A 288,358-nucleotide genomic window follows, 5' to 3' on the forward strand; every position below is an offset into this window, starting at 1 on the left:
AACAAAAGTGGAAAACAGATGCTTGCTGTCGATCCTATGAGGGTTGAGACATGCAAAGGATACATGATGACGGCGCTTAGTCCCAGAAAGTCCATCACAAGGGACTAGTCACTTTAAGCACCTACTTCAACATCTGTCAGATCGTGCAATCCTGAATGAGGCAACCCCGCCTGATAGATCAGATCAAGCATCAGAACCGGTGCCTTTGGTGCCCAATCAGAGTGCACCTCAACAACATCATGCAACTCGATCTGGCTGACTAATGCGAGTGCCTCAACGACTTATTAAAGAACTATGATGTGACTGCTGTTTAGCTAACAAAGAGGGAGATGTAGTGTTGTGAGACTATGTGCACTAGGACCCTTGTGGTTCTGGGAAGACTCAACAGAGGAATTACAGAGCTTGCTGGAAGATGTTAAGGTGTGGTTATTAACGGTTATAAGAGAGTAGTGTGTGATCACGTGCTGAAAAATAAAGACGTCTAGTACAGAGCTTTGTGTGTGGCGTATTCATTTGCATGCTGCCGGGCTGGGGAGGACGCTACAACCAGTCTCTCCAATACCTAACCAAACTAATGGTACATACTAGATGACCAAACATCTATGGTACAGTACCGAGAACAGACTTCCCAACTAACCGGCATAAATCAAAAGTTTTGGCAACGGTATGTTAAAGACCATGGCAGAAAGAACACCCTCTTCCCACGTCTTATCCATGCAAAGGATTCTGAGACATTTCTAAAGGGCATAAAGATACACTTTGAGTAAGGCCCTGCCGATATATCGAATGATACTTAGTGAGGGAAAAATATCAAGATATGACTATGAGGGACTGCAGTTGATATGGCTGGAGCTCAGTATAAGAACAGGGCTATTGAAATATAATACTCTGGGTCGACTTATGTTTCTTTAGACTTTCCTTTACTAACTTTATCGACTGCAGCTTGTTAATTTACTGTACTTAGATCTTCAGTCTCCCCTGAGGAAAGAGCTTCAAATGTAAATGTGAAATATTGTCCCAAAAAGGGTGATTTGTGGTTTGGAAATGAGTTTAGATTCTCTTATTAAATGTGCTATTCTAGCCCACCCCTTTGGGTCTAGCTGACTCAAGTTACATAGTGCTTACAGATGTCTTTGTGCTGCCTGCTGGCAGACCCGGATAGGCATGATAAATCGTGCATTGTATCTCCATTTCACTCTCTCACTTTCTCCTTTATCTTCCCTTGTCTATCCTCTTACGCGTTCTCGTTCTTTATATGTTTTACTCTCTCTCCCTCTCGTAACTTCTTCCTCTCTTACTCGCTCCTTATTCGCTGACTCTCACCTATCATTCTTTATCATTTTTTCTTTCTTTTAGTTCCCCTCTCTGTTCGCTTTCTCGCCTTATATTTCTCTTTTATCTCTTATTCCTTTTTCTTTTTCCCCCTCATATTCCTTTTTCTTTTTCCCCAGGAGTACGCAAGACATGCCCCTACTACACAAATTGCACTGGCAGCCTATTGAACAGCGCGTGCAATTTAAGAGCCTTTGTATAGTCCACAAGGCCATGTACGGGGATGCACCAAAATACATAAAAGATAGATTGCAAAAGTACGTTCCCGGCCGGGCTCTTCGCTCTTCTGAGGCCTGCAGGCTAGCATCCTCCAGGTACAAACTCAAGACTAAAGGGGGCAGAGCGTTCTCGGTCCTCCTTCCATGGATTTGGAATGATCTACCGGAGAACCTGCGCAAGGAATCGGCCTTGCTCCCCTTTAGAAAGCTTCTAAATACCCACCTGTTTAGAGAGACATTGACATCTGTCTAAGCTCCCCCCTTGCACCTACGCAGTGACCTGCTCTTTCTCTGAAGTGCTTAGAGACCAGTGGTGATTTGCGCTATATAAAAATAAATAACATAACATAACATCTTGTGTTATAATTCTTTTTTTGCTCTGAATCTCCTGTTCTCCCCTTCATTCTCCCTTTTCCCTATCTCTTTCTCCCTCCGCCTCTCTCTTTCATGTAGGTGCTTACCTTTCTGCTCTAGCAAGGGGGCAGAATGGCTATGCAAATCTTTAATTAAAATTATTAATTTTATTTACATTTAAGTTGCATAGCACATAGTTCAGTGTTTGGTTTTAGAAACTGAGACAGTATAACTGTATTTATTTTGAGCACATTAACGCATTGGCTCCTCTCTGTCCGCTTCTAGGGCACTCAGAATAAACTGAAATCAATTCTGCCAAAGAAGGGCAGTCCGTGCTTAATGTGTGAAAGGTGGTTGCGGGTCGCGACCACTGACTCTCATTTTTTGGGGACCAGAACTTACTTTGATCATTAGACTTTGCCCCGGGGCATGACAGAGAAAGAAGGAAGAGAAAAGCACAGAGTAACAAGAGGAGAAAGCAGTGGTAAAAAGAACTTCAAGAAGGATATAAAGACAGGATAATTAACAGTACTGACTCTCCTTTCCAGCCAGCACCATCTTCAAAACAATTGACATCATCTATGAAGCTATCATCCCCTGCTCCCCTATCTGTGTGGCGGGCAGGCTTACTATCTGTAGAGGGTCTCTGCACACCAGCAGGCCAGAACACCACCCGTCTAGAGATGAATAAGTGAAAAAAAGCAATAGCCCTTCTGAGTTCATGCAACCTGGAGCTGGAACAACATCAGGGATAGCTAGTGCTATATAAATGCAAACCTTTTCCCTCTTCTATCCCTCCACTATCCTTCTGAATCCAAATAACTGACTAACATATCCACCACTCAAATGACTCATATTTCACTATACTAATTCACCACTAATCCTTTATGGGCTCCGGAGTAGTGTGCTACTCGCCGAAAAAGCGATTTGACACCTCGTCAGAGGTAGTAAGCACTATATAAATGCAATTACAATACAATACATCAGTATTGCCCAAAATGTGCTCCACTTTAGGAAGGATCTGAAGACAATTTTTTCCTTAGAACAGTATGTCATAACCTAGTAGCAGCCCAAGTCTCTGTCAAAACCAAGCAGCCTCTTCAATAACACATTGACTGTATCTTTGACTTAGACCCTGTGAAGCACATTGTGTCTTTTGGCTTGGTTTGCGCTCTACAAATACCTTAGCCATACATACGTACAGTTGTAGGATAGTGGTGAAAGACAAAGGGCGTGAGGTGGAAACAAGTAGACAGCCTTGGCATTCGGCCACCCAGACATTTGGTTGCCTCAGTAGCAGGCTCCAAAACAAAATCTTGGCACCCAGGCTCTTATGTTCTTCTTTATGTTACAAATTAAGCAGTATACTGAGAGCATTCAGTGTAACTGGTTGACCTTTGAAGAAATGTAAATCAAAAAGGTGTACAGAGTTCCCCACAGAAGGTTGGGTTGGGTTGATTAAGGGAATGTCTCTCTCTCTAGAGTGTGCTATGTGATCGGGATTGAGGTAATCCCTTGACGGAATTGAGGACGCCTCACACAATTCAAAGGTTGGACGACTTTTGCCATCCCACCCGATGATTGTCTTGTGTCATCATTGGCTTCCTGCTCCAACGGCAGGCTGGCGGTGCAATGCCTGTCGGGTAGCACTGGGTGCTACTCTTTTAGTGGAGATCTTTTATTCCTTAGCCAATAGATGCATGTGTGTGAGGGGCCAGTGCAAGGTGCAATTGTGAGCCTAAGTAAAGTTAAAAAAGGTCAGTAGAGTCCATTAAGAACCTTTAATGATATGGCTCACTGCCTTATTTAAAATTGGTGAAGGGAGGGGTACTGAGGCACAAAGAGTAAAGTAATATGGCTTCGTTCGACCCTCGCCTATGGTGAAGAAATGTCTCAAAACAACTCCAGTCCTGAATCTTGGCAAACTATGCATTGAATAGACAAGCAATAGGATAACAGGTAGTGAAGGAACGCTCAAAGAATAGATCCACATAGTCTTAAGGTGATAAACCACTTGTCTAAAGTAATCTGAAGCTAAAAGAATCGGTGGAGAGTAAGCTAACACTCAATAATAACCAAATTAATTTTTAAGAGATTGCTTGTAGAGGCACTGAGATACGTTGAGGTACTTCCCATGTGCAATACAGTTTTGACATCATATACATACCTGTTGGGAAGGTATACCAAAAAGATCTGTGTTCCTGGGGAAGGTACTTGCACCAAAAAATACTATTACTTCCTGATGGCATGAAGATATTCCAATTTTATTTCAATCTAGACATACTCACAATGTAGAAAATAGTGCTAGAGTTGCGTTACTTTCTCCCCGAAAGTTACTCTATGCATTGAATCTGAAGAAGGAACTCTTAATGGAAAACCACTGTTACACTTCTATCCAATGGATATATTCGCAAAGGAAATCTAATGTTAGATTTGTCAGTCTTTTGCTAGAGTAGTTTGTGAGCTACTGGTAGCTCTCCCGCTACCATTAAGTAGCTCGCCTGTTTACAGCCAAGCCTTCTAACTCATAAACTTTGTCTTGACTGAATTAATATATGAATACTAAAATTGAGATGAGAATCTATATATTTTCATAGCTCATAAACTGATGTTTGCAGAAAAACTGCAGAATTTCCAAAATATATTTAAAGCTGATAGTTGAGTGATAAATCATGTGATTTTGGGGAGACATTCCTAACATTATAATAGTGATACCAGGGCATTGCACCTATGGCTGCTATGGAATACCCATGTAGGGGCATTTGAAATTGACGACACGTTTTTGTAGTTTTCAGGAATGATGCCAGTATTGTCGATGCTCCAGGTGAAGTAGCGTTGTGCTGTTTAAGCATCCCCAATCACTTCATAAAAAGGCTATTTTTGACCTTGTAATTTCATGTCACTACTGTTGCTAAATCGAAAGGCTGCCCTTGTTAGTAACCACAAAGCCTACTTTACTGTATCACCCAAATGTCTGAGCAAGGTTCAGCTGCAATAACGCAGCTCCCAACTTGAGACCAGTGATGGGAAAAAAGCATTAGCGTTCCACAACCGTTCAACAAAAAATGCTTTGGAGCCAATCAAACTCATCTGTGTACTGAGCCGGGAAAAGGATGGCGACTCAACAGGAGCCACTTCTGCCAGAACTTCCTGGCACAACGAGCAAGAACTAGGCTATGAACTATGAGCGTGCCTGTGTAGTGGGGTTTCACAGTCACTGCCTTGACCATGTTGGTTTGGAGAAGGATAGGAGACCATTATCCATAGTAGGCGCATGGCCAGGTCCTAAGTTGAGGGAAAAATATTAAATACATGTCAGTGATATACACTGCTACTATGGTTGGAAAGACTAAGGAATAAAAACAGTGCTTTGTGTGCAATTTTACAGCATCAATGTATCAGGGGACTGGAACACCAAAGAAGTGGGGAGTCACAATATTTTGGTTTAATCATTAACCCACATTTATATCGACTCCACAATATTGACTACCTTGATGATATAGTCCTAGTCGATTTTGTGGAATTGATATCTCTATTTAATGTTGTCTAGATATCTAAAAATCAAATCAAATCTTAAGGATTTTTAGGGCCTTGGGCACAGCAGATTTTGGGGGCCCTGTTCAGAAATATTTTAATTTCATTACCCATTTTCAGATAATTCAAGCCTGCATGATGCCAAAAAACTTTCGGAAGTGGGGGGTAAATCGAAAACAGTTGAACTATACCTTGCCAAAGGCCACAAAATCCTTTAGATGGCATTGGGCTTTGAGAGGCAGAGGATATACGGAAATAGACAGAGGTGAGAGAAAATTCATTTTCCCAGAGGGCGCTTTGGAAGGAGGGGCCCTGGGCAATTGCCAAATTTGCCCATGCCTTAAAACGTCTCTGCGTCAATATCGTGACATAGAACCTCCGGGCCTGGAATCTTCTATTTTAGCGGTGAAAATAACTGTCTGTTTTCTTACTCTTCACTGACTCCTTTCTTTCGAAGTCTCAAGAGACTGTCACAGCGCATGTGCTCTCGCTTGAAAGAGATATTATATACAACAAGGGGCTTGCAGCCCACCCCTTGCTTACCATTCGTTGTCTTCATTGTCACTCTTGTTTGCTGCCTTCTAATTGGCCAACGTGCGCTTCACTTCCTCTTCTTTCGGTTGGTGCATGGACCAAGTACTGATTGCTTCAGCTTGATTGCTGTCCTTTTGCAATCATGCTGTGATTGTGGTACTAGTTTTTAGGTCTAGCCTGAGCCAGCGCATGCACTGCTCTGGCGAGACATTTAGTGAGTGGGCTTTAGAAATCCGACCACAAGGTTTTGCTTGTGGACTAAAGCTTGCGGTTACGCGCGAGGGCACGCGCACAGCCGCCATCTGCCTTTCCTATCTCTTCCTCATTAAGCGTCATGCGCCATCTGGCTTTCCTCGTCATGGCTCATTAACTCTCTCGTCATGGCTTATGCACCTCTGCCTGGCATCTCTCACGACTCTGATGCCTCTGTCCCCCTAATTAGCCGACTGCAGCAAAGCCCTTATCAGCTCCTAGCACAGTTCAGGCCGGGCACCCTTTTCATAGCAGAAATCTCTGACATGCAGCCCTCCTCCTCTGAAGCAACCCCCTTCCCTGCCTAGCCTTTCCTCATGACCAACGCCCACCCAACACACAACCCGGCCCCCCTCCCGCACGCACACAACCGCCCCCCCTCCCAGCCACTCACTGCCTATCAGCCTCCTCTCAGCCAGGTCCCTTGCCACTTTTCCTCCGCAATGCCCCTGTTTGTTGCCTGGCCTCTTTTTACTGTCTTTCCTCCTCAAACGCAGCACAACGTTCACGACCCGCCACCCTCGCAACCCCCACATAACTAGCTCGGCCTGCCACCCTCGGAACCTGCCGTGCCCACAGCAGAAGTAACTCTGACAGCTGTAGTCTTTACAGTATAGCCCTTACACCTCACAGCCGGCACCTGCCCTCATTACTGCCCAGTCCTCACAGCAGCCCCCCATTCTCTGTCATAGCCTGGCGCCCCTCATGCTGCCCCTTCAAAGGCTTCCTTCTTCACAGCCTTCCTCACCACTTGTCCTGCTCGCTGGCTTTTCTTCTCACCGCCTACCTCCTCGAAGCCTGGCCTTATGCACATAAGTAAAATGAAGTCAAAATGTGACAGTATAATGCAGATTTTCATAGTGAAAAAACATAATTACTAACTTATATTCAATAAGAATGCTCGGCAACACAGAACGTGATCTTGATTCGTGGGGGACGGGGGAGGGAGTGATGTTTGAAAATGGTAGGGCATAATTCATAACCCGAATTTCAGCAAAGACAGCAAATTCAACTTGTAGGCAGATTTCGGGCCAGTGGGAAGGGGGCAAGGAGAGAAAATTTAGAGAACATGGTTTCACATCTTGCGTTTAAAAGCACAATTTTCTCACCTATTTTCTAAACCAGCATTGGCATAGCCAATAGGTCTAGCCTTTTGGACCTTATAAGTATTTAGTTATGCAGCACAATAGCCTTACTGCAACAACATTAACTGTTACATGGCTAAACACTTATAAGGTCCCAAAGACAAGACCTATTGGATATGCCAATGCTTGTGTTTCCCTGCAAGAGATCTGGGCTGAACATGTGGTGACAGTCCTATTTTCACAATTTTTATGTCTCGCCTAGTGACACAGCGCATGCGCTGCTGGCTTGCAAGATCTATTGTCGTCAATTTTTGTTCCGAAGGGGGACAAGAGATGTGCACGCATACGGACCGGAGACATGCACGCGTAAGGGTCATGTACACCCATACGGGTCGCTGCGTACTTTCAGCACAACGTACTTTCGCTTTTGCTTGTTTAAGGAAACGTTACGATTTCCTTCATTTGAATTTCCTTACACAAATCTTCTTTTATGGGTGTCAGCTTATATCTTCATTGTAAATTAAAATGGGATCAGAAACGTACTGCTCCGTTTGGCCACAAGAGGGCAGTGTTAATAGACGATCCTCCTCCACGGGAGCTGGCGTCTTCTGAAAAATTTAACAGTAGCTGCCCTATCTACTGCAAGGTGACTTCAGGCTTTCTGTTTCATGTGCTTGTATTTGCAGGTGCGCCTGTTGTCTTGGTTGATGGCTCATGCATCGAACTCTCCTTCAGCTAACGTTTAAATCCTAGAAATCAGTTCCAGATATCGATCACGTACTGTGTCGATGCAGGTCTTCTCTTCAATGTGCATCGCTCGTGAGCCATGCTTTTCTCTCATTTTAAAGTTTTACCTCAGATGCGACGCAAATAAAAGCAGTTGTCACCCGAAAGTATATAATTGTTTTAATCTTTTCAAAAGGCAATAATAATAATTTCAATAGTAGGTGCATAGTGTAACACGATTTGATAAGGCAAAGAGGGACATCTGTCAAAGGCCTTAAATAATTACAGACTTATTTTTCTGTTGTGTTTTGTGTGGTTTTTTTTGTTACTCTGAGTGATCCCGTTAAAATTCTCAACTAATGAAGTTGGGCAGGAGGCTAATTCCTATAATTTTGTTGTCATAGTAATGGGGACTTGGAGGCCTGACCACTGCTGTTGTGTTTAGTAGGTAAAATTGTCCATCAATTTAAAAAAAAGTAAAAGTGGAAAAATAGACTGTTTCGAAAAGATAGGGAGACAGTGGAACCTTCCTAAATCATAGCACATAACCCAAGTCACTCCCAATTATAAATCGCCCCCAATACTTTGTATGGGCGAAGTGTGTGCACACTGACTGACACCCACTGTCACGGTGTTAGTTCATCAAAGAACTCAAGTAATCAATACATAAACGCAAAGGTGCACCACACAATTCTTAGACTACAATTCTAATAATCACAGACGTAGATTTTCTTGGTTGTGATTTTCTTTATTCCAAAAGGGTGTACAATCAAAACACGGGTTTTTGCAGCCGACGCGTTTCGTCCTCTAGGGACCTCTTCAGGGCTGCCATAAAAACAAACATATCAACATACAATTAAAATCTAGGTTAAAAAGACACTGGGTCATCGAATCAGCCAGACTTTATTACAAGTAATAACCTACAAGTTATATTATTTCAATCGACCAGTGTGGTCAAACTCATTAGAACTTATGCAACCAATTTCATCACTATTATAAAAATCTGATTTCCAAGCAAGGGGAAGAATGAACAAAATAACAGATCCATCATCGTACATAATCTTAATACAGTAAACAATGTAGTCCAATATCCTAATTATTTTATTGAGCAATTGTAAATAACTCAATTTTCCTTATCAGTCTCCTCAAATGGAGGTCAATAAGGAAGGAGCAATTATTAGAAGGAGAAAGTAGGAGAGTAGGGTCGGGGGAGTGAACAAGTACAGGGAACAGAAAAGTGTGCTAAAGAGAGGGGCACTGATTTACTTCTCATTGAGCACATGCTTAGATAGGGGTCCCACATACCAAATTCTTTTGATCATAGATAGTCGTCGTACTGGATAGATATTTTCTTTATGACACAAACGTCTCAAAAGGTTTCTTAATTGATAGTGCTGGGATGCCTGAGGAGCATGAAACAAAGTCACATAAGATTTTGTAAAGATGGGGCAAGAGCCCTTAGATATCCAAGAAGAGTTAAATTTTCCCAACTGAAAAAACATATAAAAAAATTACAGAAAGTAACTAAACGTTCGATATGAAAACAAGACAACTCTCTGCCTAGGTCCTATTCCCATAAGCAGTATAATCATGAATTTTAATAGTAGTGGGAACTCACATGGGAAGATGAAGTGCTCACAATTTCAATACATTTCTGCAGAGGATGTAGAACAAAGTTGTTCCAATTGAGCCAATCTGTTAAAACAATAGGATCTATCATAAAGGGACAACTACCGAACATAGATAAGTATTATGATAAGACAGATGTTAAACTGAATTAACAAGCAATGTTCCCAATAAACAGAATCTTTACAGCCTTCCCTATGAGCATTCTTATGCAACTCAATCATAGCACCTTTGTATTTCGGCGCCTTAAATAAGATGTCATACTTGGTGCCAGATAAGAACCATACCCCAATTGGTGTCTCAAGTGTGTCTCATACAATATTTTTCAACCATAACTCACCACATCAATGTCGTGTTGTGGGCAAAAATAGTTATAATTAGAATCGTCTTCAGATATTTGACAAGACGTCTAGGGTCAGTCCTGAGGAAGTAATAAACCAATTGGGTAGTATTGGGCCAATGTTAGGTATATATGATAACACAGAGCCAGCTACAAGTAGGTGCATCACCTTACCTCTATAGCTGCTATATAATATTAAGCTCAGAGAAAGATGTTCAGATAATTGGTTGTTCCAGCAGGGGTGCCTCTGAAAACATTTCTTTTAAAAAGCCACATATATTGTCTATCAATCTAATATTTATAGACCGCATCCATTTTCTTGGTCTTATGCACATTGGAGTCATATTTTTTTAGGCTAATTCCAAATGTGAACGGATATGTCCAGCACATTATTTTCTACATTATGGAACTCAGAGATCTAATGTCCCATTTACAATACCCTAAGTATATTGCCAAGATTTCTATAGCATATGATTGTTAAAGGGGCTTCATATTGCAGCTAAGTATATCCTCACCGATAGTTTGCAATACCCAATAGTACTAGATACAAAAGCGATCAGGAGAGGGGATGTCCAATATATAAACATGACAGACATCTTCACAGCTAACAAACTCAAACTGATTGAGTTGCATAAGAATGCTCATAGGGAAGGCTGTAAAGATTCTGTTTATTGGGAACATTGCTTGTTAATTCAGGTTAACATCTGTCTTATCATAATACTTATCTATGTTCGGTAGTTGTCCCTTTATGATAGATCCTATTGTTTTAACAGATTGGCTGAATTGGAACAACTTTGTTCTACATCCTCTGCAGAAATGTATTGAAATTGTGAGCACTTCATCTTCCCATGTGAGTTCCCACTACTATTAAAATTCATGATTATACTGCTTATGGGAATAGGACCTAGGCAGAGAGTTGTCTTGTTTTCATATCGAACGTTTAGATACTTTCTGTAATTTTGTATATCTTTTTTCAGTTGGGAAAATGTAACTCTTCTTGGATATCTAAGAGCTCTTGCCCCATCTTTACAAAATCTTATGTGACTTTGTTTCGTGCTCCTCAGGCATCCCAGCACTATCAATTAAGAAACCTTTTGAGACGTTTGTGTCATAAAGAAAATATCTATCCAGTAAGACGACTATCTATGATCAAAAGAATTTGGTATGTGGGACCCTTATCTAAGCATGTGCTCAATGAGAAGTAAATCAGTGCCCCTCTCTTTAGCACACTTTTCTGTTCCCTGTACTTGTACCCTCCCCGACCCTACTCTCCTACTTTCTCCTTCTAATAATTGCTCCTTCCTTATTGACCTCCATGTGAGGAGACTGATAAGGAAAATGGAGTTATTTACAATTGCTCATTAAAATAATTAGGATATTGGACTACATTGTTTACTGTATTAGGATTATGTACGATGATGGATCTGTTATTTTGTTCTTTCTTCCCCTTGCTTGGAAATAAGTTTTTTATAATAGTGATGAAATTGGTTGCATAAGTTCTAATGAGTTTGACCACACTGGTCGATTGAAATAATATAACTTGTAGGTTATTACTTGTAATAAAGTCTGGCTGATTTGATGACCAAGTGTCTTTTTAACCTAGATTTTAATTGTATGTTTATATGTTTGTTTTTATAGCAGCCCTGAAGAAGTCCCTAGAGGACGAAACGCGTTGGCTGCAAAAACCCGTGTTTTGATTGTACACCCTTTTGGAATAAATAAAATCACAACCAAGAAAATCTACGTCTGTGATTATTAGAATTGTAGTCTAAGAATTGTGTGGTGCACCTTTGCGTTTATGTATGGAAAAATAGACTGTATTCTAACATTGTCTATTGGATTGCGGTATACAACTGATACCAGCTGACACCTGTGGGTAGGCTGCTCAAGCTCCATGGAAAATAGCCGTTATTAAAATAACAGCAAGTCACTTAAATAACATTGTAAAATGTACTTGCTGCACTGAACCATCTTATGCACACACTGGATGTTGCTTGTGTGTGTGTGCGATCAGAGGGCCGTGAAACAATGTTGCAATGGGGAGGAGGATAGGGAGTGATGCAGACAGGTCAAGGGATTACCAGCTTGAGTGTGTCATGCAGAGGGTTGTACATGGATGAGCTGTTGCTTGTGCTTAATTGAGTGCTTCCTATAAAGCAGTAATGAGGGACCTTGATGGTTCTGGATGTGCAAGGTGTTTCAAATCTTAGGATGTAGTGGAAAGTCTTGGCATCTTGTCTTCTCCTTGCATTTTGTCAATTTGAGCCTAATCAGGTTGTTTCTAAAGTATTCAACCAGAGACCTTGATTGGTAGATAGGGTGGAGTGATTAATTAAATGTGTAGCCCTCCAGCCAGTCTGAATTTTAGATTTTTTTTTTTTAAATCCAACTTATTCCGAGTACGTAAGAGAAATCTATGTAATGGATGCCTGCGCAGCAGGCTTGTTATTTTCAGCATTGGTCTAAAAAATGGCTTGATGAAAGTGCATATAACCATATCAAGCAGTCTCTTCGGGTCCACCCTGGTGTGCTTTGATCCATCTGGCTTTGCCTAATTAAGAAAATTAATCCACAATGATGTTTCCGTGGATAATTTTAAAATGCCCTGAAAGCCTTCCTCCAGTCCTGCATTGACATTTGTCACAAAGTTTTGGTGAAATGGTTTAGAGGACTAAACAGTGTTAAGACATAAACGTTTATTGTTACTTAATTAAAATTTTGTAAAGCCAGCACAATAATGTGCTGTCATTATTCACAAAAAAAAGCAAATGGTTCAAAGCAAAAAAGAATCTGAATGGTTTGTCTTTGCTGCTTCAGGTCTTTAAATGTCCTATGACAGTAGTTATTACAATTTTAATAGTGTGGTCACCCACTGAATCCTTACCGGAATATGGGGACCTTCCCTGAGTCATTGTTGGAAGCTGGGGACTGTCTGCCTTTGTGGATTACCCCAGTCTCCACTCTATTCAGTGTAGCTAGCAAGTTTGTCTTTCTCAAACCTCCAGCCCTACAGCAATATTTCCAGACCAGTTCTGTCTGACTTCACAATTAGCTAAGGACATCATGCAACATCAGAAAATGGTGGTTGGGATGAAATGTTCTAATCAGAAGATTCAATGTTTAATCATACAGTTGTGAAGTCCATAGAGGTCTCCTGCCTTTGGGAGATATCCTGTACAGAAGCACACAGAAACAAGCGTTTGCAATGTAATAGGTCTCGCATTTACGTGAGTCTGAGCTATTGACATTGCAAATAACAATGCCTTTTATTTTATTTACTTTTTTAAAACATAAATAAAAGGCATTGTCATTTACAATGCCAATTGCTTAAACTCGCCTAAACGCGAGACCTATTGCATTGCAAATGCTTGTTTCTGTTTCTTCTTCCCCTGTTGTTGTGGTCTGTGTTGCTTTCAGTGTTGCTTTTTTCCCTCTCACCCCCTTGTCTGTGTTGCTTCTTTTTCTCCCACCCCCATCACCCATGGTGTCTCTGTTGCTTTATCCTCCTCCCACCCGCCCTTGTCTGTGTTGCTTCTATTACTCCCACCCACCCTTTAGTCTGTGCTATCCACCCCCACCTGCCATGAGAAAAAAAGCACTATGATGCAGCCAGCGTAGGCTGCATCATACCACTTTCTTTGGTCCCGTTGTCCTTTCCCACCCGTGGTGTCCATTCCTTCCCACCCTCCCTTTATCCGTGTTATCCACCCCCACCTGCCATTAAAAGAAAAGTGCTATATGACCAGCGCTGACCATGCACTAGCACTTTTTTTTAAACAACTTTTAACCATGCTGCACAGCATCTATGCGGGTCAACAACATTGCTAACAGACATTGGCAAAGTCAATAGCTCTTGCATGGGCGAAACCAACTGGCTTTGCCAATGCTTGTTTTGCTTTTCTTAGCATTGTGCAGTGGTTAACCAGCAGCTTGAAAATCACCAGTTGAGAGCGAAATCCATGTCAGGGCCAGGGTAGGGCTGCGGACATCACGAATTTTGCCTCAGTCTGGGAGATCCTTCAGACTGTGGGGAAGCCTGTGACTCTCTCCCTTCACACATATTAGGTTTGCTTTAAGATGCAATTGGTGGGGTTGGCAGAGGGACCCCTAGGGTCAGGCTTGCAGTGCATACATCTAAGAAAGTTAATCTGCTTCCGCATACACAGAGCCGTGTGCTGCAGACTGGCTGACCTCTGAGTGAACAGACCGTCCATCCCTGGCAGCCTCTAAAACAAAGGTATCTGACCCCAATGAATGTCTCAGACTCCTCGCGCGCTTGGAGCCCGGTTTGCACACGTTCTCTGAGAAGTGACTAGAGACCACTGCTGCCTCCTGCCTCACCTCCTGAGGTAACGCATACGACCCGTGGGATACCCCAAAAGCTAGAGCTTTTTTTTTGCAATTTTATGTAGCGCGAACTCGACCCGAGGGTATAAAGCGCTTTACATGAGCACCAGGTCACATTTGTTTTTCAGGTTTAGGGAGATTAAGTGATTTGCTCAGAATCACAGGATGTTTGAGCATCCCTGCTCAGACTCGAACCCGGTTCCCTAACGTCAAAGTCGGCCGCTCTGGCCGTTACGCCACACCTTCTCTGCCACCCATGTACCTGACGCCCGCGTGAAGGCCCGTGTCCCAGCTCTTCTGGCACTCCATGAAATACACGTGCATCGTTTCTGTCCATCCATTTCTCTCCGGCCCCCGTCTCCATGTCTGGCTCTCTCTGTTTGCGTTTCGAACCCTAAGCCAGTTATTATAATGCGAAAAAGTCTGTCTCAGAGGTGGGGAAAATGTGACGGAACTGGTGCGGCGGGGGGCTCTGAAAGAAGCGCAGTCCTCTCACGGGCCGCCGTCCCGTGGCCCCCAGAAGGGAGGCCTGGCGCCTCTCTACCCAAACACCGTCAGAAATTACGGGAATGCCTGTATAAAGCCTGGCACGCGACATCCCTCGTGCACGGGGCAACACCCTGCAGTCCGACCACAAAGCTCAGCGGGTTGGTGCATTTGCTGCAAAAATAAACGAAGCATTTACACCGCGCAGCTTTCCATCCTTGCGGGGCCAGCACAGAGGCTCTCTCTCTCACACACACACACTCTCTCTCATACACACACACACTCTCTCTCATATATATACACACACACACACACACACTCTATCTCGCTCTCTCTCACACACACACTCTCTGTCTCACACACACACACTCTCTATCTCGCTCTCTCTCACACACACACTCTCTGTCTCACACACACACACTCTCTATCTCGCTCTCTCTCACACACACACTCTCTGTCTCACACACACACACTCTCTATCTCGCCCTCTCTATCTCGCTCTCTCTCACACACACTCTCTCTCACACACGCACACTCTCACTCGCACGCACTGTCACTCTCTTCCTCTCTTGTCTAGAAGTGCCACGGACTCTAAAAATGTTATTGAAAATAATGTTGGAGATATGTCTTCCCCTCGCCGTTCCTTGTATTCGATAATATTCCTGCGAGGAGGTTGGTAATATTATATTGCTGACAGGGCGCACGGCTATTGCCCCCAACTCTTTAACAAGTAACCGTTTAAGATCCATCGAGATAACGGCTCACTCTGGGGTCGTCGAGTTCAGACGTGCCTCTCCGCGAGGAGGCGCTGTGCGGTGACCCTGAGGTGTCCAGAAGGAGTATTACTAAACTTTCGGCTGATTGCGAGGGTCAGGTGTGTCTGGGGGCAAGTAGGTGGGGTGGGGGGGGGGGAGGACTCGTTGCCAATGGCCTCGAGGCATGACTTTACATGTACCAGATGCTGCTATGAGCCACATAAGACTCGATGTGAACAAAGTCGGCCTTTGCCAGAGTAGCGCCCTGGGCGGTAAAACGTTTGGCGCCCTCGCTGCTGGTGAAGGAGAAACTTTTGAGTTCAGAGGTCAGCCCCGGCTGATTGCATGACAGAAGTGACAGGCCTCCTCTGACCTCCTCTCTGGACAACCCCCACTCACCTTTATTGTGCACAGATTAGCATCTCACGCAGGTGTCAAGTTGTTTGTTGGAGGGGGGTTGATAGTGTGTGGCAGCAGGGGGGTGAGAGGAGATAGGAATGCAAGAAAGCAGGCTGATGGGGTGTTAGATACTGCGCCTGCAGCACTGGTGCCAGGTGACAAGGACACTGCTGTCTGCATGCAGACAGCTCATTCGCCCCTCTGAAAATTGGCGTCCTGGGCCCAGCTCGCCCATGCCAAAAGCCGGCCCTGATGCCAAGCCCACTCATTATGAAAACCAATGAAGAAGGGGATGGTGAGAATAGCTTTCATTACCCCGAGTATTTTTGTGCAGCCTAGGGCTCTAGTGTCCACGGGAGCGCCGAAGGAGGCTGCTCCCTCCAATCCTGGCACTGCTTTCATAATGCATGAAAGCAGCGCCAGGATTGGTTACTGCAGTTTCCTGCGCCCGCGTTGGAGCCTGCCTGGAGAAGCCCAGAGCGATGGGGATGTAGCGCCAGGATTGAAGGTAAGTGCAATTAAAAAAAAATATATTTATAACTTTTATTTTTTTCCCTCCCACCCACCATCGTCCTTATATGCCAGCCACCACTCGGTTGATGACAAAGCCTGTCAGCAGGGAAAATCCTATTTCCAAGCTATACTGGCCCACCTATGGTGGATAGGATGCAGAGCCTGGCTGAAAGCCATCAGGAGTTGTCCACCTGGACGTCCCAGGCGCAGTGCCTTCACAATATCCATGGTTAACTCACAGACCAAATGTAAGAACCAATGTCATATTTCAGCATTAAATGGGTGACTTAACTGGTAGGGTAACAGTGGAGAATGAGCAGATGGGGAATCAGTGAAGGACCTAGTGTATGGCGGACGGGTAGGGAACCAGTGATGGGTTGGCAGGGAGCTTGGGGTGTCTCTTGAAGAGGGTCTCCAGGATAGAAATGTTACCCAGGGAATTAAAATAGAAGTACAAATGAATAGTAGTCAGGGTGGCCACAGTCCCATATCCCAGAGAGTTGGAATATCCTATATTGCTCAAAAAGAGAACTCTCAAAGAGTCCTACTACTATATTAGAGGAACAATTAGCCAGTTGGCGTGACTCTGTGCCAATTGGCAATATAGTGGCAGGCAAATATCCTTTTGCATGTGAGCACAAGGCTTAAACACCCTTGCACAAGGTAGGCCTGCAGTGGGAGGGTAAAGATACCATGAACAGGTTGTTAAGGGAGTGGCCATTTGCACTACAAATATTTATGCTTTTCTCACACTCGTACACTGGTTTGCAGTTTCAGACCTGCGAAGCTCCACCGGGACAGAATGGCATTCGTCTAACAGACGTGATTTCCTGGAGACTAAATTAGAACACTGGAATTTTGGAACACTATTGAAGACAATGGAGTGGCCAAGGGCCAATAATTGCTGTTGTAGACAACCGCACCAACATTGTAATGCTTATGTTAGTGTTTGTCCTAGTTTAATTTAGAACACTTGATCCTCAGTGCAGGAATGTTCTAATAGCATTACATCAAGTGTGCTTTGGGATATACAGGTCGTTTAAGCCTCTCTCTGTGGAGGCCCTTTACCTGTTGCTCTGACCTATAACTTAGGTAGAGGGCAATTAACGACTGCTATAGCCATGGGCAGAGGCTCCACAGAAGACAATGAAGTGGTTTGGGGCAAAGATAATGGTTGGTACAGACCTTCTGTTTCAACATGGCAACGTTTGTTTTTCTGTTTCTCCCTTTTTAGGTTTTGCCTCGCCAAAAAGATGCGCTCTGCGCATCTTTTTCGCGCAGGCGAAAACCTGATGAGAATTGTAGTGTGCTTTGGGTCGGCCCTCCTCATTCATTGGCTGGCTCCGTAAATGGAGCCTTGCCATTGGACGAGGGGCCTGTCCGTCAATGCCGGACCAGACACGGGGGCGTTCCCGACATTCTTTGGCTTTTGCCGACGTCACGCGAAAGCCGGGAACGCCCCCGAATCTGGTCCGGCATTGCCGGCACTTCTGCGTCTCTCCACCCCCCTTTCCCGCCCCCTCCCGCTTGTTGCCTGATGCTGGCCTCGCGGCCGCGGAGAAGCCGAGGGAACAACCGCTGACGTCACCTGCATTACAATATCCCCTATGCTGTAACGACCTCAAATGCGCGAGAAGGGATTGTCAATACGTTCTATCCAATAGCCCTCCTGTTGTGTGTGAAGTCAACTAACAAATAAACACGCTATAAAAGGAAGGCGTTATTTTGCGTAGATCGCCAAACACTTTTTACATGCAATTGAAGAGTTAGGTGCGGTTAAAGAAGGGCACGTCCGCCATTTATGTGCAGGGCTTTAATATAACCAAACCAGTTTCCGTAAACAGCCTTCTACTGAATGCCTAGGATGCGCTGAATGCTTCCGTCACCCATCATTAGTTAGGACTACTCAGTGTCCTTCTTCTGTCTTCATAACCCCAAGCCTTAGTCCTACATCACTGTCTCTAGTTGCCCAGGGTTTCACATGCCGGCTGGTTGTCCTTCCTTACTGTTAGTATGATACCTCGGAGCATGGACGCCTAGTATGAAGGTACTCCTCCAATCTAACGCAACAAAATAAAAACTCCCGCTGCTTTCACCTCAGCCGACCTGCACACCTGACAGCAAACAGAGGTGCGTAAAGACGATGCACTTTGAGTCTCACAATACAGTGTACAGCGGCGAAATAGTCTCTTGCTAGTGCACGTGCGCTCTCCTAGGTGTGGCCTGGATCACCGCACTTAGGACAATAGCTTCACCTTACAGTAGTAATAACGAGTACGCGTTTCACGCTCCAGTGAAGGGGTGGTGCTGACAGGTCTGAAAAGGGGTAAGTCTAGCGCGAGAAGAGAAGACACGATACACAGCAGGTAGGAAGGAGCTCGCCTTGTGCTTACGGGAGCTATCTACAGCTGGAGCAGGTAAAGCGAAAACCATTAAAGTAGTTTTCTGTGCTTTTAGAAGAAAATGGCATTGTGTCACAAACTGCCTACTGTATGGCCTGGCTGCCCTTTAGCCAGTCCGGGCTTTCTAGTCTTTGGCATGCTGAGCTATTTTATCTCATACTTCAAACAAAAAGCGAAAGTGCAAGTCACGTTCTCTTTATTATAGAGCAACATCTGTCTGAAGGCATACCTAACCGCATTTGTAAATAAATTAAAGAGATTTTGAAAAAAAAAAATATGTAAACTTTATTTTCCCCATTAACTTCCAATGACGAGAAACAATTTTAAGTAGGAAAGCCCTAAATTAAATACGTTTAAGCTATACAAATCCGGAGTCTCCCCACTGAAATGGGTATTTTGGCATATTCGTGAAAGTATTGCACATAACATGCGATGTCTCTTTCTTTCAATGGTACATTAGGGAAAAAAAATGGGAAATTAATTTCCATTAATTGGCTGAAATGTATTTCATTACAATATGTGCTTTTTCTGACTCCTGCATCTGGTGGGCACTTCTCTGTAAGCCATAGCTGTTTGTATCGCTGATCTTAGATCTTCCCTAAAACATTTAGGAGAGGAAAAACGAATGCGTATGGCGTGTACGAAATTGCGTAATTGTTTTGTGAAATTTCATGAAATGTTTTGCAGAATGACACTTTAAGAACAAAATATATATTTTTAGTATCTTGCATGACTTGTGTCGTGGAACCAACCGAAATAAATAAATCTCTAATTGACCATCAATCATAAAGCAAACCTTTTTATGAATACTAGTTTTCTAACTTGTTTTTTTGCGTCAGAAATATTATTTTTTATTGACTTATTACTTTAAACACATTCAGTTACCTTTATTCTCTGTACACAAAACTGAGTAACCATTCCAGCTCAATATTTTACAATCTTTCTTCCCATCACCCAGATGCCACACGTATACCTTTGTGCTTGACAGTTATTTGTTATTTTGCAATCAAGAATAAAGTAAATATTAAAAAAACCTTAAAAATGAGGCTCACATTTGATAAGGTTTATTACTTTATGATGAAATGCCCTATCAAATATATTCAATCTTTTTTTTGTTTTGCCTTTATGGCGGTGCCCTTGGCAGCAAGCAGTATTACCAATGCATTATTCAGCATACATTATGTGGTTTAATCGGCCTTGTCTCTCTGCACTCCCCAGTTTATATCAACTCTTTATATTTCAACCTTCAAAAATTGACAAATTACTGAGGTCTTCATCAGCACCTGTATCCTCTTTGACATATCTCCCTAATGTGTGAAATAAAAGTGGAACAATTAATAATCTGGGGTTGTTTCATTTTCACTCCACTTGTATACACCTGAAGAAGGCATCATTAAATGTGTATTGATTGTTGTTGTCATCTCAGTTATGATGTACTCTACAGATGCATGCAAAGAAGCATTATTTTGCACACCATAAGGCAAAAGTCTTGAATAGTCTACTTAGGTATAGAAGCTTCCACCCAAGTAGTAGTATGTAGGAGAATCTGCTATTTGGGGAGTTCTTACAATTATGGAGAAACTGTATATGCATGGAAGACTGATTTACCAGAGTGATTGATGAAGAGATTATCGTAAATGAGTTGCGCACAACAGTTCTTGAAAGGGTCACTTAAATATGCCTGGTACAACCCCATAGAACATTAACACCTAGATATAAGGAATATAAACCTGCTCTGTTAGTGTAAATACCTCTAACGGTGTAACAAATGGACTTTAGAGAATCATGGATAAGAACTGGCTCATCATTGAAACAATACCATGACTCTAGAAAAAACATTTGTTGTATTAAAAAGAAATTTTTCGCGCAGGCGAAATCCTGATGAGTTCTGTAGTGTGGCTTTGGGTCGGCCCTCGTCATTCATTGGCTGGCTCCATAAATGGAGCCTAGCCATTGGACGAGGGGCCTGTCCGTCAATGCCGGACCAGATTCGGGGGCGTTCCCGACATTCTTTGGCTTTTGCCGACGTCACGCGAAAGCCGGGAACGCCCCCGAATCTGGTCCGGCATTGCCGGCACTTCTGCGTCTCTCCACCCCCCTTTCCCGCCCCCTCCCGCTTGTTGCCTGATGCTGGCCTCGCGGCCGCGGAGAAGCCGAGGGAACAACCGCTGACGTCACCCGGGAGCCGCGCTGCCATTGCTTCAGGCTGCGGGAGGCTCGCCGGGCGACCTGCGCGGTGATTGGCTGCCTTTTTCCCCTCGGTTTGCGGTTTGTTGTAAGCTGGGCCAGGACGAGGCCGCCAAGAAGCTGCTGGGCAAAAGGTGTGCGGCCGCAGCGCTGGGAGAGGAGCCCACGGAGGAGGAGGAGGCAGCTTCCCGGGACCCCCAGGAGGAGGGCGAGCAGGATTTTCAGCCATCCGTGCAGCCCTCCCCGGACCAGAGACACTTTCTGCGTTCTAGCGTCCGACCGCACAGCAAGAAGGCGAGGAAGGAACCCACCGCCGGAGTAAACAGCGCCAGAGGCAGAGGTAAGGGAGTTATTAAACCCCCAACAAAGGCAAAACCATTGCATTGTAAATGCTTGTTAGGTTTTGCCTCGCCAAAAAGATGCGCTCTGCGCATCTTTTTCGCGCAGGCGAAAACCTGATGAGAATTGTAGTGTGCTTTGGGTCGGCCCTCCTCATTCATTGGCTGGCTCCGTAAATGGAGCCTTGCCATTGGACGAGGGGCCTGTCCGTCAATGCCGGACCAGACACGGGGGCGTTCCCGACATTCTTTGGCTTTTGCCGACGTCACGCGACGCCGGGAACGCCCCCGAGTCTGGTCCGGCATTGCCGGCACCTCCCTTGCTCCCCCTCCCGCTTGTTTCCTGGTGCCCGCCTTCGTGCTCCGGCCGGCCGTCGTCAGCGTCTCTCCTCCCCCTTTCCCGCCCCCTCCCGCTTGTTATTTCAGTTATTTGCTCAACAAAGAATATTTTGAACCTCTGTATTCTAACCACTGCTAAAATTGGTGCATAAACTATTATAACTTCGTCCGCCAGAAGAAATCGTTTCAGATTCCGAACTAATGCTACGTTTATTTTGCTGTGTATTTACTTATCACTAAGCGCAGGGGAGATTCACAAAATCAAACACTAGGCCGCATATATCCACACGTCGGACCTAATGTCCCGCCATGTTAGGTGTAGCTGGCCGATTCAACACCGTTTGGGCGTGGTTAGATGCTTTGACTCCATTCCCCGTTTCTTATATCCCTGGGTAACTTGCACCCACTCTAGATTTTCGCCTGCATATGGGGAACCTTATATTGAGAGTGCGCAGCAGCAAATATAAGACAGAGGCGAAGTCCGCTTTTCTCACGAATGACCACCAACGCAGCCTCTCCCATCTGGATTTTATGTCCGCTCCCCAGAACATAGAGCAGGTCACGTGAGAAGAAATGTCATAAACAAAGAAAAGGGGTGTCACGAGACAGCTCGTGCGCAGGCTCCCCTTGCAGATGTCAGGTTTAGTCCTTCTTTTCTGTCTCTGTTGACAGGTACCGTGGGTTGGCCTGGCTGTCCTAGGGCTGCGCATGCGCTGTTGCTCAGCTGTCACCGCTCCCGGTCTGCGCTGGTGTCGGGCGAGGTCGTCAAGTAGAGCCCGGTGCCTCGCCATGGCTGGCGCTCCCGGGGCCTCAGTTAACCCCTTCCTGAGCGACTCGGAAGAGGAAGATGAGACCGCGGCAGACCTCTTGTCCCCGTCAGGCGGCTCGGAGCCTGCTCTGTCACCAGCTGGACCCCCGGTACCGGCCCCTCCCACGGGCCCTGCAGCGGAGCCGCGCTCGGTGCCGCTGGATGTGCTGGCCGCTCAACTCCTACGGGAACAGCTGGTGCTGACGGCGCTGGAGCTGCACACTGAGCTGCTGGAGAGCGGCCGCGAGCTGCCGCGTCTGCGGGACTATTTCTCTAACCCGGGGCATTTTGAGAGGCAAAGCGGGTGCACTCCGCCTGGAGCCGGCCCCGGGGGCGCCCCAGTGCCGGCCGGGGGGCCCCGCGAGGCCTCGCACAGCGCAGGAGCAGCCGGCGGAGGCAGCCTGAGTAAGTGTTCCTAGTGCATGTGACATCTCTGTGATTAAGAGTGTCAGCGAGGAAGGGGGTGGAACCTGATCGTGAAATGCACAGATCACCAGTGTGCACCCTTGGCACGATTCTGTGTAAGGCATGGTAGTGATGGATGAGTGGGTTGGCCCATCCTTTTGGCTTCATTATTTGTTACCTATCCAAAGAATGATTTTCTGCATCCCCTGTGAGGGCTTGAGGTGCAATGACACCTTTTCCTTCTTCCGGACTTTCTCGCAGCCTGCCCTCTCGCAGCCTGCCCTCTCGCAGCCTGCCCTCTCGCAGCCTGCCCTCTCGCAGCCTGCCCTCTCGCAGCCTGCCCTCTCGCAGCCTGCCCCCTCCCAGCCTGCCCTCTCCCAGCCTGCCCTCTCCCAGCCTGCCCTCTCCCAGCCTGCCCTCTCCCAGCCTGCCCTCTCCCAGCCTGCCCTCTCCCAGCCTGCCCTCTCCCAGCCTGTCCCCTCCCTGCCCTTTCCCAGCCTGTCCTCTTCCAGCCTGCCCTCTCCCAGCCTGTCCCTTCCATGACCTTTCCCAGCCTGTCCTCTCCCAGCTTGTCCACTTCCAGCCTGCCCTCTCCCAACCTGCCCTCTCCCAGCGTGTCCCCTCTCTGCCCTCTCCCAGCCTGCCCTCTCCCAGCCTGTCCCCTCCCTGCCCTCTCCCAGCCTGTCCTCTCCCTGCCTGTTGTCGTGTCCCGGCAGCAGCAGGCAGCAGGCAAGAGCGTGCACTGCGTCCCCGAAGTAACAGCCCTAAAGCAAGCAAGAAGTACGCCCCCTCCCACCAATCCCTGTTAGGTAGTGGAAACTGTCCAAACTGGGGTGCAGACAGCCCCTCTCACCTTTCAGCCTGGTACCACTGCACCAGCCGCACTACTTCCCTACTGACCATTCTCCACTTCAGCCCCGTCTAAATTACAATTCCTGCTTGTGACCCTTTTGCCTGCTTGTGCTCGTTTTCGTGACCCTGTTGCCTGCTTGTGCCTCCGTGTGCCCCTGTTGCCTGCTTGTGCCTCAGTTTTCGTGCCCCTGTCGCCTGCTTGTGCCTCAGTTTTCGTGCCCCTGTCGCCTGCTTGTGCCTCTGTGTGCCCCTGTCGCCTACTTGTGCCTCTGTGTGCCCCTGTCGCCTGCTTGTGCCTCCGTGTGCCCCTGTTGCCTGCTTGTGCCTCCGTGTGCCCCTGTTGCCTGCTTGTGCCTCCGTGTGCCCCTGTTGCCTGCTTGTGCCTCCGTTTTCGTGCCCCTGTTGCCTGCTTGTGCCTCCGTGTGCCCCTGTTGCCTGCTTGTGCCTCCGTGTGCCCCTGTTGCCTGCTTGTGCTGTGTGGGTGTGTGTGGAAGGCTCTGTGTGGGTGTGTGGAGGGCTCTGTGTGGCTGTGTGTGTGGGGGGCTTTGTGTGGCTGTGTGTGTGGGGGGCTCTGTGTGGCTGTGTGTGTGGGGGGCTCTGTGTGGCTGTGTGTGTGGGGGGCTCTGTGTGGCTGTGTGTGTGGGGGGGCTCTGTGTGGCTGTGTGTGCGGGGGGCTCTGTGTGGCTGTGTGTGCGGGGGGGCTCTGTGTGGGTGTGTGTGGGGGGGCTCTGTGTGTGTTTGTTTGTGTCATTTGCTAGAGATAAAGCTAGTGGCATTGTAAATGACAATGCCATTTATTTATGTTTAAAAAAAACATAAATAAAAATAATGTCAAGAGCAATGCCAATAGCTCTAACTTTAACAAAGGCAAAACCATTGCATTGTAAATGCTTGTTAAGTAATAATATCTACCCCAAGAAGGAGGAATGTTCTAATAGCCTGATTGCCCTTCTGCCTCAGGCAGTAACGGTTGTCACTGCCTTTGATGTAACTTCAAAGAGAATAATTCTTTCAGTCTCATCATGTCAGAACTGAAGCATTTTCAATTTTATATGCAACAAATCCGTAGCTGTTGCTTATTTATCTTATACAACTAACAACCATTGAAAAAAGCCAATAGTCCTGGCTTGTTGTAGGTGTGATGTTACTTGTTGTATTGTATATCTGGATGCAATGACAGAAGCACCAAAATACCAGTCAGGCAGCACAGATTTTTAGCTTGTGTGTTTTTAAGCCATGCCTTATGTACATCAGCCGTACCCCTTTGAGAGACCCCTCAGTTTTTTCATCCCACTTAAAGCCCTGAGTGAGGCAGAGCGAGGATGGGGTAGAGCGAGGATGGCAGTGCTCCATTTAGAAACAGGCTGGCAGAAGCAGTGCTAACTACAGTGGCTGCCCTCCCTGCAGAAGCAGCGATCCCGACTGAAGCAGTGCTCCCTATTGTAAAGCTGGCTGAGGCAATGCTCCCTGCATGGGAGGATTGGTCTCACTGAGCCGGTGCTTCCTACAGAAGGAGGGCTGGCAGAGGCAGTGCTCCCTGAAGAGAGATGGCAGCAGAGGCAGCGCTCCCTGAAGAGAGATGGCAGCAGAGGCAGTGCTCCCTGAAGAGAGATTGCAGCAGAGGCAGTGCTCCCTGAAGAGAGATGGTAGCAGAGCAGTGCTCCCTGAAGAGAGATGGTAGCAGAGCAGTGCTCCCTGAAGAGAGATGGCAGCAGAGGCAGTGCTCCCTGAAGAGAGATGGCAGCAGAGACAGTGCTACCTGAGAGGGCAGCAGAGGCAGTGCTCCCTGAAGAGAGATGGCAGCAGAGGCAGTGCTCCCTGAAGAGAGATACAAAAGGGGGTGTGATGGACGGAGCATCTGAACCAATCACTCACACCCAGTCAAAAGATCTGGGTTTGATCCATCACCGTTCTTTAGTCCACTCTGCCACCCCAGTTCAGACATGGCTATATGCAAATCAGTCTGACCCTGTGCCTCATGGGAACAGTCCAGCCCGAACTGCCAAGCCATGCCTTCCCTGGATCGGAAACAAGCTTCCGAGGACCGGTTTCTGGCATTCCAGCCATCTTCAGCCCGGCTTGCTTGAATCCAGTGGCAAAGTGAGCAAGGGACTCACGTCTGAGCATACCCTGCCACACTTATGGCAGCCAAAGCGGTACAAAAGGGGGTGGTGATGGACGGAGCATCTGAACCAATCAAACACTCACACCCAGTCAAAAGATCTGGGTTTGATCCATCACCGTTCTTTAGCCCACTCTGCCACCCCAGTTCAGACATGGCTATATGCAAATCAGTCTGACCCTGGGCCTCATGGGAACAGTCCAGGCCGAATTGCCAAGCCATGCCTTCCCTGGACCGGAAACAAGCTTCCGAGAACCGGTTTCTGGCATTCCAGCCCGGCTTGCTTGAATCCAGTGGCAAAGTGAGCAAGGGACTCACGTCTGAGCATATCCTGCCACACTTATGGCGGCCAAAGCGGTACAAAAGGGGATGGCAGCAGAGGCAGTAATCCTTGTGTGGGAGGCCTAGCATAGGAAGCTGGCTCTCTATATACTGCACTAAAATGAAGTACACTGTGTAGAGAGTCCAGTTGATCCCCAATTGGTTTACAGAGCCTAAAATAGATCATAATAATGCTCTCTTCCGTGGCAGTGTGGGCAAGTAGTTAGGCTTATCACAGGGTAGTGCAAAGCATTTATTGTACTCACAGAGGCAATAACACACACTTAAAGAACCGATCCGAGACCAGATTAGAAAAATAACACTTGTACAGGTAAGTAAACTTATCAAAGTTGTGAGCTTTTACGCCCAATGCAATCCTATGGGATGAAAAAACATGTTTGCACAGCGGTAAGTACAGTCGGTTTCAGGGGGTTCATCTTCTGGATTTCGGGTTGTAGTGGGCCAAGGTCCAAAGTACTGCAAGCAGTTCTTGGGGAACTACCCAGGTTTCGCCTGGTGTTGGTGAGGTTGGTAGCTGTGTGCCCTACGGAGAAGGGGGCCACCTGGAAACAGGTTGCAAAGGGGGATTTGGGGACAAGTCTGAGAGCTCTGAAATGGGGGCTTGGGTCGCAAGGGGTCTAGGAGCAAGGGGGCACAGCCTGTTCTGTGGTACCTAAGCCGGGCGGCTCGGGTGCCGAGTGGTTAGATTGGTTGGGCTGGATGCGCATAGGTGCTCTTCGCGATTAGGGACAAACATTTGGCAGAGGCAAAGTCAACAGCTGGGCCACTCACAAAGTGGGTCTCAGTGAGGCTGATGACCCTTGGCGGCTGCTCGGTCGTGGTGCAGTGAGAATCCAGATTGGACTATAGCTGACGGTGTTTTGTGCAGGGCATCTTGTACCCCAGGTATTGGTGCTGCAGGGCTCCGGTTGGTCCTGGTGTCTTCGCACTGGGTGGAGAGACAGATCTGACCCCCAACTGCATGAGTACCTCTTCCTGGTCGTCTCTGTTGTCGGTTGGGCCGGGGAGCTGCAAGGCGGGGGACTGTACTCTGCTTCTCAGTGCCTGTAGGCTGCAGGGGAGTAGCTACTCTATTCCATGGGAGAATGTATGTGATTTTCGAAGTGCTGGCAGGGTACCCAAGGCTGTGGTAGATCTCCAGCTTGCAGGAAGTGTCACTCTGTCGCAACTGTCGAGAGAGTTGCGATCAGGCATGGTTTCACACCAAAAGTTAACAGTTCTTCTTCCGTTCTCGCCAGGAAGTGACTCTTCTTCATTCTTCTTCTCTTGATCCGTCGAATCAGAGTTCTGGGTTCAGAGTTACCACCTAAATACCCAATTTAGAGGCTTTAAGAGGAGTGGCAGGTAGTAGCCAATGGGCTGCTTTCTTTAGGGGGTCTACACCATCTATATAGCACTTCCTGTAGGAAGCGGGCATAACCCTGACCCTAGAAGGCAAATTCCGTTCAAAACAAGATGGAGGAATCTGAAATGGGGGTGCCCACATCAGCTAGTCTACATTAGGGGTGGTGCTGGCTTCATCTGAGCACACCTCTTTATCTTACTAATTTTCCCGCCTGTCTTGCCGCTAAAAAGTGGGGTCAGGACAGGGGTAACAGCATCTGCATTACCTGGAGAGGCCTGGTCGCATAACAAAGGTGGCAGGGCCTTTGAAGCTTCCGGACTTGAAATGCAGTGCCTGGGTGGAGGAGGTGTAAACACCTACGCCCTGAGCAGGCTTTGTTCCAGACCACTGAGAGCGATCGTTCTCATTTCAGGAGTAAGAAACTTGTCTACGGTGGCTGGCTGGTCAAGACCAGTCAGTGAACACACTAGTAGTCAATAAGTTATCATGGGGCACCTCTCAGGTGCCCTCTGGGTGCATTTCTTAATACATCCAACACAGGCATGAACAGGTTTATTAAGATGAGATATTTGGTACTAAACATCTGGGGGTACAGTGAAGCCATTATGTAGATCATGAACTCATAATTACGAGTGTCAAGCCCTTGTATTCAGTATGGCTTCCCTGTGCACTTGTGGTACCCAGGAATGGACTTAAAATCACAGGGACATAGCCACTCGGGCAGATATGCCCAAACATGGGGTATAGTGTACACTGCCATAGAGCTGTAAGGCCTGCTGTAGGGGTCTTACCAATACCACATGTAGTGCTTTGCAGGCATGACACACAGGTATGTGTGCCCTGTCAACTCTTCACTTTTCTCTGCACCAAGACACGGAGACTGCAGTGGCAGTTTGCACAACCTTGATGAGGGGTTACTTAGGGTTGCACAATTCATGCTGCAGCCCTTAGGGACCCTCTTTTGTCCCAATGCCCTAGGTACCAGGGGTACCGTTTACTAGTGACTTACTTGGAGTCTAAAGTGGTGCCAATTGTGGAACAATAGTACAGTTTAGGGAAGGCGCACTGCTACTTGGGATTTAGTTAGCAGGGACCCAGTACACTTTCAGTCAAAGTTGCATCATATAACAGGCAAAAGGTTGGGGGTAACCATGTCAAAAGGGGCACTTTCCCACACCTGGCCTCATAGAATTGGTGCTTCTTGCAGAGAGAGGGCTGAAAGAGGCAGTTCTCCCTGAAGAGACAGAGGGCCAGCAGAGGGAGTGCTCCCTACAGAGAGAGGGTTCCCAGAGACCCTGCAGCGAAGAGGGGCTGGTTGAGGCTGCGCTTTCTGCTGAGAGGGGGCTTGCAGAGGTAATGCTCACTACAGCGAGGAGGGGCTGGCAGAGGGAGTGCTCCTTGCTGCTGAGAGAGTGCTGGTAGAGTCAGTTCTCCTGGACAGACATGTCTGGAATAGGCAGTAATCCCTGCAGAGACACGGGCTGGCAGAGGCAGCGCTCCCTGCAGAGACACAGGCTGGCAGAGGCAGCGCTCCCTGCAGAGACACGGGCTGGCAGAGGCAGCACTCACTGCGGACAGAAGGCTGGCAGAGCCAGTGCTCCCTACAGAGAGAAGGCTGGCAGAGGTAGCACTTCCTGCAGAGAGACGGGCTGGCAGAGGCAGTGCTCCCTGCGGAGAGAGGGACTGGCAGAGGCAGCGCTTCCTGCAGAGGGGGCTGGCAGAGGCAGCAGTTCCTGCATGGCAGGCCTGGGTTCACAGAGTCAGTGCTTCCTGCAGTGCAGGACTGTTCCGGCAGCGACAGTGAGCCCTGTGGGTTAGGTCAGGACTGTTGGTAACAGTGCTTCCTACGTGTGGTTTAGTAGCTACAGTGCTCCATGTGGAGCGGCTCTTGCCCTTCAGAGGCAATACGCCCTACGGATGATGCCTGGTGCAAGAGAAGCAGTAGTCCCTCTACTCGAGTGATAGTAGTGGTCACATAGGGAGATCTGGTTTGGCAAAGGGCTGCTCTCAGCAGGGGTATGTGTGGTCTGGTGGAGGTATCTGGAGAAGGAGGACTGGCTTGGCAGGGCTGTGCTGGCTCCTGTTCCCAGCACGGGCAAGTCAGGTCTAGCAGGGCCGCGCTGAGTGCCTCGCCGTTTTGGCCTGGAGCGTGCGTGACCCCCTTAAAGGCAAGTCAGGTAAAAGGGAGTATCTGCAGAGGGTCTGCTCTGGTCTAACAGTTGCTGTGTTCCCCAATGTGGCAGTCCGCTCTGGCAGATGCTGTGCTCATTACACACTAAGGTTTGGGCTGTGCTTCCTGCAGTCATGTCATTCAGTAAGGCAGGATTAGTGCTCACTACAGGTCCAGGTGAAGTATAGTAGATAACTCTAATTACTGGTAACCAGGTCTAGAGTAGGCGCACTACCTATGTTAAGGGTAAAGTAGTAATACAAGCAGATATCTATAAATGGTGCATCCAAAAGGAAGGAGAAAAGGTCGGCTACCAGACAACCCCACAAGTACTCAACAGGTGAGCACCTAAACAATATTTCAGAACTCCTTCCTGAGCATTCTAAATATATAAGTTATTGTATACTCGTAGTTCATTCAATCACTGATTGAATGAACACACCCCAAGGCCTTTGTGTTGGGTCACTAATTGAAGAACGAAGTTGAAGATTATAATTTGGACTTTATATAATAAGGATTGATTGTTCGTAATTTGATGTGATTAGTCTAATATAAGAAGTAGCTATGAAGATAATGTTTATATTTAACACTACTATGAGTATACGATAACTGATATATTTAGAATGCTCAGGAAGGAGTTCTGAAGTATAGTAGATGCTTAGCTTCTTACAGTGGCAAGTCTGGCAGGGCCGTGCTCCGGATAGGCTAAGGTCTGGTCTGGCTGGGCTGTGCTCCCTGCACGGTAAGGTCTGGGCTGACTAGCCTGTTGTCCAGGCAGGGTAGGGTCTGGTCTGGCAGAGCTGTTATCCATGCAGGGTAAGTTCTAGTCAGGCAGGACTCTGATCTGTGGAGGGTAAAGTCTGGTCTGGTTGGGCCGTGCTCATGGCAGGGCGAGATCTGATCTGACAGGGCTGTGCTCCCTGTGGGGTAAGGTCTGGTCTGTGCTCCCTGCAGTGTAGGGCCTGGTCTGACAGGGCTGTGCTTCCTGAAGTGTCAGGACTGGTCAGGCAGGGCAGGTCTGTGCTTTCTGGAGGCTAAGGTCTGAGGGCTGTTCTCCCTGGGGTGCCAGGTCTGGCAGTAGGCGCCCTCTCTCTTGTGGGGCAGGTCTGGTCTGGTCTGGTGGGGCAGTGCTCCCTGCGTCTAAGGGCTGAGGACTGTTCTTGTAGAACCAGGAGGTAGGGTGGCAGCTGTGCTCCCCGCAGGGCAGGTCTGGCTTGGGTGCCTGCTCCCATGCTGGGGCAGGTCTGGTCTGGTACAGACAGTGCTCCCTGCACCTTGGCTGGGGGATGCTCTCCCTGGAGTACCAGTTAGGACAGGGGCTGTGCTCTCTACAGAGACAAGTCTTGCAGGGGTGCCCTCTTTCCTGTTGGGGCAGGTCTGGTCTGAGGGCTGTTCTCCCCGCAGTGCCAGGTAGGGCATGGACTTGTTCTCCCTGAAGTACCAGATAGGGCAAAGGGTTTTGCTCCCTGTATGGCCAGGTGTTTCAGATGTGCCCTGTCCAGTAGGGGCAGGCTAGGTCTGGTACAGATAGTGCTCACTGCACCTGGGCTGAAGGGTGTCCTCCCTGAGGTGCCAGTTAGGGCAGGGGCTGTGCTCTCTGTGGGGCCAGGTGTAGCAGAGGTGACCTCTGTCCTGTTGGAGCAGGTTGGGTCTGGTACAGACAGTGCTCCCTGCACCTGGGCTGAGGGGTGTTCTCCCTGCGGTGCCAGGTAGGGCAGGGGCCGTGCTCCCTGCAGGAACAGGTCTTGTTTGACAAGGGCTGTGCCCCCCGCGGCAGCTGCTCAGACGAGGGCTGCACTCCCCGCAGAGGGCGGGCCTCTGGAGCTGGGCTGGCAGTCCCCGCAGCCCCAAACACTTTTATGGGCGCTGGTGTCTGCAGGCTACAGCTGGGGCTGTCTGTCTGTGATTGAGGGCTCTTTGTTGCTCCCCTGCACGCCGGACCCTCCCCCTGCCCGAAGCTCCCATCCCAGCTGGCCTCTCCTCCCAGCACTGCCGAGACTCTGCGCGGTGCTCGCCCCGTCCTGCAGCCATCCCTGGAGAGCACAGAACCCCAGACTCGACCGCCTGGCTCTGGACAGCTCACAACAAAATCATGCCGAAGGAGGGTCCCGCCGCTATCGGCCCCTTGCTCGTTCTCTGCCTCCTGTGCGCCGTGAAGTCCGCCAGACAGGAGCTACAAGGTAAGAGAGGGCAGATCCCGGGGCACCCATCGCCCTGAGCGTGATCCTCGGGCGCCTTATGCCCTTGCATCCCGACGAACCGCCGTGTACATAGCCATGTGTGTTACATGCTTCTGCCCGCTGCCAGAGCCCCGGACACAGTCACTTCTGCCCCTTTCCCGTTGTCCATTGCTGCAGTCTTAGGCATGTCCGTGCACGCAGGCATGCCCATCGCAGCCTTCCCAGCTGGCTGGCGCTGGTTCCCGGTCCGCTGCCCATCCATCTCCGAACATATGTGTGCCCGGTGCACGCTCCAGCTGCCGCGTGCTCCCTCTGCACGGCCCATGTCCCATCCATGCCTGTGTGCGTGCTTCCTCCGCGCAGTGTACGTCCATTGCGTGCGTGCGAGTCCCACAGCGCATAGTACGTCCCATGCGTAGGTGCGTGCTCTCTCCGCGCGGTCCACGTCCCATGCCTGCGCGCGAGCCCACGCCGCGCAGTGTGCGTCTCATGCGTGGGTGCGTACTCCCGCCGCGCATTGTACGTCCCATGCGTAGGTGCGTTCTCTCTCCGCGCGGGCCACGTCCCATGCCTGCGCGCGAGCCCACCCCGCGCAGTGTACGTCTCATGCGTGTGTGCGTGCCCCTTACGCCTTTACCCGTCCCAGTGCCACCCAGATGCTCATCTTCGCTCCTACGCTTGCCAGAGATGGCCGTCGCATGCTCCCCATGCACGTGCATAACAGGCACTTGCCCCCCTTGGCCTGCCCCTGCTTGTTTTCACGCGCTGTGCCCTCTGCATCGACACCCTTCCTAATATGCGTACCCACTGTGCCCTTTGAATGCCCCGTGCGTGCTTTATGTTCCGTGAATGTTGCCCACTGTACCCTGCCGGTCCTGTACATGCCCCTTTGCCCTTTCTGTGCTCCCGGGTCGGCTCTGCGCATGCTCTTCTCGTTTGTTCACACTGCCTTCTCCCCTTTGTGCCACCTTACACCCCTGCCCGATGGCGGTGCATTCGGGGAGTGCCCCTGTTTTCTGGCTGCTCTCTGGCACCCAGTGTTACCCCCACGGTGCGCGTGCTGCTCTCAGAGCTGCCAGCTGAGCTCTCCCTAACTAATGTGAGAAACCGGTGCATAGCACCTAAAAGTGCAGCAGCCTTAAGCAGACGTGCCATTCATTAATAATACTGTAGTGTAGTGTAGTGGGACTGTCGCGACTACCATCCTGTTAAATTGGTAGCGTCACACAAGTTCTTCTATGACAATACTCCGAATTAACTGTAATTCGTAACACAGTGGAAGTTAAGGTTTTTTAAATTGAGCTGTAGTTAACCTGTTGTCAAAGATGGTTTTCAGAATCTCGTAATTATTCGTATGTGGACTTTTTAACAAACCAAGAATAAGCTGTTGAAGCGCTTAATGTCCTGTCACAAGCCTTTCTAGGTGCTGATATCGCATTAAAACAAGGAGTCCCTGTTGACAACGCCTTCTTAAAAATTGAAATAGTCTCGCTGAGAAGTGCCATATTGTCCCATTCATAACATTGCCACCGCTGAGAGATGCCCCATTTTTGGAACTGCATTGCTGCTGACAAGTGTTGTTGTTGTATTCTAACATTTAGATATTGCTTACTAATGTAAAGAAGTCCAAATGCAGGTAGAAGGATGGATTAAGTATTTATTAAGTAAATAGGATCTCATCCAAAGGATACATGTCTCACAGATAGGAAGGCTCTGGTTTAACTGCTTCACTGTCTCTACATTCTAGATTAAGGTATCAGAACCTCTACACAGAGTTCCGATGCATGTGACATCCTAGCAACAAGTTACAAGGGCAGGATGCCACACATCTCCCTCCTTATAACAAAATAATAATACAGAACATAATTATTTTACAAAGTCATTCAGATTAGTAGGTGTACGTGTAATCCTTGAAGATCTCCTGGTGATGACAGGATCAAAAACAATCCGAGGTGACGAGGTACCTGTGGAAGGAAAACTTGACACAGGATACTTAGAATTGTCAACAAAGTCTTTTTTGATCACAACAACCCTGTTCAAGTTCCAGATGCGATGATCAGCGGTTTTGATCGCATTGCCTATAACTTTGATAACTTGAATGGGTTTCAAGAATGAGGCAGATAACATTTTATTCTTCTTACAGGGATTTTTTATGAGTACCCAATCTCCCACACGCACTACAGTTTTTTTTACAGAGTGTCTCAAGTCATGAATCCTTTTCCTGGCCAGAAGCTTTCTTTCTTGGTCTACTTTCCACTCGTCACTTCCAATTGATTCCTTCAGATGCAAGTCATTAACCCAAGGCGGAGTAACCATCGTGTTAGCACGCCTACATCTGAAAAGCTCAAATGGTGTTCTGCCTGTAGTGGCATGAGGGGATAATCTATAAAGTTTAACTTTTTTGAACACATCTGACCTCCACTCAGAACCTGCAGACTTAGACATTCTGATTGTCTCCTTGAGCACACGGTTAAATCTCTCCACGGTGCCATTGGTCTCTGGGTGGTACAGAGAAGATTTTTTATGTTTAATGCCATGTTTAGACAAAAAAAATTCCATCTCCCTAGAGACAAGTTGGCTCCCATTGTCTGTCAATATGATGTTGGGAATACCTTCTCTAGCAAAAAGTTTCTCCAAAAAACTTATTACATGTTTAGTCTCTATTCCATGAGTGATAGCAATCTCTGGCCACCTAGAAAAGAAATCTATTAAAACCAGGACATACCATTCAGAACCTGCTGAGTAAATAGGCCCAAGAATGTCTAATCCAACTTCCTCCCATGGTTTGTCAGGAAGCGTTCGAGTAACCATGGGTTGGATTTTGGGGTTCGCCACTCTTTCACTTAATGCACATTCCATGCAATCTCTAATTTTCCTTTCCACTTCTAAATCCATGCCGGGCCACCAATACGACATCCTTAAATTCTCCTTTGTCTTTGAAATGCCCATATGCCCACTATGAGCCAATGAAATAAGCTCAGACCTGATTGACATAGGAGGAACCAACCTAGTACCTCTAACAAGTAAACCGTCATGTTCAGACAATTGGTCTTTAACGTGCCAAAACTTCTCCAACGTGTCACCATCTTTAGGTTTAACTTTCCACCCAACTTTAATCAACCTCAAAATCTCCAAAAGATTCAAATCTTCTTGTGAAGCCTCTAACCATTTACATTTGTCAATGATACATTCATCTACAGTACAAACCATTTCATCTTCACCTTCCCAATCTTCCTCTAGATCTAACTCTTCTTGGGAAACAAGACGAGATAAGGCATCAGCCACTTTATTTTCAACACCCGGGAGATATTTGACCTCAAAGTTATAATCTTGTAATCCTACTACCCATCTTGTGATTCTACTAGAAACAGCGTCAATACCTTTGGTCTTTAGGATCTCACATAAGGGTTTGTGATCAGTTCTTACTTCAAAAGTACTTCCCCATAAGAAGTTCTTTAACTTTTTTATAGCCCAGAAGACAGCTAACGCTTCACGTTCCACCACGGAATACCTTAGCTCTGGGCCCCTCAAACTTCTAGACAGAAACAAAATGACTACTTCATGCCCTTCAATCATTTGTGTTAATACTGCTCCTAATCCTTTCAAGCTGGCATCTGTTATCAATACAGATTTCCTCTCTGGATCAAAACTATTTAACTTGGGGGCATTGTTCAACTTTTTTTTTAGAAGAATGAACTCCTTCTCACACTCGTCAGTCCATATAAACTCACACCCTTTCTTCAGCAAGGATCTCATACCAACACACAAAGAGGCAAACCCACAGATAAACTTATTATAGTACTCAGCCATACCTAGAAAGCTAATTAACTCATCCTTGTTCTTCGGAGAAGACATCTTCATCATAGTATTGATCAAACTTGCTTTCGGCGAGATACCATCTTTCGAGATTGTGTGACCAAGGTAATCAATAGAATTCTTTTTAAATTTGCATTTCTCCACTTTCACCGTCAGACCAGAATCAGACAATCGTTTTAAAACGCCCCCTAGTCTAAGATCATGCTCTCCATCACAACTTCCAAAAATAAGAATATCATCCTGATATACTCTCACACCTTTCAAACCTTTTAAAACACCTTCTAGAGCCCTTTGGAAAACCGAAGCAGCTGAGACCAGCCCAAAGGGAAGTCTCACAAAGCGGAACGTGCCAAATGGTGTCACAAACGCAGTTAGATCTTTGGAGTCTTCATCAAGTTTTATCTGGTGATAGGCGGATCTCAAATCCACTGTACTAAAAACTTTCGCCCCTTTCATGAGCGATAACATGTCAGCTATTTTAGGTAAGGGGTAGTGATCAACCACCACACTTTTGTTTAACTCTCTAAGGTCTATGCATAAACGAAGAGAGCCATCCGATTTCTTGGCGGCTACAATTGGGGCAACCCATTGGGTTGCTTCGACCTCTTCTATGATGCCCTCCTTGACTAGTTTCTCTAATTCTGTTTTGACTTGATCTCTAACCGCAATGGGAACACTTCATACCTTTGAACAAACTGGTACGGCATCCTTCTTCAATTTAATACGGTGATCATAATTCTTCAAACAACCTAATCTCTTAGAAAAAACATTGGGAAAATCACTTTTCAGCTTGTCTACAAAGGAGTCATCACAGTTTTGATTTACATTAACAGCATTGGTATTAACTAAAGAAAGATCCTTCAAGATGATGGGGGGAGAAGAATTGGGGTCTAACATCACTCCTAAATCTTTTTGATCAAACCAACTCAAGATGTTGTCTCCATTTTGTGAAATATAAATTTTAGAGTTGGTGAGTCTCCCTTTGTAATCAATGTTTCCAAGAAAGTAGCCTAAAAGCTCTATAGGTTTCCTGCCGTACGCAAGTGGTTTTATATCTGGGCGAAACATCTTAATATTTCCCTGTAAATTCTTGAGATAAAATTCTTTTGCTACAATGGTGATTTTAGCACCTGAATCAAATAACACTTTAACAGAATTACCATTAACTAAAATTTCATCTGTAGGGCAGTTTTTGGGTTGAGGACCAAAAACAACTTGAACTAGAATTTGGCCACAATCAGCATTCTCATCACACTCACTTGTTTCATCAAAATCATAAAAGATCTCATTAACTCTTCCTTTGTACTCCTTCCCTTTGCAAGCAACCGTGAAGTGTCCCTTCCTTTTGCATTTGCTACATGTGGCCCTCCACCCAGGACACTGTCGGTCGTTCGCAAAATGCCCCATTTTTCCACATCTAAAACATTTCACATGTACAAAATCAAATTTTTGTTTTGGTTTACCATTGGTAGATTTGTTACTGCTTACATCTCTCATATTAGTTCTCTGGGTGGTGTTTTCGTTTGTTATATTTGAGGTCTTAACAACATTAACAGTACTTTTATCCTTGCTTTCACCATTTTTCTTTATGACGTCCACACATTTAATAGAGTGTTCTATCCTTTTCGCTATGGTAATTACATCATCTAAATCAGGCTCATCTTTCTGCCATAACTCTTCTCTAACACGTTCAATACTGCAACCTAGCATAAATTGATCCCTTATCCGCTCATCAACAGAGGGAGCAAATTTGCACGATGATGCTAACTTTCTCAGTGCAGTTATATAATTCTCTATACTTTCTTCTTCAAGTTGCAATCTGCGCCCAAAATGATATCTTTCTAAAATAGTTGACACCTTAGGAAGATAATGTTTATCTAACATCGCTATACAAATTTCATACTCGTTTAAGTTTCTATCTTGTATCTCCGGGAGATGATCAAATACTTCCTGGCCTTCTGAACCCAAACAGTGTAGTAACAAAGCTGTTTTCCTCTCCGCACTCAAATTGGCTCCACAAACCTTTGCATACCTTTCAAAGACTTTACGCCATTTTTTCCATCTAATGGGAGGGTCCCCAGGGGTTTGTAGAAAAAATGGAGGTGCTGTTACATTCTGCATTATATAGACTACACTCTAAATGTATTAAGAATAAACAACTTATGTGAAACAAAGTAAACCCCTCTTTAAGAACAGAAACAATGTTTTATCAAACGTAGAGATGCAAAAAGAAAATTTTTTTTTTTTTTTTTTTTTAGAAAGTAGTTTGTGTGTCTTTCTTTTTATCCTTCAGACCTCCTTAAAACGCCAGAGATGCAAAAAAATTATTTAAGAAAGTAGTTTGTGTGTCTTTCCTTTTACCTTGACAAATCTGTGGTTGAACTCAGGGCATACGATTTTTCATTGTGATAGATTACCCTGTTTATACTGCCAAATTCACGTAAATCAGCTCCTGAAGTAATGAATGCGCTCAGCTTCCGAAGTCACGACAGCGCTTCCAGAGGTAAACAATGAGGATGGCTGCCACGTCGTTGCGCAGGCGTGGAGACGCTCCTGCGTGATGAGGGTTACCCAGGTTACGCAGAATGCACTCGCATGCGCATGCGTACCAGGGAACACTGTGGCGCTGTGTTGTGCAGGCGAAAAAGAATACCGCGAGGATGGTGAACGCTCGAGCCGGGCAAAGGAAACGGTAAGGCTTCACTTTTAAAAGATGCCTCTTCCTAAGCGACGGCTTAACAAAGTTAATTGCCTGACATGTTGTTCCAGCTGGGGAGCCAGTTGAAACCGTGACGAAGGCTGAGTCTGAGAAGGGTGACACGGAGTGTAATCACCTAACAGCGCTTTAAGCCACAACAAGCGTTGAAAGAGCGAGGAAGAAGTTGCCTCACAGCGCTCTGCACCAAAAGTGTTGAAGTGAGGATCGCTCTGCACAGAAGTGTTACCTCACAGCGCATAAGGTTTAAAAAATCAAAATGAAACAGTACCTTATAAGTTTTCTCATTAAAAATCAGAGATTCAGAAATCCTTGTTGAGATCCTTTCTTCTCTTCTCCTTCCAATGTCCCGTCCTGTCGCCAATGTAAAGAAGTCCAAATGCAGGTAGAAGGATGGATTAAGTATTTATTAAGTAAATAGGATCTCATCCAAAGGATACATGTCTCACAGATAGGAAGGCTCTGGTTTAACTGCTTCACTGTCTCTACATTCTAGATTAAGGTATCAGAACCTCTACACAGAGTTCCGATGCATGTGACATCCTAGCAACAAGTTACAAGGGCAGGATGCCACAACTACCCTCTTGTGGAGCACTGAATACCTATGTGAGACGCTACACCGTGTAGGGTGTGTGAGTGGCATTGTGTTGAATTTTTTTGATCCGATGTGGGAAGTGTTTCCATATCCTGTGTGAAGACCACAGAGGCGTGGTTATCGTGTTGTGGGACATAGTGCTTAACAGTGTGATGGCTGAGAAGTGTGAGCATGGTTTCAGTAAGCCGGCAGCTTTGAGCAGCTCTGTAGGTGACATAATGTTCTATCGTTTGTGCATTGTCCACTTAGGTGGTTACTGTCCAAACTGAGGTGGTGGTGTGGTGGGCAAAAGAATGTTGGGTTGCAGAGCTACTCCGAGCGATGGCCTGTGGTTAGATAGATTGCAAGCATTCCTCCCCTAACTTCTTGTGTGTTTGATGTACTGCCCTAAGTAGCAAGGGTTTGCTCAAATGTGGTCTTGTGCTCACTGTGCCACCGGAACCAAGCTACACTGAACTGACAAGCTCCAATCAGAGCAAAAATGGTCTGGGACCAAATTGAGGTGGCATGGTGGGTAAATGAGCTTTTCAATGCCTGTTCAGTTAGTGATATGTGGTTTGTGTGTCATGGAATGGTACAGTGCTTGGTGATGGACACGACCCTTAGAATTTTTCTCTTATGTGAATGTAAGAGTGTCGCGGGGTAAAAGGGAATTATTATGCAGCCTGTGTGAACTCCAATCAGAATTATTATGCTGCCTGTGTGAACTCCAATCAGCTGCCCACGCGCTGAGTGTTATGTATTAGTGTGGGTTACATACTGTTTTGTAATTGCATCCACATACTACCCCTAACGAGGTGTTGTGGAGCTTTATTCCGGGTAGGAAGCCTCTCCGTAATCCAGGGCTATTATTGTTTTTGTTTATTTATTTATAAAGTTTTCTATAGCACGAACATGATCCCAAAGGATATCAGAACGCTTTACAAAAGAATGGAAGGAAGGACATAAATCCAATATCGACATCAAGTAAGAATACACAACAGGAATAATCACATAATTCCCAGACAAACAAATCAAGGAGAGTAATACAATAAACAGCTTTATAGCTGGCTACAGAGGGGGACACACAGTGCGGTAATGAAGAGCAGCATGAAATGATGGTACAATGGTTGTAGGATCAAGATTTCGAGCAGGTGAACCTAGCCCAAATTAAGGTAAGAATTTGTTCATTAGGAATCTTTTGGCTTCCAGTTTGAAAGCACAAGTTGAAGAGATTCTGCGTACTTCCTCCGGTGGAAGAGAGTTCCATATCTTTGGGGCAGCGCCGGAGAAGGCTTGGTGACAAGTTCCCTTTTTGCTAAGGATGAGTGGTTTCAGGAGGAAAGTGTCAGCGCTTCTTGAGGCTCTCCCACCATAGGATAAATCAAGCTTTTGCGCTAGGTACCTGGGAGTTTTGAAATGCAGGGCTTTGTGCGCCAGAACGTCAATCTTTAACTGAATTTGAGCTTCGTAGGGTAACCATTTGAGATATTTTAGGACTAGGGATATGTGCTCATATCTTTTGGTACCTGTGACCAGTCTGGCTGCAGCATTCAGTGATGCTCTTAATGGAGCCAGGGTGTATTTGGGAAGGCCACAGAGCGTAGCACTGCCGTAGTCTACCCTCGGCAAGACAAGTGCTTGGACCACCTGCTTGAAATCCTTTTGTGGAAGGAATAGTTTGATATTTCTAATCAAGTGGTTAGCTCTCTTACACACATTGCTGATATGATTTTTTATATTCAGGTGCTTGTCCAGGGTGATTTCGAGAGATTTGGCTGAGTATATGATGAGAGGGGTGCAGTTGAAAGCATTGAGGTGATTCAGCCAGAGGTCTAGCTTGGGAACGTGGTTCGGATGAGAGATAAGAAGGAATTCAGTTTTGGAGGTGTTGAGTAGGAGATGGTTCTCAGTTAACCAATTTTGTGTAGACGTTTGGGTAGTGTTGAGCGAGATGATGTTATACGGGGATGAGATTTTCAAATAAAGTTGTGTGTAGGCCGCATACATATGGAAGAGAATGTTCGTGGAATGTAGAGAATTAGCTTGTGGTTCCAAGAAAAGGTTGAAGATGGTAGGAGATAGGGCGGACCCTTGGGAGACACCCATGAGTACTGGAGAGGGCTGGGAGAGGGAGTAGTTTGCCTTGTTATATTTTTCGGTTATTGTTGATTATTGGGATGACTTTCACTCTTAAGGAAACCATACCATTCATTTACTCAAATTTTTTATGTGCTAGATTAATAGTAAAAGAGTTAGGTTTGATTTATTGGCACAGTGGAATATGTGAATGTATGCATTGTTTGGAGGCATTAATAGATGAGCTACAGGAGATTAGGTGTTAAGTTGCAAGGTATGACTTTTAGAAGAGTGGCTGTGATCTTTGAAATGATGCGGGTTAGCACACAGGTGGGCAGTGGATGCAAAGCAGTAAGGCTCGGGGCAGGCAGCAATGGCAGCTAGGCAACAATTTATCCATCCATCTCGCACCACTTATTTTCATTGGTTGCACCGTTGTTGAAAGTTAGCCAATGAGAGAAAGAGACTAAATAAGTGGCTGGTTTAAACTTCTATTAGGCAGATTTACTATGAATTTGAATCCTGGGCAAAGTGAACAACTGCTTTTATGAACCGGTCAGCAAGATGGTGCAGTAATGCACAACTTTCAAATCTAAAAAAGGTTTATGCTACAAAATATTTTTTCCCGCATCTCTTTGAGGCAGACATAAGATCTGGAGTAAAACTGAAGTTGCCTTACATCTGTATGCCATGCCATACATGTGACAAGCAACGTGTGATGCAAACAAGGGTGTGAAATTCCTACAGCCAGGCACCTTGGAGATGTTGTTTGGGGTCAAGGACAGCAAGTTTTTATTTTTTTGTGCCCACTTTTGTAGTAGACTCAAGTCCCTGCAGTGCAAACCCTTTGGCTGCCAAATTACAGTGTACAATATGGGTGTGGAAAGAGGATTGTCTGCTACAAAGGCAAGATGTGCATCCACATGTGTGATATGTAAAAAATGTATATATGATTTTCTTTCAGGGGATCCTTATCAATAGTCGTATGCTTTGATTTGGCCCGCCCATGTGCGGGTACCACAAAACACTTGTTAAATATTTCATATATATATATATATATATATATACCTTGCACGTAGTAGTTAACATTTTAAATATATATATATATCTCCAAAACCACCTCCTGCATCTTTACAAAGAGCACACTACACGAAGACTGAAGTGTTCACTTCTCTTAATGCGCTGGGCCTCCCAATATCTGGCAAGTTAAAAAAACATTCAGAGACGCGTTTCTGCTGTCTCACAGCCTTTTTCAATCTGAAAAAACACTAATTGGGAGGTGCCTTTTAAAATTAATAAACATAGAGGAAACACTTTTCGTAGGCAGGAACCGAGATTATACCTGAATTTTGTGCGTCTTGCAACGTGTAGAAACATTATAATTACCGCAAAACATCACAAACATTTCATACCAATTAAAGACAGCAAAATTGCAGCCCTACTTATTTGAGCATCAACAATGAATTGTGATGAATTTTAACGCTGCTGCTGCTGCCCAAAAGCACTATTAATCATTTCACTGGATCTCACACTGCAGATGCTTCTACACAACTTTTAACCTCCTTACAATGTAGCAAAATTGCGCTGGTATTGTTTGTACCATCACTGCCAAAACTAAAATTAAAACTGAAGTCTTTCACTTTACAAATATAAAAGGAGTGGAGGCACAACACATACCCGGAGCAACAGAGCCACCCACCAATTATAGTTTACATATATTATCTGCCACATTCAGGTATGACCAGGCATTTCAAATGTCTTTCTTTGACAAAATCTAGCATTGTGTTGATTTATATATAATGTCACCTTGTAACTGAAAGCCCATTTTCGGCATGATTGGTGAAGTGTAGAAATCCCAAGATCGGCACCATGGTTAAAAACGGTCACGTCGGTGAACGCCTTCCCGTAAAAGCAATAGGAGCCCACAGTCCTCACCGCAACGATATTTTGCACGATGCCCAGAACCAGAAATCCTTATTGACAAACTGAGTGTCGCCACATGCTTAACGTAGAGAAACACAGTCCCTGTGCTGAAAGTCTCCCGACTTCCTCGCGCCAAGTGCTCCTCTCCACCTCAGCCAGTGCCACTTATTCCTCATCTCAATTGAAAGTGTGGGGGCTCGTCAATGGTTTTCTTTTAGGGAATCCTCATCAATAGTTTTGAGCTTTGATTTGGCCCGCCCATGTGCGAGGACCAGGAAACACTTATTAAATATTTTATATATATACGTTGCACATAGTACTTATCATAATATATATTTATATTTATTTATTTATTTTTCTTCGACGCGTGTGTGAGTGGTCAAAATTTGCTCACACCCGAGCATACGTTAATTCCGGAATAAATCCGGATTCCAAATCAAAAAAGGAAACCGCACTCCAGACGGTGTTTTCACTCCATTTAATCCATCATTTGGCAAAGATAAAGCCTCAGACTTGTTTCGGCTGTTAAGCCTTTGTCACAACACTGACCTCGTCAATGCACACCATCTTTAAACTTGTCTCCACAAAAAGAAAACCTAAAGAAAGGACTACACATTAGTCCATTCAATTCGCTGCCATCCTATAATGTCAAACAAAGGAAAAAGATGGTGTATATGTGCACATTTGAAATATTGTGAGCTGTCTATTTCAAAATTTAGCGTTGAGATAATGTTATATTCAACAGATACAATATAATTATTTCCTGAGCAGAACTTTGAGGCATCAGAGAATCATGATGTTAAATCCCTATTGTTTTTACAACGTTCATTTGCGCATGTAAAGAACATAAACGTTGGACTTCATATCAGCGCTTTTACTTCGCCACCATCTTATGACCTAAAATGAAAACAATTACAAAGGGCATGTGTACGTACACATTTGAAAATACGGTGAGTTGTCAATTGGAATATTGGACATTGCGACAATATATAATCAACAGATACAATGTCATAATTACATGAGCGTAACTTCGGGTTGTAAGGGAACCATATTGTTAAACCTTGATTCTGTTTCCGAAGTTCATACGCATTGTAAATGATCTGTGGTCAGCTTGTTTACATATAGAACACAATATTGGGGTTTGAATGGGTAAAACTATGCCTCAGTGGGCAGGTAACATTCCCTGAATTACAATCATGTGTCATCACACCTAATAACACGATTTGAGGTCAGTCTGAAACATAATCCTCGAAAACTTGCATCATGTGGAATAAAGCCCTAGCGGGCAGAACTTATTTCAAGGCACAATTGTGTGTGACCCCCGATACTCTAAACTTCTTAGATAGGAAATTATATCTCTGCCCCAATGTGGCTGTGCCCTTATTTCGTTTTTTGCCCCAGTGGGCTAGTCTTATTAGTCTAAAAAATTAGACTGCCAGTGGTATAAGGTACACTTAGCTCTGACCGCCTCGTGGATTTCCACTTGAGTGCAGCTGTTTCAAAAAAGTAATTATTTTATCTGCCTCTCTTCTTAACAGTGAACCTGTGACAACATTAATTATAAGAAGTGAAGATTAGTGAAGTACGAAAGACAAAAGTAAAGTTGGCTAAAAACATGGCATAGCTCAAGTTCTGATGTGATTTAAAAACGATGTAAAAAGTGTCTACAGAGTGGTGTACAGTTCTTCGGCAATATTTAGCCCGTTGGACTGTAGTGCAGAGGTCTTCAAACTTTAGTCGGCCGAGCCCCCCCATCTAAACCTTTTTACACGTCAAGCCCCCCCACCGCCACTACCACCTGACAAAAAAGTACTGGAAGCTGGTACTCTGCATCATTGATGGCCATTGCCTCCTGCAGAGCCCAGGTCGTAAGGGCAAATAATATGAAATAAAGTAAGAGTGTTTAGTAAAATGAAGTTTTTGTAGTGCATGTGCTTACTTTAAAGTTAAAATCAAAAGTCTCCAAGAAAAAATAGCACAAAAAATTACATTGGTGTTTTATTTTTCACATAAAACACAAAATTTAGGATAGATTAGTAAAAACACTCCCAAAACACAGGTGTGGGAGTGCATGTTTTTCTCCACGGAGACAATGTGTGGATGGATTCTTGCTTCTGCCATCCTTAGGTTGTGCTCCACTTCCAGTCTTGAGCAGTGCCTGGAAACAGGAGTGCTCACAACATTTTGCAATATATTTGTTGTAGTTTTATATAGGGCGAACATGACCTAAAGGTATTGGAGCGCTTTACAGGAGCATCTTTTACATTACACAAGCACACATTCATTTTTTGTAAGCACAGGAAGATTAAGTGATTTGCCCAGAATCACAGGATGTTGAGCAGACATCAAGAATTGAACCTGGTTTCCGAGCTCTACAGTCATCAGCTCCGGCTGTTGTGCCACATCCTTGCCCCTAAACAAGATATCAGAAAAAGAAGCTCCACAAAACATGCTTTCTGACACAATTGAAAAATCCATGACTATGTGGAGTATGGCCAGGTGTTGCCATGTCAGTAGGAGGCCAGCCGCAAGTTTCCAAGAAGGCCTAGGGGACAATCACATCATACACATGTGATATAAGTGATTCAAGAGGATATATACATCTTTATTCTCTAGCAGCATCAAGAGTGAATTTGGTCTACGAAAGAAGCGAGGACAGATGGTAGGCACACTTCACAATATTTGTTATATTTGACTTGTGGACTCAGCTCTAGGGATTGGAACATGTTAAACAAGCACCAGCGACTTTAATCAAGGTCAAATTAATTATTCGTAAGTCACTGGTAAATTAAGTGATTTTACCCAGGATCACACGATGGTGAGCCGAACCCAGGAGAACCTGGGTCCCAAGAACCAAAGGCAGCACCTATGGCATTAATGCCAAATCCACTCCTCCTTGAAATATCCAACGTTCCCACTAGTATTAGGACGAAGGGGAAAGGAGCGAGGCTTTAAAAAAATAATACAAAAGCTCTTCACTCTTACCTGCCAGAGAATGGAATCTTCAGGAAGGATGTAACCATTGTAAACTCCTTGCAGTGAAACGTACTTCTGGCGTGGGAAGCAACATGGGGCGCAACTAGACAGAACTTCAGGGGGTGGGGGGGACTAAGATTCCCAGCCAGGGCTGGCCCTAACACTGATCGCACACATGAGAGGGACAGGTGAGTGAAGTGTCGCATGAGCAGGGTGAGTAGTGTGCTCGTGTGACTGCAGGGTGACGTACAGGGTTAACAACGCAAGAGTATTGTGAGTGCAGAGCGATCACTGAGTGCAGAGTGTGCGGTGTGCTCATGTGACCGCAGGGTAAGTGGAGGGAGAACGGTGTAAGTTCATGGTGAGTGACATAAGTGCAGTGTGGTCACTTTGAGTACAGGGTGAGAGGGTGGGTTGAGTGCAAAGTGATCAGTGTGAGTACATTGTGATCCCTGTGAGTGCAGGGTGAGTGTGAAAGTGAAGGACGAGAATAAGGAGTGTGTTGTCTGAATGCAGGGTGCATTCCCAGACACTTGAAGTAACTCAGTATGTTATTGAGGTTTTGCATAGGGTTTCAGATATAAGTTAAACTATTGCTTTTATGGCAAGGTCCAGGGATCGAGGGTGGGGGAAATAAATATCATGCTTATCCTGCAACAAACTTCCAGTCTTACGATTAGGGTTGCCAGCTCATTATATTGATGTCCCAGAAGGTACAAAAGTAAGCAATCCCCTGAAGCCTATTTTCAGCACTGATCTGATGCATACTTGGAACAGCAAAAATGCATAGAAAGCATTTTTAAATGTGTTTTAAGGCTGCCAAAATGATGCTATGACTTATAATTAAAGGGAACAAAGATTGAAACATCACATTACAAAGGAATACATACTATTTTATTTATAACCCTACTTATTGTCAAGACAAGGCCTTTGCAGGCTCTTTAAACAGCACATGGCTGAAATTTTTATTGTGGTAACCCTACTTTATATTCATTTTCATGAAATACATTCTCACATTAAGGCAGTAAAAAGTAAAATTTAAGGAATAGGCAGGCAGAGTGGGTGCTCAAGGGGTACTTGAACCAAAAAACAAACAGCCTCTTTAATCTGTTTAGAAAGGTATGTAAATATGCACATGGGGCAGATTTACAAGCCCCTTGCGCCAATTTTGCGTCACTTTTTCCCATGTTAAAAGTGACGCAAAAGTGGTGCAAGGGGCTTTTTAACAGGCGCACAATGCCCATGGGCTCAAAAGGCTTCAGCATGCCTTCCACCCCCCACCCTCCACCTGTCATTTGTGTGTCAGTGTGTGAGCCCCGGCTGAGACAGCTTCCTGGGCACACACACAGTCCGTTTTGGAGCTGCCAGTCCCACCCAAGTACTTCACAGGTCTTTAAAAGACCATTTACGGGTTAATGAGGCTTTGTTGTTTTCTTCCCTTTCTTAGAGCCCCTGCATCTCCATGACCTTGTGACTCTTGACATTTTCAGCTGAGCCCCCAGTTGCTGGAGCTGCAGCAACCCGGGCTGAGATGCACGTCTCGCGCCTGGAAGTAACAGTGTGGGGTGAATGCGCGCACCCCCTGAAGGGATGCGGCGCCCCCCCAGGGGGGCGCGCCCCACACTTTGAAGACCTATGCTCTAGTCTGTCTAGTCTTAGAACATATTTGGATTCCTATCTCCGTAGTGTTCTCTCCCTGTCTCCTCCTCTTAGTATTTTTGGAATACAGTCTATCACATTGCATGTCGATAGGCTATGATCACTGTTGTGAGTGTCTTGCTGTGGGGTAATTCTCTTCCCGGTTCCTTATGGCACTTATATGCTGTAGTATCCGTTTATGTACCTGCAGTTTGGTGCTTCCTACGTACTTTTTGGGGCATGAGCATTTAAGCATATAGATAGCGTAGTCTGTTTTACAATTCACAGAATATCTGATTTTAAATGTTTCATTCAAGTCCTTCTTAACCTCTGTGATACTCCTTCCATATTAACAAGCCTTGCATCTATTGCACCTCTTGAAGCCCTTCTGAGGTTTCAACCAGTGAGTTTTTTCCTTCGTCACATTGTTGTGTACCAGCTTGTCCTTAACCGAATGTGCTTTCTGTATGTGACCTTAGGTGTTTTTCCCACTTCCTTCCCTATCACTGGGTCATCTCTGATACAATGCCAGTTTTTTTGTAGTATTTGCCAAATTCCTTTATGTTGCCTATTGAATGTGGTGATAAATCGGCAGATTCTCTCACTTTTGCATTGTGAGGTCTTTTGCTGGAACATCACTGTTTCCCCTTTCTGTTTAGCAATCTTTCTTTTTTGCTGCTGTTAATGTTTCTGAGGTGTACCTTCTAGCTTTCAATCTGTGAATCATCTCTGTGTTTTTGTGAAAAACTCTTCGGTGCTCCAAATACACTTGACTCGCATGAGCTATCCATAGGGGATGCTGCGTATCAGGGGGGCTGGATATGAGTTGTTGAAATGCAAAATGGTATTTCCTCCCTTGCTCTTCCTGTATATTGTGGTGGTGAGCCTAGAGGTCTTAACTATTAATCTGATGTCTAAGAACTCTATTGTAGTGTTACTGAATCGACTGGTAAATTATAAGCTCGGATTGTTGTTGTTTCCCAAACTCGTTAGCAGTGTTAATGTAACCTTTTCACAGAATAAACAAATCATCTATGTAGCACACCCACATTGTTATAAGCGGGGACCACTGTTACATAGTGCCACCGTTGAGTACCTGCTCCTCCCACCAGCCCACATGCAGATTTGCATACCTGGGGGTGAAGCAGGTAACCATCGCAGTCCCCCCTCATCTGCTGGAACAATTCGTTATTGTACAACATCTAGACACATCATTTATGAGTTTACCCTCATGTATCAAAACACCTCAGATTACTTAAGGAGAATATTTGTTACTCAATGGGAAGAGGATCTCTTAATGATGTGTCTAGATGTAACCTCATTGTATACACATATATGTTACACGGATGGTAGTAATGTTGTTCCCGCACAGAGTTCCACGACAGAACTGTTCACATGCTGACATTGCCTCTTCTCCTGAAACACTGCCTCCATGACCGCACCAAATTAACTCAACTGCCTCCTATTCAACGCACGATCTCTCAGCAAGTACACCACAGAGAATTGGGATACCATCACCTCACTTACCCCTAATGTGGTCTTCCTCGTCAAGACCTGGCTCAACCTTGCTTCCACGCCTGAAATTGCTGCAGCAACACCGGACGGCTACAAGATCACACCCAGAGACCGCATCAACAAACATGAAGGTGGGATCGCCATCATCCACAAGGAAACCATTCTCTGCAGCACCACCATAGACGATGCATCCCTGGTCATGGAGCACATCAACTTCCAGCTCCAAACCGATGGCAAAACCACCATCAGATGCACCTTGCCTTCAGAGCTTGCTGCAGCTTCTGTGACGCTATTCCCGAGCTTATTGTCCCACTCTCCATAAACTTCAAGCATAACATCTTCCTCGGAGACCTCAACTTTCACCTAAACTACTCCAACGACACCAATACAGCAAACCTCCAGGAAAGCATGGACAACATCAGCCTCATCCAGATTGCCACCGACTCCAAACACATTGCAGGACACATACCCAACCCCTTCTTCATGGGCAGCAACAGAGTCAAGTACAGCCATGTCACCGAGCTCACCTGGACAGACCACGCCAATATCCACTTCACCATCACAGGACCACTCGGCTCCACCACCAAGCCTACCAGCACCCATCGCCGCAGCTGGAAAAGAGTTTCTGTGACTGCTGCCTCCCACCCTGACACAAGCATCAACCTGGATCACTGACTGCACAGACAGAGACGCCCCTGTCAGGCCCACCAAACACAAGAAACCCTCCAAACAAGGCAGATGGTACACTGCAGAACTAAGAATCACCAAACCCACATGCAAGCAGCTTGAAAGGAGATGACGCACCACCAAAGAACCCATGGACCGAGATTCTTTCAAAGCAGCCCTCATCCAGTACCACCATCTCTTGAAATATACGAAACAGACCGCCTTCGCAGATCTTATTGAAGCCAGCTCCAAAAACAGCAAAGACGTTTTCACCATTGTTAGAGAGTCTTCCAACCCCCCCAACGACCAAGGAACATCATCACCCACTCCCAGGTACTATGCGACACCATGGCAAACGTCTTCCACAACAAGATCGCCACCATCTACAAAAACTTCAAACTCCAACCCACCACCGTTGATACCCTACATTGCCTCCGCCAATCATTTCCCCACCCACTCACTCTTTACCAGGGACCAGCTCACCTCCGTCATATTGAACTCCATCCACTCTGGCACACCCTCATACCCCTGCCCCCACCATATCTTCAACCCGAGAAGCAGAATATTAAGCAAGGAGCTCACCACTATCTTCAACACATCCATCTCAACGGCCATGTTCCCCAATGAATGGAAACACGCAGAAGTCCAACCCCTACTCAAGAAACCTTCCGCTGACCCCAGCGACCTCAAGAACTATCGCCCCATCTTGCTGCTTCTCTTTTCAGCTAAAGTCCTTGAAAAGACCATCAACCGCCAACTCACAGAATACCTGGAGAATTACAGCCTTCTGGACGCCTCCGGATCCGGATTCTGCACCAACAAAACCACCCTGACGGCTGCAGACGATGACATAAAAAACCTCCTGTACTGGGAAGAAACAGCGGCCCTAATTCTCCTCGACCTCTCAGCTGCATTCAACACCATGTCCCACCGCACCTACATCAAGAGACACCACCATATTAGCCTAAGTTAGCGTAAGTTATTAACTTAAGCTACGTTACGTTATTACCTTAAGTTAAGTTAAATTATTAACACACGTTAAGTTATTAACTTAAGGTATTTACTTAGGTTAAGTTATTAACTTAAGTTTAATTATTAACACAAGCTAAGTTATTCACATAACTTTAGTTATTCACTTAACTCAAGTTATTCACTTTAAAGGGTAAGTTTATTTCACTTGGCTAAAGTTACCTTATTAACTTATTAAGTTACATTATTCACATACCTTTATTTATTAATGTAAGTTATTAACGGATGTTGTTATTAACTTAATTATTAACAGATGTTATGTTAATAGCATAAGTTTAGTTATTAACTTAAGTTAAGTTATTAATGTATGTTAAGTTATTTACTTAACTTAACAAAACAAGTTAATTTATCTTATTAACTTAAGTTATTATATTAACTGTAGTTATTCACTTAAATTAGGTTATTCACTTAAGTTTCCAACTTGTTAATAATTTAAATTAAGTTATTAAGTTAAATTATTAACGTAAATTCAGTTATTAACTTGTTACTAACGTATGTTAAGTTCTTAACTTAAGGCATTATCTTTAGTCCTTAGCTTAACTGAATTTATTAACTTAAGACAAATTGTTAACATAAGTTAAGTTATTCACTTAAGATAAATTATTAACTGAAGTTAAGTTATTCACTTAACTTAACAACATAAGAATTTAACGTATTCACTTAAGTTGTTGACTTGAGTTAAATTGCTAACGTAAGTTATTAACTTAAGTTATTCACTTACAATCAGTTATTCACTTAAGTTAAGTTTCTAACTTAAGTTATTAATTTTAGTCAAGTTAAGTTAAATGATGAACGTAAGTTCAGTTCTTAACTTGTTATTAATATATGTTAAGTTATTAACTTAAGTTAAGGTATTATATTAAGTTATTAGCTTAACTTAAGTTATTAACTAGTTTTTATTAACTTAAGTTATTAAGTTAAGTCATTAAGTTAAATCATCAACTTAAGCTAAGTACCTTTATGAACTTGTTACATTAGCTTAAGTTACTAGTTTAAGTTAAGTTGTTAACTTAAAATAGGTTGCTAACTTAAGTTATTGAGAGGAGATGTGGCACAGCAACTAGAGCTGCCGACTCGGAGCTGGGGATGAGGGTTCGAGTCTCGGTATAACATCCTGTGATTCTGGGCAAATCACTTAATCTCCCCGTAAATTAAGTTAAAATAAGTTATCAGCCTAAATGAAGGTATTCACTTAAGTTATATTAAATTATTAACGTAAGTTAAGTTATTAACTGATGAAATTTACTTAAGTTATTAACTTAAGATATTAGTTTAAGTTAAGTTAATTTATTAAGTTAAGTTGTTAACTCAAGTTATTAACTTAACAACGTAACTTCAGTTAATAACCTAGCTTAAAAATAACAACTTAAGTTGTTACCTTAAGTTATTAATTTAAGTTAATTTGTTAATTTAAGATGTTATTAACTTAATTTAACTTAAGTTATTAGCCTAAATTAGTTTAAATTATTAACTTAAGCTACGTTAAGTTATTACCTTAAGTTAAGTTAAATTATTAACATACGTTAAGTTAATAACTTAAGTTATGTACTTAGGTTAAGTTATAAACTGAAGTTTAATTATTAAGACAAGCTGTTATTCACTTAAGTTAATAACTTTAAGTTAAGTGAATCACTTAACAACAAAATTTAATTTATTAGCTTAAGTTAATTTATTAACTTAAGTTAAATTGTTAACATAAGTTAAGTTATTCACTTATGTTAAGTTATTACTTTAGGTTACTAACTTAACGTAAGTTAACTCAAGCTATTAACTTAAGTTGAGTTAGGTTATTAACATGTTAAGTTATTAACGTATGTTAAGTTATTCACTTAACAACATATGTTAAATTAACTTAAGTTATTAGCTTAACAACGTACGTTAATTTAACTTATTAATTTAAGTTATTAACTTAAGTTAAGTTAGTTCAGCTATTAAGTTACATTATTAATGTGTTTAGTTATTAACGCAAGTTATTAACATATGTTATTAACTTAAGTTAAGTTATTAATGTATGTTAAGTTACTCACTTAAGTTATTCACTTAACAACACAAGTTAATTTATCTTATTATCTTAAGTTATTCACTTAAGTTAAGTTTCTAATTTAAGTTATTAATTTAAGTTAAGTTATTAAGTTAAATTATTAAGGTAACTTCAGTTATTAACTTGTTATTAATGTATGTTAAGTCATTAACTTAAGTTAAGGTATTATCTTAAGTTGTTAGCTTAACTTAAGTTAAATTGTTAACATTAGTTATTGATTTAAGTTATTTACTTAAGTTATTAACTTAACAATGTAAGTTAATTTAAGTTATTAACTTAAGTTAATAGCTTTAGTTAAGTTATTAACTTAAGTTAAATTGTTAACGTAACTAAAGTTATTAAGTTAAGTTATTCACTTACGTTAAGTTTCTAACGTAAGTTATTAATTTAAGGCATTAAGTTAAATTATTTTTGTAAGCTCAGTTATTAACTTGTTATTCACATATATTACATTATTAAATTAAATTAAGGTATTATCTTACATTATTAGCTTACATTTGTAACTTAAGTTATGAAGTTAACTCATCAATTTAAGCTAAGTTACGTTATATTATTAACTTGTTAGATTAATTTAAGTTATTAGTATAAGTTAAGTTGTTAACTTAAGTTATTTGGAGATGTGGTACAGCGACCAGAGCTGCCGACTCGGAGCTGAGGATCCGGGTTCGAGTCTCAGTGTAACATCCTGTGTTTCTGGGCAGATCACTTAATCTCCCCGTGCCAATGACCAATGGCTTGGTGTCCTCGTGGGTGATAAGTCGTGCTCTATAAATCCACAAAAAAAGCACGTTAAGTTATTAAATTAAGTTAAAATAAGTTATTAGCCTAAGTTAAGGTATTCACTTAAGTTAAATTATTAACGTAAGTTAAGTTATTAACTTATGTTATTTACTTAAGTTATTACTTTAAGCTAAGTTAATTTATTACGTTAAGTTGTTAACCTAAATTAATTACTTAAACTAACAACTTTAGTTGTTTCCATAAGTTATTAACAAGTTATGTTGTTAACATAAGTTATTAACTGAAGTTAACTTAAGTTATTACCCTACGTTAACTTAAGTTACATTAAGTTATTAACTTAAGTTATTTTCTTTTTTTTTTTTTGTCCTCATATGTACCACCAGAATATATGTGCTCTAGGTGGGCCCCACTGTTGCCTCTTACACTGTTGTTTTGCTTCGAGTCCGCCATGGAAACAGTATCATAGCAGACAGGGATCCCCAGAGGTAGGCTGCTTTCCTTATCCTACTCCTCCAGGCCTATTTTAGGCGCCCTAGGCCTGAAAGAGGACAGGACCGACACAACCTCTGGCATAATCACGGGACCGCTCACCTATTTATCCAGGCCATCAAATTAGACCAAACATTCTCAGTGTTGGCACTAGTGCCAGCCAAATCCATTTTACATACTTCCATTATATATTTCAAACATGCTGCAAATCTCGGTGGAGACACTGACTTCCACTCCATACAAATTTGTCTCCTTGCGATAGCTATTATGTAAAAAATAAACTGAGTGTCAAAGCTGTTAATATTATAGTCTTTCAGCAGACCAAAAAAGATAAGTTGGCGAGAGCAGATAAGGGTTATTGAGAGTACATCGCCCACAAAATCCAAAACCGCTTTCCAATAATCTTGAATAAGTGGGCATTCTAAAAAAATATGGATATCATCAGCTGCATTATAGTTACAGCGAGGACAGTAATAATTATTTCGTGTAATCTTGTGCAGCTTGGCCGGTGTCCAATAAACTCTATAGGCCGTAAACAGGTGGTTACGTCTTAAATTAGCTGGTTTAATTAACCTCTGAGAAAGAAAAAAGGAATCTAGCCAGCCTTTGCTGACCGCCTCAGAGGGCTCAGGTATACAATTTCCCCATAGCTTTATTATCTCGGAATGCAATTTACTCTCCTCTTCCTTAATCATCAAATTATACCAAAATGAAAGCTCTTTAACCCATTTCCCCACTCTACCAATTGCATCAAGAATATCTGTATCATTCTCCCTTTGCATGTTTTGACTGGACCACCAGGCGGATAGTTGGTAATATTTAAACCTTGTCACCTGTCCATCCGTGAGTTGTGCTAAGGTATTCCAACTTACAAGGCCCAAATCTGCCCAGAGATCCCCCCATTTTTTTAACCCAGCTGTTTTCAAGGGTTGTGACAATTGGTCCTGGAGACATTGAGGAGTGCCAGGAGAATCCCATATTGGGGAGTGTGTATGGTAATAAGGGATAGCAAATATTTTCCTAATGAACCCCCAATTTTTTAGTGCAGTCTGTAAGATTTTTAGTCAAATTTTTTAAAAAAATTTCTGGTCTCCAAACTTAAATAAAAAATAGTCGTGGTCATAAGGTAAATCAGCTAATAAAGCTTGAAATAGGCGCCCCTGTGATGATGCATCTAGCTCATTTGCAAGAAGCCTGAAATTTTTGAAGTGAAATGCGTGACAGTAAGACAAAAGATCAGGGAGGGCGAGCCCTCCTATTTTTAGACCCCTCCTCAGTTTCTTCCATGCAATTCTTATTGACTTACAGGCCCATATAAAAGATCCAATTTTACCCTGTAGAGTGTTAATGTCTTTCAGTGAGAATGATAAGGGTATGCTGTTGAATAAAAAAGTCAATTTTGGGAGGATTGTCATCTTGATGAGGTTAACCCGGCCGTATATATTTAGTGGCAAATTCCCCCATCTTATTAATGTTTTGTTAATATCCTTAACCACCTTTTGCCAGCTAAGTGATGTAATATCTTTTATTGATTGAGTTAGGTGGATTCCCAAATATCGCATGCTTTGTTTTACACCCAGTATGTGTGTATTATTATTCCATCCCATAATCTCTGTTTTCTCCTTATTTATCTGGTAACCAGACAGTCTCCCGAATTCTTCCGATAACAGAAATAGCCTAGGAATAGCCGCCGAATGATCCGAAGTATATAGGAGAAGGTCGTCTGCGTACAACGCCACCTTCAATGGCATATTTCCAAGCTGAAATGGTTGAATAACATTATCCTCTCTAATCCCACAAACAAAAGGCTCCATATATGCGTCAAACAACAGGGGAGACAGAGGGCAACCCTGCCTGGTACCTCGAGATATGTCGAACCACTCGGATAAAATTCCATTAACTAAGACCCTTGCCCTCGGATTATAATATAAAGATTTAACTGCCTCTATAAACATTTGAGGGAACCCAAAAGCCGCCATTGTCGCCCATAGATACTTCCAATTTACCTGATCAAAGGCCTTAGCCGCATCTATGGCGACCAGGGCCAGGGGGAGATTTTTAACGTTAGCATAATCTATGGCCCCTATTGCTTGAAATGTTAGCTCGTTTAACTGTCTCCCTGGAATAAAGCCCCTCTGGTCTGGATGAATTATAGATTTTATGACCTTCGATAATCTAGTGGCTAGAATACCGGAATAGATCTTCATATCCGTATTCAACAATGAGATAGGTCTATAGGACTCTATTAAGTCTTTATTTGGTTTTAGTATGAGCGTTATAGTGGCTTCTCCCCAAGACAAAGGCGTGGAATAACCATGAATTAGTAAAAGGTTGAAGAGTTCACGTAATGGCACAGTTAGTTGCTCTTTGTTGTCCGAGTATACCTCCACTGGCAGCCCATCTGACCCTGCTGCTTTCCCTTTTTTCATTTTCTTTAGTTGACCTAAGATTTCCCCTTCTGTTATCTCGCTTTCCAGATATATTTTATCGGTGTCAGACATTTGCGGCAAGTGTTTTGTTGCCAACCAGGATTCTAAGTCTTCCCCCTTAGGATCTTTGTCTTCTGTATAAAGACTCCTCATAAATGACCTTGCTTCTTCTCTTATCTCTAAGTCTGTTTCTATCCGATCTCCTGTCTGTCTATTTAATAAAACTTTAATATTATTTCTAGTTCTCTCTTCTCTAGCTTTCCAGGCGAGGAGGGATCCACACTTTTCTCCATACTCAAAGTTTTTTAATCGACTAGACTCCCATTTTTCTTTGAGAATTCTCTCATCAGACACTTTTAGCTGGAGCTGTAGGTCAAAAAGTTCCTTCTCTAATAAATGTACTCTGCTTGAATTCTTTAAAACAGCATTTTGTAGATCAAGATCTTTTCTTGTTATTGCTGCCAGGTCTTCCCTTCTTTTTATTTTTATGCTCTTTCTCTTATGATACATTAGAGAGCTCAGAACACCTCTCAGGTAGGCCTTGTAAGTTTCCCATACTACCTGGGGGGAGGAGGATCCTAGGTTTATTGTAAAGAATTCTAGTGTTTTATCTCTAACCTCTACTTTTATCTGATTGTCTAATAAAAGTGATCTCTCCAATGTCCACCTTGGTTTTAAAGGGGTTATATTTAATTCAATTGCCAGTTCCAAAACAGCATGGTCTGATAGTCCTGTAGGCGTAAAGGAAAGGTAATTGATATCAGTAAGAAGGTGTTGATCAACAAAAAAATGATCTATTCTAGAATAGTTCTTATATTTTTTACTATAAAAAGTGAAGCCGAGTTGAGAGCTATACTTTTTCCTCCAGACGTCTACCAAAGTAAAATCTTTCATAATAGCATCTAAAGTAGCAAGTGATTTTGTGGGGGCCTGATATTTAGCCCTGGAGGTTCTGTCTAATTTTTGATCAAAAACCAAGTTAAAATCACCACCTAGAATTAGAGGACCAGTTGTCGTAAATAATGCTAGTTCAAGTTTGGACAACGGAGCTGGGTTGTCCTCGTTTGGGCCATAGTATACTGCAATTGTATATGGGATGGTTAAAATATATACTTCTGCAATTAGCCATCTTCCTGATTGATCTGTCTCAAAACTTCTCAGGCTAATCCCTCTATTTGCTCGGATTATGATGGAGACTCCCCTTGTGGTGCCCGATTGCCTAGAACTCATTATATCTTGAACCCACCTAAATTTCTTAAAGAGAGAATCATATATTACTGCCTCCAAATGTGTTTCCTGTAACATTATGATTTGAGCGTCTGAATTTCTTAAAAATTCACAAATTCTACTTTGTTTTGTTTTTTCACCTATACCATTAATGTTCCATGACAGGACCTTAAGCTTGTGTGAATTAATCATAAGTCTAGTAAATGCTTGTACCCACCCTTCCCTTTGTGCCTTAAACACTTACTTATATATGAGGACTTTTTTTTCCCTTTTCCCTGACTCCCCCCCTCCCATTGAACCCCTCCCCCCTGAGGAACCCCCCCTACATACCTGGCGATGACTTCGCCTTACGGAGCAACCAAGAAGTACCCATGACCAGTTTACTGTATTTTAGCGAGACAAAATAAGTCACTAATAAATCATCGTGTCCCCCCGTTTTATCATACAGTCTGCATATACAACAATTTCTTTTCACCATTTCCCCACCACCATTCCTCTTTTTTTTTTTTTCCCCCCATTTTACCATTATTTTCTTCCTTACAGTGAACATTTTATCTGTCCAGTTCTATAGCTCCTGCTCATTCTTCATTCGATCTAAGAGATTGTCAACCTCCTCTGGCTGTGTAAAACTATATGTCTTATTTTTCCACATGATCCTAAGCATAGCCGGGAATCTCATCTGGACATGTGCTCCCAGTAACCTTAAATCTGGCATTCTGGTACCCAGTTCCCATTGTCTTTGTGCGGTTCTTGCGCCAATGTCCGATCTGATGAGGTAAGAGCTGGACTTATATCGTAAGTCTGTTTTCGCAAGGGATCTCCCTAAAATAAGTTCCTTTACGTTATATGTCTGAAAATTTACCAGAATTTTCCTGGGTGTTTTCCTATCCATACGCCTCTTATAAGGGTCTCTGTGCACCCTTTGGATCTCTGCCTCTAAATCTATGTCTAGGCGGTCTTTTAAAACACCATCTCTGAGAAGTTTACAAACAAACCCCTTTAAGTCCTCCAGCTCTTCCCCTTCTGGTATTTTCAGGATCCTTAAGTTGTTCCTCCTGGCTTGGGTCTCCAGTCGCTCAAGGTCCATAGCCAGTGATTTATTCTGGGCTTTAAGATGTTCTATGTCCTTTTGGTTCTCATGTACAGTTTTATTCAGAGCTGCAGCCCCTATTTCAAGATTCCCTGTGCGCAGAGTGACTTCTTCCAATTTAGATTCTAACACATCAAATCTGTCCTTTATTGTTTTTTGATTAGCCTCCGATATTTCGAATTTCAGCATCATATCATTTCTCAAGGATCTAAAAAGATCCCCTAGCCGGTCGCTCTCACGCTCACTTGAGTCTGCAGAACTCCTCCTTGCTTCTAAATTTATTCGAGCAGTGTCTGAAAGATTTTCATTGCTTGTATCAACACTCCTGGCCTCCTCGCCTAGGTCCTTCGGACTGCTTAAAACAGGTTTAGCCTTTACAGCCTGACTCTTAGGCCTAGTATCGGGGTATTCCCCCACTTCATCTGCAGGAGGTACTTTATTTAAATTAGCAGATACGCCTGCCCCCCCCTCAGCGTTTTCCACATTTTCCATGTTTCCCTAGTTTTCTAGAGCTTCGTAACGATTTTTTGAGGGTATAATACCAATGTCCCCCTCCAACTGCACTGGTAAGCGCTTAGCCTGATCTAGGACCTTGAAAAAAGATTTTAAGGATGGAGTACTTTTCACTGTTTGGCCCTCATGGAATTTTCCTTTAGGTTTTTTAACGAATGTAGTCCTTTTCTTTTTACTTTTGCAGGGGGTTAATGGCATAGGTCGCTCCCTTTCCTCGAACTCTAATGCCCCTTTTTCTTTTAGTTCCACCCTCGATCTCAGCTGATACCTATTTCTTTTTATCGGAAGAGTATCTCCCTGCGTTACATGTGTTAAGCTAATTGGCTTAGTGTTCTTAATAGTAGCTAACGCCGCTTTTTTTCCTCCTGGCTCAGAATTCTTTAATAGTACTGACTCTTGTTCTGGAACTTCACTGTTCTCGTGTGCTATAGGACCAGGCAACGTTTGATCCATGCAACCCCACCTCCCAGTACCGGGTCCGTGGGTCACTTCCACCTCACTCCCCCTCTCCTTAGTCAGTAAAAAGTAGAGCCTCTTTCTTGTAGGGTCCGGTTTGGTTAACTGTTGTGTCGCCAAACTTCCAAAATTAAGTTTGAAGAGGGCGGAGCGGAATATGCTCCATAAGTCTCGTCGCCGTTCTTCCAGCGTGGTTGTTAATGAGTACAGGACTGTGAGGGCCCTAATGCCTAATGCTAATTCTGTAATTCTGTAATTCAGTAAACCTGCCAGCCTTAGGCGCCTGCTACCTCCGCAAAAAAATACTATAAAGTAATTGTGGCTTCTGACTCAAGACAGTATATTGTATATTGTACAGCTTCTGGAGCTTACTTTTACCCCCCTATGTTCCACCTTATGTTCCACCTTACCGCAGTTGTTGAACGTTAATCCCCGTTTTTTCTTTTTTTTTTTTTCCCACTGCTCGCCGGTTTTTGGAGACAGAAGTGGAGCTGCCTTACTGCCTTGCTACCTGGCTGGCCGGTCCTTCCGTATCCTCTCCTAGGGGCGGGCAGCACTCCCCGATGCAGGCAATCACTCGCATTCACTCGCGTTCACTTCGTGCCTCCGCCGAACAGCTGATTAGCAGGTCCTAGTGCCGCCTGCTGCCGCGCCTCATTGTCAGGCAGAAAAGCCTCGATAGTCCTCGGGGAAGGGAACACAAAGAGCCGGTTTTAGCTGGAAAACATTCAGTAGTCGTGGGGAAAAGATGCCTCTACCACTCACCTAGACGAGGGGAGGCTCGAGCTCTCTCGCATCTCCTTAACGCGCTGTTTTCATTTTGATCATCGGGACGCCCTGGTGCTGCCGCGACCGGCTCTCAGCCCGCCGCCATGTTCCTCGTGGGCGTGTCCCTGTCTGTTTATTAACTTAACAATGTGAGTTAATTTAAGTTATTAACTTAAGTTAATAGCTTTAGTTAAGTTATTAACTTAAGTTAAATTGTTAACGTAACTAAAGTTATTAAGTTAAGTTATTCACTTACGTTAAGTTTCTAACTTAAGTTATTAATTTAAGGCATTAAGTTAAATTATTTTTGTAAGCTCAGTTATTAACTTGTTATTCACATATATTACATTATTAAATTAAATTAAGGTATTATCTTACATTATTAGCTTACATTTGTAACTTTAGTTATGAAGTTAACTCATCAATTTAAGCTAAGTTACGTTATATTATTAACTTGTTAGATTAATTTAAGTTATTAGTATAAGTTAAGTTGTAAACTTAAGTTATTTGGAGATGTGGTACAGCGACCAGAGCTGCCGACTCGGAGCTGAGGATCCGGGTTCGAGTCTCAGTGTAACATCCTGTGTTTCTGGGCAGATCACTTAATCTCCCCGTGCCAATGACCAATGGCTTGGTGTCCTCGTGGGTGATAAGTCGTGCTCTATAAATCCACCAAAAAAGCACGTTAAGTTATTAAATTAAGTTAAAATAAGTTATTAGCCTAAGTTAAGGTATTCACTTAAGTTAAATTATTAACGTAAGTTAAGTTATTAACTTATGTTATTTACTTAAGTTATTACTTTAAGCTAAGTTAATTTATTACGTTAAGTTGTTAACCTAAATTAATTACTTAAATTAACAACTTAAGTTGTTACCATAAGTTATTAACAAGTTATGTTGTTAACATAAGTTATTAACTGAAGTTAACTTAAGTTATTACCCTACGTTAACTTAAGTTACATTAAGTTATTAACTTAAGTTATTTTCTGACGTTAAGTTGTTAAGTTATTAACTTAAGGTAAGTTAATAACGAGTTAACAACTTACGTTAACATCTTAAGTTAAGTTAGTAACTTAAAAACTTAAGTTAACAGCTTAAGTTAAGTTAACTTATCTTAAGTTATTAGCTTAAGTTAAGTTATTTACTTAAGTTATTAACTTAACAAGTGCAATTATTAACTAAAGTTGTCAATTTAAGTTATTAACTTAAATTAGTAACGTAAGTTGTTAACTTATGTTATTAACTTAAGTTAACAACTTAAGTGAAGTTAATTCATTAAGTTAAGTTATTAAGCGCTCCATGAAAGTGCATGTGTTTTCTAGCGCTTTTGCCCGTATGCTACTTCTCCCCCCCTGCAAGTACTCACTTGCTCCTTCCACCACACTCACCATGTGGCTCCCACCTCTCCGCATCCCAACTACATTTCTTCTATTTTTAGGTCTTGCATAGGCAGTGCATGTTCTGCCTCTTTGAGACATTTTGTTTAGTGTTAGTGGGCTTAGAACCCTCCAATTACTTACTATTGGTGTGCTTCAAAGCCATTCTCAATTGCTTGCTTCCTGCTGGTCAGTTCTGCAGTCAGCCCTTCCCTCTTGCATGTGACCTTCCCTGCGGCCCTGGCCCAAGTAGTTGTGTCCTTACACTGCCCGCACTTTTGGGACCTATTTATTTCTTTTTGTTTATCCACTCTGCAAAATGCATCTTATCTTGCTTGCTCTGTCATTTGCTTGTTTTCCAGTTTGACTTTGTCTCTTGCATATGCTAGACCTATTGGTTTTGCCATTGCTTGCTTTTTGTTTTTTAAAACTCTTTATTCACAGCTGTGGTATCAAAAACAATGACAGTATAAAATCTCTACGGTACATCAGCTGGTATTTTCTATTTTTCCCCACTAATCGCAACAACACATTTCCTCTCGTTGGTTCCTGAACGGAGAGCCGTCTACAATACAGGTGGGCCAATCATGGTGTGTAACATATCAAATATATTCCTCTGTATTCATAGGCCGCAGTCTCGTGGGACTTCAACAAGAGATTAACTCGTCTCTCCTTTCCCTCCCTCCCCTCCCCAAACATTCCCCTCCCTCCCCGTCTCGTGGTGTCTTGTTAATAACTCTCTTCTTCTGAGCTCAGGTTATACTGGCCTTCACGTATCATGATAAGTAGTGTGCCCTGAAACAGTTGTACAGGTTGCGGGGGTCAACAGGCCTCACCCCTGCAGTCCCTGACTCCCAAACTCTAACCTTGAGAACTAAACTCTGGTGCCGGGGCTAGATCCATATCTTCGAGTGCTATGAGCATGACCTCCCAATCCTGGGATATGGGATATTTCCTGTGACCCCGCACTTCCTCCTTCCTAAGGGCCACTCCTTCTGCTCTACCCCATTTCAATACCTCTGATTGCCATGTGTGTATTCCCGGTGCTCTTGGAGATTTCCATCTAATTGTCAATGCCCGTATCGCTAGTAACATGGCGAAGTCTAAAAATTTCAGTCTGGCTTTCTGCGGTTTGGGCCGTCTACGCAGCCACAGAAGACAGGGCAGCGCTTCGACCGGTACTGGTAGGTTCGTGATCGTGTGGAGTACCCTGCATACTTCCGACCAGTATTCCCGAAGTCTCGTGCAACGCCAGATCATATGGTGAAACCCAGCGTCATCCTCCCCGCAACGCGGGCATCTATGTGGGGCGTCCGGGAACATTAGGTGTAGCCTTTTAGGGGTAAGGTATGCCCTGTGCAATATCATCACTTGTATGAATCTAATGTTTCGTGAAACCCTTCTAGGATGTTCCAGTGCTACCTGCCACTCCCTCTCTGTCAGTATCTTGTCCGTGTCCCGCTCCCAAGTATGTTTCAGTGTCGTGAGCGGAATCGCGGCATGTGCCCTGATGCCGGTGTACAACCAACGCACCAGGTGACCTCCTGTACCCATGTAATACAGTAGGTGTACCAGTTCATGTTGTGAAGGTCGAAGTCGCTGCGGCGCCCATCTGGTGCGTATGAAATGTGTAACAGTGGCGTGAAGCAAATACAATTGTGGAGGGGCACCGGTAGCCTGCTGGAAGGCGGCATGGTCTAATAAATTGTCGTCTCCGAAAAAATCACCCACCTCAGTTACCCCAGCCTCCCGCCAGGGGCGCATTGTTCTACTAGTGAGTCTACCTTGTGGCGTCGGGATTCCCAATAAGGGGATATTATCCGCGTACGCTATTGTCGGGGATGTGTACACCAGGGCCTTCCACCAGCATGCCAAACCCGTACAGAGGAGCGGGTGCCCATCTGCAGGGATGCGTCTCTGCGGGAGTAATAATGTGTATAGCTCACCTTTGTCCAGCCTGTCAGGTGTGTAGCCTATTTCGTGCAGGTTCCGCCCTGCCGTCCAATAGGAGAGCCATTGGAGCTGACTGGCCAGGTAATAACTTTTGAAATCCGGTGCCCCTAGCCCTCCGTCTTTAGACCCTAGTAGTAGTTTCCGGAGACCTATCCAGCGCCTCCCATTACCCCATATTAGAGTAACTAGTAATGTATTAAGAGTGGCAAAAATGGACTGGGGCAAGCTGACAGGGAGATTGACAAAGAAGTATAGGATCCTGGGAAGCATCACCATTTTCGAAACTGCGATCCTGCCTACCACCGATAATGGCAACGTAGTCCAGAACCCCACCGAGCTGCGGAGCCGTGTGATGGCCTTCTTGATGTTTCTGTCTATCTGGTCTGCAGGTGTCCTGTACACCTGGATCCCCAGGTATTTGAACGTAGTTGGGGCCACTGGAATAAGATGGGCCCCAAAGGGGATGGGGTCTGGGTTTGGGATGTCCCGAAAGTAAAAACCATTAGATTTTTCCGGGTTAATGGTTAGGCCTGAGACCCTTGCAAATTGTTTGAATATGTCATGAATGGCCGTGTGATCCGCCTCCAGGTCTCGGAGGTATAACAGAATATCATCTGCATAGATCGATATTAGGTCATACGTGCAGTTGCTCGGGATACCTCTTTGGCCTTCTTTCGTGCGCAGAGCTATGGACAGGCGTTCTAGAGCGAGGACAAACAGCATTGGGGACAGGGGGCATCCTTGTCAGGTGCCCCTATGCATTGTATATGTGGCTGATATGTGTCGGCCCGTGCGTACTCGAGCCGTGGGTGCCGTGTAGAGCAGTCGGATCCATGCTAAGATGGAGTCCGGTAGCCCAAACCTTCGCAAGGTCAGAAACATGAAGGCCCAGGACAGAGAATCGAAGGCCTGCCTAAGGTCCAAGGCTATACATCCTGCTCTAGGGAGGGTCTGTGGGGTCGTCGCCATGATAGCATGCAGTCTTCTCGTGTTCATGGAGGTACTTCTACCCGGAAGGAAACCGCACTGGTCCCTATGAATTAAGGTAGGGAGGTGTGCCTGAAGTCTCAGAGCTATCGCTTTGCTAAGGATTTTGTACTCGGTGAAGAGCATCGACAGGGGCCTATAGTTGGACATGTCAAGTTGATCCCTACCCGGCTTTGGCAATGAGACCACCAATGCCTGCATAGTAGAGTCAGGTAGATGGCCTTCCTCCAACGCCGTCCGGTACACCTTTTCCAAGACAGGTACCAGGCTGTCGAAGTAGGTTGCGTAAAACTCCACAGGGAGTCCGTCCATGCCTGGTGTTTTATTACGGTTAAGGGATTTAATAGCGGTGCGTATCTCGTGTTGTGTGAACGGTCCCTCAAGGTCTTTCCTAGCGTCCGCAGTCAGTTCCGGGAAAGGGAGGTCGGCCAGGAAGTCAGACATTTGGCCTACATCTTCCTGCGCAGGTCGTGCATACAGCGCTGTCAGATGAGCACAGAATGCCCGGTTGATGTTACTCTGTGTGCCTACCAGGGTACCGTCTCGAGTTCGAATTTGGGTTACTACCGGAGTGTCCGGGCGATCTCTCACCAGACGGGCCAGTAGTGCCCCCGATCGGTCCGCCTCTGTATGTTGTCGACGAAGGTATTTCTTGTGATCGATAACACGGAGCGTGCCATTGCTTGCTGACTTATGTTTTAGTTTCAAACAGGTATTATAAATATGAAAAATACATTTAATTGCAGGGCTGTCCCCTCCCCTCTAAAGTCACCATCTCTCCTTTTCCATCTCCCCGCTCCCCTCATAGATGCCATCTGTGAGTTGGCTTTAACAATGAATTTCCGAATGTGCTGTCAAGCCAGACCTAATGACTGCCTCCTCCTATCTGTCTGTGCTGGTGCTGCAGAAATCACCATCAATTATCTAGTTATGTTAGACACTGTAATAGCATTACAATGCATGTGTGCCTCTTAATATTCAAACTCTGGCAGCTATATAAATAAACAAAATGATCACAGCTGTGTGGAGGACAAACCCTTTTGTGTTGGAGCACACAACTTCTGCTCAATCAAACATGTACTTATAGCTCCCAACATATGGGCAAAGCCAAAGCACCTCTCCTAGTTGTTCTCACATAATTGGCTGGCACCAGGTGCGCTGTCAAGCCAGACCATAATAAAACTGCTAGGATCAAAGACAAGTTGTCCCAACACCTCTGCCATGGAAGCTATAGACTTCAGATCTATGCAGGCCGCTGGGGTCTCCTTTCATTGTTCCCACCCAGCCCAAAAGGTGATTTCCTTCACTTCTGTTTATTGCCAGAGTGCTCTTTCTTTTCTTCCAGTAGTTGTGTGGTGTGGCCCATAGTTGTGCAATAGCTCCTCACAAATATGTTTATACTTGTTCTACTTTATATAAAGTAATACATCATTGATGATTAAAAGTGCAACATGGCATTAAGTTATATTCTACTCAGTGCTGACGCTAATAGGTGGTTTTAAATGAAGAAATATTCTACTGTGGCTTAAAGGTTTGGCACAAAGTAGTGAGTGGCTTATTTGTGTGTAGTTTGTGCATATTTTTTGTTCACTCTTGGCAATAGGGCAAAGCTCACATTGTTGCTAGTGTTTTTTGCTTTCCTTATCTTTTCTGAAACTTAATGTATAGTTTGGGGATTTTCCTCTCCTAACCGAATTGCCTATTAAATAACTCCCAAAACCAGGACATTTATTTTTTCCCTTTGTTACCGATTTTGTGTTGAAATAGATTTTCCAATTATTTCTTGCCCTCAAATTCCAGACAAACTCTATGAAAGTCCATTAGAGATCCGAATAACAGTAACAAATAAGCGCTAGCAGCACAGAACTGTAAAACCGTTTCTGCTAAAAAGCCACAAGTGCTTCCTAATAAGCTATCCTTTGTATAGTAACTACTGGGCACACATTAAGTAATATCATTCGCAGCCTAAAGGCACGAAACACTTTAGCAATATCTTAATGTTATGCTTTTGACCAATTTATGTTACTCAGATTGATGGAACATGTTGCTTGTCACTGCTAAAGGAACTTTTTCATATTTCTTGCTCATGCTGTGCACAACAGCAAAGCCAGGTGAACAGAGTTTTACTAAGCTATTTACAGAGATGTAAATTGTGCCATTAACACATCAACCTTATTGATAATAGTTTATGTCATTTGCCAAAAGCCTATCTTCTAGTAGATAGAAACAAGAGCAAGAGTCCTTCTCCATCCGCACCCATGAAGCAGAATGCAGATCTTTTGTGGCAGCAACATTAGTGAGCAAAGCTCCAAAACAAACTTAGCTGGCTCCAATATATGATATATTGCACTTTGTATGCTTGGCTACTTCAACTGGAAAAGCTAATTGGTTTGGCTTTAAAGCACTACGACTCTGTTTACTGTGGCTGTGCAACCTGCCTCTTTCTGTGCTCCTATGCCTCCACCGTTTTTTCTTTAATATCAAAGTGTGCAGTGCAAATAGGACACATGCATTAGGCACAGGAAGATACAAGTTGCATGTAGGCACAACATAAATAGTCTGTGCACATTTGTGCATGCCTGTGTTTGTGGAAATTAACACTGGCAAAGCCAGACCTATTGGCTTTCCCAGTGCTTGTTAGGTCGAGTCAACAAGACAGCACAAGCTATCTGTTTGCAAAATAACTATTGCGGGTTTACCAAGAGTTTACAGGGACCTATGCTTACCATTGGTTGGCTTAATTGTCACTCTCATTTGTTTGCTTCTTATACGATAGCTTTCCGTGTCCCAGCTTGTTCATCTTGTGTTTGCCCCTCCAGTGAAGCATATCCTCTTTACCATCTCTCTAATTGGCTAGCTTCCATCCTTCTGCTGCTTACTTGAAGGGAACTACTTTTTAGGTCGAGGTAATATCCGGTCGGCAGACCGGAAGTCCGAGATTCATTGTATCTTAGTAAGGCACCTTAAACCCGCCTCCCTCCTCGTCTCTCCTCCATTGGCTGGCTTCCTAAACGGAGGCCAGCCATTGGAGGAGAGAGCCGTCCCTCCAAAGAATCTCCGTCTTTTTCGGCTTTGGGGGCGTACGTTTTGCTGTTCTTTAGACAGTGACGTCGTCCGTCACTCAGGACAGCAAAACACGCCCCAATCCGAAAAATTTCAGAAGCTTGAGGCCGCCATTTTGTTTCCTTCGCAAGACGGCTACTCCCCACTCTTCAGGTAGGAGAGCCTCTCCCTTTGTAAAAGGACATTTAAATTGTTATTAAAAGACTTCGTGTGAATGTATAGGCTCTTTGAGCGCCTAATAGAACAGCATTTTCATTTACGATAATGTAATCATTTTTGCAAATAGGAGATTTAGCTCTTGCTTCCCCTCTTCCAAACAGTAAACTCAGCTTGTCTCTTGTGTGAATTAAGCAAAATTACACCCAGGTGAGCAATATCTGTCTGCTCTCTCCGCCGGCGCTCCCGCTCAGGCATAATATTTATTATTCTTCCCATTTGGTGAATTATTCCCGGAACCCTCCAGGAAAGAAACTTCGTGCGAATGAGGGAGCGAGTCGCGAAAGGCGCGCACGTCTCCTTGGCAGTAAATCTGCGGCGGCACCTTGTAAAATGCGAGCGATTCCATAAAAATGGGTTTTGTTTATGCCTGATTAAAGGTCTGCCGCGTGTGAGTGATTAGGAGCGGCGGGGCCAGTGTGAGCGCATAGAGCCGCTGCCACTGCCACGCAGCACACCATGGAGGCCTACGACCACCTCTACGACTCGGTGCAACCCCCGCTCTACGAGGAGATCCCCGACGGGCCCCGAGCTACGAGCGCGGGGACAGCTCCTCGGGCAGCCCGGAGAGCATGGAGCTGAGCGGCCGCGGCAGCCCGGACAGCCCCTTCCCCGCGCCCGGGAAGGAGAGGGCGCCCTCTGCAGGCGACGACGGACAGGATTCCCCACCTGCTCTCCTTGGCCGCTCCGCCTCCACCGGCCCCTGGTCCCCGCTCTTCTCCCCCACCTCTCCCACCGGCGTCTTCAGCCCCACCGACCCCGCAGGCTTCAGCCTCTCCCGGGGCAACTTCCCCCGCCAGGTACCCGAGAGCAGCAGCAACAACAACAACCCGGGGGAGAAGGACAACTCCCAGGCAGGCCCCCTGCTGGACATCTTCCTCTTCGTCAAGGTGAGTGCTACTGCCCCAGCCCAGCCGACTGCACCTGACAGCGTGGGTTTTAAGGCGCGCACCTGAAATGCCGCGAATAACTGTACCATTGGGCAGGAGTGGATGAAACGTGTAGGAGCCTGCACGTGTAAAAATACTGAAAGTACCTCGAAATCACGTTATTCTTAAAAACACACTAGTGTCTGTCTTTCGAAAATAAGGCGACGTCATGTGTTGGCAAAAGCAGCGAGCGCTCCTGACATCCTAGCAGCAGTGTGACAAAAATACATATGTAACTACTAATTCATTTTTAAATGTTTTTAAATGTTATGAAAAAAAGCACAATTCCACTTGAGAAATGTAAGCGACATTTGGGCAACAAGTGGTGCCTGGCTTTTGAGAATCCCGGGATATTTCTGAAACAATTAGGGACTGTGTCAGGAAAGTAAATTAAATGTATGCAAAATGTAGACCATACCTTGAACAAGGTTTACGCAAAATTGGTCTCTGCCTGTCTTCAGTGAAGTGGTCTTTTTGAGTAAAAGTAGATACCGTCCGTGGAAATAGGTACTTAAAATTACCACTAGCAGCCCCTGGTGCAGATGGAAGAGGTACTAGCCGGACAAGTTTATATCCGGTGCTGACCTTGGTTAGTTCGTGAGGGGACATGACCGAATGGTCAGTGTCGCAGCCAGCTATACTGCAGGTGACAGCGAGGCCAGAGTTAACGGAGGCTCTCATATTTAGCAGACAACAGTTTTATTTTGCATTTCTCACTACCTAGCAATTAATATGTACGTCTGATTATTAGTAATGCGTTTGAAAACCAAGTAGCGTTTTTCTCAAACATGTGGACTGTTGGTCGAAAATTAAACTCGTGTTTTTTAGGTATAAATCCCCTGCTCCATGTGTCTCCCTTCCACCAGGCCCTGAATGTGTATGTCTGCTATCCCGTGGCTTTCAAAGAATATCTACGACCCTCAAACTCCGATTTTTACGGAGTCAATGGTGGTAGAACCATTTTGTGGATTCTGAAAGTGTTGTATTAATCCCAGAATCAGTGCTTTAAATGGCAGGTACTGTCAGATACTAAGTACCCCCCACTTCTTCATTTTGTTAGGGGGGGCAGCACTTCGCAGTTCTGATGCATTTCTTTTAACAGGAGAGTACCTGAACTAGGACAGTGAATTCCTGCACTTCAGTACTTCCTTTTCACGTACTGTCAAAATGTAACCCAGCAACCACAGCTTTAGAGAATGCTACGCGGGGCCCCTATATCCGTAAAAACGTCTTTGACTTTGGTAGAGTCGACAGCCACACAGCATTCAGAAGTAAGTTTTCGTGCCCCCCTTTTTTTTAGAAGGATAGGGCGACCCTTTCATGTAAAGATGCGACAGTAGAACGTGATGCAATCCTTTTTTTGTAGTTTGGGGTCACCCGTTCAAAATGCCCGCTTATTGTCTTCATTCCTCAAATGCTGAGGTGGCAAAAGCAAGAAACCTAATATGAACATTCGGACTATCCCAAAACAATTTATAGTACACTAAACTAAACCTGAAAATTGCAAGATGCGGTATTTATTATTATGACATCGTTCACTAAATCCCAAGAAATGGAAGAAGGGATGTACAGAGGCTTCAATTGAAAGGTTTAACAAAAAAATGCTTTAGTGAGTACTGGAGTATTTCATAAAGAGAAAAAAAGCTTTTTAAATGAGAAGATATGTAACTCATTATTGAATAACCTTCAAAGGATGTTAAAAGCTCAGAACGCACCAACTCATCCATCTGGGCCATGGATATCCCCAAAGGAAAATAACCTTTTTATTTTATAATAAAATGGAAGAAAATTGTGGTGTCTTTGGAATGCCATTTTTTGCTTGCTCTTTGAAGCTCTCTGGTATTTTTGATCCGATGTCCCCCTCTCTGCTTTTGACAGCATGTTAAAAGTCGAGTCGAGTGGTTGTTTTGGTGAACTGTGATCTGGATTTCAGCACATCACTTCCCAGTCCGGGCCTCTGTTTCCCCTTAAAGCCCCATTAACTAGCTTGGGCCTTGCCTGTTCGCTGTGGAGCCCTGGTCCTTCCTCACCTCCTGTTTGGGGTTTTGGGAATGTGTTTGGAGGAGATCACTTTACAAAAGGCGCTGCAGCCTCTGAGGGATCCCTCCAACCCAAGGCCTGCTCCCAAGTGTCAGCAGGCTCTCTCGATAGAGACAGGCCAAAGCGGGCTCTCCAACTCCCAGGGGTGCTCCCCTCCCGCTGTCCGTATCTTTTTCCCGCCCCCTTCCGCTGATGAGGTCGCCGCTCTCGTTTCTCTTGTGCCTGGAGAGTTTGGCGGTGTATCAGGAAACTGTTGCCTTTTATGCCAGGTCCATGATGGGCAGTGGAACGAGCGCTAATGAGCCTGGAATAGATTGTTCTTGTTTCTCCTGACAGCTTATGTGTGCCGATCAGCGGCATGAGAGGTAAGTGCCGGTCTTGGGGTGGGAGGTATTTGTAGCATGTTTGTTTGTTGCTTATTGTTAGCATGCATTCCACATCACTCTCAAACACACTACCTCACAACTTTACTCTCTCTCTATCTCACTAGCTCACTCTCTCTCTATCTCACTACCTCACTCTATCTATTTCTATCTCACTCTCACTACCTCACTATATCACGACTCACTCCCTCAAAAATTCACTACATCACTCTCTCACTCTCTATCTCACTACCTCACAACTTCACTCTCTCTCTAACTCACTACCTCACTCTCTCACTACCTCACTCTCTCTCTATCTCACTACCTCACTCTCTCTCTTTCTATCTCACTAAGTCACTTTCACTCTCTCTTTCACTACCTCACTCTCTCTCTAACTCACTACCTTACAAACTCACTCACTGTTTCTATCTCACTACCTCAGAACATCCCTCTCCCTCACTACCTCACTCTTTCACTACCTCACTCTCTGTCTCTCACTACCTCACTCTCTATCTACCTCTCTCTCACTACATAACTCTCTCTACCTCACTACTCCACTCTATCTGTCTCACTACCTCACTATCTCACAACTTCTCTCTCTCAAAACATCACTACCTCACTCTCTCACTACCTCACTCTCTAGCTCACAACTTCACTCTCTCTCTCTCTAACTCACTACCTCAATCACTCTCTATCTCACTACCTCACTCTTTCTATCTCACTAACTCACTTTCACTCTTTCATTACATCTCTCTCTATCTCACTACATCACAACATCACTCTATGCTTATATCTCACTACCTCACAACATCCCTCTCCCTCACTACCTCACTCTTTCACTACCTCACTCTCTATCTCACTACCTCACTCTCTATCTACCTCACTCTCTCTCACTACCTCACTCTCTCTCAATTTCAATACCTCACTCTCTCTCTATCTCACTACCTCACACTCTCTCTGCAAATGCAATAGGTATCACATATGCAAAAAAAGCTAATGCCAATAGAAATGACAATGCCATTTATTTAGGGATACAAAAAAGATAAAAAAAGAATGAGCAATACCAATAGCTCTACCTATAATATTGCCGAGACCATTGCATTGTAAATGCTTGTTGTCTTTTGTGGTTACGCACTCCATGAGAGTACATGTGTTTTCCTGCTCTCTAATTTTCTCCTCCGTATGCTCTGCCCAAATGACCACCCTTTCTTTCTGCGTTATTCTCTAATGTACTTCCCCCATGCCTCTTGCACTACCTGTTTTTCTCGTGTGTTTCTCCATGCTCCTTGTGTTGCTGTCACTTTTGTGTGCTTCTTTTTCTCATATGTGTTTCTTCCCTCCCGACCATGCTGGTTTCTTGTCTCTGCATGCTCTGTTTTCTTTTCTCCATGTGTGCTTCTCCTTATGCCCACCTGTGTTGTTCTCTCCCTCATGCGATGCTCCCTGTTAGTGCCCCCAATCGCTACTCCCATTCACACCTCTGCTACCCTCCAACACATGCAGTCCATTTTTAAAATGTTGCTCTTCCACGCTTAGTGTATAAAAAAATTACTGATCCAAGAGTCACCCATTATTTTGGATATGTAGATAAAAAATATAAACAAATTACACTTGCGTCATTCCAATGGCATATGCATGCCATGTACAGGGCCTGGATACCCTCACGGGTGACAAGCAGCACTCTACAAATCCCCTTTACATTACATGCGTTCTAGCTCATGCACCAGCTGAATGACGTGACCACCAGTAATGGTCATGCCATCGCACCTTTTTTTCCTTTATTTATTTATTTTTTATGATCCTGCACATCGTCAGGAGAAAAAGCCAATAGGTCCCAAAGCTGAGACTTATTACCTTTGCCAATGCTTGTTGTAACTACCTTGCTGCTAAAAGTCTAAGACTGACTCCGGTGTGGCTGATTGGTCAAGGGTTGGCCCTTATCTGTTGTTTAACTTCCTTGCCTATTAAGCATTAAAAAAAAACAATCTCAGGTGGAGTCTGTGTACAGGTGCATTGTGTATTAGGGGAATGTATCACGAGTCACCTTGAAACCGAAAATAGTTCTTTGAAGTATTCCTAACACTTGAAGGCAGGAGGGTGCTTAGCATATGAATCTACAGCACTCCAAGCGGTCGATCAAGTGTACTGGTTTGTAACATTTTGGATCCCTACCCAAGTTGATAATTGACTGATTGATTTGGATGCGTAGGAAGCTCTGGGCTACCAAAAGATTTCATGGCTCTAAATTAAACGAACAAGTTTGGAAAGCTATGTAGCTCTCAAATAAGCAAAGAATTATTGGCAGTCTATTCAGATTGAAGGCTGCAAAACAGGAGATAGCGGCACATGCATGAAAGTTGCATTTTGCAATTACCAAATAGCGATTTTTAAGAAATCGCTATTTGGTAAGCACAAAATGCAATGCAAGAAAACAGGGAGCAAATAGTGAATCTCTAATTGCGATTCCTCAAGAATTGCAAATGCAATTAAGGAATTGCTATTTGCAATTGTGACTCCATTCTTTCATATGGTCCTCAAGGCCCATAGGTGAAAATGGTCTTGCATTACCTAAATTGCGATTACCTAATTGGTAATCGCAAATTAGGTAATGCAAAGGCAAGGGTGCCCAGGGGCCTAAGGCTCCCCTGAGGCGCCCCTGAAAAAAAAGGTGCACATGTAACGCACACACATGCCCTTACATGTGTTTTATGTATGCAGTTTTATGCATTTTTCAAAGTATGCACATGGTTAACATCAACTTGAAGTTGATGTTAATTACTGTTTCCTAAATGCACAGTTCTTATTTAGGAAAGGCCTTTTATATGTACATTGGGGAATCCTAAATTGCAATTCCCTATTTGCATTTGCAATCTAGGGAATCTCAATAAATTGCGATTACCTAAATTGCGAAAGCAAAAACTTTCATGCATTAGGAAAGGCCATTTTGCGATCGCAAACAGCCAATTTTTGCGAATCGCACTCTTATCTTTGGTAAAGCTGAGATCGTCAAGATTTCTGTCTTCAAAACCTAGTTTTGCAGATTTGTGTTTTCCAATGAAAACACAAAATCTTTGCACAGGGTTTAAAGCCTGCTAAGTTGTGAATCAAAAAACACAGCTTAGAGAGGAAAATGTCAGGTTGAACACTTGGGAGGGCACGTTTTTGTTGGCAGACACCTTACGAAAAGTGATGAGTGAAATGCTTGGATTAATCTCAGCCACTGATATTTACTCTTGGCCACATTTCCTTCCATGGCCTTGTTGCTTTCAATGAAGCTACAGTCAAGGGTCAGCCATGTGCAGTACAGTCGTCTCCCCAGTCTCAAAGGTGCAGCCTAACCCAAATTTCCGGGCTCTGCCCTCATGGCATGGAAATACAATATAACCCCAGACTGGCCTTATTCAGTCCAATAGGTAAGATGCAGCTTAGTTAACTTTTTTAAACAAAAAATAAAATTCGCATATAGGGGCAGAATGAAACAAAATTTGATTGTTTCAAATGTATTAAAACTTTCTGTTGTTGACTTGCTGCCATTTTTGTAAAGCGATTATGGCTGATTATGGGTCTTGCAACTGCTTAGTATAGTTGCATCCAAAGATATAAGTTCTTCTGGGCCGTAGCAATACCAGGCAATTACAAAGCTACCGCGAAAAATGTTGTATAACATGTGAATCCTACATGTTATTCCTCATTTGTGGGTGGTTTTTATCTGGGCATCTTGTATGAATTGCACAGGTGAAATGTACAGGTGAAAAACTCAGCAGTCGTAGTATTCCTGTGAATCTCGTAATCACAGCACAACTGGTGATGAGAGTTTGACTTTGGTACAATAGCAAATAATTTCAAAATAATTTAAGAACATTTTTCTAATTTAGTCACAGTAGTTGCATTCAGGCAATGAGGCCAGCACTTGGCCTCATTCTTGCTTACTTACTTATGGATTACTACCTCTCCTGGGGTATAGGCCATCAACCAGGACTCACCAGCCTCCTCTGTCCAGGGCTTTTCTTTCAATCTACCTCCATGTGTAACCTATCGCCTTGCCCTCAGCCTTAAGGCCTCGGCGGCAAGTGTTTTTTGGCCTTCCTCTCTTCCTTTTCTCTTGAGGGTTCCAGGTCAAGGCTTGCCTGGTGGTGTTTGATGTGGGCTTGCAGAGGCTGTGACCTATCCAGTCCTAGCATCTTTTCATAATTTCTTCTTGAGCAGGGGTTTGGAAGTTCTGCTGCCATAGGTGGTTGTTGCTGATGGTGTTTGGCCAGCGGATTTGGAGGATTTTTGTCAGACAGGTGTAGATGAAGGTCTGGACTTTGTTGCTGGTGATCACTGTTATCCTTCAAGTGTCTGCTCCATACAGAAGGACCAATTTTACGTTGGTGTTAAAAAGCCTGCTCTTGCTTTGCAGCGTTAGGTCCTTGGAGCTCCATATCTTCTTTAGTTGAATGAAGGCAGCCCTTGCTTTGCTGATTCTTGCCTTGACGTCAGCGTATGTGCCGCACTACTTGACTAATTGTTCTTTTTGCAGTTGTCACGAGTGAGACGGATATGCCCAGACGTAGGTCCTGTGCTCTCTATGCCACTGGAGTCAAGCTAGCCTGGCTGATGAGGGGTGATGCCCCGAAACCGGTCCCAGGATGCTTGTTTCCAGTTCAGGGAAGACCTGGCCTGGCAGTTCGGGTAGGACAGTTCCCATGGGGATCTGGGTCAAGACTGCTTTGCATAAGGCTGGTTCTGAACTGGAATGGCACGGGGAGCAAAAACCACAATGGATTTAGGCCCAGATCGCTGTACTGGGATGAATGTTTGATATTATGTGGAATTCTGTCCATCAATTGTTTTTTTTGCAATTGTCACTCAGAGTGGGACGGGTACGCCCGGACGTGGGTCCCATGCTCTCCATGCCAATGGAGTCAACCTAGCCTGGTTGATGAGGGGTGATGCCCCGAAACAGGTCCCAGGATGTTTGTTTCCAGTGCAGGGAAGACCTAGCCTGGCAGTTCAGGCTGACCTGTTCCCATGGGGAACAGGGTTAAGTGATTTGCATATGGCTGGGTCTGAACTGGAATGGCATTGGGAGCAAACAAGAATGGATTTAGGCCCAGATCTCTGTACTGGGGCGAATGTTTGACATTGTGCAGCATTCTGTCCATCAATTGTTCTTTTTGCTACTTGTCTATGACACAGCCCAGGTAGGCGAAGGCCTCAACCTCTTTCACATCGCCTGCAAGAGTGACTGCAGTTGTGCTGGCCGTGTTAGCCTTCAAGATCTTGGTTTTTCCCCTATGAATGTTGAGACCAAGTTGCGCTGATGTAGCTGCCACCTTGTTGGTCTTCTCTTGTATCTGCAGATGGGTATGGTAGAGTAGGGACAGGTTGTCTGCTAAGTCATAGTCGTCAAGCCGCATCCAAGGTGTCCACTGGATCCCATTTCTTCTCCATGCTGTGGATGTCTCTGTGATCTAGTCTTATGGTCAGTAGGAAGAGAAAACAACCGTGGCAGACTCCGGCCCTCACTTGGAAGGCTTCCATGAGTGGTCCTCCATGGACTATCTTGCAGGTCATTCCCTTGTAAGAGTTCCTGATGATTCTTAAGAGTTTATCTAGCATACCGTAGTTATGTTATGCATGTTTATAAAGCGCATAGCTACCCAAAAGCTTCCCAGTGTTGCATGAGTAATGACTTGCACCTTAAAATATCATAACTATACCAAATTGATTTGGTTGGGATACAGCTAAGTTTTTAGCAACTTTCTAAATGTATTCGCATTGGATTCTGTCCTCATATCAATTGGCATTGAGTTCTAAAATTTAGGGGGATAGAAAGGAAAAGGATCTTCCACCCCATCTGGTCCTTTGAATACGTGGGACCTTCAAAAGACCTCTGTTGGAGGATCTTAGAGTCCTATTGGGGGAGTAGGGTTCCAAGAGAGCCCTAATCATAGGGGGACCCTTGTGGCAGAGGAGATTCTAAAGGGTTTCTCTGTCCACAAAGCCGAATGCCTTCTCACAGTCGAAGATGACACGGGGGCGGGGGGAGTTCCATTCCATCGACTACTCAATAATGATTTGCAGTGTTGCGATATGGTCTGTACAGGATTTATCTTTGCAGAAGCCAGCGTGCTGATCTCCGAACTGAGCATTGACTTGTTCCTTCATTCTGTTCAGGATGACTCTGTTGGATACTTTGCCTGGGGTTGACAGAAGAGGTTTCCCTATATAGTTTGTGCAGTTATTCATGCCACATTACTTGGGTATCTTGATGAGATATTAACTGTGCCTTTCTTGACCTCATTCAGTGTTCAGAAACAAAGCTAACCTGTCTTTGGACTACACTAGAAATAGCAGCAGACAGCATGTCTGGCAGCCTTTACTGGCTCTATTAGCACATTGTTTTCACAGGCGAGGGAAGAAACGACAGTCCCAGCCAGGCTTGAAACCAGATCTGAAGTTGAAATAAGGTTGCAAGTCCAAACAAAAACGTTTCAGAATTACCATGTGGCCTTTTGCTGATGGAATCTGTGCACACTTCCTTTTAGACAAGATATACAGGAAAACTAATAAGTTACTGCCACACCTGAAGTTACAGATTGCATGGGGTATGGTAATGCTATGTTTCCCCATTAAAAACAAGCATTGGAAATGCAATAGGTCTCGCATTAGGAAAGTTTGAACAATTGGTATTGTAAATGACACTTTTTTTATTTATGTGTTGGTTTTGAAAATAGCAAAAGTAATAGCTTTGTCAGTTACAATGTCAATAGTTTGAACTTTCGCAAATGTGACACCTATAGCATTTGTAATGCAATGTGTGTTGTCTTTACGTGACTTAGATGTATTGATATTGCAAATAACAATGGCTTTTAATTTTGTAAATAATTAATACTTAAATAACATTTATTGTAATTTATAATGGCAATAGCTTAAACGTTTGTAAATTAATTTTGTGAAGATTATGTTCAGTGTATTTTATTGTGACGAAAATCCAAGAACATTGCATTTGCACCTGGTGGTGGATGTGGTGGTGGTGGGTGTGGTGGATGTGGTGGTGGATGTGGTGGTGGATGCGGTGGTGGTGCATGTGGTGGATGTGGTGGTGGTGGTGGATGTGGTGGTGGATGTGGCGGTGGATGTCATGGTGGATGTGGAGGTGATGGTGGATGTGGTGGATGTGGTGGTGGATGCGGTGGTGGTGGTGGATGCGGTGGATGTGGTGGTGGATGTGGTGGTGGTGCATGTGGTGGATGTGGTGGTGGATGTCATGGTGGATGTGGAGGTGATGGTGGATGTGGTGGATGCGGTGGTAGATGCGGTGGATGTGGTGGCGGTGGATGTGGTGGTGGATGCAGTGGTGGTGGTGGATGTGGTGGTGGTGGATGGGGTGGTGGATGTGGCGGTGGATGTCATGGTGGATGTGGAGGTGATGGTGGATGTGGTGGTGGATGTGGTGGTGATGTTGGATGTGGTGGTGGATGTGGTGGTGGATGTGGTGGTGGATGCGGTGGATGTGGTTGTGGTGGATGCGGTGGTGGTGGTGGATGCGGTGGATGTGGTGGTGGATGTGGTGATGGATGTGGTGGTGATGGTGGATGTGGTGGTGTTCAGTGGGAATTTGCCGGACAATTTACATTAAGATGTTTTATACTTCATGGACATTTTCAGGGTTGTCTTTGCTTTGTTGTGAAAACTAAAGGGCAGACTCTAAAAGTATCCGATTGCAGGCGAGGAGCCCTTAACGCTGGGGACCAGGAGCCCCTCCGGGTTCTCATAATAATCAGCCACGGATCAAAGCAGCGCCTGGGCGGAAAACAAAGAGAACCCCGTGGAGACCTCCAAGCGCCTTTGATTTCAAGCAATGCCTGCTGCAGGGGTGGGCCCGTTGCGAACAGCATGGCGGAATTAATTCAATTCAATGGTGTGGCCAACAGTGATGGGGAGGGGCAGGGAGGGAAGGGGGCGAAGGGGGCAAGGGTAAATATGGACATGGAGGGGGTCGGATGAGGGAAAGAAGAGAGGATATTGAAGGCAGGGACGAATGACGTGTTTAGAAGAGAGAGGAAACGAGAAGGGAGGGCTGAAGTGAGGGGGAGGAGGAAGGGGATGAAAGGATGCTGAAAGGCGGAGTAGGAGTAGAGGTTACGAAAAGAATGAAGGAAAAGAGGTCAAGCAAAGGCATGAAGCAACTGAAGGACAGAGGGAAGGCAGAGAAGGGGGGGGGAGGAGAAATGCGACAAATGTTTTGGGTAAAAAAAAAAAAGAGAGACGGAGGGAAGGCAGGGGAGGGGGGAGAAGAAATGCGACAAATGTTTTTTTTGTTGTACTTTATATTTGCCTGGCTATATACATATATTCAAGCATGTACTCCATTAGGTAGGCATGGCTGTGGAGAGGTCAGTAGCACGTCAGGCATCGGCAAACCTTTTGGTCAGATTGGGAAATTAAAACAAGTTAAAACGGTGAGCCACCGTTCTGAAAGTAAATGCGTACATGGTGTACTGCAAATGAAAACAAGCAGCTCATTAGGAGTGGTGGGGGCGGGCACAGAGAGACGTGACACGGCGGGGAGGGGGCGGAGCGGGTAAAAAAAATTGCCTGGCTATATACATATATTCAAGCATGTACTCCATTAGGTAGGCATGGCTGTGGAGAGGTCAGTAGCACGTCAGGCATCGGCAAACCTTTTGGTCAGATTGGGAAATTAAAACAAGTTAAAACGGTGAGCCACCGTTATGAAAGTAAATGCGCACATGGTGTACTGCAAATGAAAACAAGCAGCTCATTAGGAGTGGTGGGGGCGGGCACAGAGAGACAAGGGGGGAGTGGATGCTGGAGGGGGAGGTGTGCTGGGAGAGAGAGTGGCGCTCTTCTGCCCCTACTTTCAAAGCTGCCATGACGATGCGACACGGCGGGCAGGGGAGGGGGCGGAGCAGTAGCACGTCAGGCATCGGCAAACCTTTTGGTCAGATTGGGAAATTAAAACAAGTTAAAACGGTGAGCCACCGTTATGAAAGTAAATGCGCACATGGTGTACTGCAAATGAAAACAAGCAGCTCATTAGGAGTGGTGGGGGCGGGCACAGAGAGACAAGGGGGGAGTGGATGCTGGAGGGGGAGGTGTGCTGGGAGAGAGAGTGGCGCTCTTCTGCCCCTACTTTCAAAGCTGCCATGACGATGCGACACGGCGGGCAGGGGAGGGGGCGGAGCGGGTAAAACAATAAATAAACACGACGGCTGGACGAGAGAGAAGGGGTGGGGGGAGGAGAAATGCGACACGGCGGGCAGGAGAGGAGGGGGCGGAGCTGGGGGAGGCTGTGAGATGTGCACGCGCTTTTAAGCTCTAAGCGCATGCGCATTGAGCTTAAAAGTCACAGGCACTGCAAGGAATCGCCACGATTCCTTGCAAGTTAGTTAAAGAGTGGTTAAGCCCCCATAGTCTCGCAAGCTCGATGCGCATGCGCATCGACAGGCGAGACCTAATGAGGAATACCTCCTGGTGTTGGTGTAATTCCATCCTTCCCTGAACTTTGTCTAAGGCAAATTCCACCTAGTTTTAACAGGAAATATGTGTTGGAGATCGAAACCCAAGTGTGCAGTGTTTACCACTCATCTCGTAATTCAGATTCGGTCTGAAACTCTTGTTACTATGAATAGTATAGGAATGGACATTGTTAATTATTGGAAATGTGTGTATGTTTTGGGATGAAACTGCTCTGCATGTCTTGGAAAATGTGTCACCCTGCCACATTTATAATGGAATAGGATAATATTAATCTTGTTTTATTATTTTTTGTTTCAATTGGGATGGATTTGTTGAATTTTTTTCTTTATTATCAGTATATCCTTTCTCAGTGTTTATTTTAGGAAAATTGAGTCATTTAAATCTTTGTTTGGTTTCCTTACTGTGTTTTAGATATTCAGTATCTTTTGAAAATGTATTTGTAATCTGTAAGTAATGTAATTAATATTTGGGGAGGGTGACTGCTCACCTCAAGGAATATTCTCAACTTTTGTTTGGGTGAACTCTCAAAGTCACTTAATTAACTTGAGTAGCTATGGCACAGAGCAGACAGGCTTAATTTAGGAAAGTATTTATGCAGTACCAAACAGTAATAAAGTCAAAACACCAAGTAATATATATCCTAAACCGAATTAGAAAAATAGGTACATTTTAATCAATAAAATGACACCAAAATGACATAAATGCAATATTGGGAACCGAAGATATGATGTAAAAGAATTAGGGGGCAAAATAGCGCCAAAACCCATTAATGCCAATTGAAGTCAATGGTCGCACTTAACTGTGACCTGGCTGCGATATCCGGGTCATTGTGCTGGAGCGCAAGTCGAATAGACCAACCAGGTTTGACATGGTCAGAGGTTTTACCTTCGGGCTTTGTCTTAAAAATGGAACTAAAAATCCTTTTGTGGGGCTATGCAGCAGGCTCCACCTGATGATGTCGGATACGTTGGACGAGGCTGTGCTGAAGCTGGTGGTTTAGGCGGGAAAAGCTAAGAGGAGGCAAATTGAAATTTTGTGCTCCTGGAAGTCTACTCGCTGGCCTGATATTTTTGGTGCAGTCTCCTGGTCAACATTTCTACCTTTGGAGTTTATCTCTATTTTTGGAGCTCGGGATCGGGCTTTGGGCTGCGCCAAATAAGGGCCCCATGAAGCCAGCTACCTTTTTGCAAAGGGCCCCCGTAATTAGATTTGCTGCTGAGCAAAAAGTCAGAGCACGAGAAACTTGATTTCAAAGCTCAACAAGGTTGTGCTATGGTGGATAAGCTGTAGTGGTTTGTCCTATTCTGGAGGTCTTGAAGTCCCAAAAATTCTATGTCCCAAGTTTTCTGGGATTGCAGGAGACGACCAGTTAAGACATAGCCCAGGGTTCCTGGACTTCAGGAATAGCACTTGTGGGTCAAGACTCACTCCAGCTGAGGCCCCCACTGGGTTTGGTGCCTGCCTGACCGGGAGGATAAAATCTGCAGCCTTTCCAGGTGTCACCTAACATTTTCTAGTGACAGCGGAGGCCCCTTTTTAAGTAAATAAGTTCTAGGACCCAAACAAGCCGGTCTTCCTGCCAGACGAATAAACGCCTCCCCATTCTGAGGCCTTTATATTTGCTCTGGGGGAAGTCTTCACACCTCAGGAGGGCTAATCACCCACCGTGCTACTTATGGGAAACTAATGCAAATTAGCCTCCAGGGGTTTCAGTAGGAAAAGGTAACTTTAGAGACTTCACACAAAACAGTGTCATTTCCCACATGTTCAGAGAAATTTCCATAAGAGATATCCTGCTGGAGTATCTTTTGATGGAATTTCTCACGTGCAGCATGTTATTTGTAGCTGTTCCTTCCCAATACAATGTTGTCTCAATGTTATGATTTTCTATACAGATCATAATACATACTTCTGTACATAATACTGTACAGATTGGCCCTTCACCAGGTTATTACTGTCTGCGACCCGGTGGGGTTGTGCACATCCATTTAAAAGTGCCCAACCCCACTACACTCAACCTTTGGCCTACGACAAGGCCCTACACCCAGCCGTAAGCAGGCAACCAACCCACACTGCACATGTCCTTAGGCTTTGAACAGAGGGGTTTCCAGCAGGGCCTGGTCTATAGCTCGGCCCTTCTTTCTTTAAAAAACCAAATTGTTTAATGGATCTGCTGATCCTAAATTTGTTCTGCTCTACCAAATGCAAGCGACTTGATCTGGTACTGCAGTCCTAGGATTTGCTCCACAGACCCGTGCTGAAGCTGCCGTTCCAGACCCGGAACCATGGATCCAATAGCAGTCCAATAATGACCTGTACAACTTGCCTCAGAGTCCAGATACACAGCTGTGAAGCATGTGCAGAACTCCCAATTCCTTGCCAGGGTCCGCAGAACCCGGCGCCACTCTGGGAACCACTGCTCCCTGGAAATGGACACTAATTGCACTCTGTTATTGAGAGGGGCACTGATTGCACTGGCACTGTGTGAGAGATGGACACTGATTGCACGGGCCCTGGGTGAGAGATGGACACTGGTTGCACTGGCATTGTGTGACAGATGATCACTGATTGCACTGTGTGAGAGATAGACATTGGTTGCACTGGCTCTGTGTGACAGATGAACACTGATTGCACCGTGTGAGAGATAGACATTGATTGCACTGGCTCTGTGTGGGAGATGGACACTGATTGCAAGGGCCCTGTGTGAGAGATGGACACTGATTGCACTGTTTGAGAGATGGACATTGATTGCACTGTGTGAGAGATGGACACTGATTGCCCTGTGTGAGAGATGGACACTGATTGCACTGGCTTTGTGTGAGAGACGGACACTGATTGCACTGGCTCTGTGTGAGAGACGGACACTGATTGCACTGGCTCTGTGTGAGAGACGGACACTGATTGCACTGGCTCTGTGTGAGAGATGGACACTGATTGCACTGTGTGAGAGATGGACACTGATTGCACTGGCTTTGTGTGAGAGACGGACACTGATTGCACTGGCTCTGTGTGAGAGACGGACACTGATTGCACTGGCTCTGTGTGAGAGACGGACACTGATTGCACTGGCTCTGTGTTGTTGAGAGGGGCACAGGTTGTTCCGACATTCAGTCAGGGATGGCACCATTTGTCCTGGAACTCAGTGAGAGATGGATCTGATTACACCAGCACTGCAAGAGATTCCAAGGAAGAGGCCCATGAATGGGCATTCATAGCAGTTCTTAGTGTGAGAATTTGTATTTGCATACAAATTCCCAAAAGTACGCAAGATTAACACTAGCGTAACCGAATTGTTTTCCCAGGCCTAGTTTAAATCTTTAAAAGTAGCCAGTGAAGACGAGCTAAATCTCTCCAGTAGCAAACAGCATAAGAGAACAAGCATTTGTAATACAATAGGTCTTTCCTTTGGAACCCTGTACGTTTTTAGCTATGAAGCACAGAATCGCTTGGTAAAGCGATTCTGGTATTTTACTGACCTCTGCTGGTCGTTTTCTATCAAGACAATTAAATAGAGGCAGTTGCTAGGAAAAAAGTAGTCCCTAAGCAAAAGGGGAAGCAGACAAGTCCTGGGGAAACGCTCCAAAGCCCACACAGAGTACATACAACAGATCTTCCAGGCAGTGCAAGCGCTGTCTAGGTACGACCTGAAAAAGTGTATTACTTTGTTCACAGGATCTTCAGTTTTTGTCATTCCTAGCTTTACATGACGCTGGCTGCACAGCACAGGACCCTGTCCTTTTGAAGTCTCTCAAAGTTAATACTGACAGTGGTACAGGAGGGATAACTCATGGCTCTTCCCTGCCTCTTACTGGCCAATGGAGAAAGTCTCTACTTCACAGATTTTCTGTGCTCAAAAGGTTTTCGCAGGCAACTGGCAGGAACTTAGTCCAGTACAAAAGGTAGGATACACATTACCTTCCTCCAAAGAAGATGACATTCTGACATCACTTTAGAATAGAGGATAATATTGAAGCCCTTCTATCTTCTGCTCAGTATGCACTTCTCTAACAAAGTTACATGTACTATTCCATTATTCAACGTAGGACCATTAGCTAGTTCTATGAAGACCAAGCTTTGTGAGTCCAGAAGACATACTACAGGAAAGCTGTCAAGCGCCATTGCTCTGGAAAATCTTTCTGAATTTATTCTGATTTATTTTTTTAATTTACCGAAAGGCGGTACACAACCTTTTTAAGTTGGATATTCCAAAAATCTGTGTTTTCCTGAGTAGTTTTTAGGTAGGTGTTTTTATATATTTGGTAAGTTATTTGTACACAAATATTATTTTTACTTCTTTCAAAAATCACTTGATTGTGCAATGCTGCAATTCCTGCCAAGAATTGCTGCAGTGATCATACCATACTCTATTAAATAGTGTAGGACATGTAAGTCCTGAGTGAGTTGGGCTACTTAAGTATGATATGTGGGTAACTACTATTCAACATAGATTCACATGCTTGAATCATTCCCGCCATCATGGTGGAATCCCACATAAATTTACAATAGCACCATTGAGGTGAGAGTGTTGCAATCCACACCCCTACCAGAGGCCATCTTACCTCAGAGTTCTAGTGCACATCATTTTGAAAGGTAGTCCCAGAGATTTGCTCTGTGTTTAAGCACATAAGTCTCTATGTTACTTTAAAAAATGAAAAATAATTTTTAGCCTTTCTTTAGGTTGTGTGTGTCGAGTTCTTCCGCCACTACCTTTGGAGTAGTTAAAACATTTTAAAATGGAAATGGACATCCTTCAAAAAGGAGCCTTTTAAGGCATGTGACTCTGGTGGTAAAATTAGAGTTTTCACTGATGATGATTTACTGCCTCTACCCGGATCATACATCAAAAGACTGCAAAACTGACATAACATTTTCAGTCAAAACCCTTCATGACTGTGCGAGATGGCTTCTGAGGTGTTTACTGAAAGCCATGGGTGCAGAGAACCCCTCCTCAGACAATGAAAGGTGCCAATGCTAAGGAACTATAGTTACAGGTAAGTAACTTTTTATTCTGCCCTGTGTACTTCAGCGTTACTTAAAAGTTCCTTGGGACTGAACTCACTAGTGCCTATGTAGAACTGTCTTTGATTATTGTTTAGGCTCCCTGTTTTCCATTTTTACAGATAAATACAGACAGAAAACATTGTATTCTCGGTCTGCATTTATTTTTTAAAGTGGATAAATACTGAAAATTGTACGTCTTTTATGTGACTCTCCATACTATCTTTCATGAATTGTAGCCCAGCAGTTGAGTAGATGGACAGCATGAGAAATTTAAAAGCAGGATGAAATTTCTTTAAATAATTGAACATGTCAACATACATTTGTGGTATAATGCTTATATTTTAAATAGTTACGTAATATTTGGCAGCTTAAATAGCTAAATCACGACAGAGATCAAAGGTTGAGTACGCTCCTATCAGTTAAATAAATGTGGAAATGTATAGTTTTACAACTTCATTTATACATAAAAAACAAAATAAATATGGATAATTACTGATCAAATGGCCCAAAAATAAATATGGATGAATACAGACAGAAATGTTAAAAAAATAAATACCATAATATAGGGAGCCCTAATTATTATCCAGCTATACCTGGACTTAGGGTCTTAGATGCAGGGTTTAACTTCCATGAAGTTCAAAGCAATAATGACCAGGGCTGGCTTTAGGACAGTGCGACCAGTGCAGCCACACCTGGTACCGACCTTGGAGGGGGGGGACAGGGAGGGGGGCTGTCTTTAGAAATAACATGGGATTAAAGGCAACTGCTGCAGAGTATCTTGTATGTCCAACGATTTGTAGGCAACCATAAAATTGTAAAGATCACGCTGGTGATTAATGTTTCTGCTAGAAAGAGAGCAGAGCGTTGTCTAGAGGGAGTTTGACTCATCATAAAGTAGAAGGCCTGCTGCAAAGAGCATGTACCACCCAGTTCGAAGAACTACATCTTATGTGGATAGCCCATAGGGTTACTGCTTTTGACACAGAAATACTTTTGTTACTTGCAGTTTATAAGTTACAATCCGAATATAACACAGTGGCCCATGAACTGTCATCAAAAAGCTGCATGCGAAACCACCATGGTATAGGTTAGAACACTGTGGTTTTTCCCCGGTCTTTCATTAACCTAATGTTGCTAAAAAGGGTTAGTTTAGGTAGATATACATTCTCATTAGTAAAGCCAACCCAAACCACCGAGGTATGGTTTAAATCCTGAGTTTGTGCTTCTCCAGGCAAACACTCTTAAAATATACTGCCTACTAGTATGGATGTCATGTGATTCCTACACCTTGTAATCCTCATTGTCTTATGTAACATTTCCTATAGACTGATTTAGGCCACAGGAAGCCTCTAGGAGGTAAAGAAACCCTGCTCTTCACAGGATCTGCACTGAGATAAGCAAATATGGGGATTCATTTTGAAACTGTCCGAGCCCTGCTTACTGCCTTTTGAGCGGAACAAAGTAATAAAATAGAAACAAAAACTTTATTTGGTTTGAAATTGCTTATCAGAAAGAGCTACATAGGTGCAGGTATGATGCTGCAAAGTGTATTAGAACCTGTTATTTAGCACCTAAAAATTGAGAATCCTGTAGAGGAGTAGAGCAGTCTGTGAAGGTAGAGCATCGCAGATCCATCTAGCACTATTTCAACACAATATCATTATGAAATAATGCTTGGATCATGGAAGCATTTTAGTAAAGGGTGAATAGTATCATGAGGTTAGTAAACTTAATTGACAGAAAAAGCTGGTGAGGGCTACCCATCTGTCTAGCCGGCATGATACTGTGCACAAGATAGCTCACCAGGCACCTGCCTCTGCTGCAGATCTTCGCCAGATAGAAGCACACAAGAGTACATTTTGCTATCTTTATATAACAAGACAAAATATCATAGCTGTATAAAATAAATTGAAGAAATTGATCAGTCCATAAGGGAAAAAAGCAAAAATAAATAAAAATAGAATAAACATGATTGACTGAATGCTGAACAAATCAAACATTCAACTCTAGTCACAGGTCTGGGTTTAATCCATCGTTTTTTTGCTCACCACATCACCCTAGCGTGGACCCAGCCATATGCAAATCAGTCTTGATCCTGCTCCCCATGGGAACAGCCCAGCCCGACCTACCAAGCCAGGTCCACCCGGGCCATGAAACAAACATCCTGGGACAAGTTTCGTGGTATCACTTCTCATGAGGGGGGCAATAGGAGTGGGTGAGGAATTTAGCACAGTGTCACACTCAGGCGGGAGATTGAGGCAAACAAAATAACTTCCATTGATGCCATAATCGGGAGGTCACAATATTTGAATGGGGTATAAACTTCCCTGTCCACCAAATTAGGGCAGCGAAGACCTAAAGCATGAGCAGGCTGCGTGACAAGGGTGGTTGAGAAAGCAACAGACAATGATTAGGCTGGTAGTTACAAGTTTCGTCTTGTGAAATGAGCACCATTAATATAATGATATTCACCACTGTGTTTGCTGTTTAATATCATATAGGTGGAAATTTCAGCCTTGCTCAAAATTGAAATCAACATAATCCATTAGAACTTTAATATTTTGTCATGTAGTGTACTACTTTGCAATGTGGCAAGTAGTTTTACCTTAGTCTTGGTACCGATATTTTGTCATTCATCTGCAGCGGTCCGACTGTATTGTGTAAATCACAGATCAGGTTTCAAGCGTGTTCGACTCAACCTTTTATATTCCTGAAGCCGAAAGATGAGTACTATTAAGTGAGAAGATAAAAAATATTTGTTTATCTAAGTGGCAAGGAGCAGCTTATATTGTGGAGCGACCTATAAATGTAGTTAATAGTATCACACACAATCCCCTGTCCCTCTGATTTCCATGATTCCCATTAAACAAGTCCTTCTTCTGTTAGTAGCAAGCTCCTGCCCCCTGAGCTGTTGTTTATAATCTATTTTTTTCAATTGTTGTCTACCTTCAGTGATGGACCTTCTGACTGTCAGCGAGACCCGCCAGATGCCCAGCGTGGTTGACAAAATTAGGACTGAGCTGCTGATGGCAAATGATATTTACCTTCTGTCCACCTTCCGCCTTCCTTCCAAGCTCGGCGGTGTCCTCTTCGGCCTCTACTCAAAAAAGGATAACAACAAGTGGCTGGAGGTGTCCGTGGTGGGCAAAATCAACAAAAGTACGTTTGGTGCAGTATTTGGCTACCAGAACCACTGTGGCTACCTAGTAACTAAGCAGCAGAATAAAATGGCATGTGTTTGCTCATCATGAACTGGGGAGTCCACCCCCCTTGTCTGCTTCCTGAATTCTGTGTTTGATTTCTATACTGCTGCAATGTTTAATTTTTTGAAGTAGCAAAACAAAAGCTGTTGATGAAATTTGGAGCTTAGTTGAAATGTATTTATTTTACTTTACAGCAAAAGTTTTTTTTTGCTTTGAGATGTCTTAAAAATCCTTTGTGGCGGTAATGTGGACATGGTACAGTGGCCCCGTGAGAACCCTAATGAAAGCTGCAGCTTTGGCATGTCGCTAACAAGCAACAAGCAAAATACAATAGGGCTGAAGTGGAGGAAATAGAACTGCTGGACCAGAGATATATCACAGAGCTTTTGAATCCTCCACAGAAACCACTAGACAGTTTACTGCTCACAGCTCTGCTAATCACTCCAAAGGCATAATAAATAATACTAATTCCTATTTGTAAAGCACAAACATATCACCCCTTAAGGTTTCAAGGTAGAGCCAGATGTAGGTAAATATCATTTACCGTTACTCCAGTATTGGAACTTTCATAGATTCCCATAGCTTGTATCATTCCCCGTCGTCGGAATGGGAGCCTCGGTAATAATATATATATATATATATACATAGGTAGATAAACCCAAAGAGGTACAAAAGAGGAAAAATTAGGCCTAGGCCTTATACTATTTTGTAGCCTATAGGTGTCCTTTTGTAAAAAGACCCAAATATAGAGCACTAACCAATCAGATCAGCCTCACCCTGTGGAACCTTCCTGAGAAAGCTCAGAGCCTCAGATTTTCTACCGCACGTTCGTGATAGGGAGTCTCCATAGAGCTCTACTCTAGTTTTCTTTTTGAGGTACTGTTTCTTCTAAATCTTGACAGGATTTGTTAACAACTTTATTTGATGGCTGACAAGGAGAAGAAAAGCCTGTTCAGGCCTTGTGCCACATGTTCTAAAAAACGACTTTTTGCTGAGGATAAACACAAGGATTGTATATACTGCTTATACCCAGATCATAAGGTGGCAGATTGTAAGATCTGCAGGACCTTTTCGACTAAGACCCTACGTGACCGCGAGGGGCGTCTGCTGACTTGGTTACAAAAGATGAAGACGAGAGATAGGGTTATTTCTAGTGACGAAGAGGATGCTGCTTTATCTACTTCTTCTAAAAGGTCACAGAAGAGGGGTAGGTCATCTGCTTCAGTTTCTTCAGAACCCCGCTCGAAGGCTGTGCATGGGACCTCTGACAGGTCTGGCAAGCCTGGGCCTGGCGAATCTCCTCACAGAAGTGAAAAGGAGAGGGAGAGGCCAGTACCTCAGGTACCAAAGTCAAAGAAAGATGATGGCTCGGCTGGGCCATCCCATCAGGCTGAAGGTTCTAAATCTTTCAAGAAGCCAGCTGTGGAGGCTTCTTCAGCTGGCAAGAGTAAAGAATCAAAGACATCGTCGACGACATCGTCGTCGAGTTTCCCACCGACGACGTCATCTCCTTTGCCATCAACGAAGAAAAAGCTCCCGTCGACGAAGGTAACATCGTCGACGACGACGACAACAACACCGTCGACGACCACGTCGACGACGACCACGTCAACGACAACAATCACCTCGATGACGCCACCGTCAACGATGGAAGTGTCGACGTTGGTGAGGGCTGATAACTCTAGGAAAAGGCGTATTACACCGGATATGACTTTGCCGAGGAAGTTAACTCCGTTACCTCCGGCCTTATTGTTTGACGAGGAAGAGTACTCGGATGAGGAAGATGGTGACTTTGGGGATGCGTATAGTCCATCACAATTGCACCTAAAGTTTCATGACTCAGAGCCAGAGAATGAATATTTTTATCATCAGCAACAACAGCAGCAGCAAGATCGTGTAGCATGCCAGGAAGTCCCGAATCAGCAGGGTATGGTCTCAATGCCGATTACTCTGCTTACGGACTTACGAGCTATGTTGGAAGAATATCGCAGCAGGCAGGCGTCGCGTCCAGTGCAAGGACAGGCGCAGGAGTAACTACAATTGTCGGCTACTTGCTCTTCACCGCCCCCGCATGTAGAGGAGGCTGTAGAGGTTCCTCAGCAGGTAGACACTTCAGAGGATGATGAGGGAGATAATCAGGCTCAAGATCCTGATGTTGAATGGGATCAATATGTTATTCCAGATCCTGCATCCCCAATACCGGACCCGATAGACTCGCCTCCGGTGGACGTGGGAGGTTTTCACAACTTGATGGATAGGGCCACGGCACGTTTTAAACTCACCATGCCTTCAACTTCCACGGATTGTTTTTTATATGATTTCAAGGAGTCATATCACAAGGCTGTCCGCTCCATTCCCCTCGTGGACCACATATGGGAAGAGGGAAAGAAAGTGATGCAGGCGCCGGCTACGGTCATTCCAGTCCTCCCGCGCTTGGAAAAGAAATATAAGGCGCCGGAGAACAGTCCAGCTTGCTTTATTAGCCAACCACGACAGGATTCGGTGATATCGCAAGCAGTTCAACGAAAGTCGCGCAATCCATCCGCTCCTCTAACACCTCCACTGGACAGGGAAGGAAGACGATTAGATAACGCAGGGAAGCGTTTTTTGTCTATTGCTAGTTTGCTGGTCAGGGCTTCCAATGCACGGTACGACCGTCAGATGTTGAGTGACGTCTCGCCATACCTGGATCCGCTCCCTGACGATCCTAAGGCTGAGGCCCAGAAACTCCTGGAGGAGGGACAACGTTCCTCATCGGAAATAATAGACTGCGCAATGGACATCGCTACCACCGCTTTCCGCGCTTTAGGTGGAGCAGCTATTCTTAGACGGCAGGGTTGGTTGCGAGTGACTTGGTTTCGTCCTGAAGTCCAGAATAAAATCCTGGACTTACCCTTTGACTGAGACATGTTGTTTGGGAAACATGTTGATGAGGCTCTACAGGGGATAAAGAAGGACACAGAGACGGCTCGGTCCTTGGGCACCCTGCAATATAGGAAAACACCTTTCCGTGGGGTAAGAGGAAGAGGCTTCACAGCAACAAGAGGTGGTTACCAACAGCAACGCTATTCTCAGCAATCGCAATCGTACAGGCCTCAGTACGGTAATTAGTACTATCAGCGTCAATCGCAATCGCAATCTTTCTCTCGCCAAAACTCACGTGGGCGACAAGGTCGTCAAGGCAGGGACGCCTCCAAGCGTCAATAGCGGCCTCCTGACTCTGCCGACTGTTCCTCCGCCCCATGTGTCACCAGTGGGCGGCAGGATCTCTCAACATCGGAATAGCTGGGAACAGATAACATCGGATCAGTAGGTATTGAACATCATCCGTCAGGGGCACACATTAGAGTTCCAGGATTTTCCACCGTACAGAGCTCCCCACGTCACCAATACGAAACACCTAAGCCTTCTGCAATTGGAAGTTCACAAATGCTTCAGAAAGGGGCGATCCAACGTGTCCCTCTATCGCAAAGAGGCGAAGGCTTCTATTCCAGGTTTTTCCTGATTCGCAAAACAAAGGACAAGTGGGGTCCGATCCTGGACTTCAGTGAGCTCAACACCTATCTCGTGAAACTTTCATTTCGGATGATCTCACTCCAGGACATCTTGCGCCTCCTGAATCCAGGCGACTTTATGGCTACGTTAGACTTAGAAGATGCCTACTTCCATATCCCGATCCACCCAGCTCACTGACGTTTCCTTCACTTCACAGTGGGCAAGAGTCACTTCCAATTCATGGTGCTCCCGTTTGGGTTAAGATCAGTGCCGCGAATATTCACAAAGGTGCTGGCCCTGGTGGCAGCTTTTTTGAGAAGGCAGTCGCTGGAAGTCTTCCCGTACTTGGACGACTGGCTGCTGAAGGCATCAAGTTACCAAGTGGCCGCAGGAGCAGTAGAGACATGTTTGCGTCTCTTCGATCAACTAGGCTTCCAGCTCAACAGGGAGAAATCGGTCCTTCGTCCGGCCAATTCGGTAAAATTCCTGGGCGCTCTTATCGACGCTCAAGCTTGCAAAGCCTTCCCATCAGAAGAAAGACAAGCAAGACTCATTTATTTGGCCAGTCGACTGCGAAAGAAGCATTCAGTGTCAGTCAGGATGTACAAGTCTCTTCTAGGGTCGATTTCATCTTGTATTCAATTGATTCCGCACTGCAGGCTGTGAATGCGTCCCTTGCAAGAGCAACTAGACCTTCAGTGGAGGCAAGTGGACGGTTCTTTCAACGACAAGGTCATGGTCACCCTACAGATGAAGCAGGCGGCTGCCTGGTGGATGGAAAGATCTCACCTCTCGGTGGGTCTCAGTTTCAGAATGCCTCTGGCTCCTCGCATCATTACAACAGATGCCTCCCTTCAAGGATGGGGAGCGGTCATGCAAGACCTCCAAGTCAGTGGGCATTGGACGCCGGTGGAACGTCGTCTTCATATAAATGTTCTGGAGCTGAGAGCCATTCAGTTGGCTCTGTTGGATTTCCTCCCAAGGATAACAAACTCATCCATCCTAGTGCGTACGGACAACACCACGGCTATGCACTATGTCAACAGACAGGGAGGCACAAGATCGTCACAGCTGTCCAAGGAGGCTCAGCTGCTGTGGGAATGGGCGATTTCACAGAACATCACGCTTGTGGCAGAGCATCTGCCAGGTGTAGACAACACAAGGGCGAATACTCTAAGCCGCCTAAGAGTGATTTCTCACGAATGGGAATTGGACGATTCAGTGGTCAAGGAGATCTTCGCCAGCTGGGGGACACCAGCGATCGACCTGTTCGCCACGCCGGCAAACAAGAAATGCCGGTATTATGCAAGCAGGGAACACCATCGGGGATCGCTGGGGAATGCGCTTTTGATGTTTTTGTCCTGCGCATTTGTTTACGCCTTTCCTCCGTTTCCCCTGATTCCTCGAGTCCTCAGTAAACTCAAGATGGACCGATGCAAAATGATTCTGATAGCTCCCGCCTGGGCTTGCCAGTTTTGGTTCACGGATCTCCTCCTTCTGTCTCAAGACCATCCCATGCATCTCCGATCCAGCCAATCTCTTCTGTCAATGTCCAACGGCCAGGTTCTCCACCCGAACCCGAACTCGCTTCAATTGGCAGGATGGCTCCTGAGTACAGAGAGTTCCGAGATTTAGACATTTCTGACGAATGCAGAAACATCTTGGCTCAGGCACGAGCTCCTAGCACGAATAGGACGTATAGAGCAAAGTGGAAACATTTCTATATATGGTGTAAGCGAGAAGGAGTGCACCCCTTTTCGTCTGCTCCGCATCAACTCTTGCCATATATCCTGTCATTGGCTCATGCAGGTCTTGCCCATTCTTCCATCAAAGTCCACTTGGCGGCAATCTCCAGATACAGAAGGACAAGGTTGGGTCCTTCTCTTTTGTCTACAAGAGTTATTAAGCAATTCTTGAAAGGACTGTTTAGAGTGTTTCCACCAATCCGGCCTCCACCTCCTGTATGGCATCTAAATGTGGTCCTGGCCCAACTAATGAGGCCCCCATTTGAACCAATTCATAAGTCAGACTTGAAATTCTTGTCATGGAAGGTGGCTCTTCTCCCCGCTCTCACCTCCGCGAGGAGGGTGGGAGAACTACAGGCTCTAACCATCAAAGAACCTTTCTTACAGTTCAAGAATGATACCTTGATCCTTAGAATGAACCCCAAGTTTATTCCTAAGGTTCCTACGGACTTTCATCTGAATGAACCGGTTGTTCTGAATTCATTTTTTCCTCGGCCTTCCACTCCGGCCGAAAAGGCACTTCATTCTCTAGACATCCAGAGATGTCTAAAATTCTATCTTCAACGCACGGCTGGGTTTAGAAAATCACCTCAGCTGTTTGTGGCCTTTGGGGCCCCTCGAAAGGGGTTTCCGTTATCAAAGCAAGGGATCTCCAGATGGATATCTAGTGCAATCCGTTTCTGCCACCAGGCGGCGGGGAAGCCCCTGGAAGGACAGGTTAAAGCACACTCCACGAGATCTATCTCATCTTCAACGGCGCTGTTTGCAGGAGTATCGATTAAGGACATCTGCAGAGTGGCCACCTGGAGCAGTACTCATTCCTTCACAAGGCACTACTGCTTGGATTCCTCTGCTAAGGGGGATGCGGCTGTTGGTCAAGCGGTCCTGAGAAATCTCTTCCAGTGAGCGGTGAGCTTTCCTTTCTACCCTCCTTCCTTTTCTTTCACATTTCGTTATTTATACTGTTGTTTAACTGTATTATGATATTATGGTGACTTCATGACATATTATGTGAGGTTATTGAGACTTTATACACGAAATGTGCTAAGCATACTAACTGCTATCTATTCTGATACAAGCTATGGGAATTTATGAAAGTTCCAATACTGGATTAAGAAACAAGTTACTTACCTGTAACTTTAGTTCTCCAGTATTGGTAACTTTCATAGATTCCCATGCGCCCACCCACCTCCCCTGGGAAAGCTCACCCTTTTTGGCATATGTCATTAGGGCTATACAACGGCTACGAAAATCTGAGGCTCTGAGCTTTCTCAGGAAGGTTCCACAGGGTGAGGCTGATCTGATTGGTTGGTGCTCTATATTTGGGTCTTTTTACAAAAGGACACCTATAGGCTACAAAATAGTATAAGGCCTAGGCCTAATTTTTCCTCTTTTGTACCTCTTTGGGTTTATCTACCTATGTATATATATATATATATATATATTTTATTACCGAGGCTCCCATTCCGACGACGGGGAATGATACAAGCTATGGGAATCTATTAAAGTTACCAATACTGGAGAACTAAAGTTACAGGTAAGTAACTTGTTTCATTCTAAAATACCTAATTTTACCGATTCGGTATTTTAGAATCGGTAAATGATATGTAGCTAATGATTCAGTAAATTTTACCGAATCAGTAAAATTCGGTAAATACCGATTCGGTATTCCCCATTCATTCCTATGGGCCTGGAGGCCCGTAGGAATGAATGAGAATTACCGATTTGGTAAATACCGAATCGGTAATAGGGGGTAGACTTACAAGGGTGGCAGGGTGTCACATTAACACCCTGTTGCACCCCTGTGTAGTGCATGGGTGCACATGTGGCACACATACATGCCCTAAGGGCATGTATGTCTGCCACATGGCACAGTTGAAAAAAGCACAAAATAGTTTTTTTTAAGGTTTTCGATATTTACCACTAACTATTAGTGGGTGGTAAATACCGAATCCTTAATACACATGAGCACTCTTAGATGCGCTTGCTACATATCATCTACCGATTCGGTAACATCCAGGGCCAGATGTAGGTCACCCAATACCGGTCGGTAACGGCTGAAATTCGGTGATTTCGGCCGTTACCGACCGGTATTGGGCGACCTACATCTGGCCCTAAGTGAGCTATTGCCCAGAGTCACATGATGCTGAGCTGAGCTGCTGCTGGCGCCGGGGATCGAACCGGGAGCCCCATGCTCCAGAGTCAGCCGCTCTGGACGCTGCGTAACACCTCTACCTCATAAGGCATAGGAGTACGCGAATCACAAATCTGCTTTTCCATAATCCGATTCATCCGACATTGCTAAAAACTCTACAGTATTTTTTGAGGGGGGGGAGATTTGAGCTTTCATTCTTTTTGAGCACTTACCTCCACCAAACACGTCTCTCCATGCCGCAAAAAGATGTGTCAACAACAGCTGTTGTGTGCTAAACACGTTTAATCTCTTCTCGGTCAGCAAAAATGTTACAGTTGTCCATCTTCCCCAGAGCTCTCTCGTTGACTCCATGACTGTCAAGGGCTAAGCCTGCATGTGACTGTCAAAATGACATCAGTGGAATTATTGACAACTACAATTGTATAATCCAAGCCTTTTTATTATGGTTTGAAATCTATTTTTACCTTGACATCAGTAGTGAAAATAAACGTTCATCCTCAGGATTAAATGGAAACACAAGACTTCACTTATGTCCATATTGAACACCAATGATGTTCACTAACTTCAGTTTGGTAGATAGTCCAGTGAAAATTAAAATTTCCAGCTCTGCCCATTTAGAAATATATTTTTTTTAGTGCAGCTGAATAAATACTTAATCAGTTGTATTACTAGGCTTTGCCTACATAAAGCTACGTATGCAAGGGAAGGGTTTTGCACTTTATTAATGCAGCATTAGGGAGATTTATTTCATAAGGAACATGCCAAAAAAGTAACCTTAAGAAGACCAAGTAACTGTCTATCCAGGAACCAAAGACCCCTCTCCATTGTAAAGGAGGAAATCAATAGCAATCATCATTGACACTGTAGCTCCTTGTGCATCACATTGAAGTTGCTGCCTTCACCCCAACCAATGTTCTATTTATAATGGTACTGTGAAAACTCCCCGCAGGGAGCAGGCTTCCCTCTCTCCAAAAAATACTAAACCAAGTTGTGTCATTGTGTGAAGGACCCAGGCTGCCATATTTTCTTTGTCTTGCAGTACTCGTGCGCTACATGCGTGAAGACTCCAAGCTGCACTCCGTCAGCCTCCAGAATGCCAATGTGGCGGACGGCAGAAGCCACATGGTGATCCTGCGCATGAGCGGCCTGCGTGGTGACACAGCCTCTTTGGAGCTGTTCGTGGACTGTAAGCAGGTGGACTCAAGCCTGGGGCTCCCAGTGCTCATGCCCATTCCTCAGACTGAGTTGGAGAACATGGAAATCCGCACAGGGCACAAAGCGTACCTCAGAATGCAGGTGAGTACTGTGTTGCCTACTGCGCCCCTGGCTTGTGCGACTCAGGAGAATGCTGAGGTCTAGCCACATTCACTTCTTGTTCATAATTAGGGCTCCCGGTTTTATGGTATTTATTTTTTTAACATTTTCATAACAACTGTAACTCATAAAACGTCTACCCTGAAACGTATCCTACCTGCCTACCCTTTCCCGGCCCCTGCTCACAAACTTTCCCCCGGCCTCCTAGGCGTTTTAACTTCTGAGTGGCTTTGCACATTAAGTGTCCTAGCCAAAACCTCTCTAATTTCTAAAAGGTATAAATCCATTCCAATCCTTGAAAGGTGCACTTCATCCCCTCTAAAAAATTCAGCTGTGTCAAAATGAAATTCTTTATGTGCAGTCCTGCCAAAACCCACTTCCCTGCAAAAACATGACATCTCAGTGTTAAGCTTCCTACGGGCCCTGTCTACTGCTACTGGGTTAAGCGCACCACGCCAGACCCTGCGGGAAACAAATTCAGTCCAAAACACAAAACAGCCTGCCCACTGTTGCTTGATCAGTGCCAAATCCCTTTTCTTATTCCTCATTAAGACTATGCCCTTTTCTTTACCCAAGTCGTTTTCTCCAAGGTTTATTACCAAAACGTCTGGGCACCTGCCGCCCGTCAACAAGCTATTCAGGCATGGAATCACTTTCTTCCATGCCATGCCCCCTTTTTCTTTCCAAGAAACCTTAAAAAGCTCCTTGTTGAAACCTAGGTTCTGTCCAAAATAACTCTTGCAGGCCTGGAGTTGAGCCCACTTCACAAAGGAATGCCCCACAACCGAAATTGTCATCTCCATGGAAAGGGCGTAATCCACTGAAACGAGAAAAACGAAGTGAGTTTATGCATTATTAACAACAGCGCCATTATCCTCATTGTTGCTTCACAAGTAGCGCCTGTATCACTCTGACGACCACCTCCTCAGACGCATGAGGTCTCCCTGCTCCCACCCCCTATTGTTTGCTTCTGATGCTGCCCCAATACGAAATGAATGTGTCCCAAAATCCGCCCCGTCGATACCCATTTCTATTGACGCTTTCCTCAGTACCGCTAGCAGCTGAAAAGCTGTGCTTCTATTAGCATGCTGAAAAATCAACCCCATAAACCCCTTAGACACTGCGCGCCAACATGCTTCCCAAAAGCACGGACAAGTGAGCTGTGGAATTGATGCTTGTAGTGCCACCAATTTACCTAAACACCTCTGATCAGTTTTAGATTTTCTCAACCATATATGTTTCCCAGGGCTACGTGGTACTACATCTTCCCAATGAACCCCCTGCCCTTTCTGTCTCCCAACAATTCTGATACCCAAAATGCGCCAAAAAACATCCACACCATCAATGTGGAAAACAAACAGGTCTCAAAACAATCCGTGCAGATTTTCTGCATTATCTGTATAAAAGTGCCCCAACAGCTGCCACAACAAAGGCTTCCTTACATGTCTCAACTGTCCTTGTTCCCTGGCCCATCCCTCTAGCATTCGCATACCCAATTCACCTGCTTACGGCGAGTAGCCCCATAGGAGTTTACCAACAAAGGCAATCCCTGCTAACCTCCCTGTGATTGTCACTCTAGATAACCCTTTCTCAAGCATATCCAATATGAACTGAATTACATCTTCCCCCCATTGCTCTCTGTCAACGTGCCGCTGGTCGCCTGATATCAGAAATTCCTTCCATGCTAAATTATAAGCTCTCATGGTAGACTTTGCTAGCGACTCTAACACCAGTTGTAGCATCCTGTGTTGCCTACGCACCACAACTGCTGCAGCATGGGCGTCGGAGTTCTGTCGGTGTCCTTGGCTAGCCCACGGAATCTCCCCCACTGAGAACGAGACAAAGCAACCGCTATGTCATTGTCCACACCCAGGACGTGGAGCGCCCTGAATGACATGTCATGACGCAAGCAGCCCAGGACAAACACCCTCAACAACTTCAGAACTTGTGCATTCCTTGCTGACTGTCTGTTTACTATCTCAACGACTGCCATGTTGTCCACTCTGAATGTCACTCTCTTGTGCGCTAGCTATGAACCCCTCAATGTCAATGCCACTACTAAAGGAAAAAACTCTAGAAATGCAATGCTCCTACCACCATGCCTCCATTGTGTCGGCCACTGCTCAGCACACCACCTTCCCTGCCAAAACAGGCCAAAGACCATACTGCCTGCTGCACCTGAAGAGATGTGTACGTCCCATACCAAATCCTCTTCCCTTGCAAGTGGAATGCCATTAAAAGACTGGAAAAATATTCGCCACATTCTCAGGTCTTCTTTTACACCTGCTGAAAGCTGCACATGATGGTGAAGTAATCTTTTCCCTGCCAATGTTCTTCCCAATCTCCTGCAAAATCTTTCCCAACTCTCACTACCCTGCATGCTAAATTGAGATGGCCTAGCAATGTCTGTATCTCTTTGACCGTTACTTTTTAACGAGCCAGCATAGCATTAAGCAAATCCAACATCTTTTGTTTCTTCTCCTCTGGCAAGCGTGCCTGCAATGTCCCTGAACTGATTTCTATTCCTAAGAAAGACAGTGCCGTGCTAGGGCCCATTGTCTTTTCCAGTGCTAACGGCACCCCCAATTCCTCCGTCAGCTCTTTGAAGTTTTCCAGGGCCTCCTGGCACTCCGTGGAGCCGGCGGTGCCCACAAAGAAGAAATCGTCCAGATAATGTGCCACCAGCTTGTGACCCGTGCGCTTTGAAAACAACCACTGCAGAAAGGAGCTAAAACACTCAAATAATGCGCATGACATAGAACAGACCATAGGTAATGCTTTGTCCACGTACAATTTCCCATTGAAATGGATACCCAGAAGATCCAATCATCTCGATGGACTGGAAGCAAACGGAAGCTGATTTTATGTCGTATTTTGCCATTTGTGCCGTTGCGCCCACCGTCACTAGCAGTGACATGGCCACGTCAACTGAGGAGTATGAAACTGTAGATTCCTTTTTGTCAATAAAATCATTCACTGAAATCCCTTCGGACCATAATAAATGTTGAATAAGCCTGAATTGATCTGGTTCCTTCTTTGGCACTACCCCAATGGGTGACACAGTCAAGTTTTCCCAAGTCCAATCAGTTAAAGGCCCGGCTCACTTCCTTGTCTAACTTTTCTTGCAGTATTTGTTTATGCGCTTTCGCTGACTGTAAGTTTTCAGTCCAGCTTCTGTGCCTCGGTCCCCCGTACCCCATATGGAAACCCCATGTGAAGCCCTCTCTAAACACCTATGCAGCCTTCCGGTCGTCATAACCCAGTAAGGCTGCATCTAGCTTCTCTGTCCTAACCGGCGTATGGACCAGACCCCTGAAATCCCCCACACCCATGCTCCTGCAAACTGTTGCTGCCCCCCGGTGTTGACTCCACCTTGCTGCCACTGTTGACCCCCTTGTTGGGAGCCACCCCACCCTGAAGCTTTCGCGGGTGGGTTTCCCCTGAAAGGGCCTGTACACTATTGGAAGCCCACTGGCTGTGAATATGGTCTTGCCCACTCTGGACGCCCCCATAGTGTGCTGCCGCAAATCTGTGTCAAGTTCCCCCCATTTTGCCTCTGGATCCCAGGCCATGCGTGCTCTAAACTGCTCATCGTATTGTGCCCATGCATTACCCACCCCCCCTGTAATCTTTGCTTTCCGGATTACATCCATGTATTTAAATAGTTCCACACAGCTTTCCAGATATGTTTTGCAGTAAACGCTGGCATAGATCAAAAACGCAGCCGTCCAATTCTCTATGGCCAACGGAACCCTCGGCTGTTTGGCCAACTCATACTCTTCTTCTTTTGACCCTTCTTTTGCCCGCATTTCCCTATGCTACAGTTTCAGCATTTCCACGTATTCTCCCTTCCAAATGCGTTCTTTAGTTGTCAGCATCAAATGTGCTCCTAGCAGGTTGGTCACCCACATATATGGCAGTTTTTTAATATTCCACTCTTTACTCTCTACCTTGTCTTTCTAGTCATCAATTGTCAACTCCCCTTTGTCAGTTTTCGCTGCGGTTTTGTCAGCTTCAACTTTAGTTTTGCCCTCCTTATCCTCTTCTTCGGTACCCCAGCCAATATCTTGCACATACTTGCCTTTCCGCAACCTGCCCTCATCCCCCCCTATAACGTCACCCCCGCCCCAACAAAACCATCACCTTCCTTGTGCTTTACTTGGCTCTAAGGAGGGTGCCCGTGATGCTGCAGTCTGTCTCGCCAGTGTCTTGTGGTCAATCCCGACTAAGCTGACCTCCCCACCGGCTCCGACGCCCTCCGTGTAACCTGCAAAATACTATTAGAGACATTAATGTGTCCCCCCCCACCCCGCTTTCTTCCTCTTGCAATTCGCCTTCTTTATGGCTCTCCTCATCAAATTCAAGCCCTTCACACAAAATCTCAACCTGATGGCTCTCACTGAGCCCCCGACCCCTTGCTTCAGGGGATGCCGACTGCACCCGTCGGTATTCCTCTGGACCCCTTGACAGGTTGTTCCTGTAATCCTTTGGCCTCGTGGACCGCTGAGGCCTGTCGGGTGTTGGGGCCAGCGAGACCACCCAGGGCCTATTTATGCCGGCCGCGACGGGGTCCCCCGATGGTAATGGGTATGCCGCTCGAGGCTCCGCCCTCTCTTCTCCTCGGCGCCAATAAGCCGCTCTCAGCCCTACCAAGTCTGGACTTTCATGTTGCTCCTCTCCTGAAAAATAAATGATTGGTCTGGTGTGCTGGGCCTAATCACCCCCCAGCTCGCATCTCCACCTCCTCCCCCACCTTGTACAAATTGCCCACCTCCCTGTCGCTAACCCCGGTATCCTCACCTTCACTCAATTCCAGCCCGGCGGCAACGCCTGACGAGGACTGATCTTGCCCTACTGCTACTCCAGGCCCCCCCTACCCTGTCTTGAACTGCTCCTCATATCCCCCCCTGCCCAACCCCCTCTCCTGGCTCAGGCCCCTTCCCTCCACGCCAACAGATCCACCTCAGGCCAAATAAGCATCCACCTGACCCAAAGTGCTTGAGCCCCTCACCTCCTCTTTCCAGGAGGTGAAAATGTCTAACCCCTCCCAAGCTTGGCTGCCCCCTCTGCCTCCCTGTCCCCCGGAATCTCCTCCTCATCCCCCTCAGAAACCAGGGGCTCATCATCCCTTGTAACTTGATCTAAGTCTCCTCCCCGCCCCACCCAGTCTTTTTCCCTGTCCCCCAGTGGCAGAACCTCCTGCCTGGTATTTTCCTGGCCCGAGGTCAACCCCCAGCCCGTCCCCTGGGCTTGCCCTCTAAACTGGGGTGCCTCTGGAGACCCCAAACCCCACCGGCCTCCTTTAACTTTCCCACCTGGGCACTCCTCTCATCTCATTGCCAGGGCATCTCCTTCTCCCCCTGCCCACCCCCTTTCCCTTTGATGCCGGGGCCTCAGCCCCATAAAAACCCACTGCCCCGGCGGCCTCCACCACACTCGGTTCAGGCCCCGAAGCTGGCAACACCTTTCCCATAGGCCCTCCCTTCTGCGCGCCTGACGCACTTCGACGGGCCGGTCCCGCCCCCACGCAGGCCAGAGCCTCAGACCCTGCACAAGGCTCCGGCGTTACGGATGTCCCGGGGGATGCTCTCCTGACGATGGGGGGATGCACCCCTTTTTTGTCGTTTGGGGGACGTGCAGGCTGTGATGATGGCTGCCACTCCCGCCGATGCCCGCCGAGGAGGGCGGGACACACCACCAGCGTCCGGCAGCAACAGATCAAGCCTCCCTGCCTCGCTAAGCAGGCGCACTTCTTCTAAGACACGGTAATCCTCCATGCTAATTACTACTAAGCTTCACTACTCACACTGCTAGCAGCAAGAAAAACTTCCTCACTACACTAACCTGCTCCCAGCCACCAGGTCACCAAACTTAAAATGGTGGCTGGGAGCACGCCTCAGCAAGACTTATACTATTGGGCTCTAATGAGCTATTTACTAAAATAGCCCAAATTAAACAAAATGGCCGGGCCTGACTCTGCCCTGCCCCTCCCAATCTGCCCGGGGGCAGACCTCCCTTCGCTCGGCTGCCACCCAAACCTCCTTTGTAACTACAGATCACAGAGTAAATAAAACTTTATTTATTTATTCTGAATCTTGAGAATACTCCTACCTGTTAAACAAAATCAGTTTAGTCACACATAGTTCACATCTTGGGCTACATTCATCACTTTTGCGTTTAAGGGTGCCCTCATCAAGACAGGTTTGCAGATCTCAATGAGAAATCATTATGTGAAAAAGAAGTATATAAACAAAGAAAGCTGGATTAAGAAAATATATTGAGGTGCATTCTAATGATTTTTCTTTAATAATGCTGAGCATCCATTTTACTGTACTACCATATATTGTTTCGTTAGGTCTCGCACCTGGCGACGCAACGCGAAGCGCTGTCACCAGCGAGACCTATAGTCATCGACTTGGCTTTCAAGGGCTCTCAGGGGAGACAGGAGATGGGCACACGCAGGCTGCAGGCCGGATCAGACTGGATATGTGGACGTGCGCGTGAACCACGTACAGTCACGCGATGTGCACATCTCCTGCCCCCTTCCTCACGGCGTCAAATACATCAAATGCCCAAGACGTGGCAGCACACTGGCACATACAATAAAATATGCCCCATGGAGTGGCCCGCAATAGCGGGACCGCTCAGGGCAGGCACTCGATAGTGCCAGCATGCAGCCCCACTCGCCGGGCTGCTGTGCAGACTCCGTTTCCTGTATTGTCGGCCGGGGTTCCCAGGCGACGCCCTGCAGGGGCTCCCTCAGCATACGGGAGCCCCTGCAGAAACAGACCTCGCCTCTCAACTTCAACCGGGTCCCAGACTTTTGAGAACTTCAACCGCTACCGCGGGGCTCTCCCTTCCTCATGGGAGCCCCGCATGCACGAGCCACACCAGCCTCTTCCGGCCGCGTCACAGACCCCGCCCATGTCACGAGCAGGGATGCCTGACTTCCTGGTTTCGCTCCCCTGGGCCGCAACGGTGAGTTTTTTGCTGCTCCGCTCAGCCGTACCTCCAAGTAGGACACAGCCCTCTTTTGCCCAGAGTGTGGGGGCTCAGGCCGTTTTATCGCCTCGTCCCTTTGTCACAAGCCTATGCTTGTAATTAACATCTATATTCGAAGCGTTAGTTTCCAGAAAGACTCCTCACCTTGCACTTATTAAACAAAATACTGTCTTGTAACACTAACAACCACTACGCGATCATTGCAGGTGATCTAAATTAAACATTTAAGCCTTTTGGCTTTATCCAGGAGCTAGCTGCTACGGTCGACACTTTTGGGGGCATCCCTGAGCTAGTGGCTCCACCTAAAAAAAGCAATTGTCATGTTCGGTTTTGCAAATGGCTAACTTAACTCTCACCTACTGCATACATGCCTGCAATGCCGCTCTTTTTCTGACAATAATGATGCTCCAACATTTCGAAGGCGGGCTTATACTAGTAACATAGACTGTGTCCTCTTTGATGGATTTGGAGATCAATGAAGCAGGGGGTGAGCACAACCGAGCTAGGCGGACAGGTTTTGTGAAAGCGCAAACCAAGCGAATTTTTGGCAGAACGCTGCGGACCTTCGGGAACTGTCTGCCCAATTTACGCCTCCATATATAGCGCCTAATCGCTGCCTCTAGGCTTCTGAGTGGATTCACAGACGTGCGTCAGAGACACATGGCAGGAGACAGCGAGCTGGACTCTGAAGTCTTCCACTGCGAAAATTTCTTCAGCTGCGCAGGTAGGTGAAGCAGAAGTGAGAGTCGAGTCTTGGCCTCTCTGCTGAGACTTCAACAACGTCTCCCTCTTTAGAGGATATTGCATCTGCTAATTTCTAGCAGACCTAATGCCTTTCACAAAGGCATCTGTTTATTTTTTTAAAATTTTTTTTATCGATGTTGACCCAACGTCAAGTTCAAAGTCATATCCGAGAGAATATTCACTCTAAATATTAAGTATGTCATTTTAAATAACACAGACCTGAAGCCCCCATCCTTGTTTTGCTATTTCCAAGCAAACCAGATGTTTGACAGTCAGTCACTCCATTGGTTAAGTAACCCAACTTTCTGGTTGTAGAAACCAACACTCCCAGAAAGTGAGGCTAGTGGGCAGCGGCTGGGAGCATGCACGCCCATTGTAAATTAACCTCCACCCTGATTTTTTTGTTGTTTTTTTGCATTATTACTTTTACATTATAAATAATAGTCTGCATCAACAATGCAACGAAGGCAAGCTTCGACAAAAGCAATAGCTATTGCGTTTTAATAACAATGGTGGTTCTGCATTTAATGCCGAGTTTATGCGTGGTTTTGTGGATAGGTGAATGGATGATGGGATGAGTGAATGCATGAATTGGGTGACCAGGTGTTGAAGACTTACAAGCGGAACAGGTTACAGAGATGTATGAGTGGAAATTGGCAGTCACCACCGACACAGAGAGACTAAAGTAACAACACACGCCTACATAGTAGGTCTACAATATCGCAACATGCTCAAGGCCAAAGTACCTTTAAAACAGTAAATTAAAGTTTAGTTTATACCGTGTTTAAATGAAATCTTATGTTTTCCATGTGATTGCTGCAATATGCAGGATCGGGAGCTTTGTGACTTGTTTACATACTAATTAGACAAACAGAGGTTACCATACCACCAGGAGGACAAGCTGGATTACCTTGCTCAGAACCCTTATCACTCGAGTGATAAGCAGGCGGCTTTATACACAAATAACTAGCATAAAGCGCTCAAACACTTCAGAGTGCTTAGTTTGCACATGCTGGATTTTACTAATCGATGCTTCAAGATAGCCCTGAAGCATCACTTGCGTTAACATAAAAGGTCTAACATGGATTCTGCTGGAGAAAGGGCCATTCAAAAGTTTTTTTTATACAAGACATTCCGTTTCTTGAGCATCCCAATGCAGTTACCATTACCCCTTTAGGTTAGGCCACATTTTATGCTGAACTGGAAAATGTATGCAAGTGAAAATCTCAAGTTCAAAGCTGCACTCCAATCGAGGAAAGGATGAAAGGTGGAGGCTCACTTGTAGTAAAGCTAAAATCAATTAAACATTTACTAAATTCATAAAAACTAAACTGGATTGTCCACTGACCAGGCGGTCAAAACTACTAAGGCCTTTTACAGATGAGCCTGGGACATGACTATACAGTACCTTGAACTGCCTTGTCACAAAAGTATGTACGGACGGTAGTCGTGTAAGTAGAAATGATGGTGTTGGTAACAGTGATGTTATTCATGCTTTAATTCTGGCTGTAATAGTAGTTGTTAATGCAGTGTGGTGATGTTGGTACTGGTAATTGTGGTGATGGTAGTAATGGTGGAAGAGCAGAGCAAGACAGAGAGCACGTGGCATTAGGAGAGTACTTGATGCACGTGGAGAGGTGGGGAGGGGCAGCAAAGAGAACATTGCTGGCATGTGCTCTGCGTTTCGTGCATGGGAACCCAGGAGGAGTGCAATGGGGCAGCATCAAGAGAGATACTGGGCACGTGGAAATCAGCACAGCAGCAGAGGAGCCATATTGCGAGACAGGAAAGACTTAAGGGTAAGACCAATGTGGGAAATGTAACAAAAAGCAATCAGGCACCCACCTCAAGATCAGGCTCTCATTCTAATCCTAATAGAACATTTAAACAGCCTACTGCAGTTAAAAATACACAGGTTGCTTTCTCTATTCAAACCATATATGAGCTTATAAATTGACGATGTGATGACAGTGTCTTTTACAGTAGTAAATTAGTCGTTCATGTATGGGAACACAAACACTTAGGAGAGATATAGGCAGTCCGCTCCATGTATATGTTAAAGACTTGGCAACAATACATCTTGCAGACAGAACTAGAGCGACTATAGAAAACAAGCATTTGCAATGCAATAGGTCTCGCATTGACGCGCGTTTGAGCCATTGACATTGCAAATAACAATGCCTTTTATTTTTGTTTTCTTTTTAAAAACATAAATAAAAGGCATTGTTATTTACAATGCCAATAGCTTAAACTTGTTTATTTGAAAATTGTATAGCAATAATACAGTTAGGGGTGTCACTATTCTAAATGTAGTGGTTACGGTTTTGGTTACTAGTCCAGTTTGGATCAGGATGAAATTACGGGTAGGATTGTGATCTGCTTTGGGTTTACAGTTTGGGATAAGTTTCATTTGGGAATTTCTCTAAAATGCTAGTGCATCTGGTGTAAGCATCAATGTGCGAATGCAGTTGTGGAGCACAAACCTTTTTAGAGTGCCATTTAAGATTAACATTTTGTGGTTGCTAGAGCTGCAGATGTTGCTAGGATTGCTGTTATAGTCCTGTTAATCTGTATGTTTGTGGTTTGGTGTTAGAAGCAGTGTTATTTAGTTATAGTCATGTTAATCCGTAGTTTTGTGGTTTGGTTTTGTGTTAGAAGCGGTGGTTTTTAGGGGTAGGCTTAATCTAGTTAGGGTAAGGTAAGATACTCTATTGTCATGTTTAAGTTCAAGGGTCAAGTGAGGGTTTGTGTTGTAGTTTTAGAAAGGTTGAGATTGTTAATGCTTAGGCTTATGTTGAATGTAGGCTCTGGGGTTAGGAATGTGGCTAAGGCTCTGGTTGCAGGTATGGTTATAGCTAACTTTAGGTTTAGGATAAGGTGTATAGTTGTGGCTTGTGTGGGTGGCAGAATTAAGTCTTCTTAGGGCTCAGGGATATTTTAAAGATCAAGTTTAGAGATTGGGTAGTTGTAAGGTTAGTGTTAAAAGTAGATTTAGGGCATTTGTTGTGGATTTTACAAATTTTGGTATTCAAAACATTTTTTTTCATATTTGTCAATGTAAAATACATAGCATTTTTCTTTTGTATGGGTCTACGACATCACTTCTTCATCACTGTATTATTCAGTTTGAACAGTCTTCATTATCTCCACCTGAGTTATATACAAATGAGTACATCCTTTTGGAGTTTTTTGTGTTCGATGTAACATGGCTCGTGGGCAGCCCTCATGTAGGTTTGTCATTTTTCCTTTTGCCAGGGCTCCATGGAGTCGATGAAGCTGGTACTTGGTGGGTCAATGGCTAGAGTGGGAGCCCTAAGTGAATGTCCATTTCAGGATGACGAATCCATTCAAAACACAGGTAATTGCATATGATCTGCGCCGGCAACTAAAGATCAGATGTTACAGGGGAATGGACTGAACAGGCCATGATGTCTACTAGCTGTAGGCATGTTGGCCTGTATTTAAGTTGTCAATTGCAGAACCAGATGCCCAAGTTATTCTCTTAGTGACCCTACTTGAGCACTGTGAAAATTCCTTGTCAAAGCGATTTATCTCCCACAGTTAACATATTTAGCAAAATCAGAACTTTTACGTTTTTGTCTCAGTCTCAGTATAGTGGACTTTAAGAAAAGACTGGGCAATTATTTCAATGTACACCCTCAACATTAGTTGCCATGAGCACCATAGTAAAGGGGTACATCTAAGCTTATGATAGCAGTGATAGAAAATTATTTCACTCTTAATGTTTCAGATTTTGCGTGTTTCTCCAATGTCAAGAGCTTCTTGCTTTTAAAGATACATCAAATGTAACTTGATGTCACACTCCTTCCAGGGCTTACTCAGACACCAGGCTTGGTGAGCAGATTTAGGGTTTGAAGATGAGTAGGGCTCTTGATGACATGCAAGACAACATCTCTTAAATGTAACCTAGGAAGATTGATATACTTTTATTAATAAATGACGTTTTATGGCAATTCAATTGTATCGTGTAGTGCAGTGGTTCTTTCACAGCATCCTCTCAGGGACAACACAACTGTTTAGAAAATTAAATAATATTAGCAGATTAATAAAGTATAAATACATAAAAGAGCCAAAGTACATGTTGAAGGAATTTCAAATTAGGTTGGCATCCTTATCTTGATTTGTGGGAGCAGCACAAGTACAAGAGGAATACAGTATGGGGAATTGGTGTCCTCAATTAAAGCAATGGTATAATCGGGCAATAAGTCAGCATGCATTTGGAGCAAGAACGTCAAAATGATATGCTAGCCCCAACGTATCTCTTCATCCTCTTAAAAATAAAACTACATTTTGAAATACTCCAACGTTCTGATAAAAATTTTGCTTTTTGCTTTTTTGTTGTTTGTGAATTAAATAAAAAATGCCATACTTTGTGTATTTGTTAGATGTATACTTGTTTCTGCATTTGTAATTGTTTTGATGCTCAAATCCAAGAAGTTGCTTTGGTGGGGTCACTGGCTTCCAGCAGTGATTCAGTGGGGGCCCACGAAGACAAAACGTTAGGAACCACTGGTGTATGCTGTGAACTGAGTCACCTCTAGGTGTTCCAACTGTATGGCATATAAACCAACCAGTGTAAAGAGAGATTAAGTGATTTCCCCAACATTGCTTAGTTAAAATAAACATTTCCTAACCTAATAAGCCATTGTGGCTGTGGAGTTGCGCTTCAATATACCCAAAACAGGCCAGTTGGAACTGATAGGATCCTCGGTTGATTTGATTCAGACCACAATGCCTATTATTTCTCAAAGTTATCCTGAACTGCTACCCCAAGCTAGTCAGCCTTGGGTTGCAAACAGTGGAATATGTGCCCAGTTGACTACATTGGGCTAATATCTTAAATAGGTTTAGAACGTATCTGTTATAATTTCTCATTGTTCATATTGTGCATTTGAAGAGTTTTAATGCTATTATACTTAACTGTTGCGAGAGTGGCTGTATTTTCAATTTGCTCTTCGTTGTATTTAGTCCCCAATTGTACTTAGAGATCATTTGCACAGCAGTGGGTAGAGATGGCTTGCCATGAAGAGTACTATCTAAGCATTCTCCCCAACTTAATCTATTACTGATTAACTGGAAAATATAGGATTCGAATACAGGTCGCTGATTTTCAATGTCTTCAACTTAGCTCATGGGCCGCATCTTGGCCTCACCGATCACAACTCACCGATCACAACTCTATCTAACATTAAAGGACATTAATGTGTTTTTTGTTAAATGAAGAGAGGGCCGATGCGTGCATTTTCATAATCAGCACAAACACGTACATCTTCCTGGGCAAGGCTAAAGTTGTTCTGTAGTTGGGGGCCGATTATGATGGCGGACGGACCTGAGTCCGTCCGCCACCATAGAGTAGGAGGGAACCTCCGCAGGGCCTGCGGAGTTCCCTCCTGTGCAATTAGGATGTGACCGCCACCCTGGTGGTCAGATCCTCTATTTTTACCATTGCGGCGGGTGCGGCTTCAAGCTATATCCGCCGCAATGGTAAAAATGCATACATTGCATTTGTATGCAGAAAGCGGCAGGCACCGCGCGGTGCCTGCCGATTTCTGCATACAAATGCAGGGGGGTACCATAGGAACCCCCCATGTGCACCCCCCACCCCCCTTCACCCAGGGGGCACGCAACGGGCCCCCGCAGTGAAGTTACACATGCTTTTCCACAGCGGAAAACCAGCTGCGGAAAAGCATTTTTCAGAGCCCATCCTAATATGGCTGACGGTGTCTGAGAGACACTGTCACCATATTAGAGCTTTTACGCCGCGGTTGTAAGCCAACCGCGGCGGAAAAGCTGCGGACGGAAACCAGGACCCACCAGCCATCCTAATGTGGCGGTGGGTCTTTGGTGGGTCCGCAGAGGATTTTCCGCATCCTCCGGGCCGGCGGTGGCTTCGGCCGGCCCGGAGGATGCGGAAAATCCTCCATCGTAATAGGCCCCTAGGTTAGGGTAGTCCAAAATTCCACATGAGCAATAGTATAATCAGTGCTTGATTTGTAAAAAAAAAAAATAAGTGTTGGAGCCTTCGTCAGGAGGCCAATACAGTTTGCACAACACATTGCCACTGTACTTGCACAACTACTAACCACCACACTGAAGTGTGACAATTCAGACTGTTTGAGGCCGCCAACGCTTTAAGAATGACTTGGGTGGCAGGTATTAGTTGTTGTTAATGTACACTGAATTAACAAACAACTGTTTTTCTGCTCACCTTTACATTACACAAACAGCGCCACCATATGGCAGCTGTCATAAGTGCTGGCTCAGGCAATTAAGTGCCAGTGCCAAGCACCGGAACCCACCGGCCTCAATTAAGCATAGAGTACAAGTAAAATTCAAAAAAGTTTAGATTTTTTATAATTGTTCAGTCTGAGTGGCTGTGAAAAATATAACTTAAGGATGAAGAATTCCCACCCGACCAACTGAAACATTTGCTCTAGGGATCCCACACCACAGTTCAACAGAGGTTACCAATATTTAAAGTGATGTGTTTTGTGCCTAGTTCATGCGAGCATACACATGAAAATTGCTAGTAGGTATGGTCTTGAATGAGTGTAGGGTTTTCCATGTACACATAGTGGATGGTTTACAGATTTGTGGACAGGGCACTCTGTCACAAACATGACAGAGTTAACCAAACTCCCAGACCGCCTTGCTCATTTAGAGAAGGGCAATCTCTAAGCTTTTCATCAACAGAGCCCATGTTGGCTTTTTCAACAGAAAGCATCCTCCAATGGCCCAACAGAGTAGTGGACAGCGGAGGATGAGCGTTACACTGCACACTTCATTTAGGGTGGATGATGGGATTTCCTTTTTTTCTGTTTCTCACTGGCAGGAAAAACCTGGAGGTAAGGGGCAGAAAAAAATCATTAATAACCCCTACTTCCTGAGAGAAAACACCCATGGCGAGGGCATCATTCGTTTTTTTTCTTCCAAAAACAAAATCCCACTTATAAACAAACTCACACTTTGGAATAACCATCAAAACCAACAGCTGCCTTGATCATTTGGGTGGAGTGTCTTGCGACTAGCCGTACAATCCCATTAGGGTTTGAGATATTTTGGGTTTGTCTCTGCAGTTTGTATCATAATGTGTGTGTAGACCTTTTGAACCACTGTTCAACAGTGGAAGTATAGCTCATTGCTTTGGGTCTCACTGGCCCGTGTCCTCTGGCTCCTGCCTTTCCTGTGCATTTGTGGGTGGTAATGTTTGGGGTGCCGTGGTGAAGCTATCTGTCCATTCAAAATTGTTCTCCGGCTGAATCTAGAGCAGGCTTATTAATCGAGTGGCCGCATCTTTTCTGTAGGCATGGGGATACATGGGTTGGCTAGCTCAGTTGGGGACGTACTCTAATTGTTCACTGGTTCTGAATAGTACTTTACCTAGCTCAAAGTCCCAAGTTCCTACTCCTACATTAAAGGTGTACCCTCTGCTTCCAAAAAGCCCTATTTTCTGTTTTCCTATCGTCTTGCAGTTTGTTTGCCCTACAGTCATAAATATTCCCAGATCAAGACAAGTTATCTAGACTAGTTTTAATACATTAATATGTTCTTAGAATACACAGATATGATTTGAGGCCGCCTAACCTGAGCAACTTCACAAGGACACCAACACCAAACAGCACCATGAGGCACCTGGAAATGGTGGAACAAGTGCTATATATATACTCAGCGGGGTAGCAAATCATAACATATCGACTTACACTTTAATGTGTGATCAGGGGCTGTTGATTGTTTAATGGAAGTGAAGTGGGCTGGGTGAGTTTTTATAGTACATTATTACATTATGCGCTTTTTCTTGGCTGACATTTTTTCCAAAACTCTTCGCCTTCTCTTTGTGGGTTTTGCACATAGATTGCCAGGGCTTCTCTCCAGACCACAGAGGTCTGAGTTTTCTGCCGATGAGGGTGGTTTTCCAAAAGAATCCAAGATACTTTACATTCTCTTCGCCTGACCTAAAAGTGAGATCAGCAGATACGGCGTCTGCTTTAAGCTACAAAGTGAGACATGCACGTGTGTTTGCGGTTCTGTGAGCAGTTTCCAGTGCAACCAGATTCCTAGGGTTTTATTCACAATAAATGAAACGGAAAAGTATGGGTAGAGATGTATGCCTCTCCCGAGCATACTTTTCCATTTTTTTTTTCAATTCACAAACATTTCCAGAAGTAAGTCTGGAATCCCGCGCCAGGCACAGGTTTTCAGGCTTAAGTCGTGGAATGTTATGTGACATTTTCTTATTCCCCCTGTGCAGAATTCGCAATGGTGAAGGACCCTGTATGTGGAGACTGGAGCCTCCTATGCAAATGCACTTTCTTCCCTGTGGAAAACATTTTCACTTGTGGAGAAAGTCCTTCCTTTACACCTCCACTAAATCTGGGGTTGATCTGTTCCACTTTTCCAGAGACTTACTCCAGCGCTTGGATGTGGTAAATGTCTGAACATTTCCATTGTGTAAAGGAGAAAGAGAGGCGCAGGAGAATTCCCACAGATGTGCATGTTTTTTGAGTGTTCCTAAACTTTGGAAACAAAACAGGCCTTGACATGTACACTTCCCATCCACTGAATGAGATTTTCTACTGCGGATTTCGCCATGCTTATGGCGAGAAAAATATGCAGTAGTGAATGTATATACTCCTGCCAGAAATCCTCATGTGAACTCCTGGTAGGAATAACAAGCATTTACAATGCAATAGGTCTCTCAATAGCGAGATTTTGAGCTATTGGCATTGTAATTGGCAATGACTTTTATAATATTAATAGGCATTGTCATTTACAATACCAATAGGTCAAACTTTAGCAAAAGCAAGACCAAGGCCTAGAGCACGGTGTCTGTGAAGCAGGCACCGCGGTCACTAATAAAGTAAAAAAAATAAAAAAGAAAGCGCAGTGTCCCTGTAGCCGGCGCCGCGCTCAGCATGTTGTTTAATGAAAAAATAAAAAAATTGAAAACGCGCGTTGTCCCTAAAGTGGACGCCGCAGTCAAAATTAATAAATACATTTTAAAAAAGCTTTGCCGTTGTGGCATGAGTGCTGTGGGGGTAGGGGGCAGCCTCTTTTAAAGTTAGAGCGGCATAGCGCTCTATACGAAAATCGGTGGGCGCTCTGCAAATACAAAAAAGCAGCCACCATTGTTTGTCCCCCTGAGTCAATAATCAAAATAGTGCTCACCCACATGTAATGCAGACCGTGTAACAATCAATGTAAAAGGTCCAGTTGTTACGGGAGGTAATAAATGCAGACAAGGTTGTACCAAGGAGGGACTGACAAGCCAGCTGACGAATCAGAAGCCAGAATTTATGAAGGACAATGACACAAGCCAATGACAAATATGGGCGGAGAGTGGGAGGGGCTTCCAGTGCATACACCAATACAGCATGCCTCGCAGAGCGAGCAGCAAATGCACGCTGCCCTTAGGCTTGAACTAAAAAAAGGTACATTCAATTGCGATTTAATTTAACTTCGTGACCAGGACTCCTTGACTTTTTTCACTACCAGGCATGAGAGATAGGAATAAAAGGAATAGCATTCTGTAGCTGAGACATATAGAAATATTTCTAAATGAAGAGAACAACCTTTTTGCAGCGGTTATGCATGACTTGCAGGTTTACAGGCTACTCCAGGCCAGGATACTTCATGTATCAGTGAAATGCCTTGGATTGTACATGATGCTGTACTGGGAGCTGGTGTTGATCAAACTGATTTGCAGTGATGTGTTCATGCCTCTGCACTTTTAGTAAAATGCACGCTGACATTTTAAAAGTACGTAGTTGAGTGGCCATAGCCTAACAAGGCTACCCAATGGCACCCCTTACCGTAGGAGGTACCTGTTCCCACAGTCACACATCTGTCATTTAAATTAATTGAATGGAGTCCTTCTGGATTGAAGTAGCTGTATATTGATTTGCCCATCTAAACATACCGAATTAAAGGCAGCAGCTGCTAGAATAAGTGCTGCTAATTTCAGTTTCCAGTTCTTAACTATTGTTGCTGGATTTAGCCCAGTTATCCTTTGAGCTTGGCCTGCCTCTGACTGTATAGGCTTCCTTTTGTTGAGTTCACCGCTTTCTCTCTCGTTCTCACAAGTGCTGCATTTTGGCATTGTCAATATATCACCAGCTGTGCACCACTGGACACACTTTCCCATAGAATTGTAATTACAGTTGGCACATAGGGGACCACTGCGCGGCACACTTGGCAGAGAGGTGAAGATTCGGATGAGCGTGTAATCTAAGCCTCGTTATTACACAATGGCAGGCGCCAGGCAAACTCAACTGCGCTCAGCCTGAACTCAAGAGCTACCAATCGTGCCCGTCAGGGGCTCCCATTCACCTCCGGAACTCATCCAAAAACAAGCAGATGTTGCATGAAGAACACATCTGGGAAAATGAAATGCTTCTTGGAAAATGAAGTAAAACGTGTGAAAAATAACAGGAACTGCATTAGGGACTTATATCATTAAGGTTTCTTGCACACGTTGACAAGGACTAAACCACTGTTTTTGCTTTAATATTAAGGACATGACCACAGGAATCAGTAGAGAGCCATTTGGATGTTTGTTTTTAAATACTGTTGGTACTGAACACTGGCAGGACCCGACCCAGTTAAAACCCTCGTTACAGGACACTAAAACACATATGGTCCTTCAGAGTGCTGCAGAAGTGATAGAGGTCAAACATCTGTAGAAGCGTGTGGAAGGACCGTGGGAGAGGTCGCGCGGGAGGTGGGGGGGGGGGGGTTGGGCTGGTATTAATATATGTTAATAATAATTTTTTTTAACTTACCTGAAGCCGCAAGCCGCCACCCGTGTTACTCCTCCCCTCCACTTCCTGGTTCCAGCAACCCCTGGGACAGACTCCTATTTAGCGCAGGGATTGGCCTGAGCTGGCTGGAAAACTCTCCGCTCAGGCCAGGGAGTCTGTAGGGTTTCTCCAGCCTAGCTGCTCAATACAGCCGGCCTGGAGAAACCTAAGTGCGCATGTGTGTTTTGGCCGGCCTAAGACGGCCGGCCAAACACATGCTCACTTAGGGAGTGCACAAAGCACTCCTCCTCCCTCCTCCCATGCCTCAGCCCCGCCCCTCACTACAGCGCTGGCTCAGAGCCAGCAAATGAAAAATAAAACTATGCTAGAACATCGTTTTATGTTTCATTTACTGGTTCTGAGCCAGGCAGTGGGGCGACACTCCTCCACCATTGGGATGGAGCCGCTGCTGTGCATCTAGAGACTCTTCACCCTCGCTCTGCACTCAGTGTTATGCATGCCCTCCTGGATGCAGTCTGTGTGTATTGCTTTGTTGATTTGATGTTGTTTCCTTTTTCCTTCACCAGCTGAAACATTAGGGCTGCCATCAGTAGCTCATTTGTGTGACCTTCCTCTTTTTTCCTTTCCTTCCAGTTAATGGAATGGTGAACACCATCTTAGGTGAGTTCTACCCGGATTCTGTGCTCCGGCCGGTGTAAGTTTGTGTTTGAAGGGGGTAGTGTGGTGTTGGGGTGTTGTGCAATATGAGCGAACCATAAGTATTGCAGATTATCATACTTCTGAGGTCAATGGAAGTGCAATATAAATATTGGAATATTAATATAGACGTCAACTGGACTCCAGGTAAATGGAATGTCACTCGTTTTCTGCCTAAATTAGAACTAACACTTTCTGGGAGTACAGTATCAACATAATAATACTGTGAAGTGATACTCACAGAAAAAGTTAGGGAGCAATGATGCTACCAAAAAGGATGTTAAGATCCTTAGCTAGTGCTACAGTTACAGGAAACAGCGTTTACAACACTGTCTCCACAACGCGGTACCATTACTACACGGTCGTTACACGCATACCATTACATCGCAAGTCATTACTACGACTTGCTGTAGGGGGCACACGGTGTTGGATTTAGAATCCAACACCTTCCCTGCTGTTGCAGAAACTGGAGTAGGAATAGTAAATAATACTATTCCTAAGTCCAGCGCGCCCCCTACAACAAGTCGTAGTAATGAATTGTGATGTAATGGTATGCGTTCTAACAAGGTGGTCGTTGTAACGACTGCGTTGTAATGGCATGCGTTGTAAGGGTATATATTCACAGTTACAAAGAAGAAGTAGCAGAGAAGTGATATTCTAGCAATACAAATTGAAGTAACTACATTCCCAGGAAGAAAGAACAGACAGTAGTGACAATACCAGGAAAAGGAATGTGAAGGATCTTTTCTCCCAAAGAGGAGGAATTATAGTTGCTATAATCAAAAAAAAAGAAGATTATGTATCTCCAGAAAGAGTAATGATATTCTCAACAGTACTGCCAGCAGACGTACTATGCAATACCAGTAATCAAAGCAAGGGGAAATATTGATGTTGGGATCGAAAAATAGGAAGTAATGATAGTCCAGCAATAAAAACAATCTTGCCATCAAAAAGAGTATCTAATAACAAAAGAAAGAGGAGTATTGATACTGTATTATCTGGTGTGCCCACATTCCATGTATGTCTGATCTGGGTTCTGGAAAGATGAGAATGAATGGTGTAATAGAACTGTGGTGCGTGGTGTGGAGAGGAGGCTGGGAGGTACGGACAGTTGGAGGGAGGATAGGGCTTTGACACAATCTATCTGCTGTAACCTAAGGGACTAACATGAAATGAAGAACTTACTTCCTACCTGAGTGGCTCCACACTCCTGTAAGAAGACCCTTCCTTCTAACTACAACAGATACTCCTTTTAATAATAGTGAGTAATGATATTTGCAGCAGTAAAACTAGAAAATAAAGGTAGATCCATGCCACACAATATAGTAGTGATACCGCAAACAAAACAGGCTCCCTAAAAGACGGGGCATAATCCCCCAGATTCATCAAAGTCCTGTTTTGCGGGTCCTTAATAGCGATTTTTAAGGAATCGCTATTAAAGACTCGCAAAACGGGATGCATGTAGAAATCGCAATATTTTTTGCGATTTCTACTGCTTCCTTATTTGCGATTCGCTAATTGCTAATCACAAATAAGGAATGGCTTTCCCATTCAATCCTATGGGCCTAACCATAGGAATGAATGGGGAGTCATTCCTTATTTGCGATTTCAAATGACACCCTGTAGCACCCCTGAAATGGTAATGTACACTGGTGTTGCGCACACACGTGTGTGTGTGTAACATACAACTTAGAAAAATTCACTAAAGTGCATTTTTCTAAGTTTTCGCTATTTACCACGTAGTTAGACTTTGCGGTAAATAGCGGCCCCAGATTGCGAATTCGCAATTTTTAAATGGTTCATGAATTGCATTTAAGGAATCTCAAATTGAGATTCCTTAAATGCAATTATTCGCAATATAGCGATTTCTAGAATTGTGATGATGAATCCCAAATGCAAAAATAGCGCTCGCAAAGGGCCAGATTCTCAGAATCTGGCCGTTTGCGAGCCGATTTTGGCTTGATGAATCTGGCTGTATATTTGCATGATTCCTAGAGCAATTCTTACAAACTCTCTATTTCATACCGTGACTGCAAGCAGTCAGTATTACATTACATGATAAGCCGTAGACGAAAAATAAAGTTGGGGAACAGAATCTGGATTTAAAAAAAATGTGAAGCATCTTAAGACAGGTTATGAATTAAGTATAATAATATGTTCAAAGCATGTATTCAGCAACTATTTATTTTACTTCTAGTATTAGATTAATTCGTAACAGAAAATTCTGGTCACTATTCTAAAGACTTTAATATTTTGATCATTAGCTTTCTTTTAACAGATCCTTGCTGTCTAGTACATTAGTCACATGTCTCCAACTCAAACAGTGGAAGGCTACTTCTCCCACAAAGCCATGGACTTCCAACATTGTGTCCCACCGACACGTAGTCATCTGTCAATCCTTATTCCGAATTATTAGTAATAGGTGTTAGGAGTGGGCGTAATTCACGTTATTTTGTGTAGTGTAATCACATGGAATTACCTAAGAATTCCGTAAGATTATGCATTATTACACCAGAAGTGTAATTCTGCATTGAGCACTTTTTCTTAGCGCAAATATGCCCCCTTTGTTTTCAAAATGGGCGCGAGCATGCGTTTTATGTTAAGAATAGCGCTGAATGCAACAGAACATGAATAGAGGGTGTGAGGAGCCGCTAAATGTGCTCTTGGGGTTCGATTCTCCCCCAGCTTACTCCTGCCATTTAGCAGTGCCATTTACCACTATTTTCGCAGCACAAAAGGCCTCCCACCCCCAAATTGGGCACATGAACTCATTTACCTCTAAGAAATAGTGCTAAATGTGCTCTTGGGGCAGGATTTCCCCCAACGTAGTCCTGGCATTTATCTCTATTTTCTTAGTGCAAAATGCACCCTTGCATCCAAAATGTACGCGAGGAAGCATTTTGCTCTAAGAAATAGCGCTAAATGCAGCAGAACATGAATAGAGAGGGTGAATGGCTTCTCGCGCAAGCAGGAGTAATCATGTTATCTGTAATTCTGCATCAAAGTGTTACGCGGAATTACTAAAATGAATACGATTTCTCAGCTGTAATTGAAATTGGGCCTGGATCTAGCTAGCATTCAATCTAACAATATTTATTTTAGCAAGCACTGAGGAGTGAAAGGTTGAGTATTCATTTACTGGGGTACGCGCCTGAGAACTCTTTTCAAGTTAGGCATGTATCTGCAGAAGGCAAGGTAGTGAGTGAATAGGGGGACCAGATAGCTACATGTCGCAGGGACACCGCTTTTCCATTCCGGACTTTGCTTTTACTTATCATTGTTATCAGGTGTGTTGGTCCGATTGGGTTAATTAAAATAAGCCGAGACTAGAACTCCTAGAGTGCACTGGTATGTTAAATCAAAAGCCAAAGCTGGTTTAGATGTGACTTGGTGGCATGGAGTTATCTGGTCACCCTCGATGTGAAGAATCAGGCTTGTGGGCAGGGCTCAGGAGAAAGGATTTTGAACTTCTCTCTGTTTCTTCCTCTCAGGTGCACAAACCAAGGCTCTGGTGACCCAGCTGGCTATGTTAAGCCAGGTGATGAACGAACTGAGAGAAGACATCCGTGACCAGGTGAGTGGCTTGTCAGTCACATTCCCTGCAGCGAGGGGGCATTCGACTGGAGCTCCATTACTTTATAAGCATTGATCCCTCCCTCTCGCTGTGAAAAAAGTGGTAGTACTTGTGCTGCCTTGATACGTTCTCATGAACTTATGGCAAAATCTTACCCCATGTCAGGAGTGGGACTTACTGCCAGACCTGTTGTTTTGGCCAACAGTGCTAAGCATGCTTGGATTCCTGGGCAGGTCTTTAAGTGGGTGTGGCTTTTTGGGGACCTGGTTCTTCAAAAACTGGAACTGCTCTTGAGACTAGGTCAAAACTTTGGCCCTCACATCAAACAATCTCTATCCTTCCAAATGTATAAGGAACAACAGCTTAAATAGAAACAGATGGAAATAGAAAGGCAGAGGCCTTCGGAAAATCCACTTGCATTTACCGAGATTTGTTAGCCCTTCTCACACAAGTGCGGTATTTCACTACACAATGTTGCATATGGAGGCTGTTATTAATGGCCTAATTATAGGGGGGGGGGTGTTTGACTGCATTATGAGATTCAGTAGCCCTTCGAACACCAGGGTTGTGCATCATACCTAGATATTGCCTAAGGAGGATATTATAAATGGCATGTTTACAGAGGGGTATACTGCAAAATGATATTTGAACATTGAGACAGTCTTCTTATTTGAATTACGCTGTTTACGCGGCTTTGCCACAGTTTGTGCTCTTTGCTGCACTTGATGTGTACATAGTTGCACACTGCATTCCTGTTTTTGCACTGTTGATGCTTGTCATTGGACCTCGGCACGACTGCATTCTGATTGTGTGTTACCCCACTTCAGGTGAAGGAGATGTCGCTCATCAGGAACACGATTATGGAGTGCCAAGCTTGCGGTGAGTACTAAATTGACAATTTCCATCGCTTCTACCACCTCATAGCTTAATTTGTGCTGGTAGTTCCTAATGCACACCATCAGCACTCATTTTTGGGGCCTGGACATCTTCAAAAACATAATTTGTCTAGGTTATCACAGCAATATTGGAAAATGTTTGAGCTGATCTACCTCTGGGCACCACACTAACTTTCTCAGTCCCTGCAATAGAGTTTCTCCGACAGCCATGTGTATTGACCGTTTCTATCCTAGGGTTTCATGAGCATCGCTCCAGATGCAAGCCCAGTCCCTGCTTCCCAGGGGTCGACTGCATGGAAACCTACGAGTACCCTGGGTATCGCTGCGGACCATGTCCACCGGGTTTTCAAGGCAACGGGTCGCACTGCATGGACATTGACGAAGTAAGAGCCCTCACGTCAAGTAAAACGACTATTAACAAAATAGGTTTTGTTCTAATGTTACAAGTACACTCAAAGTATAGAAACCTTTCTTCTTTTTATTTTTATTGAGAGAAAGTTTGTATTGTTTCTTTACTGGAAGTGCATTCACTTCTGATGTAGCAAACAGCCATCTTGTTCTACATTTTTGTTCACAATTGATCTATTACCAAGTTTCTTTATCCTTGTTTTACTGTTTCTTTTTCTGCTAATTGTTATTTGATTCATTAAACACAGCAGTATTGTCTTTAAAATATGTGATATCCCCAGTGGCGTTCCATGTGGAGACACTGACTAGATTGGTGTCTACCCATTTCCCAAACTGCCACCACTTCTAGATCTTAATAGCTCCTCGCCCATCGGGGAAACTGACACCACCAACCCCATGATGAAGAAAGATGGTCCGTATTCCATTAAAGCAGTGACGTGCTCACAGGCTTCAAGATCCTCGAACTCCAATAACATCAAGTTGAGACGATCCCTGGATACAACAACACACTGAGCTCTTGTATCCGCCCACTTCCTTTGTTCACCTCTACTGCAATTCTCCTAAGGGTCAGGATTTCTATACTCTCCACTCTTCTTCATCCTCGCCCGCACCCAAATGTCCTCTAGAACAAATGTGTGTTCTCACAATTTATCTCCCTCATGCTTCCACTCAACTGGAAAATGAAACTTTCCTCAAGTTGATCTACATCAGAAATTGTTTATCTTCCTTTTGTACTTTTATCTTTCAGTGCTCTTATGCAAACCCCTGCTTCTCTGGCTCCAAGTGCATAAACACAGCACCTGGCTTCCGCTGCGAGCCCTGTCCACGTGGTTATAAGGGCAACATCGTCTCTGGGGTCGGAGTGGAATATGCCAAAGCCAGCAAACAGGTGAAACTCAGGACGTACTGGGGTTATCCGGTGCATAGGAAATTTAGTGGTGGCTGGATGAATCCAGGGAAAGAAACATCATGGAGAGCTTAAGGCATCCACGAAGGAAGGCATTAAAAGGATGCTTCAGGTGCCATGGTAATGTAAATTATGGAACCACTGGAGTTGCTTAAAGGGTGGAAATTCAGAAAAGGCCCATTTGTATCTATTGGGGAAGTTCAAGGAGCATGAAGGGTGCTGGGAATGACATTAAAGGGGTGTTTGAAAGGTATCAAAAAATTATGGGAGCTGTTGAAATGTCAGTGGTTGTGGGAAATGAAGGAAGTGTGCTGGGTGTCTGGGAAAATCATGGAGTGATTTTGTGTGCAATTAAATTCATATTAGTGCTGGGGTTGTCTAAGAAAATTCTGGGAATACTGGAGGTGTATCTAGAAATGTAATAGAGTGTAGGTTCCCTCAATTAAAATGTTATCTAAAATGCAAGAGTGTGTACATCTGATTTACATTTCATTTTTTAAATGTAGAGTAGGTTTATTTTTCCATTTCAATGTTCTCAAATAGAACTTGCCTCTTGTGTATGGATGGGCATTGATTCAGTCTTCTAAAATCAATGGATGGGCCCAACCTTAGCTGGTGATGATACAGAGTGAGTTTTCTCTGCTATCATTAATTGAGGAAGACTTAGCTATTCATCACTCCTATGGATTAAAGCTTCAGAAATGGGTTACTCCAAATTAAAATTCAAATAGCAGATAGTGTGAGGTTCTGAAAATATGCTTGGTTTTCATGGCCCACCATAGAACTGTATGCAACCAAACTGTACCTTCCGTAAGATGTGTAAGTAAAACATTTTCATTAAGGAAAAAACTAAAAACAAATTAAGTTTACATGGGGGTTACCACCAGTGAAGGGAATTTAAGAAGTGCTACAGGTGTTTGAGTTGATGGAAATTCATATGGTCCTTATGGTTTATGAGGGAGATGACGGTCAGGGTATGCAAGATGTATCTGGTCGTGGAGAATCACAGTGTTGTGTGAGTGTGTGAGTGGGGTATGTCAAGGAGCCCTTCATATTTCTTAGCTGGAGAAAACAGGTAACCCTAAGGTTGTTTGGAATAAGGACATTTCAGGAATCCTGGGATAAAGGGAGTTCTGGAAAGGTTCTGTGAGTGCTGGGGTTATCCGAGATAGGTGCAACTTCAAGAGATATTGCTACATCCAGAGAAGGCAGGTTTGCAGTGGGCAGCATGCTCTGGAATGAGGCAAGTCTGTTACATGTGAAGACATGGAGGAGGGGATTTGGGAGGTATGGTGTCTATGAGGTACACCTGATTCTGGCCAAGTGTGGTAATCTGGAGAAGGGCTGATATGAACTAGAGTAGTTAATTTACCATGATACATGGAGTGAGGTGTTGTTGAACTATGCGGTCTTGGTTTTACGCAGGGGTGCACAGACATTGATGAGTGCAATGATGGGAACAACGGAGGATGTGATGCCAACTCCATCTGCACCAATACAGTGGTGAGTGTGATCTGCATATACAGCACCAACCGCGGTTAATGTACTTTCCGCTAGCACAGTTGTACCGGCTGCATCAAAAAACTCTGTGGTCTGCAGTAACAATACACTCATGAACATGGTTACTGAGCTGCCAAAATCATGGTGGTAACGCAAGTGACATTACACACTCTACGACTGTCAATGACATTGGATGGTTAACTCCTTACACGCCCTTGGTCCCACAGTGGAGTCTTGTTTTCTACCAGGGGCTGGGGAATAGTACATAGTGGAACCTAAATAAAGTAGACTCTGCCACAGGGAACTCCATACTTTCTGTTTCTACCATTGCTTTGCTGACCTTTGAGTCCAGAAGTAGTAAGGACAGAGCCAAGGATACCCAGGGGCACCACTGCAGCCTCTAGAACTGGTATCAACTAGTTGACATCCATGTAGTTGAGTGTGGTCTGTCACAACACAGTGATGCGTATGTTCTGCATCAACAGCACAGCATGCAGTGCTTCTCCAGCCCCTGACACAACACTTAGGCCTGCACTAGGTTATCATGGGACACTTGCATCGTGCCCAGCTCCTGACCCTACACTTGGGTCTCTACTAATACAATAAGGCACCTGTACTACTTCACTTTGGCCTGCGCTAGTGTCGTGAGGGACCTACACTTCTTGCCCAACTCCTGACACTGCACTTGGGCCTCTGCTAATGCAATAAGCACCGGTACTACTTCATTTGGGCATGTACTAGTTCAGTAAGGTACATGCAGTCCATGCTCAGATTGTGGCACTGCACTTGAGCTTGTACTAGTGTGATAAACGAGACCTGTATTACTAACCCAGCAGCAGACACTTTCCTAAAGGTCCTGCACTACTACCTTTAGAGGCATATTCTACTTACTCAGAGGCATACACTACTTACTGCAAGGCCCTATACTAATCCCTTACTTTCCGATAATACTGCCCTAGCAGGGTTCTGTTACTTCCATTCCAGACCTGTTCTACTATCCTTGGTGCCTTTGCCTCAGGGCCCTACATAGCTGGCTGTAGGGACCTGTACTACTAGCCTTTGTGAGGTGTACTGCTACTCTCAGTAGAAAATAGCAATGTCAGGAGGAGTCTGTTCTACTAAACTTTGAAACCTATACTTCTCTTCTTTGCTACTGTCCTCAGAGCACTGTTCTGCTGCCCTCGGGTGTTGTGCGATAATCTTTATTTACCTATACTACTTCTCGAGGTACCAGAACCACTGCTGTATGGGCCCAGTACATCTACCCTCAGAAGCCACTAATGTACTGCTGCCATTAGAGAGCGACTGTCCTGTGAGGATGGTACTGTCACCCTTGCAGACCTAACCTCTGCCTCTGGGCTATGCTATTACAGTTAGATGACTATGCTACTGCTTTCAGGTGAGCTCCTACGTTCCACTGTCGTAGGCTCTGATGCCATCCGCAGGCAATCTTTCCTGTTATCCCTTCTTGTAAGGTTCTTTGCGCATAATTCAGCCTCAGTCATCTCACTAACTACTGTTCTTCAATAACCTTGTTCTGACCTAAGCCCTCTACCTCTGCATAATCACCCTAGGCTACTCCATACCTCACAATGCCAAGGAGCTACCAAATGATGCTGCATTTACCCATTGCCACTTCCCGTGTCTCACTGACTTTTCTTTTTTCACCTGATTATATAGTCTTAAGCACAGCTACCTCCTTAGTAAACAGGCGTATGTGAGTCAAACCATCCTTATGTCACATGTGCAAAAACAAACCTGACGCACACCTTCTTCTCTGGCAGGGCTCCTTCAAATGCGGCCCGTGTAAAATCGGGTTTGTTGGCAACCAGACAGTGGGCTGCCTGCCCAAGAAGTCCTGCAGCAGCCCTGACTTCAACCCCTGTGACGAGAACGCGCACTGCGTGTTCGAGAGGAACGGTGACGTGAGCTGTGTGGTAAGTTATGACTGTTGTTGAAACGTTTGACGTGAACGCGCACTGCGTGCTCGAGAGGAACGGTGACGTGCCCGGACATGGCAACATTTTAGAGCAGGCAAGTGGGAAATTTATAATTTCTTTTTTTTTTTAAAGGTCTGGAGAATGTATTTTCCCCACTGACCCATTAAAGCAGACACAATCAGCCTGAATCAGGTCTATTGGTATGGTGACCGACAACCAGCATTTATTTTTTGCCAGTTTAATAACATAGCGCACACAAAAACTGGGTTTAACCGCTTCGCTGTGGCTGGAATTCCCCCACTGTGCTGGAGAATTCCATGCATGCGCGGTTAGGACGGCCCCCGGCCGTCCTCCGCACAGCCCACCATGACGTCAGACGGCCGTGGGGCCGTCCGATGCACAAAAGCGGTTAAACAATGTTTTTGTTTGTACTGTGTAAAACTGACAAAAATCTAAATTGAATCCTGTCACATGCTCTAATCTCCCCTCCAAGAATTAAGGACAAAGCATTAACCTTTGATGTGAGAGGTACTTCTTGTAGAGGGAGATTGGGTGACAGGAATCAAAATTTAAATTTTGGCCAGTTTTACAAAACTCCAAATCGGGTTTCTGCTTGCAGGAATCGGGAAGTGGGAGACTAGCCTTGAAATCAGCAGTCTCCTGCCTGAACCAAGAGGGTTGGCATGTATGTGTGACCTGTTCGGTAAGTGATGACTGCCGTTGAAATGCTATCCTTATGAGTAAAAGCATAGGAAAACAAACAAGGGTCAGTGTCACAGAATCATTATTTATAGAAATAAACACAACAACAACTCCTCGCTGCGTCCAAGGACCACAGAACACTTAACTCATATACTACTTACACATTGGGTGCAAAAACAGCATAGTTAGTGTTATTTACTATGTTTCCCAGCCTATCACTAGCCACCTAAATTGTATTTTTAAATATATATATTTATTCACATTTTTCATAGTTGCAGTACAAAAACAATTCTCAGCAAGAATTTGAAGACGTTTCAATGTCAATACCTCAGCATCACGTTCTTTACACAGTGGTAAACAGTAAGACGGCAGTTGCATATCCCTTCAGTCCCCCTCTGATCCACCCCCCCATCCCTCTTCCCACCCCGTCCCAAGACCTCACTGGGATTCAGTAAGCGTAAGTCCATAGTGTTTAAGCCACGGCTTCCAGCTTCTCCAGAACTTTTTGGGGACAGCCCTTTCTAAATTGTAATTTTAAGCATATAGTTAAGCATTTTTCGGATCTCACATGCAGTATAAAATTATTCTAGCATTTATGGCTTCACTGAAGATCACTACAATGCACAACCAGGAAAGCAAGCAAGTAACCATTTATTCTACCCAGAAGGACCATCTCATCAACAGAGGCCTCCCTCCAAATCTACGTGCATATGGTTGAAAATGATTTGTTATGAGCATTCTGTTCTAAATGTGTAGTCGGAAATCTGTGGTCCTAAATGTACGTTTTAATTTTTTTTGAGAAACTCAACAAATGGCTTAAACTATAAGTTCGAAGTCACGTTAATTATTATTTTCTAAAGCACACTTTCACCCAATTGGTTTTTACTGGTGAGGTTGAGAGAGTCCACAAGGACTGGTGAGAGGGTTTGTCGATTGCTGGGAAAAAAGTCCTAAAGGAACACGGCTTACAAACGGGTCGATCCAGCATGGTGGTAATAGGGAACAGTAAGAAGACCATTTAAGGCTCATCATATTTGGTAGCCTGGAGTGTTGTTAGAGGATGTAATTCTTAGAAACTCAAGCCCTGCCTCAAAGAACACTTTTTGAATCACATATTGGGAGTTGAATGCAATGCATCTGTGCACTGCCAGCCAGTTTAGGGAGCGGTAACCAGGGGTTGTTTGGTAAGTCTTATCAGGATCTGACTCTTATGTTTTGGAGCTGTTGTAGGCAAGGTAAACCAGGTTTATATCTAACACAAGACAGAAATAATATGTTCATTTGTAGTACCTGGTATGAGGATGAGAGGAAGGGCAGAACATGTCTTAGTGTCTGCGTTTAAAAAAGATCACTTTGATACCACTCTCCATGTGAGTTTCATAGCCGGAAATCAGAGTCAAGCAGGATCCCAGATTATGTACCAGATTTGTAATAATGACCCATTCAGAGGATTGCCAAGAACATTAGCTGCCAAATAGACGCACTAGCTGAGGTCATGGGAATCTCAGAAGTGGTTGGATTCAGTTTGAGAACATTTTCCGCTAGCCACCAACTGTTCGTGTTTGACTCCAGAGACATGTGTATAGCAGTTTTACTCTCATTTAGTTCCTGCGGTTTATAGGGCTACGGAAGATAACGTTGGAATGAGTATTGGAAGTGGGATAAATCTGAGTGGGCTTTCTAGTAAGGTGTCTTTATTCACAAACATTCTACATTGAGATTACTGGTTTGGGTTGTCCTTAGGAGGATTTCTGTCTGGGTTCTATGGCAGTGGTCTCCAGAAGTCCTTGACCGCTGTGGGCTACACTGTTAAGATATATTCCCAAAAGAGACATATCAGGCCAGGTTCAGACCTCGCTGGGCTAGGGGCATCAGCTGGGAGAAGAGGGCTCCTCTCCCAATTTGGGAGAAGCGTTGCGCTTCTCCCTGTGTTAGGTTGGTGAGTTCTTTTATGCAGTCTTCCAGTTTAATGATCGCATAACTTTTACACCTGCATGCAATAGTAGAGGAAAACTTTCTTGAGAAGGTAACTGCTTAACTAACTGGCACATCGTTTGGTCCATGCTTTTTGGCGTCTCACTGTTTTTCTTCCCGGGGTTCCTCATGAAGGTAATAACTAGATTTTGTTGCTGTCCTTTGGAATAAGTTGGCTAAACTGACCATCGGGTTCTTAATGGAATCTCTGAGGAGTTTGAGGTCACTGGACCGTATACCATTTAGCTAACGTTGTTTACTGCTGATATCCCATGGCTATCAGTATTATGGAGTAAAAGAAAAACATGTGAGGCTGGTGGGGGCTCGGAAGTATGATAGTATTTTAATGACACTGATAGAGATTCTTTCGACAAAGTGGCAAGCTAAGAAGCCAGATGGAGGGCTCATTATTAAAATAGCCTAATAATAAATTGTAGATATAGAAAGTTGGTTGTGTGTTCGAATATTGTTGACAGAAATATCTTCTGCTACAAATGCTGTAGTCAGTATATCAGTTAATCCCCATGGGTGTAGATTTTATATTACTAGCCTTGGTGGAGTGATATTGTTGGAAACAATATTCGGGACATAATATTTAGGTCAAACAATATTCTGATCATGATACTCAGGTGATCGTGATTTAAGATTGGGATACATGAAGGACATTTTTTATCGGTGACTGAATATATTCTCAAAAAAGTGTGTGGATAGTCAATTAATGAATTAGAAAGGCCTGATGCAGCTGCATGGACGTTACCAGAACGAGAAAGTTGGGGTACTTCAAGTTTTTGGTTTAAGGTTGTGCAAAGTGATGTGCAGATGGAGAGGGCAGGGCTCTTTTGGCATATTCTGCCTTTTATTATTTTTAATAAGCTGTAAAAAGTAGATTTTGGAGGAATCAGCTAAAGACAGCACATTTGCTGAAAACAGATAGAATTCCCTGGAATTGATTTGAGTTTGTGTCTTTTCTAATACTTCACTCGGCCTAGTGGCCTGTTGAATAGTAGGAGCAGAAGGGGCAGGAAAGACGCAGTGCATGTAGAAATAAGACTTTCTAATGGATCCTTAACATGTAAATATCCTCAGGCCGGGCACCAGACTGAATCTGGAAATTTCGAAGCAGTGCGTCTGCGCGCCGGCAGGTAGTGCCATGTGACTCAGTGTAAATGTTGTTCCATTTCGGAAGTGACAACAAACCCGCATATAAGTGCTACCTTGTGCACAAACGTCATTTCCTTTTTTCCACACTTTTTGACCAGGATACCAAGCTGAGCTCTATTTCTTCACTTGTAAAGAGATTTTCCTGGGCCCCATAAGGCTTGAGGTTTAGGCTTGTTGCATGAAGTTAAGGCTTGCAGCGACTGCACCCAGAGGAACCCAAAAGCCACCCAAGATTGCGAGGTGAAACTCTACAAGGCAAAGCACTGAGAGGCTCAGCGCAGATCTTGCTCCAAGTCGAAATCGAGAGCGCAGACCACCTCATGTTCGTGCTCCTGAATCCAGTCCTGAAGCAGATCTTCCTCAAGGTCGAAGTCTCCCAGTAAGTCAGAGAAGATACAATAGAAGTCTAAGTGGGACTCAGCCCCTATCCACCACTCTCTGGAGAAGGTGCAAGGGTGTCACTATGGCTCCCAGTCGTTCCCCATATCCACCAAGGAGCCAATTCCATCTCTCGTCCTGATGCCTCTAAGTTCCCTGGCCCATCGGCAATGCCACAGCAAGCCTTTCAAGAGGCTATGTCTCAAGTTGTGGCCTGCTTCTGACTCCCCCTGGCATGCCTATGGGTCCCAAGGATCCACGGGGCCTTCAGTCAGGTTACTGCCGAATGGTTTGCCCTCCTGCTTTCTGGAACCGTTGACTCTGCTGTGGGTTCCTCACAGGCGTTGTGCTCAGCACCCACAACCCACGTTGGCCCTTCAAACATTGATGCTGGCACCAAAGCCACCATCACCAGAAGGGGACCCACAACCTATTGTGTTGACAGACTCCGACCCAGCTTCGGTTCGATCTCTAACAGCGGCATGGGTCAGATCTAGAGATTCTGGAAACTACTTTGAACCCACCGCACTCTATTCAACTTCGGCGTTATATGCACACACTACACTATATCAGCATTTTGGCTTAGACTCTGATCATAGCCAGCCTTATAGACATGACAATGGTGAGCATGGGGACGAATTTGCCCCACCTCATGACAAAGACAGCTGGTACATGGACTTACAGGAGCCTGTGGGCTGGACACCCTTCCCCGACACTGGGCTGGTTTCCCACCCTGGACCAGCAACAGAAGAAACTACTTATTTTTCAACGGCCATCAGGAGGTCTTTCTTAGGTCTTTGAGCTACACCTCCCACCTATGAAAGTTATAACGAACATACTCACAGAGGTCCTACAGTCATAGATCTCCACATCCCCACAATGGAGTTTAAAACAAACATACTCCAAGACGTCTTACAGCTTGACTAGGCTCCACCTGAACCTCATTTACCCCTCATTAACACACTGCAAGGCACTTCAGATAAATCATGCTCTGGCCTCCGCAGTCAACCGACGAGTTGCCTCTCTTCATAGACCTGCCCCAGACAACCCAGATTTCCTGCCCATCATTCGACACTTGAACATTTGGTGGTGCGGGCATCCACTGATGGAATGAAGCCTACACCTTTCCAAACTCTTCCCCTGATTGGGCATCAAAACAGGTGGATGCCTTTGGCAAGTGTGCATTCTCCACAGCCAATCTTGCCTTGAGGTCAGTGATCAAGAGCTTCCTCCTTGGGTGTTATGCCTATGCATTATGCAACATGGTGGGTAACATCTTACCTGCAGTCTCAGAAAACGTATGGGCTTCCTTGCCCAAACTATTCAAGATGGAGTGTGTCCAGATTCGTCATCTGCTCTGGCTCGGACACCATAGCCAGTCCAGGCAGGGCTATAGGAACTAGCGTGCTGCTTTGATACAGCCCTAGAATGACTTAAAGAAAGCCGAGGTACAGCACATTCTCTGGGTCTCTGAGCTCCAGTCCAGAAATTGCCACAGCATGTTCACCCTTTTAGGGGATATGATATGGGTCAGCCATATAGACAGTAGCAGTCCCACTGCCTGTTCAACAGGTTTCTCACCCCTTTAGAAGCCAGACTGTGGTTCCAGCAGACAATGGTCTGGTTATCAGGGACAGTTCCCTCCCAGTCTTCTGGCCCTTAAGCAACAACCACGAAATCCCTTTGGGAGCAGGGTCAGTCACTTCCTGAAAGGATGGCAAAACATCATATCCAACACATGAGCCCTGCAGATTGTCCAACTGTGTTACGCCCCACTCTTCCTTCTCTATCAGCAACACCTACCACCTATGGTGGAATGCCAGTCTCAGGACCATCTGTGTGCCTCACTGCAGGAAGCGCATACTCTTTTGGCCAAAGGAGCCACAGAGAGGGTTCCAGTGTTATTACTACCTTGTGCCAAACACGGGTGCATGCCTCCTTCCAGTTCTAGCCCTTTGACCTCTCAAAGCCTTCCTCGGCAAAGACAAATACAAGATGTTCACTTAGGCGCACGTTCTTTCTGACCAGAATCTAGGAGCCTGAACGGTGGAATTGAACCTGCAGGACGTATCGTTTCCCGTCCGTCTTACTGGCCCACAGAAGACACTTGCAATTCAAGGTGTGTCTCAAGCACTTTCAGTTTGCTGTGCTCCCGTTTGGCCCCTTGGGTGTTCCCAAAAGTGATGATGATGGTCACTTCCCATCTTTGGATATCGGGTATACCATCATTCCCCTTCTTTAGTAGCTGACTCTCCACAGTCAGTCGTGGACCATCTCCAGATGACAGCAAACATTTTGACATCATTGGGGTTCTCGATCAACCTGCTGAAGTTACAACTTTCTTCACATACCCTCCCTTTCATCAGGGCCACCCTGGATACGGTGAACTTTAAAGTTTTTTTTCTGGACCAGCAAGTCGCAGACATTCGGGCTATGATCCTGATGTTTCATCCTTCATCCTGAGTCTCTTAAAGGTGGCTTTAAGGCTTCTAAGCCTATCAACTTCCTGCATCCTACTCACAAGTCATGCCAGATGGCACATGACAGCGTTAAAGTGGGACATGAAGTCTCAGTGGGCCCGGCACCAAGGGAACTTATTGGATTGCATCCAGGTGTCAGAGGAGACTGCATATGATCTGCTGTGGTGGCTGCTTGACCACAACTGGCCCACTGGCCCACCCCTCAACTTACCCCACCCAGTGGTGATGGACCCTTGCTATTGGGTTGGGGACAACACCACCACCATGTTGTATTGCAACAAGCAGTGCTGGGTAGGGAAGGTCCAGGGCCCTGTGCCAGGAGGCTCTGCACCTCTGGCGTTTGCTGAATCATCAGGGGATTTCCCTGTGCTGGCATCCCATCCTGGCAGGATGAACAGCCAACCCAAGTCATCCTAGTGGCACCAGATTGGGCCAGGACAGAGTGATGCCCAGAACTTCTGGACCTGAGCATCTGCCTCTAATCAGGCTTCCACTGTGGGAGGACCTCCTGTTGCAGGGCAGGGTATTGCACCAGAGCCAGCACAATCAATATCTCCATTGATCTCCCTTCCAAGGTCATTGATGTTATTCTAGCAACCAGGTGCCCTTCCCCAAAATCTGCATATGAAGGGTGCAGGGACAAGTTTGTGGCATGGTGTCGTATCAAGCAGTTAGATCCCTTTTAAGGTGAAACTTTCGGATGTGTTGTTGTTCACTTTGTTTTTGGCCCAGCTAGACCTTGCTCTGGGCACATTTAAAGGTTACCTCTAAGCTATATCAGCCTTTTTAAGTCTGCTGGATTAACTGTCATAGTTCAGATCTCTAATTGTGGTGCGTGTTATATAAGGTTTGCACATGTGTTTCCACCAACACCCTTTGTAATGCCACAGTGGGGCTTGTATTTGGTGCTCATTTTTCTGATATGTACCCCTTTTAAACCAATGCACAGTTGTTTGTTGCATCGACTCACCTTAAGAACTGTTTTCCTGGTGGCAATAACATCTGCACGCTGGATTATAGAACTTTAGGCCCTCTTGATTGAGCTTATACCATCATTTTCCTGGACAAACTAGTTCAAAGGACTCAGGCGGCATTCCAATTGAAGGTGATGATGCCTTTTCACATCAGTCAAGCCATCAGTCTTCTGATCTGCAATGCATTGGCAATGAAGAGTTCTCCAGAAGGCCTATGGGCTCACTTCAACAGAGCCAAAACTTCTACTAGTGAGTTGGCATGCGGAGTCCATGTTTGAGATATCAGTCAGGCATGTACGTGGGCATCAGTGCAGGTATTCACGTAGCACTACTGCCTCTACAGTCAGGTCTGTAGAGATGGGCATTTTGCCCTCTGGGTCCTGTAGAACTTTTCCGTCTGAGCCATTTCGCAAACCCACCTCTTTGGGAGATACTGCTTTGGTATCTGCTCACAAGGTAAGGAATCTGCGGTTAGAAGTATCCATCAGAAGAACATGTTACTTACCTTTGGTAATGGTCTTTGGGGATACCGTATCTAACAGCAGATTACTCACCATCCTTCCACCTGCCCGGTCTGTGGTGTAGTCTCTTCCATCTAAAAAGAATCCCAATTTAGGAATCTGCACTCTAGTTGAGTGCAGTGCACTGACGACTCCACATCTGAGGATGCACAATATTTCCAGAAAGTAACCGACATCTGTGCGTATGGGTGGCGCTTATATGTGGCTCCGTTCATCACTTCCAGAGTGTAATGGTGTTGATCCAGAGTCGCACGTTGCCACCAGCTGGTGTGCAGGAGCACTGCTTTGAAATTTCCAGATCCAGCCTGGTGCCTGCCTCTGGATATTCACATTGTGCGGAAAATGTGGTTAGACAGAGTATCAACCAGAAAGAGCTTTACCAAAGCTAACAAACTTGATCCTTGTGGCTGTCATGATGTGATACTTGCAATGTCAATTGGAAATTACAGTTATGAGTATCTGCAAACTGTGCAGGTTCCTAAGGCTTTGAGGATCTCCGGATCTAAGGCTAGGAGGTAGACTTATTCATTTTCTTTGTCTTTTTTCTTTATTGTATAGTGCAATGTAGGCTGGGCTGGCAATGGATACGGGTGTGGACATGACACCGACATTGATGGATACCCAGATGAGCCAATGCCCTGCATCGATAACAACAAGCACTGCAAAAAGGTATGTAACAGCACTGTGTGTGCAACTTTAATTGAGTATCAGAGGTTATTATGAACGTGTTTTTGTCTCTCATTTCAGGACAACTGCCGCTTCACTCCAAACTCTGGACAGGAAGACGCGGACAATGATGGGATAGGGGACCAGTGTGACGAAGATGCAGATGGCGATGGCATAAAGAACGTTGAGGTGCTTGTGCCTGACTATCATGATCATCCCATTACCTTAGGGGTCATTTAGAGCCTGAGAAATTGGGTCCACTGATGTGCTGAGTTGGATGAACTCAGCCACAGGAAGTTGTGCTAAATTTTGTGATGGCATCCAGTGTGAGTAGGTACAATATTTTGGGGCCAGGGTGTGGATACAATCTGATGCAGAAGACATCAGTGATAATTGCGTGTCCCTTGGAGGATAAGTCTTTGCGAAATGGATCTGTGTTTCAAAAGAATACAGGACACGTTAAGAGATTCCAATTCATAAAGTTAGAAATCATAAATGTTGAAACTCTCTGAATCTCAATTAGAATTATCAAAGATTCATCTGAGCTATACAAATTAAAATTTGCAGTGGCCAAAATCAGTCAGAATCATGAATGTTCGAAAATATTCTAATTTCTGAATCCATCCGATAATATAGATATTCGACTCATTTTAATTCGACTCATTTTGGGATTCATTGCAACTGTGATATCAATCCCGTGTGCTATCTGTTCACACTGTAGCTGCTGATGCAGCTTGATGCAGTATTAATTAGGTGCACTAAATTAATGCATAATTCCTAGCTATCTGGCTTGGAATAAGTTGTAACTTGCATAAACACAATTCGCACACCTTATTTGCGTTTATTTGACTTGATTTTAAGCAGTATTAGCCATTCACATTCTACCTTTTTTTTTATTGCACAATGTGAAATTGAGACATTGGAGATATGGAGTAATTGCTGCAAAATTTTGAATCCTTATTTGTAGAGCAAAGAAGCGTTTTTCTACCTCAAATGGAATTTGCGGGTGATTTTGAAGGGTTAAGGCATACGATTCGGGTAGCCATTGTTAATGTGTTTGTCCCGTTTTTGTCCTGTCCTGATAAAGACCCTGTGTATCACCACCTCCACAGGACAACTGCAGGCTCGTCCCCAATAAGGACCAGCAGAACTCAGACACGGACTCCTACGGTGACGCCTGTGATAACTGCCCAAATGTCCCCAACAATGACCAGAAGGACACGGACAGCAATGGAGAAGGAGACGCTTGCGACAATGACATCGATGGAGACGGTAAGCTTCTTGTACAACATGGCCTGCTTATGAATTGTAATACAGTTGCTCACAGATGTGGTGTACCTAGAGCCTTGTATTCTCAGCCCCGGAGTACACTTTCAGTTACAAAGGAACATGACGTTTTATTGGATAAAAAGCAGCAGAGTCATTGAAGAGATCGCTTGCGTGTTCCTGCCACAGATTCTTCCAAAGATGACCCACAGAGCAGGTCTATGGTTCATAGTCAAAGACTGTAGAAATGGTTAGTGAAGCCTGCCGACCAACTGCGGCTCTTACAGATAACAGTGGTGGGGCCGGGTGGCTTGGGGTGTTACGACAGACGACAAGAAAAAAAAAATAATACATTTTCCCTCGTCGTCTGTCGTAATCCCACTCCCCTTCCTCACCTGGCCCACCGCTCTTACCTGCATGAGCCGCTGCTGCTGCCGACGCCTTTAAATAAGAGACTCGCCCTTATTTGGAAGGTGGCACCTTATTTTCTTTCGTCTCCTTTTGGATCTCCCTCTGCGAGAGTCCTCAGAGCATGATTCAGTGCCACTGGTAGAGGGAATAGTCTCTCCTCTCCCCTCAGAACTTTCATCCGCCAGGGAATCTTGGCTTCTGCGGTGCTCCACTTGGCCATGGAGGTGAGTCTTTTCCCTATCCCTGAAAGTGCCCTGGAGAGGGTCTTGCAATGGCGATGTCTTGGGGTCTTGATAGTCTGGCAAACAAAGGATACAGACCCTGTGTGAGTCTGTTTTTGCCAGTTTTCTGCCACATTCTGGGCAGTTAGCAAAAAGAGTTGGCGTTTTGCAACAAAAAAAATTCAATATATTTCCTGTCAGGAAACTATTTAAAAATACTCTACGCCCTAAAGTACGTCAAGTGAATCAGCTTTGGAAAACCTACAGATGAAAAACTTTGATGAAAAACCTTAAAAAATGCAGAGCTCTCCTCCAGGATCGTGTCATCAGGAGCTGCTAAAAAGAACTGAGAGGAGACACTAGAGGTCAAGAGGCCCTTACATTTTTTCATTGCTGCAGCCTATACAGCTACATTGCTATATATTCCACTATCCCTTACTTTAAAAAGTGTTTGTGAAGGACATTTTTAAAAGGTCACTTTTCATTTTACTTAAGTGACTTTTAATGGTTTGATCTTTTTTTCCTTCTAGATTTTAAAGTAATTCATTAAGATTGGCAATATAGCCTGTTTTAAGGCTGCAAAAGTTTACATTTGTGTTGCATATGTCTCCTGGTCTTTCTGAAGTAAAGTGAAGTGGATGTGACTTTGAAAGAACTGCTCCGGGGTCACCGTGCGTAGGCAGGTCTATTCGGTGCTCATGATTATCAATGGAGATCCCCTGAGAGAGAACTAGGATTACAGGTAAGAAACCATTCCTAACCTCAAACATCGCAGTTATCAGTCTCGTAATAAATATCGACCGGTCAAAGCACGAAAATCTGCATGTTATTCCACCAAAACCCTTAATTGGATGTTATTGTACCAGAAGAATTCTGACTCAGGTGCAACAATATCACCTAAATTACAGAGCCATGCGTAATGAGGGCCCCAGTATCAGCTTCACACGAAGTGAAATAATGACCATACGAAAATTCAAAAGTATGGTATTTGTGTGGACTTTTCTTCTTTCAACAAATTTTCTGAATGATTTAGAAAATGATGCTCTTACAAAGAAAGCTGAATAGGAATCTGAGGATAACAGAAATACTAGATGATTGATTATTGCCTGGGAAAAGCAGATTCTGGGAAAAGCCTGATTCAATAGATAGTAGCACACGTTCAATTTTTCTGCTACTTAGCCAAATCCTTTATTTATGAAATCAAAACAAAGCCGCAAGAGATGCAGCAACTTTTTCGGAAGACACTTTAGAAACATTCCGCTGGCTGAAATGTGTAAAGGCGTTCTGCTGTCCAATGATGTTCTAAACTATCTTTTTAAATGCTGCAGATTGGGTGCGCCTGTTTGCCTACAGTCCCTGTTCGCTAAAGAAATGCTGATAAGTATGTTCAGAGAGGATGCTCTTACTATTGTCCATCTCCTTTGACGGGTTGCCACTTTCTACTCCGTGGCCAGCCTGTGAAAGTATGACATTACTGCACATGCAATAATTTCAATTTCAATAATCTTTATTCGATTTTCACAGTATTAAAAATCATAAAAAAAAGTACATATAAAAATACATCCATACAATCTAACACCAATAAATAACATCTGACTTAAAAAAGTATTAAATCCTTAGAGTGAATCTATCGAATATTTAGCAGTTCATAATAAATTCCGTAATCTTAATTTTTTTTTTTAAAACATTGTCATAAACATTATACATGCAGGGTTCCCTAATTGCTGCAAGTTCAGATACGATGGCCTACATTGCCGCCATGCACCACCTCTCAAATATTGCTTAATCCATCTATAACGTTCTTTTTTATATAGTTTACAGAACATGACCAGATGGAAAGTGGATTGGGATGACATGTTATCGCATGGGCATATGGCCAGAGTTCTATGCCAATCATTTGTAGCTGGGAACATCACTAGGCGATGGAATAGATTAAATCTGAATCTGGTTAAAATGAAACGTTCAAACCCCAGAGTCACAAGGTTTAGATAGGGTTGTATTCTGTTAGTGGTCAGCAGGAGTTGATGTTCGGGCACAGTTTTCTTCATAACTTCCCCTCCAAGCCTTATTATGTTAAAATGCTCCATGCATAGGTGTTTCAATACTTTCTTTGGGATTTCCCCTATTAATTTGGGGTTACTGTGCCATTCTGGCCTTTGTATATCGTTTAGCACCCTCCTGACATACTCAAGCCATTTAATGCGCTTAAAGTTATCAAGGGCCATAACATCTCTAATTATTCCGTGGTTTAGGCCAAGTTCTTGTGTCACCCAGACTCTGCGCCACAGCAAAATTGGTTGGATTCTAATCACGTCAGTTAGATAATCCATACCTAATTCTGCGTGGCAATTATAAACCGATGTGCCCTTTGGAAGGGCCAGCAGATATCTAAAAAAATTGTTTTCAGCAATTTGAAGTGATGTTACGTCCTGGTACCCCCAAATCCCTGCACCATAGAGAGCAATTCTTCTGTATTTTGCCACATAAATACTGAGCATAATTCCAGGCTGTTTTTTACCCAGTTTATTTGCGAAGTTTATGACAGCCGCGATCGATCGCTTAAAAGCTAGGGTCCTATTTTTCACTTCCGGGCCCCAGGCGCCCGAACTTTCAATTACAACCCCCAAGTATGGGAATGTTTTGGTATGTTCTACTTGGAGGCCTGCCGCTTTAAGTTGTTTGCACCTGCCACCGCCTTTACCACAGCACATCACAAAAGACTTCTTGGCGTTGATTCTAAGGCCTCTATCCTCCATAAATTCTACATACTTAGTTAGTGCCTTTTGTGCGCCCACCTTAGTCCTAGCCATCAGCACTGCGTCGTCCGCATACAGGAGGGAAACTATCTGCTTATTGCCATACCTTGGTGAGTCGATGTTACTGGCCACCAATTCCTTTTCTAGACTGTTCGTGTATAATGAGAAAAGTAGTGGGGCCAGCACGCAGCCTTGTCTCACCCCCTTCTGTATGAGGAAGGACCCCGTGCATTCCCCCCCCAATCCGTACCTTACTTTAGCCGATGCACTTGAGTATAATTGTCTCAAAAAAAGGACAATAGCTGGGTCCACATTCATCTCCTCTAATATTTCCCAAAGTTTTGTGTGCACTACGCAATCGAAGGCAGAGGAGAGGTCGACAAATATTGCATACAAGCAACCATCTTTGGCCCCGGTATACTGCCCTTGTAGCAATACAAAATTTAAGACCTGCTCAACCGTGCCCATCCCTGGATGGAACCCATATTGTGCAGGGGTTAAAATATCGTGTTCCTCGGCCCACGTCTGTATTTTAGCCAGGACTGCTCTCCCTGCAATTTTCATTAATGAGTCCAGGAGAGATATGGGTCTGTAGTTTGATGGGCTTTCCCTATCACCCTTTTTAGGTCTCGCCTGTCGATGCGCATGCGCATCGAGCAAGGCGAGAGTATTGCGAGTTATCCACTCTTTATCCACACTGCAAGGAATCGTGGCGATTCCTTGCAGTGCCCGTGACTTTTAAGGTCAATGCGCATGCGCATTAAGCTTATGCGCATGCGCATTGACCTTAAAAGTCACGGGCGCGTGCATGTCCGTCTTTGTTTACCCGCTCCGCCCCCTCCCGCCGTGTCGCCTTGCCTACTCTCTTCCACAGCCTCCCCCAGCTCCGCCCCCTCACTACTTGATTGCACGGCCGCTAGGCCGTGCCTCCCCTACTCTCCTCCCCCCTCCTCCCCTGCCTGCCTGCCGCTAGCTGAGTCCTAGCGTTGGCTGAACATCCCGTGATTTTGGACAAATCCCTTAATCTTGCTGTGACCTTGTTTCTACTTTCAGCGCGGAGGCTTATTTCTAAACATGTTCACACTCTCGACGTCTGAAACGGGTGAAACAGGACTATGAGATTGCAAGATTTCTGCGAAAATTGGTAGTCTTAAAGAGCTCTGCCGCCCACTTTAAAACACATTCAAGACCTCACTAAGTGAGAGGAGACCCCACTGTTCCTCTACCACGAGGCATCAGACCTTTAAGACCGCAGCGTTCTTTCTGTTCGAGTGAACGCAGACCCTGTACAATACCACTCGTACGAGTCACAACCCAGCCTACTATAATCGCGCATCGTTGTGTGACACGTTCCGTGAATTCCATTCCCCGAATCTGTTGCGAAATACTACAGCCCACACTTTACCCGTGTTGTGACTGACTAGTTTTAATTTATTGCGGTGCCCATTTCATTTACACTATTTTTGTTCTGAAGTGTCTGCCATTTATTGCAGTATTGTACCTCTACCTGCACTTTGTACGCTTCTGAAACCTGCACACATATCACTTTTCCTCCTATAATGTACCGATTGCTACTTCATGTATTTTTGCTGCTCACCATTGTCACTATTCATTCACGCAACTCAACGTTGCCTTCCTTCACCTATAATTTTCTCCTCACGCATCCTTAATGCTCCCATCGAGACGCGCCCCGCCAACCCACTGCAAAGTCCGCGCTACCAAAACCAACAAACAAACTATCACCCCCGCATCGCTCTCCGTACTCTGGCCTCAGCAACCCCCTTCTCCACCCCCACCAGTCCCCTCGGCTAACTTGGTAGAGATGCGGCCCCGCCCGGGCTCCCCCCTCCCAGGACTTCCTCCTCGCATCCCTGCCCCCTCGCGCTGCTTCAACCCCTCCCCTGGCCACGGCACTTTATTAGGGGCCTAACCCGACGCACATGCCCTTGTGCGCACCGTGGCAGCCTCGATCTATCTCGCCCAATGTCCTATTCTTGCCCCATTGGGCATCCTCCTCTTCTCGCTTGCCTGGCCCCTTCACCCCGCCCCCATTTGGACATCCAACGACGTTGTGTTGCTCCTTGCCTCCCCCCCACCCCCTTATCTCTCGCTCCCTGCTGTGCCTGGTGGAGCAGCCTCAGCTCCCCCCCCCCAATCGCCAGCCCGTATATCGGCCGTCCTCCTTGTTCTCCTCCTAAACATTCCTTCCTGCTGATGCCCCCCTTTTCCTTGTTAAATCGCAGTCGATGTCCTTGCTACACATGGTCTCATCCGTCGTAAAGGCAGCAGCTGAACAGAAAGTAAACCAGTTTGGACCTTGCTCATTCCGGAGACCCCAACAGCAAGTATGTGGCTTTTTGAGGGGCTAAAGACGAGACAAGGAGTCAGCCTTACGATGTTATTCAGGGTCACATAACATGTGATGTCACTTGCGCTAACCCTGGCATGTTGGTAAATTGCTGTCCATGGCTGGGCACAAAGGAAACCCTCCCCAGTTCCGATACTCATGAGCATCCGAAGATATTTGAGATGGAGGTGTATCTGCAGGGTTTTATCCATTTGAATTTGTCAATTGTGCAAAATTTTAAATGTGATGGAACAAAATGGAGTTCCATGTGCATGCCGCCTGACGCCAGTATAAGAATGCTACCCAGTCACAGGTAATAATAACAATTCCTATTTATAAAGCACAAACATATCGCCCTTTTAAGGGTTTCAAAGCGCTGGGGGCGGTCAGGGAGATTTAGTGAGCTATTCCCAGAGTCACAAGATGCTGAGCTGCTGCTGGTGAACAAACCGTGAGCCCTGTGCTCCGGAGTCAGCCGCTCTGGCCGCTGCACCACACCTCTCCCATATATTCAGTACACATTTTACCTTAGCCCTGAGGAAACCAAGCATTGAATGACAAGGGGTGGGACATCCAACTTTCGACATGAACAGAAAAAAGTAAGCAAAACTCCAAACTTGACCATTTGTAGTATTGAAACGTAATGTATTAGAATACACAATGCGTGTATCTAATTTGCTCCCACCATTAGTATCCAATTCATTTTTACACCTAAAACTATTAAAATCATTATTTTTGAAGTACACCTTTTTTTATTTAACAAGTTAAAAACACAGGTAAATGTATACACCCAGAGTTGCACAATATAGCACACATCTGAAGTAGTGGGCAGAATGGCTCAGTGAGTTGAAAGTTCATGGCTGAACCAGTTGCTGTTCTGTTAGCCACAAGTACAAATCCAGGTCTGGGCAACTCAAGCTTCCGGGCTTTTGAGGGTTGGTAAAGTGAGTGCCATAACACTGGATAATAATTACAATAACTGTTAATTACAGTGGTTACAAGCATCATTTGTGTGGTACGAGGCGCTATACCAAAAGAAACTATTTATTGCAAGTATATAAACAATAGCATTTGACTGTCATTGTAAGTCTCTTGCTGGAGCTACAGTCCCAACAAAAAATAAGCCTTTCGGCAGTCCGATGTCCCAGCTGCGTCTAGCTTGCTTTCTGTGACCAGACACACGTTTTTTGGCTTTTATTGAGTTATCCCCTCTGCTCTTGAACATTGTAAATCGCACCCTCTCTTCTATGGGTGCTAAGTGCTATATCCTGTATTTTTCTTCTTCATATATGACTTTGTTTCTATCACTGTGCTGCTCTCTGCAAATTTATAAAGCGCTCTGATACCCGTCAAGTTTGCGCTATAAAAAACGATCAAATAAATAAATACTTGCATGAAGTCCGTGTTTTAAATCTAGCGACTGAGATGTATTTTCTATTTTGTTTAGTTCATTTCGTGACAAAAACGTTACGAGTCATTGCCTGTGCGACTTCTTTTAATCTTGCAGAAGCAAGGCTGCACCACGCCACATCTTGTTCCTCTTTTACCCACTCTGACACTGTCCCGGGACCGTCAAAACCAGTTTGCCCAGTTTGGAAAGCTTCACTTCAGTGCTTCTCTCCTCTACCTGCATATCAACACGGTGGTGTGAGGGGGTGTGGTGTCGGGAGAGGTAGGCTGGGGGGAGGAGAGGTGTGTTTGTGACAACTCCCAGGGCTGTGCACAAACGCCTTTCATTTGCTCGGTTACCAACAATCCCATAGCCAGCTACTTAAGTGTCCAGGGAAGGCAACACGCAGGGCCGAAAGCTGCCGTTATTATCCGTAACGACCTCAGAGGGGACCTCTCAACATTACTCACAGAAAGGCAACACGCTTTTATTCCACTAATTGATGCTGCCTTTTAATGAATACAAACTAACAAAAGTAATAGAAAAGGAACAACTGTGTGATGTGATACTCTGCAATCTTTTCGCTGATGCGCACAGCAACTCTGAGTGCAGTCTCTTTCAATCGCTGACACACACAGCACGTTCCCATCTAATTGTGTGTATACAGTACAACATATTATATCCTATGTCTTCATTAACAATATAGTGTATCTGTACTGAATATATATCCAGCATTTCAGACTGCATTTCAGAGCTTTTAAAAATGTTTATGGCTTTTTTTTTTTGAAATTCTTTAGCATTGGCTACAGGAAACAAAAATGCTAAAGATTTACAAAAAAAACCCATAAACAATTCTAAAAGCACTAACTCTAATGCTGCGAGACCTATTGCATTTTCAATGCTTGTTATAGCTGGGAATTATCACTGATTCTGCCCATGTTTTAATGAAGCCTTTGGCACAACATGCACCCAAGACCCGCAAACAAAGTGGGGCCCATAGATCAATATTCATCTTGTAAAGATCACTGGGGATCCCGTCTGGTACCGGGGCTTTATTATTCTGAGTTGAGCTTATGGCCGTTTGTATCTCCTCAAGGGTAAACTCAAGTGGAATCGGGAGAAAATTACTCTATGTTTGCGATTCCCCCTGGCAGCTGCTATAGACATTGGAAAAAAAGAAAATTCTATCCAGGATTTTTCGTCAATGGCTATTTCCATCCTAGCCATCTCTTTGTTGTTGAGAAAAGGTGTGTTGACTACCTGCCAAAATAATTTCGCATCTTTACTCTCAGCGGCCTTCAATAAATCCTGCCATGCTTTATCTTTAATTGTTTTCTTTCGTTGGCGCCTAGCTAGATTATATGCCTTCTTATGTGCCATTATTTCCTCGTGATCCCTCGGTTTTTTACTTAATACTAACTTAAGGGCCGTATTCGCCTTTTGCATTGAGAATCGAACCAGCCCTTAGTTTTATTACTTTTTTTGGTACAGGACCTAGTTAGGACACTCTGCATAGTAGTAGTGATGTTACTAAATGCCTCCAGAATTTCCTCATTTGATGACTTCTCCTCTAAACATACCAATATGGGAACCAAGGCATTTTCCACTATTTTATTAAAAGTTTTTATTTGGTCTACCGAGCTCCATTTCAGAGCGAGACCATTTTGTCGTGCAACTACTAGATCTTGCGACCATACAAGGGTCTCAATAGTGGAGGTACTTTTATTTCCTGGGACACTAACATGCATTTTCAAAGGCAAATTGTCGCTCAGTCCGATGGTAGGAATCTCATACTTGACCACCCGACCGGCAAACCTGTTTGGCATGATAATATAGTCAATGACTGAGTGAGACCCCCTTGCTAAAAAGGTAGAGGCGAACTCCATTTTAGGGGAGCACAATCTATTTGCGAAGCCAAGGTCGAAGTTGGCCATGATGTTATTTAATATTTCCCCTTTCTCATTATGCTGAACGTGACTCCTACCCGCAGTCTCACCCACCCCATATTCCTGAAACCCACATGTTTCACTGTCACATAGGTTTAAGTTAAAATCACCTACCCAAGCCCATATTAAATCTTTCCCATTCACACTTTTTATGCCCCTTAATTCACGTGTCAAATTTGTTAATACTTCCGTAAAGTCGGAGTTCTTAATATTGTTATAAAAATTAACCACAACCAGTACATCAGAAGAATTTAGTGAGATAGTGACCAATTGAAAATAATGTGAGCTTGTTCTTCCCAGGGTAATTCTAGCGTTCAAAAGGTTGGAAACATATACGCATAATCCCCCCTTATGCCTACCATGGCTAGAACGTACCGCTGGGACATGGAAGGTTCTAAATCCGTATAGATGTATTTCAGTTAAAACCCAGGTCTCCTGAACACAAAAAATATCAATGTTATTAACAAATTCTCCCCACGCTGTTTCTTGTACTTTGTTCACTATCCCACACACGTTCCAGGACACTACACTAACTTGACTACCTGTTGTTCTGGTGCATTTTGGTTTTGGTCAATTTTTGTCTATTTCAAAATCAGACATACAATACATTGTGTCTTGTAATATCGTGGGATTCAAGGGCTCGATACCAATCTTTGGTCTCACATTCAGGTCTAATTTAGATGCACTGTGATCCCCCCGTATCTAATAAAAGCTCAGACACTTTGCTCATAGGAATAGGAGAAGAGAAAAATAATTCCTCTCTTGTTTTACAGTTTTTCGAGCACTCACATGTGCTTCCTATTTGAAGAGCAGATGGATTTAGTCATTCGTTTATATCTAAGCCTGAGAGGGGTTCAAATAAGTTGTGTAAAGGAATGTTCCAGTTTTATTTATTTATTTATTTTAGACATTTGTAAAGCGCGACTATCACCATTGCAGGCATCCTGGCGCTGAGAGATAAAAGAGACCGGAAAGACGCGGGCTATCAGGGGAATAGCCAAGTTTTAATCCTCCTTCTGAACGGGAGGAGTTCACTGATGTGCCTAATCTCGATGGGGAGAGTGTTCCATAGTCTGGCGGCACTCACTTCGAAGGATCTGCCACCGGCTCTGACCTTCCTGAATCTGGGAAAAACTACCAGTTTAGCGTCAGAGGATCGAAGCTGTCTGGAGGGAGTATACCAGGCAAATTTAGATTGCAGAGGAGCTGGGCCAGCTCCATGGGGAGCCCTAAAAACTATACAGAGGGCCTTAAAATGGATCCTCTGCCTTATGGGAAGCCAATGCAATTTTGCCAGTGCGGACGCTCCGTGAGAACTTCTCGGAAGCCCCAGAGCCAATTTAGCAGCAGCTGATTGGACCCTCTGGAGCCTGTCCAGCAGGAACTCAGGGGACCCGAGCAGGAGGGCATTACTATAGTCCAACCTGCTAAGGATGGTACATCTGACCACTTGAGCGCGGGCATAAGTAGGTATGAGGGGCAGGACTTTCCTTAGGGAGCGAAGGATGGCAAAGCAACAGGCAGACGTTTTTTGAACATGCGTCTCCATGCTGAGCCTCTGATCCAACATGACCCCAAGGTTGCGAACAGATTCCACCGGCCGTACAATAGCCCTAGTTCCGGGGGCCAAAAATTAGTTGGGAATGGTTGGGGAATCCTAGTGCCTGCACTGAAAAGCACCTCCGTCTTTCCTGCATTAAACTGAAGGGAGTTATCCTTCAGCCACCTAGATGTTTCACGCAGACAATTGTGTAGAACCTCCAAGGAAGTTGAGTCCTCGCCTTCCAGGGAGAGGATCATCTGCGTGTCGTCGGCGTAGTTCACAATCCTGATGCCGAAGCTTTTAATGAGAGAGATCAGAGGTCTAAGGTAAATATTAAAAAGAATAGGGCTGATTGCAGAGCCCTGAGGGACTCCATGTGATACCAGGGAAAAGGCTGACTGGAAAGGTGGCATGGAAACTGCCTGCTGCCTACCCTGCAAAAAAGAGTGGAACCAAAGCAGCGCGGTATCTCTCACTCCTGCCTCCCACAGCCGCCGCATTAGGATCTTATGGTTCACCGTGTCAAAGGCAGCAGACATATCAAGCAAGATCAGGAACGCTGCCTGTCTTCTGTCTGCACGCCTTTGAAACTCGTCCATAGAGGTGATGAGAGCTGTTTTGGTCCCATGGGCAGGCCGAAAACCAAATTGGTCCCCATCTAATAATAGATGGCGTTCGAGATGGTTGGAAAGAGTGTTGCTGACCAAACGCTCAACTATCTTGGCGGGGAAAGGCAGCAGGGAGATGGGCCGATAGTTCTTAGAACAGTCAGGGTCTAAGGAGGGCTTCTTTAACAAAGGAGAAACTAACGCCCGTTTCCAATGAATTGGGACAGTACCAGTCACCAAAGATTGGTTGCAGATTTGGTGAAGAGGGGGGAATAGTTCATCCTCAAATTCCTTCCAAATTTTGGGAGGCACCGGATCCAAAGGAGAGCCGGAAACGATCCCTCTGGCTAACTCAGTGAAAACCTCATAGGTAAGTGGAGGGAACGCAAGTAACATTTCACTTGTAGCCGAGGCAAGGACAGCCGATCGTTCTACCGGAGAGACAGAGCTCAGGACAGGTGGGGGGACAAACTCCGGAGGCATGTCCAGATCTTTAAGGATGAGATCGATTTTTTCCTTTAAAAATGCGGCAAGGTTGTCGCAGAGGTCTTGGGACGGGACAATCGCGTTCTTGGAGCACTCCGGATTAGTGACGCTGTTTAGTATGTTAAAAATACTCCTGGAGTTGTTGGTAGTGTTGCAGATCAGCGAGGAATAGTATTCAGCTTTAGAATCTTTAATCAGACTCTTATAGGTAGAGACCTTAGTTTTCCAGAGCTCTTTCGAGGTGTTATTGTAATCGCTTCTCCACCTTCTCTCAGCTTGTCTACATCCTTGCTTTAAGTTTTTTAGTTCATCATTGTACCAGGGGGCAGAGTCTTTGCCCCTGCAGCTACTCATTTGGATTTGTAGGGTGATGATCATTACCAAAAGGAAGAAAAAACCTATTTGGGCGTTGAAGTGAAGGAAAATGCGGGTGATTGTTTATATACTGTCTTGGGGTAGCGAGATGCTGTTTACGGTAGGGAAGTTGGAGGGAATCAGGGCGGCCCAGTGTTGATGGATAGGTCGGGGGCATCATCAGGATTTCAGGATAAAAATAGCTCAAGTTACGAGTTGATACACTACCCTCCTTTCTTCCTGGAAACCAATCACTGATGTGCGTGACTACTCTGTGGTCCCTGAAATTTACTATCACCACATCCCCCTCAATGTCTTTAGGTCGCACACCCACCCAACTGCACCGTCATGTCTCCGTTCAGATATGATGGAAGGGGTCTATTATTCCGCAACCAGTGAATAACTTTATTTTTAAGGCTGATGTTGGATTCTATACCTCCTACTGGCACGACGGGAACTCCAGTCAGGATAATAATGTAGTTCGATGATTCTGGTGGTAAATCTACGTTATTCTTGTGAATTGATTTTACTTGGTTCATTTTTGGTGCCTTCGTTAGGGGAGGATTTCTGGTGACAGAAGTTTTCAGGAGACCTCATTTAACCTTCTCTTTATGTGAGGCTTGCATAGCCACTGGTCTAGGGGGGTTAACCACTTGTGGCAAGGATATTTTCTGTGTTGGATATTTAGTTGCTATGTGGGTTTCCCCTGGGTTGATTTCTTTTGGGGTTTCATGTAGACTTAGAGCTGCTACGATACGATCCATGTTTTCTCCTAACCTTTTGACTCTCTCTAAGAGTGGCACATAGAAGGATTTTAGGAGGCGTTCAATGTCCTCCATCATCCCTAATGCCAACAGAGCTTCTGGCACCAAAGTTGTTTTTGTTTTGAGCGTCCTTCTCTACTTCCTTAGATATCATAGTTGTTGTGATCACGGGTGATAAAGATGTTTTCGAGGAATTGGCCCCTTTTCTAACCCCTCCCTTACTCCTTCTTTTTCTAGGTGGGGAACAGTGTGCTCCCTTATATCTCTTCATTAATTATCTTTTCCTTAGGAACGCTTTCTGCTGTCAACAATTGCGTTTCCATAGGTGTCGCCACCTCCACAAGTAAATTAAATACGGGAGATGTAGCATTTAAGTTGGACTGAGGGGCTATATCTAACACTGTTGGTGAATTTAAATCGATTAGAGAGTTCGATATAGAGGGGGGACCATTGAAAGTAATATCCTCATTTATTTCAATGATATGTGGAGGGGGTGATCTATCTTGAAAGATTAGAGGGATGTTTTCAGTATTAAATAGCTCTGGATCTGTATACGTTGGTAATGAGGTGTTATTTTGTGAAGCTAGAGTTGGTACCTCTTTCTTGGCCAAAATTTGGGGCTTATTTTTAAGGAGTTCAATAGAGAAGCGGCCCTCGGCACGTTTCTCGGCCAGCGCAATTTCCCTATCTATTTCCTTGTTTGCCCTGGGAAAGTACTTATCTAGAGGTCCAAGTATGGAAACCCCTACAGTAGGGGGTAATGAATTCTCCACACGTATAGACATCCTAATAAGGAATAATCAAATCCAATACAGGTTAGCAAAAAAACTCCAAATAGTCAAAATATCCAGATAGCAGTAGATAATAAGTCAGTCACCAAAACAGCTTACTTGTTGCGGAGTCGTAAGGACAAGGTAAAGTCATAGAAAAAATGTTAGGGGGCGGGCCCGGCCCAGCCTCCTGCAGCCCCTGACGGCCACAGACGGCCCGCCCTTTGCCCGGCGCTCCCGCGCAGCGTGGAAGTATTCCTGTTAAATAGGTGTAAATGGCGTCCAGGGGGCGGGGCAATCAGGGGGCGCAGACCAGATGACAGAGGTCAAGTAGGGACTCCTGGGAATGCGAGTCCCTGCAGCGCTCCACCCCTGATGCACTCCGACCTCTCTCCCCAGGCAGGCAACGATGGTCCTGGGCGGTAGTTCTCCGAACCGCGCAGCGGCACCCGCGAAGCGGGTGCGGCAAGTCGTGAGTTCGTGAAGGCAAATCCTGGTCAGAAGTACAGTGTCCCAGATACGGGCTCTAACGCGTTTCAAATGTTCCCGCCAAGGCCAGGGATTACGATGATACTTAATGGGTTTGGCGTCCAGGGGGCGGGGCAATCAGGGGGCGCAGACCAGGTGACAGAGGTCAAGCAGGGACTCCTGGGAATGCGAGTCCCTGCAGCGCTCCACCCCTGATGCACTCCGACCTCTCTCCCCAGGCAGGCAACTATGGTCCTGGGTGGTAGTTGGCAAGTCGTGAGTTCGTGAAGGCAAATCCTGGTCAGAAGCACAGTGTCCCAGATACGGGCTCTAACGCGTTTCAAATGTTCCCGCCAAGGCCAGGGATTACGATGATACTTAATGGGTTTGGCGTCCAGGGGGCGAGGCAATCAGGGGGCGCAGACCAGATGACAGAGGTCAAGTAGGGACTCCTGGGAATGCGAGTCCCTGCAGCGCTCCATCCCTGATGCACTCCGACCTCTCTCCCCAGGCAGGCAACGATGGTCCTGGGCGGTAGTTCTCCGAACCGCGCAGCGGCACCCGCGAAGCGGGTGCGGCAAGTCGTGAGTTCGTGAAGGCAAATCCTGGTCAGAAGCACAGTGTCCCAGATACGGGCTCTAACGCGTTTCAAATGTTCCTGCCAAGGCCAGGGATTACGATGATACTTAATGGGTTTGGCGTCCAGGGGGCGGGGCAATCAGGGGGCGCAGACCAGGTGACAGAGGTCAAGCAGGGACTCCTGGGAATGCGAGTCCCTGCAGCGCTCCACCCCTGATGCACTCCGACCTCTCTCCCCAGGCAGGCAACTATGGTCCTGGGTGGTAGTTGGCAAGTCGTGAGTTCGTGAAGGCAAATCCTGGTCAGAAGCACAGTGTCCCAGATACGGGCTCTAACGCGTTTCAAATGTTCTGCTGTCCAATGATGTTCTAAACTATCTTTTTAAATGCTGCAGATTGGGTGCGCCTGTTTGCCCACAGTCCCTGTTCGCTAAAGAAATGCTGATAAGTATGTTCAGAGAGGATGCTCTTACTATTGTCCATCTCCTTTGAAGGGTGTCACTTTCTACTCCGTGGCCAGCCTGCGAAAGTATGACATTCCTGCACATGCAATAATGGTTTTGCAGCTTCGTGTTTTTCATGTACTGACATGTCACCCACCTAACCAAGGCCAGGAGGCTACGGTGGTACAACAAATTCGTTTTCAATGTTGATATGGGCTGCCCAAAGATGTGAGGATGATGACAAACTAGTGAGAAGTATGAGCTTGCTTCCAACCTCATATGACAGGCCCTTACTTCACTGCTGATGTGCAACTATTTCTCACAGTTCCAGATAAGGTTCTGCATCTAGACACTAGGTGGCAGGAGTGTTCAGAGCATGCAGATCATGAACATTTCTTGAGCTGTAAAGTAATTGTGGATTAGGGAGAGGAATAACTTCCAGATGTCCTCGGGGTAAAATAAACTTCTCCGTTGCACTTACGTCTACACATTGCAGACTCCTTTTGGCTCATTGGCCATCAAAGACTGACCCCTCGTGGTTGCTGGTTGAAATGCATTGCAGGATGGATGTCACTGCTGTTTGCTAGTGTCTCACAGCTTTTACCAGGGATTAGATAAAATGAAGCTGAATGCGCCACCAAAACAGGTGGCTCTAGTGGAACTGAAACAGAGGGAAGGTGGGAGATTCCTCGTGTGTTCTTACAATGTGAGCTACTTTAATTCTGCAGAGAAATAATCTTCCTAGTTACTTGGACATGCTCTGAAATAAAGAAGCACAATTTCGCTGTTTCTTTTCAAAATATACACCGTAGGAAATTCACCCCCAGCATTTGGTTGAACAGGATTGTTGAAATATTGGGCTGTGTCACACATTTTTCCCGGGTACCCTTGGTTTGAGTCCAGCTCTGCGGGCTGTGTTAAGCTATACCCATTGAATTGACTGTGCTTTCAGTCTGACCCTTCGAAGCACACTAGGCTGGGTGTGGTGGCTTAGTGGACTCATGCGTCCACTATAGGGGCCTGTGTTCGACCTCGTGGTCACAGGTCCATATCCCAGCCGGTCCACTCAGCCTTTCAACCTTCTGAGGTCGATAAAATGAGTACCATTGAGTTGGGTAAAAATACAAATCAGCGTCAAGATACCTTTCTGGGTGAACTTGTACTTTACAAATACACGTCATGTTACTAGTGACGGTGTCTGGCAGGTTTTACATGCACCAAAATAAAGGCAAGAAGCTCGCAGAGCCTCGTTATAGTGTTTATTTATTTTGAGTTATTCCGGATTTTTTAAAGTGCAAATAAACTCAGGAGTGCTTTACAGAGATATATGTTAATCGTAAACTAGCGCTTTACCTTCACATTAGTCATTCCAGTTTAAATTTCCATATGTGACCCGACATTAATACCCTTGTGATCAGAAAAGAGAACAATATAGTGCAATGATGACGTGTTGTGGGCAATATAATGAAGTGATTGTGAAGCAATTATCAAAGTGGAAGTAGGGGATGGAGGAGCGGGGCAGAGAGGAAAGAAAGGGTGGAAAGGGTAGAGGAAAGGACAAAAAGGGGCAGAAGTTATCCTTTGATGAAAAATTGGTGATTCTTCCAAGTTCTTTAGAAGTAACCATGGCTACAGGAGTGGGTTACGCTTTGTGACAACACTTCGAGGTCCCTCTGATTGCTAATAGGAGATTATTTTACAACGTAGTTTGGGTGAAAGATTTGCATCCCTGAACCTCAAGATGTGTGTTGCCTGCACACGACACAACAATATATTGACCCAATTATCTTTTCATGTAGGTATCCCCAATGTATTGGACAACTGCCCGAAGGTGCCAAACCCTCTACAGACTGATCGTGATGTTGACGGAGTGGGTGACGCCTGCGACAGCTGTCCCGAAGCCAGCAACCCGACACAGGTGAGAGAGCAGAATGGATTGAGACAGCGCTTAATATGAAAAACCTTAAGTGCCACGACCCAGGGTATTTCATCGGAGTCCAAAGCTGCCTAATGCCAGTGCCACTGTTACCTACTAACAATCAATTACAAACAAGTGCAACATACTGAACTGTTTCTGGTCACCTCTAAATACAAGAATGGCCCTGAAGTGCTAGTTTGTTAATTAGAAAAATATATATGTTAAATTATTAAAGGTTTCATTGATGTGCTCTGCAAATAAAATAGACTCACAGCCCCATCTTGTGGAGGACTCTCATAAATACTATGTGCCGGTGACAAGCATCCGTACACACCGGCACAAATTAAGCACTAGCTTGAGGGACTATGAAATGCCACTTCTGCCTGAGGTCTGTCTGCCTCTCAGTTCCAAAACGCATCCAAAATTATTACTGGCCAATTGGTGCCGCTGAGACAAGGTGTCTATATGCTCCCCTCCCTTAACCCCTTCCTGTACAAACCACTGGGTGCCACTGGTATTTACTCCCCCCAAAGAAAAAGTCTCATTCCTTGCCATAGGTCGAGAGGCCACTATGTGCCTCTACTCCACCAATGCATGTCTGCTCTCAGCCTCTCAAACTTGAATCAACAGTGAACAGTCACTGGATACTTGTTAGTAGATGTCATTGTTGCGGCGGGACCAGTCTGCTCTCTTCCCTCATGCAGTGTGTATTGTGGCTGACTCCTGGGTATCCCTGAGCATAGCATGCTATTTATCTTGTTGCCCCCTAGACTCCAACAATTGATTTTCACTGAAAGGCCATTCGGAGTCGCTTCTATATCGATGTGTGTCTGCACTCTCCCTGAAGGCCCACAGCCAATGTTACATTAATACAAGCCACTTGATGTCACTGAGCAAGTTGTAGCTGTTTGTTCTTTTCACTCAGCCAGTACCACACCAAGACTGACGACGGCAGTCCTTGTGGCAGTTGTTTGAATACAGCTCCGCATCACAGAGACACTGACTTGACAGTAGTATCAGCCCATACAGCTCTGGCAATAAAACTGTATTCTCTTTGTTCTCCAGTAATGGATCTTTCATAGATTCACATGCTTCAATCATTCCCTGTTGTTGAAGTGGGAGATATATAGAGATATGTTACTGACGTAAAGGCTTTATGGCCTTCCCAAGCCATGTTTAACATTACCCTGCTTTTCTAGTTGCACTGTGGCACTCCCACTTCGACGACAGGGAATGATTCAAGCATGTGAATCTTTGAAAGATCCAATACTGGAGAACTACAGTTACAGGTAAGTAACTTATTTTCTTATTTATCGATAGATAGCCTCCAAACCTTGTCTCGTTTGGCTTAACCATAAAGCCTGAAAAATAAAAGTCACCTTTATGTACCTTTGCCTGCTGGCCGCGATAGATAGGATTGCCTAATCCAAGTTTAGATTACATAGCAAATATAACCTATATACAAATATCCAATTATTGGTTTAGCGCTCCATACCTGTCTCAAGAACTTTCTAAATAAGCCTATTGTTGGCAGAATTTAGAACTGGGAAATAGGAAATTTTAAAAAGGGCCTGTCTAGAATCACATATATTTGCTAAGTGAGGAGACAGGATTCAAAACCATCTTTCCTGGATGCCAATATTTGTAGTGCTGCCAGAGACAGTAGCTCTCAGTTATAAAGGGGCTTTTCAGTAGCAGCCTTAGGGAGGTGGAACTTCCTGTGTGAGAGGATTGTAAAAGAGTAGAAACCGGATGGAGGCCTTTAGGAAGGTTTTACAAAGATAGTCAGACAGAAATAGCAACTCCATTACACATTGAAGCTACAATATATATTTATCACATTGTAGACTTTATATAGCACTGTATACTACTCAGGAGCCCTCAAAGCGCTCCTATTCACATTGAGTTTCTGCTGCACTTTCGGCAGAGAACTTGCATGGGTGTGGGTCGCAGTTTCGTCTGCTGGGTATGTTGACTGACTTGCATAATGTTTAGAGAGGTGCTCTAGACATGATGTGTTAAATGTCGCTGCAAATGATCATGATGTCTTACAGGTGTCGCACAAAGTGTGACAATAGGCCCATTCTAGAGCACAAGTGCCTGCCATTTTGTTTTTAGAAAGGAGCCTGTCAATATTAAGGCTCCTGGTTTTATATATATTTTTGGTTTAGCAAAATAAAAATAAAAAATGAAGGTGAAACTCGTGCATTTCCAGACTTATTTAACCAATAGATGCACACTCATATTTGAAGGCCTGGCAGGTTTCAGTGAAATTAATATTGCTAGATGATGAGTCAATACAGTTGTATGAAAATATACATATTTTAGCAACAACCTTGGGCACGTCTACAACTGTTCCAAGCTTTATTAGGAAAGCTTTTTTTCCTTTTTTAAAACTCCTTAACATGTCAGTCTGCACAGATATTGGTCGGACAGTCATAACTGACAGCAGTTAGAATCACACAAAAAAGTAATTAGCATTTTTATCCATATTTAAATATGAATGCCGACAGGAAAATGTTGTCTACAATTATATGTACAAACGGAAAGTTTTTGATCCTTAATCATACTGTTGACCCACCATTGAGTGTGTGTCGCCTGTGTCAAGCCACATTCCCTCTAGGAGTCCACCCGGAAGCAACAACCCCCCTATTGGCAGTCAGTCGATTACTGGTAATCCTCCTTTGCAATGACTGGGTTTTGTGATTCCAGAAACGAACTCCCACATTTCCTTCCAGATGGGGATGATTGAGTCTTCTCTCCGTAACGCTAAATGCAGCCCTCCGGTCAAGCGGTCGGCTGTGAAAGCAAGGCATTTCTAGCTTTAATTCCAGCTCCTGCATTTAAGGGACAAAAGTGTATTATTCTTAGCAAATCATGGCACCTCTCTGAACCTCAGTTTCTTTACCTGGAAAATTAGTGGGTGGGTGATTGAGAGTTGGTTACTTGTCTGCGCGGAGTTCAACCACTGACATCTTGGAGCTAAGACTACAGAAATTCCACAAACCGAATAAACAGCACCATCTGAGATAAGAAAATGGAAGCTGCCAACTCACAGGAAAGATTATGCCTGAGAGCGTTTTGAAAAGCTGAATGGTTACCTTTCTGACAAAGAGCAATGTGAAGCAGATTCCAGCTCTACAGAGTCAGAACCGAAGAGGCAATACCTTCCAGACTCTGGCAGGGAACTGGATAACCTCAAGATTAAATGCTGCACAAGAATATATTGATGTGGGTTTGTGTGTTTCTAACTGGCTGTTATGAGGCAGAGTCAAGTACACCGTGCAGAAACATACTGCTCATTCTGTAACTCACTTTCCTCCTCAGCCCCTGTGTGGCAGCATCTAAAACTGCTCTGATATCTACATCAAGCTTTCCCATGACCTGGTGTGCTCCCCTGTGGTGTTTGCTGGGCTCCTCTGGGTCTCAGAAACTCTCTGACTCTCTCCTCTTTTCTCCAGACAGATGCTGATAGTGACTTGGTGGGAGACATGTGCGATACCAACGAAGACAGGTATGTTAGCACCTGGAAGCCTTACCGCTCTGCGGTGGTGGTAAGTGGAATGTGGGGGTCTTTGAACCATCTCAACATTTATTTTGAAACCAGAGGAAACCCTCTCACTCCAGCAGTGGTCTAGTTAGCACAGAGGCAGTCTGGGCTATGTGGCAAATAGAGCGGTGTCAGTGCTTGACATTTCACTTGGTTTAGCTTACAGAGGCACTGCACTGTCAGAGGAAACACAGGGGCTTCCCTACAAGATGAAGTTTAATAACTTCACTGAAATTGTTCTGCTTCCCTTTCTACTGTTCGCTTATATAACAGTGCCTTCACTTTGCTGTTTTGCTTTTATTTCTGTTCTAAGTTTGCCTGCGTCACACTCTGACCGTTGCTTGCGAATGGCATATATCATTGCTGTATTTCTGTTTCTCCTTCACTCTGCCATCCATTTCTTCTGTCAGTCTGTGTCACTACCTTTCTTTCTCTTGTAACTCAGTTCATGAGCATCGTCCTCTGCATTGCTTTTCGACCCCTCTCTTGTATATTTTGGCTTTTGTCTTTCCTTCTTTTCCCCTCTTTTGTATGTGCCACACTATGACTGTATCTTGCTGTTGACCTATTTTTTCTCTACCATGTCAGTCTATGTTCCTTTATGTTTGCATCTTGCTACTTGCCCCTTCCTCTCTTTTTCCTCTGTCTTTATGTATTTATCGCACTCTGCCTCCATCTTGCTGTTCGCCACTTCTGTAAATTTGCCTCCGTTTCTTTTCTTTCAGTTGCCTCTGTCACTGTCTGTCTGCATCTTGCAAGCATCCCCCCACCTCCACTTTTCCTTACCTCTGCCACTCGAACACATACATATATCCCAGTACTGTATTCTATTACTTATTTGTTAATACACTAATGAGTACCACACTAATGGCATACTGTGTCACCAACATCATTCACTAGACAGACGCGGCCCAGTCCTTACAATTCTAGGTAGGGGTCAGTCGGAACATCTTCTTACCAACCAAACAGCCTGGATTGGGAAGGAAAGTAGAAGCGGGTGAGGCAATCAATGACCGCCATAATGGTGAGACAGGAGCACCTAGTAGTCGTTTCACCATAGCTGTGCCATTGAGACCCAGTACCACATCATCAAGGCGGAACAGTTTAGGGAGGCGTATTGTCCGACTTCATCATGAATACTTGTAGGGCTATCTCCCACATGCCTACAGAGATGTGCTTGTGTGTTTTAGAGGTTATTACCTCAGCCTAGACACATCTTACCGTATCTCCCTTCCAAGCCATCACCGACAGTGCTCTTAGAGACTTCAGAGCCAATCCTGTGTTCTGTCTGGAACAATGTTAAATCTGCAAATTTACTTTTGTATTTCTAATAGCCCGATTGTTGCCTTGAACCCAACAAGCATCCATTGTGCAGGGAGGTGTTTAGGGCGGGCTTGTAGGTGCCACGTCAATCTGGGACACAGCCCGCTCCCAATATTTAGACAATTTGGTAAATTCCCACCACATATGGAAAAAAGCCACCATCAGCTTCATGACATCTGGGTGGGGGATGGGGGGTCAGCAGGGCTCCACAAGGTGTTCTAAATATTCTGTGTCCTAGTCAATACCCTTGATGTGCAAGTTTTCACCCCAGATAATATTTTCCTCATAAAAATATGGGTGACAGACTTCTTTACTAAATCAAAACTTATATTGTTCACAGCCCCTTTTAGAGGACAAAAAACAATCTTTTTGCAGCGTGAATCTTTCTGGATTCACCATGCTGTGCATTATTCCGTGGTCTAGTGGTTGGGTCCGGAATCGTAGTCTTTTCTTTCTTTTTTTGTAGCCCAGGTGATCGTCGACGTCCCACCTTCAGGTGTACTTCCTGTGACGTCGGCACGCTTCCTGCGGAAGCTCCCACCTTTGGGCGCCATCGTCAGATTCTTTTTTCCGCCATTGGGTCTGGATCGTCACCGAGAGTCTCCAGAGTTTTTTGGAGGAAAGAAGAGGAAAAATACTTTTTCTACACAGAAAAGATTAGAGAAGACACAGAGAAACAATATCACTGAGCCGGGACGACGAAGAAGGAGGAGAACTTCGAGAACTTCGACGTCCAATGGAGAATGCGCACACAGGGAGCCCCCTGAGCGCAGGAATGGACAAAACACCTTTTAAATTCTGCCGTAACTGCCACCACAAATACACGCAGAAAGACCAGCACCCGGTTTGCAACCTCTGCCTACCGGTCGACCACGAGAGCAAGGATTGCAACGCCTGCTCCGTCTTTTCCCCGAAGACCCTCAGGGTTAGAGAGAGACAGAGAAGAGCCAACGACACCGTGCAAGGCAAAGGCCAACCTCCGTCGCTTCGGGACCTGGGCCTCTCCAGCGATGAAGAGGACAACATCGCCGAGGGACCAGATGACTACACGGTCGTAGAGACCGATAAGAAAACATCTAAAGAGGTAGGAGAGACGTCGACCCCTAAAGCCCCGACAGACTCATGAAAGCCTGAGCCAGACTCTCGAAAAACAGAGTCTAAGTCCACGAAGGGAGCACTGGCGCCGAAAATCTCGACGGCCGCAGCTGCATCAAGGGACAAACAGCCCAGCGGATCCTTCGACAAGGACTCCCAGACGGCAAAGACTGGCTAAAAGCCAAGGTCGCCGAAGCACGTTCCCGAAAAGGACCACTCGACTTCGTAGGAGAAGGACCCGAAGGCTGCTTCGACGTCGACAACTACGTCGAAGAGATCGGCCGAAACACTCAACGCCAAACAGGCCGCCGAAATGGAGAGAAAAAAGAGAAGGCTTGCGGCTGAAATGGATAACATCCTGCAAAGGAAGAGAGAGTTCGACAAAAAAATGAAAAGGTTTACGATTCCGTCGAAACCGCCGCCGCCGAATTTCGAAATAGAAGAGGAAGAGGAGTTTGACGCCGAAGAACTGCCAAAAACTCCCGAGCCCCAGGAACACCTAGAGGAAGTCGACGATGACCAGCGGACGAGTTTTGGCTCGGCATCCTCGGTGGCACAGGACCTGGAATGGCAGGACCTCGACGCCGAAAGCCCAGAAGAGCCCGTGGAGACGTAACCTTCAAGGCCTTCGCCGCCAGATGACATTGGGGTCTACAACATGGTCATCAGGAACGCGGCAACGGCTTATGGAGTCAAACTGGAGGAAGAAAAACCAAAGGCATGCTTCCTCTTAAAGACCCTGCTCCCACTCAAACAAGGAGTCAATTCCTCCCCATGCTTCCAAGTGTCCTGGACCAATGGAGGGAGGCATTCAAAGACCCAGCGACCTGCCGGTCTGTCACACCTAGGACGGAGAGGAAATACAAGCACTCCACTAGGGACCCCCCCCTACATACAGGGATCTGTCACGGCGGACTCCATTATTGCGGCAACAGCCAGGAAAAGGGCGAACGTTCCAACAACCTGAGGCCCACCACCAGACAAAGAAAGTAGGAGGATGGACCTAACTGGGAGTAAAATAGAGAGGAATGCAGTGGTACATTGGGACAAGGTCGGACAGCTGCTCAAACACCTCCCTGAGCAATACCAACAAAGAGCGTCACACCTGGTGGAGGAAGACAAGAATATAGCAAATTCATGCCTGAAATCAGCCTTGGATGGAGCTGACACATCCAGCAGGCTCATGATGATCGGGGTCACAGAAAGAAGGCATGTCTGGCTGAGGAGTTAAGGCTTAAAGCCGGAAGTACAAAACAACATTCTGAGCACCCCCTTCAATGGAGAAACACTGTTCGGGGCACTGGTGGATGAGATACTCACCCAGCTCAAAAAAGAAAATGAGACTGCAAGGTCAATGGGGGCCTTACAATTCAGAGGAAGGAGAAAGGGTACCCCGACACGGAGACCAAACGGAAGGGGGGGAACCAGCCGGGAAAGTCACACCAGATATTCCAGCAGACCTACCAGGGCGACAATCAAGCGCAGCTGGGCCAGCAGAAACAAACCTGGCAGTACCAGCCTCGGGGCCAGTCCTTTCGCGGGAGTGCGAATGGACGAGGGCAAACAAGAAGAGGGGGCCAGCAACCCACCTCAAAGTGACTCCGTCCCGCCAAGCGTGCCCACCCACACGACCCCTCTGAGGGTGGGGCACAACAAAGTCAACAAAAGAGGGTTACACGGACCAAACATCAACAAACATGTAACACCAGTAGGAGGCAGGCATAACTGCAGACAAATGGATACTCAACATCATACAGTTTGGATACTGCATAGAACTGGAAAAGAAACCACCAAACAGAAAACCAAGGAGGAAGGCGCACTCAGCAAAAGAACTAGCGCTACTCCTAGAGGAAGCACAAGAACTCCTCCAAAAGGAGGCCATCGAACCCGTTCCATTCAGAGAAAGAAACAAGGGAGTATACTCAAACTATTTCCTAGTACCAAAGGTGGACGAAACGCTAAGACCCATCCTGGATTTAAGGTTCCTAAACCAACGCCTACCTACACATTCACATGAACAGGCAGCACAAACATCTACTAAGATTTACCATCAACAAAGAACACTACCAGTTCACAGCCCTAGCCTTCGGACTAAAATCTGCACCAAGGGTCGGATGTATGACATTACAACGCATGCTTTTACATCGCATGCTTTTACATCGCAGTTTTTACAACGCATGCTGTTACAACGCACAGCGCTTTGGGGTGCTGGATAGTGAATAGTTTAATTTACTATTCCAACTCCAGTCCCCGTGGATAGTAGGGAAGGTGTTGGATAGTAAATTAAATCTATTCCCTATCCTAGAGCGCCCCCCAGCGCAATGCGTTGTAATGGTTTGCGTTGTAAAAGTTGCGATGTAAAAGCACTGCGTGGTAAAAGTTGCGTTGTAAAGGATGTTTCCCCCAAGGGTCTTCACCAAATCTCTCGCTGCCGTGGCAGAGCACCTACGGAGGGAAGGGATTCATGCATACCCTTACCCCGACGACTGGCTAATAAAAGCAAGTTCCCACAGGACATACAAGGAACACGCACAGCGGGTCACAGAAACGCTAACAGACCTGGGATTCTCCATACTCTGGGGGAAATCCTCAATAGAACCAGAGCAAGTGAAGATCTTCCTGGGTGCACAGAACAACACCATAGAGAGCATGGTGTTCCCCAGCGACAAGAGAACTCTTGCCTTGCTGAAGGAGCCACGCCACTACCAGAAGGGGCAAGCTCTGACAGTGAGGACAGCGAGCAAGATCATGGGGATGATGGCGTCCTGCATACACCTGTTCCCCAATATACGGCTCCACATGAGACCATTCCAGGAATGGCTGCAACAACAATGGTCAAAAGCTACAGGAATTTGGGAAGATCTAGTGGTTGTAACGCACGCAGTGCAGGAGGAGATAACGTGGTGGAACAAGGAGAATATAACAAAAGGGAAGCCTTTAACACCACCAACCCCAACTGTGACCATCACCACAGACGTATCCCAGATGGGATGGGGAACACACATGAACAAGCTCAAGGTGAGGGGTTTGTGGACTCCAGCAGATGCGATCAGACACATCAACTACCTGGAACTAAAGACCGTGCTCCTCGCCCTGGAGGCCTTCCAGAAACAACTGTACAACCAGAGAGTGTTGATACAAACAGACAACACTACAACGATGTTCTACATCAACAAACAGGGAGGAACACAATCAGTCGCACTATCCAACCTAGCGCAGGAAATATGGAGATGGGCCATCCCACTCAAAATAGACCTACTAGCCATACACCTACTTGGAAAGGACAACGTGGAAGCAGACAGGCTCAGCAGACAGACATCAGCATCCCACGAGTGGGAGCTCAATGCACAGGAAACGCAAAGGCTATTCAGGAGGTGGGGAACACCAACAATAGACCTATTTGCAACACACCAGAATTCACAAGCATTTACAATGCAATGGTTTCGACTTTGTTAAAGTTTGAGCTTTTGGTATTGCGGTGGAAAGGGAGGGCAGTAGAGACTAAGAAGGCAGAAGAGAGGGATGGCAGAAGAGAGAGAGAAAGAAGGAGGGCAGAGGGAATCGAGTGAGAGAAGGCAGAAGGGATAGGGAGGACAGGAAAGAAGAATAGAGCAGGAAGGGGGCAGGAGCCAGAGAGTGTGAAAAGAAAAGATAAGGAGTGCAGGATAGCTGCATTGAATGTAAACACACACTGCAGCTAAAACCTATAGATCAAAGCAACATAGCTAAAACCTATAGATCAAAGCAACATCTGTGACCGATACCACAAGGCCTGCTTTAGGACAATGATAAACTGTTGACAAACAAGTCTCTGCAGTAAATGTGACTCTGCACCTCTCTGCTTCAATCCCTGACTAAGCACAGCCACGTTTGTATCTCTGAACATCTTTCACAACATCCCAACACTTCCCACATAGACCATACTATAATACCCACACTACCAGACATTCATACCAAAAACGGTAGTCTCTTACCTGACAACCCGGAAATACTTAGTGGCTTCTTCAAGGCTTTTGATCACTATAGAAATAAAACATTACTGCTGGATGAGTAAACTTCTTCCAGAGGTTCGAGAGATTTTCCAATCTGCTAAGGTATAGTTTTCTGGTGCTGGAAATAGATGGCAGAAAGGAACTCGTTGTTTGACGTTTCAGGTGGCTAGTTGCTAGTACGCTGTGGGAGACAGAGATCCAGACTGTACACAAGGGCTACGAGTACCATACCTGCAAGTCAATCATCGAGGAAACGCGCTCGCTAAAAACTAGAGTTTACAAGACTCCTCTCAAAGCCTCAACCAAAAGGCTACACAATAAAAAAAAATCAAATTTCTGTGCTTTCAAAAAGGTAAGCATAATAAGAGCTTGAAAGGCACCTTAACACCCAAAATCCAGAACTCAGATCTCCCAACATCAAAAACAAGGTACCCCATCCTGCTAGCACATGGCTGATGAAGGAGAGGCCATTCAGAAACAGTCATTGCTCACATGCACAGGCTAAAAAGATGATATGTATGAGGAACAGTAAGCACTAGATCGGTTTTTCCACAGCAGTCAAGTACTGTATGGAGCATCTGGTACTCTGAGCAGATTTTCTCCAGTGCTGCTCACTTTTCAACAATATCGTCCAACATACCCTGCCTTTACCTATCATTTGTATCACAGGTTCAGTAAACGATAAACTTGCTATCACTGACGTGGCAAGCCAAGCGCAGCTGCGTTTATACTAGAAAGCAAAGGTAATAAAATGTTACAAGGGGCACAAGGGAGAGAATGCTGGGAGTACGTAAATGAGACCTATGCTATGACAGAACTGGTTTAAAGGACGAGCACTGAAGGCATTGGCGGGTGGGAGGCTTGGCTGCAGAGCCACGTAATGCCGTTGTCCCCTGATAGTTCAATGCACGACAGTAATCTCAACGGTCTTGTGGATTTTGTAAATTAAAGCGAATTAACCTTTTTGGCTCTGGGACGGGGAAAGGAGACATGGACAGCGGGAGGGGGGGGCGGGAAAGGAGACACGGACAGCGGGAGGTGGGGGGCGGGAAAGGAGACACGGTTAGTGGGAGGGGGGCGGGAAAGGGAAACATACAAAGGGAAAACACATTTAGAAAGAAAATGCTCCTTACCTGATCGCTTCGTGGAAACGTAAATCTTGCAGCCAACTCCAGCAACAGACACTTCTACGACACAGGCCAAACCTACAAAGGAAACCGAAAAAATACATTAGGAGCGAAATGGAGAAAATAGCTTACCGGGACATCGGAGCTCGAACTGGTTTAAAGGACGAGCACTGAAGGCATTGGCGGGTGGGAGGCTTGGCAGCAGAGCCACGTAATGCCGTTGTCCCCTGCGGACATCAGCAGGGATTGCCTAATTATCGTAGTTTCCCCCATCGCCTACAAGTTGTGGAAAGACCAGTCTGACTCCCACAGACCCGTGTTCCACTCTGCCTCCGAACCCTAGGCCCCTGTAGCACTCTACGACCCACTGCTCCTCCGTTCGCCTTATGCATTTCTAGTAAGCATTTATAAAGCCAAGAGGCTTAGCTTATATAAATTATAACAAAGTACAGACCAATGCAATTTTGTCAAAAACGTCCTTCTCAATGTTTAACCCCAATCTAACAGTACGGTATAATCCTCCTTTTGTTTGACTGTAGTTCTGATAGTTCAATGCACGACAGTAATCTCAACGGTCTTGCGGATTTTGTAAATTAAAGCGAATTAACCTTTTCGGCTCAGGGACGGGGAAAGGAGACACGGACGGTGGGAGGGGGGGCGGGAAAGGAGACATGGACAGCGGGAGGGGGGGCGGGATAGGAGACACGGTTAGCGGGAGGGGGGCGGGAAAGGAGGGAAAGGGAAACATACAAAGGGAAAACACATTTAGAAAGAAAATGCTTCTTACCTGATCGCTTCGTGGAAACGTAAATCTTGCAGCCAACTCCAGCAACAGACACTTTTACGAGACGGCCAAACCTACAAAGGAAACCGAAAAAATACATTAGGAGCAAAATGGAGAAAATAGCTTACCGGGACAACGGAGCTCCCAAGCCACGAGCCAAACTACATAACAGCTCACACGACACGGCCAAACCTACAAAGGAAACAGAAAAAAGACATTAAGAGCGAAAACGTCAAAATACGTAAACATACAAAGGGAAAACACATTTAGAAAGAAAATGCTCCTTACCTGATCGCTTCGTGGGAACGTCAATCTTGCAGCCAACTCCAGCAACAGACACTTCTAAAAAGAACAAAACAGGCCAACACGAAAAAAAAAAAAAACACGCCCACCGCCGCATGACGTTGTCAGAAGGGGCAGGATGAGTAAAAATGGCCGGAACGCCCCCGAATCTGCTCCACAATTGACGGACAGTTCTCTGTTCCAATGGCTAGCCTCCATTTATGGAGCTAGCCAATGGAACAGAGGGGCGGATTCCTAGCCACACAGTGAAAGACATAAGATTTCGCCTGCGCGAATCGCTGCTTGCGCAGCTTTTCGCCAGGTCGAAACCTAAAAATGCCAATACTTCGCATCAGGCAACAATAGAACAATCCCAGGAGAATGCCCTATGGATAAGCTGGTCGAAAACATTTGCTTACGCTTTTCCCCCGATACCACTGATACACAGGGTACTCACCAAGTGCAGAGCCAGCAGCATGACACTGATCCTGGTGGCACCACAGTGGGCAAGGCAGACCTGGTACTCACAAATAATGGAAGTAGCACAGGGACCACCCCACAAGTTCGGGAAAAGAAAAGACTTACTTTCCATGCAAAACGGAGAAGTACTGCACCCAGAACCAGAGGGCCTCAGCCTAGCTTCATGGCTCCTGAAGACATAGAGTTGCATACCTAAGGCTACCAGAGAGCACTCTGCGGGTGCTACGAGCGGCAAGGAGACCTACCACACCAAGGTGCTATGTGGCAAAATGGAAGAGGTTCACACAATGGTGCAGCAAGGAAAAGCTACACAAGAAAATGACAAGGGAATCAACGGTGCTACAATATCTGACACACCTGCTGCAAGGCAAACTAAGTTCATCCTCGCTAAGAGTACACCTAGCAGCGATAGTAGCCTACACAGGAGGAGAGACAGGAAAGAGCTTCTTTACATCACAAGTAGTTAAGAGATTCCTGGAAGGGGCAAAAAGGATCGCACCACCTAAGAGGATGCCGCCACCGCCATGGAACCTTAATTTAGTCCTAACAGCTTATGAAAGCGCCCTTTGAACCCATTCATAAGGCCTCACTACAAATGCTCACAATGAAGACAGCCTTTCTAGTAGCAATCCCCTCGCTGCGCAGGGTAAGCGAGCTGCAAGCACTGACGCTACAAGAACCCTACATCCAAATACACAATGACAGGGTGGTAATGAGAACGGACCCACATGTTATGCCAACAGTGGTGTTAAGGTTCCACATGAACCAAACAATACAAATACCGAGCTTCTTTCAGAAACCATCCACAAGCGCATAGAGGGCACTGCACACGCTGGACGCTAGAAGGGCAGTAATGCGTTACATGGAAAGAACGAAGGAACACAGGAAAACAAAGCAGTTCTTTGTGTCCTTCGCAACCAGTTTCCTGGGTAGACCAGTAACAAAAGACACCATCGCACGATGGATCGCACAAACGATACAATTCTGCCACAAACAGGCAGGGTAAAAACTAACAGAGGGGGCACACGCCCACTCTACCAGGAAAAAGGGAGCAACAATAGCCTTCCTGGCTAACACACCCATTCAGGACATATGCCTGGCGGCAACATGGGCTTCAGTCCACACGTTCACTAAGCACTACTGTGTGGATATACAAATGAACAAGGAAGCACAAGTAGGACAGAAAGTGCTTCAACATATATTCAACAACCAACGCTCATCTTCCACCCAGCTGCCACAAACATAACAAACCGCTACAAAGTCTATGCACAGCATAGTGAATCCAGAAAGATTCACGCTGGAAAACGAATAGTTTCTTACCTGACGGTGTAGTTTTGCAGCTTGAAGATCTTTCTGGATTTACTAGCAAACCCACCCTCCTCCGCCAGAAAGATAAGGCAGGAGAAGAAGGTGGAAATACAAGGAATAAAATACAAACAGACACTTTAAGAGACTAAGTGGAAAATCATTTACTTTAAGGTAGAACTTGAAAACATTGCCAAGGATTCACGAACAGAACACAAAAACAAGAAAAAAACATCCGAATATGGCACCCAAAGGTGGGAGCTTCCGCAGGAAACGTGCCGACGTCACAGGAAGTACACCAGAAGGTGGGACATGGACGTCCACCTGGGCTACAAAAAAAATAAAAGAGAAAGAAAAGACTACGATTCCGGACCCAACCACTAGACCGCGGAATAATGCACAGCATAGTGAATCCAGAAAGATCTTCAAGCTGCAAAACTACACCGACAGGTAAGAAACTATTCTTTCCCTTTGACTGCGAGGCATTGCTTGCTCGTTCTGGTACATGGATTCTGAATATTTCCCTAGGCCTTTTATCTTCGAGTGTCCACCTTCAGGCGATGTCTTGGTATACCCATTGGGATTAAGAAAGAAAAGAGCAATCGGTGTGGTAAATCAGTGATATGTTCAGGACCATCACCTCATGGGTGCCCGCATGCATGACTTTCAGCCTACTTGTGCCCAAAGTGTCCTTTAAGTAGCTAAATAGCTTAATCAGTAGTGCTCACAACTTTGTGGGTTTCAATTAATCTTTCACCATCTTTTCCACAGCAGCTCCCCAAGTTATAAATCAGTGCATTGGCCCACCCCCACATTCCCTTACTACTATCCCCCAGTCATGGTTTCCTCCAAGAACTGTGGCATCCGGGCACCAGGAGCCTCTCTCCTGTGGGAAGCTTCGCTGGTGGGTTATGTCAGGTTTGGCCCCTGGTTGTTAGCTTCAGGCTGGGTTATTGGTCATTCTCCCATGTGGGCCACAGGTCTGCGGTGCCTCCGAATCGCTACTTCTTTCCTTTGCAATCCATGAGTACTTCTTTCACTTTCTTACATTCACCTCCTCAAGTCTTCCTGCTCCGTCTCTACTCCAATTGCCATCTGTCTCCCTCTTCGTGCGAAGTGAATTTCATTGATTCAGGGCATTACCGCCATCAGGTGAGTATTTTTATTGCCATAGATGTCAAGTCACAGACAGAACTATGCCAGATTCACAGGGCCCGGCTACCTCGCTCACGGGGATTGCAATTCGTTAGCCATATTGGCAGCTGTTTTAATCTCTTACTCTTTTGTCTTTGTAGCTCATTGTCTCTTTGTTTCCATTTCCTTATTTCTCTCTCTCTCGCTCTCTCTGCCTCTCTTTTGTGCTCACTTTCTTTCTGTCTCCTATTCTCCCCTCAATCCCCCTGGAACTCCTCTCTGTTTGCTCTGGCTGCACACCTTTGTCAGTGTTATTCAAGAGGCCTGGCAGAGTTTGCCAGAGTAAAGAAGCACTGAAGTAATGAGTCCAATTTATTATTTGTAAAAAAAATGTAAAAAATATACTATCTTGCAAATATTATTCTCTTCTTAGGCTAACTTACTTTTAGATCCCGGCTTTCAAGAATAATGTAGCACTTTAATTAAAATTGACTGGCCTGCCTAGGGAGGAGAAATAGCTAGTTTTGAAAGCTGACAAACAAACATGTATGTGTTAATAAAGGTAACATCATTGTGAGTCCACCCTTTTTTGACTTTCTGGCCTAAAAAATATATTTCATTTGGGAGCAGTAACAAGAGGAGTTGAAGTTACAGAGGCCAGGGAGGGCTGAAAAGTGTGATGCAGGTCAGGAATAATATCTATTGTCAGGGCTGTGTGTGTGCGAGTTCTTGACCTGGAACATTATTTAGCATGTCAGGATAGGGGTGAAGCATCAGCGAGGCGATTAGGTCACATTACCAGCAGTAGTGGCTGGTATCAGGGAAAAGTGATGAGGCAGCGCAGGGGACAATAACAAAAACAAACAAAAAAAGAACTTACTGCTCTTGAGGATCTACTGCTAGTGCACAGGCTGAGGCTCCCAGACTCCCCTACGGCCAATCCAGATGCTGCTCTCATGCTGGTAATACTATTACCCAGCATGAGGGAAGCACTGGAATTGGCCTGAGCGGGCTGGTTTTGCTTTCCCACAGGGACTGGGAGCTTGTGCCTGCTTTTCTCCAACCGGCAACGCAGCTCGTGGAGAGATCGCAGTGTGCTTGTTGGTTTGGCCGTCCTGAGATAGCCGGCCAAACCGACATGCGCACTTGCAGCAGTGCCCACCACTCCTTCTCCCCCTGCTGCATTGCTGTTGGTTGGATGGACCCGCCCCCAAAGCTCGGCTCGGTGAAAAAACCCAAAATGAGAATAAAACTGTTTTATTATCATTTTATTTTTCAAGTTTGCATCTGCTACTGGGGGGGGGGGGTCAGGAAAGAGATACTTAGCTGGTCCCTCTACTAGAATGGAAGTGGATATTGCTTGTGTGGATTCACTGACAAAGCTCTGTGTGTGGGCCCAGTCTTTTAATAGTAGAGGAATAGCACACAGAGCTACTCATGGTTCCGTATGTGTGTGTGTCTGTGTGTTCGTGTGTGTTTGTTCTTGTGTGTGTGTGTTCGTAAGGCCCAGTACTGGGTAGCAGAGGCCTCTGTAGAACAAGGCCCTGGTGCATTAACAGAGCTGCCACTAAACCGTGAGTAGCTACTGACTCTGCTGTCCTCTGATGGAAGGGATTCGATTTTGGGAAATTTTATGGGTTTGATTAATTGCTTGGATGCGAAACCCGCACCCTGTAGCGGTTGTTTCACGCGGTGTGTGTAATTTTTCAGGGATGATGATGGTCACCAGGACACGAAGGACAACTGCCCTGAAATACCGAACAGCGCTCAACTGGACTCAGATAACGATGGGATTGGCGATGAGTGTGACGACGATGATGACAATGACGGGATTCCTGATTACATCCCACCAGGTCCCGATAACTGTCGTCTCATCAATAATCCCAACCAGAAAGACTCTGATGGTGAGTCTCACAACATGTGGATAGTAAGCAGGGCCTTATTTGGGAAAACATTATCAGTGCATGTGGATTCCACACTCAGTGCTGTTGAATGGTTATTAAATAGAAAAAGCTAAAAAGTGGGATACCGTTTCACTGCACAGACTACCCTTAGTCCTTTAAAATAGGCTGAGTGGAAACATCCATGTTGTTTTAAGGATCTGCATTATTTGAGGTTTGTACAGTTAGTATGTTTTCAGTTTCAGAAAAGCAACAGCTCCTCCCTTGTAATTTCTTGGGTGTTTTGGAGCATTATAGAGACTGTGAAAAATATCAGAAATGCATACTCCCTAGCGGGCATAAAAGTCTACACTCTCAGACTTTCATCATTACTGAGTATCCTTGGAACTAGGGGAGAAGCAACTATCATTCTGTGCATTCCAGACTGAAGTGATGAAATGAAATGAAAAATTGCACTTGTATAGCGCGTAACTACCCGGAGGCCTCGCAGCGCTTCAGACTGATTGCTTGTGGCGGGCTCAGGGTGAATTAACACGCTTTTGCGAACAGGTGCGTTTTTAAAGCCTTTCTGAAAGACATAAGGTTATTGTTCTCTCGAAGGGAGAGGGGGAGAGAGTTCCACAGCTTGGCCGCAGTATGGGAAAAGGAGCGACCGCCCCAGCGGGCTTTGTTCACTTTAGTAGTAGTCGCAAGCTGTAAAGAACTAGAGCGCAGAGCTCTAGCCGGGGCATAAGGCATAGATATAGGGTGCAGAATTGCCGGGCCAGTGCGATGAAAAGACTTGAACACAATGCACATGGCCTTGAACTGCACTCTGGCCGCTACTGGAAGCCAGTGAAGTTCTTTCAAAGCTTTCTTGGCTGACTGCCATCGAGGAATGTTATACAATAGTCGGGCGGCACAGTTTTGTGTAACTTGAAGCCTGTGGGTCACTGCTGCCGGGGCTCCTATATATAGGGCGTTCCCGTAGTCCAGGCGAGAGAGTATCAGGGCCTGTACCATGATCTTCCTAGCCTGGAATGGGAGCAAAGGGAGCACCTTGCGAAGCATTTTCATCAGCCCGATGCATGTAGAGGCAGTTTTGGTAGCTTGGACTGAAAAGTCAAGCGGTTTGTCCAACCAAATTCCGAGGCTCTTTATCTGGGATTTGGGAGGGGGAGGCGTGCCAAAACAAGAGGGCCAGATGGATACTAGGGCGGACGGAGGAGGGTTACCCAACAACATGATGTCAGTTTTCTCCCCGTTAAGTTTAAGATGGGAGGATTGCATCCACTTGGCCACAGCCTCTAGACAGGGGCCTAAGGTGAAAGACGATCCCTCAGAGTGGTCAAGAGAGACCACCAGTTGGGTGTCGTCGGCGTAGGTAACAATACGCACACCAAAGGGCTGGACTATCCCTTCTAGAGGTTCCATGTAGGCGTTAAAAAGAGTGGGGCTCAGGGAGGAGCCCTGGGGCACCCCACAGGGTGAACAACATTTACAACGAAATTTTTACAACGCACTACCATTACAACGCAGGCATTGCCACGCATACCATTACAACGCATTGCGCTGGGGGGCGCTCTAGGATAGGGAATAAGTTTAATTTTCTATCCAACACCTTCCCTAGTGTCCACGGGGACTGGAGTTGGAATAGAAAATTATACTTACCACTATCCAGCACCTCTAAGCGCTATGCGTTGTAAAGGTTTGCGATGTAAAAACCGCGTTGTAAAGGTATGCGTGGTAAAAGTATGCGTTGTAACGTCATACATCCCCCCACAGCTAAGTGGATGCTTGGGGGAAACTGACTCACCCTTAAATACCTGGAAGAATCGTTCATCGAGGAAGGAGGCTAGCCATTCCAGGGCCGCGTCCGACACGCCCAAACCACTCAATCGTTGTAATAATGTGGCATGGTTAACCGTGTCGAACGCGGCACTGAGATCGAGTAATATGATGGCGACCTTTCCTCCTCGGTCCAGCACAGCTCTAGCTTCTTCTGTCACTGCCAAAAGGGCAGTTTCAGTTCCGTGCTGAGGGCGGAACCCTGTCTGAGAGGCACGGAGCAGACTATTGGACTCTAAATAGTCCACTAAGATGGTATTAACGTGCCTCTCAAGCAGTTTACTCATCCACGGCAGTAAAGAAATAGGGCGATAGTTAGCCAGGTTATTCTGGTCCAGTGTGGGCTTTTTCAATAACGCTTTCACCATCGCGCACTTCCATGGAGGTGGAACGGATTTAGAAGTGATGGAGGCGTTAAGGACATCCAGAATAGCCGGACAGATGACATCAATGACCTTAATGAGGGTCTGAGGGGGTGCTTGGTCATTAGGAGAGCCCGAGGTGGTCTTGCGAATCAGCCTATCTAATGTAGTGAGGTCAAGGAGTGGAAACTTGTCAAGCAAACAGGTAACAGGATGATCGGAAACTGTGGGAGTGAAGTGAAGGGATGGAAAATCCATCTTCCAATATCTATCCATTCAACACCCACCATCATTCCATTCACCTTCTGTCTTTTTACCATCCGTCCACCCTTTGTTCTCAATGTATTTATTCAAGCTCCAGACACAGCTTCAGCCACTTTATAAAAATCTCCATATAGCCATTCTACTGGACCTCAAGATCTCGGTATAAATGGCCACTAGAACTAGACGCAAAACCCCAGATGTGAACCCTCAGAACTGGGTGCAATACACAGGAAGTGGCCTTGAACGCTGACCACAATACTCCTGCTGAGGCATGTAATACCACACACAAGCTTGAGAAGGATTTTGTAAATCCTTGTTGAGCTTCTAATTTTCCAGCAAATAATTCCTTGGTTCTAAATGTTACTGCTTATAATCTCACTTCTATTAACACTTCACCTTCAGGTGCAGGGACTTTGATCTCGAGAAGCTTTGATCTGTTACCATCACATAAGCCACACCAGAAGCATCAGGACATTTACCACCACAAAGGTGCTACCTTGCCTTGAACCTTGTGTCGTGTCATTCTATGTAGCGAATAGCAGGTTTTCTAATACAGCTCGTGTAGCTTTCTCTTGAAGCAGTGACCCACCCTCTGTTAATATAGGTTTATGCTGTGACAGAGTGATTGTTTTTCCAATCTCAGTAGGTTTTTCTTTCTTGGTTATTGTCTCTCCTGTTTTGCTCCCCTATTGTGGTGTTAGTCCTGCACAAATTACTATTAGCCTTTCACTCAGTTATTATTTTCTCCATCTGCAGGTGATGGTGTGGGTGATGTCTGCGAGGAAGACTTCGATAACGACACAGTAATCGACCCTCTCGATGTCTGCCCAGAGAGCGCAGAGGTCACACTGACAGATTTCAGAGCCTATCAGACAGTCATCCTGGATCCGGAGGGCGATGCACAGATCGATCCAAATTGGGTTGTTCTGAACCAGGTACAGTATGTCCTGTGCTCTGTGTATCTTACCAAGATAGCGATGAATCAGTTGAATACGGGGTCACTGCGCTGATAGGGTTTTGCAAAATAACCACAAATGTAGCTGTTTTTTGTTGTATTACGTTTGTAGTTTCTCTTCCTTTATAAGAGTGAGGTGTTCATCCCAAAAGTGGTTAACTTCTCTTCTGTATGAATGAAGAGATGCTTGGAAAATAGATAAAATATGGTAACTGGTTTTCAAGCATTCACTTGACTTGTATTTAAAACATAAGATTCAAGTTCTGTTTGTCAAGGTCCAAACTATTTGAAGAACCATAGGCGTTCTTGGTATCTGAGGATAATTTGCATGCCCCGGAGGTGACATATGGACAGAGGACATAGTGTGACAGGTCTTCGATCTTCTAAATCTCAGAAAGGAAGGTAGATAAGAATGGTGCATTACTTAGCAATTCATAGCAATTCATAACACTGAAGAGGCTTTGAAGCCCTCCAATTTGCATGAAGATCCTTGGCACCTTCTCAGAGTAACTGGTGAATGGGGTGTCTAAGAATACCCGCACTGTATCATGAGCAATATATAGCATGACGTTATATCGCATCCACTGCATCGCCATACCACAACATTGCAATGTAAGTATAGGTACGTTCAATAGATGAACACAAATGTTGATAGTCCTAGGTAGACGATATAATGGTAATAATAAAATACTTACCATGACGATGTAATGGTGTCGATGAATTGTATGCAATTTAATTGAAGGTCAATATAATTGATGAAAACATAGTGTCATGCAACCTGGTGTTAGATGTTAGACTGGAAACTATACTGAACTGCAAGGAGCAGCGCAGAGCGTAGTGCGCTCAGAGGAGCTATCGCAAGCATTTTTAAAATATCCCCGTTTTGTCATTTTAGTTAGGGCTAATTTCTGCCTTTTACCCTGCTTTTAATTCGCCCACTTACTTGCACTTTAAAATTGGAAATACACCGTGTTTGGTGCGGGTCCTTTCTCCCTCGCAGCAGCACTGCGGCGGACATCTTGGGTGGGAGGGGTATGGCCCAGAAGCTTCGCACGGTCTCGTCGTCACAAGGACGCTAGACCGGTACTTAAACCGGGTAAATTAGGCGGCCTGTCACTGGAAACTATACTGAACTGCAAGGAGCAGCGCAGAGCGTAGTGCGCTCAGATGAGCTATCGCAAGCATTTTTAAAATATCCCCGTTTTGTCATTTTAGTTAGTGCTAATTTCTGCCTTTTACCCTGCTTTTAATTCGCCCACTTACTTGCACTTTAAAATTGGAAATACACCGTGTTTGGTGCGGGTCCTTTCTCCTTCGAAGCAGCACTGCGGCGGACATCTTGGGTGGGAGGGGTTGGGCCCAGAAGCTTCGCACGGTCTAGTCGTCACAAGGACGCTAGACCGGTACTTAAACCGGGTAAATCAGGCGGCCTGTCACTGGAAGCTATACTGAACTGCAAGGAGCAGCGCAGAGCGTAGTGCGCTCAGAGGAGCTATCGCAAGCATTTTTAAAATATCCCCGTTTTGTCATTTTAGTTAGTGCTAATTTCTGCCTTTTACCCTGCTCTTAATTCGCCCACTTACTTGCACTTTAAAATTGGAAATACACCGTGTTTGGTGCGGGTCCTTTCTCCCTCGAAGCAGCACTGCGGCGGACATCTTGGGTGGGAGGGGTATGGCCCAGAAGCTTCGCACGGTCTAGTCGTCACAAGGACGCTAGACCGGTACTTAAACCGGGTAAGTTAGGCGGCCTGTCACTGGAAACTATACTGAACTGCAAGGAGCAGCGCAGAGCGTAGTGCGCTCAGAGGAGCTATCGCAAGCATTTTTAAAATATCCCCGTTTTGTCATTTTAGTTAGTGCTAATTTCTGCCTTTTACCCTGCTTTTAATTCGCCAACTTACTTGCACTTTAAAATTGGAAATACACCGTGTTTGGTGCGGGTCCTTTCTCCCTCAAAGCAGCACTGCGGCGGACATCTTGGGTGGGAGGGGTATGGCCCAGAAGCTTCGCACAGTCTAGTCGCCACAAGGACGCTAGACCGGTACTTAAACTGGTCATGCTGACGCGCAGCGGTCACGCGCTGCGGGCTCGCCAGAGCATCGCCGGAGTCACGCCAGAGTCCAGCCCGTCTGCGCCCGTCTGCGCACGGACGGGCCCCGGGGCCAGGACTTCTGACCATCGCCTAGTGTACTCGCCGGAAGAGCTGTTCCAACTTGATAAAGGTGAGCAGCCATTAGACCCTGCAGTTTTCGTAAAGCTGAATAAGTATGCCATTAAACGTCTCGATAATGGCAAGCCTGGTACCAAGTCCTCTTCGTTAAAGTTAGCCAGCCTAAATACCAGGTCACTCCATAAACATTATGTGGAGATTTTTACCCTGCTTCAGGTTAATGATATCGATGTCCTGACTTTATCAGAGACCTGGATGAATGACAACTCCATGCCAGATATTATTGCGGCTCTCCCAATTAATTATGATGCGATATGGCATAACCGTGCAGGAAGTGCACGGGGGGGGGAGTAGCGATTCTGTTCAAAAAGAATCTGTCAGTTGTAAGATTATTGTCAGAAACAGTGGATTTATCCGATCTGTTAGGGGTAAAGATCACTTTAAATAACTCTTGCTTGGTAGTCTTGTCGGTCTACCGTCCACCTAATTCTACCCCGTTATTTAATGATCTCTTTGCCCCCATTATGTCTGACCTCTGCACGAGATATAAAAAAATCGTGGTAGCTGGAGATTTTAATTTACATTGGGAAAATCCTCACAAGGATCTGGCTACACGTCAACTAAATCCTACAATGTCTTCTTTGAGCCTCAAACAACTTGTGGAAGTAACCACTCACATTAAGGGTCATACCCTCGATCTTGTATGGACCTCTGATCCAAACGTTATTTTCAGAGGTGTTTTACCATACATATGGACCGATCACTATCTAGTGAACTGTGAGGTCCACATTGACGGACACTTAAGTGACCTGTCTCAGGGAGCCAGAAAAATCCGTAAATGGGATAAGGTTGATTTAAAAACCCTGACCGAGACATTTCCGAAAGTGGCCCGACCCTCTGGAGCTGGTAGTAACCTGGCCCTGGAATACACGGATTTAACGTGGAGCCTGTGTCAAGCTATCAATCTGATAGCTCCTGAAAGGACCAAGCCCATCAAAGGACCAGGAAAAGGAGCTCCATGGTTCACCCCGCTCTTGAGGGAGCACAAACGGAAGCTTCGGGCTTTGGAGAGATCCTGGAGGAAAACAAAACATGATATAGCTAGGGATCAGTATAAAGCCTCCCTTCATAGGTATAAAAAACTTATACTGCAAGCAAAGGCGGAGTACTATGAGTCTCGCCTAAATAAGGCTGGGAATGTCCAGAAAGAGACTTTTAAAATTTTATCCGAGTTGAGCAAGAAACCGGAAAGCTCAGAAACCACTATAGATTGTAATACTTTTCAGGGATATTTCCTGGAAAAAGTGGAGAACATCATCTCGGAAATAAAAAGTAATACGGTGAATGGACCTGTTCTACATCTCGGTCCCCATAATCCCACGGACCGTACTATCATGGAGTTTCCAGAGATTGATGTGATGAGCTTGGAGCACTTGATGGGTAGAACTAAGTCTGGTTCCCCAGCAGATCCATGCCCCCCTAGCGTATTTCGTGTGGCACGTCCCATTCTGGAGGAGCGTATCATTTCTCTCCTTAATAGATCTTTAGAAACTGGGTACTTACCTGTTGAGATGGTGATGCTCTCGGTGCTGGATGAATTAAGAGGCATGGCTGATATCAAGAAACCGAGCGCCCTGATTCTTTTAGATCTGTCGGCGGCGTTCGACACTGTCAGCCATGCCCTGCTCCTGGAAAGACTTGACAACTTCGGGGGTTAAAGGTGTAGCTTTTAACTGGCTGAAATTCTTCCTCTCGGGAAGAACACAGAGGATACAACTGGGGGATTTGATATCAGACGTGGGGACTTTAGAGTGTGGGGTGCCTCAGGGCTCCGCACTGTCCCCACTACTGTTTAATCTCTACCTTCAACCTCTGATTGCATCTCTGGCCAGTATGGGCTGCAGAGTTTTTAACTACGCGGACGACACTCAGCTTGTACTGAGTGTCGATAACACTGAGGCGGCGCAGCTTCAAGCGCAGAATATCCTGAGGTTTACGGTCGGGTGGATGACGAGAAATCTGCTAAAGATTAATCCAGACAAGACTGAGGTACTGGTAATTCCATCTGCCACCTCACCTTGGAGCGATCTTTACTGGCCACAGGAGTTAGGGCCAACTCCGAAGCCAAGTGCAAATGTTAAGAGCTTGGGGATTAAGCTTGATTGTGATCTGTCAATGGGCAGCCAGATCTCTGCAGTTGTTGGGAGCTGCACGAACATCATCAGGCAGCTACGCAAGCTAGTACCCGTTCTTTCTCAGGCCACGCTGCGAACAATTGTAGCGGCGACCATTATGTCAAGAATAGACTATGGGAATGTCCTTTACTTAGGCCTCCCTAAAACTCTGATGAACAGATTGCAAGTTGTGATGAACGACGCGGCGCGACTGATTTTTAGACTCCCCAGAAGGACCAAGGCTTCTCCTCTATTACAGAGCCTACATTGGCTCCCCATAAAAGAGAGGGTAGAGTTCAAGAGTCTTTGCACAGCCCATAAGGTAATTTATGGCCATGCACCTGTTTATATTAGAGACCGTCTGGAGGTTTATAGTCCAAAAAGATCACTTAGATCTTCTAATTCTCAGTTGCTGATCTGCCCTCGGTACAAACTGGTAACCAAGGGAGGGAGAGCCTTCTCTGTGTTGGTCCCTCAGCTATGGAATAAGCTGCCTGAGGGGCTATGCAGAGAGGGGAATCTCCTACGGTTTAGAAAGTCCCTAAAGACATTGCTGTTTGGGAGGGTCCTGGGTGCAATGCAGGCTGGCTGCTGCACTGTCTCCTTGTATGATATGTAGTTATTGTATGAATTCCACCGATTTCCGAGCGCCTAGAGACCTGCAGGTGATTGGCGGGATACAAATCTAACATAACAATAACAATAACAAGATGTAGTATATATTTACCATTCTTAACTCCACATCTACATACATTATAACTACCTTACAGTGTACTGGTTAGGTTGTCGTATCAGTTGCAATTTTTTTGCATGTAATAGCTTGCAGGCGTTATAGTGAGAGGAGTGCCATTTATTAGGCTTATTTAGTTCCATGATTTAGTCAGTACCCAATATGGGGCAGGATGTTCCTCACTTTCTGTGATTCATGTTGTGAGGAATTTAATTTGCAAGTAAGAGTTTATGATCATGCTTAAACTTGGGCTATGCAATTATACGCTGAAGCCTCTAACTTACATGTGAGTGGGGGAGAGGAAAGATGAGTGTGGCTGTGTTGCCCACTATCAGCCTGTACATGAATGAATCGTGTGCACTGGTATACATGATGTTTGTGTCTGCTGCTCTCTCTACATTGGATCCTGTCTTTGTGGTATTCTCTATATAACTCTCTTTCTCTCACTGTCTCTCTCTTCCTCACTCTCTCACCAGGGGATGGAGATTGTCCAGACCATGAACAGTGACCCAGGACTGGCGGTAGGTACGTGAGGACCAGTTTCCCCTTCTTTTTGGGGTGAAGATTGTACAGTTGTGTGCTCTGTGCATGTGATTTCTTTGATTGACAGGAGTTTTGCTATGCTTCTAAGCAGCATTAGCTTTGTCTAGAGCATTGTTTGCCAAACTGTGGGTCGAGACCTGATTTTTGTTGGGCCGGGAAAGTCAGAGCAATAAATAAAGATGCCTGTAAATTCTATGTTTAGGTTGCCACACTTGCCAGTGATACAAAGACAGGTCAAACATCAGGCTGATTTATTCTTTTCAATTGGTGTTTACTTTTCTTTCTATGACTGCAAAGTGAGAGGAGTTTTTAAAGAGGATTATGTGACAATGGAGGATGTTGTTTTTTGCAATAAGCAACGAAATGTAAATACCTGTAAATGAACTGTATGCATCCAGCAGTCAAGAAAGCAAAGAAAATGGAGCACCTTTTTTGTAATTCTGAAGTATACTAGAAACAGATTTTAATAGGATTAAACCAAATCAATTCACTTACCTGGTGATGCACAAATGATAAATATTCACAGAAACCCGATTTCCACACATTATTATTTGTGTATTATATATTTTTATCAGTAAAACTGTCTTTGCAAATGTATTGGCCATTTCTACGGAAATATGCTGTGTGTAAATGACAATGCTCTACCACACAATGCTTTAGTTTCATTAAAAAAATCGCCCCGCCTCAAGTCTATTAAAGGTAGGTGGATGGCAAACGTTTGTTGTTTTAAAAGGTGGGTCATGGTTCTAAAATGTTTGGGAACCACTGATGTAGAGTGTTTTCAGATATACTCTAGCATCTGCAGAAGCAGGTCTAATTTTAAAATACGTCATTCTGGGTGCACAGCCTTAGTAAGGCGTATCATGTCTGCATACCCCATCTCGCTTATACATATGTGCATATCATGAAATATCGTGACATACGCTCACACATCAGTTGAAACTGCTCTCTTTATATACTCTCAGTCTATCTTTATTATAAGCTACATTTCGACCTCACCAGTGCCTCCTCTCAGAGGCTCGTTTTAATTGGAGCCATCCTTGATACAGTGTACGACGAATCCAGACATTTAGGCAATGATCCCGATGGCTCTTAGCATTCTTGACCCACTAGCTCACTGCATCCTGCTCACAGCCCATAACAGGTGGCATATGCAGGCTCTGCAGTTGCATCTGAAGTCTCAGTGGGCGCAGCACCAAATGAACCAGTCGGACTGCATCCAGGTATCGAAGGAGACTGCAAAAGATTTGCAGTGGTGGCTGCCTGTCTGCATTCAGACTGGCGGCAGAACCTTTCCCTACCCCACCTAGAGCTAATGGTGGTGACAGACACATCACTGCAAGGTTGGGGATGCTGTCTAGGAGTGGTAAATATCAGAGGACTCTAGTTTCCAACTAAGACCTGTCTCCGCACCAACCTGCTGGAATTGTGGCCATTCAGTTGGTGCTGAAACCCTTACTACCATACATCAAGGGTAGCAGGTTCAGGTCCTCGTGGACCACACCACTGCCATGTGGTATTGTAGCAAGCAGGGTGGGTGGGATCCTGTGCTCTGTAGCAGTAGGCCCTGTGCCTCTGGACCTGACTGAATTCTCTCGGCATCTCCCTGATCGGACACCACCTAGCAGGATCTTGAAACGCCAGGGTGGAAAAAACCCGCCGATGATGCCTAGTGGATCATGAATGGCAGCTACATCAGATGTGGCACAGGGCATCTTCCAACAATGGGTCAAGCTCTGGCTCGATTTGTTTTGCCACTGCCAAGAACGCTTTTGCGCGTTTGAGTTCCCAAGAAGCTCTTTACTGTAGACCTCTATTTATATAGAAAAACGAGGTGTCCACATTATTATGGTGATTGCTGAATATTCTGCATCTCAACATCTCGATGTCCCACAAAACCTCTAGAGACAGAATGATTAGCAAGTTTTCAAACACACAATGCACAAAATGGGGTTATGAAAAGAAATTCTACTTAAATTAAGATAGTGGTTCATAAAATATGAGAAATAATGTAAATGCATGTGCTCCAAAGCAAAAATGATCAGCACTATATGCTATTTCTTTCAACACTCAAACTGTCTTGTCGGTGGTTCAATGTTGTGATACGTATGTTATATCATGTTGAATTACGTATTTTTCTTGCGAACAAATGGGAATCAACATCTCACTGATTGGAGGGGAACAAAAACATTAAAGGGAAAAAATTACGTTTACAGGTAGGCATTAGATATAGGGCTACATTAAAACTAGATGCAATGGGTGATGCTTATTGATAGGATTAAGAGAAGAGAAAGGGCGAATGATTAGCAACAAAAGGTTAGTGTTCAAATTAGGACCACCGTAGGAGAAGGCTGAACAGCAGGGTGGGGAACAGGTTACGTATAAGGAGATGGTGAATGACAGGAAGTAGTGGCTGGTGGAAGGGTAAGGTGCATGGGTAAGCAATGCTGTAAAGAAGGTATGGCATGTCTCCATCATAAATAAAACAGTACGTCTGGCATTAGCGCCAGCGTATTGTCTTTGCTAATGACTGTTTTCTAAAATATATACATTTTTTAAACAAAAACCATAAAAATGGTGCCTGTCTACAACTTACATGTGCATGGACAGGCGATTGTCATTTAATTTTTTTGTAATAACGTTTTACGCATGCGCATGCACACTAGTGCGCACAAATTTACGTATTTTAATATTTTTGTAAATAAAGTTGAACAAAAACATTCAAACATGGCAGCCTTTCTGTGAGCATGCATACACAGGCTTAGCCATTTTGGATTGGGTTGAAACCCAATGTTCACATGTGATACTTATATGTATGCAAAGGCTCCCATTTTGAAATTGATTAAAAGCCCATTTTAAAACATGGCCACCACAAGCAGTGCAAGCAGGATGCAACACACTGCAAGCAGTGGCGAAGGCAGTAGCAGTGTCTGGGGTGCCACCATACCCTCAAAAATATTAACATACCTACAAGTAAAACATTGTTTTTAAACATTCCACAACAGCCCACAAGCCCCTGGTTCTAAAAGGGAATCTTTTCTTTGTGGATGACGGCATTGGGCCTGGGCAGAATGCCATCACTCAGAGAGAGAGAAACAAATGGTTCAAGTGGACTGACTCAAAGGCCAGGGTGTAAACTTGGTGGCCGAAAGCAAAATGTGAATGAAACTTGAACAGTCCAATAGATGAAGCGGGGTGTCTGAAAGCCACTTCTGGTATGTACTTTTTATGAAAATGTTTAACAAAAACACAAGGCCTTAACTCATATAAAACTAAAAGTATCATTGTGTCCTATTCATCCGCAGAGATGTGAGTGCCCATTGTGGTGCTAGCTGCATTTGTATGTCTGGTAATCTTTGTATTTACTGATATGCCAGGTCGACTTAGCCTCTTTCTTGTTCACAATATCAGGTGCACCAAAGATCCAAGCATGGGGGTCCTCCTTCCCATGGGACTTTTTGCAGTACAAGGTTGAGTCTATTCCATGTCCTGTGCCCTCATGCCCTTGTCTTCCTCTGGCAGGTTACACGGCCTTCAATGGTGTGGATTTTGAGGGCACCTTCCACGTGAATACGGTGACAGACGATGATTATGCTGGCTTCATCTTCAGCTATCAGGACAGCTCCAGCTTCTATGTGGTGATGTGGAAACAGACGGAACAGACATACTGGCAGTCCACGCCTTTCCGAGCCGTGGCGGAGCCTGGCCTGCAGCTGAAGGTCAGTGAGTATGCACTATGCACTGAATGACTGCCTGAGAATTAACTTTGCACTGCACTATGCACTGTAGGCACCTGCTTCTCTGTGGTGATGTGGGAACAGGCAGAGCAGACATACTGGCAGTCCATGCCTTTCCGAGCCGTAGCGGAGCCTGGTTTGCAGCTGAAGGTCAGTGAGTAGGCACTATGCACTGAATGACTGCCTGAGAATTAACTTTGCACTACACTATGCACTATAGGCGCCTGCTTCTCTGTGGTGATGTGGGAACAGGCAGAGCAGACCTACTGGCAGTCCACCCCTTTCCGAGCCGTGGCGGAGCCTGGTCTGCAGCTGAAGGTCAGTGAGTATGCACTATGCACTGAATGACTGCCTGAGAATTAACTTTGCACTGCACTATGCACTGTAGGCGCATGCTTCTCTGTGGTGATGTGGGAACAGGCAGAGCAGACATACTGGCAGTCCACTCCTTTCCGACTGTGGCAGAGCCTGGCCTGCAACTGAAGGTCAGTGAGTAGGCACTATGCACTGAATGATATAACTGACCGAGAACTAACTTTGCACTGCACTATGCACTGTATGCACCTGCTTCTTTGTGGTGATGTAGAAACAGACGGAACAGACATACTGGCAGTCCGCGCCTTTCCGAGCCGTGGCGGAGCCTGACCTGCAGCTGAAGGTCAGTGAGTAGGCATTATGCACTGAATGACTGCCTGAGAATTAACTTTGCACCACGCAATGCACTCTAGGCACCTTCTTCTCTGTGGTGATGTGGGAACAGGCAGAGCAGACATACTGGCAGTCCGCGGAGCCTGTCCTGCAGCTGAAGGTCAGTGAGTAGGCGCTATGCACTGAATGACATGACTGCCCGAGAATTAACTTTGCACTGCACTATAGGCAACTGTGGTGATGTGGAAATAGGCAGTCCATGACGGTCTGTACTGTGGCCGATAGCGAGTTGAAGTCCACGGCCTGTGCACAGACACTAAGCACTGTATGAATGCTAGCGAATGACCTGTGAGTATGCACACTCTACGAACGACTCACTATTCACTCCACTAACAGACACTATGCACTGCAAGTAGAACCCTTCGTGAACTGTATTAGGGAAGACATGCAAGCTATTACGGACTCTGTGCACTGTTCTAAGAACACACTTCATTGTATATGTGACGCGCTCTACATAGAATGAAGGAAACTTCATCCTGTACAAAAAACGTACTCCACACTGTATGGATAGAAGATGACGAATGGAATTTACACTCTATGGAGGATTCATAGTGCAGCAATAAAACACACATTTCTCTGTACGTAGAAGATATGCATTGCAAGAGTGACTTGCTGAGCATGTGTGAATGGCATACTATGCACTGTATGCCGGAATCATTGTGCATTGTGTTTATGACAAGCTATACACTAAAATGCGGAATGCAATATGCATTGAATTGATGAAAGTCACACCAACCACTATCTGAAGTACAACACACACTGCATGATGAACATACTAAGCACTGCATGTAGAGCATACAATGAAGTGTGTGGAAGGTTCATTATGCACTGTTTCTAGTCCCTGCAAGGAGGCCATACAATGCAGTGCATGATTGACACAATGCACAGTATGTGGGGCACGCTGATATGCTACGTATTGTGAAAAGGGCACACCATTTGTAGAACACAACATGCGTTGAGTGTTGGGGACATATTATGCATTGTGTTTGGGACCCGCTGTACTTCACGATGGACAGACTCTGCTGTCTGTGTGGGACACACTTTGCACTGCATGAAGGACACTAAAAGAGCTATTTGAGAATATCCTGCAGTTTATGGAACGCTCTAAGCACTGTATGTAGAACATAATAGGACTTCCAGGAATTTACTCAGGTACATGGGGCACATTATGTTCACTATAAAAAAACGCTGGTATTGTATGTGGGTGTCACTATGCACTTTACGAAGAGCACACTATGCAGTCAATGTAGGCTATTCTCTGCAGTAAGTAAAGGCTACAAAGAACTATCTGAAAGACAACACAGTGCACTGTATGTAGAACACACTAAGCGGTATATGTGTAACACTGTGCTCTACCTGAGGGTATGTAGAACAGACTAAGCGGTATATGTGTAACACTATGCTCTACCTGAGGGACACACTGAAATGTGTATGTCAGGGGGACTATTGACTGTATGAAGGACACACAACTGCACAAATGATACAGTTTGTCCTGCACCCTGTTCACAGCATGTGGGACACATGATCCTTGGGTGGGACACCATGTGCCCTGCATCAAGGACACTCAATGGACTGAATGTACAACTCACCAGTGCAATATATGCACTCTGTGGCTACTCGAGCACCCACTCCTCTGAGTAATGAACATATTAAGAACTGAAGGAGGTTCCGGCAACTACGGATCGCTGCTGGAGGGGCTGTGGCCTCTTGGGTGACTTTCGCCACATCTGGTGGGATTGTCCGATCATTAGACCTTTCTGGACCGAAATTCTATCTCATATCAAGGACATGTTGGGGTATCCGATTCCGGATTCACTGTCCTTTGTGGTCTTGGGACTCCGAGACCCGTTGTTGGAACATCAGACGAAAGCAGATAAACAAACTATGTGGCTGTGCCTAGGGGCAGCTAAACTAACGCTAGCTGCGGCTTGGAAGAGACCGACGGCCCCGGCAATATCATTATGGCACGCAAAGTTGTGGAGACTGATGAGCATGGAGAGAATGGCGGACATCTTCCTGGGCAACTTTAAGAACTTTAGGTTCCGCTGGGGACCCTTGGTTAGATTTTTGTCGAAGGGTTTGCCGTCTGCTGTTTGTCCATCGGCCCTGAGAGCACTTCACCTTTTCCAAGTCTAATTGCACGAATGCTGAGTATGTGACGAGAAATGTGACTGTGTGTTGGCGCCACCACCTGGGAGGGGAGGGGGGGCCGGGGAAGGGAGGGGGGGAGCGAGTTGGGGGGCTTTTGTTTTCTGGTGTTGCGGCACTGCAGCATGGAGGAAGGACTTTACCCGCTCGGGTATTACCTGTGACATTTCGTATGCCAGCTTTATCCCTCCTCAAGATAAATTCAGCGGAGCCACTGAGTAACGCCTTCTGATTGGAGCCCGCTCAGGCCCGTCTGCATGGACTCTGCTTCATAGGTCTTGCTGATGCGTGCGGCTTCTAAGGGTTGTCCCTGAAGCTCCTACAGGGCTCATGCTGGTACTGCTGTAATATTGCCGCCTGTTTTTTTTCTTCTGTCTGTCTTCCTTGTGTTCCATTTTGAAAATATAATAAAACCCACTTTTACAAAAAAAAAAAAAAAAAAAAAGAACTGAGGGAGGCCTATGAATAGAGGACACACTGCAGTTTGAAAATGTCTGTGGTGTAAGTACCTAGCAGACTTTCAGGAAGGTATATTAAATTAATATGATGCTTGTGGCATGTGTAGCTGGAGATACACATTCTGCGCATACTCTTTCTCTCTAGTGTTGGGCTCGGACGTGCGCAACTTGTTTTTTCTTATAAAAAGTCTTTCAAGTCACGAGGTGTCTCCACCTATTACTGCCAATGTTCATGGGCATTAACTTCATTGTTAGATTGTTTTTGCTCCGCAGTCGAGGTCAGCTGGTCTCTGTGCGCTCCAATTTGAGGTCACATGATATTATTGCCGGCTCCTCTGATCCATTACTTGTCATTAGAGTCTGCAGTCTCGCTTACTCTTCGGTTCCTCCAGTCGTGTATCCACTTCGACTCCGTTCTGCATTCTGTGACTTTTCTTCTATTTGGGGCTCAGCCCCTCTGGGCTACCATCACTTCTATTGGAACCGAAACCCGCGGAGTCGAGATCCACTGAGCTGAAACCCACTGAGCAACAAGCCTCTGAACCGAAACCCTCTTCGACACCCTCAGGTCTCTGCAAGGCCTCAGCTCTGACCAGACCGGCATCCACAGATACCTTCTATGTTACCTCTGAGGATCTTGACCAACCAAACAGCGCAAAGAACAGTTCGACGGCAGGCAGAAATGCACTCACATTCAGCCTGGCACAGGTCGGATCCTGGCCAGGCCTCCCCATGTACCCAAGGACCCAGTTCCTCAAAAGAGGAAGTTTTTCTGTGAACCCACTAGTGACATCTTTAAAGAGCTGGTGAAGGCACGAGTAGTCACTCCTAGAGTGGATAAAAAATATAAGACGTTTCCCTTGGACCCACCTTATATTAGGGGCCAGCTACCACTGACTCCTTAGTCGTACAATTGGCCAGAAAGTGCGAAAATTCCCACGGCACAGGAGATGGGCCCCTCCGGACCGGGAGAGTCACACGATTGATGCGGGTGGCAAGCGCGTTGCAGCACAGTCTACCACCAATTGACATATTGCCAATTCGACTGGGCATACCAGGATCAGATGGAAGACCTCATTCAGCATCTCCCTGGCCAATATAAACAAGCATTTACAATGCAACGGTTCCGCCTTACAAAAAGTTAGACGAAAGACATCCAATAGTAACACATTGACTAAAACATTCTTAAGAACATTAAACACACATTAGCAGTAAAGTCGACGACGGGACACAGAAAGCCTCAATAGCATTAAACACACATTAGCAGTAAAGTCCGATCAGTTTTGCAGCCGCCTGTAAATAAAATGCAAACAAAAAACCATCTTATGTTGACAATTTCAATAAAACATTGGCACAAAATAGCAATTACCTTATGAAAGCCGAGACAGCCTGAAAAACAAAGAAATAAACATAAGATTAGCAAAATAAACAAAATGCCTTACCTCTAACAGCAAAACAGCAGCATATCGGGACCAGTTCGTGCACAGCAGTGCACACAGCTGCACGGAGACGCCACGGGCCATATTGGACCTGAAAAACAAAGAAATAAAGATAAGATTAGCAAAATAAACAAAATGCCTTACCTGCAACAGCAAAACAGCAGCATACATACCAGTCGGAACAACTTCGTGCACAGCAGTGCACACAGCTGCACGGAGACGCCACGGGCCATATTGGACCTGAAAAAGAAAGAAATAAACATAAGATTAGCACAATAAACAAAATGCCTTACCTTTAACAGCAAAACAGAAGCATATCGGGACCAGTTCGTGCACAGAAGTGCACACAGCTGCACGGAGACGCTACGGGCCATATTGGACCTGAAAAAGAAAGAAATAAACATAAGATTAGCACAATAAACAAAATGCCTTACCTTTAACAGCAAAACAGAAGCATATCGGGACCAGTTCGTGCACAGCAGTGCACACAGCTGCACGGAGACACCACGGGCCATATTGGACCTGAAAAAGAAAGAAATAAACATAAGATTAGCACAATAAACAAAATGCCTTACCTGCAACAGCAAAACAGCAGCATACATACCAGTCGGAACAACTTCGTGCACAGCAGTGCACACAGCTGCACGGAGACGCCACGGGCCATATTGGACCTGAAAAAGAAAGAAATAAACATAAGATTAGCACAATAAACAAAATGCCTTACCTTTAACAGCAAAACAGCAGCATATCGGGACCAGTTCGTGCACAGCAGTGCACACAGCTGCACGGAGACACCACGGGCCATATTAGACCTGAAAAACAAAGAAATAAACATAACATTAGCAAAATAAACAAAATGCCTTACCTGCACCAGCAAAACAGCAGCATACATACCAGTCGGAACAACTTCGTGCACAGCAGTGCACACAGCTGCACGGAGACGCCACGGGCCATATTGGACCTGAAAAAGAAAGAAATAAACATAAGATTAGCACAATAAACAAAATGCCTTACCTTTAGCAGCAAAACAGAAGCATATCGGGACCAGTTCGTGCACAGCAGTGCACACAGCTGCACGGAGACACCACGGGCCATATTGGACCTGAAAAAGAAAGAAATAAACATAAGATTAGCACAATAAACAAAATGCCTTACCTTTAACAGCAAAGCAGAAGCATATCGGGACCAGTTCGTGCACAGAAGTGCACACAGCTGCACGGAGACGCTACGGGCCATATTGGACCTGAAAAAGAAAGAAATAAACATAAGATTAGCACAATAAACAAAATGCCTTACCTTTAACAGCAAAACAGAAGCATATCGGGACCAGTTCGTGCACAGCAGTGCACACAGCTGCACGGAGACACCACAGGCCATATTGGACCTGAAAAACAAAGAAATAAACATAAGATTAGCAAAATAAACAAAATGCCTTACCTCTAACAGCAAAACAGCAGCATACATACCAGTCGGAACAACTTTGTGCACAGCAGTGCACACAGCTGCACGGAGACGCCACGGGCCATATTGGACCTGAAAAACAAAGAAATAAACATAAGATTAGCAAAATAAACAAAATGCCTTACCTGCACCAGCAAAACAGCAGCATACATACCAGTCGGAACAACTTCGTGCACAGCAGTGCACACAGCTGCACGAAGATGGCACGGGCCATATTGGACCTAAAAAACAAAGAAATAAACATAAGATTAGCACAATAAACAAAATGCCTTACCTCTAACATCAAAACAGCAGCATGTCGGGACCAGTTCGTGCACAGCAGTGCACACAGCTGCACTGAGACGCCACGGGCCATATTGGACCTTAAAAACAAAGAAATAAACATAAGATTAGCAAAATAAACAAAATGCCTTACCTCTAACAGCAAAACAGCAGCATACATACAAGTCGGAACAACTTCGTGCACAGCAGTGCACACAGCTGCACTGAGACGCCACGGGCCATATTGGACCTGAAAAACAAAGAAATAAACATAAGATTAGCAAAATAAACAAAATGCCTTACCTCTAACAGCAAAACAGCAGCATATCGGGACCAGTTCGTGCACAGCAGTGCACCCAGCTGCACGGAGACGCCACGGGCCATATTGGACCTAAAAACACAGAAATAAACATAAGATTAGCAACATAAAATCATTAGTAAAGGGTCAGCATTAAACACACATTAGCATTAGTATTAACTAAAAATAAATATTTTAAAAAAGTCTTAGCTCTCATACTGGTAATGAACACAACAAAAACAAATGCCGTGACGAAAAAAGGGGCGGAGGGCGGGCGACGAAAGCCGTGACGAAAAAAGGGGCGGCAAACAAAAGCCGACAAAAACAAATGCCGTGACGAAAAAAGGGGCGGCAAACAAAAGCCGACAAAAACAAATGCCGTGACGAAAAAAGGGGCGAAGGGGCGGAAACAAAAGCCGACAAAAACAAATGCCGTGACGAAAAAAGGGGCGAAGGGGCGGTGACGAAAAAAGGGGCGGCAAACAAAAGCCGACAAAAACAAATGCCGTGACGAAAAAAGGGGCGAAGGGGCGGCTGACGAAAGAAGGGGGCGGGACTTAAAAAAAGGCACGGGAACGCCCCCGATTCGCGTCCGGACGGGCAAGAGTGACGGACAGCAATGTCTGCCAATGTCTAGCCTCCATTTATGGAGCTAGCCAATGGTAGACTAAGGCGGGACATTGGCACATAATGTAGATCAACAGATTTCGCCTGCGCGAACGCTGCTGCGCAGCGGACGCCAGGCGAAACCTAAAAAACATAGTGTCAGGAGTTGGAAAGATAATTACCAACATCCGGTGTGCCTTGGATGCAGCAGATACTGCTGCTAGAGGCCTTAACACCAGTGTCCCTCTCCGCCTTTAAGCCAAAGGTGCAACAACATCTCCTCAACAGGCCTTTTGATGGGGAGCACCTCATCTGCATGCAAGTAAATGACATGCTGGAAAAGATTCAGAAAGTCACTGAAACGGCCAAAGCCATGGGCATCTTTCAAACCGCATCTGTCCAAGGCTCCTTTTGACGATCACAATACCGGGGCGGACCAAAGACTCCTACACCCAAAACTCCCACATCCTTCTCCATACAACAGTAGCAGCAGACACCCTCTCGGGGTTACAACAGGGGAAGATGTAAGGGATAAAATGGGAAATAATGGCAGGGGAATGCGGAGAGCCCCCAAAGGGGCATCGCTTGCCAAACAGTGACTCCCTCCTTCTTCCCCCGACCACACAACACCCGTTGGGGGACTGTTGCATGAGCTCCTGTCCCAATGGACAGAAATCACCTCCCACCAAGGGGTTGTAAACATAAAATGGAAAATGTATTGTTTAGAACTCACGGAAACACCACCACATGTCGCCCCCCACAGAAACAGACTTTCCCTGGGACATCAGCGTCTGCTCCAAGAGGAGAATCATGCGCTACTCACCAAGGGGGCCATAGAACAGGTGCTGTCACAACACTGTGGCAAAGGGGTGTACTCCCCATACTTTCTGTTCCCCATAAAAGACAGGTCCCTAAGATGCATCCTTGACCTCAGGCCCCTTAACAAGTATAAACTATTGCAGCACTTCCACATGGTAACACTCCACGATGTCATCCCTCGTCTACAATAAGGCAACTTCATGACTGCACTCGATCTGAAGGGTGCCTACTTCCACATACCCATCCACCCTGCAAATTGTAAATTCCTGCGGTTTGTGGTAAGTGGAAGGCATTATCAATCCAAAGTGCTACTTTTCAGGGATTTACCATAGCCCCCACAGTGTTCACCAATTGTCTTGCAGTGGTAGCCCCACACCTCAAAAGCAACAGCTTCCATGTCTTCCCTTAGGTGGACGACTGGCTGATTAAGAGCAAAATGCTGCAGCAATGCTGAGCGCACACTCAGGCCACCATAAATCTTCTCCACAGTCTAGGTTTTACTATCAATGAAACCAAATCCCACCTCCAACCCCATGAATTATGGCCTTTCCTCAGGGCCATACCTGACTCCCACTTGGGGAAAACATACCCCAGGCCTGCAAGGGTGAGACGTTCCAAGCATGACTACCTCTTTTTCAGCCAGATTGCCAGGTAACAGTCAGGAAAATAATGTGTTTGCTTGGCATGATGGCATCCTGTATCACCACATTTGCACAAGCCAGGTTACGCATGCGTCCATTGCAACAGTGCCCAGTGGTCACAAGCAGAGGGTCATTGGGAGGATCTAGTGTTGATCTGGGGCCGTACTTGTTCTCTGCAGGGGTGGAGTACCGACACCCTGTTGCAGGGACTGCCCTTCCTCAACCCAATTCCTTAAGAGACCGTAACCACAGATGCGTCGTTCACTGGCTCTGGAGTGGGCTTACAGTACCGGACTATCCAAGGTGTGTGGACCCCTGTGCATTAGGAACTCCACATCAACCACATAGAGTTGCTTGCTTTCCAACTGGCCCTCAAAGCTTTCCTTCCACTCTTCCAACAGAAGTTAGTCTTAGTCCGGACTGACACCACGACTGCCATGTTTTGCCTTCAAAAATAGTGTGGAACGCATTCACTCCATTTGTCTGTTTTAGCCCAGAGCAATTGTCGGTGTGCGTTCTCTTCCAGGGGATACTCATCAAAGTCATAAGCACTGAATAGTCCCGCCCACGTGCTGGGACCCCGGAGCAATAGCCAATAATATGCATATATATATATATATATATATATATATATATATATGCAAATATATATATATATATATGTCTCTCTTTCACAGTTGTCCAAAAACGAAACGTGCACTCCCACAGTGGATAACTTCAACACAAGTTTATTATTTGCAGGAGCATACAACTGTGCTTCCATGACGGAATCAAACTTTCTGCCTGATGCGTTTCAAGCCTCCTGGCTCTTGTTCACAGGCTGAGACCAAACCGGAACCAAGTCATTTACGGCATTTTATTCCCTGTGTTAGAATCACAGGTGACTTCAATATATCGCCGTGCACTATGGGATTTGAAGTGCATCAATTGGTATAACCCTCCAGTGGGTCTGTTCCGTTTGGCATAATTACTCACAATCTCTAGCCCTCCGGTGGGCCTTCAGGCATGAAAGAACAGTCCAAATTAGTGTCCACTGTGGCTACATGGAGGTGATGAACAGTTCAGTGCCCCGCAGCTCCGAACTTTGTTTCTCGGGCGGTGCACATTTCACGGCGGGACGGCCGTTGCTATCTCTTTCACAGTTGTCCAAAAACGAAACGTGCACTCCCACAGTGGATAACTTCAACACAAGTTTATTATTTGCAGGAGCATACAACTGTGCTTTCATGCCGGAATCAAACTTTCTGCCTGACGCGTTTCAAGCCTCCTGGCTCTTGTTCACAGGCTGAGACCAAACCGGAACCAGTCATTTACGACAGGGCTAGAGATTGTGAGTAATTATGCCAAACGGAACAGACCCACCGGATGGTTATACCAATTGATGCACTTCAAATCCCATAGTGCACAGCGATATATTTAAGTCACCTGTGATTCTAACACAGGGAATAAAATGCCGTAAATGACTTGGTTCCGGTTTGGTCTCAGCCTGTGAACAAGAGCCAGGAGGCATGAAACGCGTCAGGCAGAAAGTTTGATTCCGGCATGAAAGCACAGTTGTATGCTCCTGCAAATAATAAACCTGTGTTGAAGTTATCCACTGTGGGAGTGCACGTTTCGTTTTTGGACAACCGTGAAAGAGATAGCAACGGCCGTCCCGCCGTGAAATGTGCACCGCCCGAGAAACGAAGTTCGGAGCTGCGGGGGCACTGAACTGTTCATCGCCTCCATGTAGCCGCAGTGGACACTAATTTGGACTGTTCTTTCATGCCTGAAGGCCCACCGGAGGGCTAAAGATTGTGAGTAATTATGCCAAACGGAACAGACCCACTGGAGGGTTATGCCAATTGATGCACTTCAAATCCCAAAGTGCACGGCGATATATTGAAGTCACCTGTGATTCTAACACAGGGAATAAAATGCCGTAAATGACTTGGTTCTGGTGGGGAGGGAAGTGTCCATTTCTACCTGGAAGAGTGGACCAAAATCACACTAGACAAGTGGGTGCTCAATATTGTGAAGAATGGGTACTCCATTAGGTTCAAGTCCCCTCCACCTTCTATTCCTCCTCAAAAGACTGTCACCCATCGCATAAATCTTCTGAGAGAAGAGGTGTCCGCTCTACTCCTAAAGGAGGCCATCGAGGAGGTCCCATGGCATCAACGTCAGCAGGGGATCTACTCCCGATATTTTTGGGTGCCAAAGAAAGGTCCAAACACGGAGTTCAGGCCTATACACAGCCTATACACAGCGCCAGGACACCTCCGGGTAACAGTGCGCTTTAAAAATGTGAAAAATAAATAAATAAATATACTAGATCTTAGGCTTCTCAACAAGTTCATTATAAGAGAGGTTCAGAATGCTGGCATTATATCAAATAATCCCACTTCTACATCAAGGGGACTTGGTGTGTTCCATGGATCATCAAGATGCCTATTTCCACATCCCAATCTCTCCAAAGCATCGAAAGTTTCTAAGGTTTCGCATCCAGTCAGACCACTTCCAGGTCACTGTCCTGCCCTTCGGTCTGAAGTCAGCTCCTCACACACTCTCAAAGTGCATGGCAGTAGTAGCTGCTTTCTTGAGGAAGAAGCAAATTTTCGTCTACCCTTACCTAGACGACTGGCTTCTCAAGAGCGCGTCTCCAACTCTTCTACGGCAGCACCTCGCGTACTGCATTCAGAAACTACATCAGCTGGGTCTGCACGTCAATTTAAAAAAAATTCATCCTCAATCCGACACAGACAATACATTATCTAGGCGCCACGTTGGACACAGTAAAACGCAAGAGCGTATCCTTCGGAGGAGAGACTATCATCCATTCTCCACAAGTGTCAGGCTCTCCTGAAGATACCCCAGCCCACGGCCAGGCAGGTTTCATCTCTACTGGGTTCGATGGACTTGTAAATTTTTCTAGTCCCAAACGCAAGACTTCACATGAGACCTCTAGAGCAGAGTTCTTCAGGGGGGCGCGACACCGTCTCAGGGGGGGCGCGCGCTCCTCCGTAAATCTCACCTTTGTCCTCTACTGATTGAAGAAACAAATGGCAGAGTGGAGCTGCAGGGGCCAGAAGAAGGGGTGAAAACCATGAAAGCCTCATTAACAAGAAAAAGGTCTTTTAAAGACCTGTGAAATACTTGCGGCTGTGTGCAAGGGAAGCTGTCTCATCCAGGCTGCCACACACTGGGTTTGGGGCGCGGGGGGCTATCCTAGTTAATTCCTACAGCTGAAATGCTTTAGCTGCAGTGGGAGGCAAGGAGCCCCCTTTTCTAAAACTGAAAGCAACTATTTCAGAGCAGAGGAGACTCCTTGCCTCACACTGCAGATGAAATGAATGTCTGTTACTTGCTTTCAGTTTTAGCAGAGAAGGCTTCCTTCCTCCCACTGCTGCTGAAGTATTTCAGCTCTAGGAATGTAACCCCGTCCAGTGAGGGGCAGCTCTTCCCAGAAAGGCGACAATGTTGCTTTTTAAATTACACTGGCAGGAGCACAATGATCACAGGGCTAAAAGGGATTTAAGTTGCCAAAAGACAAATCCCAGTCAGTTTTTTAAACAGCCTGCAAATTGCTTCTCTTGACACTAAATATGGGTTATAAAGAAGTATGTATTAATTTATGATGTGACTTTTCTGTCTTTATTCCCTTTTATTATCAGTCATATCATTCAGGCAGCCCTAAAACACAATTTAAAGTGCTCTCTATTTATATTTGCTGTTCTGAGTATGCACAGATAAGGGCTGCAAATAGAGCTTTAGGTGACTCCTTATTTTTGTACCACCTGGGACATCAAAATAATGAGCTGGCTACTGGAATCATAAAACTGGAAATTTGTTGCAAGATCAGCCCAGTATTTATTTCCTCCACCCTCGATCCCTGGTTAATGCCATAATTGCAATAGCAATAGTTTAACATATCTGAAACCCTGCGCTGCCGTTAATAGCATGCTGAGTTACTGCAAGTGTCTGGGAATGCACCCTGCATTCAGACAACTTGCTCCTTATTCTCGCCCTTCACTTTCATGCTCACCCAGCACTCACAGCGATCACAATTCCCTCATACTGACCCCCATGCATTCACCCTGCACTCAGTGATCACTCTGCTCTGACAATGCACTTCCGCGGTTTTCCCTGTACCTCAACCTGTAGCCACACAAGCACACTACACACCCTGCACTCATGTGACACTTCACTCACCTGTCCCCCTCACTGCTCAATCTGCAATCTCACTTAAACAAGCCCATCACTAACCATGCATTCATTAGTCCTACTCTGCACTAACATGCACAACCAAATTCATATGGTCACCTCAGTCACCCTGCAGTCACTCCACTTACCCTACTCTTACACTGTCGCAAACCTCACTGTGCACTCACATGAGCACTCCTGCCACCCTCACAGCACAGAGGGTTAATGTGCCTGCTACAAAGAAGGTGTACCATGCAGATCAAAGAACTGAGGGGCATATGTTCAAGGAAGTTGCGGAGTGAGGCGTTAGCAGTCATGGGTTAAAGCCTCTCTCCGCCACTTCAGAAACGGAAGGCTGCACCATATTTACAACAATATGGTGCAGCCTTGCGTTTCCCCTGCGCTGGCACTACACTTAGCAGTGTAGCGCCAATGCAGACACCATTGCGCCATAGTGCAAGGGTGTCTGGGTGCAAGGAAAATATTGTTTATGTTCAGGAGGGGGACCTTCCTGTACATAAACAATCTTTAAATGCCATTTGTCTCACTTCCATGTGTGCTGCTTAATGCAGCACACACAGAAATCACAAAATGTTTTTTTTTTAAAGAGTACAAATACAAGGCATTTTGCTTTTTCCATGTGTGCTGCACAAGGCAGCACACATGGATGAATCAAACATGAGGAGAAATAATGCATTTCTCCTAGTTTCACCAGCTTAAGACCAGGTTTTCTCTATTCTTAATTTTTACGCTGCCCTTGTAAATAGGGCGCAACATCAAAATCAGTGCCTGTTGCAGTGGAACGCCCACTGCAACACCCACTGCCCACCCTTTCACGCTAAGCATAGTATGAACGAGGGCCTTATTTACAAGGCAGCATTAAGCCAAGTTAAGTGGCTTAACGCTGCCGTGTAAATACGGCAATGCCCCTATCACCACCACAACGTCGTAAAAAGTGACGATGTGGTGTCTATAGGTGCTTGTACATATGCCCCCGAGTATGATTAAACTATAAGTAGCACTATAAAAAAAATGATATGTTTACCAGAAAGTTGCTATAGAGAGATGAGGTGCATTGCTGGTGAGTGGTAGTGAGGGAATTCATGGAGAAGGAGGAAACACTCATTGTTTTGAACATTATTGGCCGGATATGGCCAGGGATATGCGGGTGGCGGTCGATTATGTAGTGTAGCAGATTCCAGAAATTTCTGTCAGGTGGTGGGGGGGCCCGACATTTAAAAAAATTCAGCTGGGGGGGCTCAACCTTCAAAAGTTTGAAGACCTCTGCTCTAGAGGATCAGTGATCTGAAATCTCCAATCGCTGGGAGGACACTTTGACTCTACCTCTGTCTGTCCTGCTCTCCATCTGATGGTGGATGCGACGGACTCATCTAATCGTAGGAGTCCCTTTTCAGCAAGAGCTGCCCAAGCAGACTCTGGTGACGGATGCGTCCCTTCAGGGATGGGGCGCTAATATGGGGCCACTACAGATCCAAAGAATGTGGTCAGTGAAAGAGCGACTATACCACATAAACATGCTGGAGCTAAGAGCAGTGCATCTGGCTCTCAAGGCGTTTTTTCCTTCCATCAAATCGACTGCTCTGCTTGTTCAGACGGACAATACAACATTGATGTACTACCTGAACAAGCAGGGGGCACCAGGTCCAGACCCCTGTCGCTGGAAGCACAGGCGATTTGGAAGTGGCTTCTGGCACGAAACATGCCAATCTCAGCAATTCACTTACCAGGTGTCCTCAACGTCCAAGCGGACAGCCTAAGCAGGCATTTCGCAGACGCACACGACTGGGTGTTAAAACAAGAAGTGGCACAAGACATTTTCCACAACTGGCGAACACCAGACATCGATCTCTTCACGGACGCAGTAAACGCAAAATTCTGCTTCTTCGCCTCCAGGTACCCGCAACCAGGATCCAAGGGGAATGCTCTGTTGATAAACTGGTCAGAGACATTACTCTACGCCTTTCCACCAATTCCCCTCATTCCTATGGTGATCAGAAAACTGTACTATTCCAAGACAGAGATTATCCTGGTTGCTCCAGAGTGGCCTGGCCAGTGGTGGTACCCGGACCTTCCTTATCTGTCCAAAGTGCCACACAGGAGGTTGCCATGTCATCCGGATCTGCTGACCAGGTCGGGCGGCAAGGTGTTCCATCCCAACCTGCCATCCCTGAGGTTAGCAGCATGGCTCCTGAGTTCACCCAATATGTACATTTAGGTCTCTCTCAAGACTGCATGCAGATCTTGAAGGAGGCAAGGAGACCTACGAGGAAGTCTTACGCTTTTAAGTGGAAGCGTTGTTACATGTGGTGTACTGCTGAGGTTCACGATCCTATTCAAGGTCAGGAACAGGTACTGTTACCATACTTACTATATTTGGCCAAAGCAAGTTTGCAATACTCCTCCATAAAGGTTCACCTGGCAGCGATAACAGCATATAGAAAGTCTCCCACTCAGGCTTCTTTCTTTCAAATGCCAGTTGTTAAGGATTTCCCGGAGGGTCTAAAAAAAAGGTCTACCCACCAGTTAGGTCTCCATCTCCTCCCTGGAAGCTTAATGTGGTCCTCTCTAAGTTAATGGGTCCCCCATTCGAACCCATTCACAAAGCTTCCCTTCAGCATCTTTCGTGGAAGGCTGCTTTTCTTGTGGCAATCACATCTGCCCGCAGGGTAAGGGAGCTACAACCCTTATGGTCTACAGAGCCTTATCTCGTTTTGCACGCGAACAGAGTGGTGTTACGTACTCACCCGAGGTTCCTTCCTAAGATGGTCTCGGAGTTTCACATCAACCAGTCAGTTACTCTTCCTACTTTCTTTGCAAACCCTGTCACTCCTGCGGAGAGAGCTCTGCACTCTCTAGATCTAAAAAGAGTGTTAAAATTCTATCTTGTGAAAACAAAAAGTGTACGAAAGTCTGACCAACTATTTGTGAATTATGGTGCATTGAACACTGGTTTCCCTGCCTCTAAAAGGTCCATTTCTAGATGGGTAGTGTCATGTATCATGCTATCTTATCAACTGGCACATAAGCAGCTCCTGGGCAAGCCGAGGTCACATTCTACAAGAGGCAAAGCTGCTACTTTAGCAATGCTTAGGAATGTACCTATTCAAGAAATTTGTAAAGCAGCCACCTGGCGTTCGGTCCTTACTTTTGCACGTCATTACTCCCTTGATTCTGACACTCAAGCAGATGCTCAGTTCGGTCATGCATCCTGGAGAAATTTGTTTGGGTAATATAGGTTTTGGCAAATTGGTTTTGATATGCTGGTATTCGTCCGCAGGGTACGGGGATGGGCTTGCTACTCTATTCAGTGCTTATGACTATTGATGAGTATCCCCTGGAAGAGAAGGATAAGTTACTTACCTGTAATCATAGTTACTCCAGTATTGGAACTTTCATAGATTCACATGCCTGAATCATTCCCCGTCGTCGAGACGGGAGTCTCCGGTATATAAAAAAGCAGTGCTTAGTAGTATAGCAAACTGAAAAGAGGCCTAGGCCCATTTCCCTTTTGCAACCCATAGCCTTTGTTATGTAAAAAAGGCCCGAACTTTTCCCTGAACCAATCAGAGCTCCCCACCCTCTAGAACACTCCTGAGAGAACCTTCTGCCCCTCAGATTTTTCTACCGCACGTTGTGCTAGGGAGTCTCCTTTGAGCTCTGCTCAAACTCTTTACTTCTACAGTATTTTGACTTGGATTTGAGGTTTCTACATCAACCATGTCTGAGAAAGAGAAAAAAGGATTATTTAGAGCTTGTTCAACCTGCTCCAAGAAGAGGCTGTTTACAGATGACCCTCACAAGGACTGCATCTACTGTCTCTATCCAGACCAAGGCAGAAATAAGTCCTTGAGAGATCGTGAGGGAAGGTTACTGATCTGGCTTCAGAAAGTCAAAGCCAGGAAGGAAATCCTCTCAAGTGAGAGTGAGGAGGAATCTGTGGCGTCTAAGAGATCTCAGAAGAGAAGTAGATCTCCTCAGACACATTCCTCAGGGGAGAGACCTGAGAAGACCCCAAAAAAGACCACTCCAGGGTCTTCAGGGCGCAGTCCCTCAAAATCCCCTTCAGTCTCATCTAAGGGGAAGAAGGGATCTACTGGTGAGGTGAAAGGAGCAAAATCCACCTCAGATCCACCACAGTCACCTCAGAAGATCAAGATTACCATCAAACGATCTTCTTCTGCGCCTTCTGAGGAGAAATCAACTCCGTCGACGGGACCGTCGACTAAAAAGGGACCACCGACGACGACGAAAACACCTTCGTCATCGACGAAAAAGGATAAGGCTGGTGAGAAAACAGCGTCGACGATTTCACCGTCGACGACTATATTGTCGACTAAGGAGTCGACGACGTTGTCAACGGCGGCGGCGACGACGGCAGCGTCGACGAGGACTGTATCGACGACGGCAGTGTCGACGGCAGCGTCGACGAGGACAGCGTCGACGGTCACTACAACGTCGACGGTAGCGTCGACGACAATGACTTGGTCGACAACGGGGATGGGAATCTCGTCGACGGGCTCGTCGACGAGGGAAAAAACACCAGAAAGAAGGTTGGTGCCTTGGAAAAAACCTATAACATCTGAGGTTACATCTCCAAGCAAGGTCTCCCCATTGCTACCGTCTCACTTACTGGAGGAGGAAGATTCAGAGGAAGATGATGAGTATGGTATTGCCAGTAGCCCTTCGCAATTACAGGTCAAGTACCAAGAAGACGATTCTGAGGAAGAATATGGGGGTTATCAAGAACAACCCCAGGAACAACACCGATATCGACAACAGCAACGGGAGGAGATGACCAGTGTACCATCCTCTTTGTTGAAGGATCTCCAAGGAATGTTGGAGGATTATAGGAAAAGATACCCAGCGACTCCAGTCGCTCAACAGGCCATAGAGGCTACTCCACGTCCACGATCGGTTCCAGGGACTCCGATTCGTAGGAGAGAGATTGTGCCGGAACCTACTGTTAGGTCCCCACCACCGACAACACACCACGATACCTCGGATGAGGATCAGGAGGATGGTGAGATTGCGGACACAAGTGCAGAATGGCATAACTATATCGCCCCATCAGCTGCAACTCCTCCGCAGAGACCAGTGGACTCTCCACCGGAGGACATTGGTGGATTTCATAATTTGATGGAGAGAGCCACTAAGAGGTTTGCACTGACCATGACAGAAGAGAAAACGGAATGTTTTCTATATGACTTTAAAGACTCGTATCGGAGATCTGTACGATCTATACCTATAGTGTCTCATATCTGGAAAGAAGGATTGAAGGTCATGGAGATGCCAGCGACGGTAACAACGGTTCTGGCGAGACTGGATAAAAAGTACAAAGCACCGGTCGATGCTCCATCTTGCCTTTTGGGTCATCCGAAACCAGATTCTGTTATCATGCAGGCGGCACAACAGAAATCCAGGAACCCATCTGCTCCGATTGCAACACCTCCAGAAAAAGAGGGCAGAAGGTTGGATAACGCAGGGAAGCGTTTTTCATTAATGTCTGCTCTGCTTGTAAGAGCCGCTAATGCCCTTGCTATATTGGGGAGGTATGACAGGCAGATGTGGTGCGACCTGTCTCCATACGTTAACCTGGTGCCAGATCCAGAAAAGCAGGAGGCGAAGAAAATTCTCATGGAAGGACAGAGGACTTCGGCTGAAGTCATAGACTGCGCTATGGATATAGCGACCACGGCATTTAGATCCTTGGGAGGAGCTGCGGTCCTGCGCAGGCAAGGTTGGCTGCGAGCAACAGCATTTAGGCCGGAGGTACAGAACAAAATCTTAGACCTCCCTTTCAATGGAGAAGAATTATTTGTAAAACATATAGATGATACGCTGGAAAGTATCAAGAAGGATACGGATACGGCAAAGGCTCTGGGAACACTGCAGTACAGGAAAACCCCTTTTCGTGGCTCCAGGGGTAGAAGACAATCCTTGTACAGAGGAGGATACCAACAAGGGAGATATTCATCTTCTTATCAGTCCTCATCGCAGCCGTACCGTCAGCAATATAACCAGCGTCAGCCAGGAGGATACACAAGATCAACTCCAAGAGGACGTGGTGGCCGAGGAAAGGACAACACCCGTCGGCAATGACAACCTCCATCTTCCGGCTCTGTCAGATACTCCCCTGGGTGGAAAGATTGCTCACTATCTTCACAATTGGCGGAAAATAACAACGGACCAATGGGTCCTCAAAATAGTTCAATTCAGTCACACCCTAGAATTTCTTCAGACGCCCCCTTGTACGCCACCGATGCACCAAAGAGCCAATCATCTGCATCAACTCCGGCAGGAGATTCGGACAATGCTCCGAAAGGGAGCAATAGAACCGGTACCGAAATCCCAGGAATACAAGGGGTTTTACTCCCGTTTTTTTCTTATCAAGAAAAACAAGCTCCAGTGGCGCCCCATTCTGGATCTCAGATCCTTGAACACCTATCTCAAGAAACAATCTTTCAGGATGGTATCCCTACAGGACATCCTTCCGTTATTAAACCCAGGAGATCATATGACCACATTGGACCTACAAGAGGCGTATTTCCACGTGCCGATACATCCTGCACACAGGCAGTACCTTCGGTTCTGGGTAGCCGGAAGACATTACCAATTCAGGGTACTGCCATTCGGCTTGAAGTCAGCGCCAAGGGTTTTCACGAAATGCCTGGCTCCAGTGGCGGCTGTGTTGAGGAAGCAAAGACATCAAATATTTCCTTACCTCGACGACTGGTTAGTCAAAGCACCATCAAAGACACAGGCCAGAGCGTCGACGCAAGCTTGCATAGACTTATTCGCCGATTTAGGATTGACTTTAAACGAGGCAAAGTCAAACCTCCACCCAGCAAGAGTGATCACATTTCTGGGGGCAATATTGGACACGGAATGCAACAAAGCGTTTCCCTCCGAGGAAAGACAAATGAGGATTGTGTCCCTCTTTCAAGACTTGGGAAAAAGTAAGTCTCTTTCAGTCCGCAGGTACAAATCCTTGCTTGGCACAATGTCCTCTTGTATTCCACTGGTACCTTGCTGCAGGCTAAGGATGAGACCATGGCAGGAACAGATCGATCTCCAATGGCGTCAGGCGTCAGGATCCTTCGACGATATAATAAAAGTGACACCAGTGATGCTGCAGGCAGCAAAGTGGTGGACGCAAAAGGCAAATGTGTCTCAAGGACTGACGTTTCTAGCAAGAGCAGCCCCGCTAGTGGTAACGACGGATGCGTTGTTAGAAGGATGGGGAGCTTTCCTTCAGGACCTTCAGGTCAGCGGCCGTTGGAAGGCAGAGGAGCAGCAATTACATATAAATCTGCTGGAGCTCAGGGCGATCCGCTTGGCATTACTGGCTTTTCTGCCAAGGATAAAAGGTGCGCCGGTGTTGATAAGAACAGACAACACCACGGCGATGCATTATGTGAACAAGCAAGGGGGAACAAGATCTCTCTCCCTGTCTCAGGAAGCCCAGGAGATATGGGAATGGGCTATTCAGCAGGGAATATCATTGACAGCAGAACACCTCCCGGGGGATCAAAATGTCAAAGCAGATACTCTCAGCAGGCTAAAATCGTCCTGCCACATATGGGAGCTAGACCAGGAGATCCTGGACAGCGTCTTTCGGTGATGGGGAACACCGATGGTGGACCTCTTCGCTACAAGGGAAAACAGAAAATGCCAGTACTTCGCAAGCTGGCTTCCTCAGAGGGGATCTTGGGGGAATACGTTTTCCATGGCATGGTCCGGCATCTTTGCCTACGGTTTTCCTCCAATTCCTCTTCTCCCCCACGTACTGGTGAAGATCAAGAAAGAGCCGTGCAGGCTGATCCTAGTAGCCCCGTGGTGGCCCAGACAACACTGGTTCACGGAACTGCTGCTACTGTCGGTGGACCGTCCAATTCAGTTGCGCCTGATTCCATCGCTTCTGACAATGTCCAAGGGGCAGGTGCGCCATCCGGACCCGAAATCCTTGCGATTAGCAGCCTTTCTCCTGAACACTGTGAGTTTAGCCATCTGAACATCTCACATGAATGTAGGGAGATCCTGTCCAAGGCCAGAGCGGAGAGTACCAACAAAACCTACAGAATGAAATGGAAGAGGTTTTGCCTGTGGTGTAAGAGACATGATGTTCACCCTCTTACTGCTGCACCTCATCAAATTATACCTTACATTCTGCTGTTAGCAAAGTCAGGATTAGCACACGCCTCCATCAAGGTGCATTTGGCTGCGTTATCCCGCTACAGGAGGTCATCGTCAGGCCCATCTTTATGGTCCTCAAGGATTATCAAACAATTCATGAAAGGGATATTCAGAGTCTTTCCACCAGTAAAGCCTCCACCACCTTTATGGAATCTGAATATTGTACTCTCTCAATTGATGAAGCCACCATTTGAACCGATACACAGGGCAGACCTGAAGTTCTTGTCCTGGAAAGTGGCTCTTCTCATTGCATTGACTTTAGCGAGAAGAGTGGGTGAACTACAAGTGCTCACGATTCAGGAGCCTTTCTTGCAATTTCAAGAAGATAAAATGATTCTCAGGACAAACCCGAAGTTCATTCCAAAGGTGCCAACTGATTTTCATTTGAACGAACCATTGGTGCTGAAGCATTTCTTTCCTCATCCATCAACAGCGGCAGAAAGAGTATTACACTTGCTGGACGTTCAGAGATGTATGAAATTTTACTTGAAAGAAACTAAGGCGTTTCGCAAGTCTTCCCAGTTATTCGTCGCCTTCAGCGCAGCCAGGAAAGGTTTCCCACGGTCAAAGAGGGGAATTGCCAGATGGATTTCCAGTGCAATTGTCTACTGTCATCAAGCTGCTGGAAAGCCTTTGAATGCACGAGTCCGTGCCCATTACACGAGGGCAGTGGCCACATCCACTGCATTGTTTGGAGGAGTGCCAATCCAGGATATCTGCAGAGCAGCAACCTGGGCATCTACGCACACCTTCACCAGGCACTACTGCTTGGAGGCAGCCGCAGAATCGGATGCGGCGGTGGGAGAGGCGGTACTGCGGAATATCATCCAGTAACGGTGAGCCTTTCTTGCATCCCTCCATCCATAAGTTCTCTTGTTTACAAAGTCACATTTTATATAAGTATGTATATATGTATATGAGATTATGCTTCATTTTCTAATGGTATTGCATGATTATGTAATGTATCAGGAAAATGTGCTTTGTTTTTTCACTGCTCGCTATTCGGATTCAGGCATGTGAATCTTTGAAAGTTCCAATACTGGAGTAAGAAAACAAGTTACTTACCTGTAACTTTAGTTCTCCAGTATTGGAATCTTTCATAGATTCACATGCACCCACCCTCCTCCCCTGAGAGGCTCACCTTGGATTTAGCACAAGAAGTGTGTTATATGCACAAGTGCGCGAAAAATCTAAGGGGCAGAAGGTTCTCTCAGGAGTGTTCTAGAGTTTGAGGAGCTCTGATTGGTTCAGGGAAAAGTTTGGGCCTTTTTTACATAACAAAGGCTACGGGTTGCAAAAGGGAAATGGGCCTAGGCCTCTTTTCAGTTTGCTATACTACTAAGCACTGCTTTTTTATATACAGGAGACTCTCGTCTCGACGACGGGGAATGATTCAGGCATGTGAATCTATGAAAGATTCCAATACTGGAGAACTAAAGTTACAGGTAAGTAACTTGTTTTCTTCTCCTCCATGGGTATACTCATCAAAGTCATAAGTAACCCTCCCTCCTCCCCGGACGAATACCATGGCCATATATATGTATCTGTTACCCCTACTGTGATTAAACTGTTATACGCCGTCTAAAAGAACTGATCTGTCACCTGTGGTGCATGATGGGAGCCGGGGGGGTTCCTGGAGGTCTTAAAGGCACAGCGCCAGTTTTCCAATTGTTTCTATATGCAGCCTTTCTAGGCTAATCTGCCTCTATGATCTTGCCTTGTACCTTTGAAAATAAAGGTTGTGTGTTTCAAAGCAAAATTAAAGCAGTTTTCTTAATATGTATCATAAGTATATCATGACATATGTCTTTATATTTTCAATGTAAACGTTTTACAATGCAATTGTGGCAGTTTTTGACCCTAGGAACATGGTTTCAGGCTGCATATGTGTGTATGTATATATATATATATATATATATATATATATATATATATATATATATATATGCATATATGCATATTATCTATATACATATGGGTATTTATGTATATATATATATATATATATATATATGTAGATATATGCATATTATTGGCTATTGCTCCGGGGTCCCTGCACGTGGGCGGGTCTATTCAGTGCTTATGACTTTGATGAGTATACCCCTGGAGGAGAACTAGGTTTACAGGTAAGTAACTTATCCATACATCACATGGTCCATCTCCTAATGCAGAACATTCCTGGGGAGGACAACATTTTGGCATCAACAAGTCCATGAATGGGAACTCCACCCTCAAATCTTACTCCTGTTTTTCAACTGTTAGGAGTTCCAACAGATAGGTTTGTTTGCCACCGCTGGAAATGCAAAATAACCAAGCTACACCTCCAGACTTCCATGCCCACAGTCCCTGAACAATGCACTATGGATGAACAAGGATATTTGCCTACACTTTTCTGCCTCTCCTCCTCCTTCTATTCATGGTTTGGAAGCTAAGACAGACTTCCTTCACTCTCATCCGAGTAGTTCAAAACTGGGCACACTAGCTCTGGTTCACCTCCCTAAATAATTTCCTAGCCAGCAGTCCATGCCCTCCCCACCTTACCCTCTATCTTCCATGAGCACTAAGTACTTTCTCTTTGCCTGACTCTCCTTTGTCATTACTATGCAGCAGCTCCTGTGCCCCTCTTTTCCTTGCTTTGTTGACCCTCCTCTTTACTCCTACTTTCCAGGATCAGTCTGTGAACGGATTAGATGCACAAACTCTCAACAGAACACATTAGATAGAACAGTGCACATATATCCAGCAAGGTACAGATGTGCCAGGTAGCTGAGTGGCATAATGCTCACAACAGCACAGATCATGAATCATATGCACAAAATGGAAGAATACACTTTAGACAGAACATTTTACACACATGAAAATCAGCACAGATTAGGCCTTTGAAAAGCTTTTCAATGTCTCTGGTCAAATAATGTTTTTTCCGCCCCACTGTGACTTTCACCGTGTAAATAAAAAATATGTTCTGAAGAAAAGAGAACAAAAACAATATTTGTCTACACCTAGCGGGCGAGGCCATGTAGGCAGCCCTGGATTGTGTGAGCAGGCTAGTTCTGATTTTTAGGTCCCTATTGTTGATGACCCACTGTCCACACTTCTATTGTCTACAATTCAAAACGGATTGAGAGAGCTTTGGGTCTGACACTTGCCCGTAATTAGATGGCTTTCTTGTCTTTCTGTTTCATGCTCAGTTTTTGATGACTCCCCTCTCTTTTCTTGTATCTATCTTGCCCTTGTAGAGTTTCCTCTTTACACTGCTTCTGAAAGGATTCTTCCAATGCCGCCTCGAGGAGACATTTTTTATTTATTTTTAATCACTTGCCATTGGAGAACATGGCTTTTATTGCTCTCTCCATGGTCTTTCCTTCTTACAACTTGCCTTGCACCTGCTTTTCCTCACCGCTTCCCTTGCTCCCATTCCCCTCCCCTCTCCACTCTATTTTATTTATTTAAATTGTAGAATTGCTTTTGCGAAAGCCTGGTGGTGGCACACTGTTCCCCAGCTGCTTGCTTCTTTCTCTTTGCGGGGCAACACGTTTCGACTTTCTTTTGAATTTGCAGTTCCATATAGGCAGTCAGGCATTGTGGAATGCTACATTAAAAATAAACCAAAGATACAAAATGTCTGCTGCAATGTAAATCTCAGAATCGTTTGGAAAGTAAGTGCCTTCCAAAAGTCAATATCACTGCCTAATTTAGTAATATCTCTTCTCTGCTTCCTTCAGGCTGTGAAATCTAAGACTGGTCCCGGTGAACAACTGCGCAATGCCCTGTGGCATACAGGCCACACCCAGGACCAGGCCCGACTGCTCTGGAAGGACCCTCGCAACGTGGGCTGGAAGGACAAGACCTCATATCGTTGGCAGCTTACGCACAGGCCCCAGGTGGGCTACATCAGGTCAGAAGGTGTGGTGGGCACCACCATGGCAGGAAGCATTTGTGTGGGAGTGGGAGGGGTTATAAGGTGGGAAGAAAAGATCAGAGGCTTTTGGTCAATCCTGGGTAACCTTTGGGGAGGTTGTTCGAGACTCCGTAAACTATTTGGTCAATTCTCCCTTCTCCCACAATCACGCTTAGTCAGTTTGGAATAAAACAGGAATAGATGGCACCCAAAGCAAACACTGCTATTGTAAGTGGATCAAGTGAATGTTCCTCTTTGAAGATGACGGGCGGGGGCAAATTAATGGAACACAGTATTGCAAGAATTCACAATTAACAGATAAATGAAAACCTAAGACAAACACAAAAACATAATTTTTTGTATAACTACGCCTATGGAATTCTAGTTACGCCTTTGATAACTGTTTTGCCTGTATACCTACCAAAGCAACATATTTATTCAGGTAGATTGAAACAAATGCGACTATGGAAGGACTGCAGGGCAAAAGGACCTAGAAATGACTATGGGCTTGAATTAAAGTTTGGTTGGGGGAATTTAATGCCCCATTACGAAGGATCACAACCACAGTCAAAGTAATGGGTGAAAAATTAGATGTTTATAGTTCTCCGCCTGTGTGTTACGTTTCTCTGCCAAAGTAGCCGAATCTAGATCAGATAGGCTAAATACAGGATGACACTTTGCAGGTAAATTGCCTATTGTGCATTGCTGCTGGCAAAACTTCCACAAGCAAATGTGGGCATGGTAAATGTACCTCAAAGGGATGTACATTGTCAGCGTCCACATACCTAGTCACCCTAACATACCATGTTGAGACCACTATACATGTTTTTAAATAATGAAAACCTCCAATACTTTGTGGACGTGCTTCATAGAAGTAATCTGCCAGTTGTGGCGCCAGATCAACCACACTAGATTAGAAGGATGATTTTATGCATGGCAAGGATGGTGCATGTTACATGTCAATTTCCTTTTAATTCTACTCTCATCAACAATGTGAGCGAAACAAAAGGCTCTAATGCTGAAGACACATCCTCTTTAAATTGCTGGCTTACATCTTCACAACGGTGGAGCAGGTGATTGAGCTGGAGAAACGTTTACACAAGGTTATTTCCCTATTGAAAATTGCCAGTAATGCCACCAGTACTGTAACCATAAATTTGCTGATTCTGGACTAATTCATTAGATGCACCAGAGCGGTCCAGGTGCCTTGACTCCCTCCACTAAAAGCTTGGTGTTTACATACTGAAACTTAAGGTGTGAGATTTTCCCTTCGTGAATGTAAGGACACTATTTAAGTGAAATCATGAAATCCGGTAGTAATACCAAAACTGGTCAATAATTACATGCAGTATCATCATGGATTTACAGTACTATGCAAATAAATCAAGAATGACATGCAGGAACAACACTTATTTTGCGGATTTTGTTCACACTTTTTTACCGCCAACATTTTGCTGGTAGTTACCTATCAAAATATTTGTGATGTAATGCCATGTTACTGTGGGTGCACTACCGTATAAGGGCATCACTCAAAATCAGTATAATGGCAGAAATGGGAAGGGCATGGTATGCTCCACATTTTTGCAGCATAAATGACCATTATTAGGAAAAAACATGGCAGCCTAAATGACCACTAATGAGGAGAAAGGAGCAGAATCCTGTGTGAAGATGGTGGAGCAGGGAGAAGTGCAATAAGAGAAAAAGAGCAAGGGACCCACATTCAGAAGGGAAGGAGTAAGATCCGCAGTCTAACGGAGGAACAGAGAAATCTTCAATAAGAAGGTAGGACCAGGGACACCTTCTGTCAGAAGCGTGGAAGCTTGAATCCAAAAAAAAGTGGAGACCTGCAGGTCGAAGGAAGAAAGGGAACCCTACATTCAGAAGGAGGGAGACCTGCAGTCAGAAAGAAAAGGAATACATTTAGGGCCCGATTACGATCTTGGAGGATGGGATATTCAGTCACAAATATGACGGATATCCTGTCCGCGGTATTACAAGTTCCATATAATGGAATTGTAATTTGGCGGTTAGGATATCCGTCACAATTGTGACTAAGTAACCCTGTCCGCCAAGATCTTAATCAGGCCCTCCAGAGGAGAAGATGCAGAAGGTTATGCAGTTATAAGGAAGGAGCAGGGAGACATTCAAAAGGAATGAAGAGCAGGGAGACCTGTAGGCTGGAGGAGCAATAATGAGACAGAGGGAGGAGGCAGGCCTGCTGCCATGAGGAGGGACCGGAAGTGCTGTCAGAATGAGGGGTGTGGCCTAGTCTGGAGCTGCCGTCAGGAGGAGGGACAAGATGTGCTGTCAAAATGAGGGGCGTGGTCGAGTCTGGAGCTGCCGTCAGGAGGAGGGACAGGAAGTGCTGTCAGAATGAGGGGCGTGGTCGAGTCTGGACCTGCCGTCAGGAGGAGGGACAGGAAGTGCTGTCAGAATGAGGGGCGCGGTCGAGTCTGGAGCTGCCGCCAGAAGGAGGGATCTGGTCTGCAGTCAGGAGTTGCTCTTAGTAGGTGCGAGGATATTCATTCCTCTCCCAGTTCCACTTTCCGGTTGAGGTGTATAAATTGGTGACCTATCGAGACCATTTAATTGTTGTGAATCTGGGAAAAAGGGACTGGTTACTAGACATTTATATAGATACTGTACTGTATGTATAAAAATCTCTCAATAAAATTGGTTGAAATAAAAAAAAGTGTTTCTTGAGACTGCTCACTCACATTACTAGTATACAAACAAAAGACCTTTAACTAAGAGTACTATATGACTTCATATTCCCAGGGACACAATTTCCCAGTCTTGGGCGTTCTTTTAACAACCCTGCTGTATTCTGGGAATTATAATCATGGTGCTCGCCAACTAAACCAATTGTTTTAACTCACTTAAAAACAGTGTTGTAAAGGAAGTTCAGCACTGGAACACTGTACTGTGCCCTTGGTGGCTTGAAGTCATCTGGTAATAATTTCTATTACATTAACCTAATACAAACTCAGGAAAGTTTTTATTACTTTGAGTGAGCTACATAGGTATGAAGAGATAAATATATTTTTGGGTTACACTAAACATCTGTGCTTATGGTAGATATATGGCTAGGCTGCTAAATCACAGCAGTTCAAAACAGCTCTCATGTTTACTAGGTCCATGCACGAGTAGCAGATGGGAGTCCATATTCATGCTTTGGATTACGGTACTCTTATTCTTAATTTTATAATGGACTTAACAGGACTAGAAATCCCCAGAATGTGAAGTTAACCCTGTTTTAAATGAGCAATTTATGCATAGATCGGGTAAGCCGCTGTCCTGCTAGTCCTGTATGTTTTACTCTACACACCAAACAATATTTCCGGGATAGCAAGCCATCCCTGCCTTCCAGGGAAAATTGACCAAACCCCACTCTGCTACCTCTTTCCAGCAGTAAAGGATTTACCCTTACATCACAGTATATCGTCAGATTAAAGCATCAGATCACAGTGACTTATAGAAAATGAAATCTGGATAGCGTTGGATAGCGTAAAGATGGTGATGTGCTGCCATGGAACGAGATGGAAGCCCTATTTTACCTTTCTTCATTGATTAGGGTGGCCTTGCTTATATGATTCTGTGTTGCATCTATTGGTAAATAGATTTTCCCTCTTCTATCCCTCCACTATCCTCAATCCAAATAACTGACTAACATATCCACCACTCAAATTACTTTTATATTTCGTTATACTAATTCACCACTCATCCTTTATGGCTTCTGGAGCAGCGTGCTACTCGCAAAAAAAGCGCTTTAACACCCCTTCGGGGGTAGCAAGCGCTATATAAAGGCAAACATTTTTCCCCTTTCTATCCTTCCACTATCCTTTCTGAATCCAAATAACTAACATATCTATCACTCGTATTACTTTCATATTTCACTATACTAATTCACCACTAATCCTTTATGGGTTCCGGAGTAGTGTGCTACTTGCCGAAAAAGTGCTTTGACGTTTCTTCAGGGGCAGTAAGCGCTATATAAATGCAATTAAAATATGCCTCCATGCTCAGAGGTCTAAAGGTTCCCAGTCCATGCCCAAACAGCTCATCCAGTCCACGTTTGTCTTGCGTTCTGGATGGAATATGTAGTTCTGATTATTCCGTTATATAATATAGACTACATGTCCTGAACTGGTTTAGATACTCGCGCACGGACATGGAGGCTCGAGAGGTCGGTATTGTTAGCACTGCTATGCTAGGCTTAATGAAATTAACACAAATTAAAGAATAGTTTAGGCTTCATTAATGTGTAAATTAAATATATACATATTGTTAGGTTAGCACAAGACTAGCTTGTGAGCTGTGTAACTTGCACAAAACTAAAGTTAGTGGCAAAACAAATTAAACAGGGATAGAATTAGCGAAAGTACAGTGTTATTAATAGTCACCGTTTCCAAATGTTTTTTTTCTACAAAATTGCGACCTGAACAGTACTTAATGCTCGAGTCCCCGTCCTATAAATGCATACTACGGTTTGAGTGGCAGAGGACGCATAAAGTATCACTGTGGGTGGTTCCCGCCCATTAAACTGTATAAAAAAGGAACAAAATAAAATTAACGAGTGTCGGCGTTTCAAAGGGCCCCGCTGACGGCCTTCCCTTAACAAGCGCAGTGAGGCTTTGAATTGGGGCCGGGAATGTTCCCTCGCTTCCGCGGTGGCATTCCGGGCGCTGCGGGGGCCCGTCCGAGGCAGAGGGGCCGCGGCGGCATTACCTCACCGGCCCATGCTTCATTTACCTCCTTCAAAAGCCGCCTCCCGCCCCTCTGCACAATTCTCCAAAAAGAGGAGGAAAAGGAGGCGCGCGGACAGAAAAAAGCGCGGGAGCCTGGGAAGCTCGAGTTCGGGGGCGAAGAATGGCCTGTGGGGCTTGTTGACTGTGCCGAGGGCCGGGGCCGAGGCGGGCATTGTTGGGTCCCTATAGCAACCCCAGCCCCGGCTGGAATGCCAGGCCCCAGCGACGCGCCTTTCATATGCAAAGGGCGCGAACAAAGGCGCAGGGATGGGGCTCGGGCTGGGGCCAGGTGCCGGGGCCTGAGAACCGGCCCGGATTAGCCGAAGGCGCGCGGCGCTTCCGCGCGCTCCTCCCCGCGCGGGGTGAGATCATGCGCGCGCGGGGAGAGGCCGCAGGGCCCGGCCCCGGAGGGGCTGAGGTGAACCCGCGGCTCCAGGTGCATTGCTAAGCCCAGGGTTCCATTCTGGGTGTTGGGGTCAAAAATAGGATCATTGAGGTGAGGCTCACTCAGGACACTCGGAACTGAATTTTCTGGCCTACACTTTGGGTCAAGACATTTGCAGGTCTATATAAATAAAGCAGTGACACCTGTAAGCGGCCTGACGTGCGTTATATGAGCTGTTAAACCAGAGAAGTAGCTGGTAAAATAAAATAAAACTTTGAATAAGAACAGGTGAGTGACCATGATGTGTGTTACCTGACAAAACTGGAGACTATTGTGAGCCTGTGGTGTTGTAGCAGGAAGGCAATTTAATAATACAAATAAAAGGCATGGTTTAGGGAGAACCTCAAGAAATTACAGGCCTAGTAGCCCTTACCTGCAGAAAAAAGGACAGTCTGAATGGCATGTGGTTCTTATGTGAAGGGAAGGGAGTGGGATGAAGAGTTTGGAGGGGGAGTGGGGTATGCAGAGAGAAGAGAAATTGAATGGGCCCTGGCAAATGAATACGGCACACAAAATTGATCTGGCAGTCGTTTAAAGCAGTGAAAAGCACATTAGATAGATCTGAGGCAAATATCCCTGTTTAATTCTCTTATTGCTTCCTATGGAATCTTAAGGTGGCTTCCATTGTTCTTGGTGGAGATTATGGAAAGTGTTTCTGGTTCAAGGTCCCTACTAGGTCAATCACACTCCCCTAGAGCTCTTTAAGCAACCACACCAATCACCACCAACCAACCTCGACCAACTGATCCATACCTGACCAAACCTAACAAATGCTAACCAAATCTGACCCACCCACAAAGATTGAACCATCCCCATCCCCACTCACCAGTATACTAATCCGATCCTAAACCAACCACATTTAACTCATCCTGATTCAATAAAACTCAACCTAACTGCACTCAACTAAAGTAAATTCACCTCAAACCATCCATACTCGACTAAAACTAACCAGCATAACCCAACGCATTACCACCTTCGCAGCATTCCCTTTTAGTCACCCATAACTGTACTACACCTATCCAGACCTAAGCAATTGCCTCAACTAATTGTAGTTAATCAAATCAAGTCACACCTTACTTGCCCCGAAGCTAGTCAGTATCAAACTATGCCCCAACTAAAGCAAGTGCATAGTAAATAAGTCCCAAGAAACTAGACAGTCACTCAAATATATCCCATCTAAAGGAAACCTTTTTTATTTTCAGGCACATCAAATAGGGCAGTTAAAACATGATGTACTCCAAAAACTTGAAAGTACCAGCAGCTTCTGGGGATGAGATATGATCCGAAACACTCTTGCAGTGTTTATGCACTCAGCACCCGATTCTATTTATAAAAGCACAACATATATGTTATAGGCACAACACTGATGAATGAACTTTAGGTGTTTTCAGCTGTCTTTAAGTTTAAGTTTACTGTTATATGTTTAGTCTCCTACTGTCAGCGGGCTAGAGCTGCAAGATAATGGATGAAGATGAGTATATGTGCTTCCCTAGCCCCAGCTTCTTGACAGCCTTTGGTGCATGGTACAACAGTAAGTTTGAGCCTCTATGGCAGAGTTTGACCTAAAACAGCCCAAAGCCAGTAAACCAAAACAACCCAGCATCTGAATGGGTACAGGGATCTTACCCCGTTCCAAAATATTGGTTATGAATTTCAAAGGTCAGTTCTTACAATGTCTCTGTTAATGGTGTTAATGAGGGTCCAGTAGCCAGAGGTTCTGGGGTACCTGGCACAATCAATGTTGGTACTGATTAGAGGGTCAACCATTCTACAGTCTTTACAAGAGGCCTGAGTGCTAGACCGCGAGGGCACAAACAATGTCATGTCCCTTGGGTACTACATGTTAAGGGTCTGTATTTGGCAAATGGGCATCCATGGACACGATTTCTGATTGCCAGGGGCACCTACAGGACTTTAGCTTCAGTTGCCAGCCACCGTTTTAAACATGCATACCTCTTGAATAATTACTGTTGGGGTTCATTTTAAAAATATTGCACATTGAGGGCAACTGAAGATCCAAAGGCCTGGAATGAGGAGGAAATATCTGTGTCCCTCTCTGGGCAGACATAGCTCCTTGTGAGTGTGGCAGGTCTCAGGCCTTTTGGCGGCTGTGGAAGCTTGGCACCCCCTCAGTTATGGAATGCGTCTCTGCAACTCCTTAACATCCCAACATGCAGAAACATCTTGTGGAAATTCTTGCCTGCTGGCTCCAAGGTCCTCATGTCTCCTGAGAAAGTCAGCTTCTCGAAGAGCCCTCCATGCATTCTTCAATCACTTTGCTCTTTGTCATGGGCCTGCCCTTCTTGCTCTCTGGGTATTTCGGCCTCCTTTCTTTTTCAAGTTTGGGCTCAGCTATAAGGCTTCTTTCAGCCCTTTAACCCTTGTTCCCTGACTAAAGGGGATGCTTCAATCTAGAGCATATGGGCTCTACCTCCGCAAATGCACCTCTCAGTGCTGCTGCAAGCAGTCTACCACTCGAATTCCAGAGAAAAACACAGTTCTGGCATGATGACTCTAGCCTTTATCCTACCTTGTTGCACTGTGAGGAGTTATCAACACAAAGTGCAACCTTACTTCAAGATTTGCAATTTTCTAAACTGGAGGTAATTTATCTTTTCCTTTGTCTTCGGCTTTCCAAGGCTTTCCTAAAAGGCATGCAGTGGAAGGGCTGGTTTCAGGCTGCCGAAAGATCCAGGCAGCCTCGGCCTGGTGGTCCTGGTTCAAACGTGTAATTATTCCATGCACAAGTCAGAGAAAGGAAGGGCAGGTTTCAGATAGAGCGGGGAAAACAGCTTTAGCAGAGAAATGATGCAGACCTTATTCCAGCCCACAAGGGAGATACAGTTTCACGACTCCAACTTAGGGAGCAAGGGAACATGCAGTTTGTAATGCCCATAGATGATGGAGGCAGCCTGCAAAGAAATAACCATTTTGTGTGACCATTCATACTGGGTCCCCTGTAGATACTATTCACAAATGCACAACACGTTACACAACACACCACACAAAGTACATACCCTCAAGTAGGTAAGGACCTCAGTTAAGGGGACTGGTTAGATTGTACATGTTGATCGCGGAGTTGCAGCCTCTGCACCTGGACGCGGGCTATAAAGCCTGACCCCATTTCTATCAATCAGCTACCACTGGTTCCCCGTTGTCACATAGCCGGGTATTGTCATGGTTCTATTTGTTTATAAATAAAGTATGAGAACAGTGATCCTGACTTGATGCCTCTCTGCCCAGTGTATAACCTCGATAAGATAATGCATCAGTAGATATAGCTAAATTACAAGAAAAAGGAAAACAAGTCCTTTTTATTGGTGGATGTAGAGTGCTCCAGCTGTAAAATTATATTTTGCTTGAAGTGCAGCAAACTTTGCTCCGATCCTGACCCCTGCCATTGTCAATATGTACCCAGGTAAACAGCTGGGTGAAACAGAGCAAAGAGCAAACATCTCAGGAGACATTTGGAAATAGAACTAGCACTTATTGGAGCAAAACAAATAAACCACACAGATTAGAAAGTATAAAACCTCTCAAAATTGAACCGAGAGCAGTACAAAATCTAGACGTAATACATGGAATAATCCACAGATGGAATAGACAGCATAATCCAGAGAAGCAAGTGACTTGATGCAAGTGAGCGACAAAAACAAGTTTTATGCAGCAATTAGGGTTTACTTATCTTTAAATATGGATGCTTTCCTGAACTGCTCATGGGGGCCCAAAAGTAGTAATTCTCCATCTTATACTAGGGTTACAGATAGTACTCCTATGAGCGCCTTCATCTCACTTAGGGCTGCGTATCCTTCCGTTACGATCAGACGTCACTGTTTTGTTACGGGGAAGAAGGCATTCGAAGGTTGCAACTCCAAGCTATCTTTTTTTGTTTAATTACGGAAACGAAAAACATCTCACTAGAAATATGGACCACAGGAAGGCAGCATTCATACCTGTCTGCACGTGCGGTGCAGAATATGAAGGTAAAGCTATGTATGCGAGGCACATTGGGGTGGTGAGAAAGGGTAGCCGGCAGAGAATAACAAGTTTAGAGCTGCTGGCCTTGGTAGTGGAGTGTGAAAGGTCTCTGACTGTGGAAAGCAGAGTCAGAAATACTTTTTCAATGGTCCGCAACACTGAGCTGTGAGTTGGCGAGGGATGACACATGATTGCAAGACTCAGGCAGTGGACCCCTGTGTTCACACTGTGCTAGAGAGCTGTTGATCCCTGGGGTTTGAGCCACAATAGAGGTTTGGACTGTGTCTCGGGGCATGCCAGGTATGAGGGGGAAAGTAACCTTTCAAGAAGAGCTGGAAAAAGTAAATGGCCCATATCCATCAAGGTTTTGCGTCGCCCTCATGCCGCGCTAGGGTACCCATGAGATTTACCAAGCCATGCAAGGCCACCTTATACATCTAGAGTAACGTAAGGCGGCGCAAATCGCTGCCTTCAGTTACTCTGCAGCAGGGAGGCGTGCCATTGGTGGAGCGTGGGTGTCCCCACACATCCACCCACGCATTTTGACACATTCCAAGATTTAACAACAGAAGTAGACTTGGGAACTATCCAAACACTTTCATATTCCCCTTAGTGCAGCCAGCCCCCAGCTTAGAGGAGTCTCAGGGACATAAAGCGGTTTCCTTTCTGTTTTTGAAGTGACTGTAAGCTTAAATTGTATCCTGGGCATTCAATCTCTCCTCTTTCCTTTACCCTGTGGTATTTCCTTAAGTCTTTGCTGTCTTCCACACTTATTGTCTCTCCAGGTTCCCCTCACCTTGTGATCTGTCCCAGTTCATGAAGTGTGTTTCTCCTGTAGCCCTGCTTCCCAGATATGCTTCAGTCTTTTTTACTGCCGCTTCTCCACCTGTGCTTTCTTGGTACACCTGCACTGTCTCCTGAACTTTAATCTCCTCTCAGATCATGACCAGTCCGCATACCTGCTCCAGTTGTCTGTCTGCTCTCTACCTGTGGTCTCTTCGTCTGTACGCAAGTCGTTCCCTGGGCTTACACTTCCTTTCTCATCTCCACAGAGTGAAGCTTTATGAGGGACCGGTGCTGGTGGCCGATTCCGGAGTAGTTATTGACAGCAGCATGAGGGGTGGACGGCTGGGGGTCTTCTGCTTCTCTCAAGAGAATATCATTTGGTCCAACCTGAAGTACCGCTGTAACGGTAAGTGCCCTCCATTCATTACCTTCTGCCCTCCATTCATTACTTTCTTGGGGTATTGTGTGAGTCCTTTTCCCCCCAAGAGTCCTGGTGCAGTACTCGGGGTGCTATTAGGTCCTGTAGTAACCGTCCAACAGTGAGTGCGCTCTTCTACCATGCAGTACTAGTGAAAATGTGAGAACATTGTTAACCCCTCAATACTGGTGTAACAATGAAAGAACATTGTTCTCCTCTTCAATACCACAACTATGGTGAGATCACTGTTCTCCAGACCTGCCAACTTTAACAAAAATCTCTTTGTGTGACGAGAGGGTGGGTCTTGTGCCAAGAAGTACCTAAGAGACATTTTTGCCCCCACCTGACACCCAAGCCCCCTCCTCCTCCAAAGAAAAAAAGCTTGCTGAGGCTGACACCAATGTCCTGGGGTGTTTTCACACCCCTTAATGGACGTCGGCAGGTCAGAACCTAGGAAAACGAGCTGGAAATCCACCGTTTACACAATGATTTACAGCTCTTTTTGCAGCCACCGTGTGATATCGGCTCCTTACTGGGTGACCCTGTGATGGGAGTTGATATCGTGTGTCACAGGGTGGCACTGTGTGAGTTGGCAGGTCTGATTTTCTCTGCACTTCCTAACAATGAAAGAGTTGTGACTATGAGATCAAGGTTCCCTGATGACCTTGTGTTGTTTTACCTTTGAAGATATTTTAGAGAATTTTATACACTATGGTTTTGAAATGAGTTTGTAGGGGACACAGGAATCTGTTAGGACAAGTATGTGAGATGTAAGGTATTAGCAATGAATTAGGCAACACTGAGAATACAATACTATGCACCCGCAACAAAGGGTTAATGGGGAGAAACTGTTTTAGAAAATAGTGAAGAAGGAGTCCAGTCATAACTAATAATGGTGAGGAATATTCAACCCTGCGACTCAGTAGTTTTGAAAACTGTTGAAGAATGCAGTACCTTACTAGGATTGTTCCAGCTAAGCAGCCTCTGAGAACACAGATTCAGAAGGTCTCTGTCTTCCGATTTATAATTAGAACCACCCAGGCGTAGGCGATCTGGCCACCTGTGGGATGACCCAAGCTGTGTGCCTAGGGAAACTTGTTTGAAGAGACCCCTGAGCCTCCACCATGAAACGCAGCAAAGAACAATTGAACTTCCTTCCTCAGAGACCACCTTATTCCAGCTATCACATAGTCGTTAAACACAATCTATTTTTTACAAATGGTTACATTTTTCTGCCCTTTACAGACACCATCCCAGAGGACTTTGAACCTTACCGCAGATTCCTGATGGAGGGTAAGGAGTAAGCATTTGAGCCTCCACGAAACTCTTCCAGCAGTGCGTCAGAAGGTTGGAGCCCCCAGACTGAAGCAAGGCAGATCCATCCTCTTCTTATTTCTGCAAGATTGGCGAACAGGGGGAAAGCTTTCCGGACAAAGACTCGTCAGTGCATTGTGCCCCTGTCTTTGCATTACAGAACAATTTTCTGTGCGACTACTGTTACGACAGACTGCCCATACACTGCGTCCAGCCTCTTGCCTTACTGTCTCCCGGGCTACTTTCATGTTCTAAGCCTGCAAGTATCATCCAAGTTTGCGGAAGAATATGCCGTACATACTACATTAGCGGGGTAGTGGCATCGAATCTGAGGAACCCGGACCCTCGTTCATGTTCTAAAACTATAGTGTTCCTATCTGTTCCATGAGGCTGGGGAGCAATCCAGTCCTGAAGAGGTTTTCTGGGAGGGATGTGCAATGCACTCCACTTCCTGACATTTAGCAGGAGGGTGCCTTTATTCCCACAGGAAATTGTGTTGGCATTACATGTAGGAAACCATTCCTCTCAACTTCCCTTCCTTTTTACATTAGTAACCATCAATTGTCTTTATTAAATGAATGTTATATTCCTACATTCACTTCTAAAGTATTCAGGCTTCGTCAGTAGTCTTACCTTCTATCCTTACCGGCCTCCTCCTAGTGCTGCTTTCTCTGCTACTCTCTGTGGTAAAGTCATTCTCTTCATCCCCTTTTTTCCCAACTCCTGGAACTACTTTCGTACTCATTTACCTCCATTTTACCTCCACTGTTTGACTTAATGTCACCTTCATTCTCCTTTTACGACTGCTCCCTTCCTTCTCCTGAAACGTGTATGTCTTTTGCTACTCAGAAGCAAGAAACGTGGCTGTTGCTACTTCCAATTGAACGTGAAACTTTACATTGAAATTTGCCTAAAAATTGCCAGTTTTGTATTTTATTTTTGCAATAAGTGATATGTTGGGGAGCGGTTCTGGGAATGCGACTTCATCCTTGTGGTGGCTCAGCGATTACACCATTGCTACTTATGCTGGGTTTTCTTTGCCACGTGGGCCACCTGGCTAGGTGCTGTAATGAGCTTCTTGTCTGTGATAGGGTAGTTCAATGGCTGAGCTTTTTGGTGTAGGGCTGTTCTAGGTTTTCAATAGTCCGTCACTCCTCATGTATTTACAGAGGAATTCCTTTAACTTACTTGGACCATAAATTCAAAGTAAACTGGTGGTAAGGAATGTACATATGAAAAAGTTACTTAACTGCAACTACAGTTTTTTAGCATTAGTATCTTTCACATGTATGAATTGTTTCCCCATGTCACTCTAGAAGGTATCTGAGCCAACGTCAGGGAATAATTTAAACATGTGCATCTAAGAAAGAGTCAATGCAGGAGAAGGCGTGGAAACGACAGCTGCAACTCCCATCATGGAAGAACTTTCGATGTGCAATTAGACTCTAAAACAAATCTTATTTCGTGTTTTCAGTGAATCAATAAGTGAAAAGGCAGATCTTGGCAAACTGATGACATCATAATCAAATATCTTGTGCCCGCTTCCACATGCTCTGAATCAGTTGGTGCCACTTGCAGCGAGGCCAGCATGTTCTGCTATAGAAAAATGTAAAATGCTGTGGGGAACAGGACACTTGTGTTTGGGATGGAAATGTCGGTGTAGGAGTAAGCATGATCATAGATGGGATCTCTTTAATGGAATAGCCTTTGAGAGTGCTTTCGTTCTAGCAGAGAGCGAGTCTCAAGCATTAAATGCTGTGCTGCATTCATCATCTGCTCTAAGACACAAGAGCACGTCACTTGGTTGCATGAGGCCAGGAGGATGAATGCAATACTCCTGGGGCCTTTGTTAGTGATCTCAGCAGTCTTGCAGAAATGTGCATGCAGCCCTCAAGACAGAGAGCTCTAAAACAACTAACAGACACTTGCTTTTGTTTAAGGCTGGTAACTTAAGAAGAGTCGTTGTCTCGTCTACCTATGCAGCTGGATGGTGCACTCAAAGGTCTTGCTTGATGGTATGCTTATATATCAAAGGAACACATAGGTTCTATGAAGCTGGGCACCCTTCTTCCTCCCCAGACATACTGGTAGATTGGGATTAGTGGTTTGTTTACATTGTTCTTACAAAATAGCTCTACTATGAGGATAAGGTATAGGACTATGACAGGGTAGTCTCAGAGCATGGCTGTAGGGTTGGCTATCGTGATTCTCTGTGATTTACACATACTGGACAGCTCCCATGACCATAGTGACATGTTCTCAGCCTTCAACTGATGACTTGGTTTTCACAACAATCAGAAGCACTTGAAGAATTATCACATCAGAGTCAGAAATCTGGTAAGCATCAGACGTGGTCCAAGAATCCAGGATTTACCCTTGAACATCAAAGGTGACGTGTATACGATTACAAATTAAAGAATCTCTGTTCTGTGCCATGAAGACTTCCCCTATTGGAGTTAAATGCAATATGAAGAAAGCATCATTAAACAGGACAGACATTCCACGTAGTGTCCGGAAAATCAACCATCTACCCCAATATACTAATATTTCTCTTCAAGCTCCCACCTTAAGAATTCAAAAGACTTTTCCATCACTGCTCTTTTTCAAAAATGAAGGGAGTTAATCTCAAAGTATCGTGCATTTGTGGTTTAAGGCGGGTGAGCGATTTTAAGCTTAGGTGGCAGTGGGGACTAGGATACCCAATCCATTTTTTCACACACTTGTGTCCTTACCATGGAATGCACTCACTGGTGTTTTGCTTCATCATCTTCCAACGAGGGGGGCAAGGTTTGCAGAGTGAAGCTCCTCAGAGCTGGGATGGTGGAAGCTGGGGGGACCAATGAATAGAAGGATGGTAGGGTTGTGGAGAGCCCTGGGCACTGGAGGACACATGCCATTTTAGGAATGTTACACTAATGGGTTATTACGTGTAATGCATGTGAAACTGGGTTTGCTTGCCCCTATAAAGAGCGTGCCCTTCTTCTATCGAAGTTGAGAGGGAGGATGGCGTAGGACATGCTGGGAGCAGAGGCACAACAAAGCTTACCAGGGAATGACGTTGGAAAGAATTTCCCTATTAAAGAACTGAACAACTTTAACTTCCAAAGATCATGCAACATACATGACAACTCTAAGAAATCACAGAGGCATTGTAGTAGTAGGGCTAAGATGTTTACACAAATTATTAATAAATGCAGTTAATTATAAAAAAAAATACCTTTCTAGTGTGGAGTAGTTTACAAAAATGCACCAGAGTGGTTATGGGAATATTTCCTTCTGGGTCAATGGTCTCACATGAGGCATTTCTGCCTAAGTTGCTCGAGTAAGTTTGTTCAACATTTTTTGATGAAATATTTGTAAAGCGTTACCTTTGAAATTGAAACCCACAGTCGCAGAGTGATGACATCACACTTTGTTTTCACACACCTTTACTCATCCTAAAACAAACTAAAAACTGGGATGTATACACAGGAAGTTTGTCTTTCGAAGAAGGTCAATTAAACTTTGGTAGTCCAGCCACTGCCCTTTCCTAGCCCTGGTTTCCAGCCTTATGCTCATGACGGAAATATGTGGAGCAGCAAGAAAACAGGAATCCAGTCGACACCTTAGCTTCTCTGCAACAAACATGAGTTTATTGAGCGACTAAGGCTGGAACATGTGATGTGAGCAGGGGCTTAAAGGTGTGTAATGCCACTTAGGCTAGCACCAACACATCAATCACAACCAATGTGTGGTTCTTACTTCAAAGATGGATTACAGTCGCATCAGAGAAGACCTTGTGTAACAGGGTGCAAGTAAGGTATTCAGTTAAGGGCAAGATTGTTTAGACTACTTCCACTGTCCATGCGTTACATTTATGTAGCGGTTGATGAAAGAAAGCAGGGACTCCAAGCTCTGCTCGAATGGGCGAATCTTGGTGAATAACTGTGGTAATAATCTTGCGTAATGCTTAGCTGTGTTGAAAAGAAAATAATCTATTCGTCAGGAAATATTTATTGCTTCAAGAGTTATGCTACTTAGCCAACAGTGTTGTTCACTGAAGTAAAATTGCTTTAATTTACTTATATATAACATATCGACATTCAGCAGAAGAATGATACACATGGGTTAACTCGTGCAAAACAAGACAATGTATGTGTCTAAAAGCAGAGAAAATAATGACATTAACCAAATAAAGAACCCAAGATTGGCAAGAGTATAGTAAGACTGTGTTAGTACATTTTTGCGGTTTCACCAATCATGGCATGGTGCCCCCTGAGGAGTCTGACACCTGCCGTTGTATCTTTATGCATGGGTCAAATACTAAAAGCTGCCTCTGCAACTAATACCTTGATGTGCTCTTACACTCTCTCGATTTCCACACGTTTGTAGAAAATAAGGTCGGTAAAAGACCCTCAAGAACCATCGGGTCTGCCCATTTGCCTGAATTTTTCTACCCCTAGGAACTTGGGTTATTTATGACCTATCCACTCTGGAGTCATGTATATTCGGACAGGACATCCACCAATTTTTAGTTAATATACTGCGTCAGCACAAAAATGTATTTTTCTTCTGCCGTATACCTACACAGGACATCTGGAGTTTGCCCTCTGCCATTTACCAAGAAAAAGTCTAGACATTGTAGCCATCACTGAATCCTCCAGGATTCCGTAAAACTTACAAGGCTACCAACTGGTGCCTGCCTCACTTATACCCTGCACATGCAAAGATAAAACCAAATATTAATGAGGACACCTGAACATGGAAAGAAATTTTAGTATGTTAAGGCCAGACACGGTCCTGCTCCATTTCTTGGTCTCTCTGCAACTCCACTCTTTCTTATCCAGGAAAACCTTCACCACTGGCCGATTCAGATTCATGACTTTTCATCGTATGGGTCGTTTTGAGCTGCAGTGTATATCCGCTGTTCCAGGCCTCTGCCCTCGGGATGACAAAAGTGCTGGAGTAAGTCTTAAATACTCTCTGTAGTTGCCGAACCCCTTCTGACTCCGGCCGGGACGAGTGCAATGCCATCCAACAGAGTCACGCAGATTACAGCTCTCCCAACCTTAGAATGAAAGGAAGTGCGTGTGCTCCGAGTTGGCGTGAGCTGGAGAGAAGCTGTTGCTTGAGGTTGGTTTTAGCACAGCTTGGACCCATGTAGCATAGCATCATGCAAAATACCTCTGACATACGAAGATTGTTGGGGGAGCTTGCTGAGACGGTTTAGGCATGACTGAAGTGTAGTCTGTTCCATGCATGGTTTGGACAGTTGAACGTTGGCTGTAGAGAAGTCCAGCAGATCGGGAGGCCGGGACGAGTGCAATATTGGTAGTTACCGGACAACACTGCACTGCATCCCGTTCCTTCCGATCAGATGGGAACATTGTGGAAGTTCTTTATGATGTCTGATTTGAGAAGCCAAGTGATAGGGTGTAATTAGCTCTTAAGTGGCTACGTGCTACACCAGCCTAGATCCATATGGAAAACATTAAACTGTTTGTCATTCTTGTATAGAGTATGGCTTACCTTTCCTGGAGCTGTTTTTAATTGGACTTACTTTACCTGAAACTCATCTTGCCTGGTGTTTTTGCCTGAAGTCCACCTGGCTCTGAAGAACCCACCTTGCTGGAGTAGCTCTTACCCGGAGGCAGACATCCCTTGGTCATATATCACCCAAGCCCTACCTATATAAACCTGCTAAACTAGAGCTAAATAAGCAACAGTCCCCCTTGCCTGGAGCTCCCCTATCCTCAAGGCCACCTAAAATGGAGCTACCTTTTCTAGAGATGGCATAAATTAGAACTTGCCTTATCTGAAGCTAGTCTTTTAGGATGTTTGCCTAACCTTTAGCCTGTTTTCCTTGCAGCCAATATTACCTGGACCTAACCTTACTGGAGGGCACCCTACCTACAACCCACAAAACCTGGACCTCCAGTGTCAACTTAACCCAGAGCCTGCTCAAACCAGAGTCCACCAGACCCAGTGTCGCTTTATCTGAAGCTCACCTTACCTGTGTCTTCCATACCTTAAGCCCATCTTACTGGGCGCTGGAGAACACTGAGACAGTCTATCTCAGAGCCACCTCATATAGATCTCACCTTATCCTTAGCACAACCTTGCCCAGAGTTTCCCTTGTTGGGCCACACTTTACCTCAAGCTTGGCACATCTTTCCCTTGCCAGAGTTCACATTTTTGGGGCGCCCCTTAATTAAAGCTTTTAATTCGATCTTACCTATCCCGTAACTCACCTTCAACAAAGCTCACCTTACCTGGGTCCATCTTTGCTACAGAACTTATTACCAAGAGGTGCCTGAAATTGGAGCTCTACCTTTGTGGACCTCACCTAACCAAGTGCTCAACTTAAGCAAGGTAAGTGTTGTAACCAAAACTCAAATTACCTTTGGATCATTTTACCTGAAACTCCTTAAGCGTGCAGCTCATCTCGCCTAGCCAAGTAGGTGACTGAAGTAGGCCTATCTTGAGCAAAACCTTACCTGTATTAGTCTTATTCAGAGCTCTGTTTTTCTTGCGATTTGCCTTGAATAGACCTCACCTTAATCGAAATTCACATTAATTGCAGCTCACCTTAGCTAGAAATCACCCAATGCAAAGCTTCCCTTGGCCCAAGCTCAGCTTACACATGGCTTGCTTTACTGGAACCTCCCTTTGCCGAGAATTCAGATTTAGTAAACCTTACCATAATTAAATATGACTTTAGACAGAGCTCACTATATCCGCGGTTCTCTTCAATTGTGTAACAAGTCTTTTATCGACCTTAATGAAAGTGAGAAAAATTGACCTTCTTGCTCCGTGGTTGGGTAGTAAAAAGTAGCCATAATTGGAGTGAAGAACTGAATTTTATCCAGAGGTCATCTTACCTAAAGTTTACAACACCCAGAGTTCACCATATCTGGACTTCAAAGAAGAAGCCCAGGATCTTCTTTGCTACGCACATTTCTCAGTAGAAAATGTCTCGGCCCTACGGGCTCACCCAGTCACCTCACACTTTTTACCTACGAACAACATCCTTGTGCATGTGAATGCAAAAGGATGTTGGTCATACTTACAGAGGGGCACAGAATACAGCCTTCTGCCCATTGGTGCATGAATCTTCCAGGTCCCTGCAAAAAAAAAAAAAAATCAGAGTTACTAACGGTCACAAGTAGCCTGTGCCTCAGCTCTACTACCTATAACCTAAGAAAATGGTGACATTTTAGATACATGTATCAATAAGGCCCAAGAATGATCTTCTCAATTAGCACAGTCTTCAACAGATGTTTCCAACACAACCACAGTCGCCCATAAAGAAGGCCTTCATCAGAAATCACATCAGATCCAAAATACACCACACACCATAGTTCCAAGACCACTTACTGGTTCACTGGTGTACACCAGTGATCCAGAGACATCTATTCCACTGCTCGAAAAGCATGTTGGAGGAGTTTGGCTTGATTTCAGGCTATCTCGCTAATTCGGCGAAAACTGAAGTCATGTGTTGGAACACGGATTACAGAGGCGGCCCCATCAGCAAAGAATTCAGGTATCTGGGTATAAAAATTGTTAAGGACCTGAATAAAATACCTTTGATAAATCTAGGGAAAATTGAAAAGGAAATCGATTACCTCTTCGCCAGATGGAGGAACCTCCCTTTGACGATCTATGGGAAGATCAATCTGGTGAAGATGAGTATCTTACCCAAGCTGACATACCCATTTAATGCAGTTCCCTTAATTTTTCCCCTTAAGAACATAAGTAAGATCCAGGGGAAAATGGTTTTTTTTATATGGGGACACAAAAGTTCTAGGATTTCCTGGAAAAAATTAAGAAGAAAACTCTTAAACGGTGGGTTGGCTCTCCTGGATATCAATTGGTATTTAACGGCCTTTCAATTTAAGGGTATCAGGATGTTGCTTTCTATACCTGAGTAAACAACGTGAGGCAGGCTTTTGGGCGAGATGGAAATGGCTGAGGGAGGCAGTGGCCAAGGAGGGTTTCTATACAAGTTTGGGGCCCCAAGGTACATTAAACGTGTCCGCCTTAAGGTTCTTAAGGATGCTTTGACGACATCGTATAAAGTGAGACGCAGATGGGGCATAGGATATTTCTCCGACTTTGCCCCCATTTGGGATTCCCCGGGGACCCCTCTTTGTCTGAGTGATAGCTTGGCTATCCCGATTTAGAGAGCTGGTTTGGTGAAATGGTCGGATCTGATGGACACAGATGGGATTCTTCCATGGGAGGTCTTACGAGCTAAGATAGGCCCCACATTTTCTAGGTTTAAGTATCATCAACTTAGATCATAGTATGTGGCAGAAGTGGGCGAAACTATAGGGAGCTGGGAACTTGAGCGGTTATTACAAAATGTTCAGCCAAAAGAGAAAGAAATATCGTTGTGTACACAAGGTTCCTCGAGGCAGAAGATCTGGAGATTCCTCCCCAAACATCGGTCTGGAACCAAACATCTCTTGCCCACAATGTTGAAGTCTTTTTTGAGCCATCCCTCAAATTACTTTATAAATATATCAAGCCAGCTAGTTTAAAGAAGAATTATTTTTTGTGCTCAACAGACTCTATTACACCCCGGCTAAAATAGCCAAGTTTGCCCCTCTGCCTGCACCCCCCCCCCCCCAAAATGCCCTAGATGTAAATTATCCAATACGGACGATATTCACATCTTTTTTGAATGTCTGGAGTTAAGACCTTTTTGGAAAGACGTGGGGGATTCCCTATCATCCATCTTATAAATGGGGTATCACAGACCCATAAGGGGTTGCTGTTATACTTTATACTGTTAGCCCGGAGGGAGATTTGTATAAGGTGGAGGGACTAGATCCCCCCCGAATAGAGAGAGCTGGCTCAAAGCTGCGTTTGGTATGGCACATTTAGAACACGATGGTAGCAACGAAAACCTGCATAATATTTGGCATCCTCTGTTAAGATGGGGACAGCACCTGCGATTGTTAACTCTAAGTGATGGTTTCCCACCTGGGTCCTATGATTACACCAAGCCTCAACCACGTGAGGCAGGTCGGGTTGGCCTAGACAAACGCAGTTAGCCGAGAGGTGCCCACATGTAAAACAAGTCGGCTTGCTAAACCTGCTGATGTCTTTTGGTGAGATGAGGACAAAAAAAGAAAAAAAATCACTTACTGGTGATCATACTTCTATGTCCACTAGCTAGACGGACCACTCTTTCCATAATATGCACTACTCTGCAATGAGTATAGGTGACAAGGCACTGCCAAAATCTACAGTACTGTCATGAACCACACCCACATTACACTACAAATAACCATATTAAAAATGGTGCCAAAGCCAATAGGTCTGGCATTGGCGGACAACCTTTTGACTTTGTCAACCCTTGTTTTGTTTACCATGGTTTTTGTAAACCTTTATTGTTAGCGGAGCTGCCGGTCACTCGCTAATATAAAATAAGAACATTGGCTAAAAGCAACATTATCTTTTGGTTTCAAAATGTACACATTTCCATAGTGGTTCATGGCACTTAAGGGAACTACTGTGTGTGCGGATGAGCTCATTATGAAAGAGCAGAATCCCATCAGTCACAGTGAACTTAGCCAATGTCTGAAGTCGGCTGACCCACTTCCCTATGCTTGATGATGTAGAGGGTTGGTTGAAAGTCCCTATCAGGTATATATTCTGTATGACTTCAGAATTAAATTTGTTAGAAATTTATCAAACTGCAGGCACATAACTCTGCATTATAAGTAGGTCTCACAGTTTTATGGGATTTATTTTTTTGACATTTCCATCTGTATTTATCCATATTTATTTTTCGCTACTATTATCTGTATTTATCCATATTTATTTTGAGTTTTGTGAATAAATGAAGCTGAAATTAGTATATTGCTACATTTATTTAACCAATAAATATGCACAAATTGCCTGAACGTCTGCCCAATTTCAGCGGTATAAACACACTCAGATGATAAAATATGCACTTGTAAGAAAACATACACATGTTATTACCAAGGTTGTGTATACCTACTGCTGTTTAAGGTTCTTTACCAAAATTCCTTTATTTTGTTCAAACCCCCTCCCCCCTCTTACCTTTCAATCCGCACATCTATTCGCCTGGAAGTCATGATTGACAGCATTTAGAATCAATCAAAAAACAACCTGTTGTTATCCACATTTAAAAATAAATACAGATAGGAAAACAAATTGTTTTCTGCCTGTATTTATCTGAAAAACAGAAAACAGGCAGCCTTAATTATAAGGCATTGACCAGGATTGGGACATACTTGTAGAGAACACTGCATTATTAGCTGATCAATGGCAAATAACTCCAGTGCTGTGCCTCAACCTTCCATAGTCAACAACTTTAAATGTCTTTGGCGCACCAGCTCGTATGCCTAAAACACTACACAGATCTTCCAGCAAGAACTGATTTTACTTTTACATTAACTTGCTCAAATCATTTCAAAATTTAACAGTGACCACACTCCACTAACTACCACAACCAAACACCAAAACACACACAACACCATCAAACGTTGCCTACTCTAGGTCGATCGATTACCAGCCCAATCTGCATCCCAGAACAGTAGTAGCATATTAGTATTCAAATCTGAATAACATAATAGACTGTAGGATTGGGGCCGAGTCAACAGCATGCTAAATTGACAAGCAACTGAATTAGTTAGACATGCAGCCAATTCTCACCCAGCCCTGCTAGTCATCAGAAGATAGGCCCACTTGTCATGATAAACTTTGCATCAACCCTAATGGTTTTGATGGACATTCCAAGTTTTCCCCATAGACCGATTCGTCGCTCTTGGCAGTTAATCACCAAGCCGGAGACTTCTTGTCTCTTGCTGAAGGGTTTCCATTTGGAGCTGCACTCTGGCGCGCCCACCACTGCCCATTGTACACTCTTGGCCTGTATCTCCATTCCTCCTCTCTCCAGCAGGCTCGGTCTTTCTTCTCCCTCAATTGCATCACATACTTGGCACGGTCCCCGGTACCCAGTCTATTCAGACCCCGAAAGGCAGTCCCACTCCAGATGGGGGCCTTATGAGACTTGGCCCGGGCTCGTATCCTGGGGGCAGCGCACAACAAAGTCCCGACCTCGGCTGATTTTGTCTTGTTCACACCATTTTACAGCAGAATACTAAGCGGTGCCACCTTTGCCAAAAATAGAGCCTGGATGCACGGACTCCAGCTCTGCACTGCCAACATTGAGGATTTTTCTCCTCTTTACAGGCTGAATTCTGATTCTTGTAACAGCATCATAATGTGGCGCCAACCACTTTAAAACCCTTATATTTAGTTTTCGTCATTTTTTTATGTTTGTAGTTTATGCATTGATTGTAGTTGCTCGTAACACCACGTGACCAACCCTCAGCTTTAAATTTTTACACAAAAAAAGGTTGGAGAAGGGGCTAAGGCAACACTCGTGCGCCCAGTAAACCGGACTTGCAGTGAAATTCTTGGGTCCCCGATACTGTATGTGAGCGCATGATTGCAATGTGCTTTCCCAACGCGTATAGCTCATTGGCCATTCCAGTAAACTACGGAATTCCAAACGTTAAATTCCTAAAAGTGGCATTACATCTGAAAATCTCAGCACACAAAATCACTGTAATGTGTGATCTCAAAATATTAGTAGACAAACTAAAAAACAAACTTGGCTGCAATCTGCGTCTAAGTGTGTTGGGTTTCAATCCAATTGTCGAGGGCCCACACACAACTGAGTGTTCACATAACATCAACACGTCCTCAGACCATTTGACGAAATTGTGATATCCCTCTTGCATCCACCTGAGGTTTCCTGAAGTCAAAGCCGATCGGACAAGTGAGTAATCATGATAAGTTACATTTCGAGCCGTGTGTTACAGCAACAAGCCAGTATCATTGGAAAAGTAATCTATGAAGGCCACTGCTTCAAATGGAAATATGAAAGTGCAGGCATTCACTCTCTGAGGGGACCTGTTTCCTAAAGTGACATGCTGGTTCTCTCCCTTTTAAATTAAAGTGCAGGTGCTCACTGCTTGATAATAGCAACCCAATAAACCACTGATGGAAATCCCACACAAACTTGTCATCGGCTCAAACTGGCCCACAACATCCAATCCAATTTTTTTGCAGAGGTTCATGAAGGAAAAGAACACTTGTTCCATTCATGGAGTCGAGAACACATGTTATTGTCTAAATCCAAACTCACCTACGGGCAAAACAGCCTATAGGGCAGCAATTAAACGCTACAAAACTAGCATTAAACTAGCCCAGGCAAAGTATTTTGAGGATAAAATTGACAAGGCCGCCTCTAAACCCAAGGAGATCTATCGGATAGCCAAATCTCTCCTTCAACTACCAGAGACACCTAAGGAGCACGGCAACATTCAAGCTCATTGCGATGAGCTAGCGGACTTTTTCTATCGTAAAATAGAAATCACTAACTCCTCTTTTACGCAAAACGTCCCTTCGACTAGCTGCCTCCTAGACACAGATCCCGCGCCAGTTTCACCCGCTACCCTCACATATATCCCGCCCCTGGACCTCAGTCACTTAGAGAGTATCATGCAGCAGGTCAAATTAGGATCACCCATTGACCCGGCCCCCCCCGAGAGCACTCACCCCGATCACCAGTCGGATCTCACCCACTATTTTGGACTTGCTTAACTCCTCTCTCAATGCTGGCAGCGTCCCGCCCCCATGGAAGCGAGCAATGGTCAAGGCCCTATTAAAGAAACCAAGCCTTGATCAAAACAACCCCTCCAACTATAGACCTATTTCTCTGCTACCCTGGGTCAGCAAACTATTGGAAAAGTATGTCAATTCAATCGTGACACATTTTCTGGAATCAAATGCCTTACTTGATTCCTCACAGACGGGCTTTCGGCCCCTCCATGGAACAGAAACAGCCTTGGTTGCAGTGACGGAGGAGGCAAGAAGGATCCTGGATGGCGGTGGATCATCAGCCATTGTTCTCCTCGACCTTAGTGCCGCCTTCGACACTGTAAACCACAACATCCTTCTCCACCGTCTCAGTAGGATAGGCATCTCGGGAACAGCGAACACCTGGCTGCGATCCTTTCTCACGGACCGTTCTTTCCAGATATTTGAGAAAGACTTCACTTCTCCCTGTAAACCCTTGAGATGTGGGGTGCCCCAGGGTTCCTCCCTGAGCCCCACCCTTTTTAATGTTTACCTGAGCCCACTGGCTGATGTCGTCCGCCCCTTTGGAGTAAAAATCATCACCTATGCGGACGACACACAGCTAGTGGTAGCATTGGATCCCCCTCTCAACTCCCACCACACCCTACATAAATGTTTGGAAGCAGTCGCCGCCTGGATGACGGCCTCCTGCTTAAAACTAAATGGGGAGAAAACAGAGATTATGCTCCTGGGTAATACCATCACCAAATCTATCGACTCCATCTGGCCCCCCTGCCTAGGCTGCCCTCCCGTACCCAAGGAACAAATCAAAAGCCTCGGCATCTGGCTGGACAGAACGCTCAACTTTAACTACCAGGCAACCAAGCTATCTGCCACATGCTTCGGGCTCTTGAGACTACTACGCAAGATTCTCCCCCTTCTCCCTCTCCAATCAAGACGGATCATGATCCAAGGGCTGATCTTATCTCGCCTTGACTGCGGAAACGCCCTATACCTCGGGGCCCCACAGTCTCCGCTTAACAGACTGCAAATTGTCCAAAACTGTGCCGCCAGGACTCTTCTTGATATCCCCCGACGAGTCTCTGTCAAAGCCCGACTGAAAGACCTGCATTGGCTCCCGGTAAAATCGAGGATTGAATTCAAAGCCATGTGTATTGCCCATCACTCCTACTGGGGAACAGGCCCCGATATCAATCGTCCTCTTGTAAAAGCTTATCATCCCAATCGACACCTCAGATCCGGGACATCTTATCTCACCACAGTACCGCGAATTAAGAAGGCAAGGTGTGGAGACCGTTCGCTCTCCTACAATCTAGCCAAGATCTGGAACACGCTCCCCCTCACAATCAGAGCAGAGCCTAATCTATTGACCTTCCGAAAGCGTCTTAAAACCTGGCTCTTTAATAAACCTATATAACACGCAGCGTACTCTCTCTTAGCCCAACCTCTGCAGCGCTGGGACACCCCAGGGTAGCCATCGCGCTATATAAATTATCTTTTCATTTCATTTCATTCCATTTCATGTCTGTCCATCAGGACTGTGCACACAGCCTCCTCCTTGAAAGCTCTTTCCTGGATTACCTTTTAACTGCACTACACTAGGAAATCCCTAACCCTAACACGGGCAGAGACTTGGCATTAAAATTATTCCACGCTTGAGACAATTAGATCAACATTTTCAAAATGACTGTAAATCAAGTTGGTGACAACTTTTTCTTGAACACTCTTCAACAATGACAGACCTTGGATCCTGTTAATATACTTTTTTCTCATATAAATTTTTCTAAAATTGATGGCATCTACAACCGCACCTTGCAATCATAGGATTCATCCTCAATATGAACTACATAAACATAGAAGCTCGGTAGACAACTGCTCTTATACTGAACCCACTGGAATGTTGAACTAAAGTGAGGCCCATACACTTCCTCTATCGCGAAACGTGCAGAGCTTCTAATTGTAACACCATTAATAAGAACATTTGCTAGTGGCTTGTGATAAGTCCGAATTATAAAATGGCAAGCCCACAAAAAAGATTTAAACCTATCATAATAGGGCAAATGTTTATTTTCTAACTATGCGATGGTGCGTTCAGTTTGGGTCAAAGCCCATCACGTAAATATTAAGGTATGCTTGTGACGTCCTACCAGTGGGGTAAGAACATTGCCAAGCCCATATGCACCGGCATCTACAGTACATATGGGCTATATATGTTCATAAGTGTTGCCTCATATACTTGAAAAGTAAGATCTTTCATGGTGAATTTATTAAACAATTCTGATCCTTCCTACAAATACAAACCAATTTATTCAACAGCTCTTAAATAGTTACGTTTAAGTTGGAAATCAGCTACAACGTTGGAATATAATTCATAGAAGTCAGTTGAATGACACTACCAATGTATGACCAATTGAATGTGTGTCCTCATTCATAGCTTTAACCATCGTGGGCTTTTGTTGGATGCCTTTATTTGAAAGCCTGCAACCTAAATACTCAAGTTCGAAACACTTACCCTTTCATAATATCATTCATTCTGCATCAGGTCAGTGACGACACCTCTCAGAATTCTTCCGAGCTCAAACCTGTCCTTGGCAGAAATGAGAATAGTGTCTTGGAAGGAAAGTACTTCTTACGTACCACTAAATTGCTTACGCATTATGCATTGAAACAATGTAGATGGGGAAGCATGGCCAAAAACCAAGAGTAAAAACCGTAATACCCTTCTGGTTTATGAATGCCATAAAAGTAAATTAATTTGTATGCAGCTTTAATGGTGGTACACTGACTTGAGGTCAAGGGTAGAAAAGTAACAAACACCACCAACTCCTATTCTAACTCAGTGATTTTGGGCATTCACACATCTGTTGTCAGTCATTCTACATAGATCAATGCATAGCGAATATCCACCATTTTTCTTTTCTACAACCACATCAGGGATTAATCAGTTGGAGGAACTGATTGGCTAATTAAACCTACCACAGTCTCTTGATAATGTTTTAACCAACCCCGCCCCCTTGCACTAATGGGCACAAACATTACTTTATATCGGATGGCCAACAAACTATCCTTAGTCATTATTTTGAATTGAAATCCAGATCATTCTCCCAAATTAGGTTCAAATACACTCTGTAACTGCTCTAAATGGTATTAACACCCGCTTCTTTGTTTATGTCTAACACTTTTGGTTCAGGATCTGACCCAAACAATGCATTAAATTCAGGCTGATGTCACAAACCCAAAACATGCACCTGGTGACGCTTTGCAGATGGACACTTTGAACTCAATGCTTCAGTTGGTCAGGTGCAGTAAAGCACTGAGTACTAGCACTTCTTTAATTTGAAAGGGGGCTTTTCAGCATGATTTAATAGATTTAATGTGAGAGTTCCAGCATTTCCCGGCACAGGTGCAATATGTTCAATCTGGAGTTTGGTCAGTAAAACTGTAGGTCTATGCAAATGTAGTAGCCATTTCAATTGAAAATGTGCTATCTGGAAATGAGTGTGCTATCACAGGATGCATTAGTTACATTAAAAAAATGTACCTGCCTCCTGCCCATTGGGTCACGAAAATTTGTCATGCTAAAAAGTGGGATGTGCTTCTAAAGAGTTTGGGAAGCATTGGCCTGGGTCTCTTCAGGTGTAAGGTCTCTGACTTGGGAAGGGGTAGTCAAGAGATTCAACAAAACCAAGGTCTTAAGTTGCCCCATATCTGCTGTGAGTAGTAGTTTATCTACTTTTGGCATTAGCTTTCCTTCCTGGTATTTGTCCTACAATAATAAAGGGAAATGAGAAGTACAAGAAAACAGTGCTAACCTGGACTGGAGTAGCTACCCAGAATCTGGACTGCAATAGTTTAAGAGATGTAAAACCTGTTCTAGGAGTACCATTCACCCCTGGAAGCGGTAAACCTGGGATCTCTGGTCTTCCTGCACCATTCATCCCAACCAGACATGAGGCTATACTGGATCTACAAAAATGGACTTCAGCTCCCAGAAAGCATTGCTTTGCTAAATGAAAGCCAGAGACTGGTATGGTGTCTTGACAGCAAAGAGCCATCTGGTAGCTGTACAATGCTGTGGCCCTACGTTTGAGTTCTATGTGCTTGCTTACTTTGTACATGACTTTATCAGATGACTTCACGTCATTAAAGATACATTAATCACTTTTACACTCCTTTTGATTTCAGGTGTGTCATTATCAGGGTATCACTGAGGTGAACCAAGATTATAACTCCTACAATGCAATGGGTTGTTAAACCTGGGACGGGGATCCGTGTCCTTCTTGGCATTGAGTCACCTGGGACCCTTCTGTGCACAGTAATAGCAAAGCACCTTCACCACATTTTCCATCGGAGATGGGCGTGCTGGAGACAAGGAGGATCTGTAATAGTTTCCTGGATTGGTTCTGTGCCTTGAAATGTTCTGGTTGCTCTTAACTTTTAAACTTTCTTTTGCGGTTCTTTCTGAAGTGTCCAACCCTTGATGAGAGGATTTGCAAAGCAGTTAAATTACCTAAGTACAGTGCTTCCCAAACTTTTTAGAACCATGACCCAATTTTTAGAATCACAAACTTTCCTGACCCATCTACCTTCAATAGACTTGAGGTGGGTGATATTTGAATATAACTAAAGCATTGTTGGGCAGCACATTGTCATTTACAGACCGAACATTTTCAATTGAAATGGCCACTAAATTTGCACAGACATACAATTTTACTGATAAAATTATACAACACACAAATGACAATCGCTGGAAATCGGAATTATGTGAATATTTGTAATTTGTGCATCACCAAGTAAAGTCTTGGTTTGTTTTGATCCTATTAAATTCGGTTTCCAGCACACTTCCGAGTTAAAAAAAATGTGCTTAATTTTTGCTTCACAAACTGCAGATTGCATTCAGCTCATTTCCAGGTATTTACACTTTGTTGTCTATTGCAAAACAGAAAACAACATCCCACAGCCTTTCCTTTCACACTCCCTGTACTCCAGCAAGATTGACACATAATTCACTTTAAAAACTACTCTCCCTTTGCAGTCAGGGAAAGAAAAGTATACACCAATCCCCATGTTAAAAGATTACGCAGGAATTATAAGAAGACATAGCCAGACATTTGACCTCTGTCTTTGGCACTGGCAAATATGACAAGAGAAACACAGAATTTAAAGGCTACTTTATTTATTTGGACTTTCCAGACCCCCACCCCAAAAATCAGCTCGTGACCCACCATTTGATGACTAAATGATTCCTTTACACCAGGTACCTATCTACCATATTTGGAGAGTCATCAATCAACTCATTCCAGAAGGTGTGATCTTGTTTAATGTCAGTTCAACCAAGTGGTCTGAGATTTTATATAACATAGTTTGTAGAAGTTTAACGCCTTAACTGCAGCCGTTATTTCAGCGCAGTGCGGGCGTTCTGAAGAAAGGGCGGGGCTGCGTCGGCCGTTGAACGTTCGCAGCACCAGCCAGGTAGTGCTCCGAACGTTCAGCGGCCGACGGCAGCAGCTATGAGGTTAAACTGGATTGAAACATGGCGTCTCCGATGATATGGAGTACCTGATGAATTTCAACTGGCCTGATCAAAAGATGACTTTCAGCCAGTCCTGTTTTTTCAGGCAACAGCATTCAGCGTGCTAGGACTTGCAGTTTCATGGCTCCATGTGAACCTACAAACCTGAAACCGGACCTGCCAACGCACATGGCGCAACCGTGTGTCACATGATATCGGCAAACTTTACATGGTCTTGTGCTAAAGAACAGACAACGCACGATGTGCAGTCAGTTGCAAACACTTGCAGGAAGCGAGTTTTTGGCAACTGTGTGGCTTTTTTCAGGCTCAGCATAGCTGATGTCCATCCTTTACATGACATGGACAGCAGACTCAGATGCCCTTGTAATTTGTTTTATTGAGGAGAGTGAGTTGGTATGCTCCGGTTGTGCTGGACTCCAAGACCTGCCCCCGCTCCTTGGCACCCATAGCTACATGAATAACACAGTGGTTATGGCTTCAAAACCACACCCTGACTCCGGACCCCACATTTCAAGGCCTGTCCTTCAAATCTATTTTCAAAGGTGTCAGGTCTGTGAAACACCAGGACTCGCCGAAAACACCATTATGGTGTATCGGGTAGTCCGCAGCTCTTTGGTTTGGATGCACCTGTGGGTTAGAGATTTTTGTGCCTTGACGTCAGCCTTTTGCATTATAAGAATATGTGATAACAATATGGTATTTATATGGTGCTTGTATCTCCTAATTTAACAAAACAGCCACCAGGTAATCTCGGATATGTGAAGGCTGAGCTGGTGTACTAGAAATTAGGCCTCTGCGAAGTGCCGGAAAAACTCAGTCACGCTCAGCGGAGTTGTGCCTGCGGCAGAGTTTGTTAAGTCTCACTGCTCGCACTGATTTTTAACGACGGAAGTTTGTGCCACGCTGTAAAATCAGCATGAACGGCACCGTGCATTGCGCCAGAGGGTGCTGATGCGTTTTGCAGCTTGAGTAGACATTCTACTTGAGCTGCAGCTTCCTCGACGCGAGCAGCAGATTTCTCAACACAAGTGGTCGAAACTTGCCACTACGCCCTTGTTAAGAAATCTCGCCAGCAGGTGGTCTAGTGTGCTATTTTTTCTTGCGAGCACTGGCCAACTTAATGTTGGCGAGCCGCTTAAGAGAAAATAATTCTTCTCTGTGTCCCTTTGTGGAGTTTTTTGCAATTCCGCACAGTGTGCGGAGTGAGCTAAACTCCGCAAACTCTGCCGGCGGAGCAAAATTCTTTGCCTACCCCTACTGGAAATTAGAAATCCCAACATTTGCACAGACTTGGCAGTTGTGGTTTAACCAAAGTGCCAATCTATTTGGCCAGTAGTCAGAAAGGCAAGTACAATACAGGGCAACTAGAGATAAATGTACAAGCAAAAGTCTGCACTTAAGATTCCACCTGCACACTCGCTCTAGAAGTTACCAGGATGCCTCCAAGACAGAAAGGAATGTGCTGTGACCAATAGCCGGGACTGCTGCTTGTGCTGCGTCCATTCAGTGTTGGACTGGTCTGTCGGGCTCCCTGGCACTCCCAGGTGGGCCTGCTTGAAAGAGGCAGGGTGTGAGCTGTTGTTTTTTTGGTCCAGTAACAGCAGTGCCGGAATGTCTAAAACTGCCTCTATCCTGCCACGCGTGACATTTTCAATCAATGTTGGCGTTTTAGCGAACAGAAGATCATTTTGAGATTTTTCAAAATGCAACAGGGTGCAGGTTAAAAAGCAAGAAAAAGCTGTAACTGGATTCAAGGTCCCATGTCTGTCTACTTCAACCAGTCATGAATTTTAATCCTGCCCATCATCATTCTGGGATTTCTAGGGCACAGTGTGATTTTGGAAGTGCCACGGGTGTCATATTTGGCATTGTGGCACTTGTCAGTTACAGGGCTCTCATGTTTCCCATAGTTACTGCATGAGCAGCTTATCCAGGTCTGTTTGTTTCTTAGGATTATGGGACGTGAAGTCCCTGATTATCAGCACTACCTATACCAGAAAGCAAAGTGGAAAAAATGGACTGGATGTGCTACTCACGCATGGAACTGAGACTCTTGAGTGCTCTGCAGTTGCTGGAGGGTCAAAAACGCTCCTCTAACTAAAGAGAGCGCGGTAGCAGGTGTTTGCTCTTTTCAACCTAGCAAACTGCTGAAGTACCTTAAGAATGCAGGCACAGTGCAGTCACCAAGGTGCTTTCTTCAGCCAAAGCCTGGAAAGGAGCAGAGATCTCTAAGACAAACGCAGAGAGCACAAGCTGTGATCAGCACTCTACCAGCTCTGAGGCGGCTCCTACACTAGGGCGGAGGATTGTCGCCCCACTGCTTTCTCGCAGTGCGAGAATGCCAAAACATAAAAGGGTAATAACTAAAAGATATTACCATTTTATGTTTGCTTTGCGCATTGCCGGCAGGCGGGTGGGCATCGCTGCTCTGCTTTTTGAGCAGGACAGAGGAGGAGTGGTTTGGCCACTCCTGAGGGTGCAAAGACTGATTGGTCGCCCCTCTCAGGCCCCCCAAACCAGCCATGCACACTCTGCCCTTCTCATCCTACATGGAGAACATGGCCACCCCATTAGCCCCTGGCTGGGCGGCGTCCAGACAAATCACAAAGCGTTGTGATTGGCTTAGGGGGGGAACCTGACTGCCTGTTTCCTGTTTCTGTCTGAGGCAGGAGAGCAGGAGCCGCGAAGATGGGAACAGGCGGAAAGGTAAGTTTAATTTTATTTATTTATTTATTTTCCCATGACCTCCCCTGCGAATCCCCTCGCGTCCGCCTCCCCACCTGTGAGCATTGCCGGCCGCTACTGTACTGTTTGGGAAGAAGGCAACAACAACAACAGAAAAGGCAGAGTCAGCACAAGCAGCATGCTAACAACTGGACCAGGCAGAGTCAGCACAAGCAGCCTTCTACTCCCTCCGCATGGGAAAGAGGCAGGGGTGGCCTACAACAGGCAGTCAGCACAAACAGAGGAGTAATGCCCTTTGTCATCAGGAGGAGGCAGAATTTCATAAAACACATACATGACAACATTTTAGAAGAAGTAAATGGAGATCTTGAAAAAATTATCTGGAGAATGTATTTCCCCCTTTGACTTCTATTGAAACAGAGGCAATTTTCATGCGGGTGACAGATAAAATTAAGCCATTTTTTGCTTTAAAAAAATCGTTAGTCTCCCGCCTGAATCAGGTCTATTGGCTTGTATGAACACAGCTAGAGTAAGCACTCGCAGCTGTCCACTCTGCTTTACATTGGAGAGAGTAGGGCCATGTGAAACTTAAATTATGCCAAGGTAATTTTCCTAAATTTAGGAATTTCACATTACACTGGTCACGTGAAATTCCTAAAGTTATTTAATTGCGGCATGTTGCGTAAATATGCTGGCATTTGTAACAAAGCACTATTTTTTAGCGGGGAACGCAAGGACACATTTTTTGCTGCAATATAGAGATACATTAATTGTAGAGATACATCTATTGTAAAGCGCTCTCACACCGCTGGAAAATGTCTGCGCAATATAAAAACGCATACATAAATTAATGCTTTCCATTTCTCCTAAATTACTTGAAATATCGTGTAATTATGCGAAAGCAAACTATGCAAATCCCGCAAACTCTTAGGAGTGAGTCAGGAATGCCATGGGAGTGGCAGAGCCAGCACAAGCTGTTCTCCATTGCATGGTAAAGAGGCAGAAGCCTATTTTTCTGACCTGGTGACCAGCCATGCAAGTTTTTTGTGCTTAGTGAAGACCACGATGGTAGGTTCTGGCCCAATCTGGGGAGCCAGCAAGGTCCCCTGACCAGAGCTGCGCCCACTCCATGAGGTAGAGGTGTTTCTGTGGAAGACCTACCACCATCTGCCCATCAAAGGGAGATGCATGGCCTTCAGCCTATGGCCTGTCCTGCTCCCACAAGAGCAGAGGGGGTTCTTCTGAACCTTCTGCACTGGATTCCGGGTGCTCGTATTGGACCCTGCAAGAGAGCTGGCATTGGTGAATACCTGTTTGTTGCCGGTGACCGAACTGGGGAACACTGCTATGATGACCATGTGACTTCACATCACAGGACCCAATTTTCCCAGATCTTGATTTTGATTTAAAATATAAGTGCATTCTGGGAGTTGTAGTGTTGGTTCATTATACCTTAGGCAGTTTGGACCAACACACTTGATAACAACGATATATAAACGTAAAGGAATTAAAAGGTGGTGTGGCAGTGACATGGTGCCGTCTGGCCACCCTAATCGCAGTCTACCTGCTGAGGGTGTGTGATTGTACATTCGGGCATCAAGCCTCAAACGGTACCACTCTTGTTTTTGTCTTCTAGGTGTATGACGTCAACTCTGAAGTCCTGCAGAGACCTAAAGTTTCCTAGGTCCATGCTTCAGCATCTCTTCCAGTCGTTGATGTTTCTCTGCATGCAGTGACTTGTAGACCTGACTTTATAATGGAATAATCGGGACACATCTCCGACTGCAAAGAAAAAAAAACTATTGCGCTCCTCTGTGTGTGGTATTTGGAATTGAAAAACATGACCTATATAAAGTAGAAGGTGAAGTATTTTAATGAGTGTACAAGATTAGCAGAAGGGACTAGTGTGTTGCAAAAAGGGCCCAAGTAAGCTGAAGCTGACATGCTTGGACTTGTAGGCTCAGATCTAAGGTTTCCAGATGACCTCGTGTTATCAGGTACTACGTGTTCCAATCTGGGCTTTCATTTAACAATCCAGTGAAATCTGGGGGTGGTTATCTAGCTTCACATCACTTCAACCATTATTTCTGACGTCATAGTTTCTATAGACTTGCAGAAGGAAAAACTGGACTGGATTCCGTGGCCCAATCATATGGAGTATCGGATAATCTTTCCAACACCTGTAATGGGAAGCAAATCAAAAATTCACATAACAGATGAAAAGTGCTATTGGGTAGATAGCTACACATGGCTGAATGTGTCACAGGGGACACGTGACAAGCTGCAAGCTCAGGGGTCACTATTTGTAGAGGTGGGCGGAGGGGGCGGGGGCTAGGAGACCAGTCGGTTAGGGTGGGGCCACCATTTGAAAAGATTGGCCTTGACCCAAAGAAAATCCAGATGGAGATGCAGTGGAAATTCCTAAGGAAGGCTGGTGAGGAATTCCAAGACCGCTGTTCCAAAACGGCGTGCAGCAGAGTTTCGCACCAAATTCCAAGGAAAAGTGCACCGGGAATTCTAAAGCTGTGTGTTACGAACCTGGCTGCACATTTATCGTGGGCAAGAGAAGGCAGGCGCCCAGGGTTAGACCTTAGCTCGCGTTGAGTGGTGTGGTGGCAGCAATAACTTTGGCAGGACATTTCCCTTTATGAAATATGATAGGTTATTTGTTGTATTTATTTGCAATTATATAGCGTTTACTACCCTTGACGAGATGGTAAAGCACTTTATGCTAGGCAGCACGTGTTCTGGAAGAGTTGTTAGTTAATCCAGTGGCTACTGGGATAAGTAGAGTTATAGTTTATATGTTAGATGTTATATTATATCTGAAAATAACCATCACGCCATCTCTTCCAGGTAAGGCTTCGCTGCTCTTCCACAGCTACCACTGGGGAGTCAGTGGACCGAGGGAGTATTGGCATCAAGAGTGTCAAGTGTTTGAGGCTAGTGAGGACCATGACATTTTTCAGGCTTCAGCTCGCCCAGTGCTTCCTATAATCTGAGGACCTGAAGAAGAAGCCTTGCTATAGGGGTAGACTGGGCTCTATTGTGCAGAAAGACTTGATGTGACCCGACTGCCGACGATCACACAGCATCGCTGCGGCAAGGCCATGAATGGACTCCAACAATTGTGGAATGCTGGGAAAGTGAAATAGTCACACCATCCTGAATGGGGTCCATCAAGACCCCAAACGAGAAACTACCCCACCATCACACATGGCATGCGTTGGGTGGAGTGCAGAAAGATCCGAAGTCTAATGGCTGCGCTCACTGGACCGGACAGCCCAAAACTTACATCAAGCCATGACTGGTTCTCCTGGCAGGATTTGGTGAACGTGTTCTAAAAAAACACGTACTGTAGATTAACGTATGAGACTGCCAGTAGCCACTTCCTAGATAAGACGTCATCTTACCTTGATAGTAAAAAAAAACTAAACTGAACTCATTCAAGTGCCTTTTTGAACAATTATTTTCACTAAGTTATATTAGACAGACAGGTGGAGTACTTCAGGGTTTAACCTGTGTCCTATGAGCCTTCCACATACAAATACCCCAGAATCTGACCAAAAAGGTTGTAATTCCACTCACTGCATTGTGAAGGAGCCCTGTGGATTCCAGTCCCACTCACTGCATTGTGAAGGAGCCCTGTGGATTCCAGTCCCACTCACTGCATTGTGAAGGAGCCCTGTTGATTCCAGTCCCGCTCACTGCATTGTGAAGGACCCCTGTGGATTCCAGTCCCACTCACTGCATTGTGAAGGAGCCTGGGTGTTCTAATTCTGCTCACTGCATTGTGAACAACACGGTGGTTGGTTCTAAACCCATTCACTGCATTGTGAAGGGCGCTTGAAGGTTGTAATTCCACTCGCTGCACTGTGAGCGACCACAGTGGGTTCTAATCCCACTCACTACGTTGTGAAGGGCCCTTGTGGATTCTAATTCAAATCACAGTATTGTGAAGGGCCTCTGGCAGTTGTACGTCCACTACCCATATTGTGAAGGGACCTGGATTTTCTAATTCCACTCACTGCATCCTTTAGCGCTCCCGCAGTTTCTAATTACACTCCCTGCATTGTGAAGGACCCTGAAGGTTGTAATTCCACTCACTGCATTGTGAAGGACCCTGAAGGTTGTAATTCCACTCACTGCCTTGTGAAGGGACCCTGAAGGTTGTAATTCCACTCACTGAATTGTGAAGGACCCTTTGGGATTCTAATTCCACTCACTGCCTTGTGAAGGGACCCTGAAGGTTGTAATTCCACTCACTGCAGTGTGAAGGGACCCTGAAGGTTGTAATTCCACTCACTGAATTGTGAAGGACCCTTTGGGATTCTAATTCCACTCACTGCCTTGTGAAGGGACCCTGAAAGTTGTAATTCCACTCACTGCACTGTGAAGGGACCCTGAAGGTTGTAATTCCACTCACTGCACTGTGAAGGACCCTTTGGGGCTCTAATTCCACTCACTGCCTTGTGAAGGGACCCTGAAGGTTGTAATTCCACTCACTGCCTTGTGAAGGGACCCTGGAGGATGTTATTCCACTCACTGCACTGTGAAGGACCCTTTGGGATTCTAATTCCACTCACTGCCTTGTGAAGGGACCCTGAAGGTTGTAATTCCACTCACTGCACTGTGAAGGACCCTTTGGGATTCTAATTCCATTCACTGCCTTGTGAAGGGACCCCGAAGGTTGTAATTCCACTCACTGCCTTGTGAAGGGACCCTGAAGGTTGTAATTCCACTCACTGCCATGTGAAGGGACCCTGAAGGTTGTAATTCCACTCACTGCATTGTGAAGGACTCTTTGGGATTCTAATTTCACTCACTGCCTTGTGAAGGGACCCTGAAGGTTGTAATTCCACTCACTGCACTGTGAAGGACCCTTTGGGATTCTAATTCCACTAACTGCCTTGTGAAGGGGCCCCTTAAGGTTGTAATTCCACTCACTGACTTGTGAAGGGACCCTGAAGGTTGTAGTTCCACTCACTGCCTTGTGAAGGGACGCTGAAGGTTGTAATTCCACTCACTGCACTGTGAAGGACCCTGAAGGTTGTAATTCCACTCACTGCACTGTGAAGGACCCTTTGGGGCTCTAATTCCACTCCCTGCCTTGTGAAGGGACCCTGAAGGTTGTAATTCCACTTACTGCCTTGTGAAGGGACCCTGAAGGTTGTAATTCCACTCACTGCATTGTGAAGGACTCTTTGGGATTCTAATTCCACTCACTGCCTTGTGAAGGGACCCTGAAGGTTGTAATTCCACTCACTGCACTGCGAAGGACCCTTTGGGATTCTAATTCCACTCACTGCCTTGTGAAGGGACCCTGAAGGTTGTAATTCCACTCACTGCCTTGTGAAGGGACCCTGAAGGTTGTAATTCCACTCACCGCCTTGTGAAGGGACCCTGAAGGTTGTAATTCCACTCACTGCATTGTGAAGGACTCTTTGGGATTCTAATTCCACTCACTGCCTTGTGAAGGGACCCTGAAGGTTGTAATTCCACTCACTGCACTGTGAAGGACCCTTTGGGATTCTAATTCCACTAACTGCCTTGTGAAGGGGCCCCTTAAGGTTGTAATCCCACTCACTGCCTTATGAAGGGACCCTGAAGGTTGTAATTCCACTCACTGCCTTGTGAAGGGACGCTGAAGGTTGTAATTCCACTCACTGCACTGTGAAGGGCCCTGAAGGTTGTAATTCCACTCACTGCCTTGTGAAGGGACCCTGAAGGTTGTAATTCCACTCACTGAACTGTGAAGGGACCCTGAAGGTTGTAATTCCACTCACTGCCTTGTGAAGGGACCCTGAAGGTTGTAATTCCACTCACTGCACTGTGAAGGGACCCTGAATGTTGTAATTCCACTCACTGCATTCTGAATGGACCCTGAAGGTTGTAATTCAGCTCACTGAATTGTGAAGAGCCGTCAACGTTTTAATTCCATTCAGTGCATTGCGAACGCTTGCTCATGGGCCCAAATTCCACTCAATGCATTGTGAAGTGCCCCAGAACGTTGTAATTCAGCTCACTGAATTGTGAAGAGCCCGCGATGATTTAATTCCATCCAATGCATTGTGAATGCTTGCTCATGGGGTCCTAATTAAACTCACTGCATTGTGTACACTCCAGGGAGTTTAATTTCAGTCAGTGCATTGTGTACACCCCAGGGGTTTTAATTCCACTCACTGCATTGTGTACACTCCAGGGAATTTAATTTCAGTCACTGCATTGTGTAAACCCAGGGGTTTTAATTCCACTCACTGCATTGTGTACACCCCAGGGGTTTTAATTCCACTCACTGCATTGTGTACACTCCAGGGATTTTAATTTCAGTCACTACAATGTGTACATCCCAGGCGTTTTAATTCAACTCACTGCATTGTGTACACTCCAGTGGTCCTAATTCCACTCACTGCATTGTGTACACCCCAGGGGATTTAATTCCACTCACTGCATTGTGTATGCTCTCGGGGTTCTAATTCCACTCACTGCAATGTGAAGGTCTAGAGGAAGTTGTAATTCCATTCACTACATTGTGGGGGGTGGGGGTGGGGGGGTGGGCTGGATGTTTTCATTCCACTCACTGCAATGTTAAAGGCCCCCACTGGTTCCAATTCTGCCCACTGCATTGTGAAGGCCCCTCAGGGGATATGATTCCACTTACTGCATTGTGAAGGGCACTGGGAGGTTGTGATTAATTACACTCACTGCATTGTGAAGGCAGAGAATGCACTTATTTCACTCCCTTCATTGTGAAGGACCCTAGGGGATTCTAATTTCACTCGCTGCATTGAGTACACTCCAGGGATTTCAACTCCATTCACTGCATTGTGTACACTCCAGGGATTTTAACTCCATTCACTGCATTGTGTACACTCCAGGGAATTTAACTCCATTCACTGCATTGTGTACACCCCATGGATTTTAACTCCATTCACTGCATTGTGTACACCCCAGGGATTTTAACTCCATTCACTGCATTGTTTACACCCCAGGGATTTTAACTGCATTGTGTACACTCCAGGGATTTTAACTCCATTCACTGCATTGTGTACACTCCAGGGATTTTAACTCCAGGGATTTTAACTCCATTCACTACATTGTGTACACTCCAGGAATTTTAACTCCATTCACTGCATAGTGTACACTCCAGGGATTTTAACTCCATTCACTGCATTGTGTACACTCCAGGGATTTTAACTCCATTCACTGCATTGTGTACACTCCAGGGATTTTTACTCCATTCACTGCATTGTGTACACCCCAGGGATTTTTACTCCATTCGCTGCATTGTGTACACTCCAGGGATTTTAACTCCATTCACTGCATTGTGTACACTCCAGGGATTTTAACTCCATTCACTGCATTGTGTACACTCCAGGGATTTAACTCCATTCACTGCATTGTGTACATCCCAGGGATTTTTACTCCATTCACTGCATTGTGTACACTCCAGGGATTTTTACTCCATTCACTGCATTGTTTACACTCCAGGGATTTTAACTCCATTCACTGCATTGAGTTACCAGTTGTAAAGCTGACCACTACCCGATAATAGCGACCACTTTCAGTACCCAATGATCTTGTTGCATGTTGAGGGACTGCGTCTCACATTGTTTGACCTCAGTTCACTGAGTGAGTGCAGCACACACTGAATGTCCTCTACAATTATGTTTTAAGCAACCCCTTTGAGGCTACAGCTCCCAACCTCATGCTACACATACGACTGTCTGAGGCTACAACTCTCACTTGCATGCTATACATACGACTGAGGCTACAACTCTCACTTGCATGCTATACATACGACTGAGGCTACAACTCTCACTTGCATGCGACTGTGTCTGAGGTTACAACACCCACCTGCATGCTATACATACGACTGTGTCTTAGGTTACAACTCTCACCCGCATGCTATACATACGACTGTGTCTGAGGCTACAACTCCCACCTTCATGCTATACATACAACTGGGTCTGAGGCTAGAACTCCCACCCTCATGCTATACATACGACTGTCTGAGGTTACAACACCCACCCGCATGCTATACATACGACTGTGTCTGAGGTTACAACTCTCACCTGCATGCTTTACATACGACTGTGTCTTAGGTTACAACTCTCACCCGCATGCTATACATATGACTGTGTCTGAGGCTACAACTCCCACCTTCATGCTATACATACAACTGGGTCTGAGGCTAGAACTCCCACCCTCATGCTATACATACGACTGTCTGAGGTTACAACACCCACCCGCATGCTATACATACGACTGTGTCTGAGGTTACAACTCTCACCTGCATGCTTTACATACGACTGTGTCTTAGGTTACAACTCTCACCCGCATGCTATACATATGACTGTGTCTGAGGCTACAATTCCCACCTTCATGCTATACATAGACTGTGTCTGAGGTTACAACACCCACCCGCATGCTATACATACGACTGTGTCTGAGGTTACAACTCTCACCTGCATGCTTTACATACGACTGTCTTAGGTTACAACTCTCACCCGCATGCTATACATACGACTGTGTCTGAGGTTACAACTCTCACCTGCATGCTTTACATACGACTGTCTTAGGTTACAACTCTCACCTGCATGCTATACATACGATTGTGTCTGAGGCTACAACTCCCCCCTCATGCTATACATACGATTGTGTCTAAAGCTACAACTCCCACCCTCATGCTACACATATGACTGTGTCTGAGGCTACAACCCCCACTCTCATGCTATATATACACAACTGTGTGAGGCTACAACTCCCACCCTCACGCCCTACATACGACTGGGTCTGAGGCTACAACTCCCACCCTCACGCCATACATAAGACTGTGTCTGAAGCTACAACTCCCACTCTCATGCTATACATACAACTGGGCCTGAGGCTACAAATCCCACCCTCATGCCTTACATGACTGTGTCTGAGGTTACAAGTCTCACCCGCATGCTATACATAACATTTGGTCGGAGGCTGCAACTCCCAGCCTCATGTTTTACTTACAACTGTGTCTGATGCTACAACTCCCACCCTCATGCTATACATACAACAGTGTCTGAGGCTGCAACATCCACCCTCACAATATACATACAACAGTGTCTAAAGCTAGAACATCTACCCCCATGAATGACATAACAGCCATCTGAGGCTGAACACATCACCATACCATGTACAGAAGACTACATGTTAGGCTACAATGTCGACCCTCTTGGTACACACAAGACTATCAGAAGCTATAATACCCAGCCCTAATTGTGAACATAATGTGATGCATATGGGTTCCCTCCAAGGAAAGCCAAAATTCAGAACTAGACGCAGAGTTAAAGTAATCAATCTGCGCTCTACCTTCTACGTAGTAGTACGCTTTTGCTCATTATTGGACCACTATATCTGGCGTAATTTGTGCATTGCTTAGAAATAGCCTAGTGCACCGGTTAGGGGTACGAAAAACAGGCAATACAATAAAAAAAGTTTGAAAAATATTTGTCACTAAACTTGCTGCCAACTACATCTCTTGCCCGCCAAGCACCAGTTCCAACACAAGGACTATATATGCAACCTCTTGCCTCACACAGAACTCCTCCCATGCTGGTTCCTCCTCCGAATAAATATAATACAAATATTTTTGGCAACTGGCAAAATACTTTGACGTTAGTTGACGTGGAAGGTGGAATAACCAAAACGGTCTTTGAAAGTATACTTAATAAAACAGTAATAGGTCATCTAGAACGGGTAATCCGTGCGCTCCTCCGAAATAATTCTATGGAATGTGTACCATAGAGTAACACAAAATCAAAGTATCTACACTGTGCTCCTTGGATTGTGGCACCAAATCAGTCAGAATTTTGTGTGACATAAATATTGTGTCCTAAAGATCGTTTACAAAAAAAAAAAAATCACCCCATTGGAGGCAACATAGAAAATCTGATCCAATCAATTAGTAACACCATGTTTACTTCAGGGGATATTTCTGCAGACAGTAGTCGGACATACATATAACCCCCAGGGAACTGTAAGAACACAATAAATGAACAATAAAACTCATGATCTTTACGAAGACGCGGTATTTATATGTTGTACCTCACCTTGGGTTTCACCCTCTGCCGCTCTATTATTTTGCCAACAACTTCCAACAGATTATTCCAGTTTCAAGTTCAATTTAGGGCAAATGGCGAGGAAACGTTATTTCACTTGACCTTATCAGCTTGCAAATAATATGCATTACAACAGAATTTTATTTTAAATCCCTTGTTTTTTCTTTGCTTCACTTCGCAGGGAAGGTTACACATGAATAATGCATAGTTTCCTTTCTGTCTAAAAACACTCCAGTTTTTAGAATAACTCACATGGCTTATCTGGAACTAATTTGGATCGGCTAAGCTCAGGCGATTTTTAGATCATTTACTTTAACACTATGGTTGATCAGAGTGGAGAGTTATCATTCTTTTAACTAGTAGCAAACGTCCTGACCAGGGCACTCATGCACGGTGTATTGTCATGGTGATGATGGCGACTCAGAAAAGTGATTAAAAAATGAAGCATTAAGTGTACTAGTTACTCACACAAAATTTGTAGGAAAGTCCTCAGTTTTCCTTCTTGTGAAATGAAAGAATATTTGCCTGCACGAACCATTTTTAATTTAAGCTCCTTGAACAAAAAAATTCTGCAGAAATGAGAACTTTTATCGCGATATTTAGTTTTAGTCAGTGTTTCATATAAAGAGGTGCAGTTCTATAGATGGTCTATTGCAGGGGTGTTCGAAATTTCCAATTTATTTGGTTCTAAAATGGGAGCCAGCGGGGCTCTCTCAATCTTTGGAAGTATACGCTCACTCTTCGATGTAGTAGCCACCCTTGTTCTGGCCTCTTCGGAACCATTTAGAAATTTTAATTTTTTGAATATATTCTCAGTGCGCCAATCAAAAGGCAATTGCAATAATGTATTCAAATGACTGTGGTGGCACTTTCAATCGCAGCTATATGCAGATCTAACAGAATGGCTTGATTAGTCTCAGTAACTTGGTAGTTTGAGCACACTACAATAAAATACACTAGTTTGTCCACTAACTCTTACAAATTCTATTCTAGGCATTTCTAAAGCGCATGGCTACCCAACGGGCCTCCCAGCGCTAGGTCGACCGAACCCAACTCAAAAACGTAGGCGAATAACACCATCTTCAACTGTTTCCTAAAGCTCAACTCCTCCGTGTTCATTCTTAAAATTACAAGTTACAACCCCATTCCATCTCTAGTGGTTTCACTTTGTCAGAGTAACACAACGGTGTCCAACTCATTTTTTTAAGATAAGAGACCATCCTGTTTTCAGTTTTGGGTAGGGGAAAATCGATTAGAATTTTGATTTGCTTTCTTTTAGGGTCAGCCAATGTACACTCGCCTACGATATTACCTACCTACCATCTGCGTAGTTATAGAAAGTAACCTACAGGCATTGTGGAAGCATGTTGAGAGTGTGTACATAGATGTTATATATTAACTGTAACAAGTACAAGCTCTGAAGGGACACCGTGACACATATATATATATATATATATAAGAGAAAGAGCATCCCTTGTTGAACCTTGGTTGTTTCTCCGTTGGGAATGGAGAAAACTATTAGTAGCTCTTTTCTGAAATTCCAGCACTGCTCTAGTTTTATTCAGTGTCTCGTATAGGATGTCGAATTTGGCCAGCAAGTTAAGCGCTAACAATAGGGTTTGCTCGCCTGTATCGAAGTGATGACTGGTCATACAGGGAAGCTTATTACATTCACCTACTGCCTGAGAATTAAAGGGTGGTCATAACTTGCGTCATTTGTTGTAGCGTAATTGCACAATAATATAGCAAAATTACATGAGACGGGGAACTATGCAAGCATTGTAACTCAGCATTTAGCACCATTCTCTTAGCACATAGTTCACATCTGCGCCCAAAATGGACCGGAGGATGGATTTTGCTCTAAAAGATAGCTATGAAATAGCACTAAATAAAAACAGCACACAAAAAGCAGAAGGTAACAGCCTCTTGCGCTCTGTTCCCCTGCTCCTGAGGTAGGCAGTGTTGCTCCAAATCCCCCTGAATTATGTGAGAAGTAGTAATCGCACATTTTTCAGTTATTTCTCGTCGCAAGAGTAACGCAAAATTATTCCGATTACTCAGGTGTTGTTGAAAATTCACCCAGGCCTACTTAGAAGCCCATTTGCTACTCTCCCAGAACACTGTGGATTAGTAAGGATATCTTTAGTAATAGAGAGATGTTCAAATGGTATCAGTAATGGGGCATGGTCGAGCACCACTCCACGAGGCTTTAGAGTACCAATCATGCTTCTTGCAGCAGGAGAATCGAGAGCCGGAGCCACTATGACCGGATTACAGACACCACAGTCAATTGGGCATGTCCTCCAGGGGAGTGGAATCATATTGGTCCCAGGATATATCATTCTGGGCAAAGGACAGAAGTTACATGTTTTTTCCCACCGGTCAAGTAGGACAAGCCCAGTCTCCTGCAACACCGACCCCTTGGCTGCAAGTTTACAGTACCACAGTATGGATCGGCTGCAGGGGATTGCCCACCACTAATGCTAGGTTATCTATACTTGTGTATATGATTGATTATTGCAAAGCCTTTACAACTAGGGTGAGACATCAAAGCAAATGAGCTCAGCTTGCATCACAGACAGTAGTTTCAGTATAAAGCATGTACACACGATTTACAAAATGTAACAGTTTGAGGCTATTTATAATGCTCCCAGAATGCTCCCTGATTATATGCAAATACAGCCTCAATCATGAAAGCAAAATTGGTACATTTTTCCTTTCAAAATAAAATGTACAAAAAATTACAAAAGACGTTTTGCTAAACTATTGAGTAACTTCAAATACCATTTCTGGGAGCGGACACATGTTTGGTGAAGGCCAAGATTATCAGAAAAAAAGGTGAATAATGGAGAATCAGGGTAAATTAATTAAGAGCAACATGATAATAAGTTATGGGCCTGACTCTTGAAGAAATTCAGAAACAGGCAACCACATATATATATATCCTTGAATTGGTGCAGATTAATGCTTTCAAGGATTTAAAAGTTTACAGAAATAGGCCATGCAACCATACTCCTATCAAACGTTGGAGAATTCCATTGTCAAATGCAAATACACACGCGTATATTTACTCATGTGAAAATCTGTTCAGCCAAATTCACTTTCCCTGCACCAGCTTTTTTCCCCCTCTCTTGAAAACCTTTTACTGCTGTCCTTGTCAGTATAGGGCCTGATTTAGAGTTTGGCAGAAAGGGTACTCCGTCACAAACGAACGTCAAGGAGAATAATCCTGACCCGCCCGCTCAATTAAGAGTCGGTGGACCGTTAGTTTTCGGATCGTGGTGCCTTTGCAGTCTCCGCCATCAGAAAACGTACCCCAAAAGCATGGTAAAGTAGGGTTGTCAGAGCGAGGGCATCCGAATGTCCGCCACATTTATAGAAAACAGTCTGACGTCCTTTTTTCTGTCCATTACAAACGGAAAGAAAATAATGACCTGCCACTGAGTAAATAAGACCTCATACAAAGGCTGGGTTAACTGGGTGACGCACCTCAGAGGCGCGGATAGCATTGCCCTACAAAACTCACCCTGGAGACCAGCAACCAGTGGGATGTGGAAATCTCTCAACACGTATCTAGACTCCTAAGAAACCCCTGTGAAGCCACTCCGACTCCCTTGCCCCTCCTCTCCCCCCCCGCCACCCCCCACACCCCCCCAAGGGGGTTTCGGTTTTGACTCAGAGCTATAAACTCAAATTAGGCTCACCGCTATAGAACCTTTCTTGTATCCTCTCTTCACCCTTTCTTTCCTATTCTCTCTCCTTCTATCATCCTTTGCCTAATTTCCCAGCAAGTCAATGTAGAGGGGATTAGCTAAACATGTATACCAATGTATACCTGTATTTACTGAAACATAAGTTAAGTTTGGCTAAACCTCGCAACATAAATGCTAATGTACTTGTTTATAAAAATCAATAAAATACATTGAAATAAAAAAAAAGCTCAAACTGTATGGGGACCATTTTTTTTTCTTTTGCAGAAACAAACACCTGATTTAAAACTTTGTTTCTGAAAAACAAAAAAGTTTGTTTCATGGCCACCTAAAAGGTGGCAACAGTGCATCATACTTTCAGTACCATCACAGGAGCCGCTGCATGTAGATCTACGGAAAGGTGGCAACATCAGAGGGTTGCTGGACGCCAAACCGTGGTATAATATGAGCCCTGTCGTAAACAGACAGGCTGTTATCCTAGCTCTAATGCAGTGGGAATGTTGCCATGATTAGACAGGTAGACAACACCTGAAACTGGAAGACGTGACGATCCTTATTTCGCTGCAGACCACACTAACCCTGTCTAGCAGGCACTCAGAGAACTTTCTGTGGTTCCTCACTTTAAATCCTTACTATGATTTCCCTATTGAGACTAAAGATGCAAGAACATAGAAAATATTACTGTCAATTACACTTCCACAACTCAACCCAAATCAAAAATAATGTATTTCCAAGAAATACATTCTTACAGAAATATTGCACAACTCATTATTTTGAGAAAACTTAAGGATTCCACTCTGCCAATGGTTTCAATGCATTAGAGCTGGCTTTGGTGTTTTTTGTGATGGGGTGGAGCGTGTGAAGATCTGAATGGTTCACACGTCTCGGTGATTCCTCTCAGAGCTGTGGTACTTGCGGCCACCTGCCGGACGGAGGTGGTGGCCTGTAGCGTGGAGTATATATCACTCATTTGAAATCGCTCCAGTGGCTGCTGATGAAAGCCTAATTGATGTGTGATCACTTGATAAAGCTAAATCTTTCATTCCTGGTTGAAACCTTGGGCCACATGCATTGATAGCCATGTCGCAGAATCCTGATTGGCCAGTTTTCTGTGATGAACCCGCACCAGTTTTTATTGACGAATTTGGGACATCACAAAGAGGATAGTTGCAGATTCAAATCAAGGCTTCTGTAAATCTTTGTGACAGGTTTCAAATGCAGAGATGTTGCCAGCTTGGATTTGAAAGTTGATGGTATTGCAACCTCTGTCTCCTGATTTGATAGGAGTGGACACACCAAAGAAATGGTTGCACTTTACAACAGGTTAATCAGGGAGCATGCAGCAGTCACAGACCCTTCATCTGCTCAGATCCACCCACCACTGATGCCCAAAGTTAATATTCACTCGCCCAAAGTTAATATTCACTCAATAGAAGTGATCCCTTCCAGGCCGCTTCCAACTGGAGACAGGCCAGCAAGAAACAACAACACTCAGTAACCTTCCAATACTTTGTGACAGCTGAATGGGTAACAAGCCACAGATATGTTTCTTCGCAAATTGCAAGGATGGTGACGGCGCCTCTTTGCAATTCACTCACAACGTGATTTCAATGCATTGAAATTCGTTTTTTCACTCTTTGAAACACTGCTACTTGTGCACCCTGGGCTCTGTGACAGTGAAAAGCATTCAACACATCTTTCCCTCAGTGCCAGGAACATCACACTGTTTTGTTAATGAAAGTTGTGAAGTACAAAAAAGTCATTGTCCAGGTCTTTTACAGGGGCTACTATCTCATTCCTGAATAGGCTGTCCTTGGAGCTTTGAATAATCCTCAAGTACTTTATCTTTTGCAAAGATACAAAGTTACCCAGGTATATGTTATCTTAAATCATTAGAGGTGCCTTCTAGCAGTAGAATGTTCCAATTGTATTATTAGGCATTTCCATAAATTGTGCCATATTTTTGTGTTTTGAGCTACTTTCAAATGAATCTTTAGCCTTTGAGAAGAGTTCTTGTTTTCTTGGTCTCAGCTCTTTCTATATGTTCAGATTTAGACCTTTGAACTGGAAGTGCTTAGCTATGCTCCAAAATTGGCAAGTTGGGAGTTCCCATTGGATCTCTTCTCAAACCGGTGTTATTTAATATTCATGTAACCCAATGGAGTTATATTAATATTAATGAGGTAATGTCAGAGACTTGGCGTGAGTGCCATGGTGAGCGTGCCTTTCCTATGTGGATGACAGTCCGCTCTATCTTCTAGATGGGTTTTCGGAGCAGGAAGATTTAATCCCAGAAGAAAACATGAACTCTAAACAAAGATGTATTGGTAGCGTCTTAATTTATGGAAAAACAGATATTACCCCTTAAACTCGAGGAAGGAACCCAATAAAGAAACAAGCATTCCAACGCCATTAGGTTTGACTTGCATTTTAAATCCTGATGGAAACATTTAATAAAGCATATGGCAGTGAAAGGCAACAAAAGAAAAAAAGATGGTTTTCTGTGTAGAGGGCATCCACGAGGTACATATTTTAATGTTTGATGAGTCCGAATACTTTTGCAAAGTAGACAGTGCATCATTTGTTGCATTGCTCGGACTCCATAGGATGCTTAATGGGACACCACGCAGCCAATAATATGGCGAAAGAGTAATACTCCCCTGGATAGCGACAAAGCCCACTTTAAATTTTAAAGAATTTGTAACAATTGGTCCCACAACAATTGCATTGGAAGCTAGACCTAAAGATCAGATCCCCAGCTGCACCGGGACGCCAGACCTAAAAATCAGATCTCGACTCCAGCGTTTTGAGGTACTCATAGTGGTGGATGATCAAGATCAAAATCTAGTGCTTGGAGATATAATAATGTTGCTTAGAGGCCCCGGGATAATTCCATTCTTGACAATGGGCCTTCCACTGCGGAAAAAATGCAGTTATCCTTCTGCGCAATCCGGTCAGAGACGAACGAACAGTGACGGGAGACAATCATAGCTCTGTTACTCCCTTTATCCTGGTATCAATAAATCCTGTGATTTTGGGAATTAGTGCTCAATCTGAAGGAGAAGCTGCTGGATAACTGAACTCTGCAACACTACCCCTAGAGTGCATAAAATTCCACGGTTGCTGTGAGTTTAGCAATTTATCCAGCAGCTTTAAACCACCTCTATGCCTTGCACCTGCACAAGGTCCTGGTGACCAACAGGATCAGATTAAAGCTAGTTTGTTGGACTCATAGACTTCTATGCCCCTGCCTGGACCTTAAAGTTAGTAGATTTGTATAGCCCAGCTTATCACCCTTGAGAGTATCCAGGCGCTGTCCATGGGCACTGGGAGATTAAGTGATTTGTCCAGAATTCACAGGATGCTGCACCGGCGCTGAGACTTGAACCCAGATCCCCAGCTCCCGAGTCTGAAGCTTTGCCCGCTGTGCCACCTCCTCTCCCTTAAAATCTACTGATGCTTTCTTGTGCAGGTCCCTGGCCTTTAAAGTTGTCAAATTGTCAGTACTCCCTACAGCCTCCCATAATGTACATGGGACTCAAATGAGGCCGCAACACATCTCCTCAAGATGTACCTGAGGCCTGTGGAGGCCACGCCATTTTACCCTCTTGATATACACAAGACTTTGTTGACGCCACCACAGCCCACCCCCTTGATGTACATGAAACTGCAGCTGCAACCCTGCACCATCTTGATGTACAAGAGACTCATTGTGAAGTTACACAAAACTGTATCTGCAGCTAGTACTAGTACATCCCACTCCTTTCAGGTACTTGAGGCTCCTCCTGAGTATACAACACCAACTGGTGAATTGCACTTGAGGCCGAGAGCCCCATCCTCATGATTGACAGGAGACGCCATCTGAGGCTACCAAGAGAAGCACTCATGATGCAAGACATGAGATGCAGTATGAAGCTTCACCCACCACCATGGTGTCTAGAAGACTGCCTCTGATACTGCAGCACTTTTAGCTGTCTTCCCATAGACAGGAGAGGTCACGACATGTTACACGTCCCAAGACTCCTGATGCCCATGAGATCAGTGTGAGATCAGGAGCACCTCTCCTTCGTGGCTGCTGGTGGCAAGCCCAAGCCAAGCTGCTGAAATGCACGCTTTGCTGTTTTATGTACAACAATTCTATGTTTAAAATACTAGACTCAAACGAATAAGCACAATCGGCTGGAAATTACTATAGACCTACAGAAGAGGAAGCTCCGTCCAAGAACGTTTTCACAAGCTTTATTCTTCTTCGGTTGCACCCAGCACCATCCAGTGGTACACAGCCCCATGTCATAGCACACAGCCCTTTAAATAATGCCTGGGCCCATCTAATGGTGAACTCATTCAACGATACATGCTCTCGACCAATGGTGCTTAGGCCTCTCCAGAGTCCACAATGGTCCAATGACAGTGTCCTTGTAGTGCTTCAATGGTACAGCCCCTCCAATTGAATATGCCCCCTCCAGTTTTACACACTCTTCTCCAGTAGAAGACAAGCTCCTCCAGTGGTCCAGGACACCTTCCAATGGGACACACGTCCTCCAATATTACTCGCTTACCTTCAGTCAAAGACAAGCCCCTCTAATCTTGAAACAAACACTCTCCAGTTGTGACAACTCTCTCCAATAAGATCACCCCCTCCAATGATGCACAGTCCCCTTCATAGGGCACAGCCATGTGTCCCTCTCGAAAGGTACACACGTTTCCAGTGCTACATGGCCCGTCTAGTGGTGCCCAAACCCATTGAACGAACATGGTTCCATCGGGTGGTACACGAGGTACGGATTGCTGCTACACAGCTAAACATCTCCTCTAAAGATACGCAACCCACTCCAATGGCACCCATTCTTCCCAGGGTACACAGCTCTCATGAGCAGTACGCCACATTATTGAGTGGCACACATCTTTCTCTACATAGACCCGGTGAACGCCAAATATCTGCGGTTAGCACAGCTCACCATTGACAAAGACAGCCAGAACGTGAGAGTTTTCCAGATTTAGCCAAAGCATTTGTGCATGAATGTGGTGAATACTCCAAAGTAATTAAAACCAACAAGCAGTGGGTGCAGATTAGAATGAGCACCCAAATCGACTAGAGTAAAAAGCTACAGCTGGCCATCCAAGCAATCAGAGAAAGTTCAAAGCAGAGATACACCCTGCAAAATCCCAATACACCCTCCGACTAGAGCCACCCAACAGTGTGGGGAAACCGAAGCGAGTGCAAGAGTTTGTGTTGTAACTATACCCAACATCTCATCACGAGTGGATAGCTGAGCTTTTTAGATTAGCTACGTATGAACGCAGAATTTACAGGGCTCAAGATCAAATACATGTTTTTGATGAGGTTTGGAGTTATTTTTTGAGGTTTTGTGATCATTGGCTGTTTTCCTTTGGCATGTGACCACTACTCCCCCCGTCCCCCCGAATAAACTAGGATGGTGTTTGGGGTGCTTTCATTTTTGGATTAGTGTTTTGGAAGATATGTTTGGGCTTGTGGTGCTATAATTGTTTAAGAGGAGTACGTTTTACGTGGGAGAGGTTTACCCTAGGTATCGCTTACATTTTTTAATTTTCTTTCTTTTCTCTCTTGTTTTTTTCCTTTCTTATAAAATTGTTTTCGTGTATTATAAAAGTCACAATGAAGAAACGTTAAAAAAAATTACAACAGAGATTGTACAGAGACCAGAAACAAAACAGTAGAAACCAAATGATGGACAGGCAAAGCCAACATAACCAGTTCACTGACCAAACCCACAATTATCAAATAAAGATCGAGCAGCAGCAACTGAAGTCAGTCGAAAACCAGCACCAGCCGAAACCAGATAGGAATGATAACCACCCCAACATAAACTGGACAGCAAACAGGAGCCACAGAGGCAAGAGAGAAGTCAGAATCAGCAGATCCATTAAGTTCACAGAGAACAGATGAACACTAATAAAACAAGCACCATTACCAACAGAGTGAAGAGAACAAACCCAGCCCCTGAGACAAGACCGAGAACAGAATCTGTTCTAAGACTAGATGCTAGAACCAGAAGAGACCGACAGAGGCCAAAGCCAACACTAACATAGGCGCCAATCAACACCAGCAGAGACAGATCAGTGACCAGCACCCACAGAGGCAAGAGCCAGCTCGAAGGTGGCCAACACTAATAATCAGAGATCAAAGGCAAGGTGACCAGAACCATTCCCTAAAGAATTTAGGAACAGGAAAAACAGAAACCAGACAGAGCCCAAAAAGCAACACTCAGCACCAGCAGAGATTATACAGTGACCAGCACTGACAGAGAGCGCAACATAACCCTGACAGCGAGCAGCACAACCAGAGATCAGAAACAGAAGTAAAATGTAGAGACCAGACAGGTACGGGGAAAGGGTCTAATAGATAAAAGATAGGGTCCAAAACTAATACCAACAGACACCACATTCTGACAAGAACCAGGAACAACAGAAATCTAAAGGAGATCACTAATAGTCAAGACAAGACAGAAACCAGAACAAGCACCAACAAATCAGTGACCATATTTAATAAAGACTGTGTAGAGACTAAAACCAGGGCCAGCTGTGCACTGAAAAAAAACAGAACTAAAAGATACAAAGGCAACAAGGACAGCATCAACAGTGGCCAGAGTGGAGCTATAACAGTGCTTAGAACTGCACCAACAGTGTAATGACAGTGACCAACATCATCAGAGACCAGAACAAGCAGCAAACACGCAAGACTAGAAACCTATTAAAATGAACACCAAGAGTGAGCAAGTGGACACAAGAACAAGCACTTGCAGAAACCAGACATCTAAAACCTACGCAAACCCTAAAAAGAGACCAGAGCATGTAGCATCAGAGACCAGACCCAACAACAAAATATATTAACCACTAAGAGAGAGTCTTTATGGACTACAATTAATGGTCACTCAATATAGACGAGAAGCATCCTTAATGCGGACTTCAAAGTGACCGAGACATCGCAGAGACCAGAAACAGCACAAAGTGAGATAACAGCAAATGGCCTCAACCAGAAGACACAGAGGTTGGAGAGAAAACAAAATCATTGTTGACTGAGAGTGGGTGAAGACCCACACCAAGAGCAGCTAGAACTAGGACCAAAAGATACGTGACTGTGATCAGCACGAACACTAGCAAAGAGCAGACCGAGCGCCAACAGAGAAAACACCTTAACGTAGTTAGTGAGTGGAATCTGAACCAATAGCAACCAGAACTAGCATCAGTGACGAGCGATGAAACAAACAGAACAGCATCGCCAATAAAGAATGGAGAAAGACCAAAATTAGCACCAGTAGAGAGCGCTCAATAACGAGAACCAACAAAACACTTAAGGAGACCAGAAACTTACGCAACGAAAATAAAGTCTGAACATGCATTGGTGGTTATCAGAACCAGCACACAACAAAGATTGCAACTACAAATAAACCCCAGATGGAAAGCAAACTAAACACCAACTGACTGAGACTAGACCCAGCTTTAACTGGGGACCAACAGAGGCCAAAACAGAGAACTGACATACATCAGAACCAGCAGAAAAGCAGACCAGCACCAACAGACAGCGAGAGAGAGAGGCTGACGGAGACTAGAACCAGCACCAACAGAACCCCAACATTGGCCATGGTAGTATCCGTTGGAACCGAACTGTGACTGGAGACGGATGAAAACGACTACTAAGCAGACCACACAATAAGGGAGGATAACACGAGGTGGGCATCCTCACCCAAGCCACACCTCAGCCAAGTGAATACATTGCACCTAGTTACCTGCCTAGATGTGTGCACGTCCCGATGGGCACGCTCCTGGATGTCACACTCTGTGCTGGTGGGTGCTTGCGTCTTGGGCACATCACGCCTCCTGGGCTGCACACAAATGTCCCGGTGTGATCTTGAGTCCTGGTGGTAGCAACTGCAGCCAAAGAGCCACAGCCTTGAAGTGAACGGCCTCAAGCCAAGAAGGTGCCACTCCATCTGGCATTGGCAGCATTGGTGGCCATGGGCCAAAGTTGATGACGGCTCCATGAACTTTGGGTTTCGAGAACTTGTTTTGGGTGACGCATGCTTTGGGAGCAAGTGATTTTCACTTTCTTGAGCTTGGACCCCAAAGGTTCGGGCTCCATTGTCTTACAGGGACACAAGTTTTATTTTCCACTCCCCATTGGTTTCCACTAACTTTGGATGGCAGGGGTTTCACTTAGTCTCTCAGTTCCACTCACTGCAGATTTCCTGCCTTTTGGGTGCTACTCGCCTTGGTTTCCACTGACTTTTGAATATTTGGGTCTTTGGGCATGGCCTTTGGGTGGCACTTTAAATGGGTGCCTCCTCTGTAGGTTGCGCAGAGCTTTGCTTCTACCAGCGTTCAATGCCACTACTTTCAGGATTCTATTGTCCTAGGTTTCCACAGGCTTGGGTTTCACTCTCTCTGACTGTGAATACTACGAGTTTGCACTCCACTGATTCCGCACCCCAGAGTTTACATGCCTGCTCTATATCAGAACCACGATCGCTGGGCTCCGCAGTTGCTGGGTGCTGCTGCCTTCAGCATTAGTAGACAGTGCTGTAGGCCTTGGGTGACACAGCATTGTGGATCCAGTGAATTTAAGGGCCGTGAATGCTTTTGTCCAGGCATTAGAGGGCGCGGGGCTATCACAGAATTGACATGAGGCGTCCACCATATTCCATATATTGACTTCTCATGATGCTTTGCACAGTTTCCCCAAAAGTTTGTTCATTGCGTTGTGTCCCAAAAAAAGTGGATCTGTTCGCTTCTTTGTAAGGGGCCTGCAACATCTGGAGGAAGCTCTGTGCACATCTGCAGATGGAACATGTACACATCGGGGGAATGGACTTGTGAACACCTGTCGAAGGGACGCGGAAGGTTTTTTAAAGGGCCTGTGGGTGTATGCATCTTAGTAGATAAGCTTTGTACAGAACAGTGGTAGCGGCTGCGCACACCTGTAAAAGTGGCCTAAGGCCTTCTCGTGTCTGTGGGGTGTACCTGTGGGTACCTACCCCTCCTTGCCGGGCAGGACCTGTGGACATCCGGAGAGTACCGAAGGGACCAGTGACACCCGCGGATGGAGCCTGTGGACATCCGCGGAGGGGACGTTTAGCGTTTGTAGACTGCAGCTCCGGGCTCCCGAGAGAGGTCTCTCCGGACTGACAGGCTCCTGGCTTCACTTCCTCGCACTTCTGTTGATCCCGGGAGAGGGTCCTGGGCCTGCAGCGTGGTGGGTCCACCCCTCCCTCCGGTGCTGTCCAGGTGCTGCGCACATGCTCTGCTGAACTGCACCCGGGGTTTCCGACTGGTCCTCAAAGCTGCTGAAAGAGTGCGGGGGCTGCGAGGCGCTGCGCGTCCTCGGAGCCCTGGGCGGCCTCCCACACCTGCCCCTGCGCCGCCCCTCCGAGCCTCAGGGACCGCCCCTCCGCCCTGGAGGCCGCCTCTGGCACCGCCTCACAGGCCCTTCACCTGCCCCTGCACCGCCCCCTGCGAGGGAGCCTTCCTGAGACTCTGAGAGCGCCAACACTGCCTCTGGGGGCTTCGAGGCGCCTCTGGCACCGCCTCACAGACCGCTTCACGCAGCTGCAGGCTCTGGGGATAGCCTCTCAGCAGTGCCTCGGGGGCTTCGAGGCGCCTCTAGCACCTCGTCTCAGACATCTTCTTGCCCCTACAGGCTCTGAGAGCGCCTCAACACTGCCTCGGGGGCTTCGGGGGGCTTCGAGGCGCCTCTAGCACCTCGTCTCAGACATCTTCTTGCCCCTACAGGCTCTGAGGTCTCTGAGAGCGCCTCAACACTGCCTCGGGGGCTTCGAGGCGCCTCTAGCACCTCGTCTCAGACATCTTCTTGCCCCTGCAGGCTCTGAGGTCTCTGATAGCGCCTCAACACTGCCTCGGGGAGCTTCGAGGCGCCTCTAGCACCTCGTCTCAGACATCTTCTTGCCCCTGCAGGCTCTGAGGTCTCTGATAGCGCCTCAACACTGCCTCGGGGAGCTTCGAGGCGCCTCTAGCACCTCGTCTCAGACATCTTCTTGTCCCTGCAGGCTCTGAGGTCTCTGATAGCGCCTCAACACTGCCTCGGGGAGCTTCGAGGCGCCTCTTGCACCGCCTCACAGATCGCTTCACCCAGCCGCCCACACCTGCCTCTGCCCCGCCCCCTGCATCTTCAGAGATAGCCTTCTTCAGCCACTAAGAGCGCCTCACTACTTCCTCGGGGAGTTTCGAGGCGCTAATAGTACCCCCTCCCAGGCTGCGTCGCGCCCTTCGAGACATCCTCTAGCACCTGCTCCTCCTCATAGACCGCTTCTAGCTCCCTCCCAGCACTACCCCCTGAAGCCCTGAGCCCGCCTCATGGCGCCTCCCACACCACCTCTCGCAGCCTCCAGGCCGTCTCATCATAGGTCCGAGACTCCCGCCACTTGTACTCTCCAATCCCTCTCACAATATTACAGTTTATTTATTTATTTACTTATTTATGCGTTTTTATATAGCGCGGACTTTACCCGAAGGTGTCAGAGCGCTTCACAATAGGAACAGAACTGCTACATGAGAACATTACAAGTGAACAAAATACAAAAGCAAACATTACATTAAATGTCCTATTACGTATGGTAATCTTCATTACTCCGGGTCCCGTAGTCCTCGACACCTTCATCACAAATGAGATGCACTATCTCTCTGACAGAAAAAAAGAAAGAAGGAATGCTGGACTTACCCCCACCCCCCCCTCCCGCCTGGAGTACAAAAGGGTACATGTCCCAGCATTCCCTCTGAAATACCAAGCCCAAGATGAAGGCCGGCACAAAGGGAGGGAGGGAGGGAGGGAGGGAGGGGAGTCATGAAGGTGTCGAGGACTACGGGACTCGGAGTAATGAAGATTACCATACGTAATAGGACATTACCCCCAGGTCCCTCCGTCCTCGACACCTTCATCACAAATGAGACATACCAAAGCAGCAACCCGGCATTCATCCACAAGAAAAAACACAACAAACCACCAGGACAGCAAAGAAAACCCAGAGATTTATTGCAGAACACAGAAATCAAGTTCGAGCACAACCCAACACCCCTAAAGCAAAACCGCCCTCCACACCCAGCAAATTGGGAAGGCGATAATGCTGGATGAAAGTATTGGGAGAAGCCCAAGTAGCCGCCCTACAAATCTCAGAGAGAGGAACACCCCGAACCTCAGTCCAAGACGCCGCCACCCCTCTAGTAGAACGACCCTGGACACCCACCGGAGGAGGGGAACCAGAAAGAGAGTAGGCCAAAGAAATGACCTGCTTCAGCCATCTACCAATCGAGACAGAGGAAGCCTTGCGGCCACGGGAAGCAGCCCCAAAGGTAAGTCCAGCGCGGGAGCGTCTTCAAGCTCCTCACGCTCCAAACACATCCGTCAGAATGACAGAAAAAAAGAACAGAGGGAATGCTGGGACATGTACCCTTTTGTACTCCCGGCGGGAGGGGGGTGGGGGTATTTCCAGCATTCCTTCTTTCTTTTTTTCTGTCAGAGAGATAGTACATCTCATTTGTGATGAAGATGTCGAGGACGGAGGGACCTGGGGGTAATGAAGCAAAAATGACAATCGTGAGTCAACAAAATACAAGAGGTAGCAAACGGTGCATTACAAAAGTGACAATCGTGAACCAACAAAATACAAGAGGTAGCAAACGGTGTATTACAGGAGGAAAAAGTGACGTGTGCAGGTTACAAAAGCATACAAAGTAAACATAGAGGTATAATACTGTAATATATGGAGGGCACTCAAGCACAAGAACAAACGTTACGTGGGCAATGGTGGCACTTGTGCAGGTATCGAAAACAACCAAATGTAAGAGGTAGAAAACAGTGTGTTACAAGAGAAAGTGACGGGTGCATGTTACACACGAGTACCAAACACAGGTAGAAAGATAATACTGCAATAAATGGCAGACTCTCAAACCACAAGAATACACTGGGAAGACACTTCCATAGTCATGTAAAGTAGATTTTTCTATAATGGAAGGGCTTCCTTCAGATAATAGAGAGGGCATGGATTACATTTGGAAGTGTCTTTGAAGGAGGAGAACTTTGAGGTTAGTTTTGAAGGCCTGGGAGGAGGTGGTGGTCCGGAGCTGCGGCGGAAGGGAGTTCCAGATTCTCACTGCGTTGCCTGAAAAGGATTGTGACATCGTTCTTTCCTTCTTGAAAGTGGGAGGTTCAAGCAGAAGATTTTCCGCATTATGTGATGGTCTAGAGCCTCCAGAGAGTTTCAGTTTATTCACCAGGTAGCGAGGAGAGGAGGAGTGCAATAGCTCTAGCCTCGATTGGAAGCCAGCGGAGGGTGGATAACATCGGTGTGATGTGGTCGCTTCTTTTGGCCCCATAAATGAAACGAGCTGCTGAATGGAAAACAGATTTAAGGGGGGACAAGTGGGATTTGGGGAGGCCAGTAAGAAGAGAATTGCAGTAGTCAAGTCTGGAGAGGACCAGCGATTGCACCAGGGTTATAAGGTCCTGCTCCGGGAAGAAGCGACGGATTCCCCAAAGAAGGCGCAGATGGTATCGAGCAGACTTTGCAATGGAATTGATGTGGGGGATTAGATTGAGTTTTTTGTCGAGAATGACACCCAGGGATTTTGCGCTGTCGGCAATGATGGGTTTAGTGTTAAGTAGATTCAACTGATCCATCCATGATTGCACCGGGGGAGGAGAGATTGAAGAGGAGAAGAATAGGAATTCGGTTTTGGAGGGATTCAGAATCAGTTGATGAGTAAACATCCAGTTATGAATGGAGTCGAGAGTAGAGCTTAGGATAGAGATATCGTGAGTGGAGGCAACCTTGAGGTAGATTTGAGTGTCGTCAGCATAGAGATAATAGTGGATCCCGGATTTACTTAGGAGATTTCCTGGTGGTTCTAAATAGAGATTGAACAATGTGAGTGCAAGTATAGAGCCTTGAGGAACACCTTGACCTACCGCCAAAGGAGATGAAAGACTGTTCGCTATTTTGATCATTTGGGATCTATCAGAGAGGAAGGAGGCAAACCATTTAAGCACAGTGCCCTCCATGCCCATTCTCTGTTTAAGAATGTTGAGGAGGGTGTTGTGATTGACAGTGTCAAAGGCTGCAGAAAGGTCAAGGAGAATTAGAAGACCGGACCCCCCCCGAGTCGAGGATCCTCAGCGCGTCATCAACCACTTGCAGTAGGGCTGTTTCAGTGCTGCAGTTTTGAATGAAGCTAGACTGGAAATTGTCCAGAAGATCATTGTCCTTGATATGACGAGAGAGTTGTTTCGCTACACATCTTTCTGTAATCTTCGCAAGAAAGGGTAAGTTAGTGATGGGGCGGAAGTTGTTGAGGTCAGACGCATCAGCAGTTGGTTTTTTAAGAAGCGGGGTGACCTGCCCAGTTTTGAAGGAGACAGGAAGGGAGCCTTGATAGAGGGAGAGGTTGACCAGAGTGGTCCAGTAGGAGAGGGAAAGGGTATAAAAGTCAATGGCAATGGCACTGGGGATGGGGTCCAGATGATGGTTGGAGGGCTTTGTTTCGCGGATGCACTTGAGAAGGGCATCTTCAGATATGGGGTCAAAGTTTTGCCAAATGGCTAAGGATTTGCACTCCTATGGAGGGGTAGGATGAGCGACATGATCCACAAGTGATTTCACTTTTTCGTCGAAGAATATAGCGAAATCCGCTGCTCTCTTTGCAGAATCCTCCAACTTGGAGGATGGGGGAGAGCAGTCAGGAATCTTGATGAGATCGAATTGTTTTTTGGGTCTATTTTTGGCTGAGTCAAGGAGGGTTTTGAAGTGCGCCGCTTTCCCAAGGAAGATGTGCTTGTGGTACTTGGATCTTGCGGAGCGAAGCGTGGACAAGTTATCGGTGGAGGGCACTTGCCTCCATTGTTTCTCCAGGAATCTTAGCTGCTTCCTTTCTTCATAGAGTTTGGCTTTAAAGCGGTTTATAGCGCCTCTGCGGCATTGTTTGACACAAAGCGCTGTCTACCTGTGTTGTATTCCTCTATCATTAGTACTGCAGGTGCAGTGGCACCGCGGTCCATGTGTGTGAGGGGCCTGTACAGTTGTGGGTCCTAGGCCCGCATGCAGAGATACAGGATGGCCCGGACGCTGGTTCATGGTGCATAACTGGCCCCGGGCATGTGTGCCTGGACCCTTTTATTAGCAGGGTCGCCGGACTGGTGGCGCCTGTGTTGGATGGAGTTGGGGTGCGTGTTATCACTGCCCCGAGGCAGGGACTGCTGCATGACATGTCCAGCAGGATACCACATGGCCCACTGGGCCCTAGTTAAGGCTGGCCCTCTGTGTACGTGTAGGAAACCCCTGGGGCTGTATTACTGGAGTGCCCCGGGGGCGCAACAGACGTTTGTGCCCGCTTTCCGTGCCCCCAGGGCACTTTGCTATTACAGAGGGGGCTTCAGACACTTGTGCATCCTCTTCTGTAACCGGAAGCGCTGGCACATATAAATCACCAGCACTATCATCTAAGGGCGTAGCCCCGTGCAAATGAGGCAATCCCTTTGCCTCTTCGCTTGTGCCGTATTACAGGCGCAGACGTAAAAAAAGCTGTCAGTGCCCCCATTATAGCAGGCCTCTGGGGGGAGAAGAGGGTCCTATGGACCGCAGAGATATCCCATTGCAGGTGGGTGCAGTCACCTGCCTGCAAGTGGGTCTGACCCTCCTTCAAAGTGCAGGTGGCTTACCGCCTGCGCTGTGAAACACGGAGCAGCTTTAACGCAGCCGCTACATTTTAACTGATGAGCTGCTCCCAGGGCAGCGCATTCACTATAATTTGGCACATATTCCTGGTTAGCTCTCAGTGTATTTTTTGAAAGGTATACCAAGTGCTAACCCGGAAAATGTCCCTCATACGTAATACGGCCCCTGCCGTGCACCTCTCAATGTGGCACAGTCAGTCTCTCTGCTTGTAGGGTAGCACCCCATGTAAGGGGATAGCATCCCTGTGTGAGGGGACAGCCCTTTGCACGCACAATATGTGTGACAGCATTACTATTGCACTCACAATATGTGTGACAGCCTTACTATATGGGAAAACTCGTAAGCACAAGGCGTGTGACAGGATTTCTATATGGGAAAGCGCGTAAGCACAATATGTGCGACAGCATTTCAATATGGGAAAGCCCGAAAGTACAATCTGTGTGACAGCATTTCTATATGGGAATGCCTGTAAGCACAATATGTGTGTGTGATGGTGGGCGGTCGGCTGGCTGGAAAAGCAGGCAAGGAGGCCGGATATAGCGTGCAATTGTGTGGTTTATTGATACACTGAGAGTCCGTGCAACAGAGTCCAAAGGGGTGTGAGGGAGGTCAGAAGTGGGAGTCGAGTTATTGAGAAGAAGGGATGGATCTTGGGATGTAAGTCCGGGTCTCCAGATGCAGTGCCGGGTCTTGGGTGTAGTGCCGGGTCTTGGGTGTAGTGCCGGGTCTTGGGTGTAGTTCCGGGTCTTAAGCTGCAGTGCCGGGTCTTGGGTGTAGATCCGGGTCAACCTCGGGGAGTCCACCGGAGGGCAATGAGAGAAAACAGGAAAAGGAGCTGTTAGTCCCACTGTATCGGACTATAAGCACCTCCACCAACACCGGGTCGTGAGGAGTGGAAATAGGTATCGTGAGGGAAAAAGGGTATGGGGCTTCAAGATACAGACACAGAGGCTAGGGACAGAGTGTGAGACGTGTTGGGGGGGGGGGGGTTTGATTAGTAATCGATGGCTATCTACATCGAAAGTGCTTTACATGTATATACAGTGACCTGTCGGGGTTAGCGTGCCTAAGTCGTGCTAAGCAAAAAAGAAACAATACTCTATACTATATACAGGCACCTAATGTGCAACAGAGAGGCGAGGGGTTACTCACGGGCTCCGCCGCAACTCTCCGGGTGAGTTGCGGCCGCTCTTCAGCTTCCTCCTGGGGGACTCCACCAGTCCTCGCACCACTCGTCTTCTTCTCCGCCGTATTCTCCGCTCACTTCTTCCTCTCCGGTCGCAATCTCCTGCCACGATCTTCCGACCTCTTCTGGTCCTCTGCTTCCGCCTTTTCTGTCTCCGGCCGGCGTCGGGGAGGCTGGACTTCCGGGGTCAGATGGTTGTACTTCCGGTTCCTGAACGATCCGGATTGGTTCCTGAAAAACAGAGAGGGGAGGGGTTCTGGGTGTCAGGGACGCCGTTGCTGCCGGATCCGCCGAGAAAGGTGAGAGTTTTAACGGGGGCAGCCCCGATGGTGTATGGGACAGGGTCCCGGGGGTCGTCTCCCGAGGGGCCATTTCACATCCCCTTTCCCTAGCTGTCTTTCTTGTACCGGTAGAGGTTCTGGGGTACCGGGAGAGGTAGTCCGCATTGCCCTGATGTGTCCCTTTCCGATGCAATGTCTTAAAATGGTACGGCTGTAATGACAAGAACCAGCGAAGGACGCGATCGTTTCGCCCTTTGTTTCGAGCCATCCACTCTAAGGGGGCATGGTCCGTATATAAGATGAAGTCACGGCCTTCCAAGTAATAGCGTAGATTCTCGACGGCCCACTTAATGGCAAGAGCCTCCTTCTCCACCACGGCGTAGTTCTTCTCTCGTGGGAATAGTTTCCTGCTGAGGTAGAGTATTGGTTTTTCGTCTCCCTGTCTGTCCTTTTGGGATAGTACTGCTCCCAGTCCCTGGTCGGAGGCGTCCGTTTGGAGGAGGAACGGTTGGTTATAGTCCGGGCTAACCAATACCGGACTGGATGTCAGGGCGTTCTTTAAGTCTGTGAAGGCCCGCCACTGTAGGGGAGTGGGGTCTCTGAGGGCGGCCTCCGTTTTGGTGGTCTTCTTGAGGAGATCAGTAAGGGGGGCAGCTCGTTGGGAGAAATTTGGTACGAACCTTCTGTAGTAACCCAAAAATCCTAAAAAGGCCCTGAGATCTTTACGGGTCTGGGGAAAGGGAATAGACTGAATAGCGTCGATCTTGTTCTTCTGGGGTCTTATCAGGCCTTCGCCTAAGAGGTAGCCTAGATATTTCACCGTTTGTGCGGCCAGGGTGGTCTTGGCGGGGTTAATGGTGAATCCGAGAGACCCTAGAGAGGTGACAACTTTCTGTAGGTGTTCCAGGTGTTGGGGCCAACTGTTACTGTAGATGATGATGTCGTCCAAGTAGGCGCCCGCATATTGGGAATGAGGCGTTAGGACGTGATTCATTGCTCGTTGAAATGTGGCGGGTGCTCCATGTAATCCAAAAGGCAAAACGAGGAACTGGAACAACCCATCAGGGGTGGCGAAGGCGGTCTTTTTTTGGTCTTCAGTTCGGAGGGGTATTTGCCAATACCCCTTACAGAGGTCCAATGTGGAGATGTATTTCGCCTTCCCAATTCTCTCCACCATTTCGTCGACGCGGGGTAGTGGGTAGGTATCGAAGGTAGAGATTTTGTTGATCTCGCGAAAATCGATACAAAATCTGACCGACCCGTCAGGCTTTGTTACCAGGACGATAGGTGAGTTCCAGTCGCTCACTGATGGTTCTATGATTCCCATTTTCAGCATCTGTTCCGTTTCCTTCCGTATCACCTCCCTACGGGCTTCGGGCACTCGGTACGGTCGCTGTTGGACGGTCTTCCCTGGTTCGGTTTGAATGACGTGTTCGGTGACAGTGGTCCTTCCAGGTGAAGAGGAGAACACTTGTCGCAGAGGGTATAGAATGCTCTGAATTTCCTGTCTTTGGGTACTGGTCAGGTCTGCATCGAGGCAGGGGTCGAAGGAGAGAGGGAGAGACGAGGCAGAACCGGACATGATAGGACGGGGTCCTTCCCACTTTTTGAGGAGGTTCACGTGATAAATCTGAGTCGTGCCCCGAGTGGGATCCAACTCTAGTTCATACGTGACTGGGGTCACCTGTCGCAGGACGGAATACGGCCCCTGCCATGGACCCAAAAGCTTCTGGTCCGAAGATGGCATCATCAAGAGAACCTGGTCGCCTACGACGAACTCCCGGGGTTTCGTCCCCTTGTCGTATTGTCCTTTCTGGGCGAGTTGGGCGCTCTCCAGGTTTTGTCGCACGATATCACGAATCACCGACAAGTGGGTTTTTAAGTTGTCGACGTATTCGGGAAGGGGACGGGTCCGGTCTGGCTCCGCTTCCGAGGCCTCTTGAGCCATGTCCAACAAGGTGCGTGGTGGGCGCCCGTACAAGAGCTCAAAAGGGGAATATCCGGTGCTGCTTTGGGGTTTGCATCGGATGGCGAACAAGGCAAGCGGTAATATCTCCTCCCACCTTCTGGCTTCAAGTCCCAACAACTTTTTCAATGTCTGTTTTAGGGTGGCGTTGTACCTCTCGACTAAGCCGTCGGTTTGTGGGTGGTAAGCCGAGGTTCGGATTTGTTTAATGCCCAGCTGGGAGCAGACCTGTTTCATTAGTGCGGAGACGAATGGGGTGCCCTGGTCTGTCAGGATTTCCCGGGGAAACCCTACCCTGGAAAACACGGAAAGGAGTGCTTTAGCGATGTTCTGTGTAGTAGGTTGACGCAGGGGTAGGGCTTCGGGGAATCGCGTGGCGTAGTCCACAATCACTAGTGCATAACGACAGCCGCTTTTAGAGGGAAGAAGGGGTCCGATTATGTCCATCCCTACGCGGCTAAATGGGACGTCTATCACAGGGAGAGGGCGTAGTGGAACTCTGGGGGGTCGGTATCTACTGTGTTTCTGACAGACGGGGCATTCTTGACAGTACGTTTTGATGCGCTGGTAGACGCCTGGCCAGTAAAACTTCTCCAAAACCGATTGGCTGGTCTTCTCATCACCGAAATGGCCCCCCAGGAGGTGACTGTGGGCCAGGTAGAGAACCTTATCCTGGAAGGGTCCGGGGATCAGGAGTTGGGGATTTTGTTGGGCCCCTCCCTTGCGGTACAATAACCCTTTGTGCTTGAAAAAATAGGGACCTACTTTAAGGGGGTCCTCGTTTTCCAGGGCTCTGCCCCACGCCTCCTGCAGCTGGGGGTCCTCCTGTTGTGCCGCCCTGAATTCCCTGTCCGTCTGCCAGGGGTGGTCTTCGGTTGTGGTGAGGTGTACCTCGGTGTAGTCCCTCTTTTCCTTCCTTTTCTGGGATCGGGATTTGTGCACCTTGGAGTCATGAACTGGTGGAGACAGTCCCTGTGGATACGGTGCTTCTCCCCACCACCTGGTAAGAGAATCGGTGGGGTCTTGGAGAAGCTGGGGTAGTCCTGAGTAGTCTCTTCCGAGTATGGCTTGTTCGGGAAGAGCGGGAATAAGACCCACTTTGAGAGTGGAACCGGAACCCTTAGGGTGTTGTACATGTACCCGGGTGGTAGGGTATCTCTTGGTGTCCCCGTGTACGCACTGTATGGCAACCATGCCTGAAGGAGGTTCCATTGAAGAGGTCATGTCTTGTGGCCTGAGTACGCTCTGACGGCACCCAGTGTCTGCTAGGGCGAGGACCTTCTGTCCGTTAATGGTCACTGGACATCGGAACGGGGGTGGTGCCAGGTCCGGTGGAGAACATACGTAGTTGTGCACCAAGCCTACTTCCATGGGCTCGTCTTTCTGAGGGCAATGACGAGCAATATGGCCAAATCCCCCGCAACTGTAACACTGGGGCCCCGGATTGGTCGGCCTAAACAGGAGCGGGGTAGGTATAACGGGGGGCAGGTCATGGCGTCGTGGCAACGAGGGCCGGTGAGGGCGAACGCCTGTAGGGACGTGGGGTTTGAACGGGTGTTCATCTTTGTGCCGCTGTTGTTCCTGGGCTCGGCTGTAGGCGCTCGCGATTTCGACGGCGGTCTCTAGGGTGAGTCGGGCGTGCTGTCTTACCCACCGCTGAGTCCCAGGGTGCAGGGAGGCCAGGAATTGCTCGAGGTATAGCTTCTCGAGGATATCTTCCTTAGTTGAGGTCTCAGGTCTAAGTCATCGGTTGGTTAGGTCCTTAACACGGAAAGACAGGGCTCTAGGCGTTTCCTGGGGTCCTTCACTGATCTGCCTTAGTTTGACCCTGTATCGTTCATCGTCGATGCCAAGACGTTCCAGGATACACTTCTTGATATCCGGGTAGGGTGTGTTGCCCTGTATGTTAGCCTGTTGGTATGCCGCCTGGAGATCGCCCGTCAACAAGGGTCCCAGATATTGACCCCAGCGATCGTTCGGCCATGCTGCGGCCTGGGCTAACCTCTCGAAATTCGTGAAAAAGTAGTCCGGGTCTTCCCCCGGTACATACTTCTGCAGAACGACTGATGGGAGGGAGGTCATCGGTCTCTGTTGACCCAGGACGTCGGTGAGCTTGCCCATTGCTTGCTCATGTGAGTCCCCTTGCCCTTTTAGGACGTCATGTAGTTGGCCACGGTCATCCTCAGCGGTCTTCAGGAACCGCTCCATAAGTTTCCCCAGCTGTTCTTGGGACTCGGCCATTTTCTTCACCGCGGCCTCCATGCTTCCAGGAGATCCCACTTCTGACACCAAATGTGATGGTGGGCGGTCGGCTGGCTGGAAAAGCAGGCAAGGAGGCCGGATATAGCGTGCAATTGTGTGGTTTATTGATACACTGAGAGTCCGTGCAACAGAGTCCAAAGGGGTGTGAGGGAGGTCAGAAGTGGGAGTCGAGTTATTGAGAAGAAGGGATGGATCTTGGGATGTAAGTCCGGGTCTTCAGATACAGTGCCGGGTCTTGGGTGTAGTGCCGGGTCTTGGGTGTAGTTCCGGGTCTTAAGATGCAGTGCCGGGTCTTGGGTGTAGATCCGGGTCAACCTCGGGGAGTCCACCGGAGGGCAATGAGAGAAAACAGGAAAAGGAGCCGTTAGTCCCACTGTATCGGACTATAAGCACCTCCACCAACACCGGGTCGTGAGGAGTGGAAATAGGTATCGTGAGGGAAAAAGGGTATGGGGCTTCAAGATACAGACACAGAGGCTAGGGACAGAGTGTGAGACGTGTTGGGGGGAGGGGGGGGTTGATTAGTAATCGAGGGCTATCTACATCGAAAGTGCTTTACATGTATATACAGTGACCTGTCGGGGTTAGCGTGCCTAAGTCGTGCTAAGCAAAAAAGAAACAATACTCTATACTATATACAGGCACCTAATGTGCAACAGAGAGGCGAGGGGTTACTCACGGCCTCCGCCGCAACTCTCTGGGTGAGTTGCGGCCGCTCTTCAGCTTCCTCCTGGGGGACTCCACCAGTCCTCGCACCACTCGTCTTCTTCTCCGCCGTATTCTCCGCTCACTTCTTCCTCTCCGGTCGCAATCTCCTGCCACGATCTTCCGACCTCTTCTGGTCCTCTGCTTCCGCCTTTTCTGTCTCCGGCCGGCGTCGGGGAGGCTGGACTTCCGGGGTCAGATGGTTGTACTTCCGGTTCCTGAACGATCCGGATTGGTTCCTGAAAAACAGAGAGGGGAGGGGTTCTGGGTGTCAGGGACGCCGTTGCTGCCGGATCCGCCGAGAAAGGTGAGAGTTTTAACGGGGGCAGCCCCGATGGTGTATGGGACAGGGTCCCGGGGGTCGTCTCCCGAGGGGCCATTTCACAGTGTGACAGGATTTCTATATGGGAAAGCCCGTAACCACAATATGTGTGATAGGATTTCAATATGGGAAAGCCCGTAAGCACAATATGTGTGACAGGATTTCTATATGGGAAAGCCCGTAAGCACAATATGTGTGACAGCATTACTATATGGGAAAGCCCGTAAGCACAATATGTGTGACAGGATTTCTATATGGGAAAGCCCGTAAGCACAATATGTGTGACAGGATTTCTATATGGGAAAGCCCGTAAGCACAATATGTGTGACAGTATTTCAATATGGGAAAGCCCGTAAGCACAATATGTGTGACAGGATTTCAATATGGGAAAGCGCGAAAGCACAATAAGTGTGACAGGATTTCAATATGGGAAAGCGCGAAAGCACAATATGTGTGGCAGGATTTCAATATGGGAAAGCCCGTAAGCACAATATGTGTGACAGGATTTCAATATGGGAAAGCCCGTAAGCACAATATGTGTGACAGGATTTCAATATGGGAAAGCCCGTAAGCATATGTGTGACAGGATTTCAATATGGGAAAGCGCGAAAGCACAATATATGTGACAGGATTTCAATATGGGAAAGCCCGCACGCACAATATGTGTGACAGCATTTTAATATGGGAAAGCCCGTAAGCACAATATATGTGACAGCATTTCTATATGGGAAAGCCCGTAAGCATAATATGTGTGACAGGATTTCTATATGGGAAAGCTCATAAGCACAATATGTGACTGCATTTCTATATGGGAAAGCCCGTAAGCATAATATGTGTGACAGGATTTCTATATGGAAAAGCCCATTAGCACAATATGTGTGACAGGATTTCTATATGGGAAAGCGCGTGAGAATAATTTGTGTGACATGATTTCTATATGGGAAAGCCCGTAAGCATAATATGTGTGACAGGATTTCTATATGGGAAAGCCCGTAAGCACAATATGTGTGTCAGTATTTCAATATGGGAAAGCCCGTAAGCTCGTACACACAATATATGTGTCAAGATTTCTATATGGGAAAGCCCGTAAGCACAATATGTGTGACAGGATTTCTATATGGGAAAGCCCGTAAGCACAATATGTGTGACAGGATTTCTATATGGGAAAGCCCGTAAGCACAGTATGTGTGACAGAATTTCTATATGGGAAAGCACGTTAGCACAATATGTGTGACAAGATTTCTATATGGGAAAGCCCGTAAGCACAATATGTGTGACAGCATTACTATATGGGAAAATGACAGGATTTCTATATGGGAAAGCGCGTAAGCACAATATGTGCGACAGCATTTCAATATGGGAAAGCTCGAAAGTACAATCTGTGTGACAGCATTTCTATATGGGAAAGCCCGTAAGCACAATATGTGTGACAGCATTTCTAAATGGGAAAGCCAGTAAGCACAATATGTGTGACAGCATTACTATAGGGGAAAGCCCGTAAGCACAATATGTGTGACAGGATTTCAATATGGGAAAGTGAAGAACCGGGTTTTCTTAGAACCCAGCGGTGCCAGGGACACACCTGAAGTCTTCGGATTCACCTGTCTTGTCGTACAGAGACACGGAATACTTCTGGATGGCGTCAAAGATCAAATTTATTAGCTGCAGCTAGTAACAGTAAACCAAGCAATACAACACGGTGTACGACTCAGGAAACTGCTCAATTTTCATAGAGCAAGACATCACAATTATTCACAATTTCAATTCATTACAGATGCACACCCTCTGCGGCAAATTCTGACCAATGAAATACATTTTACATACATTATTACATTCCAAGAAGCTCACTTTACATCGTGCCAACCCACAAGTTAATTATTAGGAATGTCCCAAATTCAATTTCCACAAGTCGGACAAACCCATAATTGAAAGCACTACCCATGTAATGAAAAGTCGTAAGGAAAGAGCAATTCAGATATTGAGTAGTATAAGATATGTGCAAGAACATTAAAAGTTAACGATATCCTGAACATTGATTGGCAATTACGGAAAACGATCAGTTAAAGAAATTGGCTTTGTGGAAGGGTCAGTTTCAGGTGACGGGGTCAGCATCTTACAGTTCACTCGCAAGTCGAAAAGGGCAAGTTAATATGTACATGGACAACGAAGCCCATGCAACTTTGTTCGTTCATTTACTCCCAAGGCCTACGTGAGGGCAACATAAAATGGCATCTCGAGCAACGCAAACAAAATGGAGTCCGGTCCTGAAAACCACGGAACCTCAAAAGCCTGTACGCACAATATATGTGACTGGATTTCTATATGGGAAAGCACAATATGTGTGACAGGATTTCTATATGGGAAAGCCCGTAAGCACAATATGTGTGACTGTGATGTATTCCTATAGGTTCTGAATCGATCCCCCTATTCCTGACCCTATTCTGGTTAAACAAACCAACAAGTTAACTAGCAGTCAGCCCATGAGGCAGAAAACCCCCATGATGCAGATACCGTTATCTGACGCAGTCACACTACGGCACAGGAACGTGTTATCTGATTAGGTCATAACGCTTGCGATCTAATTAGACAAGCGATATTCCTCCAGCCCCTGATAAGGCATACGGAGTTCTCATAACAAATCAAACCTATGACAACCTGGGCAAAACCCTGCGGCCATTGTTTTGATTTCACCGAGAACTTCAGCAAAAGAATGTGCTAACGAGCAAGTCGTATGACATCCTTATTGACGTATCTATGTCCATCCTTATGTCAATCTCGGCACCTTAAAGGTATAAATATTACCGATATTGCCCTATGCAAACACACGCGGTGGTGACGAGACGGAGCAGCCATACTTGCCGAAGCGAAGAGCAGAGCAGACCCCGCTGGCGCAGCCCCGCCTTCCTGACGCGCTGAGAACGAGAAGCTGCTTTCTCCTGCCGAGAAATCCAGCACCGGCGCTTCCGGGTAGCCCTCGCAGGCAGCCTGGAATATCGAGACCAGAGAGAGAGATACCATCCCTCATTCAACCTAGATTCCAGGTACAGAACTGAATAACCCCTCGCAGAGAATTCTTTAGTTATTCACTTGGCAAAAACAAACTTAACTTAAACTGTAACTTTCTATTCCCGCCCACGTATTAGGCTTAGGTCAGGTACACGGGGTAGGCGTATTTAGAAACACCAGTTGAGTACGTTTAGTCAAATGTATATGTGTATGTAATATATTTTATTCATTTTAAAACATCTTATGGCTTAGAAACCATATCAATGTTTTTACAGTATTATTTCATATTATTGCTTTTAATGTATGCACTTTACTTAGCTATAAGTATTGCAATAATATCGATCCATTTCTCTTGTATGAGAAAAGAGACTGATCAATAAATAACACCTTTTTATTGAACACGCCCGTCTCTTCCTTTTCTCTACATTCTGATGAGACTAAGAATGCACGTACTGACTGAGTAAAATAAATTGCCTTTTGTTCACACGACTCTCGAGATACACTCTTGATTAGGGGAGAGCAAAGTTGTCATGTTCTATGGTTGTCAGAAACTAAATCCCTTCTTGTCTAATCAGGGAAGTTAATTCCTTCCTGAACATTCGAGAAAGTTTCTAGTGAACTCTGAGCTAGCTGGCAAACCCAAAACTTTAAGTCTAATATCGACAGTAGTAGACCTAGTTAACGTCTGGTCTAGGCCTTTACTATTGAAGGTATTATTCCAATGCGCAGAGCCTGTTGGGATAATAGGAACTACACTACATGGCGCCCAACGTGTTTGGAAAGGGCGATAAAACTAACGTAAGACATTTAAAGTAACTCAGTCGTGCTTTCTCACTCAGACCCCTTTCTCCCATAATACTCCAAAGACGTCTGGAGTGGGTAAAAGGTTATATCCGCCAGACCTCGCAGGAGGGAACTCCTATGTATGGTTCTTGGTATAGTCAACGTTGAAGGATACACTGTTCCAAAATATTGTGCATCTAATCTTTGTTTCCATAAGAAACCTGATCTGCAAACAAAAGAAATAACCATCCTGTCGGTAAAATGGTAGACAGTGATGAGGAAAGAGAGGCAGTTAGATTAGCAACTGAACTCGCAGAAGCTGATACTGCACTACAAAATGCAGACCCGGAGATAATACTCATCCCGGTCATCAAAAGGAAATCTATAACCTTAAAACTTATAGAAAACGGACTGACACCTAGAGGTGGCACAGTCATATTCGTAATTGAGGCACACGAATATCGGCAGACAGAGGTATACTATTCATGGATAAATTTTCCAGCAGCAAATGCTGTAACAAAGTACTTCCACTATTACAAAATAGAGGAACCTCCTGAAACGTACACTCCTTTCGAGGAGGTGGAAGTACCACTCAAATTTCAAGAGCATTTGCTCTTATTTGATGGCGCCCTAAAACATAATAATCACATCACCAGGCTCGGTCCTTTAGGTAGACCAGGAGCAACGTGGCCGGTCCTAGCCGGATACACACCACATCCAGACATCGACGAGATGTCTGCAGCTAACCTGTTAACACAGCTAAAACAATTAATAAAAATACATAGACAATTAGTCCAGTATGTGATGCGGACTTCAACAATTCAGCCAGCGATTAAACTCCCGCAGCTGACCCCTCACCAGGGGAACACAAATAAAATTACACCACAGAACATCCAGTCCTGCCTAGGTAAAGTACCGGCTAAACGGGAACAAATACCATTCTGGCTAGCGCAGAAAATCACCCAAATAGAGGCGGTGTTTCCAGACACCACCCCGCTAGAAAAGCACAGGATTCTGACTATCTGTCTTCCAATGGGAATCGCACCACACATTGAGGACTGTGACACTTGGGGTACAGTCTTTGCTTCCATCTACACAAAAATGCACGGTGTTCCATCCATTTCGGTAATACCAGATGTGCTAAAACAAATTCAAGATGAATACGGTCCAGAACCCGCTATAACTCTTGGTATGAAATTACTAAAAGACTTCAAGCAGGTCTCGGCTATATTATTAGCCAACATAAAGGGTGAAGCAGCAAACGTGGCGATCCGCCAGAGGTTAAAGGAGACAGATATAGCAGACCAACCAGCTGAAATTGCCAGAATCATAGAAAAATCCTATGAGGAACTAGGTAGAGATAGTTTAGGTGGAATACCAGTAAAACCACAACTGATTGAAAGTCCTGAAAAAATATTTTTTAATAATAATTCAACATCACAGAAAAAGAGCTGGGATGGAAACAAACAATCCAATCCCAAAGAAAAGAAATTCCAGTCCAGAGGAAGGTCTCCTAGGCGAAGAGAGAAATCTCCGAACCAAAGACACAGGTCACCCCAGAGTGACCCCTCTGGGGAAAGATATAACCTTAGAAACAGGGATAATATAAAAAAGCCTGATAGATATCAAGACATTGATACACGTCCCTCTCAATCTTTTCAGACTTCCTCGCAGAAATCGGAAAGAAGAGGACGATCAGAACAAAGAGAAGAGCACGCCAAGTCCAAAGACAAGGAACCTGCTCAGCTAAAAAAGAAATTACAATTTCCAAAGAAGAAGGTAGCCAGCATTAAAATAGTTAACAATGCCGAGAATTCTGAGGACACAACTGAAAAACGGGGAATGGGCTCAGACAATGCTAGACAGCGCAGAAGAAGTGAGCATAGCTCGCAAAGTCCTTATGAATCATATGGAGACAGTGGACACAAATGAATATCTTCAAGTGGAAACTGCAGACACCAGAGTTAGCAAACCTCACAAAATATACGAAATAACATTGCGTATAGAGGGGGATAAGACTAGAAAAATAAGGGGACTATTTTGGGATAATCTCTCCAAGGGCTATGATATCCTTCTAGCTGAAAAAGACTGGCCACCAGAGTTTGTCAGGGATTGCCCTCATGGCGAAGAAGTAATTATGCCTGCCTTCTCAAATCATATCCCAATTCATAAAAAATACACACTTGCTAGAAAGTGGGCAGTGGCTCTAGCTCCTGCTTTATAAAAAAATCACGTGGGATGGGATGAGGACTCTCCTCCTCACAAAATCCAGTTAAAATCACAACCTACTGCACAAAGGCAGTACCCAATTAAGCAAGAAGCAAAAAAACAGGTAAAAGAAATACTAGATCAGCTAGAATACCAGGGGGTGATTGAAACTTGCACCTCACAAATGAACAACCCTTTGTTTCCGGTCTCCAAACCAGACAATTCATATCGTCTAGTTTTGGATTACCGACACCTTAACACATGTTGCAAAACTTTTGCAGTGCAAAATTCGCATAGTGCTGCACTAATGAATAACATAGTGCGCAAAAAATACAAAACAACCTTAGACATCTCTAATGGATTCTTTTGTCAAAACATAGCACCAGAGAGCAGATATTTGTCTGCGTTCTCAATAAATGGCACTCAAAAACAATTCTGTCGGTTAGCCCAGGGGTACAAGAACAGCCCGGGAGTATTCTCAGCGCGAGTAACAGAATTACTACAAATATATGATGATGAAGCATTATCTTACGTCGACGACATTTACTTAACAGATGATGACTTGGAGACTCACTTGAAGAGATTGAACACCATAATACTTGGGTTCGCAGCAGAGGGTTACAAATTCAACTTTAAAAAATCCAGAATTGCCCATCTGACAGTCCTGTTCTTAGGATATGAATTATCAAGTATAGCCTGGCTGACAATGTTCTAGAAAAATGTGCCGTACTCCAAGCAACTAGAAGAATTAAAAAATCTAGAATATGAAAAAACATACCCTCTGCCAATCGACATTCTGCCTTTACGACATTACGCCTGTGTAATTTATACAGACGGACATGCTCAACCCCCCGTTTGGGGAGAACAGGCATACAACCCCACATGTGGGATTACAAAAGAAGTGTGGCGCGGAGGTAAACTAAAACCTCTATTAACAAAAACACACTCAGTAGAAACTAATTCAGAACAACAAACTGAAATACTAGCATTGAAAATGGTGCTAGATAATGCGGATCGCGAATTCCCGACACTTATAGTGTCAGATTTATATTACTGCGTCAAATCATATAACAAGGATTTGCAGACATGGATTCAAAACGGTTACAAAGATGACACAGATGCACCAATAAAGCAGAAACTGCTCTGGGAACAAATAGCTCTTTTACAAAAAGAGCTACTAAAGACTCACGTGACACACTCACTGAGTCATCAGCGTGATGGCGTTCACGTTGCAGGGAATTCATTGGCTGAGACAGCCACAGCGGCAGCCACTAAATCGGCTCCCGTAGTTCGAAAAAAGCGTACATTAAAATACATTGGCGGTGAAACAGTGCTGGCGGTGAAAACGTCATCAAAAGGCGACTGCTCAGCGCTACCGATCAACTATCCACTCAATTATACATACATAATCGATGCAAACTCCGTCCCTTTTGCTCGAATCCCTGGAGTGGGGGATAGAGTGATTCCAAACATGGACAGGAGAAACTTGTTAATCGCAGACGCACATAGGGGCGAGGGTCTCAGACACCTCAAACTAAAAGATTCTCTGGAAGAATTACAATCACGGTACTGGTGGCCAGGCATGAGCCTGCGTCACACCATGTTTGTAAAAAACTGCCCAAACTGCAACAGAGATCGCAGTGGGGAGAGAAACAGTTTAATACCTCGTCGTTTTACTCCAGAAAAAATCAAGAGTAAAAAGGAAGGCTTGCGATTAACATATACAGGCTAGTTTCCACTTATAATGTAGATCACCAGCACTCGGCTGACGTCTGGACTGTTATACAAAGATTTGCAAGTCTAAATGGCATATACGCTAAGAGCATGCTACGTTTGACCATTGTTTTCACTCTAGCCCTCCAGCCTGATGGGAAACATGGTCAAATGAGCATAGCACAGCGGGAATCTTCTCACTTCCTTCCTGAGGGATACGGGATGGTGTAAAGAAAAAACCAAGGCATAAAGCAATCTATAACGGAAAGGATATTAGGTTCGGGAGCTGGGTGGGTCAAACATCTAATAAGTGTCCAACGTAGTCTAAATAACTTGCCAAGAAATTCTCTGAAGGGATTCAGTGCGTACGAATTATTATTTGGAACTAGGATGTTGATCTCTGACATTGATAGTCAGACTTCAGTGGTGAAAGAAAAAAGCTTTGATATCAAAGACCGTTTGGCTATTTTGCAGGACTTAAACAAAACAAGAAAAGACCTGAGCAACATAAAGTTGAAACAACAGCCAACAACCACTGAAGAACCACCACCTGTCCCAGCAAGACCTGTCTGGATTCCAAAAGTCGGGGATCTAGTCAGGGAAAAGATCGCGGTAAAGAAGGAATTTGGGCCTTCTTACAGAAAAGCAGTTCCTGTCTTGTTTATCAACGGGACAAGATCAGTTGTACTACCGCCACTTGCTGGTAAAAAGGAGAACCGAGTTGTATCCATCGACCTGGTAAAACCACAATCATGTGGCCGATAACAAACAGTAGGCCAAGTGGACTCCCAATAAGTAGCCGAACACCAAGGTTTGCTACCAGTACAGAGGTCCTAACGAAGAGGCTCAACACATTCGAAACGCCTACAGAAGAACAACAAGGACTATGCAACAATGCAATAGAACTCAGACCTCTGAAAACCCAAATAAAAACATTTAGCAGAGACACACCAATCTATAATGAAGTACCAAGCGAAAATGCAAGAAACAGTAATCCTGAAGCAATTGGAACAATTGACAGAACTGCATCCGGCTACTTCATAAACTTCGATGATTCCTCTGAAGGCTTCAGTGAATCAAAGACACAGCCATCATCAAAAACCTTTAAAGATAAAGCAAAAGAACTTTTGAAACAACTAAAAGAAACATATCTGATTTCTCCATGGATCGAATTTTGGGTGGGTTTAGGTGCATTTATCCTCATACTTTGGCTCATCATGGTACTTACTTTGGGACGCTTCATTGAGGGAAAATATGCTAAAATGGACACAGCAAGTCAGAAAATCAACTTGATCCTCAAACCACACACATCTTCACACGTCGAGAAAAGAGAACTTTCTCCAGTCAACTTCACAGCCAATCCGATACCGGGTGGGGTAGCCTGGGACAACACTGACTATGAAATTTATGGTCCGGTCGAAATCCTGAAATATCCACACCAAATTAAGATCTCATTGAGTGACTTTGCAAAACCAAGCTCATTTGCTGATGATTGGGACTTCGAAAGCATTAATAATATGATGTCTGACTTAGTAATGTCTGCTAAATTTACTAAACATGATTATTTGCAGGGTTCTACAAATTATGATAGTATGTACTGTTATAACCACTATGGTAACCATTTTTTACATAGATCTGCACAACCTAGAAATGTTTTAAATTATAATCAATGGGAACATTGTGCAACCCCTCCAAAAGGAAGCTCAAGAACCTTCTATGACAAATATTCATACTTTTCAGGTTTTAACACAAGTAATGCTGAAGCATTTTATTTCAAATTGTCAAACAAGACAGGAACTAAGACCATGATAACAAACACAAAATTGATATATTCAGACTCATTCTTTGAACAAATGAATACTTTTGGTTTTGATTATTGGGACAAAAATGTTGAATTGAAAAGTGTTTGGGACACAAAAGAATGGCAAGTACAGGGTATAGAATCTTTGTTTAGAGCCTGCATGATCCCAGAACAAATGATATTTTTAAATGACACTGTTCAACAAACTACCTGTCTTGGCCTAGCCAAAATCAAAGACTTAAATAAACCGTCTATTCCAAAGCCAACAATGAGCAGCAATAGCTCTATAGATGAAGAGATAGACGTAAATTATGTATTAAACCAAAACAGAACACATCCTGATTGGAAACAGTGGTTGATCTGGCCCACAGATACTAATAACTGTCAAGACAGATTCCTGAACAAAACACAGGGGTTCAAAATGACCAGGCCAGACCCTAGATATTCCCAAAGACATCACCCAGGGATAATAACCACCTACAGTGTGGGAAAATTATGCCTTCAATGGCTACAAACTTCCACACTGACAGAAATTAAGCAACACCTAACTTTACTTACTGATGGTGCTGACTTGCGTGATTTCATTATGGGACCGCGCAAACAGCGTCAAAAACGTTTCATAGCAGCCTCTGTATATGCAGCATACAATGAGGCCTGGAAGGTTACTCAAATTGAAACAGCAGAGAGAATACGGGAAATTGACCGTATTAATTTGGAAAAATCACTTTCTGTAGTGGACAATGGGTTAATGACTCTGTCCTCCAGAATTTTTTCTTTGGACAGCATTGTGTCTTCAGCAATCGACATATTATCGCAAGACTTACTGTTGCTACAACACGGTCAGTCTCAATTGCGTTCTATTGTACAGCTTGGCTGGACGTTACAAAATCTACGTTCAGGCTATGTGCCTTGGCGTTTAATCAACACAACGTCACTATTCCAAATCTTTAACCTTACTGATAGACAAGTCAGTATGGCACAAAAGGGTGCTGATTATACAATCTTGAGCATTGAAAAACTCGAAAGATTACCAGTGACAATGTCAGAACGACCTGTCAGTGAATGGATAATACATGGGATAATAAATATTCCAATCTCAACCTTCAGGTTTCAATACTGCCAAAAATATATACAGGCTGGCATGTACGAGAAATTGGGAAAGGGGTACATTAAAACAACATGGAACCTGCCCTATTCACATGCATGTGTCAGTAATAAAGGACAGAAAGTGTTTCTTAGTGGCAATAATTGTGCGATGTCACTAAGCGGCACGCTTCTGTGTAACGGAATTAGTTTGCATGGAGCCTGTGAAGGGAATTCATACAACCTTTCATGTCACCAGCAAGGCGCACCTGCAACAGAGATAGAACCATTCTTTCAAAGACTCTATAATGGGAGTTACATTCTAATTGTAGATCGCAGATGTTGTAGTCTTATGCCCGGGACTCCTTATCTCGTAACTACGACTGCGAAGGTCAAGTGCTGTGGACGCTCATTGTTCCCCAGCTCCTTTCCAGACAGGGAGGCAAGGGCATGGCCCAATTTGAAAATTACTTCTATTCGAATAGATACTTTAAGCAGAATGAAAACAATGCTTCTTCAGACGCCTACAAGGCTCACGTCATCAAAAGAAACGTATGATCTACAAGTCGCAAGGACGACTGCAGAGATACATTCATTGTTATCAACTAATTCCCCCATACATTTTGCAGAAATCCTGAATGAAATCTTAAATATTTCTGATACCAATGGGGTCTCAAAGGTATTTAAGACAGTATTTTCGATGGCATTAACACCATTCAAAGCCATACTGGGTATTTTTCCAGATTTCGTCCATTCGATTTTTGGCGGACTTCCCCTGATCTTGGGACTAATTGCAGGAATCCTATTCTTAGTCCTTATTTTTCGTTATGGCAACCCATGTCACAGACAAAACTCTTGCGACAAGGGAAGAAACAATCCTAGCCATTGGATACCGGGACCGGATATCAAAAATCCTGGGACTCTCCCGGCTTAGAGACCTGAACATGACTTGGTTTCTATCATTTCGACCAATGTGGCAAAGATGTGTTTTACCTGTATTAAGGTGTCTGCTATGCGGAGAAGAATGCGTGTTAGACACCTGTCTGACGCTACAATCGGATGCGCCAATGGATGCAGAAACATTGTTGAGCCCGATCAAGGTTCACGCTTTGTGCTGCCCTCAAAGGCTACCAATCCTGATGACGGCATTCGTGGAAGCTTCACCACTACGATTGAGGGGTAGTGAAGTTCAAGATGAAAGCAGCATCGAACAGGTACGACCTTCTGTCAGCAATGCGAATCAGAATGTCAATGGAGACAATCATGCACACGAATGCATGGTTACACCTTTTTCCGAGTTAGTGGAACTTTCCCAGGAAGCTGTTGACAGCTTTTTCGAAAGCCTAAATGATATGATGTTCTCACCAGAGCAGAAATAGAGACTTTTGAGCAAGCTCGCACACGGCGTTCCCTGAATTCGGCCTTCAACTTTAAAAATAAAGTCACATGAACAATTTTACCTCCAGTTCACGGACAGCAATTTTTCAGCAGCCCCAAAATATTTTTGCATATTTTTCGGGACACTATCTTCTGCTT

General features: G+C 45.2%; 1 protein-coding gene across 1 annotated transcript; it reads left to right on the top strand.

The window, feature by feature from the left end:
- The first annotated feature begins 31,753 nt into the window (after nt 1-31,753).
- Nucleotides 31,754-221,054, top strand: THBS3 (thrombospondin 3). Its single transcript, XM_078671378.1, has 23 exons — nt 31,754-31,991; nt 89,049-89,255; nt 97,734-97,990; nt 109,010-109,112; nt 117,166-117,192; nt 120,720-120,802; nt 121,630-121,681; nt 121,933-122,081; nt 122,855-122,995; nt 124,439-124,516; nt 126,298-126,450; nt 135,202-135,312; nt 135,391-135,498; nt 136,422-136,581; nt 153,460-153,578; nt 157,040-157,092; nt 170,361-170,554; nt 173,761-173,939; nt 179,512-179,560; nt 183,101-183,297; nt 208,273-208,445; nt 218,672-218,811; nt 220,069-221,054. Exons 1-23 carry the CDS (start codon nt 31,904-31,906, stop codon nt 220,125-220,127), a joined length of 2,880 nt encoding a protein of 959 aa, XP_078527504.1. The 5' UTR covers nt 31,754-31,903; the 3' UTR covers nt 220,128-221,054.
- The last annotated feature ends 67,304 nt before the right edge of the window (nt 221,055-288,358 follow it).

Source organism: Lissotriton helveticus, chromosome 12, assembly GCF_964261635.1.
Source record: "Lissotriton helveticus chromosome 12, aLisHel1.1, whole genome shotgun sequence".
NCBI lineage: Eukaryota > Metazoa > Chordata > Amphibia > Caudata > Salamandridae > Lissotriton > Lissotriton helveticus.

Coding starts and splice junctions, on each gene's coding strand:
- THBS3 (XM_078671378.1), top strand. CDS start 31,904: ATGCCGAAGGAGGGTCCCGCCGCTATCGGCCCCTTGCTCGTTCTCTGC. Junction 97,991..109,009: donor AAGCGTACCTCAGAATGCAG/GTGAGTACTGTG, acceptor TCCTTTTGCCAG/GGCTCCATGGAGTCGATGAA. Junction 135,313..135,390: donor ACAACAAGCACTGCAAAAAG/GTATGTAACAGC, acceptor CTCTCATTTCAG/GACAACTGCCGCTTCACTCC.